Below are 259075 nucleotides of genomic sequence, written 5' to 3'. Positions count from 1 at the left end.
TGTAAGTCTATGGGACTTTTTTGGCCGCTTTTTCGTCCGCTGTGCGAACATCGTTGGTCCGATCGCTTATAAAAGTCATAGCACACCACTCCTCAATAAGCCGGTCGATTTGACACCTCATTTGTGGGTCTACGACAAACGGTGCGGGACTAGTTACGCGCAGACGAAAGTGTGGAAGAATAAAATAAATAATAATAAGTATGCAGAAGATTAAGAATGGAGCTTTGCCTTTGGCAAGCACCATTAATAAGTATGCAGAAGATTAAGAATGGAGCTTTGCCTTTGGCAAGCACCATTAACTAGAATGTACATTTCCTGAAGAAAATGTGAATGGTGCTTGCAGTGGCAAAATTTGGCACCGGTTGCTAGGGTGTTCCTAGGCAGTTTCTAAGGTGTTCTGAGCGGTTGCTAGGGTATTTCTAGGCAGTTGCTAGGGTGTTCTGGGTGGTTGCTAGGATGTTGCTAGGCAGTTGCTAAGGTGTTCTAAGCGGTTGCTATGGTAACCGGGGTGGTTGCTAGGGTGTTGCTAGGCAGTTGCTAAGGTACTTGGGGTGGTTGCTAAGGTGTTGCTAGGTGGTTGCTAGGGTGTTCTAGGTGGTTGCTATGGTAACCATGGTGGTTGCTAGGGTGTTGCTAGGCAGTTGCTAAGGTACTTGGAGTGGTTGCTAAGGTGTTGCTGGGCGGTTGCTAGGGTGTTCTGGGTGGTTGCTAGGCGGTTGCTATGGTAACCTGGGTGGTTGCTAAGGTGTTGCTAGGCAGTTGCTAAGGTACCTGGGGTGGTCACTATGGTGTTGCTAGGCGGTTGCTAGGGTGTTCTGGGTGGTTGCTAGGCGGTTGCTATGGTAACCTGGGTGGTTGCTAAGGTGATGCTAGGCAGTTGCTAAGGTACTTGGAGTGGTTGCTAAGGTGTTGCTAGGCGGTTTGCTAAGGTGTTCTGGGTGGTTGCTAGGCGGTTGCTATGGTAACCTGAGTGGTTGCTAAGGTGTTGCTAGGCGGTTGCCAAGGTGTTCTGGGTGGTTGCTAGGCGGTTGCTATGGTAACCTGGGTGGTTGCTAGGGTGTTGGTAGGCAGTTGTGAAGGTACCTGGAGTGGTCACTACGGTGTTGCTAGGTGGTTGCTAGGGTGTTCTGGGTGGTTGCTAGGCGGTTGCTATGGTAACCAGGGTGGTTGCTATGGTGTTACTAGGTGGTTGTTAGTTGTCACAGATAGTTACTATGGAGTTTCTATAGAGTTCCTGGCGTGTTCTCAGCCCACTTTAGCACTTAGCTAATCACTATTAGCATGTAGCTATTCACTGCTAGCATGTGTAGCATGTTGGAAGTCCAGTTTGCTAGCATGAGTCAAAAGAGCCACCCGCCATGTATCTATGATGCTCTGATGCAGAGATATAGATCTTGTTAAACGGTTGCTAGGGTACTCTGTTTGGTTGCTAGGGAGTGGCTTGGCAGCTACCAATGATGATACTCCAAAGGCTGCTTGACAATATAAACCAACACCCATGTCTTTACGATGTTCTGATGCAGAGATATATATCTTGCAAAACGGTTGCTAAGGTACTCTGTTTGGTTGCTAGGGAGTGGCTTGGCAGCTGCCAGTGATGATACACCAAAGGATGCTTGCCAGTAGGAATGATATAAACCAACCCCCATGCTTCTATGATATTCAGATTTGAAGATATCCCTCTATGCTTTGGGTTGCTAGGGTGCTCTAAATGGTTGCTAGGGCGTGGCTATGATGTCTTTAAGGTGATTCGTGATTGGCTGTTTGCTGCCCTGAGTCAAATGAGCCCACCTTCATTTTTCTACGACACTTCTATCCAAAGATATTTGATATTTTTCAATGGAAGTCTATGGAGCTTGTTGCTATGGTGCTCTATATGGTTGCTAGGGCGTGGCTTGATAGCTTCACATTGATCCTGAGAGCCTGATTGGTTGCCTGAGTGAAATGAGCCCGCCCCCTTGTCTCTATGACACTGTGATCAATAGTGAGTGAGTGACAGAAAGGGTTCTAAGGGCCTGCGTGTGTGAGTGTGTGTGAGAAAGTGACAGTTGAAATTCAAATTTCTGAAGATTCCACCATTGAAAGTCAATGGGACTTTTTTGGCCGCTTTTTCGCCCCCTGTGCGAACATCGTTGGTCCGATCGCTTATAAAAGTCATAACACACATCTCCTCAATGAGCCGGTCGATTTGACACCTCATTCATGGGTCTAGGACAAACGCTGCGGGAGGAGTAGCGCGCAGAAATAAAAGTGGAAGAAAATGAGTGTCTGTGACTGAGAGAGAAAGGCTTCTAAGGGCCTGCATGTGTGAGTGTGTGTGAGAAAGTGACAGTTGAGATTTGAATTTCTGAACATTCCGACATTGAAAGTCAATGGGACTTTTTTGGCCGCTTTTTCGTCCGCTGTGCGAACATCGTTGGTCCGATCGCTTATAAAAGTCATAGCACACCTCTCCTCAATGAGCCGGTCGATTTGACACCTCATTCATGGGTCTAGGACAAAAGCTGCGGGAGGAGTAGCGCGCAGAAAAAAAAGTGGAAGAAGAAGAAGAAGAAGAAGAATAATAAGTATGCAGGAGAATAAGAATGGAGCTTTGCCTTTGGCAAGCACCATTAATAATAAGTATGCGGAAGAATAAGAATTGAGCTTTGCCTTTGGCAAGCACCATTAATAATAAGTATGCAGGAGAATAAGAATGGAGCTTTGCCTTTGGCAAGCACCATTAATAAGTATGCAGAAGAATAAGAATGGAGCTTTGCCTTTGGCAAGCACCATTAATAATAATAAGTATGCAGAAGATTAAGAATGGAGCTTTGCCTTTGGCAAGCACCATTAATAATAACTAGAATGTACATTTCCTGAAGAAAATGTGAATGGTGCTTGCAGTGGCAAAACTCGGCACTCTTGATTAGCATGATGCTAACATAATTACCGTTCTGCTAGAATGTTTTTAGCAAAATGCTAACATGATTAGCATGTTGCTAGCATGATGCTAACACCCTTAGCATGCTGCTAGCGTTGTTTTAAACAAGATGCTAATCATGTTAGCATAATGCTAGCAAACATGCTAACATGATTAGCATAATGCTAGCATGATGATAGCATGATTACCATGTTGCTAGCATTATGATAGCATGATTACCATGTTGCTAGCATGATTTTAACAAGATGCTAATCATGTTAGCATAATGCTAGCCACATGCTAACATCATTAACATAATGCTAGCATGATGCTAGCATGATTACCATGTTTTTAGCATGTATTTAACATAATGCTAACATGATTAGCATGCTACTAGCATCATGCTAACACAATTAACATGCCACTAGCATTATTCTAACGCATTTTTACTAGTTTGTGTCATGTTTAAACCTTAAGCTAATCACTATTAGCATGTAGCTATTCACTGCTAGCATGTGTAGCATGGTGGAAGTCCAGTTTGCTAGCATGAGTCAAAAGAGCCAACCGCCATGTCTCTATAATGTTCTGATGCAGAAATATAGGTGTTTCAAAACGGTTGCTAGGGTACTCTGTTTGGTTGCTAGGGAGTGGCTTGGCAGCTGCCAATGATGATACTCCAAAGGCTGCTTGACAATATAAACCAACCCCCATGTCTGTACGATGTTCTGACGCAGAGATATAGATCTTGCAAAATGGTTGCTAGGGTACTCTGTTTGGTTGCTAAGGAGTGGCTTGGCAGCTACCAATGATGATACACCAAAGGCTGCTTGCCAGTATGAATGATATAAACCAACCCCCATGCCTCTATGATATTCAGATTTGAAGATATCTGCCTATGCTTTGGGTTGCTAGGGTGCTCTATATGGTTGCTAAGGCGTGGCTATGATGTCTTTAAGGTGATTTGTGATTGGCGGTTTGCTGCCTCGAGTCAAATGAGCCCACCCTCTTGTTTGTACGACACTTTTATCCAAAGATATTCCTTTGATCTTTTTCAATGGAAGTCTATGGATCTTGTTGCTATGGTGCTCTATATGGTTGCTAGGGCGTGGCTTGATAGCTTCACAATGATCCTGAGAGACTGATTGGTTTCCTGAGTAAAATGAGCCCACCCCCTTGTCTCTATGTCATTGTGATCCAGAGTTATGTTCAATACAAAATCCCTATGTAATTTCCCATAGTAGGAAAAACACAGTACTTCCTGGTTCATGGGCACGGCTTCACCATAGTATGTCTATGGGGCAACTTTGGGCAGCTCTTGTGCCCCAGGGGTACAACTTACACCCCATTTTGAGCTATGGTCTGACAGAGCCTGTCAGCCCCTTCAATCGTGGTGACCCACATGTTTCTACGAAATTCTCGTTAGGAGCTATGACTCGTCAAAGTTTGTCACAATGCAAAGTCTATGGGATTTTTTTCGCTACTTTTTCGCCCGCCGGACGAACATCGTACACTCGATCGCTTATAAAAGTCATAGCACACCACTCCTCAATAAGCCGGTCGATTTGACACCTCATTCATGGGTCTAGGACAAACGGTGCGGGACTAGTTACGCGCAGACGAAATGTGTGGAAGAATAATAATAATAACTAGAATGTACATTTCCTGAAGAAAATGTGAATGGTGCTTGCAGTGGCAAAATTCGGCACCCGGTTGCTAGGGTGCTGTAATTGGTTGCTAGGGTGAGGCTATGAAGTCATTAGTTATTGGCTGCTTGATAGGCCGAGTCAAAAGAGCCCAGCCCCAAGTCTCTACGACCTTCTGATCTAAAGATATGATCTCACAGATTTTGTCCCAATGTTAAGTCTATGGGACTTTTTTATAAAACGAATAATTTTGCCTACATGCATTTAAAATAAAGAGGTACATTTCACATTATAAGGCTTTAAAATACAGCGTATTAAAAGACAGCCGTCTCACTCACCTCAAGAGAATAGTGTGGGACGATCCTTTGCAAACAGCTCAGTGTCGTCGATTTCGCAGCCAATCAGCAGCGAGCTTTTATTGTACAACCAATAGAATCACACCTTCGCTATATTATTTACACAGACTTTGTGACGAGTCAAATCCGTAATTAAAGTAATAAATCATAATAATAATGTTGTACAAATCATAACAATAATGTTAATTTAAGCTTTGATTTAATAAAATAAATGTGAGCGCTTCACGTTTCAAAGCCTGAACGTGGTGCTGTTGTGCGTTCTTCAGACTGCTTCAGAGCAGATCACAATCAGATAAAAGCACACATTTATGACAAGCAATCGCATATGAACTAAATGCTGATTAATTATGACAATGTTTACATTACATTGTTTATATTTTAATATGTTGTATGAATGTAGAATGCATATTTTATCTCCCTCATTTGAATTTGAATGAGCGGTCTGAAAAAATAAAGCTTTAGACATTTCAAAATAAGTGTCCCGGTGCATTTCGGGCTTGTTTATGAGTAAAAGTCACGCAATGTGTCCAATTTCCACCCCAGTTACACAAACCTTATTTAATCTAATTTAAATTTAATGTATAATTAATTTAAAGTAAACTTCTAGCTTCTGTCTGGGATGCCCCATCACAGGAAGGAAAGACTAACAAAATCTATAATCATGAAAAAAAAAATTTTCATTACTTGAAATAAATGTTAACTGAATAAAACGTACATTTCTTATATTTATTTGTAATTGAAAATAACCAGTTATTTAGTTTAATTAACCTGATGTACTAAATGGAAACTGAAATAAAAATTAATAAAGAACTAAACAGACATTTAATAATAACAACAACAAAAAAAAAAATGGCAAGAACAACAAAATTACTAAAACTTTTAAAATTAAAATGAAAGCAGACTGAATTCAAAATATTAATGAAAACTATAATAATACCACCTACTAGTATGGCAAGATCTGTTTATTATAGTGTGTGTGAGTGTGTATATATATATTAAGAAATAGTTAAAGAAAGACATATTTTGCCAAGTTTTCATTGCACCCATAAAGTTTCTAAACACGCTCCTAATTTTTCCAAAGCATTAAGCCCTGGTTTAACATCTCTATTATTAATATAAAGTATGCATACATGTATAAAAATGAATATTCTTGTCAATCATCAGTAATGAAGCAAACATATACACCTGTTTACACCTGGACCACAAAACCAGTCTTAAGTCACACGGGTATATTTGTAGAAATAGCCAACAATACATTGTATGGGTCAAAATTATCGATTTTAATTTTATGTCAAAAATCATCAGGATTGCCAAGGACTTCTTTAAAACAACTTTTAAGGTATTTTTTTTTTCAATATTTAAATTTTTTTTACACCCTCCATTTTGAGTCCATGGAGTGGTTGCTAGTGTGCTCTAAGTGGTTGCTAGGGTGTGGCTATGATGAAGATTTGAGGTCATTACCTATTGGCTGCTTGATCAGAGGTCAAATGAGTGTGTGTGAGTGTGAGAGAAAGGGTTCTAAGGGCCTGCATGCGTGTGTGAGTGTGAAAGTGACAGTTGAGAGAGACGGAATGTTCGTGAATTTAAATTTTTCAATGTAAGTCTATGGGACTTTTTTGGCCGCTTTTTCGTCTACTGTGTGAACATCGTTGGTCCGATCGCTTATAAAAGTCATAGCACACCTCTCCTCAATGAGCCGGTCGATTTGACACCTAATTCATGGGTCTAGGACAAACGCTGCGGGAGGAGTAGCGCGCAGAAATAAAAGTGGAAGAAAATGAGTGTGTGTGAGTGTGAGAGAAAGGGTTCTAAGGGCCTGCGTGTGTGAGTGTGTGTGAGTGTGTGTGAGAAAGTGACAGTTGAGAGAGACGGAATGTTCGTGAATTTGAATTTTTCAATGTAAGTCAATGGGACTTTTTTGGCTGCTTTTTCGTCCGCTGTGCGAACATCGTTGGTCCAATCGCTTATAAAAGTCATAGCACACCACTCCTCAATAAGCCGGTCGATTTGACACCTCATTTGTGGGTCTACGACAAACGGTGCGGGACTAGTTACGCGCAGACGAAACGTGTGGAAGAATAATAATAATTATAATAATAAGTATGCAGAAGAATAAGAATGGAGCTTTGCCTTTGGCAAGCACCATTAACTAGAATGTACATTTCCTGAAGAAAATGTGAATGGTGCTTGCAGTGGCAAAATTCGGGACTCGGTTGCTAGGGTGCTGTAATTGGTTGCTAGGGTGAGGCTATGAAGTCACTAGTTATTGGCTGCTTGATAGGCCGAGTCAAAAGAGCACAGCCCCAAGTCTCTATGACCTTCTAAACCAAAGATATGATCTCACAGATTTGGCCCCCATGTTAAGTCTATGGGAGTTTTTCAGCCGTTTTTTCGTACGCTGTGCGAACATCGTACACCCGATCGCTTAGAAAAGTCATAGCACACCTCTCCTCAATAAGCCGGTCGATTTGACACCTCATTCGTGGGTCTACGACAAACGGTGCGGGACGAGTTACACGCCAAAGTTTTGTTCAGGTGAATAGTAATTACAATACTTGAATGTACATTTCCTGAAGAAAATGTGAATGGTGCTTGCAGTGGCAAAATCGGCACTCGGTTGATAGGCGGTTGCTAAGGTACGTGGGGTGGTTGCTAAGGTGTTGCTAGGCGGTTGCTATGGTGTTCTGGGTGGTTGCTAGGCGGTTGCTAGGCGGTTGCTATGGTAACCACGGTGGTTGCTAGGCAGTTGCTAAGGTACTTGGGGTGGTTGCTAAGGCATTGCTAGGCGGTTGCTAGGGTGTTCTGGGTGGTTGCTATGGTAACCAGGGTGGTTGCTAGGGTGTTGCTAAGGTACTTGGGGTGGTTGCTAAGGTGTTGCTAGGCGGTTGCTAGGGTGTTCTGGGTGGTTGCTAGGGTGTTGCTAGGCAGTTGCTAAGGTACTTGGGGTGGTTGCTAAGGTGTTGCTAGGCGGTTGCTGGGGTGTTCTGGGTGGTTGCTAGGCTGTTGCTAGGCGGTTGCTATGGTAACCAGGGTGGTTGCTATGGTGTTGCTAGGCAGTTGCTAAGGTACTTGGGGCGGTTGCTAAGGTGTTCTGGGTGGTTTCTAGGCGGTTGCTATGGTAACCTGGGTGGTTGCTAGGGTGTTACTAGGCAGTTGCTAACGTAATTGGGGTGGTTGCTAAGGTGTTGCTAGGCAGTTGTTAAGGTACCTGGAGTGGTCACTATGGTGTTGCTAGGCGGTTGCTAGGGTGTTCTGGGCGGTTGCTATGGTAACCTGGGTGGTTGCTATGGTCTTACTAGGTGGTTGGTAGTTGGCACAGATAGTTACTAGAGTTTCTATAGAGTTCTTAGCATGTTCTCAGCCCACTTTAGCACTTAGCTAATCACTATTAGCATGTAGCTATTAACTGCTAGCATGTGTAGCATTTTGCAAGTACAGTTTGCTAGCATGAGTCAAAAAAGCCAACCCCCATGTCTCTACGATGTTCTGATGCAGAGATATGGGCATCGCTAAATGGTTGCTAGGGTACTCTGTTTGGTTGCTAGGGAGTGGCTTGGCAGTTGCCAATGATGATACTCCAAAGGCTGTTTGACAATATAAACCAACCCCCATGTCTTTATGATGTTCTGATGCAGAGATATAGATCTTGCTAAACGGTTGCTAGGGTACTCTGTTTGGTTGCTAGGGAGTGGCTTGGCAGCTGCCAGTAATGATAAACCAAAGGCTGCTTGCCAGTATGAATGCTATAAACCAACCCCCATGCCTCTATGATATTCAGATTTGAATATATCCCTCTATGCTTTGGGTTGCTAGAGTGATCTAAATGGTTGCTAGGGCGTGGCTATGAAGTGTTGAAGGTGATTCGTGATTGGCCGTTTGCTGCCCCGAGTCAAATGAGCCCACCCTCATGTTTCTATGACACTCCTATCCAAAGATATTCCTTTGATCTTTTTCAATGGAAGTCAATGGAACTTGTTGCTATGGTGCTCTATATGGTTGCTAGGGCGTGGCTTTATAGCTTCACAATGATCCTGAGAGACTGATTGGTTGCCTGAGTAAAATGGGCCCACCCCCTTGTCTCTATGACATTGTGATCCAGAGTTATGTTCAATACAAAATCCCTATGTAATTTCCCATAGTAGGAAAAACACACTGTTTCATGGGCATGGCTTCACCATAGTATGTCTATGGGGCAACTTTGGGCAGCCCCTGTGCCCCAGGGGTACAACTTAGACCCCATTTTGAGATATGGTCTGACAGAGGCTGTCAGCCTCTTCAAACGTGGTAAATTACATGTTTCTACGAAATCCTCGTTAGGAGCTATGACCCGTCAAAGTTTGTCGCAATGCAAAGTCTATGGGATTTTTTTCGCTACTTTTTCGCCCGCCGGACGAACATCGTACACCCGATCGCTTATAAAAGTCATAGCACAGGTCTCCTCAATAAGCCGGTCGATTTGACACCTGATTCATGGGTCTAGGACAAAAACTGTGGGAGGAGTAGCGCGCCAAACTTTTGTCCAGAAAAATAATTATAATAATAAGTATGAGCAATAATAAGAATGGAGCTTTGCCTTTGGCAAGCACCATTAATAATAATAAGTATGCAGAAGATTAAGAATGGAGCTTTGCCTTTGGCAAGCACCATTAATAACTAGAATGTACATTTCCTGAAGAAAATGTGAATGGTGCTTGCAGTGGCAAAATTCGGCACCGGTTGCTAGGCGGTTGCTAAGGTACTTGGGGTGGTTGCTAAGGTGTTGCTAGGCGGTTGCTAGGGTCTTCTGTGTGGTTGCTCGGCGGTTGCTAAGGTACTTGGGTAGTTGCTAAGGTGTTGCTAGATGGTTGCTAGGGTGTTCTGGGTGGTTGCTAGGTGGTTGCTATGGTAACCTGGGTGGTTGCTAGGGTGTTGCTAGGCAGTTGCTAAGGTACTTGGAGTGGTTGCTAAGGTGTTGCTTGGTGGTTGCTAGGGTGTTCTGGATGGTTACGAGGCGGTTGCTATGGTAACCTGAGTGGTTGCTAGGGTGTTGCTGGGCAGTTGCTAAGATACTCGGAGTGGTTGCTAAGGTGTTGCTAGGCGGTTGCTAGGGTGTTCTTGGTGGTTGCTAGGTGGGTGCTATGGTAACCTGGGTGGTTGCTAGGGTGTTGCTAGGCAGTTGCTAAGCTACCTGGGGTGGTCACTATGGTGTTGCTAGGCGGTTGCTAGGGTGTTCTGGGTGGTTGCTAGGTGGTTGCTAGGGTGTTCTGGGTGGTTGCTAGGTGGTTGCTATTGTAACCCGGGTGGTTGCTAGGGTGTTGCTAGGCGGTTGCTAGGGTGCTCTGGGTGGTTGCTAGGCGGTTGCTAGGGTGTTCTGGGTGGTTGCTAGGCGGTTGCTATGGTAACCTGGGTGGTTGCTATGGTGTTACTAGGTGGTTGGTAGTTGTCACAGATAGTTATTATGGAGTTTCTATAGAGTTCTTAGCATGTTCTCAGTCCACTTTAGCAATTAGCTAATCACTATTAGCATGTAGCTATTCATTGCTAGCATGTGTAGCATGTTGGAAGTCCAGTTTGCTAGCATGAGTCAAAAGAGCCAACCGCCATGTCTCTATGATGCTCTGATGCAGAGATATAGATCTTGATAAACGGTTGCTAAGGTACTCTGTTTGATTGCTAGGGAGTGGCCTGGCAGCTGCCAATGATGATACTCCAAAGGCTGCTTGACAATATAAACCAACCCCCATGTCTTTACGATGTTCTGATGCACAGATATAGATCTTTGTATACGGTTGCTAGGGTTCTCTGTTTGGTTGCTAGGGAGTGGCTTGGCAGCTGCCAATGATGATACTCCAAAGGCTACTTGACAAAATAAGCCAACCCCCATGTCTCTACGATGTTCTGATGCAGAGATATAGGTCTTGCTAAACGGTTGCTAGGGTACTCTGTTTGGTTGCTAGGGAGTGGCCTGGCACTTGCCAATGATGATACACCAAAGGATGCTTGCCAGTAGGAATGATATAAACCAACCCCCATGCCTCTATGATATTCAGATTTGAAGATATCCCTCTATGCTTTGGGTTGCTAGGGTGCTCTAAATGGTTGCTAGGTCGTGGCTATGAAGTCTTTAAGGTGATTCGTGATTGGACGTTTGCTGCCTCGAGTCAAATGAGCCCACCCTCGTGTTTCTATGACACTTCTATCCAAAGATATTCCTTTGATTTTTTTCAATGGAAGTCAATGGAACTTGTTGCTATGGTGCTTTATATGGTTGCTAGGGCGTGGCTTGATAGCTTCACATTGATCCTGAGAGCCTGATTGGTTGCCTGAGTGAAATGAGTCCGCCCCCTTGTCTCTATGACACTGTGATCAATAGTGAGTGAGTGAGAGAAAGGGTTCTAAGGGCCTGCGTGTGTGAGTGTGTGTGAGAAAGTGACAGTTGAGAGAGACGGAATGTTCGTGAATTTGAATTTTTCAATGCAAGTCTATGGGACTTTTTTGGCCGCTTTTTCGTCCGCTGTACGAACATCGTTGGTCCGATCGCTTAGAAAAGTCAGAGCACACCTCTCCTCAATGAGCCGGTCGATTTGACACCTCATTCATGGGTCTAGGACAAAAGCTGCGGGAGGAGTAGCGCGCAGAAAAAAAAGTGGAAGAAGAAGAAGAATAAGTATGCAGGAGAATAAGAATGGAGCTTTGCCTTTGGCAAGCACCATTAATAATAATAATAAGTATGCAGAAGAATAAGAATGGAGCTTTGCCTTTGGCAAGCACCATTAATAAGTATGCAGAAGATTAAGAATGGAGCTTTGCCTTTGGCAAGCACCATTAATAATAATAATAATTAATATGCGGGAGAATAAGAATGGAGCTTTGCCTTTGGCAAGCACCATTAATAAGTATGCGGGAGAATAAGAATGGAGCTTTGCCTTTGGCAATCACCATTAATAAGTATGCGGGAGAATAAGAATGGAGCTTTGCCTTTGGCAAGCACCATTAATAAGTATGCAGGAGAATAAGAATGGAGCTTTGCCTTTGGCAAGCACCATTAATAATAATAATAATAATAATAAGCTTAAGACGTAGATCAGTAAGTTCAGTAAATCAGTAAGCTCTGGGTGATCAGTAAGGCTTTTTCAAAGCCAACTTAATAATATTAAGTTTAAATAGGATTACAGTAAGTTGGCTTTTTCAAGCCAACTTAATTATATTCACACATGAATTGGCGAGATGAGAAAATCGCACCTCCTCATACTGAAGTTGTCTTTCTTTTTACTCCAGGCACAGGCAAAATGCAGACACAAAGTTCAAGTCTGAAATATTACATGCAAAACATTAATGTTAACAAATATTGCTTTAACATCATCAAAATAATTAAATCTTTATTACGTATTGCTGTTTCCATAAAGAGAAACTAAATGCATTACATTCGTGCGTAATCATGAAGATAAAGAAAATGACTTAAAATTTGACAATCTGTAGATAATCATAGATAATCATGATAATAACAGACTTCAAAAAACTTTTTGTAAAGATTAAGAAACCCACTATATTAAAATTGAAAAAAACAAGCATTTTTTAGAGTGTAGGGAAAAGCCCCCAGTGAAACTTCAAAATGATACAGTAAAAATGTCTTAAAATTGGGATGGTGATAACCAAGGATAATAGGTATAAGCCCCCAGTGAAACTTTTAACGCACCCTCAAAGACAGCTGAGATATAGCGCCTACAATTGGGCCAACGAAACAACTGCCAATTAAACTATTGTCACATATGTCAAATTCATGGGTCCATTCATGGGTTCAAGGACACTAGGGCTGCACTACACTAGTGAAGCGACATAACTGACGCTAGTAGGTCACGTGATAAGGGCAACATGGCGATGTCCATGATGATAACCAAGGACAATAGGTATAAGCCCCCAGTGAAACTTTTAACGCACCCTCAAAGACAGCCAAGATATAACGCCTCCAAACTAATACGATGGCTCTTTCAGCTGTATTGTCCCATATGTTCTTCATGGGTCCATAACTTCAAAATGGTACAGTAAAAATGTCTGGCAATTGGGATTGTGATAGACAAGAGCACTGGTAGGTCTAGTAAAGCTGTAAAACATTTAATATGAAAAATATATAAAATATTTTACACATCAGTGCCAAGATGATATTTGAAAAAAAAAAAAACAACAACAAAAAACGTCAACCATGTGTGCTTCTGTTGGCACTTAGTCTAGGATCAAGTATTTTTAAATTGTGAATACAAACACTGTTTTGAACTTCAGAAGTTTTGAGAATATATAATGACATTGAGTAGTCTGGTTTTGAGGTCTTGGCTGCTATAATAATATGTCTTTTAAGATGTCTTTTAGTAAATAGGATGCATTGATGGACAACATCCTGTACTTGCTCTCATTTTTTTGTATAGCCTTGTTAGCTTTAACTGTCACTCACAGTTAACTTGTCATTCATTATCTCTTTATTTGATGGGAATTATTATATAGATGCATTATTTGTCATCAAGCGTATTGTACCATTCTAATTAATTTTTGAAGGAACAATGAATTTTGGTCAAATGTCTTGTTCTGACTGCGCTTTCATTTTTCATTTAATTTAAACTGATCATGCTTGCGTTAATCAGAGGAGTGAATGGTAAAGACATTTTGACTAGTTAGCAGTGGGTGACCAGGAGGACTAAAGCAAGCAAGGCATGTTAAATGTTGATATTTGTATATATTTTCATGTATAAAGGACCTGTAAGTTAAGAGGCGTTAGTAATATAAAGACCATAATGTTTACAGTATTTCAATAAACATTTTGATCACTGATTGTGTACTTTTGTTTCAACATAACCTAGCAAAATAAGATTATTTAAAACTAAATAATACACTGCCCAGCCAAAAAAAAAAAATTTGGATTTTAATAGGCAAATACTTAAGAGTCTATGGATGGATCATTATTACAGTGATTATTATTTTTCTAGCATGTTATATGTTTGGCAACGGTTCTTTTAACCCTAAAAGATGAAGTGTGTAGCTTTTAATTTCTTAAACAGCCGTGATGTATAATGGCCATATTGCAGGATGACAGTGTCAAGATTCATCGGGAAAGAACTGTTGGTAGGGAGCATGAAGAATCATTTTCACACATGAATTGGCACTGACCTTAACCTCAGTGTAAGTTTTTGGGATGTGCTGGAGGAAACTTTATAGAGTGCTCACCTCTTGCATTGTCAATACAAGATCTTGACCAAAAAATGATGCACCTCTCGATGGAAATAAATGTTATGATGTTATTTCCATCAAGTAGTGCAAGAGGTGCCAATTCATGTGTGAAAATGATTTTTCATGCTCTCTAAACCATTCTTTCACAATTTTAACCCTGGTGAATCTTGACATAGTCATCCTGGAATATGGCCATGATGTGTCTTCCTACATGGTTGTTTAAGAAATTAAATGCTACACACTCCATCTTTAAGGGTTAAAAGAACAGTTGCCAAAAATATAACATGCTACAAACATAATAATCACTGTAATAATGATCCATTCATAGTATTAAAATAAAAACAGTTTATTTTTTTTAGTTATTTTATTTTATTTATTTATTTATTTTGGCCGGGTAGTGTATAATCCATCAATATATAGAAAATAAGGTCTATCAAAACATTTAATCTTTATTATTTGTAACTATTGGCTGTATGGGTATTTAGTTAGTCAAAAAATACTTTAAACTTGTAAATAATTAGATCAGTGTTAGATCATTAGATAAGTCAGAATGTAATTATTGTTACTTTTGGTAAAGTAGGCTACATGTTTTCCCCTATAATTTTATCATTCCTATTACCACTTTCACTGTGTAGTATAAGATTCTCCTATTCAAATCTAAGTGATAAACGAGCTAGGTCAAAAGTAAAGTAATTAAAAATGGACTACAATTTGTTATCTACCCAGCACTGTGTGTGTGTGTGTATATATATATATATATATATATATATATATATATACAAAAGTTTAGTATTCTTGTCAGTATCAAAAATCACCACAAGATGGCGGCACATGTTCATAAATTTAAAGCAAGTTTTGCAAGAGAGGGCAGTGAGGAGCCCTGTTTGGATGAGCTGTTTCCTCTGGGGCTTTTGCTGGATTTTTTTTAATTTATTTTTTATTATACACGTTCACAAAGTCCACAAACGATTGTCTTCATTAACCCTATTTAAAAGTATTTAAAAGTGTGCAACAGCATATGTGCATAAATGTACAACATTGTCTATGAAGAACAACAACATATTTACATTAGATGAATATGTATACCATGTGTGCTCAGGATCTGCATTTATATAATGACAAATTTAAAAAGTTTTCCAGAACTTTTCCAGAATTACACATTAACACGTGCAAGCCTCATTTAATTTATATGGATCTAGACAGCAAGATCCATCGTCATACTGATGAGAAGGTAACATGACCAGTTGTGAGATATTATTCCAGCTGTCTCTCTAAACATTTATTCACTGAGGGCCTCCCATGTTAAGACACTTTTAGTATTGTTTGCAGACTTTAGCTGACACTATCACCTAGGCCACTAAAACTCTTGTGCTCGCTAGTGTGATTGGATGTGTAATTATTTTTATAGGTCTTTTGGAATGTCAGACAGTTGTTGTAAATTACATTTGTCCAGGTCAATTTTTCAGGGTACAACTGGATTTAGAACGTGGTAAAATGACGTTTTATTTCATATAAAGGCTATACTCTTTATTAATAATGAAAACAGTAATATTTTAATATTATATTTATTTAGTTATAAATTGTAAAACATAATAGGCCAATGTTTTATTTTTACTTAGTCTATTATTATTATTATTATTATTATTATTATTATTATTATTATTATTATTATTATGAAAGAGTTAAACAGTGAGAGTGAATTGGCTCGCTGTGATTGGTCTAAAGTTGGCCGTAGGGCTGGACCGTCTCACACTCAAGTGTGTGTGTGTGTTACTTTTGTCTGGACTGGGAAATATTTAGTTAACGGAATTTCAAAGACCGTTTTGATACACATTTCGGTACTGTAAATGATTTGTCTTGTGTGTTTTGTTATCTGAAGAATATGGAGATAAAGTCGATGTGATTTGAAGTGCTTGCTCGATACATCGCGCGGTGACTGTCATCTACAGAAGTTTACGGCGATCAGCGCGTGTTTTAAAAAGTGTCGAGCGAAAATACATGACGTCAGAGCTTTCAGGAATACAATTGCGTGTGATAATTAAACCTAATCAGTTCGCTGGATCCAGTGTTGCGTGCATGAGGATTTCTGATGTAGTGCCCAGTGTACATGGGTATGATTTGTCTTGCGTGTTTTAGCAGGATGTAATCATGATTTTTATCTATCAGTCGCGAGGAACAGATTTATGAACGTTTTCAGCGTTTGGTAAGTCTTGTATTTTTGACTTGGAATATTTTATGTTTTAAAATGTACCTTTTACCCACTTGAAACAGTTTTTTATGCACATGTACTGGTTATTGCATGAATCAAATATCTCCATGCTGCAAATTGTGCTGTGTTGTGATTTAACGGAAACAATGATTTAATAAGACAACTGAAGTGGTGTTAGAATTGTAATTGTAATTCAATCCTACACACATTTATAAAGTTGCAGAAGTTCATAAGGGTTTTGTCATTGCACCGATGTTTTAGAGTAATTCACCAGTTCTTGTTCTCACTAACAGCTTTATTTCTTTCATAGATTGAACAACCAGTGAGCTTTAATAGGGACATCATGGAACTCTTTTGGATTGTTTTCTTCGTTTTTGACATTATTTTCATAACAGACTGTGCTAGAGGTGAGTAAAAGTATATTTGCCCTTGTAAAATGTCTGGGGGGAAAAAATGAAGCCATTACAGCAAACTCGTGGTAAACTGGTGTAAAATACATGACAAAGAAAACACAACTACTTATGTTTTAATCATTTTAATATTTTAATAGTCTTGGTTATTTATTAACAGTTTATAAGTAATTTTGTCTCCATAGGTTGAGTTTATGAAAATAATACTGTATAGTTGTTCTAGTTGCAGTCACAAAATAGTCACATGCATGTCATGTGTACTTTTCAGTATACTCAAAATTTGTAATAAAAAGTGTAACAAAAAGATTTTAAGCTTATAAGGTGACAAACTTGTCAGGTTTTAGACCAAGTCTTCCTAGTATGTTTAATAAATTCATCAACTAATATGATTAAAAAACTATTCAAAATATTCACCCTTCAAAAATGTGCAAGAATCATTTATAGCTGCTTTTATTTTTTATTTATGTATTTTTTTCCCCCAACCTTAATGTGACTTTATGATTCTTTATTTGATGTTATATAACTGCAGTATGTTTGGTATTATGTTCAGTGTGAAAAAAAAAAGAAGTCATATTCAAGGTTCAATTGTGATGGGTTCAGTTCAGCTTGTGTATGACTCACTAATAAGATGTGATATTCTATTGATAGGCTAAATTTGATTTAAAACTTGATTTTAAATGATGGCCTGAAAACATCTAAATTCAGTCCAACTCTTGCATTTACCGAGCTGAAATTCAATTGTCCTGGACTTTAAAGGATTCTTTTAACCTGTCTATTGAGTTCAGGATCAGACTGAGAGCTGGAGACTTTCAGGTTGTGTCACTGGCATTGTTTGCTGAATGCAGTCCTCTCGCATTAGCTGTTCTCCATTTTTTGGACTGAAATGAACCATCATTTCCATTCGGAATGGACTGAATGGGGTCAGGGCCACTGATGGGCGGATAGTACAGCTCACTGCCTCCACTCCATCAGGGCTACATATGAAGCTTGATGGAGTCTCCCTTTTGCGTTAGCATATACCTCAGACTCAACAGCCTGTCACTGGAGCTGGCGAGAGAGAGAGAGAGAGAGAGAGAGAGAGGCCAAGCGATGTCTGTGTAGATTGCATCTGTGAGGGGCCCTGAACAATGTGGCATTCACGGTCACATAGCCTGGCCTTCATGGAGACTCTTAGCCAAAAGTAAACAGAAATGCAGAAAGCAATGTGATTAGATTAACCAATTATGTTTGTTTGCTGTACATTACCTAAGGTGTGCCTCCCAGGCCAGAAAGATTTGTGTTTACAAGCAAATGCAGACAATTTGCCGCCTCCATTGTATCTGAGGCTCAAAACGAGTGTGTGTTTGATATGTTGCACTTGTTACATAGAACGCGATTGATGGAACAAAAATGTGATCTGTCTATTAAAGATTGTTCAATGATAGTTGCATTACAGATTTCTGTATGGATTAATTTGATGAGATGCAGTGAACTGGCCAAACTCTTAAAAATCAAGGTTCTTTTTTGGCATCGATTGTTCCATAAAGAACCTGTAACATCCATAGAACCTTTAAAGCACAAAAGGTTCTTTAAAGCGAATAAAGTTCTTTAGATTATTAAAATGTTATTAACACAAATTGCAAAATGGTTCTTTTAAGAATTGTTCACTGAAAGGTTCTTTGGAGAACTAAAAATGTTTCTTCTATGTGAAAAGCCCCTTTTGGACCATTTACTTTTAAAGGTGCCCTCGAATGAAAAATTGAATTTATCTTGGCATAGTTAAATAACAAGAGTTCAGTACATGGAAATGACATACAGTGAGTCTCAAACTCCATTGTTTCCTCCTTCTTATATAAATCTCATTTGTTTAAAAGACCTCCGAAGAACAGGCGAATCTCAACATAACACCGACTGTTACGTAACAGTCGGGGTGTACGCCCCCAATATTTGCATATGCCAGCCCACGTTTCCAACATTATAAAAGGCATTAGACAAGGGCAGCCAGTATTAATGTCTGGATCTGCACAGGTGAATCAACAGACTAGGTAAGCAAGCAAGAACAATAGCGAAAAATGGCAGATGGAGCAATAATAACTGACATGATCCATGATAACATGATATTTTTAGTGATATTTGTAAACTGTCTTTCTAAATGTTTCATTAGCATGTTGCTAATGTACTGTTAAATGTGGTTAAAGTTACCATCGGTTATTACTGTATTCACGGAGACGAGAGCCGTCGCTATTTTCATTTTTAAACACTTGCAGTCTGTATAATTCATAAACACAACTTCATTCTTTATAAATCTCTCCAACAGTGTAGCATTAGCCGTTAGCCATGGAGCACTATCAAACTCATTCAAAATCAGAAGTAAACAATATAACAGTATACAATACTCACATAATCCGCCGCATGCATGACGAACACTTTGTAAAGATCCATTTTGAGGGTTATATTAGCTGTGTAAACTTTGTTAAGGCACTGTTTAAGGCAAGCGTGAGCTCTGTGGGTGGAGAGCACGGGATTTAAAGGGGCCGCAGCATAAAATCGGCGCGTTTATAATGATGCCCCAAAATAGGCAGTTAAAAAAATTAATTAAAAAAAATCTATGGGGTATTTTGAGCTGAAACTTCACAGACACATTCAGGAGACACCTTAGACTTATATTACATCTTTTAAAAACATAATCTAGGGCACCTTTAAGAGCAGTTGAATGTGTGGGTTCAAAGATCTCAATTCTCCCAAAATGCATCTCTGCTTTAACATCCAGAAAATAAAATATCCAAAAAATATTAAAAATATTATATTAATAAATAAATAAATAAACAAACAAACAAACATTGGTGACAACAAACATTCTGACACAATTGTATCACCTTCATGTCATTTCAAATCCATAGGACTTTAGTTCATCTTTGAAACACATTAAGAATTTTTTTATTCAAACCTGTGAGATTTCTGTCCCTCCACTGAAAGATTTAATTTAGGCTTTTATTCACATATAAACATTGATCAATGCACCTACATAGAGCACATCAAATGTGGTAAATGGTAGTTCAAATGTATGTGCTTGCCGCACCAAAACCAATGAGATTTGTTCTCATGTTACACACGAAAGGTTGAGTCAAGACAAGTCACCTTTACTTATATAGTGCTTTATACAATGGAGATTGTGTAAAAGCAGCTTTACAGTGATAACAGGAAAATAATTTTGGCTGCACATCAGCTCTAGAAGAAAATGTCATTGTCCAGCTTAAGTAGGTTCAGTATTGATTTATTTCATTGTAAAATTCATTAGTTATTAATTTAGTTTATTTATCTATAGAGCATCTCTGGAGAAAACAGTGATGTCATCGTCCAGCTCAGTTCAATTTGCATAGAATGGTGTCAATGCAGGTAGATCAACAACATTGTTGAATATCAAGTGTCCCCAAACTAAGCAAGCCAGAGGCAACAGCGGCAAGGAACCCAAACTCCATCAGGTGAAAAAAATCGAGAAAAAAACCTTGGGAGAAACCAGGGTTAGTCGGGGGGCCAGTTCTCCTCTGGCCAACAACGAACAGTGCATGATCATGATTTTAGCTGTGGTGCCGGAGAGCAGTTGGGGGTTCGGTGCCTTGCTCAAGGGTCTCACCTCAGTCATGGCATTGAGGGTGGAAGTCAGATTACGGGTCATAAATCAGATTGGGATTGGAACAGTCAAAATATTTAATCCAGCTTGGTTGAGCTGCTGTTGACCATATTTGATGTGAATAAAAGTCTAAATAAAATATTAGGGCAGGACGATTATGGCCTAAAATCAAAATCTCGATTAACTGAACATTTTACCTCGATTGCGATTAAAGAACGATTATTTTGTTTCTTTTTTTTTTGCCCTCATAGTTCACTGACAAGGTTTGTACTGTAAATATGATTGTCTATTAAAGGTGGGATATTTTTTCCTATTGAAAGAGTGATCTGACATAACAGCTCACTTCAGCAGTTATTTTATCTATGGTTTATAACATTTCTTACAGATTTCTGCTCATTGTAAATCAGATAAAGATAAATTAGCACAGTACCAGTACGTAATGAGAGTGATTGCATGTGTGAATTAGTCATAACGTCTCTGTATCAATTGTGAAGCTGTGGGTTGTAAATAGTTCCTTCAAAAGTAGAAAAATATATGCTATAAGTTTTGAGTTTCTAAGCTACTTTAGTGATAAATCACAGGACAGCGCTGACAACTAGTTTCTGCATTCCTCTCTGTGCGCGCGATCTTCATGTTTTGCACAGCTACTGTTTGTATGAGTGTTCGTGCCACAATGAAGCTGAATGAGCACGGTAGCTCGAAATAATATACATCTCATCGTCTAAATTCGTTTGAATGTCCAAATTGGCAAACTTTAAAACAAATACAACTGACAAAGTTTAATGAAGACACAAGGCTCACCGCTTGCACGCCATCACTATGTGTTGAACCGGCGTTCACCTCCTGGTTGCTTTTATGCCACTGACTGGACGGGGTGGAGTCACGTGGCTACACATGCGGTAGTATGTTTTTAAGGGGGAAGTATTAACAGGATTAAAAAAACGAAATAACCGACATGTGAAAATTACGTCGGTTAGAGGTTCTGAGTTTCGGTTTCGATTACTTTTCAATTAATCGTCCAGCCCTATAAAATATGTTCACATAAAGTGGTCATTTCTCTTTAAAAGACTTTGATTAAACCGCTTGATTCATATGTTTTACTTTTACAATCTCCTTATGAACCTCTTGATCCATCAGTTTTGATGGAAATAAAATGTTGCGGTGGTCAACACTTTAGAGCTACAAATAATAAAATAAACTGGAATGATATCTGTTTTTATGTTAGTGTGAAAAAAAAAAAAGTCACACTCGTGCTGTTCGGGGTCTCTGGAGACTCCACATAGAAAATGGACAAAATTCATTCTCAAAATCAGAAACAACACAGAACACACACTTCAAAACAATCACAATGCAAAATTATCATGCTTGCACACACAGACACACACACACACACACACAGAATCCATGTGCTTTATTTGCTAATTTGTTATTGCTGTTCACTTTATTGCATTTTGATGTTCATGTCGTGTATTTGTACACAATATGTAATATAACTGTCCATTTCTGTTAATATTTGTTCTGTTTATTTAGTAACTGAAGTGTAGATTAAATTTGTAGAATTAAATGAAAAACAGATTTTTGAAATAAATGATAAACTCTGAAGACTTTTCTCTTTGTAAGGTTTTATTTCTAATCATAATGTAACATTATTGAAAAACTGATTATTTTTTTTCATACAAAAATGCTAAACTTTGACAAAAAGTAATTTTTATTGTTATAATTGTGATTTCATTATATGTAGATATGAATCCATTTGCAAAAAAAAAAAAATATATATGAAAAGATGTCTTTGAGTTATAGTCAAATAGCAAATAGTGGAGCTCTGCAGCCATCTACAGGATAAAGTGATAATTTTTTTACTTTTAAAGGTCCCATTTTTCGTGGTTTTTTGAAGCTTTGATTGTGTTTATAGTGTGCAATATAACATGTGTTCATGTTTCGCGTGTAAAAAAACACAGTATTTTTCACATAATTTACTTATCTGTATACCGCTGTTTCCACTGTCATAAAAACGGGCTGATGACTTCCTTGTTCTATGAAGTCCCTCCTTCAGAAATACGTAACGAGTTCTGATTGTGCCAGCGGTTCCTGTGTTGTGATTCGACAGCAGCTTAGCGAACCTTGCCCGGAAAGGTCACGCCTCTTACCATAACATGGAGATGCATGCGCTCAGTGTTATTGTAAACATGTCTTTAATTTTACCCTATCAATTTGAGCCGGAATCAGACCCAGTGATTGGACTGCGGGATGAAAATAACAGCGTTTCGACGACATGGCGACAAACACACTCTACAAACGCAACTCTTGGGTATTCCTGTGGGCGGAGGTTAGTCAAAAAACTGTTTTAGTGACGTCATTAAAGAAGGAAGTAGAGGGATGTAGTCCAAACTGGCCGTTCGATGTAGGCGACTTCTGTTAAAGTTCAATGCCAAGCGAGATATTTTATTTGAGCTTTAAAATTTTGCAGATTTTATTTATACTCTAACAAAATTACACACTAACTAAAGTTTGAAACATGGGATCACGAAGAACGGGACCTTTAAAACTGCATTTTCCAAAAGATGGGCGAAAATCTTACACTAAACCATGTTTCACGAGTTCACACTTACAAATAATCAGATAGAAAAATGTATGCGTAGTAGTATGCGTATTTGGCGTGCTGTCCGAGGAGAGGGCTCCGAGCTCGGTATTTTGGCCCGAACCCAGATTACTCCCCCCATTCTGGTTAGTATTCTGGAAAGTAACCAGTGCAGGTGTGAGGAGACGGGGTGGTGGAGGGATGCTGTCAAACTGTCGAGGAATATGGGTGAGTCGACCGTGTCTTATATTTGCTTTCACTTGTGCTGATAGGGTAGATATGTTGATTACTGATTGCTGACAGCTGGCCGAGATGACGTGATGATTAGTCAGATTATTTGAACGTTGCTCCTCCCGAATTTTGTTAATAAAACATCATTAAATTATCCATGTTATCTCCATGAATGAAAGTTAGAAATATGGATCTTTTATGAAGTGAATTTTACATAAAAAGCTTTTATAAATTTAATTTTTTTAAATTATTAAAAAAATAGCATAAATCCTCCAAAAACTGCACAAATGTGGAGTAAAAACATTATGAAACTGTGTAAAATTACATTTGTTTAAAAAAATAACAATATTTTGTTACATAATTACATTTTGTTGCCTGGGGACCCCAAACGAACAGCACACAAGGGTTAAATACTGAACCATCTGACAGAAGCAAAAAAAAAAAAAAAAAAAAAACTTTATTCAACAATTTCATTTCTCCCCTGTCAGTCTCCTACACTGTTTACATTGTATATACAGCGCAGGCTTTTGTGTACTATGTCAGTACGCAGTCTCATTATTGACGTATATAATACTGAGCCAGCATTTGGACGTAAACACGGAAGCCTGCACTTTCTATAGAATGTAAACAACAGTGTAGGAGACTGCCAGGAGAGAGATTAAATTGTTTAATTAAGTGTTTGTGATATAACAATAATCTTTGTGATATAACAATAATTTGTGTTCCGAAGATGAACGAAGGACTTATGGTTTTGGAACGACATGAGGGTGAGTACTTAAAGGGATAGTTCACCCAAAAATGAAAATTATCCCATGATTTGCTCACCCTCAAGCCATCCGAGGTGTATATGACTATCTTCTTTCAGATGAACACAATCAGATAAAAATTTTAAAAATATCCTTAGTCCTCCAAGGTTGTGAATGGGGAGCCGCGTTTTGAAGTAAAAAATAATGCATCCGTCCATAAGTAATGCATACAACTCCAGTGGGTTAATAAAGGTCTTCTGAAGCGAAGCGATGCGTTTTTGTCAGACAAATATCCATATTTAAAACTTTATAAATTCAAATAACTAGCTTCCGGTGGACGACCGTATACAATTCGACTTGCTCCAAATGAGTAATCCTGAGTTAATCCACTAAAAATGAGTGATGTATGATGCAGGATGTAGGAGTATTGTAAGCTTAGACGCCTCTCGCTGGTTCAGACAAATAGGGCTGTGCAACAAATTTATGCTCCTCTTATATCAAAATCCTCCAATATTTATTTTTAAAAATTAGCGTTCTGTGATTTGTTTTGTTCTATCCTCTGTGCCTCCACGTTCGTCTTTGTGCAACAGGTCAAGGGATACTCTTCTGCTGCAAATCAACTTGCGCATTCTGCGTACGGTCGTCCGCCGGAAGCTAGTTATTTGAATTTATAAAGTTTAAATATAGATGTTTTTTCTTACAAAAACACATCGCTTTGCTTCAGAAGGCCTTTATTAATCCACTGGAGTCGTATGGATTACTTTTTTATGGATGGATGCATTATTTTTTACTTCAAAATGCAGCCCCCTGTTCACTGCCATTATAAACCTTGGAGGACTAAGGATATTTTTTAATATATCTCTGATTGTGTTTGTCTGAAAGAAGATCATATATACCTAGGATGTCTTGAGGGTGAGTAAATCATGGGATATTTTTGGGTGAACTATCCCTTTAATGACAGAAAATTCACTTTTGGGTGAGCTAACCCTCTAACATCTGATTCCATCCACTGGCCGCTCGTTCCAGCTGACGATTTTAAATGTATGTAAATGCAACCTGCATCCAATTTCATCAGAATCATTTTTGACCCATTTGCCAGCCATGCCAGAAGCAGTGTTTTACAATCCCATGTGGAATTTCAACAATTTTTCCACAGGAAAAGTGTGCAGTTTATATGATGCAATGGCCTTGTAGCTTAAATGGATATCATTGTGTGTACCCTCAAGCCTTGTTAGTTACAGCTTCCCATTTTTTGTTTTCTCAAATGATATCAACATGAATTATGTTCTCTGAAAGGGATAACTACAACATTTGCTCATACGATACAAATATATCTTTGTGTGTGCTTGTATTAACAATGCAGAAATTACTGTTCATGTTTTTACTCAAGAATTGGGTTTGTGTGTGGGTATTCTATTAGGGAAGAGAGTTTCAGGGATCGTAGAAGAGTGTTTTTGGGAACATATGGCAGGGGCCGAGCTCTGAAGATGGAGATGGGCTGAATGTTTGTAGGCACATGCTGATTTGTTTACACTGATGTAGACCACCCTTGAAGCATATGTCGATACTCCCTGAGATGTCTGGATCCGAAATCTCAATGGAGAAAACAGTGAGATGTTCTGCTTGCAAAATAAACATCCTCATGAACTCTGATCTGATGGACATTAAATCTGCATCTCTGGGGGAAAAAAAACTAGTCTAAAACTTGTCGCAAACCAAGAAGAGCTTGATTTTTTTTTTTTTTTTTTTTCCTCTCCTTTTATCACCAGCAAGATGTCCAGGAAGTTTATTTATGTTGCTTAAGAAACTTGGTGTTACAGTTGGTAGCTCCATTCATCCCACTTAAATGTTTGTCAAAACAGTCGAAGGGTTGATTATTATCAGTTCTCCTTTATCCTCAAACTTCCTCTAGTTGTGCAGCATGGGTTACGGTCTAAACCGAAGCACAGTCACTAGTACCAATTAGATGGTTGGATGCGTGGTTTACCATGAGGATAACCACTATAAGTAAAGCCGAGTTCAGACTGCACGATTTTCAAAGCAGTCGGGTCACTGTTCTTTTCACACTGCATGACTATCTTGGCCAGCATTCAGTCGCTGCTGTGTTCAAACTGCACGATGGATCAGCGACAGAAGGTTTCACACTGCATGACTTTACAATAGGAAGAATCGCCGACAACTCTGTCTGGCATGCAAACTACGTTTCACAACCAAACACACGCGAGATGTGACAAGGAAACCTCGATATCATGCGTGCAAGACCGGAGTTATTATTATTACTAAAAACGGTAGCCCGCAAGAAGCTTGCAATATGAATTGCCGGTGCGCTGATTTGCAGCGAAAACAAGAAAAAGAAAAAAAGAATATGGAGGAGGAAATGGTTGGGGAGACTGTGGATTGTGTGTTCTGCAATGAGAGTTGGAGGTAAATACATAACTTTTCAATGTGCTGCTGTTGATGGTCAAGCAAAGGTTTGTGCTTTGTTTCTGTTTCATAGAATTGTAATGTTTATGTACGAAGCCATGCTTGCTGATATTTTGGTTTATAAGGGTGCTTTCACATTAGCACTTCTGGTGCGCACCCGGGTTCGATTGACGTCAGAGTTCGGTATGTTTGGATGATGTGAACACTGTCTTCTGAACTCGGGTGCGCACCCGCGAACCGTACCCGAGTCCGCGTAAAAAGGGTGGTCTGGGGTGCGGTTCAAGTGAACTCCGGTACGGTTCGCTTCTGATATGAATGCAAACGTACCAAATTGCGGAAGTGAACCGCTATTAATGCCGTATTATTGATAAAAATGTGTGTTTGTGTGTGTTTCACTCACTTTCCCGACGAGTGTGACTGACGTGCTGCAAACAGAAAGCTGTAGCGTAGCTTTTCTCATTTCTGCTCGCTTTCAGCATTCTACATTCGCGGCAGATAGACGCATGAACAAAACCAACGGTTCAAAAATATAAAAGTGAGGAGAGCAACGTTATGCATTTTGCCGCCTTCTCATGCGCCATCGTTACTAAGCAACGTAGTAAACAGTTGCTGGTTTGATGACGCAAACGAACCGTGGGTCGGACCCAAATAATATAATGTGAACACAGTCCAGTGGCGGCAGGGGGAGGAGGGAGCAATCGAACTCGGGTTCGGTCCAGGCAATCGAACCAAGTGTGAAAGCACCCTAACTCTTCCCCGAACTCCCTGCTGCTCTGTATCTTGCTCTCTCATTGGCTGTCGGTCATCGCCGATGTAGTTTTCAGTCAGAACAGTTTTCACACAGCAGGATTTTGAATCGTCGACAGGTCCAGATATTTAGCATGCCAAATATCTCACGGGTGTCGGCGACTCGTCTGCAATTCTCTCAGATCGCGTCTTTGCTCATTCACACTGTGTGATTGTCACTCACGTGAACGAGCACCGATTTGCTTGTGATTTCAGGCATTTGTCGGCGAGCCAAAATCGGGGCTAAAATCGTGCAGTCTGAACTCAGCTTAAGAAAGCTGTAAATCTCATTTCCATTGAGGAAGATTCAAAAAATATTTGTTAAGTGGGCCCAATAAAGTAGTTATTCAGGTCAAATGGTGTTTACGTAGCGGCATTTTTTTGTCACCTACTCCCATTTTCGATTGACTGTGAGGGACATTCTTCTGTAATGAGGCGGAAAAATGATTTGGGAACATAAATGGTGTCATTTGCTTTGCCAAGACACAACCCTCTGTATGTGATGCTGAAACGGGCTACTGTATAACAGACCATGAAAAAAAATCAAATGCCTTCAGATCCAATTGAAATAGACGTTGGTCTTGCACAACTCATTTTAATGTATTCTTAATTAATTATACAACTCTTTTGAAATTAAAAAGTATATCAGTCAATTACTGACTATTTTGATCAGTTATTTACTAAGACTAAGTTATTTAATTAGACTTTTTTAAACACTTTTATTCAGCAAAAAATGCATTAAATTGTTCAAAAAAGAAAGGAAAGACTTTTATAATGTGACAAAAGGTTATTTTGAACTTTCTTTTCATTCTGAAAAATAAATAAATAAGGTTTCTGCAAAAATATGAATCAGCACAACTGTTTCAACATTGATAATAATCAGAAATGTTTCTTGAGCTGCAAATCAGCATATTAGAATGATTTCTGAAGGTTCATGTGACACTGAAGACTGGAGTAATGATGCTGAAATAGTGCAGCTTTGCGTCACATTAATAAATAACATTTTAAAATATATTACAATAGGAAACGGTTATTTTAAATTGTAAGAATATTTCACAAATTTACTGTGTTTTACTGTATTTTTAATAAATGCAGCCTTGGTGAGCAAAAGAGACTTTTTCTTAAAAACATAAAAAAATGTTAAAACATTATATATACATTTTTAGAATTTTATCATAGTTAGCAAGTGTAAGAACTGCAATTATTTATTTTACACAGTATTTACTCAACAAATTCAATAAATATATTTAAAATAAACATTACCTATTGTCAATGCTTTAGATTTTGGATGATGACCTATTTCTGTTAACCAGGCATGGTTAGCAATCATCTCAAAATGGCCTAATTTTGGCTGAACCAGTATGTCAGTCTATCAGTTTAAATATTGTCTGACTGGATTATTTGGATGACTTCGGACACCACTGGAGGATTTTGTTATGATATTACTATTTATCGGTGTCACTCTGGCTGATGTGATTTTGATTAGGCCATAAAAAAGACCAAAAGGTCACGGGATGAGTGGCATATGGCATATGGTGAGGTTCACAGATCCTGCATTTCAGGTTGGGAGTTCCTTTTATGGCCTTGGCGCCTCACGGTGCCTGGATGCTGGTGCGGGATCTTGTTACTCGATGGGGGAGGTGCTCGTAATGATGGGAGTGTGAAAAGAGGAAAAACAGCCCAATTTGAATTGGGGGTTGTACAAACATTTAGCTAAATGTGTGACTAGAGGCATGAGTCCATTGAGCAGTTGTGGGTCAGGAATGAACTTTTCCATTAAGTGGCAATATTTGATTTACAGACCTTTTTTTTTTTTCTTTCTAAGGGCAATTTTTATAATTACCTCATTAACTGTATTTGCATTGTCCTTTAAGTCAAATGCTTACATTTAACCAATAACTTATCAATCAGTCAGAATACTGTAGTGTAGACTGTAATATTTAAAATTTGATCAACATCAACACGTCATCTTTACACTGCAAAGGTGGAAGAGAAGCTGACATGGTGTTTTTGTTTAATGCTGCTCAGAGATGGCATACATGTATTTACACAGCAATTATATAATGTACATACTACATAACCATAATATAAATTAAAAAACGGGAACTCATTACAGGGTAGGGCTGCAAAATTTTGACAAAAATCATTATGGGAAACAGCACATCATATTCTGTCTACACAGACAAAACAAGCTAAGAACCGCTTATGAATTAGTTTTTCTTTTTAGTTTTTACGCATTAGAAAAGCAAGATTTCATGTTGGTTGTTTTAGTAGCATGAAAAACAAAATGGTTATTCAAACTGGGAATAAAATAAAGCTGGGAATTCTATGAATTCAGTCTAGCACAAGTTCTGCACTCTCGCAAATATCCACTGAATGTGTCTACACTGCAAAATTAATCTCTTATTTATTTGTTGTTAGAGCACTGAACAAAACATTTTGACTAATCTAAACACCTCTGTTCAGGCATTGCGTTCATAAGAAAATTTTGTGGTTTATATTCCTTAGCACTGAAAAAAATGCATAAAAACAAATCGTTGTTTCAACCTGAGCAGATCTAATTGTAAAGCAATCAATACTTTTCATTCATTTTTTATATTTCACTTTAATCATAACAGCCATAATAGATATTGATTAATTGTGCAATGGCATTTTGCGCCCCCTTATCTAGAATTTGGAGGGCATTTCTGTTCATTTTGGTGCCATTTTTGCCCCAAGCCCCCATTAATCTCCAACCCTGGTGCCCAGTATGTAGGTTGTCCCAGACTGGAATTTGAAAGCCGATTACAGATGTCATGCATACGTTGATGGTCCAGCTTCTAAATTCCTCTTACAATAGCAAATTTGCAAATGGTGTGTCTCAAAGCAGTAAATCTCAGTCAAATGGGAAGTTTGTTAAGCAGTCTGCTGATAGCTGATAGGAATCATACATGTTTCACACGCTCACTCGCACTTCCTGGTCATAGCATAGGCTGAATAGTTCATTGTTGTGGGCCGGTGGTCTGTGTGTTGGCCAGTGCTCAGGTCAAAAGTGAGTATAGAGGACCAGAGAGAAGGCCAGGTTGGGTTGCATACCTGACCCCACACCAAAGGTCTTACAATAACATTTCTCCTGTTTTGTCTGCCTGCTTGTCACTTTTCCAAGCGCTTCCCATTTTGCGATTTGGACTTGTTGGCTTACTGCTCCTCTGTGCTGTTTGGGACGCCTCCCACCCCCATATCCCCAGCTGTTCTTTTGGTTGCATTACAAATGAGATGTTGAAAAGCAGTCCTTTGACTGGAGACAGCTCCCCTTGTTTTCTTTGGGATTTGGCATGTCAGTTTGTGTTGGGGCCTGTGCCTCTCCAGCAGCTGTGTATATGTCATATGTCAGAGAGGGCTCTGGTGCTCCCTGTGCAGCAGAAGCCCACGCCAGCCTCCAACCAAAAAGCTATGCGCGTGATTGATGGAAGGCATCTCTTGCAGCTACACTGTCCACTGGCACGCAAATGCATCAGCTTCCCGAAAAAATTTTTTTGTTTAGTTAAGACAGGGCACTTAACTGTACCACCCATCAGCTTCTGTTGTGTCTGACCTGCCCCAGATATCAGCCACGTCGAGAAAGCTGCCGACAGTGCCTGCTGCATGCCACCGTGCAGTTCTGAATTGCAAGGGCTTGGACTTGTGTCAAAGATGCCAGCATCTTCCAGAAGTTGCTTTGTATGGAATTGCATCATATACTGCTTTCTGAGTGTCTAAGGTGCTGCTGTAACTGTATGCAGACACTTAAGTTGCAAAAATTATTACATACCTCATAGTGTCCATCAGCAAACACATTGTTTTTGTTTAATATTTGCTTGAAAAATGTATTGCTATTGTAATGCTATTTTGTTTGATAATGCAGTAACATTCATAATTTTTTTTTTTTTTTTTTTTTAAGTGTGACGTAGATGTCCAAATACTTCTCGTGACTGTTGTTTTTGGCTGTTCTACTCCCTTGAGTCTGGAGGTTTGCAGTCCAGTTTTTTTCTTCATGCTGTTTTTTTTAAGCCAATTAGGAATGTAACTTTCTGACCCCCTTAATACCAAGCTACCTCTTTGTCTCTTAAACATCATGACATGCCTCCCCTGCTGGCATACCCTGTTCAAGGTGAAAGGTTTTCCATGCCTAAACAACAGCCGAAGAGTTGAATGACATTAAGTGACTGGTGGAATTCAGTGAGAATTCCTCACCATTGTCAGACAGGACATGCGACAGTTGTTTTATTTTATTTTATTTTATTTTATTTTATTTTATTTTATTTTATTTTATTTTATTTTATTATTTATTCAGGCTACCTATTATTATATTTTTTTATTATTATATTTTTATTATATATTTTATTATATTTTTTGTGAATAGTAATTGTCTAATTTTATTTATTTACATTTTTTTTACCATTTTATTTTATTTATTTATTTATTTTTTATTTTTTTGGTAAAATTCAAGCCTTTTATTTTATTATTATTTTTCTGAATAGTAATTTTCTATTTTATTTTTATTTATTTTTTTACCTTTATTTTATTTATTTTTTATTTTACATTTAGGACACCTGTTTATTATAATTTTTGTGAATAGTAATTGTCTAATTTTATTTTTTTATTGTATTTTAATTTTTTTGAAAAATTATTATTAGTTTTCTGAATAGTAATTTTATAATTTAATTTTTTATTTACCCACCTGTTTATTATTGCTTTGTGAATAGTAATTCATATTTTATTTCATTTTTTAGAATGAATATGTTAGAATGAATATTAAAGTTAAGCATAAAAGGCAGTAATAAATATTTTGTCCAGTGCAGATGTTAAATTTAGGTAGGAATATAGTAGGTAATATAACACCCCTAAAATGTATTGAAATATGTTTATTTTATGCTAAATATACTACAAATGCTTACATATTTATGTTTTTTTTTTTACAAATAATTACATATTTATGTACTTAATATAAATACCCTGCAATTGTACTTTTAGTATACTAAATTTGTATACTCAAAGTCTGCTTAATTGGTATTTTTGTGTTGAGGTCCAACTAAAGATATACTTTTTTATTGTGCTAAAGTGGAACTATTGCAAGAATACTTTAGGTACACTTTAAATATCTTGCATTCAAATTATACAGTCAAGTCAAGTCAAGTCACCTTTATTTATATAGCGCTTTTTACAATGCAGATTGTATCAAAGCAGCTTTACATTGATAACTGGTACATAGTTTTTGCTGCACAGCAGCTCTTCAAGAATAGTGTCAATGCAGGCAGATCAAAGCACTGTTGAATAAATGTCATGAATACTGTTGAATATCAAATGTCAAGTCAAATGTCAAGTGTCCCCAACTAAGCAAGCCAAAGGCGACAGCGGCAAGGAACCCAAACTCCAACAGGTGACATCAGGTGGCAAACAAGTGGCAAATAGGTGTTAAAATGGAGAAAAAAAAAACTTGGGAGAAACCAGGCTTAGTCGGGGGGCCAGTTCTCCTCTGGCGAACAGTGCTTTGTTACGATTCAGGTTGCTATCATAAATCTGATAGGATCGCAACATTCAAAGTATTTATTTCAGTTCCATCCAGTTGAGGATCGTATTCATCACGCCGGTATGGACGGTTTGTTGAGGAACTGTGCTACTGACTGTCGTGTCGATGAGGCCTTCACAGTGGATGATCTAGTCGACTCGATCTCTGCTGATACTTCAGGGCTGCGTTGTGGTCGTGTCCAATTGAGGATCGTATTCATCACGCCGGTATGGTCGGTTTGTTGAGGAACTGTGGCACTGACTGTCGTGTTGATGATGTCTTCACAATGGATGATCTAGTCGTCTCGATCTCTGCTGATACTTCAGGGCTGCGTTGTGGTCGTGTCAAGGCGCAGGTCCTTGGTCTCAGCTGGATACGGCCCGGATCTTGTTGACTACGGTAAATCTCGGGATAAACAGAAAGACTAATATTAGCGTAGATGCCATTCTTTTTCTAATGTAATGAGTACATCTGGTGTTATAGGAAGTGTTCCCGGTTCTGGCTGACCTAATTTATGCAGCCTAATAATCCTTTAACGGATTTGAAAATATAAATTGATAATGTGTTATGTGTATGCCAGGTTAAAGAGATGTGTTTTTAGTCTAGATTTAAACTGACAGAGTGTGTCTGCATCCCGAACAATGCTAGGAAGATTGTTCCAGAGTTTGGGTGCCAAATAGGAGAAGGATCTACCGTCTGCGGTTGATTTTGATATTCTAGGTATTATCAGATGGCCTGAATTCTGAGATTGCAATAAACATGAAGGACTATAATGCATTAAGAGCTCGCTCAGGTACTGGGGAGCTAAACCATTTAGTGCTTTGTAAGTAATTAGCAAGATTTTAAAATCTATACAATGTTTAACAGGAAGCCAATGCAGTGATGACAGAACTGGGCTAATATGGTCATACTTCCTAGTTCTAGTAAGAACTTTAGCTGCTGCATTTTGTACGAGCTGTAGTTTATTTATCAAGTGGGAGGAACAACCACCCAGTAGAGCGTTACAGTAATCTAGCCTTGAGGTCATGAACGCATGAACTAACTGTTCTGAATTTTTCATTGAGAGCATATGTCGTAGTTTAGATATATTTTTAAGATGGAGGAATGCGGTTTTGCAGATGCTAGTAACATGGCCTTCAAATGAAAGATTGGTATCAAAGAGCACACCCAGGTTCCTAACTGACGATGAAGACTTAACAGAGCAGTCATCAAGTGTTAGACAGTATTCTAGGTTACTGCGTGAAGTAGTTTTTGGTCCAAAAATTAGAAGTGATCATACTATCCTTACTAATAGTGATATTAAATACATTTTAGGCTTAATATTAAGAAATACGCATTGTGCAATATAAAGAAGAACTCCAAATAGTTTAATTAGAATATTTATGTCAGTAAATATATTAATGGGTTTGTAGAATGTAAATTTTAAATTCATTTTGGTAGGTTTTTTTTTTCACCAGGGCAGACTCTGCATCCATTGCCTCTGACGTTTTCTCACCGTCATGCACCTAACTCTGAAACTCTTAAGAAAACTCATATTTACCAAAACTCATAATTATGAGTTTTATCTCATAAATACGCTCTTTCTGACATGACTTGAAAACACTGTAACTGCTGAAGCTAAACCTTGACCCCCATTGACCTGCCCCAACGTCCTACTATTGGTTGAACCAGAATTTGACACACAATGATTGATCTATGTTTCAAACACGCCATAAAGCCAATTCCATCACATTCACCAACATTCGGTTTTGCTGTACTTTTGCTAAACAACTCTTTGGCATGCACACTATTGGAAATCTGTATTGCAGATTTTGGCACATTTGTCAGAATGAAACCTTTAGAGTCCAGAAACTCATTGTAGCTAAAGACACAAGTCTTACCATGTATTTCAAATCTGAGAATGATGAAATTATTTTTAGATGATGCTATGTAATTTTTTTTAGAAGAGACTTTCTTTTTGTGCAAACCAAAGAAAACGTGAGGTATGAAGTGAAACATCTACTTTGTTTCTGCTAACAGGTGCTGTAAAGGCAGAATTTTCAAACTTTTGCCTACAGCTCAAATATAACAATGAGCAATTTGCAAATAAAATGATTTAATTTGTTAAATATTTAAGTACTACTTCAGTACTTTATTTTTGTTGAATCCTATGTTGACCTGTTATGATTAAATGTACAATTCAATTAACTGTATTTGAGTTCTACTTGTTGAGTGTAAAAAAAAAAAAAGTATTGGTCTAGATAAAAGTTTACAGGAAATGTTTTGAGTTGTAAAAAATAATCATGAAGTAAGTTTTATAATTATGACATTTTCAATAATTTGCCCACAATTTGAATATCAGGTAGGCTATTGTTTAATTCAATTCAAATTTATTTCTATAGCACTTTTCACGATTTTGCATGGTTGCAAAGCAAATATACATACATATAGAAAGTAGTTACAAAAGTAAATATTTGTAATTATGACAAATAAAGAAAACAACATATAGTCAGTTTGAAATGGTGAAAGAAATTCGCGTACCTGATCATAACTTTTATTACTTTAGTGTATTTCTAATGCATTCCAATGCACCTAAGTGTAATACACTTTTTCCATTAATGGTACTTTAATGGCCCGTTGCACATTGAAATATTGACTGCAGCCCATTGGGCTGTCCAAATATTAGGAATTATTAAACTAATTATTAAACTGATGCTGACCAGTCCTCAAAAATTACACAAAAAGTTAAAATGTCAAATAAATTCAGAAACGTTAACTGCATGAAAAATAAATCATTTTAATTCATGTGTCACATTTAAATCTGCAGTGTAATGCGAAATCGCCAATTCATTTCATTGCGTTTTATGTCAGGAGCAGTTGTGGTACATTGAGAGTTGAAGCGCGCAGAGACAATCGGTAGAGAAATGTTACAGATGGTTTTATTCCATGTGCGTGCACTGAAACACAAGCAGTTCAGCATGTTCACATTCTTCCACCAATAAACGGAACTGTCTGTGTTTTAGTGCGCGCACAAGAATAAAACTAATGTTATGCTGGTTTAAGCAATTGCTTCATGTTGCGTTAATGACAGATCATGTCAAGTAAAAGGGAAGCAAAACATTCTTGATATTTAATGTTGCGTCTGCTGGCTTTATTTCTTCAACAGCTTTCGTGTTATATACTGGTTGTTTCACGTTTATTTTCACGCACCACTTACTGTGCCTATATTGAGACTTTTCTCAGCAATTCGCAGTCTTTTAATCCATATAATTTGTGCTGTCATTAATCTGATAATCTGAAAATCTGTTTACTTATAGCTGTACTTGTAACAGTATAGCGAGAACACAAAGTAAACCGAGTTTTGTGTTGAGTATATCTGCGTGGTGGCACAACAGGTAAAGTGAGTGCTCCTGGGCGACAGCGACCCGAGTTTGAATCCAGCCTGTACTGGTTCCTACATTCAATATACAAAAATATATCTGTTCCCATTCGCTTACTGATGTTCACTGGATAAGTTAGTTCCTGGTATACTGGGGGTGTCTGTAAAAGGCAAATTCTTAAGATGTAGACTTAAGATGTAGACTAGATGTAGAATTCTTAAGATGAACATTCTTAAGATGTTCGAATAGGCTACTTTATTGTAGCCTATTCAAAGCTCACTATAAAGATGCCATTAGCACACTTCAAGTTTACTTGGAATGCCATTGCAATGTGTTTTAAAATCACTAAAAGTTTATCATCACTATAATACTAATGTATGTTCAACACTCTTACAGTGTAATTGAAGTGCAATTCTAATGTCACCAAAATACATTTGAAGCTTATGCTGAGTGAATTCTGCATTTCAAAACTTAAATACAGGAGTATATTTAAAGTGTACTAAAGTATACTTGGAATAGTTCCACTTTAGCACAAACAAGTATATTTAATACAACTTTAGTTGAAGTTTAATAGTTTAAGAAGTTTAACTTCAGCACTACTTTACTGCAGTACAAAATTAGTTGTTCCAATTTAGCAGACTTTAAGTATACCAATATATAGCATGCCACAAATACATTTTAGTTATACTAAAGTACATACAAATAAATTTAAGTGCTTAAGTATACTATTTTTTTCACTAGGGACATTATTGCAGGAACAGTTAAAGGTTAAGTTTCCTTTTATTTATACAGAAAGCAGCTACTGTAATACATCTGACCAAGACTTTATACCACAGAAAGTGGGACACATAAAATGGCTTTCTCTCTAGCCATCGGTATGGCTGAAATAACATGCTGTAATGTTTATTGTTGTAATGAAGATTAATTAAATTGTTACATTTTAAGGCTTTAAGGCTTAATATTGTAAAATTAAAAAAAGACATTAAGACAACAAAAAAACTGCAAGAAAACAGATAATGCTTCAGCAAAGGTGTTTCACAAAGTTTAATAAAAAATGAAAAATGTTTCATTGACTATATATAATTTAAAAATATTTCACAATTAAAATATTTAAATGATTTCATATGCAGCAACTCAGTTTTTACTAGCAATGTAAAATTTAACATTTCATCTCACTTAATGTCATAGTTTACGCGCTTTAATCTGGTGTGCCATAGTGTAGAGCTTTATAGCTGCATACAGCTCAATACAAGTACACAGGATGGATCGAGGCTAAAACATAACCTCCCTCATATGACAATGATGTGACTGGAATAAAACAAATAGACTACAAAACCTATCCTTTAGTCTTGCCTCTTAATAGCGCTGCTGGCTAGATTGGTGTGTCTAACTATAAAAAAATAACTCCTCAGTCAAAAAGACTGAAATTCGCTGGAATTTGGGCTGTTGTCATTGACAAGATCATAAATAAAATAGTCGATCATTAAGTTTCTAATAAACATTGCGTTGCGTGGCATTGTTTAGTATTCACTGATTTCGCTTCTCTTTTCCGCTGTCACACGGAGCAGCCCAGCGGCATGACAAAGAAAGCTGATCCTGATTCCTGACCGGTCCTCGTGTGTGCATTCGAAGTGCTGACTGGCTCATAGATAGAACCTTATAGAAAGTTCTAGTAGATAGAACCTTTTTGTTTACAAAAAAAAAGTCCCAAAATGTACACAACTTAAAAAAGAAACATCACATAATGTAAATAAGTTGTTACAGAATATGTGAATAACTCAATTTTGACAAAAATGCCAGATAGAACCTTATAATTCCAAGGTGATGGTCTTTCTTTTTTTTTTTTTACCTCTTTATTGTATTTAATTTTATTATTGTTTTTAATTCAAGCCACCTGTTTATTATTATTTTTGTAAATAGTATTAATTCTATTTTTTTCTAAATTTTAAGTCTATTTTTTTTTCACCTTTTTATTTTATTTTTACATTTTTTGTAAAATTCAAGCCAATTGTATTTATTTTTTTTATTGTATTTTTCTATTTTTTCTTAGCTGTGTTATCTTAAGGAATTTTTGGAGAAACATCTGAGACAAAGTTGCTACTTAAATTAGTGTTGTTTCTGTTTTGCTTTTATTAATTAATATGTTTAAATGTGTTTCAGTCATTAATGATTATTTTTGCGGTGCAGTTGTCCAGGCTGAATATTTAGAGTTGGTTTCTGTTTTTGTCTGTTATAAGAGTGGAAAGCATAGCCAGCTGTTGAGTTAAAATCCACAGAGCAGTTGGAATGTGTGAAGTGTGTGAGAGTTGTTGAAGTGGTTTCAGCGTATGGGAATCGCAGATGCTGCTCAAATCTGCATTTGTGTGAGCCGAAAAGATTTTCTGAACAACTCATCATTCTATACCATTAAATATTTTAAACACAATTAAAATACTTGTCAATAGAAAAAACGGTCTGAGTGTTGTTCCCGCTTTCTTGTTCTTTGTTGTTCTTCTGTGTTTTAATAAATTTGTGTTATCAGAATCACCTTCATTCTTTCATTTAATTTGACATTATGGCCAAGGAAAATTGTCTTTAAAGGTATTTATTAACCAGACAAAAGTTAATTGAAGTTTGCTGAATTCTGGGTTTATATTTTAAACTGCTGCTTCAGTGCAGTATAGCCACAGAGCTATGTAACAATGAGCACGATCTCCCGAGACACAACAATAGGCTACTAATAATTCATTAATAAGGGCTGTTTTCTTGTACAAAATTAAATATTTTAAGTTAAATGTACAGTGTTAGACATGTAAAAAAGACTAGATTCTAACAATGTCAAGATCAAATGCCTGACACGGTATTTTCACAGACTAACACACGCCACGTCTCTGGCATAGACTACAGTATTTAAAATAGCATAAATGCATTAGTTATATTCTCAATATAATTTACAGAGCAATTCCTGCAAAGATTTTAGGTTAACTATAGTCTATAAAGGAGACTAGGATTAGTGTGTGTATTTTTTTACAGTCTATGGTGTCGACTTGCAAGACTCGCAGCGGAGCGGGGGCGGGGCATCACGATGGTGTCTCTCCATCGTGATGTCGTTCAGCACAACCCTAGATCACTCACACAAATGTAAAATAATGCGATCATCAGACATTATAAAGCATGTAAATCAAAACTGCCTAACGTTACTGAATGAAATGTCGACCCAGGACAAGCTATATGACTGTAAAGCTTTGGGGGTGTTTATGGACTCAATCTACTCCATCTATTCGTTCTGAATCCTATCCAGATGTAGTCTTTGACAAAAATGTGATTTTCTCAGCTTTTTGTTTAAAATGTTGCTTTTTTGTGAAACTTACCCACATTCAAATGTTGATTAAAAAAGGATGCATGAAGCTAGAATAAAATGTTTTTTAAAATGAAAAGAGTTAAAGTAGAGTTAAAGGTATATTTCAAGCATAAAAAAATTATTATTAAAAAAAAATATATTAAAATAGGAATATAGTAGCATACTTAGTGCAAAAATAATATAGCAATTAATAAATAATATAAATAGTAAACTATAAAAAATTATATAAATAGTAAACTATAAGTGTGATTATGTTCACTTAAAATAAACATACAAGTATACTTGCAGTATAAAACTACTAAACTAGTAGTTTACTGAGAGTATACTTCAAATATTCTAGTATTAAAATAGTACACTACTAGTATACTCATAAGTTCACTTGCAGTACAAATGAAAAGTAATTATGAACTAGTTGTGCTCTTAAAGTTTACTACTGTTACACTAATAGTACACATAAATGTATGCTTTTATATACTAAGTGTGGCAGTTTAGTCCCATTCGATATTAAAATAGTACACCCAGGTGAAAAGGAAATATATTTAAATTGTGCTTTTTTTAGACACTTAATATATTAAAATTATACTATACTAAGTGCATATTAAATACATTATTTTGAAACAACTTTAAGCATAAGTGTATTTTAAAATATACTTAAGTTAAATTTTTAAGCTATTTGCAATATATTAAATATATTGAAATTTTGTTAAAATGGAACCACTTTAAGTCCATTTAGTGCAATTTAAGTGTATTTCTTTAAATACATTTAAAATGTACTTTTAATACTTCTTGAAATAGAGTTTATATTTGAAGCATCGTTTTAATGTGGTTCATGTATATTTCCAATACAATTCCAAATCATTACAAATGCATTAGCATTACACTACTAGTTTATTATAAAGCTGTTCCCTTTCTAGGGAACTTGCGCTGCATCAATGACACTTTGGGAATGTCTCTGCGTGATTGCTTCTGATGCACGTATGTCAACTATTCCAATGTCGAGAGTGAACGTCACAGGCAGGTGGCGTCACGACCAGGAAAGGATAAAAGTACATCCAGAAAGACTGTCTTCAGCTTTTGTGCCTCAGCAAAGTGCTCTGTGTCAAACTGTGTGTCTTATTTGCTGTTCCTCGCCCTCGTTTTCTCACGGATGTGGATACAAACGACTTGTGTGTTATGTATTTGGGAGCGGAGCATGCTCTGTCAGCCTTCGAGGGGGCTGACTGCGAGCATTGTGAGAGGCTGCGCTTCGCACACTCCGCTCCTGCCTGTCACTTTTCGGGGAAAGTGATCAGGCTAGCGTTCCTCATGGCTGAGCAGCCCCAGCTGTCAATCTCCTCATATAGAGTGCAACAAAACGGTGCTCCATCTCAAAAATCCTGGGGGCCGGGACGACACTCTCAACCGAAGTCTTCCAAGCCAAAGCTGGATCTGAGGACCGTTCTTCTGGTGAAGGCGGCTTCGGGTCAAAAGAGGTCCTGATGCTCCAGTGAGCTTGTAACTCAGTGTTCACACGACACTGCATCACACTCACACCCTCTGAGGAGGTTAGAAAAACAGTCAGATTATTAGTTTCCTGCCAGTGTGCTTCAGGTCACCGAGATGGCTGTTCCAAATACACCAGAGGCCAGCCTCGAGAGGCTGGTTCCCTTAGTAGATTTTATGGCAGAGTGGAAACGTCTGCCAAATATATCTCAATGGGTCCTGCAGACTATAGAAAGAGGGTACAGAATCCAGTTAGGTTCTCATCCACCACTATACAACGGGGTGCTACTAACCTTAGTGCATCCGGAGCAGGCTCTGGTGATGGAACAAGAAGTAAAGACACTGTTAGCAAAAGAAGCTATAGAACGGGTCCATCCACCAGACAGAGAGTCTGGGTTTTACAGCCGTTACTTAACTGTTTCGAAAAAGGATGTAGGGTTGCGTCCCATTTTAGATCTTCGTCATCTAAATTGTTCAGTCAGAAGACTCAAGTTCAAGATGTTGACATTAAGTCAAATCCTGACTCAAATCAGAGGATTGGTTTGTCACAAAAGATCTAAAGGACCATATATAGTGTTCTTCCATTCGGCCTAGCTCTTTCACCCTGCACATTCATGAAATGCGCAGATGCAGCACTGGCCCCGCTCAGGCTGCAGGGCATAGGCATTCTGAACTACATAGACGACTGGCTAATTCTAGCACAGTCAGAACAGATTGCGGTCCGGCATCAAGATGTCATTCTCTCTCCCATGCAGAAATTGGGGTTGAGACTGAACGCCAAGAAGAGTGTGCTTTCTCCATTACAAAGGACCACTTTCCTTGGTGTCATATGGGATTCAGTAATAAATAATGCGGGCCGTCGTGTCACCCTATTGCTGTTATTCTCTCAGTTGTGAAAGAAATAAAGCTAGGCCAGTCACTCACTGTAAAACAGTTTCAGAGACTTTTGGGTCTGATAGCAGTTGCATCCAACGTGATACCTTTTGCCTGCTGTACTTGAGACTCTTACAGTGGTGGCTCAGGACCGAAGGGTTTTCCCCGAGGGGGAACCCAGTCCGTACAATCAAGATTATGTGGTGGTGTCTCCGCACTTTGGTTATATGGAGGAAATCTTGGTTCCTGTCCCAGGGTCCTGTGTTAGGAGCTCAAAGTCGTCGGGTCACTCTCACGACAGACGCTTCTCTCACAGGCTGGGGAGGGGTAATGGAAGGCTGCTCAGCTCAAGGGCTGTGGAGGAGTCATCGTCTTTCGAGGCACATAAATTGCCTGGGGATGATGACAGTCTTCAAAGCATTGAAGTACTTTCTCCCAGACCTAAGAGGCCATTATGTGCTTGATCGTACAGACAACACATCGATGGTCTCTTACATAAATCGACAGGGGGGTCTGCGTTCGCGCCCACTATGTAGACTGGCCAGATCCTCTTGTGGTCCCTGGGGAAGATGCTCTCCTTGAGGGCGATATATATCCCGGGGACCCAAAATGTAGGAGCAGACATCCTGTCGAGACAGGGGCTGAGGTCAGGGGAATGGAGAGTTCACCCCAAGGCGGTGAAGCTCATATGGGAGCCAAGCGGAAGTGGATCTGTTTGCGTCTCAGGATAAGACGCACTGTCCACTTTGGTTCTCCCTCACACATCCAACTCCTCTGGGACTGGATGCCATGCTACAGATGTTTACCCCTATTGTACTGATCCCAGGAGTTCTGGAGAAGGTCTGCCTGGAAGGAATAAGTCTGCTGCTAGTAGCACCTTACTGGCCAAACTGAAATAATTCTCGGACCTAGTGTCACTCCTCGACGGCTCTCCCTTGGAAGATTCCGGTCAGGAGGGACCTTCTGTCTCAAGCGGGAGGCACGACATTTCACATCCACCCAGAAATGTGGAACCTGTGGGTTTGGCCTCTGAGGGGGCCCAACTCATAGAGACTGGTCTCTCAACCAGAGGTTTTTGAGACCATACTTCACTCCAGAGCTCCGTCCACAATGAAACTGTATGCCCTGAAGTGGAAACTTTTCACTTCTTTGTGTGATATGTGACAGTTGGATCCACTAAACTGCCCAGTCGGTACAGTGCTAGAGTTCCTGCAAGATCGCTTCTCATCAGGGCTTTCCCCGTCCACTCTGAAGGTGTACATGTCAGCAATTTCTGCCTACCATGTTCCTTTAGAGAGTACAACTGTGGGGAGAAACCCGTTGATAACCCATTTCCTTCATGGCACTTTGAGGCTGAGGCCTGCAACATGTACCAGGGTTCCTGCTTGGCCACACCTATGTCCACAGAGCTGCCCTGAGAGAAAATCAGATCAGCTATTTGTTTGTTTTGGACTGCATTAAAGGGGGCTCTCTGTGTCCAAACCGACAGTTAGCAAGTGGATAGTCCAGGCTATTTCAGTATTTGATGTGGCAGGCTGGTCCTCTCCGCTCACATTTGTGAAATATTATAACCTCAACCTGGACGCTGCTCCAGGTTCGTATGTGCTCTTTTCTTAGTGTGCCACAGTTTAACACGGACAGGCACCTGTAAGTATGGAGTTTTGGTATATTGATTCCAAAGCATCACTGAAGCAGCGTCACATTCCCTTCTCAGGGAATTATGTTTATAACCTGAGTCTGAGTCAGGTTATAACCTGGTCGTAACCTGAGACTTTTTTTTAGTATATACACATGTACACACACACTTTGAAATCTAGAAAACTTTAATGTACTTTATATTGTTGTGTACATTAAAAATATTCTTACAGTACATTAAAGCTACAATATGTAATAGGCAACGCCGCTAGAGGTTGCTTATTCAAAACAAAGGAGTAGCTTGACGCCGAGTTCCACAGCCAGTGGAAAATAATCGGGACAGGACTCGAGCAGAAATCATGTTCATGGATGAGATTATTAACGTTACTGTAGTATGAAGCAGCGCAGGGCTGAGTGATGTTGGAGCTTAACGAGGCCGCGGGAGAGATTGCTAATGAGAGACGAACGCAACACGCCTTGCGAGCAGCAGAACTTTTATTTTGCTGCAGTCGCCGGCGCCGTTTCTTCCGGTCAAGTGTATGAGGTAACACAGCACTGTATTAGATACATTTGACTGTGTTGAAAATTATGTTGTAACATTATTCTGTGCGTTCGCTCGGCGGCTTCTGTGAGACACTTGTTGCACACTGCAGTGAGCGAGATCGATTTTATTATATAGACCACCTTCACTATCCCTAGCACTTAGCCTAGGCCAGCTGTCAGGGCAGCCCTGGTGAGCACCAGCCCACAAAGCATAGATATACCTGGTGCTCCTCAGAGCAGCGGCCTCACCAGAACAAATCTCAAAGAAGAGATGAGGCATAATCACTCAATCCGAAACCCCTAAGCTGGCAGATTTATCTTTCTTTATAGCCTTAACTATCCTTATTAGAAAAGGAGGAGTAATGCAAACTAGGTAACAGTGTCAGGCGGCCATGTGGGCCAACGCTAGAAATTTAATCTGAAGTCAAAGTGCTCATCTCTTTGCAAAAACAGCCCTCCGAACCTATAGGAGAGGAGACAAACTACTCTACCCTGAGATGGCTACCAAAGCGGCCTGAAGAGGACCAGCCTGCAACAGAGCAGTGCCCTCAAAACTACTCTAAAGTGGGAAGAGGCCAGCTTACTTGCTGAGAAATACAAAAGAGTGTGGTCTAACCAGAGAACATACAATAACTTCTTTCTCTCTAAAAATCGTTCTAGACAACCTACAGGGAACTTCAGGGCCCTAATCATTATATTTTTACAATAGATAAAAAATAAAAATTCCTTCCCAATTTAGATGAATGCCCACGCACATCCTACACAGGGAACAGCGGTCGAAAAGAAATACATTAGTATTTTAAATATATACAAGACATGGTAACCACCATGTCCACCATGGAAAGCACCATGGAAAGAAGGTGGTGTCTTCCACCCTTACAAGCCTGAAAGGGTCTTCTCACTATCAAAGCCAAAGGCAGACCATCAGAATCATAATACTCATTCAGTAGACTCACCCTCTCTATCCTCCTTGGCTGGAAGTGCACCCGCCGCTGGACCCGAGGATGCAGATGACAACGCATCCTCTCCAAGCAGCTCACTCTCACGAGCTGCCGAATGGCGTGAGCAGTCACACCCCTCTCAAACTGTTCGGTGAGCTCCATCTGAGAGCCCCATGATCTGAGTCTCCGCTCTGCCTCAGTGCGAGCGGGACCCAAACCACCAGGGGTCTCATTTATAAAGCGTGCATACGCATAAAACAGGGCTGGAAACGTGTGTACGCCAGTTCACACGCAAAAGTTGTGATCTATAAAAAACAAACTTGACGGGAGAATGTGCGCACCTTTAAGCAAACTTTGAGCCGTGCGTATGCACATTCTGGAGACAAAGGGAATTGGCGACACCGATGGTGAGCTGAGGGACTGACGACAGATGAAGGAAAACCATTTTAAATCCTCATTATGAGTCATAATCATAAATACAGTGCATGTTCACAATAACAGTTCAAATAAATAAAAGAATGATTTAAACTCACATGGAAACTCGCGTTTTCATTTTGATATACACATTTACATTAATATTACACTTTCACTATTGGCGATAAGCACTGAAATTACATTACGCAGTCATATGGAGAAGTTAATCAAACCTGATATGAATTCAGATAGTAGATCTGCTACTTTTGATCACTTTTCTTGTGACATGCTGTTTTAATGACAGCGAGGAGTGATAGGAGCACAATAATTCCTCTTTAAACTACACTGCAGATGTTATGACAAAATATTTTAGCGAGAACGATGATCAGTGATGCACACTTAACTTCGATATTATGGAAGACACTGCTGGATTCGGTGGTCGAATGGTCCGTTGTCCAGTTTGAAGAGATCCAATGATAATAGCTTACTGTATAACCGCAACTGCACGGAGGTGTTGATGTCGTGTGAAGGATCTTCAAACAATTACCACTGTATTTGAAGGATATAATTTGAGGAAAATGGTAAGATTTGCACGTTTACTTTTTAAAATACTTAAGTGAAGTGCCGAGAAAGACAATTGCATTTACACTGCAATAAATAAGTATCCTATAAGCACCTTATCAGCAAAACTGCATAAATTTGATTCGAATTGTTTAAAACTATTAAAATACTATTTGGCCAGTGGAAATGAATGAATCAACTCTATTCTAAAACCTTTATCTGAAGCATTTTATACAATTTTGTTTTTATGGATATTTTGATATATTTATTCTAAAACATAAAGAGAATATTGGATGATTTTTATCAATGTAGTGTATTAAACAAATCGCATTTATAGTCTGTATCTAAAATTTTCCAATGTCTTGTACCTTCGATGGTGTTAACCATGGTGTCACATGGATGGGAACATGTATGGAAATGATATGCACATGAGGTTATGCATAGTGAAACTAGGCGCCATAAGCTCCATATATGGTGATTTCGGGGAGGAGACAGGGTGGAGATGCATGTACGCACAATCTTCCACTGACTGGGATTTATAAAGGGATTTGTGCGCAGGTTCTGGCGTACACATGGCTTTATAAATCTGAATTTGTTTTGTGCGTATGCAGAATTTAGCTTTTGTGCGTAAGTACACTTTTAGGATGAAATCTACGCAAAGTTTTATAAATGAGACCCCAGGTCCAGATGCTGAAAATTTCCCCATTGAAAAGAGAGCCAGATGAGAATGGAGCATTTCCCGTGCATGCTCTTCCCCCAGACAGAGAGAGCACAGCTCATGTATGTCATCTGGTGTCAGATAACGAGGACACGGATCCACTCACTTAGTAAACCTTCTAGTTTCTCTGTGCATTTCATAAATGCCACAGTAGTGTTTCACACAAAACAGTCCATGAAGACGAAGAGAGGATGACATGTTATCTGGGCACCCATTATATACTTGTGGGTCGCATTGTTATGATGTCATGGGCTTTCATCAGTCAATATGATATTGCCGAGATTGGATAAGTGTTTCAGACGCCGGTTCCTGCGTAGGCGGTTCCCCTAGTGCTCTGACGCAGCTCGAGTTCCCTTTCGAAGGGGAACATGATGCGTGAGCTGCAGTCTCTCTCTGAATGAAGTCTATTCTGATAGTCCTCAGAAAATGAACTGTAACTTTGTGAATACTAATCACACAAACATGAGACACATGTCTAAAGAAATGTTGAAATGTTCAAATATTCTCTGTTTATGTAATCTGTTTGAAAAGAAAGAGATGTCAGTCGTTAAATGCATCAAGCTTAGTCAGGTTCATGTACATCGTTTTGAGATGCAGTGAGGAATAATTCTGGAAGTATTTGCCTCAGAGGAAGAGCACTTTCAATTTCATTTTGATCGAGGATCAACTTGACCAACCGATGATTGTGAATGGTACGTTTTTTTTATTCTTAAGTTCTTTATTCTAATCTCGATATAGAGTGTCTGTAAATATTAAACGGTGAAAAGACTGTTTAAATATGAATCCTGCAAGTTTTGTGTGTCTCAGTGTGAATTAATGGGGTAGATCGACGTGCGGTTTCATTTACTACACAACTTACGTTAGTAAATTGCCATATTGGCTGTTCCCAAACTATATTGCTATACTGAGATGAGTGAAATCGACTGAAATACATAATAAATACTGAAATAAAATGTGTTAGCAATGTATTAAACTGCACATTAAAGGTGTAATATGTAAGAATTTTGCAGTAAAATATCCAAAAACCACTAGGCCAGTGTTATATATTTTGTTCACATGAGTACTTACAATATCCCAAATGTTTCCAACTATTTGTAAATCATGAGAAAATTGCAATTTTAACCAATTGCGTCATTCCAACGTTACCCTCGGTTTCCGGTTTTATTTTGTAGAAACCATGGAAACACCAAAGACGCATTAATATATATTACGTTTTAATAGACAAGAGAACAACTGTTTAGTTACATTTATAGACAGAAAACTAACTATTATTATATAGCTCAACACATTTAGTCTTATTGTTTAAATCTAATTTTCTTTCTTTTTTTTTTTTTTTTTTTTTTTTTTTTTGCGAGTGCCATGCTTTACCATGCCTCAGAGAAAAACACAATTTTGTGAAGTAGCTAACATAGCATAATCAGATGCAGCTTTATTTTTAGTAACAGTAATACAGAATTTTCTCCATCATACAATACGTTTTAAAAAATTGATTGCATGCAATTTATCAACACAAGCCATCTAGCATTTAATATGATATACTAAAATCGATCCAGCTTACTGCAGTGTGCAACGAGTGTCTCACAGCAGTCGCCGAGCAAACGCACAGAGTTAAATTATAACATCATTTTCAACACACTCAAATGTATCTAATATGATAAACAGAGCTGTGTTACTTCATACTCATGACCGGAAAAGCGGAAATGACGTCAGTGACTGTGGCATAATAAAAGTTCCGCTTCTTCTGAGGCGTATGTAACGTTAATAATCACAGTCTTATCCCGATTATTACCACCGGCTGTGATGTGAAGACCACATGTCCCAAGATTCCACGCTCAAACTTGGCGTCATCAAGCTACGCCTTTGTTTTGAATAAGCCTCTAGCGGACAGAAAATATTATATATTGCCCCTTTAACATTTAGACTCTATAACAAATATAATATATAAAATGCCATAGAGGTAATATGAATGTTTAGAAGCTTTGCATCACAGAAATACATAATGTTTTAAAGTATGTTAAAACAGAAAACCTTTATTTTAAATTGTAATAACTGTAATTTATTCCGACGGAAGACGATTCACCAAAACTGTTCACGTTTCAAAAAGTTAATTGTAAAAAAAACAAAGCAAAAAAAATCTCTTCCAAGTGCTCTAAAGTGACATAATCGTTCTAATCTATAAAATTTAACAGTTTAAATGTAGACTTCTATCAACATTCAAGGCAGATACGCATGCACAGCATATCTGGCAAACGGACTCTCTGAGGTGCGAACCTGCAAGCTCATTATCATAAGAACCAATCACAGCCGTTCAACAGCCTTGGAATTAATCAGATTTCATGTGTGTTACACGTGTTGTTTAAATTTAAACACAAATAAATATATGGGGATTTTTTAAGCATCTTTGGAAAATGGATTTATTACGCATTTCAAATAGTATGATGTTGAAATCCTTGTGGCAATTTCAGTAGTAGCCTATTATAATTAACATATCATGTAATGGACAACAGCCTTTTAAGTAGGATAACCTTTTACAAACAAGTAAAACAGCAACAACATATTAATTTTAAGTATGGTTATGGCAATGCTTAATAATAGACAAATATTTATACATTATTAAGTTGGTACATTGTAAATGTTAAAAATGTTTTTCAAAATATTTTCCCTTTGAAAATATTAAAATTATAAATATTTATATATTTAAAATATATTGCAGTAGGCCTACACATGGTTATAAAGTACATTTAAACCCACTAAAAGCTGAATCATTTTGCTACGTTCTTAGAGTACACATAAAATATACCTTAAGTAAGAGTAACAAAAGTGTGTTTTCTGTAAATACACTAAATAAGTCACTGAAATAAGGCCTCATAACGCATAAACGCATACTTAACATGTTTCACAAGACCTTTGGGAACTGTATATATTTTAGTCTAGAGTTTTTGTTTCAAAGTGATGTTAAAATCATTCTGCCTACTCTGACACATAAAACAATGTATTGATTTTAAATTTCTAAAACACTTTTTGTTTAGGATGGCCATATGCAAGGAGGCGTGAATCTTCATGAATAATGCTGTGATTCACACCTGAGGACATTAAGACCCTGCCCCTAATGAGTGAACTAAGAAAGAATGCAATGACAAAAGAAATCTATCATTTTTTGTTTGTAGTTTATTTAAAATATAGTTATAAATGAGAGTAAAAGACACATACAGTTATACAGTTATACCTGGAAATAAATCCTGTTCACTGGAGAAAAAGAAAAAATGATCAGAAAATGAAAAAAAAAAAAAAAATAAATAAATACTTTCCTGCTTCCAGTCAGTGATCTCAGTATCATATGCATGCAGTCCAATATGGGCCAATATCTGGGCCAATAATTCTCAAATCTGTGAGATAAAAGAAAAAGAAATGAGCTTTTTGAAAGAAGTCTCACGCTCATCAAGCCTGCATTATAAAACAGCAATACTGTGAAATATTATTACAATTTAAAATAATGGTTTTCTGTTTTAATAAACTTTAAAATACAATGTATTTCTTTGATGCAAAGCTGAATTTTCATTATTCATTGTGAACAAAAGCTTCATTGATATGGCACTAGACTATTTCACAGTAAACTCTTCATAATCTGTTCAAAACAGGCCAAAGAAATCATCTAAACATTCATATTACCTCTATGACATTTTATGTATTATATTTGTTATATTATAGAGCCTAAATGTCTGTATTATAATATTCACTGACACTAAATCGCTATTAGAATAAAGAACTGAAGAATAAAAAAACTTACCATTCACAGTCATCGGCTTGATCGAGTTGATCCGCGATCAAAATTAAATTGAAGGTGCTCTTCCTCTGAGGCAAATACTTCCAAAATTATTCCTCACTGCGTCTCAAAACGATGTACATGAATCTGACTAAGCTTAATGTGTTTAACGACTGACATCTCTCTCTTTTGCAAAAAGATTACATAAACAGAGAATATATATTTTTTTTATTTGACTAGTATTATTTAAAACCTGACATTTCAGCTTTTCGGTGGACATATGTCTCATGTTTGTGTGATAAGTATTCTCTAAGTTACAGTTCGTTTTCTGAGGACTATCCGAATGGACTTCATTCAGATAGAGATGGCAGGTCGCGCATCATGTTAGTTTTGTTTATTTTGCAAAAAGCAAAACATTTTGTTTTTACTGTGAGTGTACACAAATAAAAGAAGACATTCCACAGTTTTTAATAATAATAACTCTTATTTGTACCTCCAAAATTGCCGACTCCAGAGTGTAAAAGTTTGTCTAAAAGGGACAACCCTTTTAGACCATGCGCGGGGCACGCCAACCATTTTTCCCGTCCTTAAACTAGCAAAAGTGGATTCGGACATGCCCTAAGTGCACTTGCGCAGTGCGCTTTAGGCCACGTGCTTAAATTGTTAAAATAGTGCCCACTGTGATCCAGTCGCAGTAATGGAATAACAGTCTGTCACACAAAATTATTGTTAGACTACATAAAACTTCATACAGTTGACACTATGATGGTGTTTTACATCCTTTTTGAAGCTTGAAAACGTCAGTCTTCATTGTAATTGGATGAAAAGAGCAACCAGCACATTATTCAAAATTTCTCCTTTTGTGTTCCACAGAAGAAATGAGGGTGAGTAAATGTTGATAGCATTTTCATTTTGGGTGAAATATCCCTTTAAAAACTTGTAATGCTTTTTTAACAGGCAGAATGTGTGCTTCAGACACTAGAGCTGTGTTTCGTGTAGAGGCCCTGTTTCTAAAAATATTTGGCAGGATAGCTGATTTACGGCCAGCTCCCATGGGCCTGATCATTTTATTTTGAGCGGGAGCGGAAATGGAGACGAAGGTTGTTCATGGGGCGGAACCGCCAGTGAAAGACACTCACGTGACAGCAGTGGAAAAGAAAATAACCGCGAGGCAGATGACAGATCAGCGTCCCGCAAGGGCAAAATTTGATGTACACTGACAGGTACAAGTGCTATGATGACGGATTCATTTGAGACAATATTCCAGGATTGCTGGCCACGTGAGGTTCCCCTTCTGTCAATGGACACTTTGTCGGACATGGCCGTGCCTTTCGGGTCAGTGTATTCTTCTCCTTTGGCGCCACAATGAATACAAGGCTAAAGCGCTTTACAAGGACAAGCTGACGGGGGAAGGGGGAGATTAGAACGGGAAACTACAGAAGTGCTGCGTTTGTAATTTTATACAGGTACTTCATGTGGACCCCATTATGCAAATAGCATTCCATAAGCTTTGGACCAGAAATGATGCTTTTTTCCAGTCACTTTCCTTTTTTTAAAACTAAAAATGATTCAAAGCTCCTTTATGAACAGATTTTATAGTGCACATTAAGAACACATGTAGCACATGGCCCAAGCATCGACCCAGCGCTACTTCACTCCCAGCTGCCATTGTTTGAGCGTAAGGGCTTTGAGAGGAATGTCCTACAACCCCCTTCCTCTCGTGCATCTCACTACCTCTCCACACAAATGGAGGGCTGTGCTCATGATATGCCCAGTTAGATCTCAGTACTGAATGCCATTCTTTTTCATGGGTCAACTTGACTCAAGGTGTCTTATGTGTTTTTTTGCCCTGGTCAGGTGCCCGTAGAGCATGTAGTTGAAACGCTTTCTGATGGAGAGTGGCACAGAACAAATGAGGTTAGTCATGGCTGAGACACAGTGTGGAATGTGTGAGGCAGGAGAAACGAACAGACTCCAGCAGATGGAATGGAAAGGGGAGATACTTATAGTCAGAGTTTGATTTTGGAGGGATTTGGGTCTTTAGTGATTTTTATTTTTAAAATGTTCATCATTTATGATGGTACTTTTGAGGGCCACCAAAAAATATATATATATATATATATATATATATATATATATATATATATATATAAATAATATAATATGATAGAGCTCTTAATAAAAATAAAAAAAAATCTAAAACAAAACTCACAATGCTAAGATGTTCTAGGTGGTTGCCAGGGTGTTGTGCTGGTTGCCAAGGAATTGAGTGGTGCTAGTAAGAGGGTGCACTATACAAGCAAATTTTATGATCATAATTATAATCATATATTGATACACATAAACATTTTTATGCAAATGTGATTATAAAGTACTGAAAAAAATATGTCCTTATGACAATTTTCAAATTAATGGTAGACACAAATGTATTTTATTTATTTTAAGTTTACACTACCATCCAAAAGTTTTGGGACAGTAAGGTTTTATCATGTTTTTAAAAGAAGTCTCTTATGCTCACCAATGCTGAATTTATTTTAGAAAAAAAAACAGTAAAAACAGTAATATTGTGAAATATAATTACAATTTAAAATAACTACTTTATAATTTATTCCTGTGATGGCAAAGCTTAATTTTCAGCATCATTACTCCAGTCTTCAGTGTCACATGATCCTTCAGAAATCAATATATGCTGATTTGCTGCTCAAGAAACATTTCTTATTATACCATGGTCTGTCTTAATACTCAAATCTATTTGGCTGGAAGGTGTGCAATAAAACCGTTAGGTACAGGTACATAGTGCACAGATACATAGTGCACAGGTAGTTTCAAGTCAGTTTAATTACCATTCTTTATTAATGCACTGTTTTCAATGAAGCACCGCATGCATACATCACTGGGAGATCGCGCTGCGCACACACAAACATTCAGAAACACAGAAACTTATCAAAGCTGCCCTGTGACTTTTAGTAATAAAATAGCTTCACTACTGAACCACTACTTTTATATCTCTCAGGAACGAGGGGGTGACATTACTGGTTTTGAAGTAATTAAACTCACATCTTCGTTGTTAATAGAAATGCTGAACAGATGCAGGTAATTCACACATACATCTCTCTCTCTCTTTACTCTCCCTATTTATAATGAATTCAAATAAATGCTATAATTCATTCAAATAAATGTAATCTTATGCACTACTTTATCTCTGTGTCTGATTCAAAGTAGGCAGAATGCTAGATCCACGGCTAGCAGTGCATTAAACTGTTTGAATGCACTCCGCTTTATGTCAGGTTTGCCTCCACATCATGCATTAAAATCATTTAATGCACAGCTAGCCGTTGATTAACCCTTACTTATGATCAATGTTGAAAACAGTTGTGCTGCTTCATGTTTTTGTGAAAATCATGATTTTTTTTGTTTGTTTTTTACAGGATTTTATTATTATTTTAATTTTTATTTATTTTTTTTACAGCACATTGATTCTTTAATGAACAGAAAGTAAAAAAAAAAAAAGAGCATTTATTTGAAGTTTGGAACCATATTTTATCATGCAGAAAATCAAAAGTTTGATTGCTTATTCAACAATAACAAGCCTCTCCTCAAGCCTCTCCTTAAGCATTGAAGTTTAGAACAAACCCATAACCCTAAATGTGAGCAATAATAATAATGATGCACCACAAATATCAATAATAAAATGTATTTTTTGATGTGTACTCATTCAAAGTTTGATTTTATTATATTTTAAACTATGCTTTGTCCCATGGATAATACCACAATAATACCATAGGCTTAGACCTGCATCTGTTGTTGTAGTGCAATGGGGCTCCTATTTAACAAATATACAAAGTTTATTACAAAAATGAGCAATTGCAGGTGGTGGCCTCCTATCTGAAGTGGGGTTAGTGCCCTGAGCACAGATAAGACACATAAGTGTGATCGGACAGGCTCGTCTCAGCCTTATCAGGAAACTGAAGGCCGTCACCATTAAATATTAGCCATAGAGATTTCAGCCACCCGTACCTCCAGCATACACTGTTAATAGTTTCCCTTTGCAATACTGTTTTGATATCAAGTTGTCCTTGCGCTGTGCCACAACCTTTTTCCTCTTCTTTTCAGCACTCCACACCTTGAGCTGTGCCGCAACCTCAAGCCAATGGATTGTCAGCATGACATGTTCATAAGTTTTGAACATCTAACATTTCATTCTACAAAAGCCACCAGTTTTCTTGTGGAAAGATGCAAATTGCAGATGCTGTGTAGAATGGTGTGTGATGAACGACCACTTATAGCTCTGTTTTTATTCTTTGTTGTCTGAGGGGAGGGAAAGGACGGATATCTTATATACTCATGCCCTGCATTCCGGGCCTCTGTGAGCCGTTTTTCTGAGCGGTAAAATGGAATTAGCCGAATAGCACACACTCAGATGTGTGACTGGCTGGGCCTGTTTGCCTTGCACAGGGTTTCCCAAATGGGGCTTTGTGAGTTGATGAAAAGCTAATAATTAATTTAATCAAATGTAACATTCAATAAAGAAATGGGGCTATACAAGTAATCAAAATAAAACTGAAATAGTGAAATATCTGATTAAATAGCATTTATCAAATTGAAAGCTGCAGTTTAAAAAGAAGTATATAGTCTGTTGCACCTTTCCCCGGTTTCACAGACAAGGCTTAAGATAGTCCTAGACTAAAATGCATGTTTGAGCTATTTCAACTGAGAGCAACTTGCACTGACATATCTTAAAATATGTCAGTGCCATTGTTTTGTCTCAAGATGCACACCAGTAATGTTTTTTTGCTAGTGAACGTTTATAAAAGCTACTTAAATACCCTAATTGAACTAAGGCCTAATCCTGGTTTAGGCTGAGCCCTGTCTGTGAAACTGGGCCTTAGTGTTTCAGAGTGAAGAGCGGCACTATGTTTATTTACACACATGCAGCTGATAATACCGTGTTTTCAGAGCTCAGTAAAAATGTTAATAAAGAGTTGTTCTGCATAATATTTTTTTGTGGAAACGTTATAAATGTGTTTGCTATCACGTTTGATCAATTTAATGCATCCTTGCATTAAAACGTACTTATCCCATGGTAGTGCATCACTGAAAACTGGAGTAATGATGCTGAAAATTCAGCTTTGCCATCATAGGAAATTTATTTTAAATTGTAATAATATTTTGCAATATTAGTGTTTTTACTTTATTTTTGATCAAATAAATGCAGCCTTGATGAGCAGAAGTGACTTATTTCAAAAACATTATACAAATCTTAATTATTCCATACTTTTGGCTGGAAGTGTATATACATAGTTTTAATGTAAAAACAATTAAAATAAAACACTAAAAAAAAGGATATTTTATCTGTTTACCTGCATGTCATGCGACCATTAACCAACATCAGAGAACTGTGAACAATCAAATGTGTTGTTAAATTATTAAAATATTAACTTAAAATCTCAGGGGGTACTTCTAGAAAACGTCTAATGTATTTGGCTGACAAAAAAGTTTGGGAACCCCTGGTCTAGCATAGGGTTGTGTTTCTTTTGCCACATGCAACCCAAACCTATTGTGCTCATCCTTACATCTGTTCCCGGCTTAATCATTAATCCCCATCATTGTCCCCATCGCTGAGTCCGCACGGCCAACGCGGCACCCTGTGGAGATCATTTTTATCTTGCCCCTGTGAAATATAAAGCCCCCACAGCAGCCACATGTAATTGAAGTTGTGGCCTTTAACACAGTTTTTTGCCAGCACGCAATAAGAAGCTGGCTTTTCCTTTGACTTCCCGGCCGAGGTTGCAGCCCTGGGAATTCTCTGCTCCCTCTGTATTTTTTCATGGTCCCTTTTCACGTCCAATACATCTGCATAATTGTCATCTAGTCCCAAGTTTCTTCTATTGAGCTCTCATAAAAGTCGTCCTTTAAAAATGTTTCGGTTCTGGTCTCGTTAGCTTGCGAAACAGCACCTGCTGAACGTGGACTTTTCATAGCTTTTCAGCACTCTAATGTCTAGAATTTACTGCAACATTTCAGTCCTCAATTCGTTTACACCGAGAAGACAGGTGCTGTTTAAAATGAACATGATCTGGGTTAATTTGGAAGGACATACCACGCTTTGTTTCCATTGAACCTGTGGCCATTATATAAGGTGAGATGGAGGTTTATGCTCCTCAGAATTGACAGCTTTAAATGTTTCTGGAGTAAGTCCCATTGAGGTCTGGTTCTTTGACCAGCATTATTCATTTCCTTTCAAAGCCTCTTTCTACTTTGACAATTATATATCGGCATATCGTTGCATGGCAAAAAAAAAAAAAAAAAACAAGATACATTTGCTTGTGTTTTAGGAAAATATATTGTCTTAGGAAAATATATCTTGAAATAAGTTTGTTGTTCGCAATTCATTGACTTTTTTTAAGCATAAACCTCACAATTATTTTTTTATTCTTAGATTCTTTACATTTATTCTTAAAAATAATCTATGGTAATGTATGAAAACTAGCATTGCACACTTTAATAAATATCTTTGTTCTAAGAAGGAATAAAAAGAGCTCATGTCGTGTTCCTACTGCCAGAACAGCAAAGGGAACTAAAGACTTTAAAGAATCTGCTGACTGGTCGACATGGCAACATTATCCGCTCAGCACCCAACACCCTACTGGCTTCTGGTCCTGAGATTCCCAGAAAAGTGTGTCTCCTTTGGGGCCATTGCAGAACGGCAGAGCCAGCCAAACCTTTCTTTTCTTACCACTCCAGCCCTTCATTAGATAAACCACTCACTCAGTCACTGCTCGACTTTGTGGGATTCTGTGCCATTCACAACATGTTTTTTTCCCCCTCATCTGAAAGCCCAAAACATGATGAAGCTGTTTTGTACTGTATCTGTTTTTCAATTGATTGCATGTAATTATACTGATTATATTAAGGCCTGTCTAATGTATTACATTACTATTTATTTGAAAGTTCCACTAAGATGTGTGATATATATATATATATATATATATATATATATATATATATATATATATATATATATATATATATATATATATATATATATATATATATATATATATATATATATATATGTGTGTGTGTGTGTATGTGTGTGTGTGTGTGTGTGTGTGTGTATGCGTGTAATTGACATTTGTTTGACATTTGTGTGATTTAAAGGCAACTTTAAACTTTTTCAATTGGAGACTTTTCCATAAATTTAAACTTACAACATAAGAAAGAAATTGTAAAAAAACAGATGTCCTGGCTGAAATTTACTAGTACATTTTCCATTAAGTTTACTCACATTTCTTTTATCCGTAAAACGCAACACAGTACAAAGCGTAATTCAAAGTATGGATAAAACGCCTGTAAAAAAAAAAAATCAGTTCCTTCATATTTACACAGTACATTTTCATGGACAGTAAACATTTAAAATATATGTTCATAGATGTTCACAGTTTGTAGAGTGAACATTTAAAACAATATCTTTACATTTGGAAGTAATATTTATCCAAAGTGACATACATTTGATCAGTTTATCATGTATTTTCTGAAAAATCGAAATGCATTTTATGAAAATTTTGATGTTGATGTTGATGTGTTACTCTAAGATGTTGTCATATGGTTGCTAAGATGTGTGTTACTCTAAGATGTTGTCATATGGTTGCTAATGTGTTATGGGCGGTTGCTAGGGTGTTCTTGATGCTGGATTGGAAATTACTTAAAGGGGTCATGAATTGAGAAATCAAATATTACTTGAGCTTTTGACACAGGCTATAACAAGTCATCATACTACAAGAATATACTGTAAATTTCAGAACTGAAAGCTTCCTTGTTAGTCGAAAAACAGCTTTTATTTAAACCAAGCCCAGTTTACGACTGGTTGTGGAATGTGCCTATTTATTACATCATAGATAGGCGAAAGACCGCCTCTGCAGAAGAAAATCAACGCTTACTTCTATATCGTCACCACTGTAGCCCCGCCCACTGATTTGCGCATGACAAGTAGTAGGTAAATAACAGATGTGATGCTAACACTGGATTGAGAAACTAAGCAATAAACTTGGCTTTGAAGGGTGCAAAATGTTGTGCAGTGCCAGGTTGTGGAAAAACACAGTAGAGATTTGCAGAGCCTGAAGTTAAAAAAACGAAGCTGTGCCTCTATATTGGATCCAACAGGAACGGCACACCATACTTAAGCAAGTAAAAAAGTTTTTACTGTGTTACTATTGCTTTGTTACAGATCGTTTGATATGTACGGATTATGTGTACATGTCTAATCAAAATCACCAGTGACCAGTGATTTCTGATATGTAATGATTCATCAACAGTCAGATGTTCTTTGTCTCAAAATCGTTTATTGTCAGTAAATGAAACCAGTGACTAAACGGTCAACTTCACATTGTTTCTCTTAGTAGTGAAAATAATCTGTTATATAAACTTTGATTAAGTTATATATAGAAAGCATCAAAGAACACTCCCTTTACAATAGCTGGAGCTGTCAATAAAACAGCGCACACTGTAGCTGTCAATCAAACAGCGCAAGGTTATCAGTGACTGAGTTCTGGACTCTCGCCAAAACTCCCATTAGAATCAACAAATCTCTTATTTACATTATTGTGTTTGCACTGTTAGTTATGATTAAAGCATTCGTTAGTGTGCAGAAATCGAGTTACAATGATGAGATGACTCAACATGTCTGTGATCGGCTATATGCTCATCACTGCAACCATTCATGCCATGATCTCAATATAATGCTATAATCAACACTTTTCACGATTAGTAAACCATGAGAACTGTAATAGTAAAAATGTGCTAAAAGTTTTCGAAAGTTCCACGTGTAATACTTAGCTATTTTCATATGCAAAGATGTTAGCAAATCACAGCAGTAGGTGTTTTACACTGAAGTCTCACAGCAGACACACCCCTTCAAACAGAGCATTCAAATCAGAGGGCTAAAATCAGGGTAGGAAAAATAAAGTCCTTCTGAAGCGAAGCAATGCATTTGTGTAAGATTTTTTTTTTAAATTTATAAAGTAAAATATGTAGTTTCTGCCAGACCACCTTCCATATTCAACTTAGGAAGAAAACGTAACTGATGTTGTGTCAGTTAACTCCCTCGGGTCGGCGGTTACGCCGGCAATACCACCTCGGTTTTTTCCTTACCAGTGTGAAAGAGACTCAGAATACTCCGTCAATGTTGCACATACAATTAAGAGTTATACACCATTTTAATCTGTGGAATATCTTCTTTTATTTGTGTACACTGAGTAAAAACAAAATGTTGTGCTTTTTGCAAAATAAAGAAAACTATCATGATGCGTGATCTCTCGTCTCCCTCTGAACGAAGTCCAATCTGATAGTTCTCAGAAAATGAACTGTAACTTAGTGAATACTAATCACAAAAAAAATCATGTAAATCAAATCGAAAACAAATATTCTCTGTTTATGTAATCTGTATGAAAAGAGACACATGTCAGACGCCCGTGATTCAGCTTATTATCCGCTAATGCGGCCACGCCCATGGAGTGAGCGCTATTCAGATGCAAATTCTGAGGCAATACATGTATACATCGTCACAATCGTGTATTTATTGTCTTGAAAAGTGTTTATCTGTATGTTAAAGCCATGGTTAGAGACCTCTGGAAGACATGCTGTTAGTTCCTGGAATGTCCTGTTCTTCTTTAGATTAATTTGTGGACTAAATGTGCACAGAGCGCCCTCCGGCTGCAAGTATGAATTGAAAACACAGTATCCAGCATTCATAGTGATGACAATAAATATTAAATAAATATTACTCCTCTGTATAGAAAACTGACATAAACATATGAGAATCCATCAATATTTCTCCAAATGTTCATGCATTTAAGCTAAAAGGCTATATGAAATTCCACAGAGGTAACATAATTGTTCAGACACTTTGCATCACAGAAATACATTATATTTTAAAGTATATAATAAAATACCATTATTTTAAATTGTAATAATATTTCACAGTATTGCTGTTTTTTCTGTATGTTTGATATACCCCATGATGAGCTTCAGACATGATCAGAGAGGGTTTTTTTCACAGCCTACCTGACTGAAAGGCCTCATTATTATGCAGGTCATTAGAGGTCTTTATGCGATTATTTTGTCTTATCAGGTGTGAATTACCTCATTATTCATGATGATTTACGCCTCCACACATACTGTGTTTCTTGACAAAAAGTGTCTTACAAAAACTAAATCAATATATTGTTTTATATGAACGAGTAGGCAGGATCATTTTTACATCTGAAAGAAGAAATTCATATACACCTAGAATGGCTTGATACTTTGAAAGCTGTGCAGATACGACTGTGCGCAAGACGGAGCGAATTGCGGAAAATGAAGTATCGGCCTTTACTGTTAAAACAGCCCACCCTCCTCCCTCAAAAATGTCACTATTATATTTTGTTTATATATGCCTCCGCCAATGTAAGTCTATGGGATTTTTTTCCACCTCAATTAAACTTTATAGGTACTTGTGATTAACAGAATACATTGCTGATTTCTTGAAGGTCTTGTCTGATGTAAAGATGCCCAGCCCATTGCCTCAGGGCAGCGTTAACTTTCATGCTATTGCAATTGGTAGCAATTGACCTATTGACAGCAGGGGAAATGGCTGTTCTTTACCTGTCTGAAAGAACTGTCTGTGTAAGAATATTCCCATCACTTTTACTTGTTGCCCCAGGCAGTGACAGAAACACAAGGGGAGGAGATGGGCTTTTAGATGAGACAGTAGAATAGAGATATTACTTACATATCTGAGATATACATTCTTTCTTTTGCTACATATTTACAGCACTTGCAATCCTTTGTTATTTCTCAGATGCTCTGGTTAGGGTTTGATGTAAACCCCTAAATACTGAACTTCTGCAATTAATTCAGCCTAAACCACTGTTGTGTATCGACTCCATTTAGACTGAGTTTTGTATAATTTTTAGCCTTAGGAATGCTGTAATGTTTTTAATTTTATCATTTAATAAAAAATATCCTTTTGACTACTATACAGTATTTGCATAGTGAATTATGATTGGTCTGGCCTTCCTTGCATGTGTTTGTATTTTTACAAGCTACCAAAGCCTAAAACTTTCAACAATGGTATTTCCTTTTGGAAATGCAAATATAATTCATACACTTAATCTTTTGCAAGTTAAATGCCTTAGTATTTGTGTAAGCTGCAAATGTAGGAACACAGTTATGCACGAAAATCAGAAAAGCATTTTGATTCTTGTCATGCCTTAATTCCTGATTTGTTGCAGATTTAGTATCACATAAATGTAGTTTTTTAAAAATCAATTATTTCTTTCTTTCTTTCTTTCTTTTAGTGTTTGTGTGTAACTGTACTTAGTGGTGTAACTAGGTTACCATTGACTGATTATAGTCATTGAGTTGCTAAATTCTGGTTTCATTGTAAAACTGTCCCAAAGTCAATATTACCTTGAATGTATGTTGATTAAATGAAATGTTCCAAAAAAAAAAAAAAAAAAAAAAAAAAAAAAAAAGTTGCAATTACAATTTTTGTTCTAACTTTCCAAAGATTATAATCTAGTTTGGATTCAAAGTTTTGACATGCAATAGTTAGTCTAACAAATTGAAGAAAAACAATGTATGCAACTGACACCAATTGTAACTACTGAAGTTTTGACCGTTTTCAGCCTGATCAGTTTTAACGTCATCATGGTGGTCTTTGTGCTTGTGTAGCTGTTGGCTCTCAAAACCTCATGGTGGCAACATGTGATATCCCACAAACCCCTTCATTGCATCTTTTCCCGAGGAAGACCCGTACTCAATCTGGCAAATGTTTTAAGAGGTTTTTAATTTCATCCAACTCTCACTGGCTCTTTTCTTCCCTTGGTCGGCTTTAGTAAACAGATTCTGGAGCTCACTGAACAGAGTGTTCAAATGTTAATTGCTGGTCGAACTTCCTGGACCCAAAAATGTCCAAATGCTTCATGATAAGCAATGAGAATGCATTTAATATGAGAAATGGAGAGGTTCCCTTTCGTGGGAACTATCGACGCTACGTTGAATGACGTGATGGGAACCCTCTGCATTTTGTGTTCGTGAAGCACCTCTGTATCCAACCAATGAGGAAACGTGACGTCAGAGGCGGGTGACGTCACGGACCAGGAAACTATAAAGCATACCCAGAACAAAGAACGCTAGCTTCTGTTGTCTTCAGCAAGCGCTCTCTGTATCTTGTGTGTCTTATTTGGTGTTGTTTGTCTTATCACATATAAATAATCACGATCTCTTCATCTGAGGACAAGAGTATCTCACACCAATCCATATATTTGTATATATATATATATATAAAAAAAGACACGTATTATGGCGAGAAACAGCAGTGAAGTGGGAGTGAGTATGCCCAGGCAGCTCTCGAGGGAGCCGTCTGTGTGCACTGTAAAAACTCACTCTCAGTCAGGACACTGTGCTCCAGTGTTCCCCGCGGATCGGGTCCCGCTTCTGCTGAGGCAGGGCGGAGGCTCCGTTCATGGGGTTCACAAATGGATCTGACAGAGGGGTTAGAGACGGGCGCTGCCCTTTCTCTGCCTTCACCTGCCAGGTTCAGTGCCGTCTCCCAGGTGGAAGCACGCTCTGCGGTTTCTTCCCCCGGGTTGAGGCACCGATATTCACATGTACAGCTCTGAGGAGGTGGATATTGTGATATCGATCTGAGGATCGCCACATCACAGTCACACACATATCGTGTTTCAAAATCACACGTTTATAACAAATCAATCATGAACAGCAGTTTGATTTTTCCCCTGTGCTACACTACAAAGCGAGTTGGGATACACACGATTTATGTGTCGTTGCTGGGAGTGGAGCATGCACGTCAGCTCACAACTGACAGTGACAGTGTTCATTCATAAAAATGTCCCGAAGAAAAGTATGCACTAGCGGGAGTTTTGTAGCTCCACTCCTGTTGGCTTTATTCTCGAGGGAATAAAAGTCTAATGCAAAGCTCGGATCTCGCGCTTGCCGAGGCAGCGTGTGGATTGAGTTTTCATTAAAGAATATACGGCTCGGGTCTTGCGTTTGCCGAGGCTGCGCATGTATCACGTGTCCGTAATTATGCATGCGTGTGTGTGTGTTTATGTATATATATGTATATATATTTATATATTAAGGGATCTGAGCAGACGGGAGTTTCCCTTTCTCTCTTTCCCTAAAATACGAGAAGCACCACGAATTATTACGAGCTATAATTCTTTTTTGTATTCTAAATATATTCAGTCTGTTCAAAAATATATATTTATATAAGAACTGGCTGCATTTAATTTGAGGATTAAATGAAATATTGAATACATTCAATTCTGAGGAATTTAAAAGAAAATAAAGGAGACCGTTCTGCCAACCCTGCCACCTCGTGTGTTTCAGGGCGCAGTGGTTTCCAGTCTTCCTCCAAGAAAGAGGAGGATTGTAGACCGGTCAGTTCAGATGTTTCCTGCCGGTTCGCCATTTCAGGGCACTGGTCTGACCGTTCATCCAAAGAAAGTGTCGCCACCCTTGGTCCCCCGCAGAAAGCTTGGGAACGGGGACAGGCGACACAGCCGAAGTCTTTGTGGGGTAACACAGATCTGCGGACTGTAATTATCACCAAGAAGGCTTCGAAGAGGTCCTGATGCCAGTGGCACGGGACATTGGAGGGCAGCCCCCTCCAGAGAGGGTTGGGTATTAAAATACTTGGTACCCATCCCTCTTTGGTGCCCTCAGGGGGCCGTTCTGCTAACCCTGCCACCCAGTGTGCTTCAGGGCGCAGCGGTCTCCACCGATCCTCCGAGGAGGGCCGGTCATCACTTGATTCGGCTGTTCCTTGCCGGTTCGCCGCTTCAGGGCGCCGAGTCAAGTGCTCAAAAAACACCAGAGGCCAGTCTCTAGAGACTTGTTCCCTTTGTAAATAAGGCAGAATGGAAACTTCTCCCAAATATTTCAAAATGGGTGCTGCTCACAATAGAAAAGGATTACAAATTCGGGTCTCGCCCGCCCCAGTTTAATGGGGTCCTTCCCACAGTGGTGGCCCCCGAGCAGTCTCTGGTAATGGAACAGGAGGTTATGACGCTCTTGCAAAAAGGAGCTATAGAAGGGGTTCTCCTCCCAGCAAGCTGTCAGGGTTTTACAACCTATACTTCATTGTTCCAAAGAAGGATGGAGGGTTATCCCACAGATCAGGTCCGAGGACTGGTTTGTTGTGATAGACCTGAAAGTTGCTTTCATGTATCCATCCATCCTTCTCACAGGAAGTTCCTCAGGTTTGCTTTCGGGGACGAAGCTTACCAATACAGGGTTCTTCCTTTCGGCCTATCATTATCACCCCGCACGTTCATGAAGTGCGTGGATGCAGCGCTGGCTCCATTGAGACTCCAGGGCATCCGCGTGCTGAACTATATCGACGATTGGTTGATATTAGCTCAAACAGAACAGTTGGCAGTTCAACATCGAGATGTTGTTCTGTCGCACATGAAAAAGCTTGGGCTGAGGCTCAATGCCAAAAAGAGTGTGCTGGTTCCGAGTCAGATTGCAAACTATCTAGGAGTAATCTGGGATTCTACCACGATGCAGGCGCGGCTGTCTCCTGCTCGTGTGAATTCCATTCTCGGAGCCGTGAATGGGGTGAAGTTAGGCAAGTCACTCACTGTAAAACAGTTTCAGAGACTGTTGGGTCTGATGGCAGCTGCGTCCAACGTGATTACTATTGGCCTTCTGCACATGAGACCCTTACAGTGGTGGCTCAGGACCAAGGGGTTTTCCCTGAGGGGAAATCCTTTTCGCATGATCAAAGTCATGCGGCGATGCCTTCGTGCTCTGGTCATGTGGAAAAGGCCTTGGTTCCTGTCCCAGGGACCCGTGCTGGGAACTCCTCGTCGTCGCGTAATGCTTACGATAGATGCTTCCCTCACGGGCTGGGGGGGGGCGATCATGAGTGGTCGCTCGGCTCAGGGTCTATGGGAGGACCATCAGCTCTCCTGGCACATAAATTGGCTGGAGATGATGGTGGTGTCTCTAGCACTGAAACACTTCCTCCCAGACCTGAGGGGCCACCACGTGTTGGTCCATACGGTCAACACGACGGTGGTCTCTTATGACCAGTCACTCACTGTAAAACAGTTTCAGAGACTGTTGGGTCTTATGGCAGCTGCGTCCAACATGATAACTTTTGGCCTTCTGCACATGAGACTCTTACAGTGGTGGCTCTGGACCAAGGGGTTTTCTCTCCAAGGGGAAATCCTTTTCGCAAGATCAAAAGTCACGCGGCAATGCCTTCGTGCTCTGGTCATGTGGAAAAAGCCTTGGTTCCTGTCCCAGAACCCATGTTGGGGACTTCTCGTCGTCGCGTAATGCTTACGACAGATGCTTCCCTCATGGGCTGGGGGGCGATCATGAGTGGTCACTCAGCTCAGGGTCTCTGGGAGGACCATCAGTTCCTGGCACTTAAATTGGCTGGAAATGATGGCAGTATTTCTTGCAGTAAAATACTTCCTCCCAGACCTGAGGGCATTAAAATGTGGGAGCAGACGCCCTGTCGAGGCAGGGGCCGAGGTGAGGTGTGGAGCTCACTTTGGAAAACTTTGGTCGAGCTGAAATCGACCTATTTGCTTCAGGGGAATCAACCCAGTGTCCACTGTGGTTCTCCCTATCTCATTCAGCACCACTGGGTCTGGATGCCATGGTACAGACATGGCCGAGGCCGCATCTGTATGAATTTCCCTGTTCGCTCTGCTCCCAGGAGTTCTGGAGAATGTACGCCAGGAAGGGGTCAGTCTAATATTGATAGCCCTGTACTGGCCAACCAAAATATGGTTCTCAGACCTAGTGTCACTTCTAGATGGCTCCCTGATGGAGCTTCCTCTCAGGCGGGACCTCCTGTCTCAAGCGGGCGGCATGATAATTCATCCACGCCCAGAACTACGGAGACTGTGGGCCTGGCCTCTGAGGGGGCCAGGCTCATAGATGCTGCTCTCCCAACTGAGGTTGTGGAGACCATACTCCCCTCCAGAGCTCCCTCCACGAGGAAGTGTATGCGGCCATTTCGGCCATACTCCTCTGGGGGATTCCTCGGTAAGTCGAGACCCCCTTTTTTATACACTTCCTCTGTAGTACTCTGAGGCTGAGGCCTTCAGTACGTACAAGGACTCCGGCCTGGGACTTGGCTGTGGTATCAGAAGGGTTAGCCGAGGCTCCCTTCGAACCACTAGAGGAAGTTTCAGAGAAATTCCTCACCCTTAAAGACCATATTTCTACGGGCTATTTCATCTCTTAAAAGAATAGGAGATCTTCAAGCACTTTCAGCTGCTTCTTTGTGTTTGGAATTCGCACCTGGAATGGTCAAAGCGTTCCTGCACACTAGACCAGGCTATATGCCTAAGGTCCCCACCAACGTCCCAGGTTCCATCGTACTTCAGGCCTTCCATCTTCCTCCATTTACAACTTCGGATCAGGAGAAACTCAATCTGCTCTGCCCAGTGAGGGCTTTAGATGCATATGTCCACAGAGCTGCCCTGTGGGGCAAAAGAGATCAATTGTTTGTGTGTTTTATGGGTCTCATTAGAAAGGAGGTCCAGCATCTAAGCAGAGAATGAGCAAGTGGGTGGTCGAGGCTATCTCACTTACTTATGAGGCGGCCGGACAGCCATCTCCATTAGCTGTCCGTGTTCACTCGACTAGGGGTATGGCAGCCTCAAAGGCCTTAATGTCAGGAGTATCCATTAATGACATATGTGGTTCTGCTGGATGGTCATCCCAGCACACATTTATTGGTTTTACAACCTGGACGTAGGCTCCTCTACGGGGTCCTCAGTTCTGTCTACAAGATAACAGACAGGTACTTGGTGATACGACGTAGTTGGGATAGCGTTCCCATCACGTCATTCGACGTAGCGTCGATAGTTCCCACGAAAGGGAACGTCTCGGGTTACAGATGTAACCCCTGTTCCCTGAGTAAGGGAACGAGACGCTACGTCACGTTGCCGTACCCCCGGCATACCTGTGAGCGTCTTGCTTCAGACATATTCCAGAAGCTAGCGTTCTTTGTTCTGGGTATGCTTTATAGTTTCCTGGTCCATGACGTCACCCGCCTCTGACGTCACGTTTCCTCATTGGTTGGATACAGAGGTGCTTCACGAACACAAAATGCAGAGGGTTCCCATCACGTCATTCGACGTAGCGTCTCGTTCCCTTACTCAGGGAACAGGGGTTACATCTGTAACCCGAGACGTTTTCATGCCTGTTCTAGTTGTTAAAGATCTGTAAATACAAGTGAAGTCACTTGATTCCATCTCAATTGTGTCACCTTGGGAAAAATCTTAGTATGCACTGAAGCTGTTGGAGCTGTTAGAGACCACACCATACATCATAATTGGAGTATGTTTACATTCCTTGTTCTACATTTTCAGCCAGCTATGAACCATCCTTCAAGATAGTGTAAGTCCACAATAATTACTATGATTTTAACGTAATCAGTCTCATAACATCCTTTATGTATAAAGTGATGTTCATGGTTTAGAGGTTTGGAGCTACAGACTGACTTGTAAAATGGTGATCTTTATACAGTATCTCACAGAAGTGAGTACACCCCTCACATTTTTGTAAATATTTTATCTTTTCATGTGACAACACTGAAGAAATTTCACTTTGCTACAATGTAAAGTAGTGAGTGTACAGCTTGTATAACAGTGTAAATTTGCTGTCCCCTCAAAATAACTCAACACACAGCCATTAATGCCTAAACTGCTGGCCACAAAAGTGAGTACACCACTAAGTGAAAATGTCCAAATTGGGCCCAAAGTGTCAATATTTTGTGTGGCCACCATTATTTTCCAGCACTACCTTAACCCTCTGGAGTCTGAGGCTGATTTGGGGCTTGGAGAAGTTTTGACATGCCCTGACATTTGTGCTTTTTTCAGTTGTTCATAAACATATAAATGACAAAAGTGTCATTACACTGTATTCAGCACAAACTAGGCTAGTCAAGTCAAGTCAAGTCAAATTTATTTATATAGCGCTTTTACAATTGGTAATTGTTTCAAAGCAGCTTTACATATTAGACGCACAGAAAAAAAGGGAAGTGGTTAAAAATAAGCTGTACAAACAAGCGTGGTAATATGTAACATATACAAGATGGTGCTACATTAAGCCAATGTCGGCTGACTCCCAGGGGTGGAAAAAACCCCCTAGGAGAAAACCCAGCGTGGGAAAAAAGTCCTAGGAGGGAAAAAACCCCTTGGAAGATATATATAATATATGTAAATGGATATGGAGATCAAAATCTGAATTATACATTTTTATTATAGAGATTAAAAATAGATTATATATATATATTTGTAAGCGGATACGGGGATTTAAAAATCTATGCAGCCAGAACTGGATTTGTAGGCCCATTGTCTTCTGGGCTGCGTTGTAGTCAGGTCCAGACACAGGTTCTCCATCTGATCTGGATACGGCCTGGATCCAGCACCCGGAAAACCTCGGGATAAGCAGAGAGACAGATATTAGCGTAGATGCCATTCTTATTCTGATGTACAGGTATATCTAGTGTTATAGGAAATGTTCTCGGTTCCGGCCGACCTAATTATTGCAGCGTAACAATCCTTTAACGGATTTGAAAAATGTTAATGTATTGATAATGTGTTATGTGTATGCAAGAGCAAAGAGATGTGTTTTTAGTCTAGATTTAAACTGACAGAGTGTGTCTGCTTCCCGAACAATGCTAGGAAGATTGTTCCAGAGTTTAGGTGCTAAATAGGAAAAGGATCTGCCGCCTTCAGTTGATTTTGATATTCTGGGTATTATCAACTGGCCTGAATTCTGAGATCGCAATAAACGTGAAGGACTATAATGCATTAAGAGCTCACTTAGGTACTGGGGAGCTAAACCATTTAGTGCTTTATAAGTAAGTAGCAAGATTTTAAAATCTATACGATGTTTAATAGGGAGCCAATGTAATGTTGACAGAACTGGGCTAATATGGTCATACTTTCTGGTTCTAGTAAGAACTCTAGCTGCCGCATTTTGGACCAACTGTAGTCTGTTTAAAAGCCGAGCAGAACAACCACCCAGTAGAGCATTACAGTAATCTAGTCTTGAGGTCATGAATGCATGAATCAACTGTTCCGCATTTGTCATTGAGAGCATATGTCGTAATTTAGATATATTTTTTAGATGGAAGAAGGCGGTTTTACAGATACTAGAAACATGACTTTCAAATGAAAGATTGGTATCGAAGAGCACACCCAAGTTCCTAACTGAGGACGAAGATTTAATGGAGCACCCGTCAAGTGTTAGAGAGTATTCAAGGTTTTTTCGTGAGGAAGTTTTTGGTCCAAAGATTAGGATATCAGTTTTTTCTGAATTTAATAATAAGAAATTTCTTGTCATCCAGTTTTTAATGTCAGCTATGCATTCTGTTAGTTTTGTGAATTTGTAGGTTTCGTCAGGGCGCGAGGAAATATAGAGCTGAGTATCGTCAGCGTAGCAGTGAAAACTAACACCATGCTTCCTAATTATCTCTCCTAAGGGCAGCATGTACAGAGTGAAAAGCAACGGTCCTAGTACTGAGCCTTGTGGTACTCCATACTGAACCTGTGATCGATACGACATCTCTTCATTAATTATTACAGACTGATAACGGTCAGATAAGTACGATTTGAACCATGCCAAAGCAATTCCACTAATGCCAATATAGTTTTCAAGTCTTTTTAAAAGAATGTTGTGATCGATAGTGTCAAAAGCAGCACTGAGATCTAATAACACTAATAGAGAAATACAGCCACGATCGGATGATAAGAGTAGATCGTTTGTAACTCTAACGAGAGCAGTCTCAGTACTATGGTACGGTCTAAATCCTGACTGGAAATCCTCACAGATTCCATTTCTTTCTAAAAAGGAACACAGTTGTGATGAAACTGCCTTTTCTAGTATCTTTGACAGAAAAGGTAGATTCGAGATTGGCCTGTAATTTACTAAATCTCTCGGATCTAGTTGAGGTTTTTTAATAAGAGGTTTAATAATAGCCTGCTTAAAGGTTTTTGGCACGTATCCTAGTGTTAACGATGAATTAATTATATCAAGAAGTGGACCTACGACCTCTGGAAGCATTTCTTTCAGTAGTTTAGTCGGCATTGGGTCTAACATACATGTCGTTGATTTTGATGATTTGATAAGTTTAGATAATTCTTCCTCTCCTATAGCGGCGAATGATTCTAGTTTTACCTCAGGGACACTACAGTGCACTGTCTGAAGCGAAACTGTAGACGGTTGCATGTTTTTAATTTTCTCTCTAATATTATCAATCTTGCAAGTAAAGAAATTCATAAATTCATTACTGCTGTGCTCTATGGAAACGTCAGCAGTTGAATCTCTGTTTCTAGTTAATTTAGCCACTGTGTCAAATAAATACCTAGGATTATGTTTGTTTTCTATTAAGAGATTTGAAAAATAAGTAGATCTAGCATTTCTTATAGCCGTTCTGTACTCAATCATTTTTTCTTTCCATGAAAGGCGAAAAACTTCTAGTTTTGTTTTCTTCCAACTACGTTCAGCTTTTCTAACAGCTCGTTTTAGAGCCCGAGTGTGCTCATCATACCACGGCGTTGGATTAGTTTCCTTAATCTTCTTTAGACGTAAAGGAGCGACTGCATCTAATGTGCTGGAAAAGAGAGAGCCAATAGTTTCTGTTGCAGCATCGAGTTCTTCTAAGTTGTCAGGTATACTAAGGCGATGAAATTGCTCGGGGAGATTATTTATAAAGCAATCTTTAGTGGTAGACGTGATGGTTCTACAATATTTATGGCTGGGTGGTGGTTTTGTAGCCTTGGCTAATTGTATTATACACGAGACTAAATAATGATCTGATATATCATCGCTCTGCGGTAGGATTTCAACAGCATCAATATCAATTCCATGCGACAGTATTAGATCTAAGGTATGATTACGACAATGAGTGGGTCCTGACACGTGTTGTCTAACTCCAATAGAGTTTAAAATGTCTGCAAATGCCAATCCAAATGCGTCTTTATTATTATCTACATGGATATTAAAATCACCAACAACAAGGACTTTATCCGCAGCCAGTACTAACTCTGATAGAAAATCAGCAAATTCTTTGATAAAGTCAGTATGGTGCCCTGGTGGCCTGTATACAGTAGCCAGCACAAATGTCAACTTACATAATGTTACATAAAGCACCATCACTTCAAAGGAATTATATTTGAAATTCTTTTGAATGATTCTGAATATATTACTATAAATTACAGCAACACCTCCCCCTTTGCCTTTCTGTCGAGGATTGTGTCGATAATCATAACCTTGAGGACTAGATTCATTTAAAGTAATGTAATCGTCTGGTTTTAGCCAGGTTTCTGTCAAACACAGCAAGTCTAGTTTATTGTCTGTGATAATTTCATTTACAATAAGTGCTTTTGAAGAAATAGATCTAATATTCAGTAACCCAAGCTTTATCATTTGTTTATCTGATTTATCTGTGATTTTCATTTTTTGAACATCAATTAAATTTTTACCCTTAAAAGGTTTCGGAAGTTTTTTGTATTTACTAGTTCGAGGTACAGACACAGTCTCTATGTGATAATATCTAGGTGAAAGAGTTTCTATGTGCTGTGAATTATCTGAGTTCTGTGACGTGAGGCGGCTAGCAGACGGTCGGTTTAGCCAGTTTGTCTGCGTCCTGATCTGGGCCCTGGTTTGTCATGGTTTAGCTCTAAGACTAAGGCTACAATAATATGTGAGGAACATGTATGTACATGTTTGTATTTTTGAAGGAATAATGTTTATGCGTGGTTATTGAAAAAACAAAAACTTAAGTCACTGAAATAAGGCCAAAAAAGTATATTAAATCTATGTTCACAAGACTTTTGGGTATTGGAGGTTGTAGACTAGAGTTTTTGCTTCAGAATTATGTAAAAATTATGCTGCCTACTCCTTCATATAAAACAATATATTGATTTAGTTTTTGTAAGACACTTTTTGTCAAGAAACACAGTATGCATGGGGGCGTGAATCTGCATGAATAATGGGCCATTTACACCTGAGAAGACAAAGGAACCACATAGTAATGACCTGAAATTACTTGCATATTAATGAGGCCTATCAGTCAGGTAGGCTGTGAAAATAACCCTCTGTAATAATGTCTCAGCTCATCATAAACAGCAATACTGTGAAATATTATTACAATTTACAATAATGGTATTCTGTTATATTCTTTAAAATATAATGTATTTCTGTGGTGCAAAGTGTCTGAACAATTATGTTACCTCTATGGCATTTCATATAGGCTTTTAGCTTAAAAGCATGCACATTTGGAGAAATATTGATGGATTCTTATATATTTATGTCAATTTTCTATACTGAGAAATAATATTTATTGTCATCACTACGAGTGCTGGATACTGTGTTTTTAATTCATACTTGCAGCCGGAGGGCGCTCTTTACACCTTTAGTCCACAAATTCATAATATAAAGAAGAAAAGGAACTAGGAACTAATGGCATGTCTTCTAGAGATCGCTAACCATTGCTTTAACATCCAAATAAACACTTTTCAAGACAATAAATACACGATTGAGACGATGAATGCATGTATTGCCTCTGAATTTGCGTCTGAATAGCGCTGGCTCCGTGGGCGTGGCCGCATTAGCGATAATGAGCTGAATCACAGACTTCGCTGCTCTCTTTTCATACAGATTACTAAACCGTGTTTGTTTTCGATTTAAAACCGACATTTCAACATTTCTTTAGACGTAATTCTCTTTTTTTTTTTTTGTCATTAGTATGCATAATTACAGTTCATTTTCGGAACTATAATGACTTCGTTCAGAGGGAGAGGAGAGATCACGCATCATGTTAGTTTTCTTAATTTTACAAAAAGCACAACATTGTGTTTTTACTCTGAGTGACATAAAAGAAGATATTCTATAGTTTCAATTGATATATTCTTATGTCTTTGACAAGAAATACGGAGATTTTAAGTATGTTTTGCTGCAATGTGAAAAAAAACCTGCAAAACGCGCCGGCGCGTTTTCAGACCTCAGGGAGTTAACCCTCTTGGCATGGAGTTCACCAGAGCTTCACAGGTTGCCACTGGAGTTCTCTTCCATTCCATATGAATCACAGAGCTAGTGGATGTTAGATCATGCTCTGCTCATTCATGGTTCCCTCAATGAATTAGCTCCCCAGTACTGGCAGCACTAGAGCCCCGACCATAACACTCCCACCAATGCTTGACTATAGGCAAGACACACTTGTTTTTACTCCTCACCTTTTGCCGCCACACACGCTTGACACCATCTGAACCAAATAGTTTATCTTGTCTCATCAGACCACAGGACATGGTTCCAGTAATCCAGTCCTTAGTCTGCTTGTCTTCAGCAAACTGTTTGTGGGCTTTGTTGTGCATCGTCTTTAGAAGAGGCTTCCTTCTGGGACGACAGCCATCTAGAACAATTTGATGCAGTGTGCGGCGTATGGTCTGAGCACTGACAGGTTGACCCCCCACCCCCACCCCTTCAACCTCTGCAGCAATGCTGGCAGCACTCATACGTCTGTTTCCCAAACACAACTTCTGGATATGACACTAGGCACGTGCACTCAACTTCTTTGGTCGACCATGGGGAGGCCTGTTCTGAGTGAAACCTGTCCTGTTAAACTGCTGTATGGTCTTGACCACCGTGCTGCAGCTCAGTTTCAGGGTCTTGGCAATCTTCTTATAGCCTATGCCATCTTTATGTAGAGCAACAATTCTTTTTTTCAGATCCTCATAGAGTTCTTTGCCATGAGGTGCCATGTTGAACTTCCAGTGACCAGTATGAGAGAGTGAGAGTGATAACACCAAATTTAACATACCTGCTCCCCATTCACACCTGAGAGCTTGTAACACTAATGAGTCACATGACACCGGGGAGAGAAAATAGCTAATTGGGCCCAATTTGGACATTTTCACTTAGGGGTGTACTCACTTTTGTGGCCAGCGGTTTAGACATTAACTCCCTCTGGTCGGTGGTCACGCCGGCGATACCACCTCATTTTTTTTCTTACCAGTGTGAAAGAGACTCAAAATACTCTGTCAATGTTGCACATGCAATTAAGAGTTATACACCATTTTAATCTGTGGAATATCTTCTTTTATTTGTGTACATTCAGAGTAAAAACAAAATGTGCTTTTTGTAAAATAAAGAAAACTAACATGATGCGTGATCTCTCGTCTCCCTCTGAACAAAGTCCAATCTGATGGTTCTTAGAAAATGAAGTGTAACTTAGTGAATACTAATCACAAAAAATTAGACTTATGTCTAAAGAAACATTGAAATGTCAGGTTTTAAATTGTGTAAGTCAAATCAAAAACAAAAATTATCTGTTTATTCAATTCAATTAAATTCACATTTATTTGTATAGCGCTTTTCACGATACATATCATTTCAAAGCAGCTTTACAGAGAATGCATGTCAACATCACAATTTAAGAATGCAGTTAGCAAATAATGTAATAATTTAGGCAATTAATTTACAATCACTGTTAGCAGTTTAACTGAAGGTAGAAGCAATGAGCTCCTGGAAAAATGAATTACATTAACAATAATTAGGGTATAGAAATTGGGCAATGTGCACGTTGATCCAGATGATTGCGTCTTCTGAAGTCCTCACAGGAGTTGGCGCCGTCTCTTCATAGGTGTTGGTCATCTGAGGTCTTCTTAAGAGGCTGGATCCAAACTGAAGCTGATGTCCTCTCTAGTCAGCGTAGCTGCTGTTCATAACATTAAGCAAAGATAGTCATGTGCAATTGATCTGATATGAGATACATTATGTGAATGCTTGACTAAAGAGATGCGTCTTTAATCTAGATTTAAACTGGGTGAGCGAGTCTGAGCCCCTAACATTATCAGGAAGGCTATTCCAGAGTTTCGGAGCCAAATGTGAAAACACTCTCCCTCCTTTAGTGAACTTAGATATCCTAGGTACAACCAGAAGTCCAGAGTTTTGTGATCTTAAAGAGCGTGAAGGATTGTAGGGCAATAGAAGATCGGTTAAGTACACAGGAGCTAAACCATTTAGAGCCTTATAGGTCATTAGCAATACTTTATAATCGATACGGAACTTAATGGGTAACCAGTGTAGAGATGATAAGATTGGTGATATATGATCATATTTTCTTGACCTGGTAAGAACTCTAGCAGCTGCATTTTGTACTAATTGTAGCTTATTTATTGAGGAAGCAGGACAACCAGCTAATAATGCATTACAGTAATCTAGTCGAGACGTCATGAAAGCATGAACTAACTTTTCTGCATCAGAAATAGATAACATATTCTGTATCTTAGCAATGTTTCTGAGGTGGAAGAAGGCTGATTTTGTAACATGAAATATGATTTTCAAAGGACAAGTTGCTGTCTATTATAACACCCTGGGGCCTCATTTATAAAACTTTGCGTAGATTTCATCCTAAAAGTGTACGTACGTGCAAAAGCTAAATTCTGCGTACGTACAAAAATATTCAGATTTATAAAACCATGCGTATGCCAGAAGCTGCGCACAAATCCCTTTATAAATCCCAGTCAGTGGAAGATTGTGCGTACGTGCATCTCCACCCTGTCTCCTCCCCGAAATCACCATATATGGAGCTTATGACGCCTAGTTTTACTATAACCTCATCTGCATATCATTTCCATGCATGTTCCCATCCACGTGACACAATGGTTAACACCGTCAAAGGTACAAGAAATTGGAAAATATTAGATATGGACTAAAAATGCCATTTGTGCAATACACTACAGTGATGTTTCATTCATTTCCACTGACCAAATAGTATTTTAATAGTTTTAAACAATTCAAATCAAATTTATGCAGTTTTACTGATAAGGTGAATACATCTTTTAGGATGTTTATAGGCTATTTTTAGTAGAAACAGATCAGCCTACATATTTATTGCAGTGTAAATACAACTGTCTGTCTCAGCGCGTCACTGACAAAGTATTTTAAAAAATTATATCCTTCAAATACAGTGGTAATTGTTTGAAGATCCTTCACACGACATCAACACCTCATGCAGCTGCGGTTATACAGTAAGCTATTATCATTGGATCTCTTCAAACTGGACAATGGACCACTCGACCACCGAATCCAGCAGTGTCTTCCATAATATCGAAGTTAAGTGTGCATCACTGATCGTTGTTCTCGCTAAAATATTTTGTCATAATAATTCCTCTTTAAACTAAACTGCAGATGTTGTGCTCATAGCGCTCCTCGCTGTCATTAAAGCAGCGTGTCACAGGAAAAGTGATCGAAAGTAGCACATCTAACTACTAAATTCATATAATTTTTGTTTAACTTCTCTGTAATGACCACGTAATGTAATTTCAGCGCTTATCGCCAATAGTGAAAGTGTAATATAAATGTGTATATCAAAATGAAAACGTGAGTTTCCATGCGAGTTTAAATCATTCTTTTATTTATTTAAACTGTTATTGTGAACATGCACTGTATTTATGATTATGATTCATAATGAGGATTTAAAGTGGTTTTCCTTCATCTGCCATCAGTCCCTCAGCTCACCATCGGTGTCGCCAATTCCCTTTGTCTCCAGAATGTGCGTACGCACGGCTCAAAGTTTGCTTAAAGGTGCGCACATTCTCCCGTCAAGTTTGTTTTTTATAGATCACAACCTTTGCGTGGGAACTGGCGTACACACGTTTCCAGCCCCGTTTTGTGCGTATGCACGCTTTAGAAATGAGACCCCTGGTCTTTAACTGTCGAGGATGGAGTAACAGTACGTCCTTCTAAATGCAGATTGTAGTTGGCCCAATAAGTAATACTTCAGTCTTATCTGAATTTAATAGAAGAAAATTACTAGTCATCCAATGTTTTACTTCTTTAACACACTCTGTCAGATTGGATAATTTAGAGATTTCATCCGGTTGTGTTGAAATATATAACTGAGTATCATCGGCATAGCAGTGGAAACTGATTCCATGTTTTCTTATAATATTGCCGAGTGGCAGCATGTATATTGAAAATAGCAGAGGGCCTTACACAGATCCTTGTGGCACTCCATAGTTTACTATCGTTATCTTAGATTTTTCCCCTATAGGTATGACCTAAACCACCGTAATGCCTGGCCCTGAATACCAGTGTAATTTTGTAGTCGATCTAGGAGTATTTTATGATCTATAGTGTTGAACGCAGCACTGAGATCAAGAAACACTAGTATTGAGACACAGCCTTGGTCAGAAGCTAGAAGTAAGTCGTTTGTAATTTTAACGAGCGCAGTTTCTGTGCTATGATGAGATCTGAATCCTGACTGAAATTTTTCATAGATAGCGTTTTTTGCAAGAAGGAGCACAATTGGGCAAACACCACTTTTTCTAGTATTTTAGACATAAATGGAAGATTTGAAATGGGTCTGTAATTTGCTAATATTTATGTAATCTGTATGAAAAGAGACACATGTCAGACGCCCGTGATTCAGCTCATTATCGGCCACTAATGCGGCCACGCCCACGGAGGGAGCGCTATTCAGACGCAAATTCTGAGGCAATACATGCATACATCGTCTCAATCGTGTATTTGAAAAGTGAGATACTGTATGTGCTTGACACATTTGATTTTATGCATTTGGCTTGTTTGATTTAAACAAAATATTCCTGCTTAAATACAACTTAATGAATATAAAGGCCTAAGAAATGTCAACTAGTACAGAAAATAGTTTCAGCTTGTCTCAGGTCACCCAAAAATGAAAATTCTGTCCTCATGTCATTCCAAACATTCATTCGTTGTGTTCTATATATGCATGTTGATGTGCGATGTTTATAAATAAATAAAAGCCTAAATTAAATCAGTTTGTTATATAAAGCGATTGTGTCTCTTCAGAAGACTTTGATCAAACTGCTCAATTCATATGGATTATTGTTACAATGTCTACATAACTTTTTGAAACTTGAAAACGTTCATTACATAGACTTTCAATGGATATACAAAAAAAAAAAAATCATAAAAAAATGTGTGTTTCAAAGATGAATAAAAGTCATACAGATGACTTTTGGAACAACGTGAGGGTGTGTAAACAAAATAATTTTCTGTTTTTTGGTGAACTATCACTTTCATGGATTTAAAATCTACTCAGATTTATTGGAGGGTTTGAAAAGTAGAAATGTAAAAATCTGTTAAAGCACTTATAAAAAATATTATTATTTGATCTCTAAATTTGTTTAAATCAACCTTTTTGAGGTGCAACAACCTTTCTAGGAGGATATGGTTTTACGTTACCCACATAATTCCTGCGAGTGTTTTGCTTTGTTTTTAAGGGCAATTCCACGCAAAGGTTTTTACCATGAAAAAAAAATTTTACCAAAAGAACAAAAAGCTTTTTAAATTGTCCATTTAGGTCTGTAATATACTGTATTAATGTGCTCTAACAGAAATTTTAGGAAAATTGTCTTGTTTATCCACACTCAAAAAAATATTTAACCCCAAAAATTAAAACTTATGTAATTCAATTGCATATAAAATTTCCATCCTTTTCAATCACATAAATCCAATGTAAAAAAGTTAACTTTTACTTAAGCTTCCTCATCATGTTCGGTTGACTTGAATTAATTAAATAAAGGTTATGTTAACTAATAAACTGCAATTTAAGCTTGTGTAATACATAAAACTTATTCTTTTAATATAACTTATTCTTACTTGCTTTATATAACTACCTTAAATTAATTTATTTATATTAAATAAATGGTCAAACACATGTTACATTCATAAAAATTTATTGTCTCAATTGCTGCAGGAATAATAAGAAACATCCAATCTGACAAAAAATAGAACATAATGCAGTATTTCACAAGTTAAGACAACTGTTTACAGCAGTTTTGTGCTTTCTCCGAAACTAACACAATGGTTATGGCTCCTTGTTTGACTTTTTAGTTTAAGTCTGTGTGCCAAAAAGTTCATAGATCAACAAGGAACCAAATTTCAACATCAAGCATTATTTTCATATATTCAAGGTAACATTGGGATCTCTCTGCATAGTATGGTAGTCAGTTTGTGCTTTTGCTTGGGACACTTGGGGAAAAAAGAAAAGCAATTTGAGGGATTATATTTGACTTTACATATAACAGGTTTTCTGTTATCTGTCACATTTCAGCATTTAGACATTCAGCAGCCCAAGTGTCCTACTCACAAGTTAACTTCCTGGACAAGGAATAGCACAAGGGCTAACATCTCTGTTAAAGGGTTAGTTCACCCAAAAATTTAATTTCTTTCATTAATTACTCACCCTAATTTTGCTCCAAACCCCTAAGACGTTCATTAATCTTCAGAACACAAATTAAGATATTATGTGTGTACAACCTCAGCTGCGTAGGAGCATGACATAAAAGGGAAGAAAGTCGTTTTTTTGTTTTGTTTTTTGCGCTCAAATAGTATTCTTGTCACTTCATAACATTAAGGTTGAACCACTGCAGTCACATTGACTATTTTAACAATGTCTTTACTACCTTTCTGGGCCTTGAAAGTGGTAGTTGTGTTGCAGTCTATCTGAGGTCAGATAGCTCACGGATTTAATCAAAAATAACCTAATTTGTGTTCCAAAGATGAACAAAGGTCTTACAGGTGTGGAACGACATGAGGGTGAGTAATTAATGACAGAAATTTCATTTTTAGGTGAACTAACCCTTTAAAAATATCAGAGTTTGAGGAAGCCATAAGGTGCATTAGATGTAGTCTCTTGATTTGAGTTAGTGTCATTGGTTCATAGTGTCATTGATCATAGTCTTCAATTCAATGTTTCTTAGGTTTCAAAGTTTCTAAGTCCTTCCAGTGGATCGAAACATCTGTGTGATGTCCTAAAATCTAAATTCATCAGTACCTTCTGGAAGAATTCAAAAGTGAATTTGAGACTCGGAGCATAGCTTGATTGTGTAGATCAATCCAAACAGCAAACAGCATCCAAAGGAAAAACTCCTAAGTGTTGTAGTAGTTTTAAACCCTCTGTTGCTACGCCAACATCCACTGGCTCATCCTCAGCGCTTTCTTTAAGGGTCACAAAAGGGCCCAGAGTGGTCTCAGAAATTCCTCCCTCAGTTCCTTCAGGATTGCAGTCCTAAGCAAGTAAATGAACAAATGAATAAATATATAACACCTTGTTTAGTTTCACTGAAATATTGGCAGCACACAGCAATATACTGTATGTGTAGGTCATTACAGAAAAATATATACAGTACAAACCTGGAATTCTGGAAGAATTCTGGAGAACTGGAAGTGTTGTAATGTCCCCATTGAGATACACACACAGACTCTTTATGACAGTCTCATTTGAAGTGTATATCTTCGCACTGAAACATATGACACAATATTAAAAACAGTGAATGATTATAGTTCAATCTTTGTAATTAGTTCCAAAGAACGGTAACGCAATTTACCACACCTTGTCTGCAACTGCAATGTGTGTGATATCTTTTGTCAGTGTATCTGTCCAGCTGCTATGAACATTGACAGAAGTGGCACAGTCGTTATCCGCATTAATTCCGCTTTTATCTGAGAGTAAAAAAGGAAGAAGGAAGAGATGGAGGCCTACTGTAGAGGAAACTATAGTAATTTACAAAAAAAATCTAATGTAAATGTAAATAACAAAAACACTTACTTAATTTACTGTGAACAGGTTGACTGAATCTCTCCTCAAAATGTCCAAATTTAATCTTAGAATGTTTCAATTACTTAAACATACTGGATAGTTCTGTGATGCTTCTTCCACACACTTTACGTTTCCACAAAACTCACATATCTGAAAGTCAAAAAACAGAAAATCGACATCAACAATTTTACAAAGAAATGAAACGAGTAAATTTTAGTTTTAATACAAGAAATATGAAAAAATATTACACATACCATAATTGAGTTATTGTCCCACTGATGAGGTTTCTGAAATAGTAAAGATGACATACACTTTATTATTATTATTTATATATTTTTTATGAAATTACGACTTGAAAAGAATTCATGTTCCCTTTCATGGACACGACTTTTAACAGGATTTTTTTTTTTTTTTTTTGTTTATATACAGTTGAATGACAAACACACTCTGTCAATGTTTTGGTATATTTCAAAACTATATTTCAAGCAAAGTAAAATGCACATCGAGATGACAAAGCAGGTATTTATATATATATATATATATACACTTGTAAAAGTACACAGTCAGTTGAATACATATCTCGAAATGATCAAATTTACAAATACTTGTAAGACAATATAATATATAGATAACGTATTCATTAACGTAGATAACGTATAAGTTACAATAATGAAGTGTGTTTGAGCAACGTTTTGGCTTATTTGCAAAGCAAAACGTTAGCAAAGAACGCTGAAATGACGAATCTATAATTATAATAATAACTCGTAATCCATCTAAATGCGAATATGATGCACGGTGCACCGTCAAGTCGACAGCATAACGTTATCTTAAAATGATCACAGTTACATATATTACTCCTTTTACAGATGAGAAGACCTAAAATAAAAGTTAATAACGGTCAATTCGCGTTAGCAAAAATGCGCCTTCACGCTAAAACTAAGAAAACAAGATAGAATAAACATAAAAATGGTTATTGTTTAAGTTTAAATCGTTAATAAACATATCTTACCTTGTAAAACATCCACATCTATTCATCCAAATCCTCCTTTTCGCTGAGTCAGACAGTAGATCGCCATTGCGCCTTCAGATGTTGTTTTTTGAACTCAGACTTCAGTGAGCATGCGCAACACTTGCATTTGCGCCTTATGGCAACAAATTAAGTATAGTTTATGTAATTTGATCAGGTTGGTCTTGTATCCATTTCATTCATGTTGTATAAAAGTAATTTGGAGTAATAATAGGTATTTTTATTAGTTTTTAAATATGTTTTATTAGATTTTTTTGCTTAATTTCAAATAGTGGCAAGAATCATTTTTTTGAGTGCACAATTTATGAGGTAAGCAACCATGCTTTACATTTTCAACCAACCATATTTCATGCTTTCAAAAAAAGGATCAAAGACCCCCCTTTTTTAAACTTTATTTTAACAGTAAGCATTGTGTAGAAAGATGGAGGCATCCCTGAGAAATAAATATACTCATTTTGTCATAACAGCACTGCCTGTTGAATTTATAAGGGCTGGAATAAAGAGGTCAAGACGCTTCAGTGCTCTATCACGTCTGTAACATTTTAAAGATTAAGTTTATGTCATATAACAATTATAAATGCAAATAACTTGAAACTTTATATGCAAAGCTAAATTATGTTTATGCTTATTAGGATCAACAGTTCATCTCACTACTTTGCTCTGAACATCTGAACATCCGGCTTCATATTAAATCATATGACTTTGCTTCTTTATATTGCTATGATCTGTTTCAGGCCGTACCGTATATATCAGAATATATCCAATAGTCGCAAAACTCTTTGTGCTTTGTTAGTTTTAATATGAAAAAGGTTCAACTTTTAAATTTAGTCGATTTTAAACCAAAATTTAAACAATAGATGTCTCGCTTTAATAACCTACAGCACATGACAGATTAGCTACTGCAGCGCCTGTAAGCGGCAGATCAAGCAGATCTGGCGCACATGAACCAATCTTCTGTCCCTCTTGCCAGTTACAGGACGAAATATGAACATCAAAAGTTAGGTCTATATTATACAGTACAACTTATATAAAAAAAGCAGTTTTCTGGGCTGCTTTCGACCGGTCACGTCCGTAACGTTGTTTTTTCCTCATAAATGGGAACACAAAAAATGAAATAAAATGAATTTTATGTTCTGTGGAGAGCCAACCCTTCTTCATTCGATGGGCAGTATTACTTTTGGTTCGCGCAATGTAAGTCACAGAATTCCTAAAAAATTTGTCACCCAAAACTTAACATAATGCATGTATATTTCCCTCATCTAAAATATAAAACAATTATATAGACTGACATTTTTCTAATGTTGGGACTCCTTTAGTAAGGGATTATGAATATATAAATAGACGGTTCAATATGTTGGTATTAAATGCATTCTTTGAGCGTTTATATTTCAAGTTTTGACTCCAAATGCCCTTAAAAGTGTTTTATGCATATGTGACATTCGCTCATTGGAAACTTATGCTGTATCTGACTTAGAATCGTCCTTTAACCCTCTTGGCCCTGAGGTGTTTTCTGGGCCCTGAAGGTGTTTTGACATGCCCTGACATTTGTGCTTATTTCTGTTACTTTTAACATTTTCATGGGTAAAGTCTGTTTACACTGTATTAAACACAAACTCTGCTACAATAATATGTGAGCAGCATGTATGTAAAAGTTTGTAGTTTCGATAAAATTGTTTATGCATGTTTTGTGAAAAAAAAAAAAAAATTAAGTCACTGAAATAAAGCCATAAAACCCATACTGAATATTTTTTCACAAGAATTTTGAAAAATCTAAGATGTAGTCTAGAATTTTTGCTTCAAAGCGGTGTGAAAATCATCCTTCCCACTCATTCACATAAAACAATATACTGATTTGTATATCAATATACTGAATATATTGATTTGTAAGACATGTTTTGTGTCAGGAGGCTGTATGCGGGGATGGTGTGAACGATCATGAATAATGATGTTTCACACCTGGGATCGCACAGACCCTTCCCTAATGGCAGCTGAAAAACACCTTTCCTGTTCCTGTTCAATATACCTGTCATTTCCAAGGTGTTTGTTTTTTTCATTTTACAATGTTTGTGTACTGCAGCTTGAAGATGTTTGTACAGTGTTCACAGAGAAAAACAGTTTCAGTACGACTCATCAGCGGTATCTAGTTCCTGTAAAAAAACAACAACAAAACAACTATGAACATGCTGACATCAGAAACAACTAGGTCTGCGTCTAATTGTGGTTTTTCTGGTTAAAATTGTTTTTTGAGAAAAATTTTTTTATGTATGTTTAATTCATACTGGAAGTCGGAGGGCGTGCAGAAAGTTCAAATATGCCTCACAGAAGTAAAATTACGTGCCATTCAAGGATATCCATAGTACAACTATCACTATAGCTGAATAAAAAGAAGATAGAAACACTTTGACTTATTAAATATGAAAACAATAAACACAATTTGCGAGAGTATATGGTTTATCTGTGTTCTTCAAGCCGTCTTGTATATTTTCATAATAACTTTTTTAATGCAACTCTAATCAACAATGCATTCATTTTAGGGCTGTCACAATATCAGATTTTTCACGCCACAGTTATCTTGGCCAAAAGAATTCATGATATCGATATAGTGTGATATCTATAGAAACCTTGAAAAAAACCTAATGTTATCAGTCAAACTCATCTTTACTTTTGTCTTTTTCATTCTTTTTCATTCATTAAGTCAATGAATCACACCATTGCATACAACAACTATACTTAAGGGTAATCAGATACTGATAAACAACTGATAAACAAACAACTGATAAACACAAGGCACAATTATTTTTACTTTTTGCATTCTCTGTCTTTTAGCAAATTTTTATGAAGGAAGACAAGCATTTAGTTTATCTGATTTCAAGTTGGAGTAAAAAATATTGCCTGAATGTATCCCGAAGAACTGAAAAGCCTTTCTGATGAGGCAGAAGGTATATTGTTTTATAGTATTCTATATAGTGATAAAGGCTATGTAGATTAGCATAGCATTATAAATATACATTGTCTATAAATGTACATTGGCGAAAATAACCAAGATGGCTTGAACAAAGACAAACCATATACTGTCAAAATGGTGTGTTAATTCTCCATGTTAAATCATTCAAAACATCTCTATCTGCATTTTAAATGCACATTTCATACGGATTAAAAAAATCAGAGAGTAGCTTATTTCTTTTTGTTTTGAAGTGTCATTTGTCAAGTGTGAAGTAGTCATTTTAAACTTTCTATAGATATATTTCTCTTGTCTGTGAGGCAAGTATAGCCTATAAGCTGATTCGGTTCATTTATGAGACGCGCTCCAGTTCACGTGCAAGTGATCGCGCCAGCCCCTCCATTATATTGTCTGCTATATTTGCTGCTTATTTATTAAATCCAGGCAATTGGTTGATGAAACATTGATTCAAATTAAGATACAATTTATACAAAATGAAAATCACTTTAACGAAAGGTTTTCTACAAAATTTATTGAAGTGGTCAAAATCATGTCTGACCCACTCCATGTCTCCTGATATATTGCGCATCTTTTGATGTAGCTATCCTATCTTACTCGTGCTGTTCACTTTTAATAAACATAATATCATAATATCAACATAAATTAAATTAAAAAATAACATTATAATATTTAAAGATAAATATGAAACTAAAAGTGTTTTCACTCACATGCTCTGCTGTGTAGAGAATCTCCTCTGTCTTATCAGACAACATGATTTTGCACGGCAGTAGCAGCTGCACGCTCTGCATCTTCTTCTGTTTTATGTCAGATGGCAGCGTTAAGGTGCAATACCACCGCCTATTGTACTTTGGGATGTCAACCAGGTACTGCCACTGGATTATTTACGTGTCATATTATCATGTGTATAATTCATTCTAAATATTACGGTTATCACAATATATTGTCATACCCTTAATTAACACAATATCGATTTTTCATGTTTTAAATATCACGGTTAATCGTCAATACCGGTATATCGTGACACCCCTAATTAATTTATTAGAATACTTCAAAATAATATACTGTCTGTCCCATTATGTGATAAGAAGCCACTTCAGATCCCAAATGAAAATGATTTCAAACACTTATGATGTTATGAAGTGTGCGCGTTTTGCTTTTCAAATGCACATCATAAGTGACTCAAACTCACAGTGCTTACAGAGACCATTTACTCTATAAAAACATTATTGTTTACTTAGCACAATATAAACATACGTTTGAGAAGATATTCACAAACACTGTATTTCACTGTAAACACTGTCTAAACATTTTAACATGTTACAGTTTATGTAACAAAAACACTTTAATGTTAGTGGGAATAAATGACTTACCTCTGCTGGATATCAATCGCGTGCTTCTTCTTTTGAGGTAAATTCAAGGTAAACTCACAGCAGGTCTCCCAAACTCTGTGAGAAGCAAAGGAATGATGAAGCTAATGCTTTGTTTTGAGGTGGTGGGGGCATTTGCAGGTTGGCGTGCCTTGTACATGACCGCTGAAAGCGCACCCTGTTTATTTTCTTTATTTTACAGAAACAAGGTGTTGTTGTTATTGTGAGTGTACACAATTAAAAGTAGACCCTTTATATTTTATAATGATGTCTTACACTAATCTGTAGGGCCACAAATGATGGAGTATTTTAATTTCTTTCTGCTGTCATGAGGAAAAAATCCAGCAGAACTTGCCACCACATTCACCGGGCTCTGAGGGTTAATTTCCATAGCTCCAGAGCTGTTAATTTTGTGCATATTCACAATCCGTTTTCGGGAATTAATGGTGGAAAGCGAATACGATTAGCAATAAAACAGCCTCCTGTAAGACAGAGGAAGTGAAGGCAGGGAGAGGGGTATCTTACTCTATCACAGCCCGCTTCCTGAAGGTGAATACATTGGCACTCGATAGCTCAGACCTCTTGCGCTCCAAAGCACATCCTGTGCTCCTAACACGAGGCCAACCAAAATATTATTCCTTTCGCACCAAAGGGCCCTATCTAGCAGGCTCAAGGATAGATATTAATTCTTAAGAGAATGCTTTCTTTATGCCACTCGTCCTGGATAGGCTTTTTGGCAGAGAGCTGGAGTTAAGAGAGTATATGATGGAATGTTACTTGCGTTGGCCTCTTACCGAATCATTTTTCCCCCTCATTAGTCGACATTCCAGACGTGCATGTTGGGATACCTTAAGCTAACAGGCCGTAAAAGGGAAAGAGGGATATGGAAGACTGCAACTCGCTGAGAGTTCCCTGGTGCACAGAGACGAATGAGAGACCGGCCTCCGTATTGTATAGTGCTGCGACAGAAGGGAATGCGTTTATGTTGAATGGAGAAAACAGATTGCCTTTTAAAGAGTTTGACCTGCCGTTCCCCTCATTCACCAAGCTCGTTCCTCACAAATACTCTCACACACCCAATATTTATACAGATGTGCAGGCTTTTTAAAGTCCCTGCTGTTTAAATGTGAGACATAAATACCGTTACACCATGTGTCGTTTCTCTTTTCGGAGGGTGCTTTCCTGACCCTGGCATTGACTTTTGTGACTTTTGTGGAAGCCGTTGCATTAATCACAGCCATCTTTGGGCTGAAGAGAGAAGAGTTGGAAGGCAAACCGAGCGCTGCTTGTGAAAGTTCAGGTCCTTTATTTTCTCCCGCGCGCCTCTAATCTGTGAAACATGCAGTACTGTCGGTCTGTGAGGAGGAGAGGCCTCGGGACCGACCTGCGAACAGAAGACCCGGAGCGGGAGGGCCATAAATCTGCTCAAAGTGTGGGCGTACAGTCCTCCAAAAGAAGAATGAGATTTCAATCTGTGAAACGGCTCAGCAGTAAGATTTTACTCTGATGAGAAAGCCATTCGAACAGAGCAGGAGAACATGACTCTGGCTAGTTCCTGACTGTGACTAATTTCTTTTTCACACTTTTAGACATCATCCATCAACATGTCAACTACACACTGGTGTCTGTGGGACACACTAGTGTGCTGTAGTCAGGTTGGCTCCATACCTGTGCCAGTGACTCCTTCATGCTCCCACTGGGCACAACATCATATCAAAGCAATGTGAAACCAGGCATGAGATACATTTTTCACTAGAAGTCCCCTTTGATTCGACATCAAACAGTTTTGCTGTTACACTTCATGGACATTTGATATCTATCAGCATATAAAACCATTTAAAGAATTTCCTCGCTGCTCTTTTCCATACAGCAAATGCAGATGTTGATGATAGATGGTGTAGAGCTTCAAATATGGACAAAATATTGCACTTGTGCTCTATATTCCAAGGAATACTGATAATATTTACCACTACCAGCTTTAAGATCTCATTTGTTCTTAAGAATGAAAATTTGGCTTGGATTTCTGTGATTTATTCTACATTGTTGTAATAGTCTTGAAAGCATCTGTAAATATGTTAGCTAAATGTATGTACATACTATTCAGTAGTGTTTTGCATGGTATGGTTTCCAGCAAAAATATATTCATTAATTTACATATTTATATCATTTCCAATATATATCATTCTTTTGTGTAATGCAGAAAAATCCCTGAAGAACATTAAGTTCTTAAAACTGAAATTTAATTATTTAATTTAATTTTAATTATAATTATTTTAGTTGCTTATTTTAATGGATTCTCCTAGTTTTTTTTTTTTTTAATTTAAAGAAAAAACAGTTAAAAATGAATTGCTAAAAAAAAAAAAAAAAGATAATTCTTTTGTGGAATGCAGAGAGAGAGAGAGAGAGAGAGAGAGAGAAACAGAGTTCCCACAGTCTTGGAAAGCCAGGATATACAGTATGAGGAAGCCTAATTTTAAAAGTGTGATGCAATGGGCATTTTGTAATGAATATACATTTTCAATGCTATGCTAATATTTTATTGAGTAAAAATTACTTTTTAAAAACCCCTTAATCCTTAAAAAATACAATAAATCACAAACTAAAAATATCATGTAAATTCATTGGTTAGAAGGAATCTTGAAGAATTCATTCATTTCTTGAAACTTCTGGAATCCTGAAATATAATTATTTTTTAAAAAAATTTGCGAAAAAAAGTTGCAACCTTAACCTTCAGTTACACCATGTTTACACCATATCCTCATATTAACCTGACATATGGCTTCAGATGACTTTATGATTTTTTTTTTTTTTTTCAGACTCAACCTCTGTCATTCAGAGCTTCTCTTTCATCAGATTGTGGATTTAATTTGTTGAGATTGATTTGGAAATAATTATGTGTTGGATGAATGTCTAACAATGAGATAAAACACTCCTTCCTCTTTATTTATTCGAGTGATGGCTGCAATTACAGGCATGGTGTTTTTTAAGAAAAAAGATCTAATATCCTTCATGCTTATGGCTGCATGTTTAAGTCTGTTTCTTAAATTTTTCACCACAAGATCTTCTTAAGCCTAGTTTTGTGGTAGCTAAATGGAACCAATCTGGCATTAGCCTTATGTAAACAGCTATTAGAGTGACTCACACAGCCTTGAGAGAAACAAGCGCGGACAGTATTTGCAGACTCTGACCTTTCTAACCTCCTCGGAGCCACCAACTGAGGAGCGCTCAAACAATGCAGTACGCCAGTGAGACATGGCTGGCTGACAGGGAGCTGCGGTTAAAATTTCCCCGCAGACATAAACAGTGACAATATCAATTTCCTGTATTCGGTCTTTTAACGGGAGTAAGCAGGACTGTGCGTGGGCAGGGGGAAGCCTCGCTCTGCTCAGCCGGGCCAAGATGCTCTCAAGTTTTCACTTTACTTCAGTCCATCAGCCAGTATATAAGACTTACTGCGTGAACTGCTGAAAACCATTGAGGATTTTCAGAACAGAAAATTTGCCATGATGGACCAACGTTTCTTCCCTATTTTGACATATATGTTTGAGTTGAAACGGCTTCTTGAGCAAGAAAAAAGTAAAATGGCACTTGATTTGTTAATTGGGAGTTAATTAGATTGTAGAAAGTTGTTGTTTGCTAATTGCTTGATTGTTTCATGTGAGCGACAGGATGGGGAGGGATTGAAACTCATCTGGCCATTGGACAATCTTATTGTGCTGTTGTACACGTCATCAGAAAAGAGATTCCATAGCGAGCAGTCATTTAAATGTTTTTGATTAAAGATTATGAGGGAACACAACAGGTTTTCATGAGCATTGATCTTAAAGTTCTGTTAGCTTGTTTAGAACTTTGGTGCGCACAGAGGAACCACTTAATTCACTTTAAAAAGTCCAAAGTTTGGGTTCATGTGAACCTAATCTAACAGTGAACATTTTGAACAATGAACATTTGATTTTGTGTGGTGAATTTTGGTCTCTTTGACATTCATGTCATTTCAAAACATGGCCCAGTTTGTATGTACTGATGTAGTATGAAAGGTGATTTCAGATAGATTGAGAAAGTTTTTACTATATTTTTTGTAATTAAATGCTTCTGGTTGTTGACGAAAGGATCACATTATAAAATGTCCTTTCATTGTAGTAAAAATTTTAATAAAAAATTGTAGTAAAAATATATATTTTGTTATTTTTACTCTCGTGGAATGGAATTTAAATTTTATGAAAAAAATATTTGTCAGAATATAACAGACCAAACACTGCATTCATTAAAAATGTATGCACTAATTTTGTATTAAAGTATAAAATATATATCATTAACAAAATACAACTTTCATTTTGTAAATGTAACTCATAATATCATGTAAGTAACACTTTACAATAAGGTTTGATTTGTTAACTATAGTCAACTTCTAATGCATTTATTTATATTAGTTAATGTTAATTTCAAAATCTCATAAGGAAGCTATATAGGATGCACTTGAGTGAGATAATTAACCCGCTAACAAAGCACTTTGGTTTACCATAATTTTGTTTCTCCTGCTATTTCATCAGTAATTTATTAAGGAACAGGGTTTGAATTTTTGTCAAAGCCAGACAGTGCTCTACAATGACAGTAATTAACATCATCTTGTTTTCTGTAGGTCCTCCACGTGTAGCCGAGAAGATTGCCCACCGGCAGTCCGTCAGAATTGGGCGCACCATGAAACTTCAGTGTCCTGTGGAGGGTGATCCGCCGCCCCTCATCATGTGGACCAAAGACGGAAGAAACATCCACAGTGGTTGGATGCGCTTCAGGGTCCTTCACCAAGCCCTGCGCATCAAAGAGGTGGAGGCAGAGGATGCTGGGACCTTCATTTGTAAAGCCACCAATGGCTTTGGCAGCGTCAACATTAACTACACCCTCATCGTCATCGGTAAGCATGCTTTAGCTACTTTTTCACAAAACCTCTCAAAATAGCAGTTTATCTTGAGAACAGTGGGTCTCATAGACTAATATATGTGTGCAGTATTTCATATTTGTACTCACAGGAGAAATTATCACGAACAATTTTCACCTAAATGCGTGAATTTGTTCTTAACCTTGTTCTTATGTTAATGCATTTGGAGTATTTTAAATGAGTGACCGTGTTCCTGAGGTTAGTCATTTGCATAAATGTAAATGAAATAAAACATCCCAATCTCCTTATAAAGGCTTTCTGCACAGCCTTTCCTTTATAGCCTTTCATCATTCTCGGCAAACATGAGACTCTGAAGATGCTCTTTCACTTGAGAGGACAGTATCCTCAAAATCAGTTCAAACAGAATAAACACCTTTATACAGACCCAGATTACACAGCTCTCATTAGCCAGCTGTACATACATATATCTGCGTTTGAAGCTTGCTCAAGCTGTAACTAGCTTTTCTTACTCTTTCACTGTCAGGTTTATGTTCAGTTTGTTTGTGGTTTAGGGGCCGTTTACACAACAACGTTTTCAACTAAAAATGGAAAACTTTTTTGGCTGCTTGTTTACACGACAACATCTAGTTTTGAGGGCCCTGAAAATGCAAGCTTTTGAAAACGATACTGCTATCATCTCCATGTAAACAACTAAAACGCGAATTTGTGAAAATGTGTGCATATACGTAATACATCATGCGCATTCATATTATGTGTTCTGTCTATACGTGCGTAGTGTTTCTTTACAAAGTGGCATCGCCAACTATTGGCCTGGCAGCATAATACAGTGTTTTTAGTCGTTTGAGTCGTGTGAATGGGGATCATTTTGACAACGTTGTCATCTGAATGCGAAAAACAACAAGGTTTTCAGTACATTGTGTAAACGTACCCTTTAGTTTGGTTTTGTTCTTTTCCTGTTTGACTATGTTCCCAGTCCATGTTTGTTTCTGTAGTTACTGATCATGGCCTAGTTTATTTCCTTAGTTACTGATTAGTTTCACCTGAATTTGATTTAGCTCCCTTTATTTGCCCTGTGTATTTATACCCTTACATTCACTGTACATGATGAAATAGATTTATGATGAAGTATCTATGTATCATCTTCAAATGATAAGACCACCCAGAGTATGAGATTGTTTGTGAACATGTGGTTTCAGTTGTTTTAGTACCAGTTATCCATAAGAATTCATATTTAAAATTAATTTATTAAAGTTATTATTAGTAAATCATGATTTGTTTGTGAAAACGTTTGAATGCAGATTTCCCACACAAATTTTTAAGACCCATTATCTCCTATTGTGAACTTTTTTCAATATATTGGAGGTCTACCTGGCCAAAGCATTGACAGTGCACCAGTGTTAATTTAGTTGACGAATAATTTTCATCATAATTTTCGTCAACATTTTTTCACGGATGAAAATGAGACGATGAATAAATAAAAATACGTTGTGAATGACTAAAACTATGACTAAAATCTACTCTAATTTTCGTCCACGAATAAAAACGAAATGAAAATTATAGAGAGGGATGATTTGAGAAGATGCACACATTTGAAGTGTAACGTGCTGATCTAACCGTGGGAAACGTGGTGCTGTTGCTTGCTCTACAGGTTCGCCCAGCAGCACTTCAGGCTTCTTCGCAATTAATGAGTAGCACACATTTATGCCAAACGATTGCTTACAAGCTAATATTGATGAATTATGACAATGTTTACTACACAATGTTTATATGGAAAAATGTTTTAGACGGTTGTAATAATGCACATTTTATCTCCCTCACCTGAACTTAAATGAGCAGCCTGCAACTACAGTACAGACCACAGACATTTCAGAACAAGAGTCACAGTGTGTTTTGGGATAGTTTATAATTATTATATTTTCCTGGTCATTATTGTTATTTTGTTTTTAATTTAATTTAATTTCTTTTTAATTCATAGTAAACTACTGTATTTCCTGTCACAAGAAGGAAAGACTAAGAACATTATTTGACACATTATTCAATATATTTTACAAGTATAAGTGTTATTATAGTTAACTAAACCTAAAACCATAAAAAAAAAAAACTTCATTACTTGAAATAAATGTTAACTGAAATAAAAAATAGATATATAAAAAATGTAAATTTATTTTATTTCATTTAGTTTCTGAGCTTTAGGTTAACCTGATGTACTAAAATATCTAAAACAGAAATAAAAAAATAAAAAAACTATATAGACATTTAAAAGCAAAAACTAAAAGACATACCCTAGTGAAAAAATAGTATACTTAAGCACAATTTATTCGTATGTACTTAGTATGTACTTAGTATAACTAAATGTATTTGTGGCGCGCTATAAATTGGTATACTTAAGGTCTGCTAAATTGGAACAACTAAATTTTGTACTAAATGCATTTTAGTTGTCCAAAAGCAGTACTGAAGTTCAACTGAAGTTGTATTAAATATACTTATTTGTGCTAAAGTGGAACTATTCCAAGTATACTTAAGTACACTTTAAATATACTCTTGTATTTACGTTTTGAAATGCAGAATTCACTCAGCATAAACTTTAAATGTATTTTGGTGACATTATTGCAGTTCATTTACACTGTAAGAGTGTTGAACATACATTAATCTTATACTGATAACAAACTTTTAGTGATTTTAAAACACATTGCAATGGCATTCCAAGGGAACTTGTAGTTTGCTAATGGTATCATTATAGTGTGCTTCAAATAGACTACAATAAAGTAATCTTTATAAATCAAATTACAGCTTTAGAATATGCCTTTTACAGACAGCTCCAGTATACCAGTAACTAACTTATCCAGTGAATATCAGTGAGACAGTGGGAACAGATGTACATGTATATTGAATGCAGGAACCAGTACGGGCTGGAATTGAACCCGGGTCACGCGGGCCGCTGTCGCACGAGCGCAATTTCAGGGCACAAGAGCGCAAAATTATGAATATAGACACAGTAAGTGGAGCGTGAAAATAAACGTGAAACGGCCTGTTGCTATACAAAACGAACATGCATTAAACTTTAAGCTGTTGAAGAAATAAAACCATTAGACGCAACATTAAATATCAAGAATGTTTTGCTTCCCCTTTTACCTGACATTATCTGTCATTAACACAACATAAAGCAATTGCATAAACCTGCACGTTAGTTTTATTCTTGTGCGCTCACTAAAACAGTTGTGAAAAAATGTGAACGTGCAGATCTGCTTGTGCAACTGCTTGTGTTTCCGTGTGTGCGGATGAAATATAATTCGTAACATTTCTCTGCCGATTGTCTCTGCGCGCTTCAACTCTTAATGCACCACAACTGCTCCTGACAAAACACAATTAAATGATTTGTCGGTCTTGCGGATTTACGCATAAATTAAAATGATTTACTTTTCATGCAGTAAATGTTTCTGGATTTATTTGACATTTTAACTTTCTGCGTTTTTTTTTTTTTTTTTGCTCAGGATCAGTTTAATAAATTTGATTCATTAATTTAATCATTCATAATATTTTGACAGCCAAAAGGGGAATGTGCCAAATGGGAAAAGTGTATTACAGTAGGTGCATTGAAGTGCATTAGGAATACACTAATGTAATAAAACTTCTGATCAGGTACGTGAATTTCTTTCACCATTTCAAACTGACTATATGTTGTTTTCTTTATTTGTCATAATTACAAATACCTGATATTCAAAGTGTGAGCAAATTATTAAAAAAAGGTAAAGGTCATAATTATAAAACTTACTTATGATTATTTTTTGCAACTCAAACACATTTCCTGTAAACTTTTATCTAGGCCAATACTATTGTTTTATACTAAACAAGTAGAACTCAAATACTGTTCATTGAATTGTATTTAATCATAACAGGGCAACATAGTATTAAAAAATAAATTACTGAAGTAAAAATTTAACAAATGAAATCATTTTATTTGCAAATTTCTCATGGTTACATCTGAGCTGTTGGCAAAAGTTGGGTTTGAAAATTCTGCCCTTACAGCCAATTAGCAGAAACAAACTAGATGTTTCAGTTCCCTAGTGAAAAAAAAAAGTATACTTAGTATACTTGCAGCAAGACTAATTATTAGTATATTTCAAGTGTGTTAATGATTAGTTCGTTTAAAGTGTGCTATTTTGAAACAACTAATTTTGTACTAAGTATATTTAAGTTGAAATTAAGTAGTATTAAAATACAACTTTAAGTATATTTAGTATACTTATGTGTGCTAAATTGGAACAACTTCAAGTATACTTAGTACACTTTAAGTATATGTCTGTGTAGGGACTAATTACATGCTTGATTAGTGATATTAAAGTGTACTTAATTTGTGTTATAAGTATACTTTATTTGTGTTAAAAGTATATTTTTTTGTTATAATATATGTTGTATTATAAGTATACTTTATTTCTGTTATAAGTATACTTTTATTTGTGTTATAAGTATACTTTATTTCTGTTATGAGTACACTTTGTGTTATATATATACACTTTATTTGTGATTTAAGTAGGCTACATTACAAAATAATTACGAGTGTCTTCAGAAAACACAAGCAATATACACTGAATATATTATTTTACAGGTAATAGTATATACTGTATGCTCAGTACCTTTGGCTTATTCCAAATAATAAACATTACACGCTTTGCAGTCAATAACAATACACTTTGTTATTACTTATACTTTGTATAATATAGTCAACATTTGAAGCGGATCAAAACCTTTAATCAAAGTTGTCCTAACTTTTTTGATCCACTTCAAATGTTGACTACTGTACTTTGAATTACATAATCTCACACAATACAGTTGTGCTATTATTTAAATACAGTTTAACACATTTTCCCAAAGTTGAATGCATTTGTTTTCAAGGCCATTAAAATAAATAAAATGTAACAACATCACTAATGAAGAGACATATTTCATTGACAAATCCAATAGTTTTTATTTAAACTTAGATTCAGCAAAACTTACCATGTTTTTCATTAAAGAAAAAAAAAAAAATATTGGACCATGGTGACCCTCTATACACAAATACAAATTACACATTATATTCCATTTTCTGATGAGCTTCTCATTGTGTCTGATGGCACAATGATGACCGCAGAGACTTGTGAAGAACAGCATCTGTTGACAGAATATACCAAAGATATAAGACAGCATGTTCAACTCTTTATTCACGTTTACAATAGTCTGTCTAAATCCTACATTGTACCAATACTATTTTTGAACAGTAAATGAGGATTAGCAGCAGGTAATTGTATCAGAATGGCATGTCGATATTGTTTTCGGTACATAGTCAAGCATAAAACACTTTATAAATTAATATCGTACAGAATACGGGCCGATTTGACCAATCATATGAATGTTTTGGTGCTGCATACAAACATGTGCCATAAACCACCACACAAAATCTCAAAAAGGAGATATCAAGCCGAAATATTGCTCTCCGTTTGTTAAAGAAAATAAAATAAAGTTTGTTAACTGGTAGACTACAACTTACCTCCCAATAGCAGCACTTTTCTCCGGTTCTTTCAGGATCACGTAGGCCATTAGATTAGCCGGTTGTCGTCGCCATCACGGTCAGGCTGCGATGTCACTTGATTGAACTGGTCAGAATCCCCAAGACTGAGTGATGTATTGCGCTTTCAGTGTTTTATTAAATAAATTATGCATTGCGACATTATACTTCACCTGAGTGACTGAGCGAGGGGATTCAGACGACGACCGTGACGTCAGCAGCTCTGATTGGCTGAAGGCAGTGAGCAAAAAAATCTGATTGGTCACAGACCAAGTTGAAGAGACATTTGAATTCCGATAAGTTTAACCACTCAACATATTTTTTCGCATTACTTATGCTGCTGGTGTGTTGTTTAATATAGATTTGTGTGTACGATTGTAAAATGATTCTGCCAGTGTAAACTTAATAAACATTTACACATATTTGGAAATTGTAGGCTACACTGCATATACTAAATGGGCTTGTAATGCATTCATACTGAAATAAATAGCACAAGTAATATAATGAATTCCAAGGATGAAGAAGTAAACTTAAAAAATATACTCAAATTTAACATTAGATACACTACAACTTCAGGATATTAAATAATGTATTTTTTAAATATATTTTCAGCACACTGTTAAAATATACCTCAAATATATTTTTATAAAGTGCAAATAAATACACTTTTAAAAAATAAACTGAACTTAAACTTCAAGTATATTTTTATAAAATATATTTTTTAGAAAATATACTAAAGTACAATTATTTTAAAGTGTGTTAAAAGTTGCATTGTGAAAATATGATACTAATATACTTTTTATATATTTAATGAAAGTACATTTTTTGTTAGTATATTTGCAGTATACTATAGAAAAAGGGAATATATTTAAAATACAATAAAGTATGCTTTTTTTTCACTAGGGTTCATACTTCATATTTCTGTGGTTTGCACAAAAAGAAAGTCTCATCTAAAAATTGATATAGCATTATCTAAAAATAATTTGATTATTCTCGGATTTGAAAAACATGGTGAGACTTGTGTCTTTAGCTACAATTACTTTCTAGACTCTAAAGTTTCCTTCTGACAAATGTGCCAAAATCTGCAACACAGATTCCCAATAGTGTGCACTCCAGCGAGTTCGGTTGTTCAACAAAAGTACAGCAAAACCGATTGTTGGTGAGTGTGATGGCATTGGCTTTATGGTGTGTTCAAAACATATCAATCATTGTGGTTCAACCAATAGTAGGCCGTTGGAGCAGGCCAATGGGGGTCAAGGTTTAGCTTCAGTAGTTACAGTGTTTTCAAGTCATGTCAGAAAGAATGTATTTAAAATGCACATGAACATCAGCACAATTCATAATTATGAGTTAATTTCCTTAATAGTTCCCGAGTTAAGTATGTGATGGTGAGAAAACATGTCAGTCAATGGATGCAGAGTCTGCCTAGTGAAAAAAACCCTACCAAAATGTATTTAAAATAGGCCTACATTCATTTCACACTAACTAAAAACCCATTAATATGCAGTAGTCAGTATTTGAAGTGGATCAAAAAAGTTCATCAAAGTTGTCCTTAGAAGAAGATTTTAGATGATGATTTTCAGATGTTGACTCTTTAGAGACATACTGACAAAAGTATTTTAATTAAACTTTATTTGCAGTTCTTTATTGCACAATGCATATTTACATTTATTAATTTATTTCTAAATATTAAGCATAAAATGTGTTTAATATAACTATTAGTAAGGATAGTACCCTAGTGAAAAAAAAAGTATACTTTATTGTATTTTAAATATATTCCCCTTTTCTATAGTACACTGCAAATATACTAACAAAAAATGTACTATCATTAAATATATAAAAAGTATATTAAAATATACTAATAATTAGTCTTGCTGCAAGTATACTTAGCATACTTTTTTTTCACTAGGGTATGATCACTGTATAATTTGAATGCAAGATGTATATATTTGTACTAAAGTATACTTGCAATAGTTCCACTTTAGCACAATCAAGTATACTTAAGTATATCTTTAGTTGGACCGCAACACAAAAATACTTGTTCCAGTTTAGCAGACTTTAAGTATACACATTTAGCATACTAAAAGTAGCTGCAGGGTATTTACATTAATTATGCAAATGTAAATGCAATTGTAGTACACTTAGCATAAAATAAATGTATTTTAAATAGATTTTAGTATATTTATTTTTCACTAGGATAAACACAAAAAATTACTACAACTTTTAACTAAAATTACAATGAAAACAGACAAACTAAAAATCTAATCTAATAAAAATTTTAAACAAAAACTTTAATAGTACCTCAATGATAAGTGTGTTTTGTTAGAGATCTGTGTATTGCTAGAGAAATGCTTAATGCATTACAATTTAACTAAATTAGATTTTAGTTAACTAAATCTTCTATAGATTTAGTCAACTAAAATCTTATGATATTTAGTCAACTAAAACTAGACTAAAACTAAAACAATTTCCAATGACTAAATGGCAAACTAAAACTAAATGGCATTTTAGTCAGAAGATTATTACTAAAACGAAATCAAAATTTGCTGTCAAAATTAACACTGCAGTGCACAAAGACAACCAGAAATGGCCTAAAAATGCATAATGATATTTAAATAGTTGATCCAATTTATTTTTTATTCTTTTTGCACAAAATAAAATAAAATATGACATCTGTAGCCATGAACAGCAACTTTGTTTGTTTAATCAACCAGAAATGGGCAAATCAAAATGAGCACCAGGAAAGGTAAAATACTTAATCCTCAACTCTCTAATCATTCTGGGTTTTTGATGGCCTTTTCTCAGACCTGTCGTCCAGTAGATGGACCTTTGTTCTGCTGTGTGTAAAGTTTAGAGGGCTGAATGAGTGTGCTGGCCGCTCGCCAAGTTAATCAGGCCTTAATTTGGCTGCATTCCACATGGTGATCTGTCCACTTATGTGAGGAGGGGCTCTGGGCCGATCTTGTGATCTGAAGACTTTCTGAGGACATGAACCCTGCTCCAAGTACATTCATTAGAGATGGTACACCGTCAAAACGGCAAATCACTGTTGTAACTTCTATAAGCACTGCAGTGATCACCAGGACCTTCTGTGTGTAGTCACCTTAAACTTCAAGGATAATAATGTTAACCAGTGGGGTAATTTGGGACTGCAGAAGCATCCATCTAAAGAAATGCCAATCCTAAATAAAGGCCCTGGTGAAGTGCCTCTTTCAGGGGGAGTTTTATATTAGCTGGACTAAGTTAATGATCCTTTTATTTGCCTCTTAGATGAGGCCTATGTGATGCAAGACAATGGAGCTAAATTTCAGAAAATGAGAACATCCCCAGCGTTCACATGGACTGTTTGTTTTGTAGCATACAGTGGGACATTAGTGATCTTGACCCCTGCATGTGCATCTTTTCAAGTAATGGCTACATAAAACTGATAACTATTTGTTGAAAATTGTTTTCCTTTGCCCTGTTAATTATTGCATTTTCCTGTTAAAGGACAATGTATAATGTGTGTCAAAGTGTGCGTGCTAATTTATAATCTCCTGTGATTTAATATCTGACTGATATAAAAAATAAAAAAAAAGATAAAGTAAAGCTGATGCTAAATCAAGTCAAGGGGCCTTTTCACTATGAGTGAAAAAATTATTGTTTTTTTGTCAGCCTTGTCAATGAAAGTAAAATTTACTTTGGGCATCCATATTATTTATGCAAAATACAACCAATCAAAAAAATTTATTTGGATATATTGCCACTCTCCTGACATTAAATAGTGGAAATTATAGCAGCGTGATAGGAATGCATCATAGTATATTTATAGTAATACCTGTCGTTTTTAGCAAAATTAAAATAATATTAATTCACAGTTTTTGTTTGAGGCCTGGTGGGTATTGTATATGCTTGACATGTTCTATGGTAGTGCTTATATATTACACTGTGTCTACACTGGATGTAACAAAGCGACCATTGTAAATACTTTTAGGGCCCTATTTTAACAATCTAAGCGCATGGTCTAAAGCGCATGGCGCAAGTGCGCTCAGGGCATGTCCGAATCCACTTTTGCTAGTTTAAGGACGGGAAAAATGGTTTGTCTAAAAGGGTTGTCCTTATTTTCCTTATAATGTGTAATGGGGTAGTGAAACCTACCCATTCCCTCCCCACTTAAAAAAAAACAAGTAAACAGCATAAAACACGCAAGGAGAATCAAAGCAGGCAATATGAGAATAAGAAAACAAGCGTGTATAAAAAGTTTTCTCATAATTAAGCATGAATGAGAAGTTTCTTAGCAGCTGAAGTCAATAAGCGAACCCCTGAACTTTGGGTGGGTAGGGAGGGGCGGCAGGGGCAGCTGCCAAGATGACCTCAGTTGAGCAGCTGCACCCACTGTGCTGGGATGCCCAAGATGTGCCAAGACAGCTTTGATGCACCGCAACCGTCTCTGCCATGCTGTTTAGTCAAGGCCCTTGAACTTGGACTTGTTTGTTAATCCCTCTGCTGGCACATTCCACCTTTAACGCAATTCAAGTCATGCCAATGGAGGCCGAGGTGTAGTTTGATAGGTGTTATGTTGTTTTGAAGTGCTTTGGAAAGCCAAGATTTTACAAATAATATATTAAAAAATCTAAAATATCTTTGTCATGGCTCTATGAAATTGCAACACCAAAATGTGAAGTTTTACTGACATCTCTGGGATAATATTGTATTTAGAATAAAGCATTTTTATATTTGTAGATGTCAGATTGTTACATGATTTGCTTTGGCTTTTAAAGGTAATTCCCCTAGTGGAACACTTTTATGAGATGTCATAACATCTGCGTTATGCTCTTTATATGGTGTTCCATATGGTAAATAAAGCGATCCACAGTAAAGAACATCCTTGTTTCCTTCTCTGGATGAGAACTATAAATGTGAGGATGTAAAGTAATCTATTCATTTCTCAAGATATGGATTCAATAATTTGCCAGGCCATCAGAACTTTTGTTTATTATTCTATATATGCACTTTTGAATTCAGTGATAAATATTGACACCTTTTTCTTATTATGGCTTCTTCACACCCCGCCAACTTCTCCATCGCAGTTTCATTTGTATAAATATTTTCACTTCTTTCCATCTTTGTTATATTTCAGGGCACTAAAGCACATGTCTGCACAGAAGCCAGAACTATGCATTATACTTATGCGCTGTAAGAAAAAAGAAGGCTTTCCTGATATTTTTCTTGCTCTCTTGAACTGAAATTTTTACATTCACTTGGTTTGGTATCCACTGCCCCTTTTTCACTCCATTTGAAACTTCAATTTCAGGACAAGATCAACTCACAAGACAATTTATGAAACCACTAATTCCTGCTTCAGTTCCAAATCCTGTTCTGTTAGTTAATGGATCTAAACCTTAAAATTGCTCATGTGGTATGTGTACACAAAGCATGTCAAGATCAGATCCTCCCATGTGTAATACGCATTTCCACTTTGCAACAAAACCACTACATTTGGAGTTGGATCTGTGGTGTATTGGTTACATGTTAATTCATGGTGCTCATGTGGATAATACAGGTTTGACTGCAGTTTGCAACATTTCATATCATGTTTCCTTATTCTACCCATCGTTTTCTGTCCTCTCTGTCCTGTGCCTAAGAATTAAAGTGGTTAAAAAAAAAAAGAAGTAGAAAATAAAAACTTTTTTTTTTTTTCACTTATTAATAAATTATTTTATTTGCAGTTGTTGAGGTTTAAAATTATTTCTAAAAATGATTTCTAAAAAGCACCTCTTTCTAAAAAGAACCATTTTAGGTTTCCCAAAGAACCTTTCAGTGACCATTTCTTAAAATTACCAGTTGTTCTTAATGTAAAGAACATTATAATAATCTAATAATCTAAATATTTTTTCAATAGCCGAATTTGGTTTGTAATTGTGGCTGAACCAAGCTCAAGTGGAAATAATACTGGAACCGTTCTTAGAACTGTTCGGCCCGATGGTGGAAAAGTGGTAGATGCCAATAAAGAACCTTTTATTTTTAAAAGTGTATGGTGCAGGACAGGTTATGTACCAAATGTAATCACAAAGAGCATTGTGCTATATATCTTCATCTCAGTCCTTGTATCCTAAAATCAGGTTGAGTCATCAGTTTTCTGGGCTTTTTTGCGTAGTAGAACAGCATGTGTAGTCTGTCTCTGTCCAGTGTGGCTCTGTGATCGAATGTCCTTGTGAGGACAGAAGACCTCATTAGTGGCTTTGCCCTTCCTCAAACCAGATGGGAAAGACATTACTGTCCATTTATCATGGATGGCTTTAATTTTAAGCAGCTCTCTCTTCTTACCAACTCCAAGCATATTCCCAGTCTGCTGGGCCTGCTATGTTTCTTTTTACTCCCTGAATGCCTGAATTCACTACTATCTCCTCTCCTTATTTATTAGCTTTTTTGTTAACATTTATGTTATTGCACCAGATGCATCATTGGCAGAGATAATGAGAAAAAGGTGGCTTTCAGAGCATCCAGCGGAAGCAAGGAATGATGGAGGGGAAAAAGACCGATTGAAAGAGCAGATTTCATATTTTGTTTCTGTTCTCTGTTCCCGGTTGTTGTGTTTGTTGGCCCTCACCTGCATAAACTGACTATTGCTACAGTAGAAAAACAAGATCAAGATTAGATTTACCGTCCATTTGTGATGACAGTGCAGACATGATTGTGGAATTGAGACATGTAGGAAGCTTCTGGGAAGTGCCTGGTGATTTATAGCAATTTGTGGAGTTTGTTCAGGCCCTGGAAGCTGCTGTTCAGCCAACATCTGGTAATGATCGTGGTGCTGAAAAAATGGAGCTTGAGATATCTACTGATCTCTATGCAGGGTTTCCCTCTGGACTTCAAGAGGCCCTATCACGGTCAAACTAGCATTGGGTGCGTGAAGCTCTACTGATCTTTCTGAAACAGTACTTACGAAACATCACAAGTAACACTCACATCTTTGTTCAGTTTTGTCTGAAATCTCTTTATGCACTTGTGTATTAAATTAAATTGAGTTGTTTGTTAAAAATCTTGAGGATATATGCAGATGAGTTCTGATTGTTGCTTGTTTTGCCTGTGGGTTTAGGCTTCGTTCCATTCAAGGTCAGATCTGGATATCTGACTTCCGACCATGAAACGCTCTGTTGTCTGAACCATGGCATTATAGAGAATACAAATAAAAGACATATGAATAAACAAGACGGCAATGCTGGCATTTATTTTGTAGGTGTTTCATTATCAACAGAGAGAATCATTTTCTGTGTCTCTGATGGCATTTATATGACAATTATGTACCTGCATCTCGGCAAAGTCAGAGTTGAACATGTCCACTTGAGTTAGACAGCCTACTTTAAGTGCCTTTTTATTTAAGTTTTCCAGTAAATGTAAGAAATTGAAAATTGTCTTTCCAAGTTGAATAGAATGAATGATTATTCCTGGTATGTTTGCTTTTTCTTTATAAGCCATTGAAAGTTTCTTTATGATTTTTGAGCATCATTTCAAATTCATATTCCCTACATGCGCAAGATATCAAGAATTGATGTCAAAAGTTTGGGGTCAGTAAGAGGTTTTTTTTTTTTTTTACTTTTATTACTTTATTTTTCTATTGTTGTTTGACAGACAGCAGCAGGTTTAATTTATTAGGCTGCGGTCACTTTGCACGGATCCTACTGACATACATTCTTTTCCAACTGATAATTCAAGCAAGTCACACTTAAGTAACAGTCTCCTGCTCAATCTATTCTCTGCTATATGCGTCGACCTAAAACTTAAACTTTTCACACTGTTTTGAAGTAACCTATTAAAATCATTCAGATGTCACATGCCATTGAAATCTGCATATCATGATATGTACATTTGCGATATTTCAGTGGTTTTCAACCTATGGGCCACGGCCCACTAGGGGTCCTCAGTGATCCTCCAGGTGAGCCGCGAGATAACTTAAAATTAATTTAAATATATTAATATAATTCATTAATTTAATATGTTACATTAAAAAAGCTAAATTAAATTAATTAAAAGATACATTTAAATCAAGGCACCACCTCTCTCGTACATATTCTGTGATTGTTTCGGTTCAGCCCAGGCCGTTTCTCATTGTGCTGCTGTAAAATACTGACTGACTGAACGGTGGCTCAAAATGCAAACTCTCTCAGTTGGAAAAAGAAAACCAGTGTCGTTAAAAAGGTTTTGATGGATAACGATTGTAATGAAGGTGAAGACGATTACAGTGACATACAGGAGTCGTACACAGCAAAATCCCCAGAGTTAAATCAACTCTGCTCAGGGTACATATGGTCCCTCTCTATATAGTGTTAAAGTAACACTGAAGCAGAGTTAAAGTTAATGAGATAATTAAGTGATTAATTAAGTGATGATTGAGAATTAGTGATGAACACTTGCTGTTCACAAGAACTACAACTGACTGCTGTAAACGGATGCTCGCCGAACAAGCGTGTTTTGGAGACATTTGAGAGGATCAGTGATGGTATGTGTTTAATAATTTTGAATGGATCCGCATTGTATTTAAATTCAGTCCTTTGGTATCTCCCCGTGGTCTTGTTTGGTATGACAGGTTGATGTGTGCTTATTTGTTTAAGTTACTGTATTACTGAGCAGAGTAAGTACTTTTAAGTTGTAAAGAATGTCTGCAAAGTATGTTTGCAAAAAAGAACTCTGAAGGTTCAAATCTATCTTGAGCTTCTTCTTTAAAGAAATAATAACATGGGGTTGAAAAGTAATAACACTACAATACAAATGTTTTTGTAAATTAAAAAAGGGGGGAGGGTCAGTATTGATTTGGAGAGGAGGGGGGCCTTGGCGTAAAAAAGGTTGGGAACCACTGCGATATTTCAATATATTGTGCAGCCCTAATTTTCAATGCAGCAAGTCAACATAAAATTTTGAGATTTGGGGGTCAGATTTATTAACAGTTTGCAACAGCGCAAACCCTTTTTTGACATTAAAAAACTACTTTCAGGATTTACTAAAGACGGTGAAAAATAGCTCTGAAAAGGTGTGGACACAGATATTTTTGCTGCTGACCTTATTGCATATGCATTTGCAGGAGTTTCCCTTTCAGATGCAAAATTTGTATGAGGAGTGTATTTAAATGAATCATGCAAGGAGGTTTGCTCTAGTCAATTTACAGGTATTATCACCATTATTTACTGAGCCCCCCCAAAAAAGCATGTCTTAAAACCAGACGCCAATTTACGCTTCTCTTAGTAGATTGCGTTGGTCATTATGGAAGTGATCCGGTTGCGCCTGTGTTCTTTAATTTGCACTTCGTCAGTAAATCATGTGCTGAACTTTCCACTCCCATCAGCGCTTTTATGGTTTTGTGCTCTCACACTAATTTGCCCTATTTAGTAAATCTGGCCGTAAATCTCCAAAGTCTTTACAGTGTGTTTGTGATGGTAAGAAATGGCAAAGCAACTAAACAGGTGTCACACTTTACCATCTTACAGGGAACCAAAGGCATTTTTTAACAAAATCACTATTCACTATATAAAATGGTGACCTGCAATTGTTACCTTAAAGAGCTATTTGATTCCAATAAAGGATTAGTCCACTTTCAAAAAAAAATTTCCTGATAATTTACTCACCCCCATGTCATCCAAGATGTCCATGTCCTTCTTTCTTCAGTCGAAAAGAAATTAAGGTTTTTGATGAAAACATTCCAGGATTATTCTCCTTATTGTGGACTTCAATTGGCCACAAATGATAGAAGTTGAAAATTGCAGTTTCAGTGCAGCTTCAAAGGGCTTTAAACTATACCAGACAAGGAATAAGGGTCTTATCTAGCGAAACAATCGGTCATTCTCTAAAAAAAAAAAAAAAAAGTATATGCTTTATAAACACAAATGATTGCCCCACAAGGGCTTCCGCCAGACCGCCATATTCTTCAAAAGACTCCGTATTCTTCAAAAAGCTTACGCTGTAAGTCCTACACCTTTCCTATTCAACTTACGGAAATAACGGAACTGGCGCCGCGTTCGTTACGTAAGTTGAATAGGGAAGGTGTATGACATACAGCGTAAGCTTTTTGAAGAATATGGAAGGCAGTCTGGTTGAAGCACTTGCAAAGTGATCATTTGTGTTTATAAAGCATATACATTTTTTTTTTTTTTTTTTTTTTAAATGGCCGATTATTTCACTAGATAAGACCCTTATTCCTCGTCTGGTATTGTTTAAAGCCATTTGAAGCAGCACTGAAACTGTAATTTTGACCTTCAACCGTTTTGGGCCAATTGAAGGAGAATAATCCTGGAATGTTTTCATCAAAAACCTTTACTTATTTTCAACTGAAGAAAGAATGACATGGACATCTTGGATGACATGGGGTGAGTAAATTATCAGGGAATACTAATCCTTTATTGGAATCAATTTGATGAGTCTTTTTAATATAATTTGTTGTCAGAGGATGCCAGTTTGTTTATGCTTAAAGTTCCTTTTCCTGTAACTAATATTAGTTTGATAGCTAGCTTGGTGGTATAGTGCTTCAAAATATTTGTCATTAAACATTATTTTCTTTTTGAAATCACACCAATCATTTGGCTTCTACAGAAGCAGGCAAAATCACTTTACAATTTAAGAGCACATGCAAGATCCTGGGTTGAAATGTTATAGCTAAAAAATCAATTTCTCTCTGGAGATTTTGAATGGAAATTTTACTTTCAGAAGCCTGCCGTTACAGTATAGCTGTTATTTCATGGGGGAATGGGATGTAATCGGAATGAGGAGTGTAAGTGGAGCCTCATTTCATGTGGTTTTTAGACCATGGATTCCTAAACGTTTTTGTCAGCCCTTTAGCCATAAAATATTTACTTAAAGTACCCCCTGAGATTTTAAGTTAACATTTCAGTATTTTAACATCACATTCACATGTTGACCGTTCTCTAATATTGGTTAATAGTCACATATCATGCAGGTAAACAAATAAAATATTTAATCTTTTTAAGTAAAGTTATTCTGACTTTGTAGCTGGACTATAAAGTGGACTCAAACCTCTTTTTAGCTGTGATAGTGTCTAAGTCCACATTACATTCACACTGGTGTTTTAGAAACCCAATCAAACTGAATAATAATAATAATAATAATTATTATTATTATTATTATTATTATTACTATTATTATAAAGATTATTATTATTATATTTTTAACTCTAATTATAATATATAATACTGTTGTAATTTACAATTGTACTGTAACATAAAAATGAATGTTTGATAATTATAAAAATATTTTATTTTACTCTACAAGTTACAATACTGATATTTATGTTTTAAATTCTTAAAGTCACCATGAAATAATAATAAAAACAAATCTTATTTTTAAAAATATTGCAGTATTTGTTGTTACTGATTTATCCGTGCACAAAATCAAGTCCTGTCCTATTTTTTTCTTGTTCAAGAAGCTGTTTCACTCTGATATGCATCACAATAGGAAAGAAAAGATGATTGCAACTTCTGTCATGCTGACTTTAACTTTTAACTTTTAACATTTCAAATCTTCTAGCTTTTATATTTTGGGGAATATTTGTGAAATGCTGTAAACGCTGCCAGCAAAATGTTGGAAACCACTGGACACACCACGACCCATCCAAGTGACATGTCTGGCAAAACAAGGTGGATCAAGCCCTTAGAAGAGCAACTGGTGTGGAGTTGAAGCCACACATTCCCTTAAACGTCCTCCTGGTTTTGCCCAATGCTGTTTCTTCAAGATGAAAATCAGGTGACCTTTCAAACCATCCAAAAAAAAAAAAAAAAAAAGGAAGAGATTATGTTTTATTTGCCCTCAAAAGAACCTTGTACAAAATACTGCTACATTCTTATCCATAATAATTGGCCTGTCATCAACATTTATTTCAAGGTGAGTCAAGATAAATTCGATGTTGAACCCTTGAATCTCTTTATAGTCAAAGCAACACAGCAAGTCAAGCAGATCCTCCCCTTTCTCATTGTTTCTGAGCAGCGATTCCGGAAATAGGGCTCAGGAAATAAAGATGCCATTTTGAACACACAATTATGAAAACATGCCGCCTGTCTCGTTACAGGTGGGGGTGAGCTTGGGTTTCAAAGGCATTGGTGGAGGGAGACACTCAAAGAGCTGGAAAAGGAAAAACACAAACAAAACTTTGAAGCAACCAGGCCGCTTGAATGCACGAAGCCTGGGATTACATTTCACGCCCCCCTGTTTATGAAGGTCCTGAGAAGGTGGGTGAGTCTAACAGGGCTTCCGTCCAGTCTGCACTGGTGTTCTGCATCGCTTCACCTTTTGTGGAAGACAGACACCAGAAAGAGAAGAAAGAGGAGGCGCATTCTGGTCTGCAGGGTTGAGAATTCATGAGACGTGCCTCAGAAAGGTGTGCTAGATATATGAGTCACGTAGGAATGAGAGAGATGATGGACTCCAAGGAATCATAGATGAGGAATCTATGATGAAGTGGAACCCTCTGTGAAGAATAAATCATGAGGAGTAAAATGAGTTTTGCTACATTTAGACACAACTCAAAAACATGCTGAATGTATTGTTCTCAAATCATTCAGTACTAAATAGTGGTGATTCTATGATGCATCGGTTTGGTAATAAAAATTCAGTGGATCAATTACAGAAAAAAAGCTACTAAAAATATATTTAAAACAGTTTATGTGACTACAGTGGTTCAACCTTAATATTATAAAGTGACGAGAATACTTTTTGTGCACCAAAAAAAAACAAAACAGTGACTTTATTCAACAATATCTAGTGATGGGCAATTTCAAAACACTGCTTCATGAAGCTTTGAAGCATTACGAATCATTTGTTTCGAATCAGTCGAATCTGTAAGTAACGTAACGAACCATAGACAAATAACCAGTGAATAAACTGTTATGTTGTATGTTCCTATGCAGTTTGATAAAGCATGGAATTTGATTTGAGCAATTTGAGTACCAGGTCTGGATAAGTATTGGGAAATAGAACTAAAAAGTAAACAAATAAACTTAATTAAAAAAAAAAAAAAAAAAAAAAAATTCAAGCAGCGTGTTCATGGTAAATTTAATGCTTGTTGAACACAATTGAATAAATCCAAGTTGCACATTTTTATTATGCAAAGCTCTCTTTTTACAAGCTAGTCTCTTTTGATCTTTACTAAATGAAGGTGCACGTGACTCAAACCAGCAACAGTTAAAAGAAAAAACGATCATCTAAATCAGTCTGTAGCCTACTTTGCTGTTTGATGATTGTTCAACATCAATCAATTACAGTACAAACTGTAAACGACAGTATGGTATCAAACAATCGTGCCAGAGGTGAATATATGCAGGTTATAAAGCATTTTAGGCTTATTAATAAAAATTAATAATCAACTTCTCAGCCTTGCACAGTTTTGCTGAACTCAAACTGAATTTATGGGCTTTAACTTAAATACAGTTAATTTCTAGGCCTCACCACATAAGGAAAAATAGGATATTTTTTTATTTGTTTCCATCTTCATAGATGGTCCAAACTGTTCTAAACAGGAACTACTATCTTTGCTCCGCTATCTTCATGATGCGCATAATCCCGCAGGTCGCTTTTTCATCTCCTCTCTCTTGCTTCTTCGATTCATGCACTAGAAGACAGGCGTCAGGCCGCAGTGAGCCTGGGCTGGGCCCCAGATTCCCCACTCTCCTCCTCCCTCCGCCTAGCCACACACCGCAGTTTCCCAGGTGCCACACCACATACAGCTCTCTTCGCCCTCTTGGCGAATGCCTTCCCTCCTAGCGTGAGGATGCCTCCACTAGCAGAGCAAGCTCCGCTGTTTCAGCCATTTCATCCCACCGTCTCTTACCCTATCCATTGTCTGTGGCCTGTAGATGTTAGCGTGAGGATGCCTCCGCTAATAGCGCAGGCCCGGTCATCAGTCTCAAACTCTCTTTTTGTCTTTGGTCTACAGCTCAACCACGGACCTTAGCGTGAGGCTGCCTCCGTTAGCGGCGCAGGCCCAGATGCCATATTTTACTCCCCAGTTTCCCTCTTTTCTACACTTCTTGTTCCTCCCCAGGCTCCAGGGACTGACCCAAGCGTGAGGTTGCCTCCGCTAGCGGCGCAGGCCCAGAAGCCTTATTGGACTCCCAGCTTCCCTCTTTTCTACACTTCTTGTTCCTCCCCAGGCTCCAGGGACTGACCCAAGCGTGAGGTTGCCTCCGCTAGTGGCGCAAGCCCAGAGGCCTTATTGGACTCCCAGCTTCCCTCTTTTCTACACTTCTTGTTCCTCCCCAGGCTCCAGGGACTGACCCAAGCGTGAGGTTGCCTCCGCTAGCGGCGCAGGCCCAGAGGCCTTATTGGACTCCCAGCTTCCCTCTTTTCTACACTTCTTGTTCCTCCCTAGGTTCCAGGGGCCAGCCCGAGCATGAGGCTGCCGCTGCAAGCGGCCTCGTTCCCAGCCATTCCTCCAGCCTGCCTTTCCTGATTTTCTCTTCTCAACATTACTTTATTTATATCATGTAAACAGCATTAAGAACCTCCAAGCTCCCAGCAGACCACTTTTCCCAGCAGACCACTTTTCCAGTAATTCGTTCCCCATAGGAGTAACAACCACAGCTGCTCAATAAGGCCTTTCCCAGCATCAGATTCAAACACTTGGTCACTGGTCATAAGAAGCTTTTAAGAACTACATCAAACTGTTTCCACATTAAAGAAGCCTAACAAACGCTTATCAGCTAGGTTTTCAGCTCCAGCTCATATTCTCACACATACCCACAAGCCATATCAAACTCAACTAATACCATCATTCCAATAAAATGGGAATGATCTCATTGCCAGTGCAGCGATGTCGCCTCGGCTCCCGCAGGAGCTCAATTCTTCTGGCACTTCTCTCCACTGCCACAGCAGTGATGTCCCCTCAGCTCCCGCAGATCATTTCTTCTGGCTAATTTCTCCACTGCCGCAGCAGTGATGTCACCTCGGCTCCCACAGGGGCTAAGTTTCTCTGGCTTTTTCTCTCCACTGCCGCAGCAGTGATGTCACTTCGGCTCCCACAGATCAGTTCTTCTAGCTAATTTCTCCACTGCCGCAGCAGTGATGTTGCCTCGGCTCCTGCAGATCAGTTCTTCTGGCTAATTTCTCCACTGCCGCAGCAGTGATGTCACCCCCGTTCCCGCAGGAGCCCAGCTCTGCCCAAACTCGTCCTCATCCAATGTTGCAAGAAATCTCTTCAAGAAGTCTTCAAACTAACCCTCTAAACAGATGATTCAAACCACCCAGTCAAATCAGTCAAACTTCAATCTGACACCATGAGTATTGAGCTCCCATAAGAACCTCAGAAACAGTATACATTTTCTATTCTCGTTCAACACTCGCTGCGAGTATTGAACTCCCGTCGGACTGCGCGAAAGCCCTCCCAGTTGAAAATAGCTAAACGTTTTGCGTTTATGCCATCAGGGGCTTACCCGTCCATTCGCAGCGAGTATTGAACTCCCGTCGGACGTCGCTAGAGCGCTTACCAATCTAAAATAATTAAACGTTTACCTCACTGCCAGCAGGGGCTTACCCGTCCGATTGCAGTGAGTATTGAACTTTCGTCGGACGCCATGAGAGCCTCCCAATCCAAAATAACTAACGCTAACCTCACTGTCAGCGGGGGCTTACCCGTCCGATTGCTGCGAGTATTGAACTCCTGTCGGATGCCACAAGAGCCCTTACCAAACATTAACCCCTCTGCCAGCGGGGGGGCTTACCCGTCCGATCGCAGCGAGTATTGAACTCCCGTCGGACGCCGCTAGAACCCTCCCAATCTAAAATAACTAAACATTCACCCCATGCCAACCGTGGCTTACCGGTCCGATCGCAGTGAGTATCGAACTCCCGTCGGACACCACACGAGCCTCCAATCTAAAATTACTAAACATCCACCCCACCATCTGCGGGGGGGCTTACCCGTCCAATCGCAGCGAGTATTGAACTCCCGTTGGACGCTGCTAGAACCCTCCCAATCTAAAATAACTAAACATTCACCCCATGCCAACAGGGGCTTACCCGTCCGATCGCAGTGAGTATTGAACTCCCGTCGGATGCCACAAGAGCCCCCCAATTACTAAACGTCCTCCCCACCGTCAGCTGGGGCTTACCCGTCCGATCGCAGTGAGTATTGAACTCCCGTCAGACACCTAAAGGGGCCCCCTCAGCTGAAGCTACCCTTCTAGTCGCCGCAAGTAACGAACTCCTGTCGGATGCCATTCCTTCTCAATGTTCTGGCTGGTGGGGTTTTACCCATCCAATCGCTGCGAGTATTGAACTCCCGTCGGATGCTGCAGACGCCCCCAGCCAAAACATCTAAACCTTATCTTAGTTTGCTGGTCAAAGAGGTTCATATTCATTGGTTCGCTGTGAGTATTGAACTCCCATCAGATAGAACCCTCCCGATCCGGCAGACAGCTTTCTCCTTGCAAACATCAGCCTTATTTCTATATTTTTGGGGGGTTACAGTTCCCGGCTGCTGTCCGTAGCCAACATTTTGCATTTTTGGGGGGGTACTCTGTGTTCGGGCCGATTACCGAGCTCGGAGCCCTCTCCCCGGACAGCACGCCAAATACGTTTACCAATTAATTTACCTGACTTATTTGTAAGTGTGAACTCGTGAAATGATGTTTTATAAACGTAGTTCAGGAGGAACAAGTCAAATAAGATACCCAATAATTTCATCATCTTAATCATTACGTCATCTCAACCAGCTGTCAACAATCTGTAATCAACGTATCTACCCAATCGGCATGAGTTCAGGCCTGTATATAATCACAGTCAAACTCACCCAAGGATCCTCGACAGTTTCCAGAATCCCTCCACCACCCCGTCTCCTCACACTCTCTGGATTACTTCATATAATCTAAAAGGAGGGGGGGGGGGTACTCTGTGTTCGGGCCGATTACCGAGCTCGGAGCCCTCTCCCCGGACAGCACGCCAAATACGTTTACCAATTAATTTACCTGACTTATTTGTAAGTGTGAACTCGTGAATAATATGTGAGGAACATGTACACATTTGTGTTTTTGAAGGAATAACGTTTATGCGTGGTTATTGAAAACACAAAAAACTTAAGTCACTGAAATAAGGCCAAAAAAAAAAAAATTAAATCTGTGTTCAAAAGACTTCTGGGTATTGGAGGTTGTAGACTAGAGTTTTTGCTTCAAAATTATGTAAAAATTATCCTTCCTACTCCTTCATATAAAACAATATGTCACTGTACTCACGAAGACGAAGACAGATCCAATAGCAGCAATTTATTAGGGTAATCCAGAAACGTAATCCAAACAGGCAAGGGTCAAAATCCATAAAGACAGTCCATACAAACAGGCACAAAAATAACACAAAGAAAACCAAACCAGAGAACCAGAAGTACACGTAACATTAAACAACGAACCACACCCAAAGACAGAAACAACTCAGTATAAATAGACACTAATAACATAATACAATCCAGCTGGGTGCAATGAAGTGATGACGAGTCCAGGCAGCGTGTTATGTAGGGTTGTAACGATATACCGGTGTGACGTGTGTGATATATCACGGTATGATACGATTATCATATCGTGTACATTTGCTTACTTACGGTATGAAAAATAAAAAATAAAAAAAAATAAAAAAATAATCAAGACGCAGAATTTCACTTGCGCATAGACAACAACTTTCCACTTCACTAAACTTGCTCCACACCCACACATACAGCAGACAATGTCAGAGACAGAAGTTGCTATCTCTATTCTCTGTGCCCCGTTGAAAAATAAGTTACAATTTGCTGTATGGGAATACTTTAGATATAGAAAAACAAACGCGGGGCTGTCCTCGAGTGTAGATATCCAAAAACAATGCGGGCGCAAAGTAGGCCTACCTGCAAAAGGAGGAAACACATCAAACATGTTGACCTATATTCGAGAACACCATCCGTGTAGATGCAGGTATGTTCCGTTTATAACTTAGGTCGTATGATATGCGTGATGGAGAGGGAATCCCGGAATCCAGTCATGAAAATGGAATATACAGTATAACGCAGCGATGTCAGGTAAAAACGCGTGATTTGTTGGACTGATGAATAAAACGAAAGCAGAGCTGTACAATAAATCAGATCGCGACATGGTCTAGGCGGGGTCTTAGAATATTAAACGCAAACAGACTGCTGTATAAATATATCTGTCTGTTTAACGTGTCTGCCTGTGTGAATGAGCTGCTCTGTTTCGTGTACTACATAAGTATGCGTGGCGCTCTTATTGTTTTTTCAGTGTTCAGTGTTTCAGTCTCGTTATCAGAGGACATGAACACAAACATATCCACGGTTGCTCTGAGATAGCGCTTAATGAGCATTTCATCATTTTATTTGAGAAAAACCATTGTCAAATACACTGAAACTCAAAGCTCTTCACTACATCCCGTCAAAATAAAAGACCGGTTTTTAACTCGAAGAAATTGCCTTGGCGGCGGCAAGGCAGAAGGCTTGGACGGCGGCGGCAAGGCAGAAGGCTTGGACGGCGGCGGCGAGGCAGAAGACTTGGACGGCGGCGGCAGAGCAGAAGGCTTGGACGACGGCGGCAGGGCAGAAGGCTTGGACTGTGGTGGCAAGGCAGACGGCCTGGGTGGCGCCGGCAGGGCTGGCCAAGGGTGCTCTGTGGACATATCAGGGAGAGTGGACAGCTCGATGACGGCCTCCGTGGCCGTATCAGGAAGAGCGGACAGCTCGGTGACGGCAGCAGGCTCAGGCTGGGGCTGTTCTGGAACGACAGCAGGCTGCTCTGGGACGACAGCGGGCTGCTCGGGCTGCTCTGGGACGACAGCGGGCTGCTCGGGCTGGCAGACTGCTCCAAAGTCCATAGAGCTCAAGTTCATCCTCAATGCACGCAGGGCAGCCAAAACATAAAAAATGAGCACAGCCCTCTGGGCCAAGACAGGACTGACCAGGAGAGCAGGCTCTGGAGTGGACTCACTGGCTGGAGCAGACTCACTGGCTTGAGCGGGCTCACTGGCTGGAGCGGGCTCTGGAGTGGACTCACTGGCTGGAGCGGGCTCTGGAGTGGACTCACTGGCTGGAGTGGGCTCACTGGCTGGAGCGGGCTCTGGAGTGGACTCACTGGCTGGAGCGGGCTCTGGAGTGGACTCACTGGCTGGCGCGGACTCACTGGCTGGAGCGGGCTCTGGAGTGGACTCACTGGCTGGAGCGGGCTCTGGAGTGGACTCACTGGCTGGAGCGGACTCACTGGCTGGAGCGAGCTCTGGAGTGGACTCACTGGCTGGAGCGGGCTCTGGAGTGGACTCACTGGCTGGAGCGGGTTCACTGGCTGGAACAGATTCACTGGCTGAAGCGGGCTCTGGAGTGGACTCACTGACTGTAGCGGGCTCTGGAGTGGACTCACTGGCTGGAGCGGGCTCTGGAGTGGACTCACTGGCTGTAGCGGGCTCTGGAGTGGACTCACTGGCTGGAGCGGGCTCTGGAGTGGACTCACTAGCTGGAGCGGTCTCTGGAGTGGACTCACTGGCTGGAGCGGGCTCTGGAGTGGACTCACTGGCTGGAACGGCCTCTGGAGCGGACTCACGGGCTGGAGTGCTCTCTGGCTGAGCAGGTGTTGCCCAATGGATTCTACGGGAGAGATATCTAACAAAGTCCCAAAAATCCAGGTTTTGAAGCTCTTCCATCTCCCATTGAGGCAGTGGGTCCCTTAGGCACTCATTAAATGAATCCTTAAGGGCCGGCTCATTATACTCAAGCCCCACCGCCATTGTCCAAAAGAACTGTGCGAAGCAGCCTACCTCCCATTCTCCCTGCCGCAAGGCCCTCACCGCCCCAAGCAAAGCCATACGCTCCCATATCGTGGCTGGTCGACGAACCCTGAAGCTCATGCTGCTGGATCTGTTAATGGTGGTTCGTTCTGTCACGGTACTCACGAAGACGAAAACAGATCCAATAGCAGCAATTTATTAGGGTAATCCAGAAACGTAATCCAAACAGGCAAGGGTCAAAATCCATAAAGACAGTCCATACAAACAGGCACAAAAATAACACAAAGAAAACCAAACCAGAAAACCAGAGAACCAGAAGTACACGTAACATTAAACAACGAACCACAACCAAAGACAGAAACAACTCAGTATAAATAGACAGACACTAATAACATAATACAATCCAGCTGGGTGCAATGAAGTGATGACGAGTCCAGGCAGTGTGTTATGGGATATGTAGTGTATGTAACGGGTGGACATAAGAGTCCGGGATGGAGTGCCCTCTAGTGGCTGATAGGGCACTCTCACTGGTGATCATGACACAATAGAGAGATTTAAATTTTCTAAGACACTTTTTGTCAAGAAACACAGTATGCGTGGAGGCGTGAATCTGCATGAATAATGGGTGATTCTCACCTGAGAAGACAAAAGAATCGCATAATAATGACCTGAAATGACTTGCATATTAATGAGCTCTTTCAGTCAGGTAGGCTGTGAAAAAACCCTCTGTGATCATGATGATAACAGGATTAAAGTCCACTCAGGACAAAAAAAAAACATGATTTTTGTGATGCATGCACGTATTATTGCACATGATATGAAGAAAATTTTGTAAAATTAAAATTAAATTTTGTTAAATTAAAGTACCAGTCAAAAGATTGAACACATTGCCATTATAATGTTTTTAAAATAAGTCTCAAGTCTCTAACCAAATAATGGTTTTCTATTTTAATATACTTTAAAATATAATGTATTTCTGTGATGCAAAGCATCTGAACATTCCTACCTCTAGGGCATTTCATATAGGCTACTATATTTGTTATATTATAGAGCAGGCCCGGCTCCACGGGGGGGCCAGGGTGGGCCTGGCCCACCCAATCAGAGGCTTGGCCCACCCTGGCCCCACACCACATAACAGCCAATCACAAAAATAGTGCGATATTCAATTCAGCTCCAGACACGTTATTTTCTAATTTCTGCCCAACCCCCTCTTTTTTTCCCTCCGAGACAGACAGACTTAACGTTAGCTCATTCACTTCGCAACATTTGAGGTAAACGGACGTGCTGAATTATAAAGCAATAAACGACAGTAACAGCCAATTCATTTTATTAATAATTAGAACTGTTAGTGAACTCAATTAACACACTATAGTAGCCTAATAAAATACAACATGCACAGATTTCTTGTTCCGAAAGGACAAAAGAAAACCATTTTAGCTCACCAGGACACAGCTACCACCTCCTCATCCATTTGCGGCAATGAGGTCGGAGAAATTGATGAGTCGAGTTCATCAGCAGCTTCCGATGGTGTCAAAAGCACAAATACACTAGGGTGACCAGACGTCCCCGTTATAAAAAACGGGGACAGTCCCGGTTTTTGGTGCTCCGTCCCCGACTGGAGCTGTCCCCGGAAATGTCTCCGTTTTATATCTTGTTCAAAATAATCCGCAAATACATTGCAAAAAAGTCTGGCCAGCATACAGCATAGAGGTTTCTTAATAGTGCTGTTAATATATATATTTTTTCTAAACATATCTCTAAAATATATTAAACCGTTCAATACCGCTTCTCTACAGTATCCATATGACAGCGAGTTCACGCACATCGCAGCCTCCTGTCAGTCACTCAGAGCAGCGGCAGGCCTCGAGACTCTCGTTCGGTCCGGTTGAAGCGTTTTTGTTATGATAACAACTGATATGACAACTTTAGCATTCATTCATTCAGTGTTTCCCATTAATGACCATGTGCGCCGCCACCGTTTCATAATGAACCGAAAATTTAAAACATAAATGGTCTCTACATTGTATTTTGCCAATGAACTAAAATCGAAACCGTAATGGCTTTGTGCCTTAATAAAGCACCAAAATACAGTGATTAAGTATATATTTAGTCTGTTTGTGCTGCGTGTTTTAAAGAGAAGTGTGCACTTTGCTCACACGATCAGCTGGCTATTTGGTGATCAAAATTAAAGCTCAAGGATTAGAAATTGGCTAGTATTTTAATTTTCCTATACGTTGTGTAAAGTAGCCTAACCTATATATATATATATATATATATATATATATATATATATATATATATATTAGAGTGCATTTGTTACAATAGCCTATATGGATATTACTGTCATATGTATAATTATATAGGCCTAAAACATTATTATATTATAATTTTATTGTTATAATTGTTTGGCATCCTAAAACACCTAAAACGATGTAGACTTTATATCACAACTAAAAAGATGTTTGAGCCCTCTTTAATGTCCAGGTACAAGTCAATGCTGTTTCTTTGTTCAATGTGCACACTGTACATGAGTTGAAGCTCTTAATTTTGAGCTTCCAAAGTGCACCAGATTGATGCATTTAACCTTAAAATGTACAAAATTTTCTTATGGGGGTGCATGCCCCCGGACCCCCCTAGAGGAGGTATTGGACAAAAGTTCTAATTTCGTACAGTATAAACAGCTCGTGCACAAAAATTAAAATAATAAATGTTGCAAATATTATGTGTGTTATCTCACATTATATTTTGTAATGTGATTTTTCAAAATAGTATAATAGTTTATAACAATAACAATAACAAACAACCCTAACAATTGCCTTATCTATATCAATAGACATGTGAGATTAAAGCATTAAAGCCCACCACCCTCCCACCAATCCGACCGGCCCACCTGGAATATCATTTGGCCCACCTTTCATCTCATATCTGGAGCCGGGCCTGTTATAGAGCCTAAATGTTAAAAAGATCTAAGACTCAAGCTTCACATTTTGACTCTTAAAATCTTATATTGACCATAATTTCTTAATATGCTTAAAAGCATGCACATTTGGAGAAATACTGATGGATTCTCATATGTTTATATCAATTTTCTATACAGAGGAGTAATATTTATTCTTATTGTCATCATTATGAGCGCTGGATACTGTGTTTTCAATTCATACTTGCAGCCGGAGGGCGCTCTGCCCCTTTTGTCCACAAATGCCTCAGTAAAAGAAGAGGCATATCATGTGACAATCAAGGAACTAACAGAGGCAAGAGATCGCTAACTATGGCTATTCAAAACACTTTTCAATACAATAAATACACGATTGAGATGATGTATGCATGTATTGCCTCAGAATTTGTGTCTGAATAGCGCTGGCTCCATGGGCGTGGCCGCATTAGCGGATAATGAGCTGAATCACAGACTTCTGACATGGCTCTCTTTTCATAAAGATTACATAAACACAGAAGGTTTGTTTTCGATTTGACTTACATGATTTAAAACCTGGCATCTTAACATTTCTTTAGACATAAGTGTAATTTTTTTGTGATTAGTATTCACTAAGTTACAGTTCATTTTCTGAGAACTATCAGATTGGAGTTCATTCAGAGGGAGACGAGAGATCACGCATCATGTTTGTTTTCTTTATTTTACAAAAAGCACAACATTTTGTTTTTACTCTGAGTGTACACAAATAAAAGAAGATATTCCACAGATTAAAATGGTGTTTAACTCTTAATTGTATGTGCAACATTGACGGAGTATTTTGAGTCTCTTTCACACTGATAAGAAAAAAACCACGGTGGTATCGCCGGCGATGCCTCAGACCTCAGAGTGTTAATTTGTGTTCTGAAGATGAACAAAGGTCTTAAGAGTGTGGAACAACATGAGGGTGAGTAATTAATGACAGAATCCTTTAATATTTGATTATGATGACTATAATACTCATCTTGTTACATAGGCCCTCTCAGATTACATGCATGCTCACACAACATATGTGGCACATGCAAAATTGAGGAATTTATACTGTGTTCTGATTTATGCATTATCGATTTGAGTAAAGCAGGGTTATTATAATTAACTGAAACTAAAAAGTTACTAAAAATGTTATTACATTACTTGAAATAAAATGAACATTTTCACTAATTGAAATAAAATAAACGTTAACTGAGATAAAATTTATAATTCAAAATATTAACAAAAACTATAATAGTATAACAGTGATACAAAATAAGACTGGAGTAAAGTAAGTTCCCTTTCAGTCAGTCAAGTTCGACGTTATGTCAGAATGGATCTGACGAATGGGGTCTCACCTGAGAGTAAAGATGTCATTCCGCCTGTGTGTTTCTGGGTAGGGTCGGTTTCTGGCTCTGTCTGACAGTCACAAGTGCTGTCTCACTTGTCTGGACTTTCAGCATGCTGAGAATGAGTCATGTACCCATTGCGGAAGGATGACCATTGCAATGTTGCGATCAAGACTTGATTACCTCAGTCGAGGTAGAGTCCCCTCTGCCATACCCCGATCTAGTTCCTCTTCTCTGGCTGATGGCCAGGGTGATCTGAGGGACTGTGTGGGCTTCCCCGGCTAGGCCATCTTCTCGTGTCACACACCCCTCTCACACATCGCAAACTGTAAAGCTCCCAGATGAGATTGTTGGTCCTGCTCGGCAGGGACCCAGCGTTTCATTCGGGGCTCTGGCGGATGATCAGATGTCCATCACCGCATCATAAGATGGGCTTGAGTCCTCTGGAGATGAGAATTTGGCTGCGTTGCTTGATCACCAGCGCCCGCCTCTGTTTCCTTTCTTTCCGGAGGTGCATAAGGAAGTCACCAGTTCGTGGAGGGCATCTCTGACTGCCTGTAACTGTTCTGGGGCTACCTCTGCCTTGACTGCCCTCGATGGCGAGGTGGCCAAGTGGTATGCGGGGAAACCCCCAGTGGAACATTTTGTTGCAATGCAACTGTGTCCTCAGAGCGCCACCACCTGGCATGGCGATTAAGCACCCATCCAAAGCCTGCAAGTTCTCGTCCATGCTTGTGGGCAAGGCTTACAGAGCTGCGGGTCAGGCCGTTTCCACTTTGCATGCCATGACCATCCTGCAAGTTCATCAGGCTAAAGTGCTTAAAGGGTTAGTTCACCCAAAAATTAAAATAATGTCATTTATTACTCACCCTCATGTCGTTCTACACCCATAAGACCTTCGTTCATCTTCGGAACACAAAGTAAGATATTTTTGATGAAATCTAATGGCTCAGTGAAGCCTTATTGCCAGCAAGTTAATTTACACTTTCAGTGCCCAGAAAGGTACTAAAAACATATTTAAAACAATTCATGAGTACACTGGTTCTACCTTAATATTATAAAGCGACGAGGCAAAGCATTTCCTCTGCCTCTGGGTCCCAAGAGGGTGCGGATGACAGTAGGCGACCCCTCTTCCCTTGTCACCAGCAGTCAGTCAGAGGTGGCCCAAGTACGCCAAGTCTTTTCAGGTCCTCTCTGCCATTCCATAGAATGTTTGTTCCACCTCGCTGCCCCATGGCAGGTACGCCTGTTGTTCCTATGACCCCGCTGGTTCATTTTCTGGGGGCCTGGCAAGAGCTCCCCAGTCCGTCCCGCTGGCTCATCCGCACGATCAGGCTCGGCTATGCGATTTAATTCACCTGAGGTTTTGGGGTGTTTGTGTTACGATTGTGGGCAAGGATGCTCCCATCATGCGAACAGAGGTCACAGCCCTACTGGTGAAGTGCTCTATTGAGCCGGTCCCTCCAGCTGACATGAAGTCCCGGTTTTACAGCCCCTACTTCATCGTACCCAAGAAAACCGGTGGGTTACGACCAATCCTGGACCTGCGTGCCTTGAACCGAGCCCTTCACAGGCTTCTGTTCACGATGTTAATGCCCAAACGCATCTTCGAATGCATTCATCTTATGGATTGGTTTGCAGCGATCGACCTGAAGGATGTGTACTTTCATGTCTCCATTCTTCTTCAACACAGACTGTTCCTATAGTGCGCTTTCAAGGGGCAGGCGTATCAGTACGAGGTTCTCACATTCGCGCTGTCCCTGTCTCCCTGCATCTTCACGAAGGTCACAGAAGGGCTCTTGCTCCACTCAATGAGCAGGCTGTTCGCATTCTCAATTACTTTGACGATTGGCCAATTCTGACTCACTCTCGGGAACAGTTATGCGAGTACAGGGACCTGGTGCTCAGGCACTTCGCCCGTCTGGGCCTTCGGGTCAACTGGGAAAAGAGCAAACACTCCCCTGTGTAGAGGATCTCTTTTCTTGGTATGGAAATAGACTCGGTCCCACTGAAATTTTTTCAGAGGCTCCTGGGGCAAATGGCATCCACAGCTGTGTTCACGGTGCTTGGTTTGCTTCCTATGAGACCGTTTCAGCACTGGCTTCACGACCTAGTCCCGAGATGGTCATGGCAACAGGGCAAGCACAGAGTGACAATTACTCCAGCCTGCCATCAAACCTTCACTCCGTGGTCGCACCTCACTTTTCTATGGGCGGGTGTTCTACTAGAGCGAGTTTCCAGGCATGTTGTTGTCTCAACAGATGCCTCTGCCATGGCCTGGGATGCCATGTGCTATGCCGCATGTCGCAACTCGCTTGCCATCTCCTCCTATGGAGTCAGAAGCATCTGAGGTCACTTTGTGCTGTTCATATCCCGGGCAAGCTCAATCGTGCAGCCGACGAGCTCTCATGACAGCGCTCACGCCCCGGAGAATGGAGACTCCAACCTCAGACGGTCCAGCAGATCTGGGAAAGCTTCAGAGACGATCAGGTAGACCTGTTTGCCTCTCCAGACACTTCCCACTGCCAGTTGTTTTACTCCCTGATCGAGGGGACCCTCAGCACGGATGCACTGGCACACAGCTGGCCGTGGGGCCTGTGCAAGTATGCATTTCCCTCAGTGAGCCTGCTAACACAAACGTTGTGCAAGATCAGGGAGGACGAAGAACAGGTCCTGATGGTTGCGCCTCATTGGCCATACTCCTTGCGAAAACCCCTCACTGGCAAATTCCTCTGAGGAAAGACCACCTTTCTCAAAGAGGGGGCACCCTCTGGCACCCGCGTCCGGATCTTTGGAACCTACATGTATGGGTTCTGGATGGGACATGGAAGGTTTAAGTACTTTGCCACCTTAGGTGGTAACTACTATCACTTAAGCTAGAGCCTTGTCTATCAGACAGGCCTATGCTCTGAAGTGGAACCTCTTTGTCACTTGGTGTTCTTCTCAACAAGAAGACCACTGGAAATGCCTGATCGGGTCAGTGATTTCCTTCCTTCAAGAAGGGTTGGAGCAAAGGCTGTCTCCTTCCACCCTGAAGGACTATGGGGCTGCCATTTCAGCTCACCATGACTTAATTGATGCCAAACCAGTGGGGAAGCACAACCTGGTCATCTCTGTCAGGTTTGGGTAGTGGAAGGATGAAGTGAGGACTCAATAATGCAGGATAGATGGGCTTTATTCAATAATAAAAATAAAACAAAACAAAACACAACAAACAAAACTACCCCAAGGGGGAAAACAAGGCTAGGCTTGGCATGACATGACTTGACTTGACTTGACTTGAAAACAAACAAGGGAATATACAACGACGATCCAGCACAGGACTGCAAACACATGGAGAATAAATAGGAGAGCAAACAAGGCAGATAACGAGGGAGGACAGGTGGGGCAAATCAACCAATAATGAGGTAACAAGATGGGTGGGGTTAACTCCCTGAGGTCTGAAAACGTGCCGGCGCGTTTTGCAGGATTTTTTTCACATTGCAGAAAAACAGACTTAAAATACTCTGTCATTTCTTGTCATAGAGACATAAGTAATATATCAATTGAAACTATAGAATGTCTTCTTTTATTTGTGTACACTCAGAGTAAAAACACAATGTTGTGCTTTTTGTAAAATAAAGAAAACTAACATGATGCGTGATCTCTCCTCTCCCTCTGAACGAAGTCCAATCTGATAGTTCTCAGAAAATGAACTGTAACTTATGAATACTAATGACAAAAAAAATGACACTTATGTCTAAAGAAACATTGAAATGTCAGGTTTTAAATCATGCAAGTCAAAACGAAAACAAACATTCTGTGTTTATGTAATCTGTATGAAAAGAGAGCCATGTCAGAAGTCCGAGATTCAGCTCATTACCCGCTAATGCGGCCACGCCCACGGAGCCAGTGCTATTCAGACGCAAATTCAGAGGCAATACATGTATACATCGTCTCAATCGTGTATTTATTGTCTTGAAAAGTGTTTATTTGGATGTTAAAGCCATGGTTAGCGATCTCTAGAAGACATGCCGTTAGTTCCTAGTTCCTTTTCTTCTTTATATGAATTTGTGGACTAAATGTGCACAGAGCGCCCTCCGGCTGCAAGTATGAATTGAAAACACAGTATCCAGCACTCATAGTGAGGACAATAAATATTACTTCTCAGTATAGAAAATTGACATAAATATATAAGAATCCATCAATATTTCTCCAAATGTGCATGCTTTTAAGCTAAAAGCCTATATGAAATGCCATAGAGGTAACATAATTGTTCAGACACTTTGCATCACAGAAATACATTATATTTTAAAGAATATAATAGAATACCATTATTTAAAATTGTAATAATATTCCACAGTATTGCTGTTTATGATGAGCTGAGACATTATTACAGAGGGTTTTTTTCACAGCCTACCTGACTGAAAGGCCTCATTAATATGCAAGTCATTTCAGGTCATTATTATGTGATTCTTTTGTCTTCTCATGTGTAAATGGCCCATTATTCATGTTGATTCATGCCTCCACGCATACTGTGTTTCTTGACAAAAAGTGTCTTACAAAAACTAAATCAATATATTGTTTTATATGAAGGAGTAGGCAGCATAATTTTTACATAATTCTGAAGCAAAAACTCTAGTCTACAACCTCCAATACCCAGAAGTCTTGTGAACACAGATTTAATATACTTTTTTTGGCCTTATTTCAGTGACTTAAGTTTTTTGTTTTTTCAATAACCACGCATAAACATTATTCCTTCAAAAATACAAACATGTACATACACGTTCCTCACATATTATTGTAGCCTAGTTTGTGCTGAATATAGTATAATGACACTTTTGTCATTTATATGTTTATGAACAACTGAAAAAAGCACAAATGTCAGGGCATGTCAAAACTTCTTCAAGCCCCAAATCAGCCTCAGACTCCAGAGGGTTAAGACAATAGACATGAGAGCACATAGCACAAAAGCACACTCACAGACTGCGTGTTCACACTGAACACAACAACGCAAGAGCGCCTGTCCAATAAGAACTAACCAGGCGCTCACAAAACACGAGACAAGAGCGCACGGCAAGTGGAAGTACACTCAAACGTGCGCTCATAATAAAAACAGGACATGGGGCGCGAGTGTCCGAATCCCGACACGAAACCGAAACTGAACTAGACATGAGTGCCGGGATCCGAACGCCACGCTCCCAACATGAAACAAGACACGCAGACAAGAGAGAGCATGGCTCGAGAACACTTGAGACCGTACGCTCACACAAAGACAGGACAAAAACAGGAGCGTCAGAGCTCTGTCACAAAACCAAGAAATAAACTAAACAGAAGTGACAGAACTCTGACAATCAGGGGGGATATTACAGAAAGATCTTAACTTGAGAATCTCATCTTATCTGTTTGGTAACCATGGCAATTTCAGTTAGGACCTCATTTAATACAAAAGCTATTACAGAATGACATTTTTTAAGTGCATAATCTTATCTTAACTATGGATAGGAAACAGGTATTACAGAAGCATCCTAACTCGACAAAAAATCCTAAAAGCTATCTTAACTTTAGGACAACCCCACTGGTGTCCTAACTTCAAAACTTTTTGAAATCTAACAGTAAAAATCACAGTACAAAAGCCTTTTGGAGAATGTCAATATATTTATTAATTATACAAGACAAAGAGCAGCGACGGTTGATAGTGGAGAGACTTTTGGAGGACCCAGAGGATGTGCTGCAATTTAATGATAAAATAATTCCTTATTTTCATGAGTGAGCGAAGGTGAAAATTTGTGGAATAAAACTGGCTTTAACGTTACCTTTTCAACTGAAATTTCAATCTCTGCTGCACTGAAATTAAAAGCGCGATGTTGTGTCTCCATTTTGATTTTAGTTTTACCTCAGAATCAGTTTGCACGTCGTTGGTTGCTTGGTAACAGACCTGACAGTTGATTAATGAACTCGACAGAGCGGTTTAAGATTTCCTAAATACAGATGAGATTTTGTAAGATAGGATAAGAATCCTAAATCAGGTTAAGATTTGCTTCTGTAATACGAATTTGTGAAAAATCCTAAATTAAGTTACCATATCTTAAGTTAAGACCTAAGATATAAATTTTCTGTAATATGCCCCCAGGTTCTTGAGAGGGACTAGGAGGCTTAATCCACCTCTCCCTCAGCAGTTACCTTCTTGGGGTCTCGCGGTGGCCTTATCAGCACTGCAGAGAACATCCATTGAGCCATTGCACTCAATGGACCTAAAGTTTCTCTCTTTGGCCGTACTTATTGTGGTTTTCCTTCTTGTGGTCTCGCGGTGGCCTTATCAGCACTGCAGAGAACATCCTTTGAGCCATTGCACTCATTGCACTCTGAGAGACCGCATTGGTTAAAGTCACTAATGACTTGCTGGTAGCATCCGACCCAGTCTCCCTGTCTCTTCTCATTCTCTTGGATCTTAGTTCTGCCTTCGATACTGTTGATCATGCATTATTACTTAATCATCTGGAAACTGTATTTGGTTTGTCAGAGACAGTTCTTGGCTGGCTTGACAGTTCTTTCCAACTGTATTACTGAGATCAAGATTTGGATGTCTAATAATTTTCTGTCTTTAAATGGCTCTAAAACGGACAAACGGCTCTCCTTCATCAACTGCGATATGCTGGTTGTTCTCTTACTTGGTCTGTTGATGGTGTGGACTTGGAGTTTCAAAGCAAACTAAAAAATATTGGTGTCATCTTTGATGCCACGCTGTCATTTGAGCCTTTTGTTCAGAATACAGTTAAGACATCCTTTTTTCACCTCAGAAATATAGCATGTTTACGTCATATGTTGTCCTTTGCTGTGGCTGAGAAGTTGATAAACTCTTTTGTCATTTCACGTCTGGACTATTGTAATGGTCCTCTAGTTGGAGTATCTAAATCATTACTCAACAAACTTCAATATTTACAAAATTTGGCTGCTAGAGTTCTGTCTGGGGTCAGGGCTGGTAATCATATTACCCCTGTCTTGAAGTCTTTGCACTGGCTCCCTGTCAGGTATCATATTGATTTTAAAGTCCTCATGTTAACATATAAGGCTTTGCATGATCTGGCTCCTCAGTACTTGACTGATCTTTTAATGCCTTACACACCATGTCGAAAACTGCGTTCCTCTCAGAGTGGACTCTTAGGTGTTCCTAAGACACAGCTTTGCTCTAGGGGTGATAGAGCATTTTCTTCTTATGCTCCTAAGTCCTAAGCTTTGGAACTCTCTCCCAGCTGACATCAGGGAAGCAAATACATTAGTGACTTTTAAATCTCTTCTCAAAACATTCTATTTTAGGATTGCTTTTACTTGATTAATCATTTTATTTTTTCTATTTCTTTGATGTGTATTTTTTGTATTTAAATGTGTTGTTTTCTCTGTTATGTTTTCTTGTAAAGCGCTTTGAGAAAGCCACTTTTAAAGGCGATATACAGGTGCTGGTCATATAATTAGAATATCGTGAAAAAGTTCATCTTTTTTATTGTAAATTATTTTTAAAAATGAAACTTTCACATATTCTAGATTCCCTACATGTAAAGTAAAACATTTCAAAAGTTTTTTTTTTTTAAATTTTGATGATTAGAGCGTACAGCTCATGAAAGTCCAAAATCCAGTATCTCAAAATATTAGAATATTTCCTAAGATCAATCCAAAAATGGATTTTCAAAACAGAAAAGTTCAAGTTCTTTAAAGTATGATTATTTGTACACTCAATACTTGGTCGGCAGCACATATTACAGCAAATGACTTGCTCCTAGCACAAATTAAAGCATCAGTGAAATGTGGCATGGAAGTGATCAGCCTGTGGCACTGCTGAGGCACTATTGAGCCTTCAGATCATCTGTATATTGTTGGATCGACTGTTTCTCATCTTTCTCTTGAAAATATCCCATAGATTCAGGGGTCAGGCATGTTGGCTGGCCAATAAAACACAGTAATATCATGGTCAGCAAACCACTTGGAAGTGGTTTTTGCACTGTGGGCAGGTGCTAAAGTCCTGCTGGAAAAGGAAATCAGCATCTCCATAAAGCTTGTCAGCAGATGGAAGCATAAAGTGCTCCAAAATCTCCTGGAAGATGGCTGCATTGACTTTGCACTTGATAAAACACAATGGACCAACACCAGCAGATGTCACGGCCCCCCAAATCATTACCAACTTCAGAAACTTCCCACTAGACTTCAAGCAGCTTGGATTCTGTGCCTCTCCAGTCTTCCTTCAGACTCTGGGACCATAATTTCAACATGAAATGCAAAATTTACTTTTATCTGATAAGAGGACTTTCGACCACTGTTCACTGTCCAGTTCTTTTTCTCCTTAGCCCAGGTAAGAAGCTTCTGACGTTATTTCTGTTTCAGAAGTGGCTTGGTAGTCCTTTTCCTGAAGTTGTCTGAGTGTGGTGACTCTTGATGCGCTGACTCCGGCTTCATTCGACTCATTGTGAAGCTCTCCCAAGTGTTTGAATCGGCTTTACTTGACAGTATTCTCAAGCTTGTGGTCATCCCTGTTGCTTGTGCACCTTTGCCTACCCAATTTCTTCCTTCTAGTCAACTTTGCATTTAATATGCTTTGATACATCACTCTGTAAACAGCCACCCTATTCAGAAATGACCTTCTGTGACTTACTTTCTTTGTGGAGGGTGTCAATGATTGTCTCCTGGACCATTGCCAAGTCAGCAGTCTTCCCCATTAGTGTGGTTTCAAAGAACAAGAGATACCCAGAATTTATACTGTAGGGATGGTCATATAATGAAACTCAAATGTAAATATTCTAATATTTTGAGATACTGGATTTTGGACTTTCATTAGCTGTACGCTCTAATCAATAAATTAAAAAAAAAAAACTTTTGAAATGTTTTACTTTACATGTAGGGAATCTAGTATAAATGAAAGTTTCATTTTTTAAAAATAATTTACAATAAAAAATGAACTTTTTCACGATATTCTAATTATATGACCAGCACCTGTATAAAATAAAGGTATTATTATTTTCCTCCCCAGTTGTGATTTACTACAGAATATACCAAGCAACTTGTGAAGATTATTTGTTCATTAATATATAGATGATTATGTGACTTGGCTTGATTTAAATATGCTAATTATTCCCTTATTCATGACAGGATTTTACTATTATTTTTACTTATTATGCATATTCAACAGTCTACTTAAGTTTGTGTTCGTTTGCCGACATGATTTTAATTTTTTTTTTTTTTTTTTTTTTTGATTATTGAATCAATGATAAATGTACATTTATTTCATATCCAAAATTACATTTTGAGACTGTGAATGTAAAGCCTGATTTATTTTTGTCAATATTAAATATGCAGTCTCTCCACTTAAATGTATATCTTCAGTATATTTTTGGAAGTAATGTTGATCGTATCAGACTGAATCAATGCCTTATGATCATAAGCTAAAATATTTTGAAACAATTTTCAAATGCCTGTTTTGTGTTTCTTGTCTTGCTGTTTGAATAAAGCACCCTGATAGTTAGAGGGCTTATTAATTTGTAGCATTTTGAAGATCCCTCATCGCTGAAATGGCTGAGATTTTTAACCCTTGGAGGTATCTGGAAACACCACTAGGAGTTGAACTGTAATGTGAGGTTTGGGCCCCAGAACTCTTCATTTTGCCCAGCTTCATAAGCCGATTATGTGTCATTTTGCTTTAATAGATTACTCATAGATGTCTCTCACTTCTTGTGCGGTGGAGGGAAAGAAGAAAGCCTGTGTGCTACATGCTTCATCGGCAGTCTGGATGCTCATCCTTTCATGGTGTGAATTTGGTTTGGGCTCTTTGTTGTTTTTCTGGTCCGCTGCTGCCCGCAGAGGCATTAATGTGCTGAAACAGGCACTCTAGCATCCTAGAGCTTTAGCTTTAAAGAGCAGCTCCAGCCCCCTGTTCCTGCTTAATTCTCCCAAATGCACGATTGCACCATAGTTTCTCCAAACTCCATAGTTTCTGTGCAATTGGAAAGACGAGTAGGAAATGGGGCCTCCTGAACGTAGATCTTCTATACATCGAGCCAAAGCCTGTCCATTCTCACGGATCTCAAAACCATCTCATCTTCAACCTAGGACACTTGAAAACACAGGACAAGAGAGGAGAGCGGCAGCAAAGGAATGAGGTCTGGGAGACCTGAAAAGGACCGGGGCATTTGTCCCTGATTAGCACCAAAGTAAGGGAGGACTTTTTGCTTTGAAAAGAAAGCTTATAGCTCATTATGAGCTGGCAGGGATTAAGCTTGTTCCTCCATTGTTCCCAGAGAAAGAACCAAAGGTCTGTCACAGAGGGAGTTGCCTCACTCCTTTGAGCTTATGTCTGCACACCTATCCAGAGTTTCCACTCTTTTAAAGATCCATAATAGATTTTTCTTTCCTCTGTGGTTGGTAGCTAGTGTAGTGGAAGAATCCTCTCTCATTAGACATAGTCTTTTTCCACTTGCTTGCAAGCTTTTGTGAGTCTAGTTGCTGAATACCAGGCCTCGCCGCCATAGTCGTGCAACCTGTAAGAAACGAAACAAGTAGAGTGAGGTCAGAGAGAATAGATGCACCAATTACTTTAGATATGTTTGAGGAGAGGACACGGCATCTGTAGAGTCCCTTTGAAGTCTTCGCAATCTTTTGTTGTGTTTGTTCCACTTTTCCATTGAAGTGTGCTGCTTTTAGGATTTTTTTTGATCGTTGTATGTTTGTGCCTTTAGAAACATCGTAATGATGCTTTCGCTTTGATTGTGAATTAGAACTTGAGGACATTTTGTAGCATTTTGTTACTTCACATTGCTGTTCCTGTAAAATACTTTTAATTCAGCTGTATTATTTGTGTTTCTACTTAACAGGTGGTGTAAATGTAATTATCATAATAGCCAAACATTTTCTGGTATATATATATATATATATATATATATATATATATATATATATATATATATATATATATATATATATCAGTGGCAAGCGGTGACTTTTTTAACCGGGTATGCTGTCATGTCAAAACTGCACCCGGTGCAGATATGTACGTTGGATTTGTTCATTAGAAGCTATACGCTCGCGTTCACTCTGCACAGAGTGTTAGATACTCAGTTGCTCACTCTCTTGACACATATATAGTAACACAGTAAAAAGTATTTCTAATATTTCACCTTTTATTGAAAGTAGCCTATATTTTACCTTTTGAGACATGCCCTCATAATCACCTGTAAGAGCTGTGACTGTGTTTTTTTAAGTTGGACGAGACGCACAAAGGGTCGTTTGCAAAATATGCTGTATTTTTGTGATTCCTCTAGGTGGCACTAGTGCAGCACAAACTACATAGCCTACATCCTTTAAATGATACAGCGTGTCAGCTTAGTAAAAGTCTCAGATCTAAACAAATAAACACTAAGACAGGTGTCAGTTTAAATGTATGCCAGAAGTATATTTTTTAATTTAACTGTCCGAGTTTGGAATCGATGGTCTTCATTTGTTAATGCCACCAATTTGCGTTATTTCAATGTATTTTTTAAAAGAATACTTATATTTTTATATTTATTAGCATGGGGTTTAATTAATTATTATTTGTAATAGGCTACTAATAGGTATAACATAATAATTAGACCTATTAGTAGCCTATTACAAATAATAATTAATTAAACCCAATGCAAATAAATATAAAAATATAAGAATTCTTTTAAAGAACTGGAATAATTTGATAACATTTTATCTATACATAGGGAAAAGGAAGGAGGCCTTCGCAGGGGATAGTTTAGCTGAACAACCACCCAGTAGAGCATTACAGTAATCTAGCCTTGAGGTCATGAACGCATGAACTAACTGTTCCGCACTTGTCATTGAGATCATATGTTGTAGATATATTTTTAAGATGGAAGAATGCAGTTTTACAGATGCTAGAAACATGGCTTTCAAATGAAAGATTGGTATCAAAGAGCACACCCAGGTTCCTAACTGACGACGAAGACTTAACAGAGCAGCCATCAAGTGTTAGACAGTATTCTAGGTTATTACGTGAAAAAGCTTTTGGTCCAATAATTAGAATCTCTGTTTTTTCTTAATTTAGTAGTAAGAAATTACTGGTCATCCAATGTTTTATATCAGCTATGCATTCCGTTAATTTTGTGAATTGGTAAGTTTCGTCTCGTAACAGTAAAAACTAACGCCATGCTTCCTAATGATATCTCCCAAGGGTAGCTTGTACAGAGTGAAAAGCACAGAATGCAGTTTCAGTAAGGACTTTTTAATTTGATTTAGTCTAGTTAGTTTTATTATTTTTTAGTTTAGTTATCCAATACAATGTGATTTTCGGAGATCGAGATCTGGCAGCAGCAGCATATTTTTCCTCTTGGGTGAGCGATTCAAGGACAGCTTACCCTCCACCCTAAATCCAACATAGACCAGCAAAGCAATGAGAACGCTTGACTGTGATGATGATACATAACAACAGAGCGTAATTCAGCTTACCCGGAACCCTCCGTCACTGGCAGATTTGAAGAAAATTACAGTGGTTCTAAATAAATACAGGTGCTGGTCATATAATTAGAATATCATCAAAAAGTTGATTTATTTCACTAATTCCATTCAAAAAGTGAAACTTGTATATTATATTCATTCATTACACACAGACTGATATATTTCAAAAGTTTATTTCTTTTAATTTTGATGATTATAACTGACAACTAAGGAAAATCCCAAATTCAGTATCTCAGAAAATTAGAATATTACTTAAGACCAATACAAAGAAAGGATTTTTAGAAATCTTGGCCAACTGAAAAGTATGAACATGAAAAGTATGAGCATGTACAGCACTCAATACTTAGTTGGGGCTCATTTTGCCTGAATTACTGCAGCAATGCGGCGTGGCATGGAGTCGATCAGTCTGTGGCACTGCTCAGGTGTTATGAGAGCCCACGTTGCTCTGATAGTGGCCTTCAGCTCTTCTGCATTGTTGGGTCTGGCATATCGCATCTTCCTCTTCACAATACCCCATAAGATTTTCAGACGGATTTCAGAAATTTCATTTTTGGTTGAACCCTGTAATTCTGCCAATGTGCCCTTGGTGCCTTTGGTCAGGCAGTTCTGCTGCCAGGAAGTTTTTTTTTTTTTTTTTTTTTTGAGCCAATTACGTGAGCCATCAATGTCATGTGACTCACTCTGGAGCTGCAGGAAAATAATGACAACTCTGATTGTCTACAGTCCCAAACCCTTCCCTAGTGACTGTCCTGAGCTGAGATGGGAAAGTGGCAGAAAGAGAAACTTATTGAAACGAAAAATCCATTTCACACTTTTTCAAGAGCCTCCAAAAAAAATATTGCACTGATATATAATATAAGGAACTATTAGTGATATATATGTCACTAGCAGCAGGGGCTTTACAAGAACTTATTTGTAAGAAAGCAAATTCGAGGCTATTCTTTTTAAGGAAATTGAGAGATTTTTTGCAAAGAGTTTACATAAACATAGTTGAGAATATTTTAGTGCATAACATAATGGCTTGGTATGGACGAATAACATCTGCAAATTAAGTAAAAATAAATAGGATTAAAATGCCAACAGGTAAAATTGGGGGATCCAAGCTAAATTTAATAGATCAATTATATGACATGGCAGTTTACACAAACGCGTTTGTTATAAGTAAAGACACTCACCCACTTAATTATGCCTTAATTATTACCATCTGGTCATCGTTATAGAGCACCAAAAGCAACTAAATCAATATGTAAACAAACATTTGTATCATATGTTATAGGTCATTTGAACAAGGGGTAGGAAATGGAGTGATGTAACTCATGTATTATATATTAGTTGTAATATTGGGTTTCATTCACTAAGCATGCGTACACACAAATTTGTGCGTGAATGTGTGTAGCAATGTTTTTAAGAACAAATCACGATTCACCAAAAATTTCATAGTAAAAATTATTTTAAATTTACGACAAAATATATATATATATATATATATATATATATATATATATATATATATATATATATATATATATATATATATATATATATACTCTGTACAACAATATAATCGTGTTAAGAAATCATATAAATATGAAATTTCATCCTAACACGACTATAGTTATATTAAAGTATGTTACATTAATTGTATTATATAATCCATATATAAAATAATATAATAAAATTATTAAAAAATATAATTTAATCTTAAATACATTTCACATATACAGTGATTATGTTCAGGTGCAAGGTTTCTCTTAATGCAGATACGCGTGTAACGATCGGCCCAATAGGTCAATTTTACATGAATTAAAACTGGGGTCAGATTATACTGTGTGAGCTTTTGGAGTGTTTAAAAAGATGAGACAGACAACAGAAATGAATAAATAAGGTGTATTTACAATATTCACAAGGAACTTAAAACAACACAATAAAACTAGAATAGCTTGGGCTGTTTAAAAGCGTGGAGTCCATTTACACCATACCCTAAAACAGTCCTTAAGAGTCCTAGTAGAGTGCTGATAAAGTCCCAATGTGAAAGTGTCCACCAGTGTATATACAAAGTCCACGGAAGTGATGTGATTGGCTGGAAAGGAAAGTCCACAAAAATAACTCCACAGTCCAGCTAGTGTGTTTGCAATGAGAGGTTGATTGTTTGCCATGCTGCCTCCTTTATACTGGTTTACTTCCTGGTTCCTGTCATGTGATCAGTCACATGACAGTCAGACCCATACACATTTAAAGACATACACATATTAAAATAAGTAAGAGGAATAAAATGGCTAAGACAACATGTAACCCAATTAAAACTCAAATATACATAAAACCATCATGATATATATATTGAGCGGATAAAACACGTGTCTTATGTGACAGTGTCACACGCGCATGTACAGCTGGCTCATGAGAGGTCTGTAATCTGGGTCTGTATGAAAGGTGTTTATTGTGAGAACAGGTGAGAATGGCATACTTGGCATTGCTCGAGGATCACACAAGAGCTCATTTTTGAACAGCAGCATTTCTGAAGAAAGTGACGTAAGCCTAAGGAAAGCATGCATGAAAAAGTCCTTATATGGACATGGTTTGGCTGTGTTTTATGCAAACGACTAACCTTGTGCACGCGGCCACTAGTTTGGAATACTCCAAATTCACTAAAATAAGAACGAGGTTAAGAACAAATTCATGTGCATACGCACGTGTTGTGAATTAGTTTTTTCGTGAGATGTTCACTTGTGCATACAAATACGAAATAATTCATGCAATTATTAGTGAATGAGACCCATTGTCTTTCTGTGTTGGATGTGGAAGTATATGCATTTTCATTATTGTAAGTACAGCGAGACCAAAGAACAATTTTCAGCTAAGACTGGACAATAAAGTTTTAAAGTTTGCTAAGTAGCAAAACCCTGGGCTCTTGGCTTTAATATTCAAATGCCATTCTGTTGTGTCAGTCTTATTGCCATCTCATGTTGAAAATCAGTTTAAAAGTCATATTTAAACATTTAAATCAGTCAAATGCATCACTGACATTAGCAACCTGAGACGTACACCTGCAGTAAATTTGATGGATGGCCGTAATTAAGTTTGGATCAAAAGTAGTTTTTCACACTCTTTTTTGTTTCGAGTCCATAACCAACCCGCTGGGAGTTTACTCAAAGGAATCCTTAAAGTGCCCCTGAAATCAAAATTTAAGTTTTTTAGCTTAAGTATGAATATGTTAGCCTTAATGTTATGAATAAGCTGCTGTGTTCCAAAACAATAACATTTAAGAGATATAAGCATTCAAAACTTACAGTCTCTCACTTCTGCTAAAATGGATCACAGATTTTTGTGACATCACATTGCACTTCTGCTTCTCATCAAATCTTCTGTCCAATCAAATGCTCTCTAGAATCTGAAGTCCTGCCCCCTCCTCAACTATCAACAGACACTGAAGCCGTGGCTAAAATCGGTCATTTGTTCACACATTTACTAGTTCCTACATAGTGAATGTATGGTGGCCGAGAGAGCTCAACACACTGCAACTGAAGAAAACACATGCAATTAGAAAAAACACCAGCAAATAAAGAAAACATCTTCATCAGTTTGACAACACATGTGCTGCAATAGTTCGCAACGCACCCAAATACAGAAACGCACTGCTAAAGTTCACAACACAAACAAATACAGAAACGCGCTGCAAATGTTCACAACACAACCAAATACAGAAATGCGCTGCAAAAGTTCACAACACAAGCAAATACAGAAACAAGCTGCAAAAGTTCACAACACAACCAAATACAGAAACACACTGCAAATGTTCACAACACAACCACAGAAACGCGCTGCAATTAGCACATACCAGGCCTGGTGATCTCAAGTCCCCCTCTGCGATGATCTGAATGATGATGACGATGATGATTATTAGGCTACTTTCAGAATTAAATTAATATTTTAATTTGCTATGCAATAATTTATAGCGCATCACAGCATAACCGATGAGCTGCAATAGATTAGCTAACTCCTCATTTAAAAAAATAACACATAACAATAACACAAAATAGCCTAGATCTCTTTTCTTTCTTTCTTTCTTTTTTTTTTTTTTTTTTTTTTTACTACAAATGGGCCACAAGAGAAATATTAAGAAAATAAATTAAGGTTAACCCTTTTAAGAACATGCTGAAGTAGAGCTCTCATCGCTGAGTTTTTAGTTTCACTTTCTGCAGTGAATAATTGTCTGGGATTTAAGACATTAAGTCAAGTTAATTATAAAAAAAAAAAAAATAATTATTTATTATGAATAATATTTTTTTATGCAAGCCCCCCCCAAATCATTTGTCCTGGCTCCGGTACTGGCACAGACCACAACGAAAATGTTTTAAGGGGACACAAACAAGTGACGAGCCTGGCTGGTACCGCTTATTGTTCAGTGTTTACTCTTCAGTGGTTTGCACCTGAAAGGTGAGATTTTTTGTTTATTTTAACATCCTGCTCATGAGCAGGCCTATTTGCAGTGCGTTTCTGTATTTGGTTGTGTTGTGAACTTTTGCAGCGCATTTCTGTATTTAGTTGTGTTGTGAACTTTTGCAGCACATGTGTTGTCAAACTGATGAAGATGTTTTCTTTATTTGCTGGTGGGTTTTTTTCTATTTGCATGTGTTTTCTTCTATTTGCATATGTTTTCTTCAGTTGCAGCTCGTTGAGGTCTCTCGGCCACCATATGAATGGCACATAGTGTGTATATAATATATAGAGAATAAGGAAATATTCAGACAATGTAAATAAGCTTTTCTTTCTATTGACGCAAATGAAGTCCGTTTCATTTTAGTATAACGTGAACCGCCACAGCGTGAGTACAGTCTGCTCTGGCCCAGTGACACAGAGTGGATCATATCCACGAGATGGCTCAGACCACGAAAGGTATCGGACCCATTTAAATTCTGCACAGAATGCTATATTTTAAAGTGATATAGAGGAGATTAGTAGGATAAACAGATATTAAAAGGAAACAGAGTTTAACGGCTCTGGCCGAGCTGTGATATAAACGGAACGCTATTGGATATTTTAAAAAAGGGGCAGGGCCGTTCGATATGTCTTCCTGTTTCAGTTGAAATTATGTCAATACATTAAATAATGCTGCATGTTCCAAGACACTTCAGCGGGCCTTTAAATGTGTTAACAAAATCGACTTGTGTAGTTAAATTTACAATTGGTGGAATGAAGCCAGTGCTGCGAACATTTCCTTTTCATTTTTTTTTTTTTTTTTTAAGGTGCTTTGATGTGGTCTGAAACCCCTTTATGTTCGATGTAAGTGTGATTGTGCTGGGACTCACAGTACAAGTCTGCAAACAGCTCAAGAAAGAGAGAGGAGGGGTTGACAAAAGACTCTGGACATGTGTTGTTGATAGGGAGAAACTCCATAGTTTTGGCACCATATCTTTATCTATCAACTCCTCCTGACAGCCTCAAAGGTGACGAGGTGTTGCTGCAGCCTAACGCTGAAAGTATGTGTTGACTGACAACATCAAGCAATACTATTTCTGGCATTTTTATATGCACGAAACAGCATTTTCAAGTTTGCACAATGGCTTCAATCTATGTATTGGAGGAAGAAATGTATTTACACAATTGATCTGGAAATTAGATTAAATGAAATCAGGGGATGGAGTGACTTTCTAAATGATATTCCAAAACTTTATTTTACCTCAGGCCTGTATAGCATAATATTTATATTCAGTCGTTTTCCGACACCCCACATCTTGCTCCTTTAAGAGCCTTTTTTTATTTCAAAATCATTTGGGCAGAACAGAGGCCGGTTCAAAGTGCAGAGGAGGAGGTGTCAGTTTCAAAGGGATCACTGCACAATCAATATGTGAGATATGTTAATTCGGTAAAGCTCCGTCCTGTCCTTGATGTTTGCTAGAGTTACAAGCAGGCAGCTGGAACGCCGAGGGTGGACAGTGGAAGCGGGATCCTGTGCCAACCCCCTGGAAACATACCACGGATCCACTTCACCGTCTTCCATACAAACTTGTTTTTGTCTTGACAGCTCAGCATGGAGAGAAGCCATTAAGTGGCTTTCAAACTGGCACTGCGGTGAATAGATGCCAGCTTGCTCCTGTCATTTCAAAGGGATGTTTTATGTATGTGTTTTAGAGCCATTCTAAAGTTTCTTAAGTACTTTTAGTTCCCCCGCTAAATTAGTGTACAAACACCAGAGCTTTGGACTAGAGATGGGATGTCTTTATCTCTCCCAGCATGCCACAGTGGAGGCTTTCCTGTTGCTAAAAGCTTGTTCTGTAAGAAGTAAAACAATGAATGCTCCTTTGAATGGGCTGTGGCGTGGGTGTACGCTTGTCTTAACTAGTCCTCCTACAGCTCATGCCGTGACCATCCCACATAGTTTGAGATCAGCAGTCCATCCATACCGATAGAAAGCTGGAAATTATTGAGCTTTCATATTTCATGGCAAATAAATAAAGTGTGACCATGATATAAAGCAGACGCTGAATGCAGACATGAGGAGAATGTGCTGTCCAACTGGTGTGCCATGCTGAGACTGGCAAAGAGCAAATCAGTTACTACAGATACACTGAAGCACAGAACACACATTTAATGCTATGTATCTAAACTTATATTAGTAATGTCTGTAATAATATTATTAAAGTTAATTTAGAAACAAGTAGAAGAGGAACATTGCAGAAATACTGTATACCACAATGCACTGCACTTGACATGATCTTCCATTTCAATAGTCATGATTGAACCAAAGGTAATTTTTATCAACTCTCCAGATACTGTTAAATGAAATTTTAACCACATTTTACAACAGTTATATGTGACCAATAAATTCAAATGATAGTTTATTAACTATTACTACTAGTGCTGTCCGATATGGAAGAATATGTGATATGTGCTTGTTCACATTGCGATTATATTATGATTTTGATTAAACGCACAGCCTTAATTATTACTACTATTTATGTAAATTTATGTAAAAGTTTATATTTGCAACCCATTTTACTTCCATGTTTCCAGGTGAAACAGGATTATTTGATTTGATAATGAATTGACTTGAATTGACTCCCAAAAGTTGGCATGTTTACACAAACTGTAATGAAAAGTTAAAAATAACAAAGTTTTAAAAATGTATGATAAAGTTTCAAGCAAGGGCGCAAGCACATTTTTGAGCTCTGTTTGTTCTCCCACCCCACCCCACAGCACAGGCTGTATAGCAGGTTTTACTTTATCCTATCACAGGTGGCGTCAATTACCACTGAGCCCACCAATCGTATACCATCAAACTCCTGTTGTTACAAGCCGCTCTAGAGCTCTGCACACATTTAAAGAACAAAATGAACAAAATGTCCATCTTGACACATACATGCACAGAAATGGAGGTTTCATTTTGTATACTTGACATTGTGAAGTAATCAAAGGAATGGAGCTGTTTTTGGGGGCCAGGGCCCTTTAATGTGGAAAGTTTGGAAGATTTGTTAGTTCAGACTTTTGTTCCCAAACATTCTCTCTTTTGCTCAAATGATTTAGCTTGACAGATCTGATGTCTCATTTTGTGCAGAGAGAGCAAATAAAGAGCACTATTGAACTGTTGGTGTTTCTTTCATAGCGTTCAGTTCCAGTGTTTGCGCAACTGTATTGCTGTAAATGCAAAGCATCACGAATAATGGCAAAGTACGTTGGACAATATAGAAATTTATTTGTCAATTCTACAGTTTTCTTGTTTTAAATTGGTAAAAGTTCTTGAGTAATTGTACTTCAGTAATATACTGAAGTGTTATTTTGGGGAAATTTGTACTTGACTACATTTGAAGCGGAAGACTTGCACTCCTTGCAGTTTCATTTAGTATAAAATACACATTTCAAAAGCATTTCAAATGTGGCCTTTCCTCACAAAAACAAACAAACACTTCAATTTTTGTGTCTTAGAGATTTACAATTTCTGGACGTTCAGAAAATTATGTTTTCTGAAGTAAATGTAAAAATGTATCTTCCAAGTTACTTTACAAATTTACTTAATTACAACTAAATGTGGGAACCCCTTTTCAAGATTTTATTTTCAAGATTGAACAGCCATTTTTATAGCACACAAGAAGGTTTTATGAATTCAGTCAGTGAACAGAGATTGTTTTGTTGTTTATATATCTGTCATATATTTAATTCCACAAATTGCCCAGGTAGGATGCCGGCCAGGTCTTCCTAGATGTTTTCCTTTCGTAATGTGAATTCAGCTGGTATTCATGAAAGGCCTTAGGGTAGACACAGTTTCATCGAGGCTCTACGCTTTTCCCTCTGCTCTGCTCTGGTAATCCTTAAAAGAGAAACGGAAACACTTAATGCGGGGTCAGTCCTCAGCTCCAAGAAAGAAGGCCTCTCTAAATCTGCCTGGTGCTCCACAGCTGAAGAATGGATTCAGGCGCGGGATTGTTAGGGATTGTGCCAAAGCAGGAATGACTGTAGGTGATCAGGCTGATTTAGAATTTGACGTTATGGAACAGGTCAACGTTGAAGCCACTGGAGCAAATCAGAGAATGATCTCAACAGTCTTTGTACCTTCTGGCAACTCTCCAGGTGCTGTTATATTATTTTTAACCATACATTTTACAATAGTTATATGTGACCAATAAATTCAAATATTAGTTTGAGAGAGTAGCTAAATAGCTAGCTAGCTTTTAAACTATTCAGAGAGGTAAAATTTATTTACTGTGTTCCAAATTATTATGCAAGTGACATATCAGTAGGATTTCAGTGCAATAAACATTCAGATTTTAGTTTTTCTAAGAAAGTGTATGTTTGTTTATTTATCCATGTCTTTTTAGTTAACTGGTATCAATCTCAGACTAAATAATTTGCCAGGTCTACTTATTAGACTTAATTTACCTAAGTAGACCTGGCAAATTATTTTGTCTGACATTGATACCAGATCAGGTACTAGATTGATACCTGATATACCATACCACAAATTTCATGAGTTCACATATCCATATAATTAAATAGAGTAAAGTTATGCGTATTTGGCGTGCTGTCCGGGGAGAGGGCTTCGAGCTCGGAATTTTGGCCCAAACCCAGAGTACTCCCCCCGGTGTGGTAAAAGTAGATATAACTATAAGTGAGGCGATAGGGTGGAGGAGGGATGCTAATAAACTCTCAGATGAACAGAAATCAGTCTGCTGAATTTATACCTTTTGACAATGGTTGAGTTGATTAACTGAATGCTCTCCACCTGTGCTAATTAGGTTAATTATCTGAACTTGCTCCTCCCGAATTTTGTTAATAAAACATCATTAAGATATTTTTGATGAAATCCAAGAGGTATCTGACTCCTCCATAGACAGCAAATTAACCACCACTTTCAAGGTCCAGAAAGGTACTAAAGACATTGTTAAAGTAGTCCATGTGACTGCAGTGGTTAAACCCTAAATTTATGAAGCAACGAGAATACTTTTCGTGTGCAAAAACAAAACAAAAATAACAACTTTATTCAACAATATCCTCTCTTCTGTATCATTATCTTATGCTGTTTATGTTCAGCGCTTCCAGGTTCTATATCAGAACACCAGCTCAGTATTGGCCGATGCTGTTCAGGTGAGCAGCACGACACGTGCGTGTGATGCTGACGCAGGAGCCGGCCAATAATGAGTCTGTGTTGTGATGTTGAACCTGGAAGCGCTGAATGTAAACAGCGAGCCAGGTCACAGTTTTTTGTATGGTGAAACATCCACAAAAGAGGTTCTTCTACCTCCAAATACACAGTGGCCAAAAGATACATTAGTGCGATCGTACATAAATATGCTCTGCAGGCAGTTAATCTGTCAACTTCTTAGTGTTATTCATTCTCGGGTTAGTCTGTAGTCAGTAATGTAAACGTCTCTGCTGTGACCACGGCCCATAAATTTTCACAGTTTAGAACTGGCTGTTAATATAGAGCTGTGTAGCAGTAGAGTTGGTAATGGTTTCCATAAGCTAGTTTTGGAATTCAGTAAATCAAAGCCAAGGTAAAGGCTAACAGCTAGCACCCCATATTGTCTCTCCTTTCGACTTTTTACTCATGAGGGTTGTCTCCAAACCCTCTCCGATTTCATAGCCTTCACCAAAGATGTAGAGAATGACAGCATAATTAGCATGTTGTGTTCAGAAACACTGTTTTGCTTTGAGCAAAGGTGATTGCTTTGCTTTCGGAAAAACATGTTGGAACTGTTCAACTTCATCAATGCAACAATTCTGATTTTTTGATAGCACTGGAGGTCGTAAACTGAACATGCAAGCGCAATAAGTCTTGGACACTAGAGGGGTTTTGCTACCCCTGAAAGATGTGGTACAGCCAAGTTGGATGTTTCATGCTTAGTGAGGGACTAGCAGCTCTAGCCAAAGTCCACAGAAACTCTTGCCAGAAAGCAAAAGAGGGTACCCAGTCCACTACCTCACCAATGAACATTACATCTAGAAAGCCACAAGCCTTCTGAAAACACAGTAGAGCAGAGCCCTGCACTCAGATTTCCTACAGAAAAGGCCTGTTTTCTACTGCTGTCTCCAATGCAGACATGAAAGCAAATATACTGAAGGGTTATGCAAACATCTCCGTTATATTGAGCTTGTTTGAAATTATGAACATGCCTAGATGGTCGACGTGTGAAATGCGGCACGCTGTGGTGTCACTTTGCCTTAATGAAAGAGAAACAGGAGTTTGTTTGGTTTACAAACCTGACAACCCTCTTCCTTCCAAGATTTGTTGACTTTACATGAATCAAACTCAGTTTTTCCTCAGACACCTTGATAGGTGCTGTGAAGTCTTGAAGTATGTGTGCATGGTTTATGAGCTCATAGAGTACTATACTGTATATGTTAAGGAAGTTCTGGAGCAGTTTTTAACATGCAAACTACATTTATGAATTATGTTAAAATGACAAACCTATGGGTAATCCTGAAACTGCTGTTAAGGTGCCAATGAAAATGTATGCGCAATGGTTGCAATGAGCGTGAGCCCGACATGAACAAAAGAGCTATGTGTAGAGTGACCGTACATGAGGGGCTCAGTGAAGGGTAAGAGCCATAGTAATTAAGCTTTTAGCCCAACAATGAGATGTTTTCCTTTGCCCAGACTGGATTCTCTCCTGCAGGAGTGTTAAACTGTGTACACCCTCAGATCAAACCATCCCGCCGACAGCTTCAAAGACCTGACAGGGCTGAAAATGCCAGTCATGTGGTGAACGGATGAGCTGGGACTGTAACTAGAGCAGAAGGGCCACAGATTTCCAGCCATAGTTTTCACTCTTCAGCACATAAGACTTTAGATGTTTGCCTTGAATTTTGAACATATCTTCTCAAGTGAGAAGATTTAGTAGAACTTAAAGGGATAGTTCACCCTAAAATGAAAATTAAGTTGTCACTTATTCACCCTGCTGTTGCAGTGTGGCCTTCTTTTATGGACCACAAAAGGAAAATTTAAAAAAAATGTCAGCATCAAGCTTTGATGAAGTGAATCAAAAGTATCCCAGAATGATCCCATGCGACACATGCCGCATATTCCAAGTGTTCTGGAGGTATAAAATTTCAGTTTGTTTGGTGCAAAACAAACTAAAATTTAATGAATTGACCTTGGCTGTTGGTCGACGCACATGTTCTTGAGACTCTATTAGCTCCGCGCAGTTCACTCTATCTTACCCATAAAAAGCACACAAGATGTGAAAAATCAAGATCAACAAAAATGTGACATTAAATACAACCCATGTACCTTCTTCTCTGAGTTGAATATATATACAATGTGCTTGTTGTAACAAGAAGTTATTGCGTTCACATCTGTCAACTGTCATTCTGACTGTCATCAGACAAACTGAGTACACAGATACTTTTTTGGGATTTCTAGGCATTGTATTTCATGTTGGATTTTTGTTAACCTTGATTTCTCACAACTTGTGTGCTTTTTCTGGGCGAAATAATGTTGATGTTTTTGTTAAATAATAAATTAAATTTTGGTTTGTTTTTCACCAAACCCTATCATATACCCCCAGAACGCTTGGAATAAATGGCACATGTTACATGGGATCAATCTGTGATACTTTCACGTCTTTTTAAAAAGCTTGAATGCTGGTCGCTATTCACTGCCATTATATGGATGAGCGCAAGCGTGAGATTTTTTTTTTTTTTTTAAATTCTCCTTTTTTGGCCCATAAAAGAAGGAAGGGCATACAGCATTAGAACTACACCAGGGTGAGTAAATTATGACTTAATTTTCATTTTAGGGTGAACTATTGCTTTAAGATCTTTGTAAATTGCTTCGAAAACACAAGTGAATTTTTGGCCTCAATTTTCAAACGTTTTTTGTAGATGATCCTCAAATTTATTGTAACATCTTCAACTTTTGTAATCAAAAAATACTGTTTTGTTGTTGTTGTTGTTGTTGTTGTTATTTGTTAATGTCCATAAATTTTCACATTTGTAAACTTGTGTAAATGTTGACAATATCTGAGTCACCTTTAGGCCCAAAACATACTCTACAATTTGTACATGAGTTTTGCATGTTGCTGTGCTCAGCAGTTTGAAAAGAATCTTGTCAGCTTGTTTAAGAACACATTGACTTGAATTAGAACACATCCGGATTAATGACAGAAACATCTGAAGGAAACTATATCACGTTACCACCCCTGAAATGCAAGAGCGCACCTTAAGCATGTTCAGCAAACTGCATGCCTGTAATGCAATGGCCATGTCTACTTTTGCGTACTTGAGTAAACTATGTTTCTGGCCTTATTCTGACACTCTCAAGCCCTGAAATGCAATATCAATATTTAAAGGCTCTCAGCTACAGTATCATGTTTGCTCTCTAGTCAGCTGGTTGGAAGACAGTTGTATATTTTGGTTTAGGTGGTTGAAGGATTGCAGTGATTTGGCTAAAGAATTATAGTAATCTGATTGAACCCAAATATGTGTCTCAGAGTTTATTCTCATATTTATCGAAGCATGCAGCTATTTTGATATGTAAATACTCTATTCTCCCTCTCTCTTTAGATGACTCCAGTGCTGGGAGGGAAGGTGTCAAACCAGCTGGTGAAACCGAGTACTCCAGTGACCTGACAGGAAAACTGGGTAAGGTGCTGCAGTCCTCTGATCCCCTTTGATCTCCTTCATAATTGCTGTCCAGAAAGTCACTGAAAATATGCACAGCAGCTGCCAAGATGTTTCATAAGCTGCTTTTCATGAATTGCAACTTTTTGTTTTACATTGTATTAGAAATTTAAAGAAGAACATGAAAAAACAGAACTTTGAAACATTTAGATATAGTAAAGGGGCTTAGATCTTCTATTTCCAGCAGTCTTTGAAAAGGTCACAAAACTGTGATCTGTAGCAATGATAGCATTTGTGGTAGCATAGCAGCACTGCTGTTTTCTTGTAGTATTCTACAATATTTTCTTGTAGCATAGCAGCGCTGGTGCTTCCTTACAGTATAGTAGTGGTGACATTTTCTTGTAGTATTTCAGCACTGCCGTTTTCTTGTAGTATAGTAGCAGTAACATTTTCTTGTTGCATTGCAGTGCTGCCATTTTTGTGTAGTTTAGTGGCTGTGCCATTTTCTGGTAGCATAGCAGCTGACGTTTGTAGCGGTGCCATTTACTTGTAGCATTTCAGTGCTGACGTTCTCTTGTAGTTTTGTAGAGGTGTCATTTTCTTGTAGCATTTCAGCACTGACGTTTTCTTGTAATTTAGTAATGGTGATATTTTCTTGTAGCATAGCAGCACTGCCTTTTCTTGCAGTATAGCAGTGGTGACATTTTCTTGTAGCATAGCAGTGCTGCTGTTTTCTTCTACTACAGAGTAGCAGTGACATTTTCTAGTAGTATAGCAGTGCCGCCATTTTCTTATAGTATAGTAGAGGTGCATTTTCTTGTAACATTTCAACACTGCCATTTTGTTGTAGTATAGTAGCTGTGCCACTTTCTTATAGTAGCATTGATATTTTCTTGTCAATAGCAGTGCTGCCGTTTCCTTGTAGTATAGTAGTGGTGACATTTTCTTGTAGCATTTCAGTGTTGTGGTTTTGTTGTAGTATAGTAGCAATGATATTTGTTGCTGCTTTGTTGTAGTACACTGTAGTAGCACTGGTGTTACTATAGACTAGAATAATATACACTATTAGTACTCAAAGTACTCATTAGTACTTATGGAAAAACGTGACCTACTGAATGGAAACTGAGCCTGTTACAGAGTATTTGGACAGCATGTACTGTCTGTCACCCCTCTATTTCCCCATCAAACCCTCATCTCCAAGCCGGCACATGTGACTGAATCTTTCCAGATACTGACAGGTAGACCTGTGCTCTGAGATTGGACGGTCCCCAAACTATTTCCCATGGCCCACTACTCCCCGGAGTCACACACTTCTACCTCTGGAGCCCAGTGTTTGCTTTGGTAATTGCGTTTGACAAGCCAAAGAGCAGGCTATTCATGTGAAGTGTGAGGGGGAAGCATTCCATTCCCCTCTGACAGCCACCATCTGATTTGATATTGGAGCACTGCTAAACTCTGGAGTGTTCAAAGAGGGCCTGACTTGGGCTGTGGACCGTAACAGTTTTGATGGCTGCTAGTGGGAGATGCTTAGTTCACTATTGTATTTGCTTTTGTGGTGTTTGTTCAGAGTCTGCTGTGAGCAGTAACAGTCAGCAGGGAACTATAGAGTGACACTACAGAGGAGCTGCTGTTTTCTTTGTCAGATTGCATTCATGGTGTGGTGCTTTGCTCAGTAAATTTGCCCACACAAGAACTTCATGTCCGCTCCTTTATGCTTTATTTTCTTTGTAATTTTAGCGGTGTTGTGTAAATTCTGATGATGAATCAGTATTGCGCCTTTCTCCTTTTATTTATTTAAGCAGCAAGTGGAAAAGTAGTATGCATTAAGACAGTGGTTCCCAAACTGGGGTACACATACCCCTGGGGGTACGTGAGGTGACAAAAGGGGGTACGCGAACAAAATGCTGAGCAGTTCATTTAATTCTACCTTAAAGTAATATTAAAATCAAGCATGTATTTATAACTGCCAAAATGTCGTAAATCCAGTACATTTAATCAAATTACCTCATCATTTGCACAAGCAGCATGCATATGATAGATTGCGTTCAGTCTGCTGCCTTAAATCGCGCTAAATTACTGTCTTTCTCGACAATATACACCTTTGTAAAAGTGGGAATTTAGCACTTACTCGCATGAATAACAAATATAGACACAGATAATGGATTAATTTCGATTTAAGACTCAAACTTTCTCTGATACAAAAACATACCTTGTGTGAGTTCTTGTGTTTAATGATGATGACGAGCAAGAATGCAATTGTTCCCAAATATCCACATGACTGCAAACATGACCTTATTATACAACAGGTCAAAAAATAAAACGTACATTTTAAACAGAGTACTGTCGGTATTTACTCTATTTTGCAATGAAATAATATTTCTTACGAAAACCACAGCAGAACTACAACACGCGAATGCGGCTGCGGCTTTGAACGAATCATGAGAGTCAATGATTCAATGATTTATTCACAGCCAATTGCTTCGTTACTGAATGAATGACTCGATGACTAATGTTTAATGTTTTCGAAGTAATGAAACTACGTTTCCAGATATTTTGAGTATTTGCAACTATTATTATTATTCTTAATGACATTTTTTTTTAGATTCTTTTTAGTATTTCTTACTGAATTTGTGTAAAAATTGCTGTTTTTAATTAAGCATAAATGGCATTACACATATTCTATCATAACGTTGGCTACTTTAAAAATTCCATTTTAATTAGTTCTTATATATCTTATATATATATAAAAAAAAACCTCAAAAATGTCTAACAACAGAAAAGATTTTCTTGTAATTTTTCTTGTAATTTTCTTGTTAATCATTTCTTATTTTTTTCAGTTTTGAAGTTAAATTTGACACAGACATGCTTTTGACAAGCTTCTTACTAAAGTAGGCTGTAAACCTGACAAAACTGCTAGAAATCTGTTCCAATCAGGTTTTAAGTTACTCTAGTCCAAAATAGAATGTTGCTGTCTAACCTTATCCTTCCTTCCTTCCTTCCTTTCTTCCTTCCTTTCTTTCTTTCTTTCTTTCTTTCTTTGTAGTGCGTCCCCGCTTCACACAGCCAGCCAAAATGAGAAAGCGCGTGATTGCGCGGCCGGTGGGGAGCTCAGTAAGGCTTAAGTGCACCGCAAGCGGCAACCCCAGACCTGACATCATCTGGCTGAAGGACAGCAGGCCTCTGACGGCCGAGGAGGTGGGCGAGGGCCGGAAGAAGAAATGGACTCTCAGCCTGAAGAACCTTACACCTGAACACAGTGGCAAATACACGTGTCACGTATCCAACCGTGCTGGGGAGATCAATGCCACTTATAAAGTGGAAGTCATCCGTGAGTCATTCACCTCATCTCATTGATGTTCTCCTGGAATGTGATGGAGCTTTTGATAACTCACTTATATAGTGTAGACTGAAAGAATGAACATGTAGCAACAGTTTAACATTACTTCTTTCATAGCTGTTTGGCATGCACTAATGCACTGCAGCACCAGCCAAATTGTCTCAATCAATTAATGGCATATCATTAGGAATGCATATTTAAAAAAATTATATTTTAATTTTTTTATTAAAATGTATTTCTATATTATATTATTCATATTATATTATTATCTATATTATAATATATATCTATATTATGGCCTCACAAATAAATAAGTGAATAAATACAAACCCGATTCCAAACAAGTTGTGACACTGTACAAATTGTGAATATAAACAGAATGCAATGATGTGGAAGTTTCAAATTTCAATATTTTATTCAGAATATAACATAGATGACATATCAAATGTTTAAACTGAGAAAATGTATAATTTTAAGGGAAAAATAAGTTGATTTTAAATTTCATGGCATCAACACATCTCAAAAAAGTTGGAACAAGGCCATGTTTACCACTGTGTGGCATCCCCTCTTCTTTTTATAACAGTCTGCAAACGTCTGGGGACTGAGGAGACAAGTTGCTCAAGTTTAGGAATAGGAATGTTGTCCCATTCTTGTCTAATACAGGCTTCTAGTTGCTCAACTGTCTTAGGTCTTCTTTGTCGCATCTTCCTCTTTATGATGCACCAAATGTTTTCTATGGGTGAAAGATCTGGACTGCAGGCTGGCCATTTCAGTACTCAGATCCTTCTTCTACGCAGCCATGATGTTGTAATTGATGCAGTATTGGTCTGGCATTGTCATGTTGGAAAATGCAAGGTCTTCCCTGAAAGAGTCAACATCTGGATGGGAGCATATGTTGTTCTAGAACTTGGATATACCTTTCAGCATTGATGGTGCCTTTCCAGATGTGTAAGCTGCCCATGCCACACGCACTCATGCAACCCCATACCATCAGAGATGCAGGCTTCTGAACTGAGCGCTGATAACAACTTGGGTTGTCCTTGTCCTCTTTGGTCCGGATGACATGGGGTCCCAGTTTTCCAAAAAGAACTTCAAATTTTGATTCATCTGACCACAGAACAGTTTTCCACTTTGCCACAGTCCATTTTAAATGAGCCTTGGCCAAGAGAAAACGCCTGCGCTTCTGGATCATGTTTAAATATGGCTTTTTTTTTACCTATAGAGTTTTAGCCGGCAACAGCGAATGGCACGGTGGATTGTGTTCACGACAATGTTTTCTGGAAGTATTCCAGATTTCCATTACAGTAGCATTCTTGTATGTGATGCAGTGCCGTCTAAGGGCCTGAAGATCACAGGTATCCAGTATGGTTTTCCGGCCTTGACCCTTACGCACAGAGATTGTTCCAGATTCTCTGAATCTTTGGATGATATTATGCACTGTAGATGATGATACCTTCAAACTCTTTGCAATTTTTCTCTGAGAAACTCCTTTTGTTACGTGTAGATGGTGCAGAGACGAGGCAGATACGGATTTCCACAATATAAGAAGTACTTTTAATAAACATGAGCAAAGAACACCAAACTAACACTTAACACAACAGAGAACGGACGAGGAGTGAAGGGAGTGAGTGCAATATAAGGGGAGTGCTGACAATAGAGTCCAGGTGCAGGTGATGAGTGATGATGAGGAGCTGACGAGGGAAGTGAGTGCAGGTGTGGAGAACAGGAGGATCTTGGGAAATGGAGTCCAGGGGAACAAGGGATCTGTGACAGTACCTCCCCCTCCCGGTAGGTGCGTCCTCGCGCCGTAGATGGAACAACCGGGAGGGGGGTGGGCGCCCTGGAGACCTCAAGCCGGAGCAGGGGGAGGAGCAGACTGGAGTGGAGGTCTCCAGGGCAGGTTCAAAAGCCATGGCGGGTCAGGGGCTGAAGGCAGCCATGGCGGGTCAGGGACCGAAGGCAGCCACGGCGGGTCAGGTGCAGCAGGCAGCCACGGCGGGTAAGGTGCAGCGGGCAGCCACGGTGGGTCAGGTGCAGCGGCCAGCCATGGCGGGTCAGGTGCAGCGGGCAGCCACGGCGGGTCAGGTGCAGCGGGCAGCCACGGCGGGTCAGGGGCCGAAGGTAGCCATGGTTGGTCCGGGACCGAAGGCTTAGGGCCGTTGAGCCCAGGCGGCGGTGAAGGACCGGCGGGAGATGGCGAAACTGTAGGCTCCGCCGACCGAAGCGCAGCTGGGGCTCCAGAAGGCCGCAGTGGAAGCAGTAAGACAGTCCAAAAAACGAACACCGGGGGGAGTGAGGAGGCCAACTGGAACTGAGGGACGGAGTGACGGAGCGGAGACGGAGGAGTGTAGTCCAGAGGGGAGGGCAGGCTGACGAGTGAACAAGGTGTGAGTGGAGGCAGGATGGATACTGCTGAAGCTGGTGGACTGATGGGCAACGGTGGAGCAGAGAGAGGTTGGAGCCGGGGTGAAGGTAATCGCCCAGAGGTCTGAGGTGGAGATCTGGGCGAGGGGGCTTGAGGTGGAGGTGCAGTGAGTACATTAGTGGGAGGAGGCGGGAGAGGGAGGCAGGGAGGGAAAACAGTCTTTGAATTAGAGACTCTTAGAGCAAAGTTCATCATAATAAAGGGCTCGGTGGTGGCAGGAGCGGCTGGCTCGGCGGCGGCGGCTGGAGCGGCAGGCTCGGCGGCGGCGGCTGGAGCGGCAGGCTCGGCGGCGGCGGCTGGAGCGGCAGGCTCGGCGGCGGCAGCTGGAGCAGAGGGCTCGTAGGCGGCGGCTGGAGCAGAGGGCTCGTAGGCGGCGGCTGGAGCAGAGGGTTCGTTCATCCCCTCAAATACAATTAAAATCCCCACAGGCACTGGAGCTGGCTCTGTGGGGACTGGAGCGGGCTCTGGAGAGACTGGAGCGGGCTCTGGAGAGACTGGAGCGGGCTCTGGAGAGACTGGAGCGGGCTCTGGAGAGACTGGAGCGGGCTCTGGAGAGACTGGAGCCGCTTTCTTCCTTCTCCTCCGCTTACTGGGCCCAGTAGAGGAATGTGGGTCCAGCATGGGGCAGGCAGGGAGTTCGCTGGAAGGGTATGCGGAGGAAGCCGGAGATTGACTGACTGGCCCGGCCAACCGTGTTTCTGGATGGACTGGACGACAACACTTATCCTGAACCCTATCCACGAAGAATTTGGAGCCATTTAAACACAAAATTAAATTGATAGTTTCGCTTAAGGAGAAACGATAATCAGGTTCATCAAAACGGATAGTGTCGTCATCCAATCCATCCAAAAACAGGGAGATCAAAACTGCTTCAGGCCAGTCCGACAAATAAGCGAGCTCAACAAACTCCTCCACATACCTCTCCAGCGAACGACCTACCTGCAGGAGCCCGATAAGGCGATCGCTGGCTGTCAGGGTGAGAGGCGTTGGAGGAGCTGGATCCAGGGAGCCGGGGAAAGTCCACGAGTCCATGTTCTTTCCTTTTCCTTTTTTTTTTTTTTTTTCTCTTGTGGAAATCCAGTCGGTTTAAGGTCCGTTCTTCTGTTACGTGTAGATGGTGCAGAGACGAGGCAGATACGGATTTCCACAATATAAGAAGTACTTTTAATAAACATGAGCAAAGAACACCAAACTAACACTTAACACAACAGAGAACGGACGAGGAGTGAAGGGAGTGAGTGCAATATAAGGGGAGTGCTGACAATAGAGTCCAGGTGCAGGTGATGAGTGATGATGAGGAGCTGACGAGGGAAGTGAGTGCAGGTGTGGAGAACAGGAGGATCTTGGGAAATGGAGTCCAGGGGAACAAGGGATCCGTGACACCTTTCTGATATTGCTCCACTATTTTTCGCCGCAGCATTGGGGGAATTGGTGATCCTCTGCCCATCTTGACTTCTGAGAGACACTGCCACTCTGAGAGGCTCTTTTTATACCCAATCATGTTGCCAATTAACCTAATAAATTGCAAATTGGTCCTCCAGCTGTTCCTTATATGTACATTTAACTTTTCCGGCCTCTTATTGCTACCTGTCCCAACTTTTTTGGAATGTGTAGCTCTCATGAAATCCAAAATGAGCCAATATTTGGCATGAAATTTCAAAATGTCACATTTTCAACATTTGATATTGATGCAGAAACTTGAGGAAATGAGATCCAGGCCGTGATAATGTTGAAGAAAAATTATTTATTCATTTTAATTAAATTTCAATTAAATTCAGCCTCACACGAAAACTTCAATCGATAATGAAAATATTTAATAAAACCAAAAGGTAAAATAAAAATCAGAAAACAAACATCTATGATAAGAACATTCTGGAATCTGAGTATAGTAATTTGCAAGGAAATCATTAGAAATGGCGCCAACGAGACAGCAAGATGCCAGTCAGGATTGCAGGAAAGGGTACCAGTTGAGATAATGAGCCAGGTTTTATACCCTAAGATTGGAAAAACTTACATCACCCTTTCAGGTCTTGTTTGGATAGATAAGAAAGGTCAGAATGAACCTTTCCATTATTTTGGAGGTTTTAAAGAAATTCATGACATTTTATTATTTCCTGCTATCCAAACAGTCTGGGTAATTTTTATGGTCTCGTGGCGATTGACATTATCAAATGGAGTACAAACACCCAAAAACAGGCCCAAAAAGGGTGGGTTAACACCTTCATTGGAACAATACAATAACAAGTTAACATTTTGTATTTTTTTTTAATCCCCTTTCATTTGAATACAGAGATACAAAATATTATTGCAGAAAAAGTACAACATGTGATCAATTCTAATAACGTCTACGCTCTGGTAAAATTTTGGCAGGAACTCAACACAACCACAAAGGTACCAAGCCCTCTTTTACCCAGAAAACTTAAAGTTCACTTCAAAGTCACAGAGTTCAACAGGTGAAAGAAACACAATGAAGATCAGAATAACAAAAGAGCAATAATATAGAGTAAATATGTGGTTTTACTTGAATATAAGTGATTATATGTGAGCAATTTAAGTAAGATGATATGAATACTTGAAATCATAAGTAGCATTGAAAATCATAACCAGTAAATGATAATGAATGATTAAAAATGATTAATAATGAATGATTAACATAGAATATGAATAACTGAATATGCATAAATGAATATTGACCATTTTGGATTCACCTATTGTGAATAAAATATAAGTTTATGAGATGTGTAAATTATTGCATTCCTTTTTTATTCACAATTTGTACAGTGTTCCAACTTTTTTGGAATCGGGTTTGTACATTCCTAAGTGGAATCCGAGTGTTGTAAAGTAGAGTTTAAAGTTGTCAAAGTTCAGTTACCGTTTGAGTGGTTAGTTTGGTTTAGTAAAGACTAGTGTGACAGAGCAGTGACATTTAGTAGTAAAGAATTAAAAGAAAGATTAAAAGAAAGATTTGATCCAGTTCAATTGCTGTTTGCTCCACATTAAATCGCGGCTATGTCTACTGACTTTACAACCCGATCCTAACAGTGGGAAGTTTATTAATCTTGCTCTCGGTAGAGTCATATGTGACATTTTTTCCTTATTCAAAATAGTATAAAATAGCGTATCATTTTTAGAACAGAAAATAGAAAGACCAATCTGAACAGCACAGACCCACAATTGTGTTAAATACTGATTAGGAAATAAAATCTTCCTTATTTCATTACAGAGCGCACAAATTCCAAGCCCATTTTGACGGGCACTCATCCAGTAAATACTACAGTAGACTACGGTGGCACCACGTCTTTTCAATGCAAAGTGCGCAGTGACGTCAAGCCGGTTATCCAATGGTTGAAGAGAGTCGAACCAGGTGGTGAGAGCAAGTACAACTCCACTATTGAGGTCGGAGACCATCGCTTCATTGTGTTGCCCACAGGTGAAGTGTGGTCACGACCAGACGGCTCCTATTTGAACAAGCTACTCATCACTCGAGCCAAAGAGGAGGACGCTGGCATGTACATCTGCCTGGGGGCCAATACCATGGGCTACAGCTTCCGCAGTGCCTTCCTTACTGTGTTGCCTGGTCAGTATCATTCTCTGGGTCACATTTTAGACTTCTGTAGCATTTTAATTGTTCACAGAAGTCCACTTATAATATTAGTCAAGCTAATTTTTCATGTTATTTTTGCTACTGTAACTACAGCGTAGACAGCTTGAAAAAAATATTTAGTACACTGTTTTGAAATAAGTCTCTTACGCTCACCAAGGCTGCTTTTATTTAATCATAAATACAGAAAAAACGGTAATATTGTGAAATATTATTAAACTTTTAAATAACTGTTTTCTATCTTAATATAGTTATTCCTGTGATCATTACTCCAATCTTCAGTGATCCTTCAGAAATCATTCTAATAAGCTGATTTGCTGCCCAAGAAACATTTATTATTATTGTCAATGTTGAAAACAGTTGTGCTCCTTCATATTTTGGAGAACATGTCTCAGGTTACACTGAGAACAGGGAATGAGACACTGCGTCGAAACGCTAATGGGGAACTCCTCCTCACGTCTTAGATCCCTCTTCTTCCTAGAGTCCCGCCTTCTCTGGGACCTACTCCTAGGAGGAGGAGGTGCCCGAGAGGCGACACTGGACCTCTGGCCCTGTTTCTAATCCTCGAATCAGGACGTACCTGGACCTCCTGTCTGCCTGGGCCCGGATTCGGATCTCAGTGGTATGCACGTCCTAAACACTGCCGAGCGCACCTTCACCTCTCTGAACTTTCCCACCACCGCCTCGACAGAGGTGCCGAAAAGCTCAGAGGGTGAAACCGGCGCATCGACGAGAAAGCCCATCTCTTTCTCCCTGATGTCAGCCAGGTTCAACCACAGATGCCTCTCCATGGCCACCATTGCTGCCATCGATCTACCAATCGAGGCAGCAGTCTGCTTGGTGGCCCGGAGAGCAAGATCCTTGGTGTGCCGCAGCTCTTCTACCGCCTTAGGGGAGAGACCCTGCTCCTGGTCCAAATCCTTCAGCAGGTTTGCCTGATATGCCTGCAGCAAAGCCATAGTGTGCAAGGCAGCACCAGCCTGACCCGCTGCCGCATATGCCCTGCCATTCATGCGAGATGTCATCTTAAGGGGCTTTGAAGGCAGGACCAGAGCTTTTAGTGTCTCGTCATTAGGAGGCATTGACGCATACCCATACTTGCTCTTCTCCCAGACAAAAAACGCACAAATTGTGTGTCATCAGGTGTCAAAAACCTAGGACACGGATCCACACACTTTCTTTATATATATACAGTACAGTCCAAAAGTTTGGAACCACTAAGATTTTTAATGTTTTTAAAAGAAGTTTCGTCTGCTCACCAAGGCTACATTTATTTAATTAAAAATACAGTAAAAAACAGTAATATTGTGAAATATTATTACAATTTAAAATAACTGTGTACTATTTAAATATATTTGACAAAGTAATTTATTCCTGTGTTGCAAAGCTGAATTTTCAGCATCGTTACTCCAGTCTTCAGTGTCACATGATCCTTCAGAAATCATTCTAATATGCTGATTTGCTGCTCAATAAACATTTATGATTATTTTCAATGTTGAAAACAGTTGTGTACTTTTTTTTTCAGGATTCCTTGATGAATAGAAAGTTCAAAAGAACAGCATTTATCTGAAATACAAAGCTTCTGTAGCATTATACACTACCGTTCAAAAGTTTGGGGTCAGTAAGAATTTTTATTTTTATTTTTTTGAAAAGAAATGAAAGAAATTAATACTTTTATTCAGCAAGGATGCATTAAATCAATCAAAAGTGGCAGTAAAGACATTTATAATGTTACAAAAGATTAGATTTCAGATAAACACTGTTCTTTTGAACTTTCTATTCATCAAATAATCCTGAAAAAAAATATTGTACACAAATATTTTGTACAATTGTACAGATTAAATGTTTCTTGAGCAGCAGATCAGCATATTAGAATGATTTCTGAAGGATCATGTGACACTGAAGACTGGAGTAATGATGCTGAAAATTCAGCTTTGCCATCACAGGAATAAATTACTTTGTGAAATATATTCAAATAGAAAACAGTTATTTTAAATTGTAATAATATTTCACAATATTACTGTTTTTTACTGTATTTTTAATTAAATAAATGTAGCCTTAGTGAGCAGACAAAACTTCTTTTAAAAACATTAAAAATCTTAGTGGTTCCAAACTTTTGGACTGTACTGTATATATATATATATATATATATATATATATATATATATATATATATATATATATATATATATATATATATATATATATATATATATATATATATATAGTAGTATTTGTAGTAGGTTATATTAATGCATATTATTTAATTAGGGCCCGAGCACCGATGGTGTGAGGACCCTATTGGAATTGCTCCGTTTATTATTATTATTATTATTATTATTATTATTATTATTAGGGCCCGAGCACCGATGGTGTGAGGACCCTATTGGAATTGCTCCGTTTATTATTATTATTATTATTATTATTATTAGGGCCCGAGCACCGATGGTGTGAGGACCCTATTGGAATTGCTCCGTTTATTATTATTAGGGCCCAAGCGAAAATTCGCGCAGGGCCCTCTTGTTTTTCTAAGGATTATTATTAGGGCCCAAGCGAAAATTCGCGCAGGGCCCTCTTGTTTTTCTAAGGATTATTAGGGCCCAAGCGAAAATTCGCGCATCTAAGGATTATTTTTTTTTTTTTTTTTTTTTTTTTTTTTTCCGTCTTCCGGGGCTTTTTGGGGGCCTTAACATGCTCAAAAACTCTTGAAAATTGGCACACACATTGGAATCCGCGGCCACAGGGCCGGGCAGAAGCTGGTACCCGGGCGTGGCAGGGGGCTCAACAGCGCCCCCTTGAAAAAAGGTCTGAAAATTTGGTCCATATATTAAACACGCTTGCACGTATTAGTCTGAAACTCGGTACACATATAGACCTCATCGGGCCAAACAACTTTCGTGCTCTAAGTTAAACGTCACGCCAACAGGAAGTCAGCTATTAAGGGTTGTTTGAAAAACGCATGCTCTGGAATTTGATATACTCCTCCTAGACGATTAATCCGATCGCCACCAAACTCGGTCAGCATGAAGTCAAGACACTGATGATTAAAAATTGCCAGGGGATTTTTGATATCTCGAACGGTTTGTCCGTGGCGAGGCAACGAATTTATGGCGAGAAAAAGGAAACAGGAAATGTGTTATAACGTCTGCATACATATATTGATCTTTATGAAACTTCACAAGTGTGTTCGTTATAGGAGTCTGATCACATGTATGTGACTATTGTGAGTCAAAGTTATAGCGCCACCAACTGGCAGCAGGAAGTGTATCACTTTTTGAAATGTTTTGAGATCACCCTCTTATTTTTACCTGATTTGCTTCAAACTTCATCAGTGTAATGTCAATACACAGCAGATGTAGACCTATGACAGGATTTTTGATATTTGAAATATTGTTGCCATGGCAACAGGTCAAACTGTAATAATATTCTTGAGTGTTTTTGAGGCTCTTAACATGCTTCAAATTGCATGAAACTCGACACACACATCAATATTGTCAACCAGTAGACATGGACAAAGCCATAGAAATGGGCGTGGTGGAGGGGCTCAGTAGCGCCACCTTTTGACAAAAGTGGGGGGGTTAGTTTTTCCTACAATCACCAAACTCGGTACACATATTGTTCTCATCAAGCCGGACAATTTTCTAATTTACATTCATTAGCTCCGACCAACAGGAAGTCAGCTATTTTGGTTTGAATGTTAATTTTTTGAAAAAACAGGCTATGAATTTTATACTACTACTCCTACAGGGTTTATCCAATTTACACCAAGCTTTTTTTAACTTGTTGCTAACACATTGAAGTTGTTTAATTGCAAACGGATTTTGGATATCTCAAATGGTTTGGCCGTGGCGAGGCAACGAATTTATGGCAAGAAAAGGGAAACAAAGTGTTATAACTCCTGCATACATTAATTGATTTTGATGAAACTTCGGCTTAGTCTTCGTTGTACAAGGCTGATCACATGGATGTGACTATTGTGATTCAAAGTCATAGCGCCACCAACTGGAAGCAGAAAATGTGTCACTTTCAGCATACATTGAGATCACCCTCTTATTTTTACCTGATTTGCTTCAAAATTCATCAGAATAATGTTAAAACTTGGCACATGTAATCCTTTGAAAATGGGCAGGGAGGAGGGGCTCTATAGTGGCACCTTGTAGTGCAGTAAATGTGGAGTGAATTTGACATAGTCCTTTGATGTTTAACCGTTTTAAGTGCCTATTGCCCGCTGTGCACAGTTGCCCTGAAGCCACCGGGGTGGCGGTGCCACCGGGCTTGGGCCCGCCATCGCTGCTCGCAGCTATATTTATTATTATTATTATTATTCTCCAAAGTAAATCGCATTTTAGAGGGCCTAAACGTGCTCGAAAACTCATGAAACTTTGCACACGCATCAGAAGTGGTGAAAATTTACGTCTGTTATGGGTTTCGGAATTGGGCGTGGCAAAATGGCTCGATAGCGCCATCTAACGTACAGCCCCGCTCGCTACATAACACTAGGGGTTTGAAATTCGGTACACACATTTATCAGCCCAGTACCTACAAAAAATTCTTTTGGAGCGAAATCCGAAACCAAACAGGAAGTCAGATATTTTGAATTAATTCACAGTTTTTTGCATTTTCCAGACGTTGTACTTTAACGAACTCCTCCTAGAGATTTAATCAGATCAATGTCATTTTTGGTCAGTCTAATCTAAAGGCCTTTGTGACGTTAAATTGCGAAGATCTAGAGTTTTCGCTGAAGGGCGTGTCCGTGGCAGCCTGACAAAGTTTGATGTTTTCGCCATGAGAAAGGAAGTTGTTGTAACTCAGACAAACAATGTCGGATCTGCCCCAAACTTCACATGCTTTATTAGAGTCCTGACCTGAAGACATCTTCATAACAATATTCAGTTACAGTCATAGCGCCACCTGCAGGCAACAGGAAATGACATGTTTTACACTGTGATTAACTCCTCATAGAGATTTAACCAGATCAACATCATATGTTGTCAGTCTAATCTTAAGACCTTAGCGATGATAAATATCAAAGATCTTGAGTTTTCAGTGAAGGGCGTGTCCGTGGCAGACTGACAAAGTCTGATGTTTCGCCATGAAAGAGGAAACTGTTGTAACTCAGGCATACAATGTCCGATCTGCTTCAAACTTCACGTGTTCAATGATAGTCCTGGCCTGAAGACATCAACATGGCAAAATTCAGTTACGGTAAAAGCGCCACCTGTTGACCGCAGGAAGTGTGGCATTTCAAAATGACTTTGGCATAATTCTCCTGTATTCACTCATTTAAATGCATGACGCCCACTGTTCACTGTTTTCCTGAGGCCAACGGGTGGCGGTGAGCCCGGGTGCGAGGGCCCTCTCAACGCTGCTTGCAGCTTTAATATTATTATTATTATTTAAAATATTGTTAAAAAAGTATACTTTATTTTGATTCTTCATTAATTTTATTACACATTTTAATGTTTGGTTTGATTCATTGTGATTAATTACAGAATCTTGTGCAGTTACTTAGTTTAAATGTTTTACATGTTTTACATTCTAATATACATTATGTAAATGATGTGTACGTTAATTCGTAAATTTGATCAATTCCGTGTATACGTCATATTTATATAAAATGATACATCACATCTTTAATTTACATGCCGATGCACCGATGCGAATCGGTGAATCTTACCATCCTTACTGTGTACGCATATGAGCCAAGTGAAGTATACTTTGCAAGGCTGTGTGTTCGACTGTGCGCATAAAAAGACAAAATATACACAGGGCTTTAGGCCATGGCAAAGTGTTAAATACTGAATCCATCTTGATGTGCTCATGGTCATGATGTTATACAGTACCATGGCAATTTCTGAATTGTTTTAAGTATGTTACTAGCTTAAATGTCTCTTCTGATACTCATCCTCATGTAAACAAATTCAACCATGTCAGATCACTGGCCCTGTGATCAGATTGATTGAAGCGCTTCTTAATACTAGGTGTAAACAGGGCCACTGATACATGTAAATGTGGTCTATATTTGAATTCTACTGTTAGTTTTGTTTTGTTTTTACATTGTGGTTTTCACATCTCTGTCTTCATCCAGACCCAAAGCCACCATTCTCTCCAATCCCGTCTGTTTTGCCTCCCAGTCTTCCCTGGCCCGTCATCATCGGCATCCCCGCAGGAGTGGTCTTTATTCTGGGTACCGTCCTGCTCTGGTTCTGCCAATCCAGAAAGCACTGTTCCTCAGGAGCCATAATCTCAGCCCAGACCTTACCCAACGGCCACCGGCAGTCCCCCAGAGACAGGGCGCTCACAGCTGCTGATAAAGACTGCATCGGCTCCATCACCTATGAGGAGTATTTGGCTCAGCAGCAGCAACAACAGCTTTTGCTGGCCCAAGCTGCTCCCAAAGTCTATCCAAAGATCTACTCAGACATTCACACACATACCCACTCGCACGTTGACGGCAAAATTCACCAGCACCAACACATCCACTACCAATGTTAGCATGGTCTGAGGCCTTCATGCTTATAGTCTGCTGTTTTTTTTCTTCACATCTTCAGTTTTTGGACCCAACATGGCATTTTGCCACCAAAATACGGCAGTGTGTTAGCCACAGCCTCAAACAAACATTTCTGCTCAAATTCTACAGAATGGAAAAACAATTGAGCTATGTTGTTGCAGTCTAACCAGTCCCTTTATGAACAGTGGGGTGGGAAAGGGTAAGGCTAACGAAAAAAATTATGATATTTCAGTCAGTTTTGAAATGGAGAAACATTTCACAGAAACACTGCTGACAGAGCAAACACTTTTGCAGATTTGTATGGGACAAGCACACCAATGTATTATCTCTTCGATACGTATCTGCTTTCAAACTGTGAAATGCAATAATATTTTAATACGATTTTTCAATAAGTCCATTGTGGATGGGGCCAAAACAATTTTTTTGGATTAGCACCAAATCTCAGTGAAACGTTTGTTTGCATGTCCAAAAACATTATTTTTGCAGATATTGAGAGATCCATTTACAGAGTATTTAGATACATCCGATTGAATGCATGAGAGCGTATGTTGATGTTGTTTTTGCAGGTATGGTCTACCTTGTTTCGACTTTAAGAAATTGTGTAGGTTCAGTCAATCTAGTTTTAAGTCTAATTGTATCTTTAATGGAAAAAGAGAATATTAATGAGCTTTGGTTATATTGTAACTAAAGATACAATGAGATTTTGGCATTGCACGTTCTGGCAAGGGGTTCCTTGTGTCTTTCATTAACTTGTACTTTTCTTTTCAGGGCCAGCTCTGAATAACCTGAGGTACCCAATCCCATAGTGGCTCTATGGCAGGGGTGCCCAACCCTGTTCCTGGAGATCTACCTACCTGCAAAGTTTAGCTTCAACTAGGGCTGGGCGATATATCGCATGCGATTGTCACACGCATTTCGTCAGTAAAGCCGGTTCCCTGATTACCGCTAAATCGCCATCACCTGCTTTCAAATGGAGCGCCATTTAATAGACAGAGCCGTAGATCACTGACAAGCTACTCAATAGCGCGTTCATTATCGCAGATGAATCGCCTTCGATAATGAACGCGATATTGCGTAGCTTGTCAGTAAACTGCCCAGCCCTAGCTCCAACCCTGATAAAACACACCAGAATCTGCTAATTAAGATCTCCAGGAGCACTTGATAATTACAGACAGGTGTGTTGAGCAGGGCTGGAGCTGAAGTCTGCAGGAAGGTTGATCTCCAGGCACAGGGTTGGGCACCCCTGCTCTATGGCCTTGTTTTTCGTGTGTGTGGGAGGGGAGTTGTATTTTCATAAGCTTGACCACTATAATGAATACTGTGTAAAATGCCTTTGACTGCTCATGTAATGGCTGCCCTTTTAATATTTACATAATGTGAGTCAGAGTTTCAAAAACAAACCTTAGACTGAAACTCAGACGTATTGTGTATTGTTCGTGCATGTGTTTACCGTGATGATCATGGTAATGGGTCAATGCTGAAAGGACTGAGGGAATATAGGAATGCACTTAACCCAGACATCTGACAACAACAACAACAAAACCTTTTGAAATTCATTGCCCCTGTTATTTTAACAAAGTCAGCCAAAAGAGGGAAGTGATTCTAAAATAGTTAATTTATTTGTAAGCAATGATTTGATGCTTTGAATTGGGCATAATCTAGATGTTTTAAACCAAATATGAGTATACATAGCATTGTCTTCCCTTAGCTGCAGTGTAAGCTATGTAGCATATATCAAGTGTTAAATATTTATACGCGCTGTTGAAAAAAATAACACAACGGTCGTAATTAGTTATCTCTGTATGGACAATCTTGCACAGTCTGGCCTGTTTTTATGTTTAAAAAATATATATGTCTGTCACATTGAAACATTAAAATCATTTTATCATTATCATAAAATGATAAAGCTCTTGTTCACCAGGTATGAAAATGTGTTGAGTGTGTCATTTTCTGTGAATGTCATGTCATGAAAATATGTGGCTACAAATTTAACAATCTATTTATCTTTGATTTGGAATTCCATATTTTTATGCCCACTGTTTGAAGTGCCAACATATTATAACTTTATAAATAACTAATTTCCAATCTATTCCTATTCCTAAATTATATTACAAATATAACAAAATGTATGCGATTATTTCTTATAGATATTTCTTCAGACTGTATTTTTAATTCAAACTGTAATATGAAAGGTGTGAAATATCACATATCATAATTATCTAAATACTGTAGCAGATGCTAAAATATCAAATAGCTATGCTGTGGTTTGGATTATAGTGCCTATAAAACAGACAAGTCATTATTATTCCCTGTTATAGGAGGACCAAATTTCATATTATCATATTATAATATACATTATACTCTTTAATGGTGTAACTACACACACTACCGTACAAGACTTTGGGTCAGTCCCGGCGCCATGGGCGAGCATTGGGGCAGCGTGGGCAGGCATTTGGGGGCCTGGCCCCCCCTGTGAGTCACTAGTGCCCGCCCTGGATGAGCCAACTCCACATCCCTCGAGTCCTTGCTTTTTGCACAATATATTTTTAAATATATAATAAAGATAATAAATAGGCTACTGTTGTCAAAAGTTCTCATTTTGTATACATAACTCATGAATGAAAATGTTTTTTTTTTAAATAATAATTTTAAATGGATTTGATTGGTTGATCAATAATGAGCGCGGAAATGTTTGGTCGTGTGCTAAGCATAGCTTAACGTTAGATGTCATTTTATAACTATGCTGAGCTATCTTGTGTGATAGTGACTATATACGGCGTTTCTTTATTCAAACACCACCAAAGTTGTCAGGAGAGAGCAGCGAGGTTACAAAAGCCCGAGTGACACGTTATGGTTCTGCTGTGATCTTTGTTTGAATTATTTTCACTGCTAAAATAGAACAAAAAAGTCAATATTGCATCTAAAATGTAATTTCTTGTTTATTGAACTGTCATATGAAATCAGTGTCACATTTTCTTTTGTGATGGTATTCGGCACTTTTGGTCGTGTAATGTTGCTTAACTGTATCATATGTTATAAATATAAAAACTCCACATTTTGATTTTTTACCGCAGTATGCAGCCGTGGCTCGTCATCTAAACATAGACCTCTATATACACCGAATTAATAATAAATTATAAATGTGTTCACCATTCTGCAACATTTTTTTTTTTTCAGATTTTATAACATAAAGTGAGCAGGTTATATTAAAGGTCCCGTTTTTCATGTTTTTTTTGAAGCTTTGATTGTGTTTATAGTGTGCAATATAACATGTGTTCATGTTTCGCGTGTAAAAAAAACACAGTATTTTTCACATAATTTACTTATCTGTATACCGCTGTTTACACTGTCATAAAAACGGGCTGATGACTTCCTTGTTCTATGAAGTCCCTCCTTCAGAAATACGTAACGAGTTCTGATTGTGCCAGCGGTTCCTGTGTTGTGATTCGACAGCTCTGAGTGCACCGTGCCCGGAAAAGTCACGCCTCTTACCATAAACATGTCTTTAATTTTACCCTATCAATTTGAGCCGGAATCAGACCCGGTGATTGGACTGCGGGATGAAAATAACAGCGTTTCGACGACATGGCGACAAACACACTCTACAAACGCAACTCTTGTGTATTCCTGTGGGCGGAGGTTAGTCAAAAAACTGTTTTAGTGACGTCATTAAAGAAGGAAGTAGAGGGATGTAGTCCAAACTGGCCGTTCGATGTAGGCGACTTCTGTTAAATAAAATATCTCGCTTGGCATTGAACTTTGAGCTTTAAAATTTTACAGATTTTATTTATACTCTAACAACAACATTACACACTAACTAAAGTTTGAAACATGGGATCACGAAGAACGGGACCTTTAAAGGTGCCCTAGAACCAGTTTTTACAAGATGTAATATAAGTCTAAGGTGTCCCCTGAATGTGTCTGTGTTTCAGCTCAAAATACCCCATAGATTTTTTTTAATTAATTTTTTTAACTGCCTATTTTGGGGCATCATTAACTATGCACCGATTCAGGCTGCGGCCCCATTAAATCGCGTGCTCCCTGCCCCCCGAGATCTCGACTCTAATATAGTGCATTTACAAAGTTCACACAGCTAATATAACCCTCAAATGGATCTTTACAAGATGTTCGTCATGCATACTGCATGTATGCGTCGATCATATGTGTCACAGACACGTCAGGTTCCAACCTCCACCAATCACAGCGCAAGCCATCCCCAGAGTACTGATCACCGCCACCTGCACCTCATCACCTCACTCATCAACAGCACTATAAAGCACACACGCACACAGCACTCCATGTCCGGTCTCGTTCGCATATACCCCATGTTATGCTTACCTCAAGGACTCCTCTTTGTATACTCCCCTGTCTCCAGCGTGTCTCCTTCCCTCTGTGTGCCTCGTCTGCTGTGTGGGTGTGTTCCAGTCAGCTCCCCTGTTCTCCAGCGATCTCCAAGCTCCAGCGTATATCTACCTGCAAAAGAAAGGACAGTAACTATTCCTCATTCTACCTGATCAAACCTTTCTACAACGAGTTCACTCACCTGTGTGTGTTCACCTGCTCTACTGTGGTCAAATAAACAACCATTACCTGTTACATCTGTGTCTGTCTCCTGTATACCGTAACAATATGAGTATAGTATTTATTTGGATGTTTACATTTGATTCTGAATGAGTTTGACAGTGCTCCATGGCTAAAGCTAACATTACACACTGTTGGAGAGATTTATAAACAATGAAGATGTTTATGCATTATACAGACTGCAAGTGTTTAAAAATGAAAATAACAACGACTCTCTTGTCTCCGTGAATACAGTAAGAAATGATGGTAACTTTAACCACATTTAAAAGTACATTAGCAACATGCTAACAAAACATTTAAGTCAAGTCAAGTCACCCTTATTTATATAGCGCTTTTTACAATGCAGATTGTGTCAAAGCAGCTTTACATTGATAATTGGTATATAATTTTCCTTTTAAAGAATAGTGTCAATGCAGGCAGATCAAAAGCACTGTTGAATAAATGTCAAGAATACTGTTGAATATCAAATGTCAAGTCAAATTAAATTAAATTAGGGCTGCACGATTAATCGTATTTTAATCACGATAACGATATCTGCTTCTCCCGATTGATTTTAAATAATCGTCACGATATTGGCCCACTCTATGAAAATGAACATAATTTGGAAATATTGGAAGTAATATTAGGAGTTTCGCTGATTTATCTTTTGAAGTTCCTAAAGATTTTACCAGTTTTCATAATGTTGATCAGCTAGAAATGATTGTTCTTTGCTTTACAAATTTGCCGGGCAATTTGAATCTGGTTTGTCTTATTGCAAATGAATTTTGTTGCTTTAAAATCTAATGTGAATACATATTACAAAGCGCTCACCAAAACCATGTTTTGTACTGATTTACCATCTAACGAAGTTATCATAGTTGGTTAAATTAAGTCGTTGTGCCACCTACAGGCCTTTTGGGTGAATTGTAGGTTGGTAAAGAACTTGCAAAATAGCCATAATTACATTACTCTTTTTGATAGAATAAACGTAATTAATAATCGTGATTATAATTTTGAGGAAACTGTGGCACTGGCTGTGGTGTCGATGAGGCCTTCACAATGGATGATCTAGTCGGCTCAATCTCGGCTGATACTTCAGGGCTGCGTTGTGGTCGTATCAAGGCGCCGGTCCTCGGTCTCATCTGGATACGGCCTGAATCCGGTTGACTACGGTAAACCTCAGGATAAACAGAAAGACTAATATTAGCGTAGATGCCATTCTTTTTCTGATGTAACGAGTACATCTGGTGTTATAGGAAGTGTTCCGGTTCCGGCTGAACTAATTTATGCAGCCTAATAATCCTTTAACGGATTTGAAAATATAAATTTATAATGTGTTATGTGTATGCCAGGTTAAAGAGATGCGTTTTTAGTCTAGATTTAAACTGACAGAGTGTGTCTGCATCCCGAACAATGCTAGGAAGATTGTTCCACAGTTTAGGTGCCAAATAGGAGAAGGATCTACCACCTGCGGTTGATTTTGATATTCTAGGTATTATCAGCTGGCCTGAATTCTGAGATCACAATAAACGTGAAGGACTATAATGCATTAAGAGCTCGCTTAGGTACTGGGGGGCTAAGCCATTTAGTGCTTTGTAAGTAATTAACAAGATTTTAAAATCTATACGATGTTTAACAGGAAGCCAATGCAGTGACGACAGAACTGGGCTAATATGGTCATACTTCCTAGTTCTAGTAAGAACTCTAGCTGCTGCATTTTGTACGAGCTGTAGTTTATTTATCAAGCGAGCGGAACAACCACCCAGTAGAGCGTTACAGTAATCTAACTTCGAGGTCATGAACGTATGAACTAACTGTTCTGCATTCTTCATTGAGAGCATATGTCGTAGTTTAGATATATTTTTAAGATGGAAGAATGCGTTTTTACAGATGCTACTAACATGGCCTTCAAATGAAAGATTGGTATCAAAGAGCACACCCAGGTTCCTAGCTGACGAAGACTTAACAGAGCAGCCATCAAGTGTTATACAGTATTCTAGGTTATTACGTGAAGAAGTTTTCGGTCCAAAAATTAGAATCTCTGTTTTTTCTGAATTTAGTAGTAGGAAATTACTGGTCATCCAGTTTTTTATATCAGCTATACATTCTGTTAATTTTGTGAATTGGTAAGTTTCATCAGGGCGCGAAGAAATATAGAGCTGAGTATCATCAGCATAACAGTGAAAACTAACGCCATGCTTCCTAATGATATCTCCCAAGGGTAGCATGTACAGAGTGAAAAGCAACGGTCCTAGTACTGAGCCTTGCGGTACTCCATATTTAACTTGTGATCGATATGACATCACATCATTTACTACTACAGACTGATAACGGTCAGATAAGTATGATTTGAACCATGCCAATGCAATTCCACTAATGCCAACATAGTTTTCAAGTCTATTTAAGAGAATATTGTGATCAATAGTGTCAAATGCAGCACTAAGATCCAGTAACACTAATAGAGAGATACAACCACGATCTGATGATAAGAGCAAATCATTAGTAACTCTGATGAGAGCAGTCTCAGTACTATGGTACGGTCTAAATTCTGACTGGAAATCCTCACAGATATTATTTCTTTCTAAAAAGCAACATAGTTGCGATGAAACTGCCTTTTCTAGTATTTTTGACAGAAAAGTAAGATTTGAGATTGGCCTATAATTGACTAATTCTTTAGGATCTAGTTGTGGTTTTTTAATAATAGGTTTAATAATAGCCAGCTTAAAAGTTTTTGGTACGTATCCTAAAGACAAAGATGAATTAACAATATTAAGAAGTGGATCTATGACTTCTGGAAGCATCTCTTTCAATAGCTTAGTTGGTATAGGGTCTAACATACATGTTGTTGATTTTGATGATTTAACAAGTTTAGACAATTCTTCCTCTCCTAAAGCAGTAAATGAAATGAATTTTTCCTCAGGGACACTACAGAAAGACAATTTACAAATATCACTAAAAATATCATGTAATCATGGATCATGTCAGTTATTATCGCTCCATCTGCCATTCTTCGCTATTGTTCTTGCTTACTTACCTAGTCTGATGATTCATCTGTGCACAGCTCCAGACATTAATACTGGCTTGTCTAATGCCTTGAACATGGGCTGGCATATGCAAATATTGGGGTCATACATATTAATGACTGTTACATAACAGTCGGTGTTATGTTGAGATTCACCTGTTCTTCGGAGGTCTTTTAAACAAATGAGATTTACACAAGAAGGAGGAAACAATGGTGTTTGAGACTCACTGTATGTCATTTCCATGTACTGAACTCTTGTTATTCAACTATGCCAAGGTAAATTCAATTTTTGATTCTAGGGCACCTTTAAAATGTAGCGCAGGGAATTCTGCAGGCATGTGGGGCAGCTGGTCTCAGAGCCCTACCCAGCTCTACAGCGCCCCACAAATTTTTAGTGTAAATCTGTGGTGAAAAATGGAACTGCAGCACCCTCTCGAAGAGAGCCATTGGGACAGATTTCTGGCTGCCCGCTTATTTCCATTTGACATTAACTCACATAAACCAGTCCGCTTTAGATATGTCTGCATCAGGTCAGTAACTAGTTGGCATGTCTGTTCTTCCTATGTGGAGTAGCTCATGTGAATAGCTTTTATATACAGTAGTTCTATTATGTTTTTGTTATGTTTTTCTGAGAAAAGACATGACTGTTCACTGCAATTCCTATATAACTTGTAACATTCTAAAACAACATTTGGACGAAATGGTACATTAAAGGCCCCGATATACTTAAAACAAAGTTCTTTTTCGTTCTTCAGCGCACACCTTCTATTATGTTATCGTCACTGACCAATGGTTGTATGAAGGTGTTTTGCAGCTGGAGCGAACTTTTCCTGAAAGTTCGCTTTGGCAAGCCGTTTCGAACTTCCAAAAAAAACACAAAACGAACTTCGTTTTGGCCTGATTTTGTTTCAAAATCAAACGAAACATCACATCAGTTCGTTTCATTTGAAGTATATCGGGGCCTTAAAGGATTAGTTCACTTTCAAATTCAAATTTCCAGATAATTTAATTAGCCCCATGTCATCCAAGATGTTTATGTCTTTCTTTCTTCAGTCGAAAAGAAATTAAGGTTTTTGATGAAAACATTCCAGGATTTTTCTCCTTATGGTGGACTTCCATGGCCTCCAGATGGTTGAAAGTCAAAATTACAGTTTCATTGCAGCTTCAAAGCGCTCTATGTGATCCCAGACGAGAAATAAGGGTCTTATCTAGAGAAACCATCGCTCATTTTCTAATTTTTTTTTTTTTAATTTTATACATTTTAACCATAAATGCTCATCTTGAACTAGCTCTCTTCTTCTTCTCTATTAGAATTCTGGCAGTGTAGACACTGTTAAGTGTATTACTGCCCTCTTCAGGTCAAAGTTTGAACTAAATTGTCATATACAATATGCTAGTGCAAGTATATAACAATTAGTTCAAACTTTGACCTGTGGAGGGCAGTAATACACTTAGCAGTGTCTACACTACCGGAATTCTAATAGAGAAGAAGAAGAGAGCTAGTTCAAGATGAGCATTTATGGTTAAAACACATATAATTTTTATTTATTATTTTTTTTTTTTTAGAAAAAGAGTGATAGATTCTCTAGATAAGACCCTTATTCCTCGTCTGGGATCATGTAGAACACTTTGAAGCTGCAATGAAACTGTAATTTTGACCTTCAACCGTTTGGAGGCCATTGAAGTCCACTATATGGAGAAAAATACAGGAATATTTTCATCAAAAACCTTAATTTCTTTTCGACTGCAGAGAGAAGGACATGGACTTCTTGGATGACATGGGGGTGAGTAAATTATCAGGAAATTTGAATTTGAAAGTGAACTAATCCTGTAAAGGGTCTCTATGTAGGAATGACACCCAGTGTTCAAAATAGGTACTACAGTCCAAATTCAAAATATTGTTTGGCCCGCCCCCTCGTTAAAAGACGCGGATTGCCAGCAACAAGAGGGAGCGCAATTGACAATGAAAGCTGAGGAGACTTAAACATTGTAAGCTGATGAGTTGATTTATCTGTTTTAATATGCTGTTGTTCATAGAGATATTTAGATGGATTCAGAGGCTTTTTAGGTCAAGTAGAATCTGCGATTCTCTGACCCAGTTTGTTTGTTAGTTTCCATGGTTGCAATATGCAGTGTTTTCTGCCAACTGGCAACCTGTGATGTTGAAATACTATTGGATAAACTGGCAGCACGTGGTTTAGCACAGACCAAAACAAAGACAGACATTACTACACGGAATGCACATTTTCAAAGTAGAATATCTGGCTGTAGCATTGTTTTTCTGAGGAACAAGTAGGTGAACTTAGCATGTTTCCTAAATATCTGCAAACATATTGGGGTATTTTTATGCTTCATTAAAGTAAAAATCTTACATAGAGCCCCTTTAAGGCAATTCTAAGATGGCATTCTATGTGTTTGTCGTGTGTACTAAAGCCTGCCAATCACCATTAGAGCGCCACCCTCAGGCTGAAAAACGAAAGGACATTAGAATTCTGCCAAAGTGTGTCTGATATGTTCAGCGATTAGGATATGAAGCTTATAAAATGTTTTTCATAAACTAGCGCTAAGACCCAGAATCTGCCCTACCTAAATTTATGGCCAGGAGCCGCAACTGGCAGTGTGTTAACTGAGTTTCTTTTTTTTCTGCTGCGCTCATTTGTTTAGATATCTCCTTGAGAGGCAGCACAACATTGTTGGCGTCAGTACATTATACATTATATATTATTATGCACTATCGATCTCCACTTAGACTTAATCAATCATTATCGCATTTGGTGATTACCTAGTTATTTTTTGTTATTGGCGTTTTTGTTAGAAGGCTACTTGTCAGGTCAGGCAAGTTAAATTCTCTTTCTCTTGCTCTTAAAAAAAAAAAAAAAAACACTTGTCCCAGACAAGCGAACAAGCATTAATGTCGAGCCCTGCGACACGTGTTTCAGTAGGCTATGTCCACAGCTTTACTATCTCATCAATGGAGTGGTACGTTCTTCCTCGTTTTTTTTTTTTTTTTTTTTTTTTTTTTTCGTCCATTTATTCATAATTAATGTTATTATGCAATGAATATGATCTCATTTGTGCCCCCTTGAAAAAATGTAATGCCTGTCTGTGATATTAAATATAGCTGCGAGCAGCGATGGCGGGCCCAAGCCCGGTGGCACCGCCACCCCGGTGGCTTCAGGGCAACTGTGCACAGCAGGCAATAGGCAGTTAAAACGGTTAAACATCGAAGGACTATGTCAAATATAATCATAAGGCTTGTGCAACGCTAAATTGCGTGTCCGTGGCAGCCTGACAAAGTTTGATGTTTCGCCATGAAATAGGAAGTTGCTGTAACTAAGGCAGGCAATTTGCCCCAAACTTCACACACTTGATAAAAGTCCTGTCCCAAACACATGTCCATGCCCATATTCAGTTATAGTCATAGCGCCACCTGCTGGCAACAGGAAGTGACATGTTTAACACTTTTATGGACTCCTAACAGCATATTAAAATGTGCCAGCAAGTGCTAAACAGGCTAGCAACATGCTAGAAAAATGTTAGCAAAACACTTAGCTAAGTGCTAAAGCATGCTAATAATACAGTGAAAAAGGATGTTGCTGTAGCTCAGGCATGCAATGTTCAATCTACCCAAACTTAACATGTTTGAGTTTGATAAGAGTCCTTCCCTGAACACATCTACATGACAATATTCAGTTATAGTAATAGCACCTACTGGCAACAGGAAGTGATGTTTTTAACAATGTGATGCACTAGTAGCAACATACTAAAATATGCAATTGAGTACTAAACATGCTAGAAACATTCTAAATCATGCTAGCAACACCTAGCTGACTGCTAAAGCATGCTATTATCGTCATGAAACAGGAAATTGTTGTAACTCAGGCATACAGTTTCTGATCTGCCCCAAACTTCACATGTGTGATAAGTGTCCTGGCCTAAAGACATCTAAATGCCAATATTCAGTTAGTCATAGCGCTACCTGCTGGCAACAGGAAATGGCATGCTTTACATTGTAATTCACTTCTTGAAACACATTTTAATATGCCAAGAAGTACCAAAAATGCTAAAAACAGGTTAAATGATGCAACACTTGGCTGAGTGTTCATGTATGCGATTAACGCCACGAAACAGGAAGTTGTTGTAACTCAGGCATACAATGTCCGATTTGCTCCAAACTTCACGTTCGATAATAGTCCTGGCCTGAAGACATCCACATGGCAATATTCAGTTACAGTCAAAGTGCCACCTTTTGGCAGCAGGAAGTCTGGCACTCTGATATGACTTTGCCATAATTCTCCTGTATTTACTCGCTTACATGCATGTCGCCCACTGTTTTCCTGAGGCCAACGGGTGGCGGTGAGCCTGGGTGCGAGGGCACTTTCATCGATGCTTGCAGCTTTAATTATTATTATTGATTTCCAAACATTATCGCATTTTTGAGGGCCTGGAGCTAAGTCCTAAACACAACAGGAAGTCAGCTATTTTGAATTTCCTGTGCAATTTTTTTTTTTGCAGTTTTTGCCATTTTCAGACCTCATACTTTAACAAACTCCTCCTACAGTTTTAATCCGATCATCTTCAAATTTGGTTTGTGTAATCATAAGGCTTGTGCGACACAAAATTGCGAAGATCTTAAGTTTTCGTAAAAGGGAGTATCCCTGGAGGCCTGACAAAATTTGATGTTTCGCCATGAAACAGGAAGTTGCTGTAACTAAGGCAAACAATGTCCGATCTGCCCCAAACTTCGCACACTTGATAAAAGTCCTGTCCTGAACACACGTCCATGCCCATATTCAGTTATAGTCATAGCGCCACCTGCTGGCAACAGGAAGTGACATGTTTAACACTGTTCTGTAACACTGACTCCTAACAGCATATTAAAATGAGCCAGCAAGTTCTAAACAGGCTAGCAACATGCTAGAAAAATGTTAGCAAAACACTTAGCTAAATGCTGAAGCATGCTATTAATACAGTGAAAGAGGAAGTTTCTGTAACTCAGGCATGCAATGTCCAATTTACCCCAAACTTCACACATTTGATAAGAGTCCTTCCCTGAACACATCTACATGACAATATTTGGTTATAGTAATAGCGCCACCTACTGGCAACAGGAAGTGACATTTTTAACAATATAATGCACTATTAGCAACATATTAAAATATGCAATTAAGTACTAAACATTCTAGAAACATTCTAAATCATGCTAGCAACACCTAGCTGACTGTTAAAGAATGCTATTATCGTCATGAAACAGGAAGTTGTTGTAACTCAAGCATACAGTGTCTGATCTGCCCCAAACTTCATATGTGTGATAAGAGTCCTGGCCTAAAGACATCTATATGCCAATATTCAGTTAGTCACAGCACCACCTGCTGGCAACAGGAAATGGCATGCTTTACATTGTAATTCACTCCCTGAACATTATGTGTTACCATTTGTGTGTGAGTACTCTTTGTCTTGCTGAAATAAATATATCACTTGTTTGGATAATCTTCGTCTTTGTGCATTCTCTTTTATCTATGCCATGACACAGCCTTGTGACACTTCTTTTAAAAAACATGTAACTGACCCAAAGCAGACCCGGCACCAGACACATGTGCACATTTGCCCTGAAGCCACCGGGGTGGCAGTGCCACCGGCTTGGGACCACCATCGCTGCTTGCAGCTATATTTAGGGCCCAAGCCAATGAAATGGCGAAGGGCCCTCTTGATCCCCTAAGGATTATTAGGGGCCAAGCACCGAAGGTGCGAAGGCACCTATTGTATCCGTTGGCGTTCCTTTTAGGGGCCAAGCACCGAAGGTGCGTAGGCACCTATTGTTATTGTTGGCGTTCCGTACTCTCATTATTAGGGGCCAAGCACCGAAGGTGCGGAGGCACCTATTGTTATTGTTGGCGTTCTTTTTTTTAGGGGCCAAGCACCGAAGGTGCGGAGGCACCTATTGTTTCTGTTGGCGTTCTTTTTTTTATTTTTATTTTCGATTATTCTTCTTCTTCTTCCGCTCTTGAAGTCTATGGCGGCCCATAGAACCGTATGGTAAAAAGTTGTGAAATTTGGCACACAGTTAGAGGATAGTCTCAACTATTTCCATAGCAAACTTGGAGTCTCTATCTCAATCCCTCTAGCGCCACCAGCTGTCCGAAGTTACGCTCATGTTTATGTTAATTTTTATGTTAATTTATGTTAACTTTTGAACCGTAAGGGCTAGAAACAAAATTCTTTTTCCTCTGATTTCTTGGGACAAGACGAATCGATTGCACCCTATGACGTCATTTTCCGTCATGAAAATTTTTCCGCCATTTTTAATTTTCTGAAAAACCTACTTTTTCGAACTCCTCCTAGGCCGTTACTCCGATTTTCACGAAAATTGAACCAGATCATCTTCAGACCATGCCGACAAAAAGTTATGGAATTCAAGTCGATTCCTCAAACCGTTATCGAAAAACATGCGAACAAATTGTACGTAGTGCTTGCGAAAATAGACATAAGGCTGCCGCAACGCTTTATCGTATTCAGACCAAAGTTGGTACCTGTCATCACAAGCATGACCTGAGGCATAATGCAGTGTTTCGTAGCAGCGCCACCTAGTGGTGCGGAGATATGAAAAATGGATATTTTTGCTTATAACTTCTGATGGGTTTGGCCAAAAATCATGAATTTGGTCTCGTTTGATTTGGGGCATCATGCCGAGTCGAATGATATCCAATTTTCCCATATTGGCCATTTTAGCTGTTGGCCATTTTGAATTTTTTGCTAAAATACTGTATTTTATGAACGCATTAGCGTATCGTTACGAAACTTGGTATGGGTCATCAGGAAGAAGCCCTGAAGGAGCCTGAGAAGTTTCGGCACTGCGCCACCTTGTGGTCAAAAGTTATAACAAGATTTACAAAAATGCTAATAACTTCTGACTATATTTACCGATTGTAATGAAACTGGTCTCAGTTGATTCCTTGGGTGAGAGTGAGAACATAGATATCAAATTTTCCATAGTTGGCCGAACTTCCTGTCCGTCGTATTGTTTTTCTTTAAAAACCTACTTTTTCGAACTCCTCCTAGACCGTTACTCCGATTTTCACCAAAATTGAACCGTATCATCTTCAGAACATACCGACAAAAAGTTATGGATTTCAAGTCGACACGTCAAACCGTTTTCGTATACCGAGGCAAAGAATTTGAGGCATGATTCAAAAACGACTCTTGAAGCTGCATCTCTGCAATGCTTTGACATATTGACACCAAACTTTGCAAGTGTCATTGTCACCTCACTCTGACCATACCACATTAATTTGGTCACAGCGCCACCTATTGGTCGAAAGTGATGAACCAGTAAATCCTCTTTTTGGATCATTTTTCAGCTTTATTGCCTAAAATAATCTTAATAGGTCTTTTAATTGCTCACTATTGCAGTTGGTCTGATGCTCACGGCCATGTTGGCTGGCTTGTTGTGCCGTTTATGTGCTTGGCCCCGTAATTGCTGCTTGCAGCTATATTTAGGGGCCAAGCACCGAAGGTGCTTAGGCACCTATTGTTATTGTTGGCGTTCCGTACGATTCTTCTTCTTCTTCTTCTTCTTCTTCCGTTCTTGAAGTCTATGGCAGCCCATAGAACAGCTTGCGGGAAAGTTGTGAAATTTGGCACACAGTTAGAGGACAGAATGACCTTTGTTCATAGCAAATTTGGTGTTTCTAACTCAATCCCTCTAGCGCCACCAGCTGTCCAAAGTTGCACTTATGTTTATGCTAATAACTTTTGAACCATAAGGGCTAGAAACAAAATTCTTTTTTCATCTGATTCCTTGGGTCACGTCGATTCGAATTTACCATATGACGTCATTTTCTGTCATGAAAAATTTTCCGCCATTTTGAATTTTCTGAAAAACCTACTTTTTCGAACTCCTCCTAGGCCGTTACTCCGATTTTCACGAAAATTGAACCAGATCATCTTCAGACCATGCCGACAAAAAGTTAAGGAATTCAAGTTGATTCCTCAAACCGTTTTCGATAAACATGCGAACGAATTGTACATAGTGCTTGCAAAAATAGACATAAGGCTGTATCTCCGCAACGCTTTATCGTATTCAGACCAAACTTGGTACCTGTCATCACAAGCATAACCTGAGGCAACATGCAGCGTTTCGGAGCAGCGCCCCCTACTGGTGCGGAGATACGAAAAATGGCTATTTTGGCTAATAACTTCTGAATGGTTTGTCCAGAAGTCATAAATGTGGTCACGTCAGATTCAGGGTATCATGCCGAGTCGAATGATATCCATTATTACCATATCAGCCATTTTGGCCGTCGGCCATTTTGAATTTTGTGCAAAAATGCTGTATTTTATGAACGCATCAGCGTATCGTCACAAAACTCGGTATGGGTCATCAGCATGATGCCCTGAACCAGCCTGAGAAGTTTCGCACCAGCGCCACCTAGTGGTAAAATCAAATATTCAAATGCTTATCACTTTGACTGTGGTCGACTTGTTTTCAAAAGAGTCATGTCCTTAGACTCCTGAATCCCTGCTGAGTCCAACGATACCAAACATGTTAGGTTTCGAAATATGGTTTGTCCGCCATGTTGAATTTTGCGAAAAAACTACTTTTTCGAACTTGTCCTAGACGCTTCATTTGATTGTCATGAAAATCAAACCAGATCATCTTCAGTACATTCTGGCAAAAGTTATCAAAGGCTTTTCGGTAAATCAAACCATTCTCAAATAACACGCAAATTAATTTAACGTAGAGCACCCAATTTGGACTCATGGCTGTATCTCTGCAATGCTTTATCATATTCAGACATATCATCCCAAGCAAGACCAGAGCCTACATGCTGAGTTTTGGCGCAGCGCCACCTACTGGTTTGGATATACAAAAAAATGGTTATTTTTGCTTGCAGCTTCAGATAGGTTTGTCCAAAAATCATAACTTTAGTCTTGTTAGATTAGGGGAATCATGCCGAGTCGAATGATAACCATTATTACCATATCAGCCATTTTGGTCGTCGGCCATTTTGAATTTTGTGCAAAAATGCTGTATTTTACGAACACATTAGCATATCATCACAAAACTCGATATGGGTCATCAGTACGATGCCCTGAACGAGCCTGAGAAGTTTCGCACCAGCGCCACCTAGTGGTAAAATCAAATATTCAAATGCTTATCACTATGAGTGTGGTCGACTTATTTTCAAAATAGTCATGACCTTAGACTCCTGAATCCCTGCTGAGTCCAACGATACCAAACATGCTAGGTTTCGACTTATGGTCTGTCCGTCATGTTGAATTTTGCGAAAAACCTACTTTTTCAAACTTGTCCTAGATGCTTAATTTGATTGTCATGAAAATCAGATCAGATCATCTTCAGTCCATTCTGGCAAAAAGTTATCAAAAGCTTTTCAGTAAATCAAACCATTCTCAAATAACACGCAAATTAATTTAACGCATAGCACCCAATTTGGACTCATGGCTGTATCTCTGCAATGCTTTATCATATTCAGACGAAACCTCATACATATCATCCCAAGCAAGAGCAGAGCCTACATGCTGAGTTTTGCCATAACGCCACCTACTGGTCTGGAGATACAAAAAAGCCAATATAGCCATTATTTTTGCTTATAGCTTCAGATAGGTTTGTCAAAAAATGATAAAGTTGGTCTTTTTCAATTCGGGGCATCATGCCGAGTCGAATGATATCCAATTTTCCCATGTCGGCCATTTTGGCCATTGGACATTTTAAATTTTGTTTTAAAATGCTGTATTTTGTGAATGCATTAGTGTATTGTTGCGAAACTCTGTATGGGTCATCAGCACAAGGACCTGAAAGAGTCCAAATCAGCGCCACCTACTGTATTTTTTTCATATGCTTATAACTTTTGATCTGGTTGACTTATTTTCACGGGAGTCATATCCTTAGTGAGTGTCATTGTCACCTCACTCTGACCAAACCAGATTCATTTGGTCACAGCGCCACCTATTGGTCGAAAGTGATAAACCAGTAAATCTTTATTACTGACTGTATATATCATTTTCCAACTCTTTTGCCTTAAATGATCGTAATAGGTCTTTAATTGCTCACTGTTGCAGTTGGCCTAATGCTCCCAGCCATGTTGGCTGGCTTGTTGTCCCTTTTTTGCTTGGCCCCGTAATTGCTGCTTGCAGCTATATTTATTATTATTATTCTTCCGCTCTTGAGTCTATGGCAGCCCATAGAACCGTATTGGTAAAAAGTTATGAAATTTGGCACACTGATAGAGGACAGTCTGAACTGTGACTATAGCCTAATTTGGTGTCTCTAACTCAATCCCTCTAGCGCCACCAGCTGTGCAAAGTTGAACTTCTGTTTATGTTAATAACTTTTGAACCGTAAGGGCTAGAAACAAAATTCTTTTGTCCTCTGATTCCTTGGCTCATGCCGATTTGAATGCACCCTATGACGTCATTTTCCGTCATGAAAATTTTCCCGCCATTTTGATTTTTCCAAAAAACATACTTTTTCTAACTGCTCCTAGACCATTACTCCGATTATCACCAAAATTGAACTAGATCATCTTCAGACCATGACTGCAAAAACTTCTCAAAAGCTTTTTGATAGATCAAACCTTTCTCGAATAGGGCACAAATGAATTTGATGAAGAGCTCGCAAAATCAGTCTTGAGGCTATATCTCCAAAACGATTTATGGTATTCTGACCAAACTTCATACAAGTCATCACAAGCATGACTTGAGGCAACCATGCACTGTTTCAACGCAGTGCCACCTACTGGTCCGGAGATATGAAAAATGGCTATTTATGCTAATAACTTCTGAATGGTTTGTCCATAAATCATAAATGTGGTCTTGTCAGATTCGGGGCATCATGACAAGTCGAATGAATACCATTATTACCATATCAGCCATTTTGGCTGTCGGCCATTTTGAATTTTGTCCTAAAATGCTGTATTTTACGAACGCATTAGCATATCGTCACAAAACTCGGTATGGGTCATTAGTACGGTGCCCTGAACGAGCCTGAAAAGTTTCGGACCAGCGCCACCTAGTGGTAAAATCAAATATTCAAATGCTTATCACTTTAATGTGTGGTCAACTTATTTTCAAATGAGTCATATCCTTAGACTCCAGAATCCCTGCTGAGTCCAACAATACCAAACTTGCTAGGTTTAGACTTATGGTTTGTCCGCCATGTTGAATTTTGCGAAAAACCTACTTTTTCGAACTCCTCCTAGACTGTTACTCTGATTCTCATCAAAATTGAACCAGATCATCTTGAGACCATGCCAACAAAAAGTTATCAAAAGCTTGTTGATATAACAAACCGTTCTTGAAAACTTCATAAATGAATTAAACAAAAAGTTCGCAAAATCAGACTTGAGGCTATATCTCCACAATGCTTTATCGTTTTCAGTCCAAACTGGGTACATGTCATCATAAGCATGACTTGAGGCAACCTGCTGTGTTTTGGTGCAGCGCCACCTACTGGTCCAGAGATACGAAAAATGGCTATTTGTGCTAATAACTTCTGAATGGTTTGTCCATAAATCATAAATGTGGTCACGTCAGATTCAGGGCATCATGCCGAGTCGAGTGATATCCATTATTACCATATCAGCCATTTTGGCTGTCGGCCATTTTGAATTTTGTGCTAAAATGCTGTATTTTACGAACGCATTAGCATATCGTCACAAAACTCGGTATGGGTCATTAGTACGGTGCCCTGAACGAGCCTGAAAAGTTTCGGACCAGCGCCACCTAGTGGTAAAATCAAATATTCAAATGCTTATCACTTTATGTGTGGTCAACTTATTTTCAAATGAGTCATATCCTTAGACTCCAGAATCCCTGCTGAGTCCAACAATACCAAACTTGCTAGGTTTAGACTTATGGTTTGTCCGCCATGTTGAATTTTGCGAAAAACCTACTTTTTCGAACTCCTCCTAGACTGTTACTCTGATTCTCATCAAAATTGAACCAGATCATCTTGAGACCATGCCAACAAAAAGTTATCAAAAGCTTGTTGATATAACAAACCGTTCTTGAAAACTTCATAAATGAATTAAACAAAAAGTTCGCAAAATCAGACTTGAGGCTATATCTCCACAATGCTTTATCGTTTTCAGTCCAAACTGGGTACATGTCATCATAAGCATGACTTGAGGCAACCTGCTGCGTTTTGGTGCAGCGCCACCTACTGGTCCAGAGATACGAAAAATGGCTATTTATGCTAATAACTTCTGAATGGTTTGTCCATAAATCATAAATGTGGTACGTCAGATTCAGGGCATCATCCGAGTTGAGTGATATCCATTATTACCATATCAGCCATTTTAGCCGTCGGCCATTTTGAATTTTGTTCTAAAATTCTGTATTTTATGAATGCATTAGCATATCACCACAAAACTCGGTATGGGTCATCAGCACGATGCCCTGAACAAGCCTGAGAAGTTTCGGACCAGCGCCACCTAGTGGTAAAATCAAATATTCAAATGCTTATCAATATGGGTGTGGTCAACTTATTTTCAAAAGAGTCATGACGTTAGACTCCTGAATCCCTGCTGAGTCTAATGATACCAAACATGCTAGGTTTCGACTTATGGTTTGTCCACCATTTTGAATTTTGCGAAAAACCTACTTTTTCAAACTCGTCCTAGGCTGTTGGTCTGATTATTATGAACAATTGAACCAGATCATCTTCAGACCATTCTGGCAAAAAGTTATCAAAAGCTTTTTGATAAACTCAACCCTTCTCAAAAAACACGCAAATTAATTTAACACAGAGCACCCAGTTTGGTACTCATGGCTGTATCTCTGCAATGATTTATCATATTTAGACCAAACTTCGTACAAATCATCCCAAGCAAGACCAGAGCCTACATGCTGAGTTTCGTCGCAACACCACCTACTGGTCTGGAGATTCAAAAAAGCCAAAATTGCCATTATTTTTGCTTATAGCTTCAAATATGTTTGTCCAAAAATCATAAATTTGGTCTTGTTAGATTAGGGGCATCATGCCGAGTCGAATGATATCCAATTTTCCCATATCAGCCATTTTGGTTGTCGGCCATTTTGAATTTTGTGCAAAAATGCTGTATTTTATGAACGCATTAGCGTACTGTTACGAAACTCGGTATGAGTCATCAGCACAAGGTCCCGAAGGAGCCTGAGAAGTTTCAAACCAGCGCCACCTAGTGTTTTTTTCATATGTTTATAACTTTTGATCTGGTTGACTTATTTTCACGGGAGTCATATCCTTAGCGAGTGTCATTGCTACCTCACTCTGACCATACCACATTAATTTGGTCACAGCACCACCTATTGATCAAAAGTGATAAACCATTAAATCTTTATTATTGACTGTATATATCATTTTTCAGCTCTTTTGCCTAAAATGATCCTAAAAGGTCTTTAATTGCTTACTGTTGCAGCTGGTCTGATGCTCCCAGCCATCTTGGCTGGCTTGCTGTGCCTTTTTTGCTTGGCCCCGTAATTGCTGCTTGCAGCTATATTTATTATTCTTCCGCTCTTGGAGTCTATGGCAGCCCATAGAACCGTATGGTAAAAAGTTGTGAAATTTGGCACACAGTTAGAGGACAGTCTGAACTGTGTCCATAGCCAATTTGGAGTCTCTAACTCAATCCCTCTAGCGCCACCAGCTGTCCAAAGTTGCACTTCTGTTTAATGCTAATAACTTTTGAACCGTATGGCCTAGAAACAAAATTCTTTTTTCCTCTGATTCCTTGGGTCAAGACGAATCGATTGCACTATATGACGTCATTTTCCGTCATGAAAATTTTCCCGCCATTTTGAATTTTCTGAAAAAACTACTTTTTCGAACTCCTCCTAGGACATTACTCTGATTTTCACAAAAATTGGACCAGATCATCTTCAGACCATGACTGCAAAAAGTTATCAAAAGCTTTTCGATAGATCCATCCGTTCTCGAATAGGGCACAAATGAATTCGACCGAAAGCTCGCAAAATCACACTTAAGGCTATATCTCCAAAATGATTTATCGTATTTTGACCAAACTTCATACATGTCATCACAAGCATGACTTAAGCCAACATGCTGTGTTTCAGTGCAGTGCCACCTACTGGTCCGGAGATACGAAAAATGGCTATTTTGGCTAATAACTTCTGAATGGTTTGTCCAGAAATCATAAATGTGGTCACGTCAGATTCAGGGTATCATGCCGAGTCGAATGATAACCATTATTACCATATCAGCCATTTTGGCCGTCGGCCATTTTGAATTTTGTGCTAAAATGCTGTATTTTATGAATGCATCAGCGTATCGTCACAAAACTCGGTATGGGTCATCAGCATGATGCCCTGAACCAGCCTGAGAAGTTTCGCACCAGCGCCACCTAGTGGTAAAATCAAATATTCAAATGCTTATCACTTTGACTGTGGTCGACTTGTTTTCAAAAGAGTCATGTCCTTAGACTCCTGAATCCCTGCTGAGTCCAACGATACCAAACATGTTAGGTTTTGAAATATGGTTTGTCCGCCATGTTGAATTTTGCGAAAAACCTACTTTTTCGAACTCGTCCTAGACGCTTCATTTGATTGTCATGAAAATCAAATCAGATCATCTTCAGTCCATTCTGGCAAAAAGTTATCAAAAGCTTTTCGGTAAATCAAACCATTCTCAAATAACACGCAAATTAATTTAACGTAGAGCACCCAATTTGGACTCATGGCTGTATCTCTGCAATGCTTTATCATATTCAGACCAAAGTTCATACATATCATCCCAAGCAAGACCAGAGCCTACATGCTGAGTTTTGGCGCAGCGCCACCTACTGGTTTGGATATACAAAAAAATGGTTATTTTTGCTTGCAGCTTCAGATAGGTTTGTCCAAAAATCATAAATGTGGTCTTGTCAGATTCGGGGCATCATGCCGAGTCGAATGAATACCATTATTACCATATCAGCCATTTTGGCTGTCGGCCATTTTGAATTTTGTGCTAAAATGCTGTATTTTACGAACGCATTAGCATATCGTCACAAAACTCGGTATGGGTCATTAGTACGGTGCCCTGAACGAGCCTGAAAAGTTTCGGACCAGCGCCACCTAGTGGTAAAATCAAATATTCAAATGCTTATCACTTTATGTGTGGTCAACTTATTTTCAAATGAGTCATATCCTTAGACTCCAGAATCCCTGCTGAGTCCAACAATACCAAACTTGCTAGGTTTAGACTTATGGTTTGTCCGCCATGTTGAATTTTGCGAAAAACCTACTTTTTCGAACTCCTCCTAGACTGTTACTCTGATTCTCATCAAAATTGAACCAGATCATCTTGAGACCATGCCAACAAAAAGTTATCAAAAGCTTGTTGATATAACAAACCGTTCTTGAAAACTTCATAAATGAATTAAACAAAAAGTTCGCAAAATCAGACTTGAGGCTATATCTCCACAATGCTTTATCGTTTTCAGTCCAAACTGGGTACATGTTATCATAAGCATGACTTGAGGCAACCTGCTGCGTTTTGGTGCAGCGCCACCTACTGGTCCAGAGATACGAAAAATGGCTATTTGTGCTAATAACTTCTGAATGGTTTGTCCATAAATCATAAATATGGTCACGTCAGATTCAGGGCATCATGCCGAGTCGAGTGATATCCATTATTACCATATCAGCCATTTTGGTTGTCGGCCATTTTGAATTTTGTGCTAAAATGCTGTATTTTACGAACGCATTAGCATATCGTCACAAAACTCGGTATGGGTCATTAGTACGGTGCCCTGAACGAGCCTGAAAAGTTTCGGACCAGCGCCACCTAGTGGTAAAATCAAATATTCAAATGCTTATCACTTTATGTGTGGTCAACTTATTTTCAAATGAGTCATATCCTTAGACTCCAGAATCCCTGCTGAGTCCAACAATACCAAACTTGCTAGGTTTAGACTTATGGTTTGTCCGCCATGTTGAATTTTGCGAAAAACCTACTTTTTCGAACTCCTCCTAGACTGTTACTCTGATTCTCATCAAAATTGAACCAGATCATCTTGAGACCATGCCAACAAAAAGTTATCAAAAGCTTGTTGATATAACAAACCGTTCTTGAAAACTTCATAAATGAATTAAACAAAAAGTTCGCAAAATCAGACTTGAGGCTATATCTCCACAATGCTTTATCGTTTTCAGACCAAACTGGGTACATGTCATCATAAGCATGACTTGAGGCAACCTGCTGCGTTTTGGTGCAGCGCCACCTACTGGTCCAGAGATACGAAAAATGGCTATTTATGCTAATAACTTCTGAATGGTTTGTCCATAAATCATAAATGTGGTCACGTCAGATTCAGGGCATCATGCCGAGTCGAGTGATATCCATTATTACCATATCAGCCATTTTAGCCGTCGGCCATTTTGAATTTTGTGCTAAAATTCTGTATTTTATGAATGCATTAGCATATCACCACAAAACTCGGTATGGGTCATCAGCACGATGCCCTGAACAAGCCTGAGAAGTTTCGGACCAGCGCCACCTAGTGGTAAAATCAAACATTCAAATGCTTATCAATATGTCATTTTCCGTCATGAAAATTTTTCCGCCATTTTGAATTTTCTGAAAAACCTACTTTTTCGAACTCCTCCTAGGCCGTTACTCCGATTTTCACGAAAATTGAACCAGATCATCTTCAGACCATGCTGACAAAAAGTTATGGAATTCAAGTTGATTACTCAAACAGTTTTCGTAAAACACGCGAACAAATTGTACGTAGTGCTTGTAAAAATAGACATAAGGCTGTATCTCCGCAACACTTTATCGTATTCAGACCAAACTTGGTACCTGTCATCACAAGCATGACCTGAGGCAACATGCAGCGTTTCAGCGCAGCGCCACCTAGTGGTGCGGAGATATGAAAAATTTATGTTTTTGCTTATAACTTCTGATGGGTTTGGCCAAAAATCATGAATCATGAATCATGAAGACTCCTGAATCCCTGCTGAGTCCAACGATACCAAACATGTTAGGTTTCGAAATATGGTTTGTCCGCCATGTTGAATTTTGCGAAAAAACTACTTTTTCGAACTTGTCCTAGACGCTTCATTTGATTGTCATGAAAATCAAACCAGATAATCTTCAGTACATTCTGGCAAAAAGTTATCAAAAGCTTTTCGGTAAATCAAACCATTCTCAAATAACACGCAAATTAATTTAACGCATAGCACCCAATTTCAGACAAAACCTCATACATATCATCCCAAGCAAGACCAGAGCCTACATGCTGAGTTTTGCCATAACGCCACCTACTGGTCTGGAGATACAAAAAATCCAATATAGCCATTATTTTTGCTTATAGCTTCAGATAGGTTTGTCAAAAAATGATAAAGTTGGTCTTTTTCAATTCGGGAGCATCATGCCGAGTCGAATGATATCCAATTTTCCCATGTCGGCCATTTTGGCCATTGGACATTTTAAATTTGTTTTAAAATGCTGTATTTTGCAAATGCATTAGTGTATTGTTGCGAAACTCTGTATGGGTCATCAGCACAAGGACCTGAAAGAGTCCAAATCAGCGCCACCTACTGTATTTTTTTCATATGCTTATAACTTTTGATCTGGTTGACTTATTTTTTCGGGAGTCATATCCTTAGTGAGTGTCATTGTCACCTCACTCTGACCAAACCACATTCATTTGGTCACAGCGCCACCTATTGGTCGAAAGTGATAAACCAGTAAATCTTTATTACTGACTGTATATATCATTTTCCAACTCTTTTGCCTTAAATGATCGTAATAGGTCTTTAATTGCTCACTGTTGCAGTTGGCCTAATGCTCCCAGCCATGTTGGCTGGGTTGTTGTCCCTTTTTTGCTTGGCCCCGTAATTGCTGCTTGCAGCTATATTTAGGGGCCAAGCACCGAAGGTGCGGAGGCACCTATTGTTATTGTTGGCGTTCTTTTTTTTTTTTTTTTAATTCTTCTTCTTCTTCTTCTTCTTCTTCTTCTTCTTCTTCCGCTCTTGAAGTCTATGACAGCCCATAGAACCGCTTGCGGGAAAGTTATGAAATTTGGCACACAGTTAGAGGACAGTCTGAGCTATGTCCATAGCAAATTTGGAGTCTCTAACTCAATCCCTCTAGCGCCACCAGCTGTCCAAAGTTGCACTTATGTTTATGTTAATAACTTTTGAACCGTAAGGGCTACAAACAAAATTCTTTTTTCCTCTGATTCCTTGGGTCAAGACTAATCGAATGCACCCTATGACGTCATTTTCCGTCATGAAAATTTTTCCGCCATTTTGAATTTTCAAAAAAACATACTTTTTCGAACTCCTCCTAGGCCGTTACTCCGATTTTCACAAAAATTGAACCAGATCATCTTCAGACTATGGCGACAAAAAGTTATGGAATTCAAGTTGATTCCTCAAACCGTTTTCGAAAAACACGCGAACGAATTGTACGTAGACCAAACTTGGTACATGTCATCACAAGCATGACCTGAGGCAACATGCAGCGTTTCGGCGCAGTGCCACCTAGTGGTGCGGAGATATGAAAAATGTATGTTTTTGCTTATAACTTCTGATGGGTTTGGCCAAAAATCATAAATTTGGACTCGTTGTATTCGGGGAATCATGTCGAGTCGAATGATACCCAATTTTCCCATATCAGACATTTTGGCTGTCGGCCATTTTGAATTTTGTGCTAAAATGCTGTATTTTACGAACGCATTAGCGTATCGTTATGAAACTCGGTATGGGTCATCAGAACAATGCCCTGAAGGAGCCTGAGAAGTTTCGGACCAGCGCCACCTTGTGGTCAAAAGTTATAACAAAATTTACAAAAATGCTAATAACTTTTGTCTATATTAACCAATTGTAATGAAACTGGTCTCAGTAGATTCCTTGGGTTATGCTGAGAACATAGATATAAAATTTGCCATAGTCAGCTGAACTTCCTGTCCGCCATATTGTTTTTCTTTAAAAACCTACTTTTTCGAACTCCTAGACCATTGCTCCGATTTTCACCAAAATTGAACCGTATCATCTTCAGACCATGCCGACAAAAAGTTATGGATTTCAAGTCGATAAGTCAAACTGTTTTCGTATACCGGAGCAAAGAATTTGAGATATGCTGCAAAAATTACTCTTGAAGCTGTATCTCTACAATGCTTTAACATATTCAGACCAAACTTGGTACGTGTCATCACAAGCATGACCTGAGGCATCATACAGTGTTTCGGCGCAGTGCCACCTACTGGAGTGGAAATATGAAAAATGGTTATTTTTGCTTATAACTTCTGATGGGTTTGACCAAAATTCACAAATTTGGTATGGGTCATCAGGACAATGTCCTGAAGGAGCCTGAGAAGTTTCAGACTAGCGCCACCTTGTGGTCAAAAGTTATAACAAAATTGACAAAAATGCTAATAACTTTTTTTTCTAATTGCTCACTGCTGCTGTTGGTCTGATGCTCCCAGCCATGTTGGCTGGCTTCTTATGCTGTTTTTGTGCTTGGCCCCGTAATTGCTGCTTGCAGCTATATTTAGGGGCCAAGCACCGAAGGTGCGGAGGCACCTATTGTTATTGTTGGCGTTCTTTTTTTTTTTTTTTTTTTTATTCTTCTTCTTCTTCTTCTTCTTCTTCTTCTTCTTCTTCTTCCGCTCTTGAAGTCTATGGCAGACCATAGAACCGTTTGCGGGAAAGTTATGAAATTTGGCACACAGTTAGAGGACAGTCTGATCTATGTCCATAGCCAATTTGGAGTCTCTAACTCAATCCCTCTAGCGCCACCAGCTGTCCAAAGTTGCACTTATGTTTATGTTAATAACTTTTGAACCGTAAGGGCTAGAAACAAAATTCTTTTTTCCTCTGATTCCTTGGGTCAAGACGAATCGATCGCACCCTATGACGTCATTTTCCGTCATGAAAATTTTTCCGCCATTTTGAATTTTCTGAAAAACTTACTTTTTCAAACTCCTCCTAGGCCGTTACTCCGATTTTCATGAAAATTGAATCAGATCATCTTCAGACCATGCTGACAAAAAGTTATGGAATTCAAGTTGATTCCTCAAACCGTTTTCGAAAAACTCACGAACGAATTGTACGTAGTGCTTGCGAAAACAGAAGTAAGGCTGTATCTCCGCAACGCTTTATCGTATTCAGACCAAACTTGGTACATGTCATCACAAGCATGACCTGAGGTACCATGCAGTGTTTCGGCGCAGCGCCACCTACTGGTGCGGAGATATGAAAAATGGGTATTTTTGCTTATAACTTCTGATGGGTTTGTCCAAAAATCATAAATTTGGTCTCGTTGGATTCGGGGAATCATGCCGAGTCGAATGATATCCAATTTTCCCAATTCGGCCATTTTGGCCGTCGGCCATTTTGAATTTTGTGCTAAAATGCTGTATTTTACGAACGCATTAACGTATCTTTACAAAACTTGGTATGGGTCATCAGCACAATGCCCTGAAGGAGCCTGAGAAGTTTCGGCACAGCGCCACCTTGTGGTCAAAAGTTATAATAAAATTTACAAAAATGCTAATAACTTTTGACTGTATTCACCAATTGTAATGAAACTGGTCTCAGTAGATTCCTTGGGTCATGCTGAGAACATAGATATCACATTTGCTATAGTCAGCTAAACTTCCTGTCCGCCATATTGTTTTTCTTCAAAAACCTACTTTTTCGAACTCCTCCTAGACCGTTGCTCCAATTTTCACCAAAATTGAACCGTGTCATCTTCAGACCATGCCGACAAAAAGTTATGGATTTCAAGTCGATAAGTCAAACCGTTTTCGTATACCGGAGCAAAGAATTTGAGATGTGATGCAAAAATTACCCTTGAAGCTGTATCTCTACAATGCTTTGACATATTTAGACCAAACTTGGTACATGTCATCACAAGCATGACCTGAGGCATTATACAGTGTTTCGGTGCAGCGCCACCTACTGGAGTGGAGATATGAAAAATTGTTATTTTGCTCATAACTTCTGATGAGTTTGACCAAAATTCATAAATTTGGTATGGGTCATCAGGACAATGCCCTGAAGGAGCCTGAGAAGTTTCGGACCAGCGCCACCTCGTGGTCAAAAGTTATAACAAAATTTACAAAAATGCTAATAACTTTTGTCTATATTAACCAATTGTAATGAAACTGGTCTCTGTAGATTCCTTGGGTTATGCTGAGAACATAGATATCAAATTTGCCATAGTCAGCTAAACGTCCTGTCCGCCATATTGTTTTTCTTTAAAAACCTACTTTTTCGAACTCCTCCTAGACCGTTGCTCCGATTTTCACCAAAATTGAACCGTGTCATCTTCAGACCATGCCGACAAAAAGTTATGGATTTCAAGTCCATATGTCAAACCGTTTTTGTATACCAGAGCAAAGAATTTGAGGCATGATTCAAAAATGACTCTTGAAGCTGTATCTCTTCAGTGCTTTGACATATTGACACCAAACTTTGGAAGTGTCATTGTCACCTCACTCTGACCATACCACAACAATTTGGACACAGCGCCACCTATTGGTCGAAAGTTATGAACCAGTAAATACTCATTTTTGATAATTTTTCAGCTCTTATGCCTAAAATGATCTTAATACGTCTTTAATTGTTCACTGTTGCAGTTGGTCTGATGCTCCCAGCCGTGTTGGCTGGTTTCTTGTGCCGTTTTTGTGCTTGGCCCCATAATTGCTGCTTGCAGCTATATTTATTATTCTTCTTCTTCCGCTCTTGAAGTCTATGGCAGCCCATAGAACCGCTTGCGGGAAAGTTATGAAATTTGGCACACAGTTAGAGGACAGTCTGAGCTATGTCCATAGCAAATTTGGAGTCTCTAACTCAATCCCTCTAGCGCCACCAGCTGTCCAAATTTGCACTTATGTTTATGTTAATAACTTTTGAACCGTAAGGGCTAGAAACAAAATTCTTTTTTCCTCTGATTCCTTGGCTCAAGCCAAATCGTTTGCACTCTATGACGTCATTTTCCGTCATGAAAATTTTTCCGCCATTTTGAATTTTGTGAAAAACCTACTTTTTCGAACTCCTCCTAGGCCGTTACTCCGATTTTCATGAAAATTGAACCAGATCATCTTCAGACCATGCTGACAAAAAGTTATGGAATTCAAGTTGATTGCTCAAACCGTTTTCGAAAAACACACGAACGAATTGTATGTAGTGCTTGTGAAAATAGAAGTAAGGCTGTATCTCTGCAACACTTTATCATATTCAGACCAAACTTGGTACATGTCATCACAAGCATGTCCTGAGGCACCATGCAGCGTTTCGGCGCAGCGCCACCTACTGGTGCGGAGATATGAAAAATGGGTATTTTTGCTTATAACTTCTGATGGGTTTGTCCAAAAGTCATAAATTTGGTCTCGTTGGATTCGGGGAATCATGCCGAGTCGAATGATATCCAATTTTCCCACTTCGGCCATTTTTTGAATTTTGTGATAAAATGCTGTATTTTACGAACGCATTAACGTATCTTTACAAAACTTGGTATGGGTCATCAGCACAATGCCCTGAAGGAGCCTGAGAAGTTTCGGCACAGCGCCACCTTGTGGTCAAAAGTTATAACAAAATTTACAAAAATGCTAATAACTTTTGACTGTATTCACCAATTGTAATGAAACTTGTCTCAGTAATATTCAGTTACAGTCATAGCGCCACCTGGGGGCAACAGGAAATGACATGTTTTACACTGTGATTAACTCCTCATGGAGATTTAACCAGATCAACATCATATGTTGTCAGTCTAATCTTAAGACCTTGGCGATGATAAATGTCAAAGATCTTGTGTTTTCGTTGAAGGGCGTGTCTGTGGCGGACTGACAAAATCTGATGTTTCGCCATGAAAGAGGAAGCTGTTGTAACTCAGGCATACTATGTCTGATCTGCCCCAAACTTCACATGTGTGATAAGAGTCCTGGCCTAAAGACATCTTTATGACAATTTTCAGTTAGCTATAGCGCCACCTGTTGGCAGCAGGAAGTGTGGCACTTTTACATGATTTTGCCATAATTCTCCTGTATTTACTCGCTTACATGCATGTCGCCCACTTTTCACTGATTTCCTGAGGCCAACAGGTGGCGGTTAGCCCGGGTGCGAGGGCCCTTTCATCGGTGCTTGCAGCTTTAATTATTATTCTTCTTCTTCTCCAAAGTAAATCGCATTTTAGAGGGCCTAAACGTGCTCGAAAACTCATGAAACTTTGCACACGCGTCAGAACTGGTGAAAATTTACGTCTGTTATGGGTTTCGGAATTGGGCGTGGCAAAATGGCTCAATAGCGCCATCTAACGTACAGCCCCTCTCGCTACATTTCACTAGGGTTTTAAAATTCGGTACACACATTTATAAGCCCAATACCTACAAAAAAGTCTCTTGGAGCGAAATATGAAACCGAACAGGAAGTCAGATATTTTGAATTAATTCACCGTTTTTTGCATTTTCCAGACGTCGTACTTTAACAAACTCCTCCTAGAGCTTTTATCAGATCAATGTCATATTTGGTCAGTCTAATCTAAAGGCCTTTGTGACGTTAAATTGCGAAGATCTAGAGTTTTCACTGAAGGGCGTGTCCGTGGCGCCCTGACAAAGTTTGATGTTTTCGCCATGAAACAGGAAGTTGTTGTAACTCAGACAAACAATGTCTGATCTGCCCCAAACTTCACATGTTTTATTAGAGTCCTGACCTGAGGACATCTTCATAACAATATTCAGTTACAATCATAGCGCCACCTGCAGTCAACAGGAAATGACATGTTTTACACTGTGATTAACTCCTCATACAGATTTAACCAGATCAACATCAAATGTTATCAGTCTAATCTTAAGACCTTAGCGATGAAAAATTTCAAAGATCTTGAGTTTTCGCTTTCAAACTTCACATGTTCAATAAAAGTCCTGGCCTGAAGACATCAACATAGCAATATTCAGTTATGGTCAAAGCGCCACCTGTTGATAGCAGGAAGTGTGGCATTTTGAAATGACTTTGGTAAAATTCTCCTGTATTCACTCGCTTACATGCATGTCGCCCACTGTTCACTGTTTTCCTGAGGCCAACGGGTGGCGGTGAGCCCGGGTGCGAGGGCTCTTTCATCGCTGCTTGCAGCTTTAATTTTTTTTTTTTTTTTTGATTATTCTGGCATTTTTGGGGCCCTTACCATGCTCGAAAACTCATGAAACTTTGCACATACATTCTGCGGCCATCAGGGCCAGGCAGAAGCTGGTACCCGGGCGTGGTAGGAGGGCTCGACAGCGCCCCCTTGAACAGGGTCCGAAATTTTGGTCTATATATCAAACACGCTTGCACATATAAGTATAAAACTCAGTACACATATAGACATCATCGGGCCAAACAACTTTCGTACTCTAAGTTATACGTCACCTCAACAGGAAGTAAACTATTACGGGTTGTTTGAAAAACACATGCTCTGGAATTTGATATACTCCTCCTAGGCGATTAATCCGATCACCACCAAACTCGGTCAGCATGAAGTCAAGACATTGATGATGAACAATTGCCAGCGGATTTTTGATATCTCAAACGGTTTGGCCGTGGCGAGGCAACGAATTTATGGCGAGAAAAGGGAAACAGGAAGTGTGTTATAACTTCTGCATGCATTGATTGATGTTTATGAAACTTCAGCGGTGTGTTCGTTATAGGAGTCTGATCACATGGATGTGACTATTGTGAGTCAAAGTTATAGCGCCACCAACTGGCAGCAAGAAGTGTGTCACTTTCAAAATGCATTGAGTTCACTCTGTTATGTTTACCTGATTTGCTTCAAACTTCATCAGTGTAATGTCAATACACAGCAGATGTAGACCTGTGACAGGATTCTTAATATTTTAAATATTGTTGCCATGGCAACACATCAAACTTTAATAATATTCTTGAGTGTTTTTGAGGCTCTTAACATCCTTCAAATTGCATGAAACTCAATACACACATCAATATTGTCAACCAGTAGACATGGACAAAGCCATAGAAATGGGCGTGGTGGAGGGGCTCAGTAGCGCCACCTTTTGACAAAAGTGGGGGGGTTAGTTTTTCCTACAGTCACCAAACTCGGTACACATATTGTTCTCATCAAGCCGGACAATTTTCTAATTTACATTCATTAGCGCCAACCAACAGGAAGTAATTTTTTGAAAAAACAGGCTTTGAATTTAATACTACTACTCCAACAGGGTTTATACAATTTACACCAAACTTTTTTTACTTGGTGCTAATACATTGAAGTTGTTTAATTGCAAACGGATTTTGGATATCTCAAATGGTTTGGCCGTGGCGAAGCAACGAATTAATAGCAAGAAAAGGGAAACAAAGTGTTATAACTTCTGCATACATTAATTGATTTTGATTAATCTTCGGCTGTGTCTTCGTTCTACAAGGCTGATCACATAGATGTGACTATTGTGAGTCAAAGTTAAATCGCCACCAACTGGCAGCAGGAAATGTGTTACTTTCAGCATGCTTTGAGATCACCATCTTATGTTTATCCTATTTGCTTCAAACGTCATTTAAATAATGTCAAAACATGTCAGATGTAGACCTTTGAAAAGAATTGTGATATCTCAAACACAGTTGCCTTGGCAACACGTCAAACTTTTATATTGGTTTTGAATGCTTTTGAGACTCTTAGCATGCTTCAAATTGTTTGAAACTCCACACACACATCTGGATTGTTAGCCAGTAGACATGGGCAAAGCCTTAGAAACGGGCAGGGAGGAGGGGCTCTATAGCGCTACCTTGTATTGCAGTAAATGTGGAGTGAATTTGACAGTCCTTTTATGCTTAACTGTTTTAAATGCCCATTGCCCGCCATGCACAGTTGCCCTGAAGCCACAGGGGTGGCGGTGCCACCGGGCTTTGGCCCGTCATCGCTGCTCGCAGCTATATTTATTATTATTCTTCTCCAAAGTAAATAGCATTTTTGAGGGCCTAAACGTGCTCAAAAAGTCACAAAACTTTGCACACGCGTCAGAAGTGGTGAAAATGTACGTCTGTTATAGGTCACAGCATTAGGCGTGGCAAAATGGCTCGATAGCGCCATCTAACGTACAGCCCCTCTCGCTACATTTCACTAGGGTTTTCGGTACACACATTTATTAGCCCAGTACCTACAAAAAAGTCTCTTGGAGTGAAATCTGAAACCTAACAGGAAGTCAGATATTTTGAATTAATTCACCGTTTTGTACATTTTCCAGACGTTGTACTTTAACAAACTCCTCCTAGAGCTTTTATCAGATCAATGTCATATTTGGTCAGTCTAATCTAAAGGCCTTTGCGAAGTTAAATTGCGAAGATCTAGAGTTTTCACTGAAGGGTGTGTCCGTGGCGGCCTGACAAAGTTCGATGTTTCGCCATGAAACAGGAAGTTGTTGTAACTCGGGTATACAATGTCGGATCTGCCCCAAACTTCACATGTTTTATTAGAGTCCTGGCCTGAAGACATCTTAATGACAATATTCAGTTACAGTCATAGCGCCACCTGGGGTCAACAGGAAATGACATGTTTTACACTGTGATTAACTCCTCATACAGATTTAACCAGATCAACATCAAATGTTATCAGTCTAATCTTAAGACCTTAGCAATGAAAAATTTCAAAGATCTTGAGTTTTCGCTGAAGGGCGTGTCTGTGGCGGCCTGACAAAGTCTGATGTTTCGCCATGAAAGAGGAAGCTGCTGTAACTCAAGTATACTATGTCTGATCTGCTCCAAACTTCACATGTGTGATAAGACTCCTGGCCTAAAGACATCTATATGACAATATTCAGTTATCCATAGCGCCACCTGCTGGCAACAGGAAATGGTATGCTTTACACTGTAATTCACTACCAGATTCACATTTTATTATGCCACGAAGTACCAAACATGCTAGAAACACGTTAAATCATGCAGCACTTGGCTGAGTACTAATTTATGTGATTAACGCCACTAAAGAAACAGGAAGTTGTTGTAACTCAGGCATACAATGTCCGAACTACTCCAAACTTCACATGTTCAATAAAAGTCCTGGCCCGAAGACATCAACATAGCAATATTCAGTTATGGTCAAAGCGCCACCTCTTGATAGCAGGAAGTGTGGCATTTTGAAATGACTTTGGTATAATTCTTCTGTAATCAGTCGCTTACATGCATGTCGCCCACTGTTCACTGTTTTCCTGAGGCCAATGGGTGGCGGTGAGCCCGGGTGCGAGGGCCCTTTCAATGCTGCTTGCAGCTTTAATTAGGGCCAAAGCCCTGTAAGGGGCTGAAGGCCCTATTGTTTTCTTTAGGATTATTATTAGGGCCAAAGCCCAAGGGGCTGAAGGCCCTATTGTTTTCTTTAGGATTATTAGGGCCAACGCCCTGTAAGGGGCTGAAGGCCCTTTTGTTTTCTTTAGGATTATTAGGGCCAAAGCCTTGTAAGGGGCTGAAGGCCCTATTGTTTTCTTTAGGATTATTATTATTTTTTATTTTTTTTCTAAGTTTTTGGGGTTTTTGGGGCCCTTAACATACTCTGTGGCGAGGCAACGAATTTATGGCGAGAAAAGGGAAACAGGAAATGTGTTATAACTTCTGCATACATTGATTGATCTTTATGAAACTTCACGAGTGTGTTGGTTGTAATAGTCCGATCACATGGATGTGACTATTGTGAGTCAAAGTTATACTGTCACCAACTGGCAGCAGGAAGTGTGTCACTTTCAAAATGCTTTGAGATCACCATCTTATTTTTATCCGATTTGCTTCAAACTTCACCACAATAATGTCAAAACATGGCAGATGTAGACTTTTGAAAAGAATCGTGATATCTCAAACATAGTTGCCTTGGCAACACGTCAAACTTTTATAATATTCTTGGGCGTTTTTGAAGCCGTTAACATGCTTCAAATTGGATGAAACTCGACACACATATCATTATTGTCATACAGTAGATATGGACAAAGCCTTAGAAACGGGCGGGGAGCAATTGTGTGTGTGTTTTTGAGTGAAAGTGAGAGAGAGAGTTTTACAGCCTTGATCAGTTATTTAACCCTTTTATTGTAGACTCACTGTGCTTAAGAGTTTATTCCCAACCCTTACTCAAACACATCTGAAGCAGCTAATCAGGCCAGTTCATTTGTAGGCCACTGACAACATATTATTACATTATTAGTTTGATAATTAGGGTTAATTCAAATATAAAAACACACTGCAAAAGCATGCTTTTGGTGCATAAGATTGGGGCACAAACAACAGCTCAGGGAGGTCAAAAACATAAAGTGTGAGGATTATTGACTAGCCTTATTCCTGACTAGCCTACTGCGTTTCAGATTACGGGTTCCACTTCCGGATTGGTGAACTTCCATTAAAAAAAAACGGAAACTTATTGTTTCAAATCATATGGTTGCCCTACAATTAAAGTTTATCTGTCAGCTTGACTGAATCAGCTGTCAATTTTTCTTTCATGTTTTATTTTCAGACATCATGAGAATTACATAACGCTTGGTATTGTAATATAACATGTTATAACAAAATTATCTATGGCAAGACCTCTTTTCAGCAGCTGCTTTCTATCCTCCAGAATATTTTATTTTGTCTCTTTGCATACTGCTGTAATAGTATGAAAAAGGACAGCATATACTGTACATTTGTGGTCTGTTCTCTCTATATAATTTACAATACATCCCATTAATAATTCACTGGATATGCACAAAGAATCTCCTCAAAGCCTCACGTCTCTTTCCAGGTTTGTTTCACAGGTAAATACAATTTATTAAAATGGAAATCACTTTGAAATAGTATCACACAATGCTGAAGTTCATGAACTTTTTTTATTAAGGCAATGTATTACATAATGCATATATATCACTATAGCATATGTTCAACCCATCCGTTATTGCTGTGGAAAAAATCATGAAATAACGTTGTTGATGCTTTCACACTTTTAAATGTCCATTTATTGTTCATTGGTTGAAGGGTGAGTAGAATAATGTCATCTCATTGTACAAGGCTGATCACATAGACGTGACTATTGTGAGTCAAAGTTATAGCGCCACCAACTGGCAGCAGGAAATGTGTTACTTTCAGCATGCTTTTGAGATCACCATCTTATTTTTACCCTATTTGCTTCAAACTTCATTTAAATAATGTTAAAACATGGCAGATGTAGACCTTTGAAAAGAATCGTGATATCTCAAACACAGTTGCCTTGGCAACGCATCAAACTTTAATACTGGTGTTGAATGCTTTTGAGACTCTTAGCATGCTTCAAATTGTTTGAAACTCCACACACACATCAGGATTGTTAGCCAGTAGACATGGGCAAAGCCTTAGAAATGGGCAGGGAGGAGGGGCTCTATAGCGCCACCTTATAGTGCAGTAAATGTGGTGTGAATTTGACATAGTCCTTTTATGCTTAACTGTTTTAAATTCCCATTGCCCGCCGTGCACAGTTGCCCTGAAGCCACCAGGGTGGTGGCCCCGTCATCGCTGCTCGCAGCTATATATATATATATATATATATATATATATATATATATATATATATATATATATATATATATATATATATATATATATATTTTTTTTTTTTTTTTTTTCGACTATTCGAGCACTTTTGGGGTCCTTACCATGCTCGAAAACTCATGAAACGTTGTACATACATTGAACCCGCGGCCATCAGGGCTGGGCAGAAGCTGGTACCCGGGCGTGGCAGGGGGGCTCAACAGCGCCCCCTTGAATGGGCTTCGAAAACTTGGCCATATATCAAACACACTTGCACGTATTAGTATGAAACTTGGTACACATATAGACCTCATTGGGCCTAACAACTTTCGCACTCTAAGTTATACGTCACCTCAACAGGAAGTCAGTTATTATGGGTTATTTGAAAAACGCATGCTCTGGAATTTGATATACTCCTCCTAGGCGATTAATCCGATCACTACCAAACTTGGTCAGCATGAAGTCAAGACACTAATGATGAAAAACTGCCAGTGAATTTTTGATATCTCGAACAGTTTGGCCGTGGCGAGGCAATGAATTTATGGTGAGAAAAGGGAAACAGGAAGTGTGTTATTACGTCTGCATAAATTGATCTTTATGAAACTTCACAAGTGTGTTGGTTGTAGTAGTCCGATCACATGGATGTGACTATTGTGAGTTATAGCGCCACCAACTGGCAGCAGGAAGTGTGCTTTCAAAATGCTTTGAGATCACCATCTTATTTGTATCTGATTTGCTTCAAACATCACCAGAATAATGTCAAGACATGGTGAATGTAGACCTTTGAAAAGAATAGTGATATCACAAACACTGTTGCCATGGCAACACATCAAACTTTAATATTCGTTTTGGAAGCTTTTGAGACTCTTAAAAAGCTTCAAATTGCATGAAACTCAATGCACACATCAGAGATATCAACCAGCAGACATGGGCAAAACCATAGAAACAGGCGGGGAACAGGGCCTCTATAGCGCCACCTTTTGACAAAAGTGGGGGGGTTAGTTTAACCTACAGTCACCAAACTCGGTACACATATTGTTCTTATTAAGCCGGATAACTTTTACAGTCATTAGCTCCGACCAACATGAAGTCTGCTATTTTGGTTTGAATGTGGATTTTTTGACTAAACAGGCTCTGAATTTTAAACTACTACTTCTAGTAGTGCTGTAGTACACGAGTCCGGACTTGGACTCGAGTCCGTACTCGAGACGTTTTTCTGTTGTCTCGGACTCGTCTCGGACTCGTTGGTATTTGCACTCGGACTTGTCTCAGACTTGGTCATTGGTCTCGCCAAAAGTTCTAGTTGGTCTCGACCGAGTCCAGCAGGTCAGTCTCACTTCTTACTGATTCCGAGCCGATCTTTTTTGTTACCAGCGGCGACGCACAGTCAATAACGTCAGCTCGCTCTCTTCTCTCACGGTGAAGTGACACACACTCGCGCGGGTGCCTTTTTTTTTTTTTTTTTTTTTTTTTCTCTCTCTCTCTCTCTCTCTCTCTCTCTCTCTCTCTCTCTCAATTCAATTCAATTCGCTTTATTGGCATGACATATTTAGGTACATATTGCCAAAGCATTGCATAAAGCAAGACAAAAACACATATATACAAACAAGAACATATATAAAATGCATTCATATATATATTTATACACATATCAATAGTAATATAATATGGATGCGTTCACTCAGTACCTCTTAGTTTGTGGCAATTATAAATATATTGTGCTATTAAAGTGGAAGAAGGTCCTTCACCAAGTAATATTTTCAGTTTGTCAGTTTCATGGAGTGACTGGAACTCCGGTATGATATGCTGTATTTGACAGTACAGTGTCTCTCTTAAGGTTGTGAATTTATCACAGTGGAGGAGGAAGTGTGCCTCCGTCTCAACTGCCCCTGATCTACATTCATTACAGACTCGCTCTTCTTTGGGTAACCATGTCTTCTTGTGTCGCCCTCTTTCTATGGCCAGCTGGTGGTCACTAAGTCTGTACTTGGTTAATAAATTCCTGTGTGTTGTATTTCTGACAGAGGTGAGATATTCGGCCAGGCTGTACTCTCTGTTTAGATTAAGGTAACACTGGAGACGACTCTGCTCTTTCGTTTGCTCTTTCCAGTGCTGCATGTATGTTTTTTTCTCTTTACTCATAATTTCTTTAATTCTTACAGGGTTTTCTGGGGCAGTGATTTTGAATGCTTGCTTTGTCAGTTCTGACACCATTGCACAAAGATGACTTTTCTGAGCACTCAGTTCTTGTGTTTTTAGTGCTTTAAAATTAAGAGTGTCTTCAGGACTAGATTTTAAGTGTATCCAGAACTTTAAAGCTCTTTTTTTAATCATTAAATTGAGGGGAAGACGGCCTAGTTCTGCCCTACAGGCGTTATTAGGTGTGTTTCTGTGGACATGAAGGATGCTTCTACAGAACTCTACATGTAGACCTTCTAAAGGATGTTTGTCCCAAGCCTTATGGCTGTAGTTACTCGCTGGACCCCACACCTCACTTCCATATAAGGCAATGGGCAGTATCACACTATCAAAGATCTTTGTCCAAATTCTGATTGGAATGTTTATTTTGAATAATTTAGTTCGTATGGCATGCATTGCTCTGCGGGCTTTTATAAGTAATGTTTTAATAGCCAAATTGAAATTTCCAGTGGGTGTTAAAACCAAACCAAGATAATTATATTGTAAAGAGTGCTGAAGAGTGGTGTTGTTTACAGTAAATGCATGTTTATATTCCAGATTTCTGGGTTTTTTCTGAAATATCATAATCTTAGTTTTCTGGATGTTGACTTCTAAGGCCCAGTCATGGCAGTATTTAGTTAAAATGTCTAGGTGGTTCTGGAGACCTTCCGCCATTTTAGATAGAATTAGTAAGTCGTCTGCATACAGTAAATATTTGACTTCTGTGTCAAATAGTTGTAGTCCTGGACTTTCTGACTGGTCCAGTAGATCTGCCAATTCATTAATATAAATGTTAAATAAAGTTGGGCTGAGGCAGCAGCCTTGTCTGACCCCTCGCTCTTGGGAAAAATATTCTGTTCTCTGATGACCTATTTTTACTGCACATTTATTTTGGTAATACATGTTTTTAATTAAGTCGTATATTTTGCCCCCAATACCACTTTGGATGATTTTATAAAACAAGACTTTATGCCAAATGGAATCAAATGCTTTCTTGAAATCTACGAAGCATGCAAATATTTTTCCTTCTTTCTTTTGGTGTACATGTTTGTTTATTAATGTGTGTAATGTGTGAATATGATCAGTGGTTCGATGTTTAGGGAGGAAGCCAATTTGAGATTTGCTGATGACATTGTGCTGCTTTAAGAAAAATGAAATCCGAGAGTTAATTATAGAACAAAATACTTTTCCCAAATTACTGGTTACACAGATTCCTCTGTAGTTATTAGGGTCTGTTTTGTCTCCACTTTTAAAGATGGGAGAAATGAGCCCTGTATTCCAGACCTCTGGAAAAACACCTGAACTCAGAATCAAGTTAAAGAGTTTGAGCAATGCATTCTGAAGTTCAGGAGAACTGTTTTTTAGCATCTCATTTTTTATTTTGTCAGGGCCACAGGATTTATTAGATTTGAGAGATTTCAGTTTTCCACTAAATTCTTGTTGGGTTATTGGATAATCTAGTGGATTTTGGTTGTTTTTGATGCATGACTCAAGAGCGTTCAATTTTTCAAGGACTTTTAATTGGTTGGGATTACTTAAAGGGTCAGTTTGATGGCTATAGAGGTTCTCGAAATAATCTTTCCAAATTTGACCATCTTGTATGGCTGGTTCTTGTGGCTTTGTGGTGTTCAAACTGTTCCACATGCTCCAGAACTGGCCCTGATCAACTGTGTTTTCAATCTTTTGAAGCGTGTTGTTATAATAATCCAGTTTCTTCTGTCTCAGTGTGTTTTTGTATTGTTTCAGAAGTTCTGAGTGTTTTAAGCGTAACTCTGTGTTAACTGGATCTTTGTGTTTTTGATTTGAAATGAATCGTAGCTCTTGTCTAATGGTTTTACAGTCATGGTCAAACCATTTTTCAGAAGGTTTTTGTTTAGTGCTTTTTTTGTGTTTACATGGTGTCATTTTATTTAAATGAGCTTTTTTTGCTATATTTTCAAAAATGTCATTAATATGTTTAATTGCTAAGTCAATTCCCTTCCGATTAATATCAAATGTTGAATTGCTAAACAATGTTATGGAATTGACTATTTCATCTGAGTTTAACACTCTGATATATGTTTCAGCAGTGCTATGAGTCCATGTATATGATGTGTTAAGTTTATATAGATGAATTGGCTTTTTATGTATTTCTCTTGGTTTGATGTTTTCACCCTTAATGGAAACAATGATCTGGCTGTGATCAGACAAGGGTGACTGAGCATTGATGGTAAATGCACGGAAATAGGGGGGGATTATATTTGATATGGCATAATCTACAACACTGTTCCCAAGATTTGAGCCATAGGTAAAGTGTCCACAGGAATCTTCTTGATTCTACCATTTAGGATATAAAGACCTAAAGTTTGACAAAGGTGAGCTATCTCCTTCCCATGTCTATTAACTCCAGTATCCTGGTTATTTCTTCTAGGTAGGGTATTAAAGAGGTCTTGGGGTATTTGTGTGAACAGATGTTTATCTCCTGAATTATCAATGTAATCTGGTTCTAAACCAGTTCGAGCATTTAAATCTCCACATAGTAAAATTTTCCCCTGATTTTGATATTGATAAATTTCTCCCTGTAAAGTGTGAAATATTTCATCGTCATAGTATGGAGAATCTGATGGAGGAATATAAATTCCACAGATAAAAAGGTCTTTATCCAGAATTCCAAAGTTTTTATCCAATTTTAACCATATGTGATTTTTGCCTTGCTGTACTGGTGATGTAAAAGGAGCAAGATAATTTTTTATCCATATAACTAAACCTCCAGAATCTCTACCACGGTGTATTGAGTTGAGTTTCCATGAGGGCACTATGATTTCAGAGTAACCCGCAGGACACTGAGTGGACACATCTGATCTACACCATGTTTCAATTAGAATTAATATGTCAACGTTTGTGATGCTATTCAAGAAATCTGTGTTTGTGCTTTTTAATCCAAATGTTTTAGAGCACAAACCCTGAATATTCCAAAAGCTAATGTTTAACATTTTATATGATCAGAGATTAAAATACTGCTGTTTATCTGAAGGCAAAACCAAGAACCTATAAAAATAAAATAAAATAAAATAAAATAATTAAAATAAATTTAAAATAAATAAATAAATAAATAAGGAAATTAAGTAATAGTAACAGTAGAGCAGGTATAACAGTAGTAAAATCGATTAAATTAAAAATAAATATTAAATATGAATAATAAATAAAATAAACAATAATAATATTTTTTTAACCATTGTGTGGTGAGTGTTAATGAGTAAATTTAAATATTCAAAAAAAGAAAATAAGTAATAGTAATATTAAAGTATGTATAACAGTAGTAAAACCGGTTAAGTTGAAAATAAATCTTTGTGAATAATTATTTAAATAAACAAATAGAATAATAATAATCATTGTGTTGTGAATGATAATTAAACAATTCTAAATATTATTTCATCAGCTGTGGTTTAAATAGATTTTGTGCATTTCAGTTTAACATTTTGTTGCACAGGAGACTTAGCAGTCGTTTAATTTCCCCCACATCACTGGAGGAGAGGTCATGAGCGGATGATGAGGGCGGCTGATGTCGTGACACTACCTGGGCGTAGGTCGGTGTCTGCTGGGGCGGCCCAGGTGGATGGCGCTGGGGTGGTGCTTCGGCGTAGGGTCGTCTCTCTTGTTGTCTGTGAGACCATCGTGAAGTCGTGGGTCGTCTCTGGAGGTCTTGTGGTGGTCTTGAGTGAGGTGAAGGTCCAGATGGATCAAACGGCTGCATTCTCATCTGATTTCTTTTTGTTCCTCTATAGCCAGTTGGGAAGCGTCCAAGGGCAACATCCTTGATAGCTTTGGCAAAAATCCTGACTCCATCCTGATTCAGGTGGAGACCGTCATGCAGGTGCCATGGTCTTATAGAACTATGATGGACTAAGTGCACGTTGGGCAGGCAGGAACAGGTGTGACGGACCTCATCATTGATCTGATCAATCACAGAGGGAGGGATGTCGAGCCGTGGGAGCAGAGTGGAGACCAGCACACGTGTAGCGGGGAATGTCTGTGAGGCTTTCTTTGCCATCTCATACATAGCATTGGCTGTGCCTTCATTTAGACTGTGGAGGTCGTTCGTGCCTGAATGGATGATGATGCATTGCGGACTGCCGAGTTCCTCTTTAGTGAGCAGTTCATGAGCACGTTCTGTGTTTCTGCAGTTGAGCGCTAGAACTCGCTGTCTGGGGAACAGTTTCTCTGGTTCTATGTTTTTCCCAATAGAGTCCATCAGAAGAACCACTGGTGTTCTGTGGGAGAGTGGCTGTGTGTGAGTGAGGTCCTTCACATGGACATTCACTGTGTCTGGAGGTGAAGAGCCGTGTGACGTCACTTCTTGATGGGGTTGTGAATCACTTTCAGTGCTGACGTTGTTGTTGGGAGATTCACTTTCCTTGTTTTTAAGCTGTAAACACATCACAGTCTGTTCTTCCAGCTTTTCTTTTAACTCTTGGATGTTTCTCTCTAACTTTCTTTCTCTCTGTATTGACTCCTCTTTCATTTTTGACATTTCAGCCTTAATCTTCACGTTGATGTTGTGCAAATCCTTTATTTCGGCCTGAAGATTTTTGATAGTAAGTTCATTTGGGCGGCTAAGAATGAGCTGTTTTAATTCTGACAGCTCCATCTCTAGAAGAGCCATTTTCTCAGGGAGACAGCGGATATAACTGGATGTGTGTGTGTCCTGCTCGATCATCAGTTCATCAAATGGAGCAGGAGGGTAGGGCATCAGTCCATTCTCGTCTTCAGATTCCTCCTCAATGGTGCAAGCTGTTTCTTTCTCAACTGTCTGTTTTAAAAGGGGAAATTATTTTTCAAAAGCTTGGAGACTAGCTTCATTCCCTTGAATTAAGACCACTCCAGTGTTGTACAGATTGATGGTTTGGATCTGTGAGGAGTGGTCAGCTGATTCAAAAACACTGATTTGACAACCTTTACAGATTCCCCTCTTCTTAGTGTATGGGAAGAAGTTACTAATAGCACTTTTCCAAATGTGCTTCCTCTCTGTATAGAAAATCAGATTTGTCCTCTTTTCTTGAGATGTCATATCAACATAAAGAGATTCAGGGTGTTCATGTAACAGTGACTGTTTGAACACTTTTCTTTGATCTCCTTTAATGTCGGCAGGATAAATGATCTCCATGGCAACCGCTGAATGCGTCTGTTATTGACAGTTGAGATTTACGTTGCTGGCAGTTGTTAAAAAATAACAAAGTAATATATATATATATATAATATATATATATATATATATATATATATATATATATATATATATATATATATATATATATATATACAAAAATCTTCTTAATGATGTACTGTATTGCCTTGTTTTGATGTCTTTGTCTCGTCTCGTCTCGTCTTGTGTTTGCGCTGATGATCGCCGTCTGTTATATATGGCGGGCCGGAAGGTCAAAAATATGGCTACCGACTTGTCGCGGGAATTCACTATACAATTGCCAGCAGCCACTGAGTTTACCACTGATAGGCCGGCGGTGCATCTGCATACACACTCTCCTCACGCAGCGACTCACCACTCACCACTGACTCTCCTCAGCCGGCGACTCACTTTCCTCACGCAGCGAACGACTCACTTTCCTCACGCAGCTGACCACTGACTCTCCTCAGCCGGCGACTCACTTTCCTCACGCAACGAACGACTCACTTTCCTCACACAGCTGACCACTGACTCTCCTCAGCCGGCGACTCACTTTCCTCACGCAGCGGACGAATCACTTTCCTCACGCAGCCGGCGACTCACTTTCCTCACGCAGCGGACGAATCACTTTCCTCACGCAGCCGGCGACTCACTTTCCTCACGCAGCCGGCGAGTCACTTTCCGCAGCCGGCGACTCACTTTCCGCAGCCGACGACTCACTTTCCGCAGCCGGCGAGTCACTTTCCGCAGCCGGCGAGTCACTTTCTGCAGCCGGCGACTCACTTTCCTCACGCAGCATTAACTCTCCTCACGTTTCTTTTCAAATACTGTGATGGTGCAATAACTAACTACATCTAGTAAAATTGATCATTTTTGTGTTGTAAATGTAATTTATTCTGAAGCAATATTCCCATCAGTGTTCTGTAAACTGTTACTGTTAAGATGTAAACTGTTAATCATCAGATTTGTATATGCCCCCTTAAAGGGATAGGTCAATCAAAAATAAAAATTCTGTCATCATTGACTTACCTTCTAGTTGTTCCGAACCTGTATGAGTTTCTTTCTTCTGTTGAACTAAAAATATATTTTGAATGTCAGTAAACAAACAGCTGACTGTAGCGAGTGACTTTCATAGTAGGAAAAAAATAAAAATATGGAAGTCACTGGCTACCATCAACTGGTTACTGACATTCTTCAAAATATCATCCTTTTTCTTTCTTCTGTTGAACTAAACTCATATAGGTTTGGAACAAACTAGAGTGTAAGTCAATGATGACAGAATTATCATTATCATTATTATCATCAATTATCACAGGTTTAACGATCCCTTGAAATTGATTGTCATGGCATTTTTTTTTTTTTTTTACCTTTTTAAAAAGGTACTTTTCCCCTAACCTTGGCTATCAGTCTCATGTTAATTAGAATAACTCACTGTAGGGCTTTTACCGTTATTTTTTCCACGGCAGAGGAAACAGAATCTGCATCAGAAGTGGCATTTAGATGCATGTATAAAATTTAATATGAATGTGCAAAACAAGCATGAAAAACACTGTTTAACAACTTTACAATAAAGATCTATAAAGCTTTTGTGGATTTTACAAATTATCTTTAATATACAATATTCTGAAAAAGTGACATTTCCCTTTTTGCAAAGTTCAAATGTTGATAAAATATATAACTTTAACTAAAGATACATTTTTGATTTGCAGCTGTCATGCTTAAACACTGGTTCTGCAGATTTTTGACATTTCAAAATTGCATTGTTTTTGTAACCATCACATTAGACTCAGTGAAACAGTCACTGTTTAGGGGCCCAAGCTGTTGGTGCCTTGTTAAAATGTTATTTGTAGTGAATGCTCTTTTGAATAGTGTTATCAAATAAGGAATCTGTTGTAAGCTGATTAAATTTTTTTTTAAAAAAAAACATGAAAGTAGCGTATACCATAAACTAATGTGATGGTTACAAAAACAATGCAAATTTGAAATGTCAAAAATCTGCAGAACCAGTGTTTAAGCATGACAGCTGCAAATCAAAAATTTATCTTTAGTTAAAGTTATATATTTTATCAACATCTGAACTTTGCAAAAAGGGAAATGTCACTTTTTCAGAATATTGTATATATTGTATAAAGATAATTTGTAAAATCCACAAAAGCTTTATATATCTTTATTGTAAAGTTGTTAAACAGTGTTTTTCATGCTTGTTTTGCACATTCATATTCAATTTTATACATGCATCTAAATGCCACTTCTGATGCAGATTCTGTTTCCTCTGCCGTGGAAAAAATAATAAAAGCCCTAGAGTGAGTTATTCTAATTAACATGAGATTGATAGCCAAGGTTAGGGGAAAATTACCTTTTTATAAAGGTAAAAAAAAAATAAAAAAAATGCCATGACAATCAATTCCAAGGGACAGTTAAACCTAAATGATAATTCTGTCATCATTGACTTACACTCTAGTTTGTTCCAAACCTATATGAGTTTAGTTCAACAGAAGAAAGAAAAAGGATGATATTTTGAAGAATGTCAGTAACCAGTTGATGGTAGCCAGTGACTTCCATTTTTTTTTTTTTTTTTCCTACTATGAAAGTCACTCTCTACAGTCAGCTGTTTGTTTACTGACATTCAAAATATATTTTTAGTTCAACAGAAGAAAGAAACTCATACAGGTTCGGAACAACTAGAAGGTAAGTCAATGATGACAGAATTTTTATTTTTGATTGACCTATCCCTTTAAGGGGGCATATACAAATCTGATGATTAACAGTTTACATCTTAACAGTAACAGTTTACAGAACACTGATGGGAATATTGCTTCAGAATAAATTACATTTACAACACAAAAATGATCAATTTTACTTGATGTAGTTAGTTATTGCACCATCACAGTATTTGAAAAGAAACGTGAGGAGAGTTAATGCTGCGTGAGGAAAGTGAGTCGCCGGCTGCAGAAAGTGAGTCGCCGGCTGCAGAAAGTGAGTCGCCGGCTGCGGAAAGTGAGTCGCCGGCTGCGGAAGTGACTCGCCGGCTGCGGAAAGTGAGTCGCCGGCTGCGGAAAGTGAGTCGCCGGCTGCGTGAGGAAAGTGAGTCGCCGGCTGCGTGAGGAAAGTGATTCGTCCGCTGCGTGAGGAAAGTGATTCGTCCGCTGCGTGAGGAAAGTGATTCGTCCGCTGCGTGAGGAAAGTGAGTCGCCGGCTGCGTGAGGAAAGTGATACGTCCGCTGCGTGAGGAAAGTGAGTCGCCGGCTGAGGAGAGTCAGTGGTCAGCTGTGTGAGGAAAGTGAGTCGTTCGCTGCGTGAGGAGAGTGTGTATGCAGATGCACCGCCGGCCTATCAGTGGTAAACTCAGTGGCTACTGGCAATTGTATAGTGAATTCCCGCGACAAGTCGGTAGCCATATTTTTGGACCTTCCGGCCCGCCATAGTTATATGGCTGCAGCTGTAGCGCCGGCGCTCTCTCTCGGCCACTGTTACACTGTTACTATAAATCGCAGTTGCGGCTCTTTTAATGAAACGACTGAAAATTATTGCGTCGTTTCTATAGTTTTATATTTCCATAAGTGTTAAACATAGGTTTTGTGAGTTTTTACCTCAATTAACAGCAGTACTTTTGTGAATTAATAGGAGCTCATATCTAGTGCGTCTGTTCAGAACGTTGTCAAGGCAACAAACTGTTCTCTCTCCCCCCTCTCTCTCCCCCTCTCTCTCTCTCCCTCTCTCTCTCTCTCTCTCTCTCCCTCTCCCTCTCTCTCTCTCTCTCTCTCTCTCTCTCTCTCTCTCTCTCTCTGCATGTGCGAGTGTGGTGAGTAGAGTAGAGCGTGTTGGTTTGAGTGAGCGTGAAAAACTGTTCTTTTTTCAGTTCTTTTTTCTATTTTTCCCCTTTTTTGGTAATTTCATTATAATTTAGGGAAGTTTTGTCTTCTAAGCCGCTCGCGGCGTTTGTCGCGTGACGGTATGGCGTATGACCCTGTACAGGTAAACCCACACCTGTCGATGCGAAATGGTTGCAGGTGTGTGGCTGAGCCTGGCGTTAGTGTGGAGGATGTACTCGTGGTGGTGGGAGAATTAGTAGGTTTTGAAAACATTCTCTCAGCATCACGAATGAACAAGGCTGTTGTAGTGTTTTTAAAAACGGAGCAGTTAGTGAACCAGCTGACAGAGAGCGGAATCTGGATTAATGAAATGTTTGTGCCCGTGACTCCTTTAGCGGCTCCGGCTACTAAAGTGACAATTTCAAATGTGCCACCTTTCATCTCAAACGAGGCAATTACTAAAGAATTGACACGATATGGAAAAATTGCAAGTCCAGTTAGAATGATCCCATTAGGATGTAAAAACACGGCACTGAAACACGTTCTGTCTTTTAGACGTCAAGTTTTGATGTTTTTAACTTCCCCTGAGCGTACTATAGAAATCTCGTTCCGTGTGAATAATGGAGAAAATTCATATATGCTGTATGCAAGTACCGACAATCTTAAGTGCTTTGACTGTGGAAACTTGGGCCACAAACGTTTCTCTTGCCCGAATAAGAAAGTGGATAATGAACAGCGTTTGCCTGTCGATTCAACGGAGAGCGAACCATCTAAAAACAACGATAGTACTGATGCAGTGGAAATTACAAGGACACCACAAATGCCAGTGACAGAGAAAAAAAGGCCGTCTGAGAGAGTCATCGGGCACAATGAGGTGAGTGAAAGCGATGATGATGCTGAAGACGAGCAAGCTGGATGTAGTTATGCTGTTGTTAGGCTTTTAAGTGAAGTTGAAGATGTGGTTAGTGAGAGTGTGACTGATGCACAAGCAGTAGAGGAAGGCTCAGTAGATGAGTTGGATGGGGTGTCTCAATGTACTGATGATAACATGAATGAACAATGGTTTGAAGGAGAAGAGATGTCAAAAGTGATGAAAGAAGATTTGTATACTGTGGCTCAAATTAATGGGTTTCTTGATGAAACAAAGGGTAAAAAAGTTGAAGTGAGTGATTTTTTTCCGGATTTGGATAAATTTATAGCATCTGTTATGTGGGCAAGGAGACATAGTAGTTATGAGGAGCTTTCACAGCAGAAGCGTTTTAGGCTAAAGAAACATATTACTGCAATCCGACAAAAAAGTGAAATCGGTAAAGGTAGACCAAAGAGGGGGAAAAAAACTAAACACTATGGTTAATATGCTTTTCTTGTCTGCTTTCTTTTTTATCTCTCTTCTTCTGGAGACTTTACGGGTGGGATCTTTGAATGTTAATGGGATGAGGAATATGAGGAAGGCAGAAATGATCATAGAATTCATTAAGTTGAAAAATTTAAATGTGACTTTCTTGCAAGAAACTCATAGTGACGTTAATAATGAGGTTGACTGGCAACTGTGGTGGGGTAATGAGTGTGTTTTCACACATGGTACTAACTTGAGTGCAGGAGCGGCAATTCTTTTTTCTCCAAACACTAAATTTAAAATACTGTCCAAAAAAGAAATTGAACCAGGACGGTTAATAGCAGTTAGAGTTGATATTAATGGTCTGTTTTTTGTCTTTATTAATATCTATGCGCCTAATAGTGGTTCTGATAGGACAAACACTTTTAAAAAATTGGAAGTTTTTTTTAAAACAACAGCAGGCTAATGATTCAATATTTCTAGGAGGGGATTGGAATTGTACACTTGACCCTTCTTTGGATAGAAATGGAGAAGAACCTAATTTTCATTCACCTACTGTTTTAGCTAATATTATTGAAACTTTTAATCTGCTGGATATTTGGAGAGAAAATAATCCCTTGGTAAAACAATATACTTGGGTAAAGGTGAATGGGGGGAGAATTTCAGCTGCACGCTTAGACTGATTGTATTTATCAAAGAATAGTAAAAACAGAGTTGTACATACAGCTATTGTTCCCACACATTTTACTGATCATAAGCTTATCACTGTTGACTGCACATTGATGTCTACTCAAAATAAGAGTTCCTATTGGCATTTTAATGTAAAGTTATTACAAGACAAAAGTTTTTGTGAATCTTTTAAGCATTTTTGGGAAACCTGGAAAAGTGAAAAAAGTAGATATGAAAATGTAATTCTTTGGTGGGAAATTGGTAAAGCACATATAAGGGATTTTTGTCAACAATATACATATTATTCAACTTTATCTTTGAAACGGACTTTGGAGTGGATTGAGAAAGAAATTTTAGTAATTGAAGAGAAAATGATGACAGATAGTTCTGCTAATTTACAAGAGTGGACTGACAAGAAATTAAAGTTGAGTTCTATTTTAAACGAGAGAGTCAAAGGTGCTCTTGTGAGGAGCAGGTTTTTATCAATGAATGATATGGATGGGCCTACTTTTTTTTTTTTAACTTGGAACATAAACATGTACAAGAAAAAAAAAATGTATAATTTGAAAAACAGTCATGGTCATAATACAAGTGACCCTGTGGAAATGCGAAGAATGGCAGTGGACTTTTATTCTAAGTTATATTCTGCTGAGAAAACTGACGAGAAGAGGCAAAACGAACTTTTACAGGATCTTCCCCATTTAACCGCTGAAGACAAACAAACTTTGGAGTCGAAAATTACTTTTGAGGAATTAAGTGCTGCAGTATTAGGACTTGCTTCAGGCCGTACCCCAGGTATAGATGGACTTCCTGGTGAATTTTACAAGCACTTCTGGACATTAATTGGAGCTGATTTCTATGAAGTACTAAAACAAGTTTTTCGTGTGGGTTTGATGTCTAAAAGTTGCCAGCGAGCAGTTTTAACATTACTTCCAAAGAAAGGTGATCTTACTTTAAGAATTGGAGACCAGTGGCAGTTTTATGTTCTGAATACAAACTAATATCAAAATGTCTGGCTAATAGGTTAAACAAAGTATTACATAGTATTGTACACAAAGACCAATCCTATTGTATAAAAGAGAGATGTATCACTGACAATTTGCATTTAGTATGTGATGTTATTGATTATGCCTTGAAAAATAATGTTGATATAGGAATTGTATCACTAGATGAGGAAAAGGCATTTGATCGAGTTGATCATCAGTTTCTTTTCAGAGTTTTAAAGGCTTTTGGTTTTGGAGAAAAATTTGTTGCAATGATTCAACTGTTGTATAATAATGCTACGTGTATGATAAAGATGGCGGGTGGACTGAGTGTTCCTGTTAAAGTAGAGAGGGGCATAAGACAGGGATGCCCACTCTCAGGTCAACTGTATAGTTTGGTCATTGAACCTCTCCTATGTAAACTAAGGAAAAATCTAACGGGTTTACAGACAAATGTTCCAGTTTTTAATGAGTGTGTAAAAATCTCAGCATATGCTGATGATATCACTGTGGTTTTAAGAAATGAATATGATGTTCAGGTTTTAACTGATACTTTGGATAGTTATGGTAAAGCTTCCTCTGCCAAAGTGAATTGGGATAAAAGTGATGCACTTTGGTGTGGTTTAGATTATAATAGTCCTATTCTTCCTGGTAGTTTACAGTGGGGCAGGTCTGGATTAAAGTATTTGGGAGTTTTTTTAGGAAGAGAGGATTATAAGAGGCAGAATTGGGAGGGCCTGTTGGAAAAGGTGTCTGCTCGGTTGTCTCACTGGCATTGGCTGCTCCCCCAGCTATCGTACAGGGGAAGAGTTTTGGTCTGCAACAACCTTGTAGCCTCATCCTTATGGCATAAATTGACTGTCTTAGAACCCCCTGAGGAATTGGTGGTAAATGTTCAAAGACGTCTAGTGAATTTTTTTTGGTCTGGCCAGCACTGGCTAAGAGCTCCTGTATTATATCTACCTAGACAAGAAGGAGGCCAAGGATTGGTGGACATTAAAAGCAGGATAAAGACTTTTAGACTCCAGACAATAAAAAGACTACTTTATGGAAAGGATGTAAGTTGGGCTGGAGTAGCTTGTTCCCTTCTAAGAGAAGCGGGCAATATGGGACTGGACCGACATCTTTTTCTGATGGACACTGAAGGAGTTGATTTGTCTGGATTGACAGCTTTTTATCGGTCTATGCTGAAAGCTTGGAAAAGTTTAAGTGTATCAAGGAGTCTCAAGGATGTGAACAGCCTTTGGATGAGAGAAGAACCCCTGTTGCATAATCCGGTTGTGGACTTAGAGATTTTGAAGTCGGCGTCAATGAGGAATATTTTAAGGAATGCTGGAATTACAAAGATTAGACATTTAATAACAACAAATGAATGGATGTCTGCTGAAATGCTGGCTGCTAAGCTGGGTGTGAGGTCAATTCGTTTGATACAGAGACTGTTTGATGATCTTCTTGATTGTTTACCTATGGATTTTAAACATGGTCTGGAAACATCAAATGAAGACACAGAGGTCTCTTTTCCAGAGTTAAAAATTGCACCTGCTTATGATGCGTTTCAAGAAAGGGAAGGGGCTTTGCTTACCTTCAGGACTCCTGAACTAGAACTTTTCAGTGCAACTGGGAAAAAAGCACTGTATGTCACATGTGTCAAAGTCTCACATATGAACTCTTTAGAAGGACTAAAAGAATCTAAGTGGCAGGAGAGTTTTGGATCAGAAACTTCCCCTAAAGGTAGCTGGAGGACCTTGTACAAGGCTCCCATTGAGAAAAGGTCCGGGGACCTTCAGTGGAGAATTGTGCATGGTTTAATAGCTACAAACAGACACAGAGCGCACCTTGATCCACAGGTAGAGGAGGGGTGTCCTTTTTGTGGGCATACTGAAACTGTTTTTCATTTATTTTTTCACTGTGGTAGACTGGAAGCTTTGCTATCTCAATTAGAAGAATGGTGTAGAATTTTGGGAGAAGTGTTCTCTCCTGTACTTTTTATTTATGGCCCCAAGTATAATAAAAATAGAAAGCAGATTCATGTGATGTTAAATTTTTTGTTTGGGCGGGCTAAAATGGCAGTGTGGCTATCACGTAAAAGTAAACTAAATGGAACGGTGTTAACTGATGCAGTGTCCATTTTAAAATGTCTAATAAAAACAAGGATAAAGGTGGAATATGCTTATTTTCAATTGGTTAAAGACATGGAGACCTTTAAGTATACTTGGGGAGTGGAAAACTGTTTATGTGAAATTGACATTGATGGTTCTCTACAAATGTATGTCTAATTGGTGTATTTTTTGTAAACAAAGTTTGAGTAGTCTTTTTAGGTCTTATTTAATTTATTTTTTAATTTATTTGTTTTATATTTAATGTAGGATTTATGGAATTATGTAATTTATAAGGAAAATTGTAATTAAAGGATTGTTAAAAGTCAAGTCTCTCTCTCTCTCTCTCTCTCTCTCTCAATTTCAATTTTTTTTTCAATTTCAAATGAGCTTTATTAGCATGACTGTGAATCACAGTGTTGCCAAAGCATTAACATAGTACATAAATAATAAAATAAACAAACAAACAAAACATATATTTATATATCATGTTACATGCAGCAATGCAAACAAATCCATCTTAGTAAATTAATAAATTAAGCAGGTCTCTAGAGAGTTATCCATCTCTAATTTTGTGAATGGCTAACACATATTTTGCAGCTAGTGTAGCTGTGTTATCATCTTCACCAAGTATGAAGGGCATTTTCTCAGTATCACTCAGTTCAGTGAATGATGGAATTAGTGTTCCAAGTATGGAGAGAAATGTTTCTCTTGCATTGCGATATTTAGGACAGATGAGTAGGAAGTGTTTCTCATCCTCTATTTGCTGTAGATCACAGTGTCTACAGATCTTCTGTTCTCTCGCTGTCCATGTTTGTCTATGTCTTCCTCTCTCTATTTCTAGATCATGGTCACTTAATCTGTATTTGGAGAGGATTTGTCTTTCTTTAAATTGTTTGATTAATAAATAATTTGCCAATTTAGTGGTTCTATTTAGGGTCGAGTAACATTGGAGTTTATTTTGGATCTCAAAATGTGCTTTTAGTGATTCATCATGAGTATCTTTTAGATTTTTGTCAATTTCTTTAATAATAGTTTTGGGGTTGTAGCTGTGGTCCACTGGGAATTGAGTTTCATGGACAAGTTGAAGAGCGAGTGTGTTAAGAGGATGAGAATCTGCTGAGGTTTCATTGGCGAGGAGGGCTTTATATTGGACTGAATCAGGATCAGACTGATGGAGGTGATGCCAGAACTGAACACATCTCTTCTGGATCTCAATGTTCAGTGGGTACAAACCTAATTCAGCCCTACAGGTGTCATTGGATGTGCTTCTGTGAACCCCTAAAATTGTAGTTTTTTCTACTGAAGTTTTATCCCAGTTTCTAAAATTTTGTACTCTCTCTCTCACTCACTCTTCTCATTCGCTCCGGTTCCCGCAGGTTTCGCGCTCACACCGAAAGCGCGTGCACCACTGATCACCACTGATCAGTGGAGCGAATAAGCCACGCTCAGTTTCAAACAGAGACAGAAGTCAAACAGAGTCACAATTACCAAAATGAGTGGCTTATTGCGCTTAAAAGATCAAATACATACAAAATTATGTCAAAATGCTCGTCTTGGCAATTATTCAGATAAACACAGTCAGTTTTGGATCGTTATATAGCTAAGAAAGAGAACGCATGTTGTGTAACAGTATTGGGTCCATTCATAAACTCTTAAAGGGACAGCAGTCCAATATTCCTGCTGCCGTCTGTCCTGTTATTTAAAGAACAAAAGACAAAGAAAATCACTTTCTGCTCTTGACTGAATACGTTTTTAACTTTAATGGTAAGAATAAATCTGTATTTAATATTTACAATAAAAAATACAGAAATTAAGGTAACCAACTTGGATGTGTTATTTTACATTTGATTACTTTAATTTCTGTAGTATTTCTTATCTAAATAAAAACCTACTTAACCTGAAAAACTTAGTTTCATAGCTCTCTATTCTACTGCATTTATTTGCTGTTTGGATTTTTTTTTATTTGTTCTTATTTTATTACTGAGTTTTACTTTTTTATGAAAATAAAAAAAAACCTTTGAAGAAAGTTAGATTTTTGTTTGTATATGCTGTCAATTATAGTTCTACCAGAAAGACTCGGGAAGCAAAGAAACGTTTGAATACAATTTATTCAACAGTATGAATGTAAATGGGCAGATGACAAATAAGGTTGAAACAGTATTTTTTTAAAACAAAGTTCTAAATTGCTTGAGAATTGTATGAATTTGGAAAAGTTCAAATACTGTTGTTTTTAAAACTGTTAGAGGTTAGCAGATTTTTTTTCTCATTATGTCATTTATTAAGCTTTTCTCACAGCTCCAGGCAAAATATGTCCTGCGGTGTGACATGACATTACTATAAAATTCAAATATTGAAATATTATTTATTTCAAATACAAATCAGGTATGTTTTAAGTTTAACAAGTATTCTTAAAGAATGATCATTAAAATTCTGCATATATTTTTTTTTCACAGCTGTTTTTCGATTATATTCTTTGCTTGTGCCATCTTTTACCACTCACTCCAGTGGAAATATTCTGTATAATGAGAAAAAATATTTGAAAATGTTTATTATTTTTTAATATGTTATGTTATGTTTTCAAATTCATATAATTATTTAAGCTAGTTAACATAGTAAAAGTCGTTTAATTGTGTTTGAAGTGATGTCACACCACAGGACATCCCGTCACACCACAGGACGAAATGAGACACTGTATGAACATTTATGGTGAAATTTATTGAATACTTTTGTAACAAACAAATTCATTTGCATCTCTATTTGAACATTAATGCAAATGCAACATATCAGTACAATCTTATTACTTTGTGTATGAATTTGAACTAAAAACATAGTGAACAAGACATACTGAATAATTAACATTTTGGAGGCGTCAAATTAGACCCAGTCATAAAGACAATTCATTTCTATTTTTAACTTAAAAGACTAAACAAATGTCTTGTTTCTCAGGAGAAAGTCATTAAAATCATGCTAAAATAATTAAAAGTATGTTAAAATCATCAAGACAGATATATATTTATGTTTAATATATGTATAATATAGGTATATTATGTATAATGAAGACATATATATATATATATATATATATATATATATTTATATATATATATTATATTTAATATATTGTATAATATAGGTATATTATATATAATATTTACAATATTTGTTTAATATACAGGTGCTGGTAATATAATTAGAATATCATCAAGTTTATTTATTTCACTAATTCCATTCAAAAAGTGAAACTTGTATATTATATTCATTCATTACACACAGACTGATATATTTCAAATGTTTATTTCTTTTAATTTTGATGATTATAACTGACAACTAAGGAAAATCCCAAATTCAGTATCTCAGAAAATTAGAATATTACTTAAGACCAATACAAAGAAAGGATTTTTAGAAATCTTGGCCAACTAAAGAGTATGAACCTGAAAAGTATGAGCATGTACAGCACTCAATACTTAGTTGGGGCTCCTTTTGCCTGAATTACTGCAGCAATGCGGCGTGGCATGGAGTCGATCAGTCTGTGGCACTGCTCAGGTGTTATGAGAGCCCAGGTTGCTCTGATAGTAAAAACACAGTGGACCAACCCCAGCAGATGACATGGCACCCCAAACCATCACTGACTGTGGAAACTTTACTCTGGACCTCAAGCAACATGGATTGTGTGCCTCTCCTCTCTTCCTCCAGACTCTGGGACCCTGATTTCCAAAGGAAATGCAAAAATTTACTTTCATCAGAGAACATAACTTTGGACCACTCAGCAGCAGTCCAGTCCTTTTTGTCTTTAGACGCTTCTGACGCTGTCTGTTGTTCAAGAGTGGCTTGACACAAGGAATGCGACAGCTGAAACCCATGTCTTGCATACGTCTGTGTGTAGTGGTTCTTGAAGCACTGACTCCAGCTGCAGTCCACTCTTTGTGAATCTCCCCCACATTTTTGAATGGGTTTTGTTTCACAATCCTCTCCAGGGTGTGGTTAACCCTATTGCTTGTACACTTTTTTTCTACCACATCTTTTCCTTCCCTTCGCCTCTCTATTAATGTGCTTGGACACAGAGCTCTGTGAACAGCCAGCCTCTTTTGCAATGACCTTTTGTGTCTTGCCCTCCTTGTGCAAGGTGTCAATGGTTGTCTTTTGGACAACTGTCAAGTCAGCAGTCTTCCCCATGATTGTGTAGCCTACAGAACTAGACTGAGAGACCATTTAAAGACCTTTGCAGGTGTTTTGAGTTAATTAGCTGATTAGAGTGTGGCACCAGGTGTCTTCAATATTGAACCTTTTCACAATATTCTAATTTTCTGAGATACTGAATTAGGGATTTTCCTTAGTTGTCAGTTATAATCATCAAAATGAAAAGAAATAAACATTTGAAATATATCAGTCTGTGTGTAATAAATGAATATAATATACACGTTTCACTTTTTGAATGGAATTAGTGAAATAAATCAACTTTTTGATGATATTCTAATTATATGACCAGCACCTGTATATATAGAGACAGAGATATATTTATATTTATGTTTAATATTGCAAACATAACAGACGAGAATCTAGCTAGACATCTGACTTAATTATGTCACACTACAGGACGGGCTGTCACACCACAGGACTCTTTCAACTTTGCAGCCATTTTATACAAGACTATACAAGACTGACCTTGGGCCTTACAGTAACTGAATAAGTTCATTGTTTTAAACCTGAATATGATTCTTTTTTAAAAATATTTTTCTTTTTTCTTGAACTATATCAGTCACACCACAGGACTATCAAAAATGGACACGTTCATGGTCTGACAGAAATGATGAAATTTATCAAATTAATAAGAGATTAACACTCACATTTTAACCTCCTTAGCACATCCAAACATCTGGGGGATTTTCTGGTAGGGGGCTTGACTAACGGACCCCTATGCTGTCCATGTAACTGCCAGTACAAAAATCTAATATCATATGTCACACTGCAGGACAGCATTTGTGTTTCAAAACTAAATGTACTGTAAATATTATTTTAGTACTTTTTAGCATTTTGAAAACTTAAGTTAATTAAGTAAATACATACAAAATAATGCCAAGACATTTATTAGCTGCTCCAAACATATCTGCTTTATTTTACTAATATTTACATTTGATGAGTCACCAATGTTACAGTCACACCGCAGGACATTTTGCTATTCACCTTGAAATATGAACAACACCAAATACATTTTACGTCCCAAAATCATGATATTGAAATAAAATGATATTCTATGCCTCACTGGCATGTGTTGTTTTAGTTGAGAAATGCAATTCATTAAACATTTACACTTAATTACAGAAAAAACATGCGTCACGTCATCTGCCCAAATATCAAATAAATGATAAAGTTCTTTGGCGTAGGCCCCGTCCATAGTACAATCCGGAGGGTAGCAGACGTTTGCAGATCCTGCCTGAAGATGAAGGCAGGGGCGGAGCCTACCCCCAAAAGAACTGTGAATGTGAATGAAATACGCACCAGTTGGAGGATTCTTTGAATACGTTCCTAAATATTACCAAAGAGAAAGAGATAATGAATGCACAGACATTAATGAATGTTTAATCATTAACAGAAAGAATCATTATGTCATAGCTTTAATGATGTCAAGAATGCCGCATAGCCCATAACATTGCCACATTAGGTCGAGCATGAAAGCCAAGTAGGCCGATAGGCCAGCGTATAAACATGCCATGTAGATCATGTATGATGCCACGACAGGCCATAGTGAGGGGAAGACAGAGTGGATGAATGAGATACCCCCATATGCCGAATAAAGCAAGCCATATAGATGTAAATAGTAGAAATAGAACCTGACGCCATAACAGGTAGTTTGTCTCAATAGGATACTTACCACGGAAGATTTAAATATAGGATTTTATGATAAGCTATAACCTTAACTAATGCTTGTTATAAACATAACCATGGTAATCCTAGATTAACAAAAGAATACCAGTGATGTGAATAGTGATTTGATGCTATGGTCAGAAAGACAAGTTAGTCTGCGATACTAGAAGACTGCATATGATGACCATGGTCCATAGAGATAGCGCTCGCTTGACCCTGAGTGAGTATAGGGAAATCATAACGAGTGATATCGTATGAAAACACCACCACCAGTAGTTTGCATTAGTAACGTACTAGTATTAAATTATGATGAATAAATGGCATACATAATGAATAATATTGACTGATAAGGATATGGTCTTTACATGTAAAGACCGCAAAGGTCCTTTACCTTGAAAAGTCAATATAGGCCAATTCAAGAAGACCTTGGAGTTACATAAAACAGACTTACTTGGTGGCCATGACAGGTTTTAATTATATGAAGAGCTAAGACAGGCCTTTGTGTAGAACCACGACATGCCATTTGATGCAAAAATGAAAACCATTTAATGTGAGGTAATAAGCCATTTGATGTGATGGCAACGATATGCCCAATGGCAACTATATGCCCGATGGCCGATGGCCACGATTTGCCCGATGGCCACGATTTGCCCGATGGCCACGATTTGCCCGATGGCCACGATTTGCCCGATGGCCACGATATGCCTGATGACGATGACCTGTCATGATGGCCATTATATTAAACCTTTAATGTTATAGCAACAATATTCCATGTAGCTAAAAGTTATGATTGCCATCAAATGTGAATGCAATGAGAGGCCATACAATGTAAGGTAATGATAGGCGATTTTATGAGATGTCAACAGTAAGCCTGATAACAACAATATACCTATAATGCTAAGAGTCAAAGCAATAATAAGCAATTTAGTATGATACTGCGATATATTCTATGTAACGCAAAAGTCATGGGACCATTCCAAGCAAAGCAACAATGTGCTATGTTACACGAAACCATGATTAGGCTGTTATAAGTAAAGGCCACGAAAGGCCCATAATGAATACTGATTAAATGTCACGATAAGCCAATGATATAAAAAGGTACACATTTGTGAAGACCGAAGCTGAAGATAAAGTAGAAAACAATGACACCACCGCTAGTAACTAGCAACCAATAATCGACGTAATGTGATTACAATGAGTGAATGAGCATGAGTCATTTTAAGTAAATAATGAAAAGGTATATATGTTTTCTATAGGAAAGACTCATTCAATATGCTTAGGCGTGACTCCCGCCTACGGCTAGATAGAACTAAGCAGAGAGAACTTTGTCTAACTGTCAGAACCTTCTAAGAGAACCCCCAAAGAAATTAAGTTTGACATGACATAAGTACTTAATGCATGGGGCAGATAAAGATTGAGAAACCTTGTTGTACGATGCCCTTGCAAAAGGGAAGCACTTTACTTGACAATGCTGAACCTGGCTGAAGCTAGCAAACCTTTGCAAAAGTATAACACCATGAGCATCGTTGTTCAATACCTTAGTAAAGAGAAAAGAGATATTCGGGAGTGCCCTGCACAGAAGGGGCACAATGAGCACAAGTGAAATGCTTATGACCAGGCGGGTGCGGAGTAGCCTACGGAGCACAGTAACTCTGATGTCGATGTGTAGTAGGCAGCATAATATATAACTTTAGATATGTCGCGATGTGCGCATCCACAAGTCATGACGCAAGGATAGCATAGTTGCACATGTTTAGGTCCTGTCAGTTTACGCGCTATTCTGTGAAATTGCTTTCACTATGCATCTATTTTTGCCTGGATAGACACGTACATGCAGATTTATGTCAAATGTCCTTGTACACACAGTGCATATGGCTTAGGTAACGTGAAGAAGAAAACTGATGTGTATCATTATAAGGGTTCCACGCATTCGATCTTAACTTACAGCAGGCTTGTTGCTGTCTGTATCATGCATGTTAACCAACAAAGTACAGAGAAATAACTTTGCAGCTTTAGAGATGATATGCAAGATAAAACCACTTGCTCTGATAATTATTTATTTATTTATTTATTTTTTTAAATATTATTTATAATATATGGAACACTTTATGTAAATTGTGTGCGTACATATCCTAAATGTTACCAAGATTTGTAAATTCAGAGAAAGTCACAAATTTAAAAATATAGCTGCAAGCAGCAATGCGGGGCCAAGCACCGAAGGCACCGCAAACAGAGCAACACAGCAAGCAGAGCAGCATTTCAAGCAGAGCAGCACTGTAAGCAGAACAGCACAGCACACCAAGCAGAGCAGAACATCAAACAGAGCATTTCATAAAGTTGCCACACACGGGACTCGAACCCACAGTCTCAGGATCATGTGTCTGTCACTCAACTCTTTGCGCCACTGGACAGACAGTGCCACACAGCTGTCGAAGTTCAGTAGTTCATGAGAATGAACTCACAATGTAGAATTTTTATAAAAATGCACCACATGTTATATTTAAAATTTTTAGTTTAGATCATTCTCAGAAACATTCAATATCAGGAACAGAAGCAATTTGTACAAAATAACCAATTAGCATGCTAAGCTAATTAACATAAGACAACAAACACAAGCAAGGTCACATTCAGAGACGAATATTTCGGGAATGGTAGTGAACATCAAAAATCCGTTCAGTCATTTCTGTGCAGGTCGGTCCAAAGATCACCTGAGCTGACAAAATTGGACAAAATTTGTGGGAGGAGTAGCGAAAAAACTGTTTTTCATTTATTTCAATATGGCGGAGAGGTACATTTAAGGAAAATGACAAATGACACATCATTGGAATTGGCATTAGCCAGGGAATAAAATGACATAAAGCATACACATTTTGGAAAGTGTTTTCAAAAGTTAAGCGTTTTTGCAAAAAACATTATGCCTGTGGAACAGTAGGTGGCGCTGTGTTGAAACTTCTCATGTACCTTCAGGACCTTCTAAAGGTCATACGTACCATTTTTGGTGAAGATATGTCGAATTGTTTAAAAGATATTGCAATTTATGACAAAATTCAAAATGGCGGACATGAGTATCATCTGATGTTGACAATCTATATCCTCGGATTCGGCATGGCACAAGGAATCCATTGACACCAAGATCTTGATTTTCTGATAAACTGTTCAAAAGTTATTGGCCAAAATATAAATTTTTCAGATCTCATGAACTGTAGGTGGCGCTGTTCCCAAATTTGGCAGGGAACCTCAGATCATGGTATGGATCAAGTGTACCAATTTTTGTTTCGATTGCTCAAAGTTTGGCTGAGATACAGCCTCTATAGCAATTTTGGGTCAACCTCGTTAACTTCGTGACATCATAACTTTTGAACAAAGATGAATAAAAAAAAAATCTGTTCAGTCATTTCTGTGCGGCTCAGACCAAAGATCACCTGATCAAAGTCTGGACAATATTGGACAAATTTTGAAGGAGGAGTAGCAAAAAAATGGAATACAGTACTTTTCAAAATGGCCGCTACTGTAATGGGCGGAGACTTAATGTAAGAATTTGAATAGAATCAGCATGAAGAGACGAATCAGATGTACTAAATTGTATTTTTCTAGAGCAAATGGTTCAAAAGTTATAACCTTTATAATGTTGAATTTTTGAACTGGTGGTGGCGCTATAGAGTTGGTCCTAGAGACTCCAAAATTGGTCAGATTTCTAGACATGACCATCACTACAAGTGTGCCAAATTTCATCATTTTCTCATGTTCCGTTGATAGGGCTGCCATAGACTCCCATTCGGGAGGAAGAATAATAATAAAAGGGAAAACGTACAATTACAATAGGGGCTACAGCCCCTTCGGGGCTTGGCCCCTAATAAAACTAACGGATACAATAGGGGCTTCAGCACCTTCGGTGCTTGGCCCCTGATAAATATAGCTGCAAGCAGCAATTCGGGGCCAAGCCCCAGAAGGGGCAGTAGCGCAATACGGAGCAGAAAGAGCAAAAACAGCAGAAATTGAATGTACATGCAAAACAGCTGGCTCAGAAGGACAGGTGGAAATGAAATGAAAATCAATAGAAGTTCAGAGAATGAACATGGAATGAACTAAAAACACTTGTATCTCATTCAAGAGGAATAAAGATTAGTACAATGCTTATTTGGATAAAAAAGGTATCAAAATGACTCATTACACACAATTGTATAAAGGTACCCCACATAGGATTCTAACCCACGACCTCCAGGACCAATGTCCATTTCTCATCTGATTGCACCACTGTGCAGGTGAATGTTGGCACACCTGTCGAAGTTCATTAGTTCATGTGAAAATGAACTCAAAATGAAGAATTTTTATAAAACTGCACTGAATGTTATATTTAATAACTACTTTAAATCATTCTGCAGCTCATCATGCTGTAGCGCAATACAGAGCAGGAAGAGGAAAAACAGCAGAAAATGAACAAACATGAAACAGCTGGTTCAGAATTACGGGCGAGAATGAACTCAGAATGTACATAAATGCTTTTTGTTTCATGCTGTGTTCATTTTCATCTAAGCTTATTTCTAATCCAAGAGGCAGTAAAGGAATCAAAACACACTATTTCATAAAACCACTCCACCTGGGATTCGAACCCACTATCTTTGGGTACAGGGATCTTCAGGTAACTGGCTTTACACATTGAGCTACTTGAGGATGCACATTCAACAGGCTGTGGAAGAGAACTTTAGTGTAACAAAGAATTCACAAAAAAAGCATTACTTAGAATGCTAACCATATTAGCATGCTAAGTTAACTTAATGCTAATGAAGCTCATGGTTAAATTGATAACTGAAGAGCCACATTAAAAAGAATGACAACTGGTTAGCATGTTAAGCCAACTAGCATAAGACAACAAACACAAGCAAGGTCACATTCAGTGATGAATATCTCGGGAATGGTAGCAAATATCAAAAATCCGTTCAGTCATTTCTGTGCGGCTCGGTCCAAAGATCATCTGAGCTGATTTTGGACAAAATTGACCAAAATTTGTAGGAGGAGTAGCAAAAAAACTGTTTTTCATTTACTTCAATATGGCAGACAGGTACATTTAAGGAAAATGACAAATGATACTGTGGCGAGGGGGGCGTGGTTCAGCGAGGTCTGCAACTGGAGAGAGTGTCGGGAGACGCGTGGTAAGTGAGGGGGTTAAATGTAAATTACAAACACCTGTTTCTCATTCCAGTAATTGGCGCGGAGGCAGGATAAAACACCAGGAGAAGCAGGAGTGTGCGAGAGAGAGAGGGACTGCTGACTGAGACACTGAGCACGACAACAGCACTGGAGAGAAGCCCTATTGTGGATTGTTTATACCGTTCTGGAGTGAAGCCCTGTTGTGGATTGTTTATTTTCGTTGTTGTGCGGTGCACAGACTTTTGTTGGACATTTTTCATTTTACGAAATAAAGCTCAGTCAGCAGTCAAAAGCCGACCCTTTGTCTTCTTCCTTCCCCACGAACTTGAACATTACTACACTGGTGCCGAAACCCGGGAAGGAAGAAGGGAGCCGCCGCCATGCAAACGCCCTCCGCCGTGCCGTTTGCGGACATCATCACATCCCTCGCGGTCTTACACCAAGACCAACATCAAGCCCTGCTGGACCTCCGCTCGGATCAGGAGCGGCGTTTCCAAGCCATCCTTCAGGTCCAGCAGGAAGACCGCGAGAGGTTCCGGAGCTGGATCGACCGGGAGGTTCGTACGGAGACCACCGGACAGCTGGCTGCGCCCACCCATCTTCCCCTCAACAAAATGGGCCCGCTGGATGACCCGGAGGCCTTCCTGGACCTTTTCGAGAAGTCCGCGGAGGTGTCAGGTTGGCCCCGGGATCAGTGGCCCATGCGACTCATCCCACTGCTCTCGGGTGAGTCGCAGGTGGCAGCGCAGCAGCTGCCTGTACAGAACCTCCTGGTCTTCGACGACCTGAAGAGGGCCATACTTCAGCGGGTCGGCCGGACCCCAGAACAGCATCGCCAACGGTTCCGCTCACTGGAGTTAGGCGAGTCCGGTCGGCCCTTCGTGATGGCCCAACAGCTCCGGGACTCCTGCCGCAAATGGCTCCTGGCCGAGGGAGGCGACGTGGAGCAAGTCATCGATCTGGTGGTGCTGGAGCAGTTCATAACTCGGCTGCCCAAAAGAACAGCCGAGTGGGTCCAGTGCCACCGTCCCACGTCGCTGGACTCGGCCATCCACCTCGCGGAGGACCACATGGTGGCGTGCCCAGGGGTCGGCGAACCCCTTCCATCTGCCTCTCTCTCTCCTTCTCTTCCATCCTCTCTCTCTAAGCCTGTCCCTCTCCCCAGGTCTCGTCCGCCCGGCCCTCCTCGTGTCCCGCCCCGGGGGCGGGGCGGGACTGAACAGGGATTCTTTTCCGGACCTCGGGTCCCGCCCAGGGGGGCGGGACCATCTGCTGCCGGGCTGGACCCCACTCCTGCTTCTCCCCTCTCTCCGCGCCAACCATTTAACCCTCTCCCTGCCACGAGAGCGGCGGGCAGGTCTGGGCCGGCCTGTTGGCGTTGCGGGGACCCGGAGCATTTCGTGGACAGGTGTCCGATTATGGAGGTTGGGACGTTGATCCGGGTCCCGGACGTTCCGCAGGCCGCCCCTGGTCAAGCTGGCGGGTACCAAATTCCTGTGAGTATCAAGGGGGGTAACCTATCAGGCTTTGGTGGACTCAGGATGTAACCAAACCTCGGTGCATCAAAGCCTGATTTCATCCGGGGCATTGGATACAAGCCGCATGGTTAGGGTTCGGTGTGTGCACGGGGATGTGGTGAAATATCCTATAGTGCCAGTCATTATCCAATTTAGGGGACAAAAGCATAATGTTGAGGTGGCAGTTAACCCGCACCTCCGGCATCCGATAATTTTGGGGACGAATTGGCCTGCGTTTAATAAATTATTGGGTTGTTTGTGCTCGGATGCCTCTTGGAATAAAAATTCGCCGGGTAAGGATGTGCGCGTGCAGGTGGGGGAGACTGACCAGGGACCAATGAGTACTGCCTCAGGGGGACAGAGCGAAATCGGGAGACTAATTCTTTCGGATCGCGATGACTTCCCCCTGGAGCAGTCTCAGGATGAGACGTTAAAACACGCTTTTGAAAAGGTCAGCACTATCGATGGTCAGCCTCTCCAGCCTGGACGCCCACTGAATTATCCGTATTTTGCGATCATAAAGGATAGGTTGTATCGAGTGACCCAAGACACTCAGACAAAGGAGGATACAACTCAGTTATTAGTTCCAAAGAGCCGCAGGGAAATGCTTTTCCACGCGGCTCATTCTAATCCAATGGCTGGTCACTTAGGACAAACGGCAACACTAAATCGCCTCATGACCCGATTCTTTTGGCCGGGCATTCACGAGAACGTGCGCAGGTGGTGTGCGTCTTGTCGTGAATGTCAGTTGGTGAATCCACCGGCCGCTCCAAAAGCGCCTTTGCGCCCCCTCCCATTAATGCAGGTCCCCTTCGAAAGAATTGGTATGGACCTCATCGGGCCATTAGAGCGATCAGCAAGGGGGCATCGCTTTGCATTAGTCATTGTGGATTATGCAACGCGATACCCTGAAGCAGTGGCTCTCCGCAACATTTCCGCTAAGAGTGTTGCGGACGCACTGTTTAGTTTAATCTCCCGAGTGGGGATTCCGAAAGAAATCCTCACTGACCAGGGCACGGCGTTTATGTCACGCACGTTACGCGAACTCTACGAATTGTTGGGCGTTAAATCGATTCGTACCAGCGTCTTTCACCCACAAACGGACGGGCTGGTCGAACGTTTTAACCGCACGCTTAAATCCATGGTTCGTAAGTTCGTTAGGGAAGACGCCAAAAATTGGGATAAGTGGCTAGAACCCCTGTTATTTGCAGTACGAGAAGTCCCGCAAGCCTCCACGGGGTTTTCCCCCTTCGAGCTTCTCTTTGGACGCCAGCCCCGCGGGGTGCTGGATGTCCTAAGAGAGACTTGGGAGGACGGACCGTCTCAGGCTAAAAACGAAATTCAGTTTGTGATGGACTTGAGAGCAAAACTCCACACTCTGGGGCGGCTATCCATGGAGAATTTGTTACAAGCCCAACACAAACAGAGCCAACTGTATGACAGGGGAACTAACTTACGCAAATTTTCACCGGGAGATAAAGTGCTTGTATTGCTCCCTACTTCAAGCTCAAAATTATTGGCAAAGTGGCAAGGACCGTTTGAGGTTACACGGCAAATTGGGGATCTCGATTATGAGGTAATACGGTCGGATAGGAGAGGAGCACGTCAAATTTACCACCTCAACCTCCTTAAAAAATGGAATGAGGCGGAATCAGTGATGCTGGCGACGGTGATTAGCGGGGAGGATGATCTCGGGCCAGAGGCGAATGTCAAAAAACAATCCCTCGCTCTGGCTCCAGGGGGAGATCACCTCTCGCCCTCCCAGCTCACTGATTTATCTAAGTTACAAGCAGAGTTTGCTGACGTGTTTTCTCCCCTACCGGGCCGTACTGACCTCATTCAGCACCACATCGAGACAGAGCCGGGCGTGGTGGTTCGCAGCCGGCCTTATAGGTTGCCGGAACACAAAAAAAAAGGTAGTTCAGGCAGAATTAGGGGCAATGCTTGAAATGGGAGTAATAGAAGAGTCCAGCAGTAACTGGGCGAGCCCGATAGTTTTGGTTCCCAAGACGGACGGCTCAGTTCGGTTCTGTGTGGACTATCGCAAGGTGAATGCAGTGTCGAAATTCGACGCGTATCCAATGCCACGGGTGGACGAACTGCTTGACCGGCTCGGTACGGCTCGATTTTATTCGACACTGGACTTAACAAAGGGATATTGGCAGATCCCCTTGTCGCCATTATCCAAAGAAAAGACAGCTTTCACGACGCCGTTTGGATTGCACCAATTTGTTACACTTCCGTTCGGGCTGTTCGGGGCACCGGCTACCTTTCAGCGGCTCATGGATAAAATTTTGCGGCCCCATGGTGCATATGCTGCTGCCTATCTGGATGATATTATTATCTTCAGTAATGACTGGCAGCGGCATATGCAGCATTTGAGGGCCGTCCTGAGATCGCTGAGGGGGCTGGGCTCACGGCCAACCCGAAGAAGTGTGCAATTGGGCGCGTGGAAGTAAGGTATCTGGGCTTCCACTTGGGGCATGGACAGGTGCGTCCCCAAATTGATAAGACCGCAGCAATTGCGACTTGTCCGCGCCCCAAGACCAAAAAGGAGGTTAGACAGTTCCTCGGGCTGGCGGGATATTATAGAAGGTTTGTACCTAATTATTCGGACCTCACCAGCTCGTTGACTGATCTAACTAAAAAGGATGCACCAGATACGGTCCAGTGGACGGAGCTGTGCCAGCAGGCCTTTACCCAAGTGAAGGCTGCTCTATGTGGCGGGCCACTGCTTCATTCTCCTGACTTTTCTCTCCCCTTTTTGTTGCAGACTGACGCGTCGGACAGGGGGCTGGGTGCTGTCCTGTCCCAGGAGATAGAGGGGGAGGAACGGCCGGTGCTGTACATTAGCCGTAAGCTCTCCAAGAGAGAAGCTAAGTACAGCACCGTAGAAAAAGAATGTCTTGCCATTAGGTGGGCCGTCCTCACCCTCCGTTATTATCTCCTGGGACGGGAATTCACCCTCTGTTCGGACCACGCTCCTCTGCAGTGGCTCCACCGCATGAAGGATACCAATGCGCGGATCACCCGTTGGTATCTAGCTTTACAGCCCTTTAAGTTCAAGGTGGTCCACAGGCCGGGTGTTCAGATGGCTGTGGCCGATTTCCTCTCCAGAAATGGGGGGGGGCTGCAGGCCGGATGGCTCCCCGGCCTGAGTCGGGCGGTGGGGTATGTGGCGAGGGGGCGTGGTTCAGCGAGGTCTGCAACTGGAGAGAGTGTCGGGAGACGCGTGGTAAGTGAGGGGTTAAATGTAAATTACAAACACCTGTTTCTCATTCCAGTAATTGGCGCGGAGGCAGGATAAAACACCAGGAGAAGCAGGAGTGTGCGAGAGAGAGAGGGACTGCTGACTGAGACACTGAGCACGACAACAGCACTGGAGAGAAGCCCTATTGTGGATTGTTTATACCGTTCTGGAGTGAAGCCCTGTTGTGATTGATTTTCGTTGTTGTGCGGTGCACAGACTTTTGTTGGACATTTTTCATTTTACGAAATAAAGCTCAGTCAGCAGTCAAAAGCCGACCCTTTGTCTTCTTCCTTCCCCACGAACTTGAACATTACTACAGATACATTGTCGGAATAGGTATAAGCCAGGGAATAAAATGACATAAAGCATACACATTTTGGAAAGTGTTTTCAAAAGTTATAAGCGTTTTTGCAACAATCATTACATCTGTGGAACAGTAGGTGGCGCTGTGCTGAAACTTCTCAGCTACCTTCAGGACCTTCTAAAGGTCATACATACCAATTTTTGTGAAGATATGTCAAATTGTTTAAAAGATATTGCAATTTATGACAAAATTCAAAATGGCGGACACGTGATTCATTCAATATTGACAGAATCTGTATCGTCGGATTCGGCATGATCCAAGGAATCCATAGACACCAAGATTTTCTGACAAACTGTTCAAAAGTTATTAGCCAAAATAGCCATTTTTCATATCTCATGACCTGTAGGTGGCGCTGTTCCCAAGTTTGGCATAGACCCTCAGACCATGGTCCTGATGAAGCGTACCAATATTTGTTTCGATTGCTCAAAGTTTGGCCGAGATACAGCCTCTATACTAATTTTGAGTCAACCTCGTTAACTTCGTGACATCATAACTTTTGAACAAAGATGAATAAAAAAAAATCTGTTCAGTCATTTCTGTGCGGCTCCGTCCAAAGATCACCTGATCAAAGTTTGGACAAAATTTGTCAGAATTTGAAGGAGGAGTAGCGAAAAAACGGAATACTGTACTTTTCAAAATGGCCACTACTGTAGTGGGTGGAGACTTAATGTAAGATGTTGAGTAGCATCAGCATAACGAGATGAATCAGATGTACTAAATTACATTTTTCTAGAGCAAATGGTTCAAAAGTTATAACCTTTAGAATAGTGAATTTTTGAACTAGTGGTGGCGCTATAGAGTTGGTTCTAGAGACTCCAAATTTGGTCCAGTCACTATTCATGAGCATCTCTACAAATGTGCCAAATTACATCATTTTCTCATGTTCCGTTGATAGGGCTGCCATAGACTCCCATTCGGGAGGAAGAATAATAATAATAAATATAACTGCAAGCAGCAATTACGGGGCCAAGCAAAAAAGGCACAACAAGCCAGCCAACATGGCTGGGAGCATTAGACCAGCTGCAACTTTGAGCAATTAAAAACCTATTAAGATCATTTAAGGCAAAGGTGTTGGAAAATGATATATACAGTCAATAATAAAGATTTACTTTCGACCAATAGGTGGAGCTGTGACCAAATGAATGTGGTATGGTCAGAATGAGGTGACAATGACACTCGCTAAGGATATGACTCCCATAAAAATAAATCAACTAGATCAAAATTTATAAGCATATGAAAAAAAACACTAGGTGGTGCTGGAACTACTCAGACTCTTTCAGGGCCTTGTGCTGATGACCCATACAGAGTTTCGTAATGATACGCTGATGCGTTCTTAAAATACAGTATTTTAAAACAAAATTCAAAATTGCAGATGGACAAAATGCCCAACATGAGAAAATTGGATATCATTCGACTCGGCATGATGCTCCGAATCGAAAAAGGCCAACTTTATGATTTTTGGACAAACCTATCCGAAGCTATAAGCAAAAATAATGGCTATTTTTGCTATTTTGTATCTCCAGACCAGTAGGTGGCGTTACGACGAAACTCAACATGTAGGCTCTGGTCTTGCTTGGGATGATATTTATGAAGTTTGGTCTAAATATGATAAATCATTGCAGAGATACAGCCATGAGTCCAAATTGGGTGCTCTGCGTTAAATTAATTTGCGTGTTTTTTGAGAATGGTTGAGTTTATCAAAAAGCTTTTGATAACTTTTTGCCACAATGGACTGAAGATGATCTGATCTGATTTTCATGACAATCAAATGAAGCATCTAGGACAAGTTCGAAAAAGCAGGTTTTTCGCAAAATTCAACATGGCGGACAGACCATAAGAGGAAACCTAGCATTTTTGGTACTGTGGGATTCAGGAGTCTAAGATCATGACTATTTTGAAAATAAGTCGACCACACTCATAGTGATAAGCATTTGAATATTAGATTTTACCACTAGGTGGCGCTGGTGTGAAACTTCTCAGGCTTGTTCAGGGCATCGTACTGATGACCCATACCGAGTTTTGTGATGATATGCTAATGTGTTCGTAAAATACAGCATTTTAGCACAAAATTAAAAATGGCCGACGACCAAAATGGCTGATATGGTAATAATGGTTATCATTCGACTCGGCATGATACCCTGAATCTGACGTGACCACATTTATGATTTCTGGACAAACCGTTCAGAAGTTATTAGCCAAAATAGCCATTTTTCGTATCTCCGGACCAGTAGGTGGCACTGCACTGAAACACTGCATGTTGGCTTAAGTCATGCTTGTGATGACATGTATGAAGTTTGGTCAAAATACGATAAATCTTTTTGGAGATATACCCTTAAGTGTGATTTTGCAAGCTTTCGGTCGAATTCATTTGTGCCCTATTCGAGAACGGATGGATCTATCGAAAAGCTTTTGATAACTTTTTTCAGTCATGGTCTGAAGATGATCTGGTCCAATTTTTGTGAAAATCAGAATAACGCCCTAGGAGGAGTTCGAAAAAGTAGGTTTTTCGGAAAATTCAAAATGGCGGGAAAATTTTCATGACGGAAAATGACGTCATATAGTGCAATCGATTCGTCTTGACCCAAGGAATCAGAGGAAAAAAGAATTTTGTTTCTAGCCCATACGGTTCAAAAGTTATTAGCATAAACAGAAGTGCAAATTTGGACAGCTGGTGGCGCTAGAGGGATTGAGTTAGAGACTCCAAATTGGCTATGGACACAGTTCAGACTGTCCTCTAACTGTGTGCCAAATTTCACAACTTTTTACCATACGGTTCTATGAGCTGCCATAGACTCCAAGAGCGGAAGAATAATAATAATAAGAATATAGCTGCAAGCAGCAATTACGGGGCCAAGCAAAAAAGGCACAGCAAGCCAGCCAAGATGGCTGGGAGCATCAGACCATCTGCAACAGTAAGCAATTAAAGACCTATTAGGATCATTTTAGGCAAAAGAGCTGAAAAATGATATATACAGTCAATAATAAAGATTTAATGGTTTATCACTTTTGATCAATAGGTGGTGCTGTGACCAAATTAATGTGGTATGGTCAGAGTGAGGTAGCAATGACACTCGCTAAGGATATGACTCCCGTGAAAATAAGTCAACCAGATCAAAAGTTATAAACATATTAAAAAAAAAACTAGGTGGCGCTGGTTTGAAACTTCTCAGGCTCCTTCGGGACCTTGTGCTGATGACTCATACCGAGTTTCGTAACAATACGCTAATGCGTTCATAAAATACAGCATTTTTGCACAAAATTCAAAATGGCCGACAACCAAAATGGCTGATATGGGAAAATTGGATATCATTCGACTCGGTATGATGCCCCTAATCTAACAAGACCAAATTTATGATTTTTGAACAAACATATTTGAAGCTATAAGCAAAAATAATGTCTATTTTGGCTTTTTTTGAATCTCCAGACCAGTAGGTGGTGTTGCGACGAAACTCAGCATGTAGGCTCTGGTCTTGCTTGGGATGATTTGTACAAAGTTTGGTCTAAATATGATCAATCATTGCAGAGATACAGCCATGAGTCCAAACTGGGTGCTCTGTGTTAAATTAATTTGCGTGTTTTTTGAGAAGGGTTGAGTTTATCAAAAAGCTTTTGATAACTTTTTGCCAGAATGGTCTGAAGATGATCTGGTTCAATTTTCATAATAATCAGACCAACAGCCTAAGACGAGTTCGAAAAAGTAGGTTTTTCGCAAAATTCAAAATGGCGGATAAACCATAAGTCGAAACCTAGCATGTTTGGTATCGTTAGACTCAGCAGGGATTCAGGAGTCTAACGTCATGACTCTTTTGAAAATAAGTTGACCACACCCATATTGATAAGCATTTGAATATTTGATTTTACCACTAGGTGGCGCTGGTCCGAAACTTCTCAGGCTTGTTCAGGGCATCGTGCTGATGACCCATACCGAGTTTTGTGGTGATATGCTAATGCATTCATAAAATACAGAATTTTAGAACAAAATTCAAAATGGCCGACGGCTAAAATGGCTGATATGGTAATAATGGATATCACTCAACTCGGCATGATGCCCTGAATCTGACGTGACCACATTTATGATTTATGGACAAACCATTCAGAAGTTATTAGCATAAATAGCCATTTTTCGTATCTCTGGACCAGTAGGTGGCGCTGCACCAAAACGCAGCAGGTTGCCTCAAGTCATGCTTATGATGACATGTACCCAGTTTGGACTGAAAACAATAAAGCATTGTGGAGATATAGCCTCAAGTCTGATTTTGCGAACTTGTTGTTTAATTCATTTATGAAGTTTTTAAGAACGGTTTGTTATATCAACAAGCTTTTGATAACTTTTTGTTGGCATGGTCTCAAGATGATCTGGTTCAATTTTGATGATAATCAGAGTAACAGTCTAGGAGGAGTTCAAAAAAGTAGGTTTTTCGCAAAATTCAACATGGCGGACAAACCATAAGTCGAAACCTAGCAAGTTTGGTATTGTTGGACTCAGCAGGGATTCTGGAGTCTAAGGATATGACTCATTTGAAAATAAATTGACCACACTTAAAGTGATAAGCATTTGAATATTTGATTTTACCACTAGGTGGCGCTGGTCGGAAACTTTTCAGGCTCGTTCAGGGCACCGTACTGATGACCCATACCGAGTTTTGTGACGATATGCTAATGCGTTCGTAAAATACAGCATTTTAGCACAAAATTCAAAATGGCCGACAGCCAAAATGGCTGATATGAGAATAATGGTATTCATTCGACTCGGCATGATGCCCCGAATCTGACAAGACCACATTTATGATTTATGGACAAACCATTCAGAAGTTATTAGCATAAATAGCCATTTTTCATATCTCCAGACCAGTAGGTGGCACTGCGTTGAAACACTGCATGTTGCCTCAAGTCATGCTTGTGATGACTTGTATGAAGTTTGGTCAGAATACCATAAATCGTTTTGGAGATATAGCCTCAAGATTGATTTTGCGAGCTCTTCATCAAATTCATTTGTGCCCTATTCGAGAAAGGTTCGATCTATCAAAAAGCTTTTGATAACTTTTTGCCAGAATAGTCTGAAGATGATCTGGTTCAATTTTCATAATAATCAGACCAACAGCCTAGGACGAGTTCGAAAAAGTAGGTTTTTCGCAAAATTCAAAATGGCGGACAAACCATAAGTCGAAACCTAGCATGTTTGGTATCGTTAGACTCAGCAGGGATTCAGGAGTCTAAGGTCATGACTCTTTTGAAAATAAGTTGACCACACCCATATTGATAAGCATTTGAATATTTGATTTTACCACTAGGTGGCGCTGGTCCGAAACTTCTCAGGCTTGTTCAGGGCATCGTGCTGATGACCCATACCGAGTTTTGTGGTGATATGCTAATGCATTCATAAAATACAGCATTTTAGCACAAAATTCAAAATGGCAGACGGCTAAAATGGCTGATATGGTAATAATGGATATCACTCGACTCGGCATGATGCCCTGAATCTGACGTGACCACATTTATGATTTATGGACAAACCATTCAGAAGTTATTAGCATAAATAGCCATTTTTCGTATCTCTGGACCAGTAGGTGGCGCTGCACCAAAACGCTGCAGGTTGCCTCAAGTCATGCTTATGATGACATGTACCCAGTTTGGTCTGAAAACGATAAAGCATTGTGGAGATATAGCCTCAAGTTTGATTTTGCGAACTTTTTGTTTAATTCATTTATGAAGTTTTCAAGAACGGTTTGTTATATCAACAAGCTTTTGATAACTTTTTGTTGGCATGGTCTCAAGATGATCTGGTTCAATTTTGATGATAATCAGAGTAACAGTCTAGGAGGAGTTCGAAAAAGTAGGTTTTTCGCAAAATTGAACATGGCGGATAAACCATAAGTTGAAACCTAGCAAGTTTGGTATTGTTGGACTCAGCAGGGATTCTGGAGTCTAAGGATATGACTCATTTGAAAATAAGTTGACCACACTTAAAGTGATAAGCATTTGAATATTTGATTTTACCACTAGGTGGCGCTGGTCCGAAACTTTTCAGGCTCGTTCAGGGCACCGTACTGATGACCCATACCAAGTTTTGTGACGATATGCTAATGCGTTCGTAAAATACAGCATTTTAGCACAAAATTCAAAATGGCCGACAGCCAAAACGGCTGATATGGTAATAATGGTATTCATTCGACTCGGCATGATGCCCCGAATCTGACGTGACCACATTTATGATTTATGGACAAACCATTCAGAAGTTATTAGCATAAATAGCCATTTTTCATATCTCCGGACCAGTAGGTGGCACTGCGTTGAAACACTGCAGGTTGCCTCAAGTCATGCTTGTGATGACTTGTATGAAGTTTGGCCAGAATACCATAAATCGTTTTGGAGATATAGCCTCAAGACTGATTTTGCGAGCTCTTCATCAACTTCATTTGAGCCCTATTCGAGAAAAGTTTGATCTATCAAAAAGATTTTGAGATGTTTTTCCAGTCATGGTCTGAAGATGATCTAGTTCAATTTTGGTGATAATCGGAGTAATGGTCTAGGAGCAGTTAGAAAAAGTATGTTTTTTGGAAAAATCAAAATGGCGGGAAAATTTTCATGACGGAAAATGACGTCATAGGGTGCATTCAAATCGGCATGAGCCAAGGAATCAGAGGACAAAAGAATTTTGTTTCTAGCCCTTACGGTTCAAAAGTTATTAACATAAACAGAAGTTCAACTTTGCACAGCTGGTGGCGCTAGAGGGATTGAGTTAGAGACACCAAATTGGCTATAAACACAGTTCAGACTGTCCTCTATCAGTGTGCCAAATTTCATAACTTTTTACAATACGGTTCTATGGGCTGCCATAGACTCAAGAGCGGAAGAATAATAATAATAATAATAATAATAATAAGAAGAAGAAAACTAACGGAAACAATAGGTGCCTCCGCACCTTCGGTGCTTGGCCCCTAAAAACTAACAATAACAATAGGTGCCTAAGCACCTTCGGTGCTTGGCCCCTAAATATAGCTGCAAGCAGCAATTACGGGGCCAAGCACAAAAACGGCACAAGAAGCCAGCCAACATGGCTGGGAGCATCAGACAAACAGCAGCAGTGAGCAATTAGAGACCTATTAAGATCATTTTAGGCAAAAGAGCTGAAAAATGACCAAAAATGAGGATTTTACTGGTTTACCACTTTCGACCAATAGGTGGCGCTGTGAACAAATTAATGTGGTATGGTCAGAGTGAGTTGACAATGACACTTGCAAAGTTTGGTGTCAATATATCAAAGCATTGCAGATATACAGCTTCAAGAGTAATTCTTGCATCATGCCTCAAACTCATTGCTCCGGTATACAAAAACGGTTTGATGAATCGACTTGAAATCCATAACTTTTTGTCTGCATCGTCTGAAGAAGATAAGGTTCAATTTTGGTGAAAATCTGACAAACGGTCTAGGAGGAGTTCGAAAAAGTAGGTTTATAAAGAAAAACAATATGGCGGACAGGAAGTTCAGCTGACAATGGCAAATTTGATATCTACGTTCTCAACATCACCCAAGGAATCTACTGAGACCAGTTTCATTACAATCGGTAAATATAGTCAGAAGTTATTAGAATTTTTGTAAATTTTGTTATAACTATTGACCACAAGGTGGCGATGGTCTGAAACTTCTCAGGCTCCTTCAGGTCATTGTCCTGATGACCCATACCAAATTTATGAATTTTGGTCAAACCCATCAGAAGTTATAAGCAAAAATAGCCATTTTTCATATCTCCACTCCAGTAGGTGGTGCTGCGCCGAAACACTGCATGGTACCTCAGGTCATGCTTGTGATGACATGTACCAAGTTTGGTCTGAATACGATAAAGCGTTGCGGAGATACAGCCTTACTTCTGTTTTCGCAAGCACTACGTACAATTCGTTCGTGAGTTTTTCGAAAACGGTTTGAGGAATCAACTTGAATTCCATAACTTTTTGTCAGCATGGTCTGAAGATGATCTGATTCAATTTTCATGAAAATCGGAGTAACGGCCTAGGAGGAGTTCGAAAAAGTAAGTTTTTCAGAAAATTCAAAATGGCGGAAAAATTTTCATGACGGAAAATGACGTCATATGGTGCGATCGATTCGTCTTGACCCAAGGAATCAGAGGAAAAAAGAATTTTGTTTCTAGCCCTTACGGTTCAAAAGTTATTAACATAAACATAAGTGCAACTTTGGACAGCTGGTGGCGCTAGAGGGATTGAGTTAGAGACTCCAAATTGGCTATGGACATAGATCAGACTGTCCTCTAACTGTGTGCCAAATTTCATAATTTTCCCGCAAACGGTTCTATGGTCTGCCATAGACTTCAAGAGCGGAAGAAGAAGAAGAAGAAGAAGAAGAAGAAGAAGAAGAAGAAAAAAAAAAAAAAAGAACGCCAACAATAACAATAGGTGCCTCCGCACCTTCGGTGCTTGGCCCCTAAATATAGCTGCAAGCAGCAATTATGGGGCCAAGCAAAAAAGGCACAGCAAGCCAGCCAAGATGGCTGGGAGCATCAGACCAGCTGCAACAGTAAGCAATTAATGACCTATTAGGATCATTTTAGGCAAAAGAGCTGAAAAATGATATATACAGTCAATAATAAAGATTTAATGGTTTATCACTTTTGATCAATAGGTGGTGCTGTGACCAAATTAATGTGGTATGGTCAGAGTGAGGTAGCAATGACACTCGCTAAGGATATGACTCCCGTGAAAATAAGTCAACCAGATCAAAAGATATAAACATATGAAAAAACACTAGGTGGCGCTAGTTTGAAACTTCTCAGGCTCCTTCGGGACCTTGTGATGATGACTCATACCGAGTTTCATAACAATACGCTAATGTGTTCATAAAATACAGCATTTTTGCACAAAATTCAAAATGGCCGACAACCAAAATGGCTGATATGGGAAAATTGGATATCATTCGACTCTGCATGATGCCCCTAATCTAACAAGACCAAATTTATGATTTTTGGACAAACATATTTGAAGCTATAAGCAAAAATAATGGCTATTTTGGCTTTTTTGAATCTCCAGACCAGTAGGTGGTGTTGCGACGAAACTCAGCATGTAGGCTCTGGTCTTGCTTGGGATGATTTGTACGAAGTTTGGTGTAAATATGATAAATCATTGCAGAGATACAGCCATGAGTCCAAACTGGGTGCTCTGCGTTAAATTAATTTGCGTGTTTTTTGAGAATGGTTGAGTTTATCAAAAAGCTTTTGATAACTTTTTGCCAGAATGGTCTGAAGATGATCTGGTTCAATTTTCATGATAATCAGACCAACAGCCTAGGACGAGTTCGAAAAAGTAAGTTTTTCGCAAAATTCAAAATGGCGGACAAACCATAAGTCGAAACCTAGCGTGTTAGGTATCGTTAGACTCAGCAGGGATTCAGTAGTCTAAAGTCATGACTCTTTTGAAAATAAGTTGACCACACCCATATTGATAAGCATTTGAATATTTGATTTTACCACTAGGTGGCGCTGGTGCAAAACTTCTTAGGCTCGTTCAGGGCATCGTGCTGAAGACTCATACCAAGTTTTGTGACGATATGCTAATGCGTTCATAAAATACAGCATTTTAGCACAAAATTCAAAATGGCCGACGGCCAAAATGGCTGATATGGTAATAATGGATATCATTCAACTCGGAATGATGCCCTGAATCTGACATAACCACATTTATGATTTATGGACAAACCATTCAGAAGTTATTAGCATAAATATCCATTTTTCATATCTCTGGACCAGTAGGTGGCACTGTGCCGAAACACTGCATGTTGCCTCAAGTCATGCTTGTGATGACATGTACAAAGATTGGTCAGAATACGATAAATTGTTTTGAAGATATAGCCTTAAGTGTGATTTTGCGAGCTTTCGGTCGAATTCTTTTGTGCCCTATTCGAGAACGGATGGATCTATCGAAAAGCTTTTGATAACTTTTTGCAGTCATGGTCTGAAGATGATCTGGTTCAATTTTTGTGAAAATCGGAGTAATGCCCTAGGAGGAGTTCGAAAAAGTAGGTTTTTCGGAAAAATCTAAATGGCGGGAAAATTTTCATGACGGAAAATGACGTCATATGGTGCATTCGAATCGGCATGAGCCAAGGAATCAGAGGAAAAAAGAATTTTGTTTCTAGTCCATACGGTTCAAAAGTTATTAGCATAAACAGAAGTGCAACTTTGGACAGGTGGTGGCGCTAGAGGGATTGAGTTAGAGACTCCAAATTGGGTATGGACACAGTTCAGACTGTCCTCTAACTGTGTGCCAAATTTCATAACTTTTTACAATACGGTTCTATGGGCTGCCATAGACTCGAGCGGAAGAATAATAATAATAATAAATATAGCTGCAAGCAGCAATTACGGGGCCAAGCAAAAAAGGCACAACAAGCCAGCCAACATGGCTGGGAGCATTAGACCAGCTGCAACTTTGAGCAATTAAAAACCTATTAAGATCATTTAAGGCAAAGGTGTTGGAAAATGATATATACAGTCAATAATAAAGATTTACTTTCGACCAATAGGTGGAGCTGTGACCAAATGAATGTGGTATGGTCAGAATGAGGTGACAATGACACTCGCTAAGGATATGACTCCCATAAAAATAAATCAACTAGATCAAAATTTATAAGCATATGAAAAAAAACACTAGGTGGCGCTGGAACTACTCAGACTCTTTCAGGGCCTTGTGCTGATGACCCATACAGAGTTTCGTAATGATACGCTGATGCGTTCTTAAAATACAGCATTTTAAAACAAAATTCTAAATTGCAGATGGACAAAATGCCCAACATGAGAAAATTGGATATCATTCGACTCGGCATGATGCTCCGAATCGAAAAAGGCCAACTTTATGATTTTTGGACAAACCTATCCGAAGCTATAAGCAAAAATAATGGCTATTTTTGCTATTTTGTATCTCCAGACCAGTAGGTGGCGTTACGACGAAACTCAGCATGTAGGCTCTGGTCTTGCTTGGGATAATATTTATGAAGTTTGGTCTAAATATGATAAATCATTGCAGAGATACAGCCATGAGTCCAAATTGGGTGCTCTGCGTTAAATTAATTTGCGTGTTTTTTGAGAATGGTTGAGTTTATCAAAAAGCTTTTGATAACTTTTTGCCACAATGGACTGAAGATGATCTGATCTGATTTTCATGACAATCAAATGAAGCATCTAGGACAAGTTCGAAAAAGCAGGTTTTTCGCAAAATTCCAAATGGCGGATAAACCATAAGTCGAAACCTAGCATGTTTGGTATCGTTAGACTCAGCAGGGATTCAGGAGTCTAACGTCATGACTCTTTTGAAAATAAGTTGACCACACCCATATTGATAAGCATTTGAATATTTGATTTTACCACTAGGTGGCGCTGGTCCGAAACTTCTCAGGCTTGTTCAGGGCATCGTGCTGATGACCCATACCGAGTTTTGTGGTGATATGCTAATGCATTCATAAAATACAGAATTTTAGAACAAAATTCAAAATGGCCGACGGCTAAAATGGCTGATATGGTAATAATGGATATCACTCAACTCGGCATGATGCCCTGAATCTGACGTGACCACATTTATGATTTATGGACAAACCATTCAGAAGTTATTAGCATAAATAGCCATTTTTCGTATCTCTGGACCAGTAGGTGGCGCTGCACCAAAACGCAGCAGGTTGCCTCAAGTCATGCTTATGATGACATGTACCCAGTTTGGACTGAAAACGATAAAGCATTGTGGAGATATAGCCTCAAGTCTGATTTTGCGAACTTGTTGTTTAATTCATTTATGAAGTTTTTAAGAACGGTTTGTTATATCAACAAGCTTTTGATAACTTTTTGTTGGCATGGTCTCAAGATGATCTGGTTCAATTTTGATGATTATCCGAGTAACAGTGTAGGAGGAGTTCAAAAAAGTAGGTTTTTCGCAAAATTCAACATGGCGGACAAACCATAAGTCGAAACCTAGCAAGTTTGGTATTGTTGGACTCAGCAGGGATTCTGGAGTCTAAGGATATGACTCATTTGAAAATAAATTGACCACACTTAAAGTGATAAGCATTTGAATATTTGATTTTACCACTAGGTGGCGCTGGTCCGAAACTTTTCAGGCTCGTTCAGGGCACCGTACTGATGACCCATACCGAGTTTTGTGACGATATGCTAATGCGTTCGTAAAATACAGCATTTTAGCACAAAATTCAAAATGGCCGACAGCCAAAATGGCTGATATGGTAATAATGGTATTCATTCGACTCGGCATGATGCCCCGAATCTGACAAGACCACATTTATGATTTATGGACAAACCATTCAGAAGATATTAGCATAAATAGCCATTTTTCATATCTCCAGACCAGTAGGTGGCACTGCGTTGAAACACTGCATGTTGCCTCAAGTCATGCTTGTGATGACTTGTATGAAGTTTGGTCAGAATACCATAAATCGTTTTGGAGATATAGCCTCAAGATTGATTTTGCGAGCTCTTCATCAAATTCATTTGTGCCCTATTCGAGAAAGGTTCGATCTATCAAAAAGCTTTTGAGAAGTTTTTGCAGTCATGGTCTGAAGATGATCTAGTTCAATTTTGGTGATAATCGGAGTAATGGTCTAGGAGCAGTTAGAAAAAGTATGTTTTTTGGAAAAATCAAAATGGCGGGAAAATTTTCATGACGGAAAATGACGTCATAGGGTGCATTCAAATCGGCATGAGCCAAGGAATCAGAGGACAAAAGAATTTTGTTTCTAGCCCTTACGGTTCAAAAGTTATTAACATAAACAGAAGTTCAACTTTGCACAGCTGGTGGCGCTAGAGGGATTGAGTTAGAGACACCAAATTAGCTATAGACACAGTTCAGACTGTCCTCTATCAGTGTGCCAAATTTCATAACTTTTTACCACACGGTTCTATGGGCTGCCATAGACTCAAGAGCGGAAGAATAATAATAATAATAATAATAATAATAATAATAATAAGAAGAAAACTAACGGAAACAATAGGTGCCTCCGCACCTTCGGTGCTTGGCCCCTAAATATAGCTGCAAGCAGCAATTATGGGGCCAAGCACAAAAACGGCACAAGAAACCAGCCAACACGGCTGGGAGCATCAGACCAACTGCAACAGTGAACAATTAAAGACGTATTAAGATCATTTTAGGCATAAGAGCTGAAAAATTATCAAAAATGAGTATTTACTGGTTCATAACTTTCGACCAATAGGTGGCGCTGTGTCCAAATTGTTGTGGTATGGTCAGAGTGAGGTGACAATGACACTTCCAAAGTTTGGTGTCAATATGTCAAAGCACTGAAGAGATACAGCTTCAAGAGTCATTTTTGAATCATGCCTCAAATTCTTTGCTCTGGTATACAAAAACGGTTTGACATATGGACTTGAAATCCATAACTTTTTGTCGGCATGGTCTGAAGATGACACGGTTCAATTTTGGTGAAAATCGGAGCAACGGTCTAGGAGGAGTTCGAAAAAGTAGGTTTTTAAAGAAAAACAATATGGCGGACAGGACGTTTAGCTGACTATGGCAAATTTGATATCTATGTTCTCAGCATAACCCAAGGAATCTACAGAGACCAGTTTCATTACAATTGGTTAATATAGACAAAAGTTATTAGCATTTTTGTAAATTTTGTTATAACTTTTGACCACGAGGTGGCGCTGGTCTGAAACTTCTCAGGCTCCTTCAGGGCATTGTCCTGATGACCCATACCAAATTTATGAATTTTGGTCAAACTCATCAGAAGTTATGAGCAAAATAACAATTTTTCATATCTCCACTCCAGTAGGTGGCGCTGCACCGAAACACTGTATAATGCCTCAGGTCATGCTTGTGATGACATGTACCAAGTTTGGTCTAAATATGTCAAAGCATTGTAGAGATACAGCTTCAAGGGTAATTTTTGCATCACATCTCAAATTCTTTGCTCCGGTATATGAAAACGGTTTGACTTATCGACTTGAAATCCATAACTTTTTGTCGGCATGGTCTGAAGATGACACGGTTCAATTTTGGTGAAAATTGGAGCAACGGTCTAGGAGGAGTTCGAAAAAGTAGGTTTTTGAAGAAAAACAATATGGCGGACAGGAAGTTTAGCTGACTATAGCCAATGTGATATCTATGTTCTCAGCATGACCCAAGGAATCTACTGAGACCAGTTTCATTACAATTGGTGAATACAGTCAAAAGTTATTAGCATTTTTGTAAATTTTATTATAACTTTTGACCACAAGGTGACGCTGTGCCGAAACTTCTCAGGCTCCTTCAGGGCATTGTGCGGATGACCCATACCGAGTTTTGTAAAGATACGTTAATGCGTTCGTAAAATACAGCATTTTAGCACAAAATTCAAAATGGCCGACGGCCAAAATGGCCGAATTGGGAAAATTGGATATCATTCGACTCGGCATGATTCCCCGAATCCAACGAGACCAAATTTATGATTTTTGGACAAACCCATCAGAAGTTATAAGCAAAAATACCCATTTTTCATATCTCCGCACCAGTAGGTGGCGCTGCGCCGAAACACTGCATGGTACCTCAGGTCATGCTTGTGATGACATGTACCAAGTTTGGTCTGAATACGATAAAGCGTTGCGGAGATACAGCCTTACTTCTGTTTTCGCAAGCACTACGTACAATTCGTTCGTGAGTTTTTCGAAAACGGTTTGAGGAATCAACTTGAATTCCATAACTTTTTGTCAGCATGGTCTGAAGATGATCTGGATTCAATTTTCGTGAAAATCGGAGTAACGGCCTAGGAGGAGTTCGAAAAAGTAAGTTTTTCAGAAAATTCAAAATGGCGGAAAAATTTTCATGACGGAAAATGACGTCATAGGGTGCGATCGATTCGTCTTGACCCAAGGAATCAGAGGAAAAAAGAATTTTGTTTCTAGCCCTTACGGTTCAAAAGTTATTAACATAAACATAAGTGCAACTTTGGACAGCTGGTGGCGCTAGAGGGATTGAGTTAGAGACTCCAAATTTGGCTATGGACATAGATCAGACTGTCCTCTAACTGTGTGCCAAATTTCATAACTTTCCCGCAAACGGTTCTATGGTCTGCCATAGACTTCAAGAGCGAAGAAGAAGAAGAAGAAGAAGAAGAAGAAAAAAAAAAAAAAAAAAAAAAAAGAACGCCAACAATAACAATAGGTGCCTCCGCACCTTCGGTGCTTGGCCCCTAATAATAATAATAATAAAAAAAAAAAAAAAAAAAAAAAAAAAAAAAAAAAAGAACGCCAACAGATACAATAGGTGCCTCCGCACCTTCGGTGCTTGGCCCCTAAATATAGCTGCAAGCAGCAATGCGGGGCCAAGCACAGAAGGCACTGTAAGCAGAACAGCACAGCAAACAGAGCAACATTGCAAGCAGAGCAGCACACCAAGTAGAGCAGCACTGCAAATAGAACAGAACAGCAAAAAGAGCAACTTTTAAAGCAGAGCAACACAGCAAGCATTTCAAGCACTCGAATGTCTGAGTTGTAGCACAATGCGGAGCAAGAAGAGCAAAAACAGCAGAAATTGAATGTACTTGAAAAAAGGTGGTTCAGAAGTAGAGGTGAGAATGAACTCAAAATGAACAGAATAAGAAATAAGAGGAAAAAGGAATCAAATTGACTCACTACACACAATTGTATAAAGTTGCACCATGCAGGATTTGAACCCACAACCTCCAGGTCCAGTGTCTATTTCCCATCTCATTGCACCACTGGGCAAGTGAATGTTTACACAACTGCTGAAGTTCAGTAGTTTATGTGAAAATGGACTCAAAATGAAGAATTTTTATAAAACTGCACTGAATGTTATATTTAATAACTTTACTTTAGATAATTCTGCAGCTCATCATGCTGTAGCGCAATACGGAGCAGGAAGAGGAAAAACAGCAAAAAATTAACAAACATGAAACAGCTGGTTCATAATTACGGGCAAGAATGAACTCAGAATGTACAGAAGCTTAGATGAAAATGAACACAGCATGAATAAAAAGCATTTATTTCTTATCCTAGAGGCAACAAAGGAATCAAAACACACAATTTCATAAAACCACTCCACCCGGGATTCAAACTCACTATCTTTGGGTACAGTGCTCTTCAGGTATCTGGCTTTACACATTGAGCTACTTGAGGATGCACGTTCAACAGGCTGTGGAAGAGAACTTTTAGTGTAAGATAGAATTTACAAAAAAAAAAAGCATTACTTAGCATGCTAACCATATTAGCATGCTAAGCTAACTTAATGCTAATGAAGCTCATGGCTAACTTGATAACTGAAGAGCCACATTAAAAAGAATGACAACTGGTTAGCATGCTAAGCAATTAGCATGCTAAGCTAACTAGCATAAGACAATAAACACAAGCAAGGTCACATTCAGAGACGAATATCTCGGGAACGGTAGCGAATATCAAAAATCTGTTCAGTCATTTCTATGCAGCTCGGTCCAAAGATCATCTGAGCTGATTTTGAACAAAATTGGACAAAACTTGTGGGATGAGTAGCGAAAAAACTGTTTTTCATTTATTTCAATATGGCGGACAGGTACATTTAAGGAAAATGACAAATGACACATCATTGGAATTGGCATTCGCCAGGGAATAAAATGACAAAGCATACACATTTTGGAAAATGTTTTCAAAAGTTATAAGCGTTTTTGCAAAAAACATTATATCTGTGGAACAGTAGGTGGCGCTGTCTTGAAACTTCTCAGGTACCTTCAGGACCTTCTGATGGTCATACATACCAATATTTGCGAAGATATGTCAAATTATTTAAAAGATATTGCAATTTATGACAAAATTTAAAATGGCAGACACATGGTTCATCCGATGTTGACAAATTCAATATCCACGGATTCGGCATGGCCCAAGGAATCCATAGACACTAAGATCTTGATTTTCTGACAAAGTGTTCAAAAGTTATTGGCCAATATAGCAATTTTCCAGATCTCATGACCTGTAGGTGGCGCTGTTCCCAAATTTGGCATGGAACCTCAGATCATGGTCTTGATCAAGTGTACCAATTTTTGTTTAGATTGCTCAAAGATTAGCCGAGATACAGCCTCTATAGCAATTTCGGGTCCACCTCATTAACTTCATGACATCATAACTTGTTTTTTTTACCGTAGGTTAAAAAATTCTGTTCAGTCATTTCTATGCAGCTCAGTCCAAAGATCATCTGATCAAAGTTTGGACAAAATTGGACACATTTTGAAGGAGGCGTAGCGAAAAAACGGAATACTGTACTTTTCAAAATGGCTGCTACTGTAATGGGCAGAGACTTAAAGTAAAATGTTGAATAGCATCAGCATGACGAGACAAATCAGATGTACTAAATTACTTTTTTCTAGAGCAAATGGTTCAAATGTTATAACCTTTAGAATAGTGAATTTTGAACTGGTGGTGGCGCTATAGAGTTGGTTCTACATACTCCAAATTTGGTCCAATCACTTTTCATGAGCATCTCTACAAGTCTGCCAAATTTCATAATTTTCTCATGTTCCGTTGATAGGGCTGCCATAGACTCCCATTGGGGAAGAAGAAGAAGAATGAATCTAACAGATACAATAGGGGCTAAAGCACCTTCGGTGCTTGGCCCCTAAATATAGCTGCAAGCAGCAATTCGGGGCCAAGCCCCAGAAGGGGCAGTAGCGCAATACGGAGCAGGAAGAGCAAAAACATCAGAAATTGAATGTACATGCAAAACAGCTGGTTCAGAAGGACAGGTGGAAATGAAATGAAAATCAATAGAAGTTCAGAGAATGAACACGGAATGAACTAAAAACACTTGTATCTCATTCAAGAGGAATAAAGATTAGTACAATGCTTATTTGGATAAAAAAGGTATCAAAATGACTCATTACACACAATTGTATAAAGGCACCCCACACAGGATTCAAGCCCATGAACTACAGGTCCAATGTCCATTTCTCATCTCATTGCACCACTGTGCAGGTGAATGTTGGCACACCTGCCGAAGTTCATTAGTTCATGTGAAAATGAACTCAAAATGAAGAATTTTTATAAAACTGCACTGAATGTTATATTTAATAACTACTTTAGATCATTCTGCAGCTCATCATGCTGTAGCGCAATACAGAGCAGGAAGAGGAAAAACAGCAGAAAATGAACAAACATGAAACAGCTGGTTCAGAATTATGGGCGAGAATGAACTCAGAATGTACATAAGCTTAGATGAAAATGAACACAGCATGAAAGAAAAAAAAAAAAAACATTTATTTCTAATCCAAGAGGCAATAAAGGAATCAAAACACACAATTTCATAAAACCACTCCACATGGGATTCGAACCCACTATCTTGGGGTACAGAGCTCTTCAGGTAACTGGCTTTACACATTGAGCTACTTGAGGTTGCACATTCAACAGGCTGAGGAAGAGAACTTTTAGTGTAAGAAAGAATTTACAAAAAAGCATTACTTAGCATGCTAACCATATTAGCATGCTAAGCTAACTTAATGCTAATGAAGCTCATGGTTAACTTGATAGCTGAAGAGCCACATTAAAGAGAATGACAACTGGTTAGCATGCTAAGCAATTAGCATGCTAAGCTAACTAACATAAGACAACAAACACAAGCAAGGTCACATTCAGAAACTAATATCTCGGGAATGGTAGCGAATATCAAAAATCTGTTCAGTTATTTCTGTGCGGCTCGGTCCAAAGATCATCTGAGCTGATTTTGGACAAAATTGACCAAAATTTGTGGGAGGAGTAGTGAAAAAACTGTTTCTGATTTACTTCAATATGGCAGACAGGTACATTTAAGGAAAATGACAAATCACACATTGTCGGAATCGGCATAAGCCAGGGAATAAAATGACATAAAGCAGACAAATTTTGGATAATGTTTTCAAAAGTTATAAGCAATTTTGCAAAAACCATTATATCTGTGGAACACTAGGTGGCGCTGTGCTGAAACTTCTCATGTACCTTCAGGACTCTCTGATGGTCATATGTACCAATTTTTGTGATATGTCAAATTGTTTAAAAGTTATTGCAATTTATGACAAAATTCAAAATGGCGGACACGTGGTTCATCCGATGTTGACAAATTCGATATCGTCTGATTCCGCATGGCCCAAGGAATCCATAGACACCAATATCTTGATTTTCTGCCAAACTGTTCAAAAGTTATTGGCCAAAATATCAATTTTACAGATCTCATGAACTCTAGGTGGCGCTGTTCCCAAATTTGGTATGGTCCCTCAGATCATGGTCCTGATCAAATGTACCTATTTTTGTTTCAATTGCTCAAAGTTTGGCCGAGATACAGCCTCTGAACCAATTTCAGGTCGACCTCGTTAACTTCGTGACATCATAACTTTTGAACAAAGATGAATAAAAAAAATCTGTTCAGTCATTTCTGTGCGGCTCAGACCAAAGATCATCTGATCAAAGATTGGACAAAATTGGACAAATTTTGAAGGAGGAGTAGCGAAAAAACGGAATACTGTACTTTTCAAAATGGCTGCTACTGTAATGGGCGGAGACTTAATGTAAGAAGTTGAATAGCATCAGCATGAAGAGACGAATCAGATGTACTAAATTGTATTTTTCTAGAGCAAATGGTTCAAAAGTTATAACCTTTAGAATATTGAATTTATGAACTGGTGGTGGCGCTATAGAGTTGGCCCTAGAGACTCCAAAATTGGTCAGATTTCTAGACATGACCATCACTACAAGTGTGCCAAATTTCATCATTTTCTCATGTTCCGTTGATAGGGCTGCCATAGACTCCCATTGGGGAGGAATAATAATAATAAATATAGCTGCAAGCAGCAATGCGGGGCCAAGCACCGAAGGCACAGCAAACAGAGCAACACAGCAAGCAGAGCAGCATTTCAAGCAGAGCAACACTGTAAGCAGAACAGCACATCAAACAGAGCAGCACACCAAGCAGAGCAGAACATCAAACAGAACAGCACAGCATGCTGAGCAACACTGCAGGCAGAACAGCACAGCAAAAAGAGCAGCTTTTAAAGCAGAGCAACACGGCAAGCATTTCAAGCACTCAAATGTCTGAGCTGTAGTGCAGTGCGGAGCAAGAAGAGCAAAAACAGCAAAAATTGAATGTACATGAAAAACAGCTGGTTCAGAAGTAGAGGTGAGAATGAGCTCAAAATGACCAGAAGCTTTTTGGGATGATAGAGGAATTGAAATGACAACATTAGAAATAATTTTATAAAGTCACCCCACATGGGATTCGAACCCACAATCTCTGGATCATGTGTCTGTCACTCAACTCTTTGCGCCACTGAGCAGACAGTGTCACACAGCTGTCAGAGTTCAGTAGTTCATGAGAATGAACACAATGAAGAGCAACACAGCATACATTTCATGCACTCAAATGTCTGAGTTGTAGTGCAATGCAGAGCAAGAAGAGCAAAAAGAGCAGAAATTGAATGTACATGAAAAACAGCTGGTTCAGAAGTAGAGGTAAGAATGAACTCAAAATGATCAGAAGCTAAGATGAAAATGAACATAGAATTAATACAAATAGATTAATTTCTAATTAAAAGAAGAAAGACTAGTACAATACTTGTTTGGATAATAAAGGAATTGAAATGACAACATTACAAACAATTTTATAAAGTTGACCCACACGGGACTCGAACCCACAGTCTCTGGATCATGTGTCTGTCACTCAACTCTTTGCACCAACGGGCAGGCAGTGTCACACAGCTGTCGAAGTTTAGTAGTTCATGAGAATGAACTCACAATCAAGAATTTTTATAAAAATGCACCATATGTTATATTTATAAATTTTAGTTTAGATCATTCACAGAAACATTCCATATCAGGAACAGAAGCAATTTGTACAAAATAAGCATTTAGCATGCTAAGCTAATTAGCATAAGATAACAAACACAAGCAAGGTCATATTCAGAGACGAATATCTCGGGAATGGTAGCGAATATCAAAAATCCGTTCAGTCATTTCTATGCGGCTCGGTCAAAAGATCATCTGAGCTGATTTTGAACAAAATTGGACAAAATTTGTGGGAGGAGTAGCAAAAAAACTGTTTTTCATTTATTTCAATATGGCGGACAGGTACAATTAAGGAAAATGACAAATGACACATCGTTGGAATTGACATTAGCCAGGGAATAAAATGACAAAGCATACACATTTTGGAAAGTGTTTTCAAAAGTTAAGCGTTTTTGCAAAAAACATTATATCTGTGGAACAGTAGGTGGCGCTGTGTTGAAACTTCTCAGGTACCTTCAGGACCTTCGAAAGGTCATACATACCAATTTTTGTGAAGATATGTCAAATAGTTTAAAAGATATTGCAATTTATGACAAAATTCAAAATGGCGGACACGTGGTTCATCCGATATTGACAAAATCGATATCCTCGGATTCGACATGGCCCAAGGAATCCATAGACACCAATATCTTGATTTTCTAACAAAGTGTTCAAAAGTTATTGGCCAAAATAGCTATTTTTCAGATCTCATGACCTGTAGGTGGCGTGTTCCCAAATTTGGCATGGTACCTCAGATCATGATCTTGATCAAATCTACCAATTTTTGTTTCGATTGCTCAAAGATTGGCCGAGATACAGTCTCTATAGCAATTTTGGGTCAACCTCGTTAACTTCATGACATCATAACTTTTGAACAAAGAAGAATAAAAAAAATCTGTTCCGTCATTTCTGTGCGGTTCAGTCCAAAGATCATCTGATCAAAGATTGGACAAAATTGGACAAATTTTGAAGGAGGAGTAGCGCAAAAACGGAATACTGTAAAAAACGGAATACCTTCGGTGCTTAGCCCCTAATAATAAGAAAATGTACAATTACAATAGGGGCTACAGCCCCTTCGGGGCTTGGCCCCTAATAATAAGAAAACGTACAATTACAATAGGGGCTACAGCCCCTTCGGGGCTTGGCCCCTAATAATAAGAAAATGTACAATTACAATAGGGGCTACAGCCCCTTCGGGGCTTGGCCCCTAACTAACAATTACAATAGGGGCTACAGCACCTTCGGTGCTTGGCCCCTAATAATGCCCGTCAATGGCGTAAGAACTGCAATTCTGCATTATCCCTGGATTCTTATTGTACTGCAAAGTAATAAGTCCCTTTAAGACAGACATTTCACTCGGTGGCCATCTTTGAAACGCCTCTCGGGCCGTTTCTCAATTCCAAGAACGCAGAGTTGCGGACTTGCGTTCTTGTCGAGTCCGGTCTTGCCAGCGACCTTGAAAGAACGAACTCGGAAGGACACAAGGACACAGAACGCATTGTTTAAGAATTGAGATATGCTGCAAACTTGTAGCTCAACTGACCACCCCAGCATATTATAAGTGGCTAATGCACAATAAATCCAACATAACGTCACAAACAAATGTCATAACCTATTAAAAGATTTTTCAAATTATTATAGACATTATTTACATATCATTTTATATCTTTTTATTTCACCACGCGCATTTATGAAAATTAGTAGCCTTAGTGTTACATGATTTGTCAATGTTAATGTTAAGATTTTTATTTTTTTTTTATATTCCAATAGAAATACTGCAGCTTTCTTCAGGTTATCACTTTATTAAAATTAAACAAAATGAACGGGTTACTTCATGGGCGCCGTATAGGGGGGAAAAGTTAGGACAATTCCAAGGGCCCCTGACTGACAGGGGCCCCAACAAATAGGTAAAAACTAATTTAAAATTTGTATTATATTATATACTATATAAACCATCATCATTGAGTATATTTCAAATAATAAAAAAATGAATGATGTCTTTGATTTTACTTATTTTGGCAATAAAAGTTAAATATCACCATTGACCAAAAAATAAAACATCCATATTGACCGACCACCCCCCTGTATCTGCATGAAATGGTTTGGTCCTGCCTTAGCGCACTCATCAGTGACGGTGTTTAGTTAGTTGCAGACAGTCAATCAATGCATGGCGCGCAAGAAATACAGAGACCAGGGCTGGACTGGTAATCTGGCATACCGGGCATTTTCCCGGTGGGCCGACGCACTTTGGGGCCGATAAAAGGTTATTTTTTTATTTTATTTTATTTTTATTTATTTTTTGCCAAGGACTGGCCCATCACGCAGGGACAGCGGCCCATTGGTTTGTCTTCTGAACTGACAGGCCAAAGTGAGAGAGACCTCCCCCTCCCGCGCTGTTTTTTGTTTTTAATTGGAGCGCATGAGAAACTGCCGCCCTATGAAGTAATAAACAGCGCAAGTCGCTTGATGCCTTGATCCTTTCAGAATTTAGTTTAAAACAGTCGTGTGATATCATGGGAACATTACAGGTTCGGTGGTGAATCTAGCTGAAAACAGCCGCGACCATGTAAAGACATGACGAGGTAAATTGGAAAACGCCAATACACACAATTACAAGCTTGTCAATCCAACACCACCACCTTTATAGTAATTTACCTTGCAGCTACTAACAGTGAAGAAATATGGTGTTTTGGCAGAAATGTATTTATTAAAAATGCTGCTATTATTAGGCCTGCTTATGTTTAATATTGCGGAATATAAATCACTTTCTTTCATAAAGACTGTTTTCGTATTTTCTATGCTTACAATATTTTATTACACAATCCATAGTTTATTTATTTTAGAAACCATATACCCAAGGTAATAAGAAGCATGGTTTTACCTGTGCTCTGTCTACCATGATCTTACAGTTAAACCATAGTAAATTTCATCAGGGCAATTAAAGGATAATTTAACAAAACAGCTTTAAAGCCTGTATCCCATGAAATAGGGACAAAGCTTTATTTTTTATTTCTTTAAATCTGTTTTATGACATTTTTAATAGTTCTTATGAATTTTAATTGAAGTAAAATGTTATTTCAATGAGAGCATCATGAAAGATAGATATCAGTGTCTTACATAAATTAGGTGTTAACTCTTTAAAAATGTTATTGTTTTAAAGGAGTAGTTCAACCCAAAATGTCTTAATTTACTCAAACATGAATTACTTTCTTTCTGTATAACATAAAAAATAAAATAATAATTGGAGTCAAGGGTAGCTTAACCAAAACGGTTTGGTTGACAACATTCTTCAGAATATCTTCTTTTTTGTTTTACATTAGAGAGAAAGTCATACAGGTTTGGAACAACATGAGAGTGAGTAAATGATGACAGGATTTAATAGCATTAAATTTACTTAACGGCATGAAAATCAGTGCTTTACTGCCAAAGTGAATTTCTATGTGACAAAAGTGCAATATTAAATTTGTTAACTGCATTTGTAGTAAAATCAATAATATCCATTATTATTTGTCACTGTCCTTGTTCTATTTATTCATTTATTTACTCCAATTTAAGGCCCTAACCCCAGCAAAAACATTCACAGGGGAACTCGTAGGCCGCATGGGCTGGGTTTGTCCAGGGCCGAATTTTAGCCTCAGTCCAGCCCTGGTATTGAACTACAAGAAGCAAGACAGTTGCAAGCCTTTGATTAGAGTTATGTAAAGCTTTTGATGGGACAGTTAGGTCCTAGAGATGTGGTGACAACAGCTGCGCAGAGGGGGCCCAATTAGATTTTTTTTTGTCATGGGGCCCAAAATTCCTGGCAGCGCCCCTGGGTTACTTTCACGAGCAGTCACGTATTTGCGAGCTTGTAGCGGGAATCTCAAAAGTGAGAACGAGACTTTAAAGCTTACAGCTTCCGTATGTCGACAGCCGCAGACCTAAATGCGCGTCTCGTGCCTCCTTTCTGAGGCGCGCGTTTGACCGTTTCTATAGAAACCGGTGCTTCTAAGAGACGCTGCTGTGACGTGATGACTTTAGCAGTCAGCGATTGGACCTTATTTAGAAGGCAGGACATATTCCGCCATATTGCGCAATACACTTTCTCCCATTCAAAACAAAATGAGTGACACGACTTGTGTTATTCTATAGTCTTTGATAGTAACCGTGGAAACAGGTATTGACAGCTGCGTGATGTCTAGTGGCACGCAGTTTCATCCAACACTATGGAACATGGCAAGCAAACTTGGAATAATTGGAGCGAGGATCTGTCTATGGGATCAACATCAGCATGGCGTTTACGAAATGCAGCAGCTTTGCGACTAACTCGACTCAACAGATGCCGCTCAAGCACATTAATAGACAGGTGAGCAAAAGTACACAAGATGAATTAATGTTATGTAGTTCAACACCATAGATGGGCTCAACACGATGGAATGTTAGAATATCATGCTGTTCATCTTGCTTACGGTCAACAGACTAATAGAATAGCAGTCTACAACTTTAACACTCAAATGCAATTTAATGTGATAGTGTAACGTTAGACCAAGTTAAACAGCGATGCGTTACCTCAGTTTTAATTCATAAAATAAACTTACCTGTATAAGTAGTATTTAAGCACTTGCAAGTAGGCCTACTTCAGTAGAATGAATTGACTCGTTCCTATTCCTGGAAATGCAGGCTGGGACTCGCGTGTGGCACTGAAATCAGTCTCTCGTTGCAATCGCGCCCGCGATTCCGCGCCGAGATTGTGCCTTTAGCACAGGTAAACTAAATTCATTTAAAACAGTAAAGACTATGCAGTGTTATTTACATTAATAATTTCCTGGATCTGAATACTTACCTGAAATATGTCAAACACCCTTTATTTCATTTAAATCACCCTAAATGTTCTAGAATTAGGCTACTTTCCGAAAAGGGTTATTCAAATAATCTTAATTTGTCATCACGATATATGACGTTAGTCGCAGAAAGATAACGCAATAACTATGGAATGAAATCGACTGTCCCTTTTTTGCACAAAGAAAATCTGGTGCACGTGCATGAAGCCGAACACACAGGACATAGACGGAGACTTTAACTGCAGAAAGTAACACGTACAGGTAATTTTTTATATACAGTATGTAAATGACATAGCCTTATTACCACACAGGACATAAATAATGATGTTTCTGCCTCTAATGTTACAAGGGAAGTCACTCGACACTATGCGCCATGCATACCCAAGTTACAAAGCTTGTCGTTCTTTCTGCTGTTAGACAACGAGTCCAACTCCGCTTTTATGCGGATCATTACGACATGCTATGAATGTAACAATGCGAACGAGCACCGTTCCGTCTCAAACAAATGCGTGCTACTGCACTGTACGGCTCTGCTGATGTATGTAAAGAGCAAAAGAGTATGATTATACACCCAACGACATCAAAATGCATAAAACGATGAAAATACTTATCACTGAGATGAAGTGGCTGTTGTAGTGATGACTAGAGAATGTTGAAGATTGCTTTGATGATAGCTAGGCCCTTTGATGATACTGCTGAAACGAAATTCGAAAATAGAATCCGCGGGTGGACCTGCACACTTCTGAAATTTGAGACGGTGAATACGATCACTCTCATAGTGCGACCGCTTCAATGAACGTTGAAAATAATAGGCTAACGTGAACTTAAATGACGCTGCAGCATTATATCCCATCTAAAATAAACGTTTTCACATTGTAGTACATCGGACTACCGCTAACATTGTCTGTGTGAATATTTAGATAATCACAATTATAGGCCTGTACATGCGTCGTGAGGAACGTCAACTGCGAACTGAACGCCGGCGATTGTATCTGCGAACACGATAGTGGGTGGGTGGGAACAGAACTTATATACTCAGGTGACGTGTAATGATTGATTAGAATATGAGCAATGACGTGCATTAGAGTCTTCCGGGTAGAACTTCCGCTAAACGCTCCCATTTCTTAGAAAGAAAATCAGAATCGGCAAAAATAGGTATCGGCAGATCACACTATCCAAAAATTGGAAATCAGAATCGGCCAAGAAAATTGCAATCAGCGCATCTCTAGTTCAAACGAAAGCACAGCAGAACTGAGACTCATATCAGTGTTTTGTGAACGAATATTTGGCTAAGTAAAAACCATGAGAGTCAATGATTCAATTACCCTTTCAAAAATACATCCACTTGCTTTGCTACTGAATGAATGAATAAATGACTCGATGACTCACTCATTAAGACAGTGACTTACCGCCACCTACTGGCGGTTTTAGTTCAATATTTAAAAGTATCACACGTTTTAACATCATTGCTTATTTCTCTTTTGGACATTTTTAATTTAAAACATTTATTTATTTTATAAAGGTATTTATAGAGGTAAAAAAAAAGCACTTTAATGCACAATCAGTTTAAAGGGGAAAATATTGTCCCTTAATGGAAAAGGTGTGATTGCAGCAGTCTAAGTGGAAGAGAGGGGGTATGCAGAAGAATGTTAAATGCCTCAGGGTGTACCCGACTGTAAAATGTTTGGGAACCACAGTTGTAGAGAATTTTTAAAAAAGTAATAATGCAAAAAATAATAATGCAAAATTATTAATTTAGAATCTAAGATATGCTGTCTCTCGCATCACATAAATTATCAATAGTTATATACGTGGTCTTGAAGAGGATTCTTTTTTTTTCTGTCTCTGTCTTGACTGTCTCATTTGGACTCGGACTTGACTTGGACTCGAACCTTTTGGACTTGGACTTGACTTGGACTTGAACCTCTTTGGACTCGGTCTTGACTTGGACTCGAACCTTTTGGACTTGGACTTGACTTGGACTCGACAAAGGTGGACT

At 38.8% G+C, this 259075-nt stretch overlaps 2 protein-coding genes and 1 long non-coding RNA gene across 6 annotated transcripts; 2 read left to right on the top strand and 1 right to left on the bottom strand.

The window, feature by feature from the left end:
• Positions 1-15839: 15839 nt before the first annotated feature.
• fgfrl1a (fibroblast growth factor receptor like 1a) lies at positions 15840-163023 on the top strand. Of its 4 annotated transcripts, none has more exons than XM_048177057.1 (7): positions 15840-16299; positions 16616-16712; positions 90879-91151; positions 146143-146220; positions 149243-149527; positions 155185-155538; positions 161651-163023. In XM_048177057.1, exons 2-7 carry the CDS (start codon positions 16649-16651, stop codon positions 162055-162057), a joined length of 1461 nt encoding a protein of 486 aa, XP_048033014.1. In that variant the 5' UTR covers positions 15840-16299; positions 16616-16648; the 3' UTR covers positions 162058-163023. The 4 variants fall into 4 exon arrangements, with proteins under 4 accessions (XP_048033014.1, XP_048033015.1, XP_048033016.1 ...); XM_048177058.1 differs by lacking the exons at positions 15840-16299; positions 16616-16712 and adding exons at positions 48173-51581; positions 52104-52163; XM_048177060.1 differs by lacking the exons at positions 15840-16299; positions 16616-16712 and adding exons at positions 51670-51712; positions 52104-52163.
• Positions 77714-90483, bottom strand: LOC125259430. Its single transcript, XR_007182803.1, has 6 exons — positions 81893-90483; positions 81138-81170; positions 80893-81033; positions 80677-80786; positions 80478-80584; positions 77714-80352 (listed from the first exon to the last, which is right to left on the bottom strand). It is a non-coding gene; the product is annotated as an uncharacterized LOC125259430 (long non-coding RNA).
• A 63492-nt stretch (positions 163024-226515) lies between the features above and the next one.
• Positions 226516-231212, top strand: LOC125259357 (neurotrophin receptor-interacting factor 1-like). Its single transcript, XM_048176968.1, has 2 exons — positions 226516-227847; positions 231153-231212. The coding sequence occupies exons 1-2, from the start codon at positions 226732-226734 to the stop codon at positions 231153-231155; spliced, it is 1119 nt and encodes a 372-aa protein (XP_048032925.1). The 5' UTR covers positions 226516-226731; the 3' UTR covers positions 231156-231212.
• Positions 231213-259075: the final 27863 nt, after the last annotated feature.

Source organism: Megalobrama amblycephala, linkage group LG23 (assembly GCF_018812025.1).
Source record: "Megalobrama amblycephala isolate DHTTF-2021 linkage group LG23, ASM1881202v1, whole genome shotgun sequence".
Classification (NCBI taxonomy): Eukaryota; Metazoa; Chordata; class Actinopteri; order Cypriniformes; family Xenocyprididae; genus Megalobrama; species Megalobrama amblycephala.
The sequence above is the reverse complement of the archived record's forward strand: the minus strand, read 5'-3'. Positions and strand labels throughout refer to the sequence as shown.

What these genes read in the sequence shown, in the direction of transcription:
- fgfrl1a (XM_048177057.1), top strand. Translation starts at nt 16,649, where the DNA reads ATGGAACTCTTTTGGATTGTTTTCTTCGTTTTTGACATTATTTTCATA. An exon ending in TGACCTGACAGGAAAACTGG is followed by an intron (nt 146,221 to 149,242) that starts GTAAGGTGCTGC and finishes CTTTCTTTGTAG; the next exon opens with TGCGTCCCCGCTTCACACAG. An exon ending in TTATAAAGTGGAAGTCATCC is followed by an intron (nt 149,528 to 155,184) that starts GTGAGTCATTCA and finishes ATTTCATTACAG; the next exon opens with AGCGCACAAATTCCAAGCCC.
- LOC125259357 (XM_048176968.1), top strand. Translation starts at nt 226,732, where the DNA reads ATGCAAACGCCCTCCGCCGTGCCGTTTGCGGACATCATCACATCCCTC.